General features: G+C 33.0%; 4 protein-coding genes across 7 annotated transcripts; 2 read left to right on the forward strand and 2 right to left on the reverse strand.

The window, feature by feature from the left end:
* Positions 1 to 925: 925 nt before the first annotated feature.
* Positions 926 to 84,184, reverse strand: LOC118200345 (nose resistant to fluoxetine protein 6-like). Its single transcript, XM_035372303.2, has 15 exons — positions 83,216 to 84,184; positions 67,970 to 68,214; positions 56,681 to 56,795; positions 55,018 to 55,105; positions 46,167 to 46,252; positions 42,756 to 42,926; positions 39,104 to 39,197; positions 33,402 to 33,494; positions 27,706 to 27,871; positions 26,134 to 26,213; positions 23,160 to 23,282; positions 20,609 to 20,729; positions 18,258 to 18,444; positions 11,508 to 11,650; positions 926 to 6,968 (listed from the first exon to the last, which is right to left on the reverse strand). The coding sequence occupies exons 1-15, from the start codon at positions 83,694 to 83,696 to the stop codon at positions 6,741 to 6,743; spliced, it is 2,421 nt and encodes an 806-aa protein (XP_035228194.1). The 5' UTR covers positions 83,697 to 84,184; the 3' UTR covers positions 926 to 6,740.
* Positions 75,312 to 122,571, forward strand: LOC146995515 (uncharacterized). 3 transcript variants are annotated; one of them, XM_085824246.1, is made up of 3 exons: positions 75,312 to 75,332; positions 115,271 to 115,455; positions 121,661 to 122,571. In XM_085824246.1, exons 2-3 carry the CDS (start codon positions 115,287 to 115,289, stop codon positions 122,305 to 122,307), a joined length of 816 nt encoding a protein of 271 aa, XP_085680372.1. In that variant the 5' UTR covers positions 75,312 to 75,332; positions 115,271 to 115,286; the 3' UTR covers positions 122,308 to 122,571. The 3 variants fall into 3 exon arrangements, with proteins under 3 accessions (XP_085680372.1, XP_085680370.1, XP_085680371.1); XM_085824244.1 differs by lacking the exon at positions 75,312 to 75,332 and adding an exon at positions 102,859 to 103,018; XM_085824245.1 differs by lacking the exon at positions 75,312 to 75,332 and adding an exon at positions 102,862 to 103,018 and having other exon boundaries at positions 115,274 to 115,455.
* Positions 122,572 to 135,366: 12,795 nt separating this feature from the next.
* Positions 135,367 to 137,848, forward strand: LOC118200352 (uncharacterized). Its single transcript, XM_035372316.2, has 2 exons — positions 135,367 to 135,560; positions 137,066 to 137,848. Exons 1-2 carry the CDS (start codon positions 135,422 to 135,424, stop codon positions 137,698 to 137,700), a joined length of 774 nt encoding a protein of 257 aa, XP_035228207.1. The 5' UTR covers positions 135,367 to 135,421; the 3' UTR covers positions 137,701 to 137,848.
* A 41,230-nt stretch (positions 137,849 to 179,078) lies between these two features.
* On the reverse strand, positions 179,079 to 252,901 carry LOC118198764 (nose resistant to fluoxetine protein 6-like). 2 transcript variants are annotated; one of them, XM_085824247.1, is made up of 15 exons: positions 252,503 to 252,895; positions 245,594 to 245,829; positions 239,942 to 240,059; positions 239,638 to 239,725; positions 233,037 to 233,122; positions 230,428 to 230,604; positions 217,798 to 217,891; positions 213,690 to 213,782; positions 211,767 to 211,926; positions 203,337 to 203,416; positions 198,590 to 198,712; positions 194,794 to 194,914; positions 192,782 to 192,968; positions 187,762 to 187,904; positions 179,079 to 182,096 (listed from the first exon to the last, which is right to left on the reverse strand). In XM_085824247.1, exons 1-15 carry the CDS (start codon positions 252,795 to 252,797, stop codon positions 181,809 to 181,811), a joined length of 2,289 nt encoding a protein of 762 aa, XP_085680373.1. In that variant the 5' UTR covers positions 252,798 to 252,895; the 3' UTR covers positions 179,079 to 181,808. The 2 variants fall into 2 exon arrangements, 1 of the variants encoding a protein (XP_085680373.1); XR_015043117.1 differs by lacking the exon at positions 192,782 to 192,968 and having other exon boundaries at positions 181,959 to 182,096; positions 252,503 to 252,901.
* Positions 252,902 to 288,358: the final 35,457 nt, after the last annotated feature.

The raw sequence follows: 288,358 nt of genomic DNA on the forward strand, positions 1-288,358 counted from the left end.
CCATTCCTTTTGTTTCGAAATAGTTGCAAGATTCAGAGAATGAATCATTATTAATTATTGTTTGAAGAAGTATGAACTGAACATGTTCAGCTCTGAGAACGAGAACTTCGTATCATTTCCAGAAAACCAAAGCCTCTGCGGGCAAATTGAAATTTTGTTTTTAGGTTTTTGGGAAAAACTGCTTATTACCCCATAGAAATGATTGTTGCTTAAATTCAGGTATACAGTGAAAAACAAATTTCATTCTCTAGTCACAATGGAATTCAAGAACTTGCTGTTTTCTTAGCTAGACCGTACGAGAAAGTGGAGTGCATAATTCTTCTCTTTGTTTTGTATTTTTTCGTCAGTATTTTAGCCACTTTGAATGTCCCCACTTTCTACAGCCTAATTTTTCAATCATTGTTTCTTGAACCAAGGTCTTCGAGAGTCGGAGGAAGTCTCAGGCCGATAAGCAAAGTCCTTTCGGTTTCTGAAGAAAGCTGTCAGAGACAGAAGATGGTCCATATCCTTTGTTTTGTATGAACATCAATTCTGCTGCTCAAGAATTCATGGCATAAATTCGTACTTTCTGTCGATTTATAATATCATCACAAACAATACAAGTTGATGAATTTCCGATGGGGCTTCACTATTTGCAGTGAAGCTCATATAAAGGCCCACATATTATATATTGGAATGATATCGCCAATTCAAACACATCTTATTCGAATAAGTAGATGAAGTGATTCTAAAAGAACACGAGAACAGGTTTGAGTTCTTTGGAAATACTGCCATTCTATGAAAAACAATAAATGTCAGCACATGCGTTGTATTCTTTCATATTACATACTTTCGGACATGTTGCATGCATGAAGCGAAAATTTTAGATCTGTTTAGAATGACATACAGAGATTAGGAAATATAAACTGAATAAATAATGACAAAATCAGAGTATTTACAAACTTTATTTTGAAAATAAAGAGTATATTTATTTTTAAAACCAGTAAAGTATAAAGATTTACAGACGAAAGAATATTTTTATTTCCTGTTCCCATTTTTACTTTGTTTTGCACGATATTTCTTTACTTTATAATATACTTTACTAATGCTTCAAAAACTATTCCTAAAAACTGTAGATAAGAATGTAAACAATACAGGAGTATAAATATAATAACAAAAATACACACTAGATTCCAAATAAATATATACAAATTTCAAAGGGAGTAGAGAATTTCTTGAGCGGCTGCCATTCCAGATTTGATACTATTTATATCAAATACAAAATACACAAGATAGATTAGTGGAGTTTCCTACTTAATTTATAAATATGTAATTACTCAATAAGGTGACTTTTTTGCTTTCTGTAAATTAAATATAAGAGTTACTTTTTTCAATTTAGGTCATTTTTAGTTTTATTTTCAAATTATTTTTTTTCAAAAAAGAGCTCTTTCAGCAAATCTAGAGTTCCTTCAGATTTATTTTTAGCAGTAGTTATAGAATTCACAAAAGTCACAAAGTTTATAGAAATTTTTCAAAAATTAAAAGTTCCTTAAATTAAGCTTCTTTCAGTTACCTATTCGAAAGTCAAAGAGTGAAATTGAATGACATAATCATGACCATTTGGGAACAATGTGTACTGAATTCTTCCTATTCATAGGAAAATTTTGCAGTGTAACTTCAGTTTAATTTTCAACGGCCGTTATTGAAGATTTCCGTTAAGAATGCTATACAGATTTCAAATCTTTATATACAAAAGTAATACTGACGAAAACAAGTCACATTAATGCAAAAGTCATATAATATTTCAAGTACTGTTCATTAATGTTTAAAATTTAGCAACAAATCTTTGATATTTATCATAATATTAAACAATCGATCATTATATACAACGGTCTAAATATTTATGAAATTTAGGAGCATCAAACAGTAAAACCATAAGGATAGAATGTCTATAAGTTCGAGAACTGAAAATTTAAAAAAAATAATTGCGTAAGGTATTCTTTATATAAAATTGAAAATAATCTTTAAACTAATTCTGTTAAAGTTAATTATTTATTGCAGCTATTATCACATGGAAATATGCAGAAAAATACACTTGCAAGAATTTTATATCAAAAGTGCAGTTCGAAATGGATATAAAGAAAACTCACTTTTTGAAATGGGCAAAATTCAAGATTAGCCTGATGTTAATGTTAGAGAATTGTGGCATGCTTTTCAATAGAATTTGATTCCGATCACTCGTCTTCGAGGCAGAGTCCAATCTTTGCTATTTCGAATGGGTATAAAATGGAGCGGAATAATTTGCTTCTTAAAGAACACAGACCAGTAACAGACTCTATCGAAATACATATTGCATTTTCAAAATTAACGTAGAAGTAATATTGACATTTGCTAACATTTAAAATATTACTCTAGGCAAAAGTGTTATAATTTTGTCAACATAAAACAAAATGGTGCATCTTTTGCTTTAAAAGCGATTCAATCATATTGTTCTTAGGTTACGATTAAGGTTTTTGTGCCTTTAATTAAGCTGTATGCAATAGTTGTAGAATTATCAATAAGTTAAAAGATTAAGTGGCGCTAAGTTCTTTATTGTTGCATACCTGAGAACTTGTATGCTTGCTTTCAAAGTGATTTCAAGCAGCTTGGGATACAAAAGATGCTCCTGCATCAGATTAGACACACTTTCTTCATATATTTAGGTATTTCCATCATTTTCAAGCTATATAAAAGCAATTTACAGCTTTTGTGTAGCTTGTGTTTATAGCGAGATATCACCTTTTCAGCAAAAGGTGGTAATATCTGGAGAGATATCGCCACTTTAGCATTGTAAGGTGACCATAATAGGATTGTCTAAAATAACAGAAACACTATGCTTAAGAAAATTAATTTCCTCGCTATTGATTACACAGTAACTCTTAAAGTTAGTCATCTCACATTTTGTATAATTATTTTGGATTCATTCACAAGGTTGGGTAAAATTCGTGATTACAATTGTCATTTGTAAAACCATAACTTGAAATTAAGGAAAATGGCTGATTTGGATGAATCGAAAGAGGCACTGACGTAGACATATTAGACACACATAAGAACTGTGTTTATAGTGAAGTCATTATACAGCATTAACGGCAAAACATAGTTTGAAAGGCGCTATTGAGAGAAGAAACCAAAACTTAACGACAAAGCCAGAAAGACATCAAGAAGATTTTTGTATTAAAAAGAAAAACTATTGCGAGAAAAGTGACTGCTGAGCATCTACAAATTTCAATTCAGACATAAAGAACCGTAAAAGCAGAATATGGATGACGGAGGTTTTGACTCGAAACCCCTTACTTCATGAATTGGTGTTTATAGAGGTGGAAGGGAGGTGAAATGCGGACTGTTGATCAACTTAAATAAATACTGTTTACAGATGGATTAACCTTCAAATCAGTTTCTACCTAAGGATGAGTTTGTAAAGGGAAAACACCAGCAGATGCTTATAACTAAGATTATATGCTTTCTACAGAAAAACAGAATGGTTGTTCAATTTTGATTTGGACAGTTATATAGCGATTCTCATAGATCCGATCATTAGATTATAAGAAAGCGCAGGCACTGTTTCTAACGAGTAAATACATCTTTCAAGATGATAATTTTCCCATTAACCAAATTCAGTTTCGTTAGATGCAGTTAGAAGAACATGAAGATTATACATCTTCCCTACTCAGCATAACCATTAGACTTAAATATTACTGAACCACTGTTGTCTGTGCTGGACGTTTGTTTTGGGGACAGAAAAAGATGTCAATTTAAATATCACTAAAGCAATGTGGTCTGTTCTGGGAAACAAAATTATATTCATTCTTCTCTCTCATCTTCACTATAAGGACTGGGGCAGTTTCTGATAGAAGTTCAGTGTAAAATACTCATTACCAACCCTGAGAACTTGTATGCTTGTTTTTTAAGCAGCTTGGGTTACAAAATATACTCCTACATCAGATTAGATACATATACACTCATATCAGATTATCTTCATATACACTCATGTCCATAAATTAAGGATAATTCGGAGTCACGCGGAAACCGAACTCTAAAATAAATATATCACCTGTAAAATCACTACACACATCTTCAAGAATCATATGCAAATTTCAAGAAGTAACCAGATGACACCGATGGTACGTCACAATGACGAGAGTGTAAGAGAGTGATATATAAGGAATACAGGCAAAGAAGTAAAATTGTTCGCAGGTGCTTTATAAGCATTTCAGTGCAATAACCGAATAGTTATGACACAAGGACGCATTTTGGATGATTTTTTACGTGGTAGAATTATCGGCCGTCTGGAATGTCGGCGTACCTAACTGGAAGTATCAGACGAACTTGGAATTGCCTAGAGTGTCATCTCCAGGCTTTGACAACAATTCCAAGATGATGGTAATATGAGTAGACGTTACAGCACAGGTCGCCCCGGAGTTACAACGCCGAATGAGGACCGGTATTTGGCAGTTACTGCCAAAAGAAACAGGCGGAGCGCAGCCTCAGACCTGTCTCGTCAGCTCTCTTCAGCCACTGGTACGACAATTTCAAGGCAGACCGTGTACAGACGCTTAGGGCAGATTGGTCTATATGCTCGTAGACCTGTCAGATGCGTTCCACTTACTGCAACTCACTGTCGCCTGCGGTTAGCCTGGAGTAGAGAGCATGCATTGTGGACACCGCAACAGTGGGCTTGTGTGATGTTTTCCGATGAGTTCAGGTTTAGCTTGCAGTCTGTTTCTCGTCGGACTTTCAAATGTGGAGCTCCAGGTACCCGTTACCACCAAGAAAACATCATTGAACGACACCGTTACGGTGGTGCAGGGGTGCTCGTTTGGGGTGGAATTATTCTGGGTTCCAGAGCTGACTTGCATGTTCCAATTGGAACCATGACAAGCCAAATCTATCCAGACGTCATTCTGGAACAACATGTACGTTTGTTTTGGGGCGCCATGGGCGCACAATTTGTGTTTATGGATGACAACGCCCGTCCTCACCGTGGAAACATCGTAAGCGAATGCCTTCAACCGGAGGATATCACCCGGATGGACTCGCCAGTATTCTCGCCGGACTTGAATCCAGTAGAGCACGTGTGGGACATGCTTGGCCGACGAGTTGCAGCCCGTCAACCTCCTCCTACACGTCTACCGGAACTTCGGATAGCATTGCTTTTTGAGTGGTGTAATATCCCCCAAGATCAGATCGATAATTTGATACTCAGTATGCCTAGGCGTTGTACGGACTGTATTGCATTGTCTGGGAGACATACAATGTATTAGCAATCATACCAACCATGTAATATTGGTTTTTTGTAAATAGGTTTTTTTTTTTTTTTTGTAATTTGCTCCAGGGAGAAAAAATCGCTAATTTTTTTAATAATATCAAACATATAGCATCTTTTTTTGCTCTTTACCTTTTATTTAATAAATAAGCTTTACAACAAATTTGTTTTGCTTCTAACTCTTCCTTTGCCTGATTTTGCATTATCCTTAATTTATGGACATGAGTGTATTTAGGTATTTCTATTATTTTAGACAGTATCTCTAAACTGAATTTTCTGTAATCATCACGAAAGTACATTCTGTTATTTAGACTAGATGATACTCAGGCCTCCGTAATATGCAAAAATTGCTAGGAAGTAGAAATATATTTTAGCAGATTTTTTATTACGTTTCTGCAGTGGTTAGTTATTCCAGTATTTTTTTAGCGATTTCGAACTCGGAATGCTCAGTTTTTCCAAAGAGCAGAATTTATGCTTTAGAAAATTGTTTTCAATTGTATGAAATATTTTTATATATCTTCAAGATCTATCCATCTCGTTGAAAATATTGCTTGTTAATGATCCATGACATTAAGTCTGAAAGTTTCTGATTACCCCTGCAGAACGCAACATGAAGTAAGAACGTTTTGATTCATATAATCTTACTTCTGCTTTCATATAGAAGAAATTCTACACTAAAATGCAGAACATTTAATGATCTAATAATTCAAAAGTAATTGTAACTATCACTTTGATAGCATCACTATCACTTTTATGCATTAGGACTTTTATGTTATCACTTTTATTCGCTAGGACTGCGAAAAATAAAAGCAAATACTCGTATACATGGATACATGTTATGTTTTTGCTTCGTGCTGACACTATACAAGCTTAACAAAGCATATAAAAGGAATGTCATTCAAGGCATGTAGGTAGCTACAAAGAAAACCACTGAAGCGATCCGGAACTGGAGAATCTAGAAGGTAAAATGACTAAAGATCACGTTGTCTCTTGAAACTCTACAGGAGATCTATATCAGTGTTTAAGGGATGCTAAACTGGAAATGAATAATAATGTGTATACAAATATTATGCACTTTTAACTAAAAGCAGGCATTATTCCATATTAGTAATCACAAGATGCAAGCAATGATTTTTTTACGTCATTGAATTAAGTTGCAATTATTTCGAAAGCTAATTAATTGCAGCGATGTGCCAAGAAAGTTTTTTGTTCAAATGCACTAATATAACTACTAATTAAGGCTTCTGAAAATCAGCTATTATTGTTTTGTTTCTAAGTGTTTTAATGTAGATGTATTTCAACAAACTGTGCAATGTTAATGTTTAACCTTTAAGGTGACATAGGGCAAACGTGTTAAATTGGAATTTTCCTTTCTGTCAAATTGGAAGAATTGGTAACGAGGATAGTTCTTTTGCAATTATAAAATGGTTTCAGGTTGGAAACATGAAAGCCAAGTCCTTTACAAGCGAGCTACGAATCCATTTGAATCATGCTCATTTTCATGTGCTCCGTTTCTTTTACCAATTTCCTCTTCAGGACATGTCAGCCTCTTATCGCCAGTATCCATCTTTCGAGCAATTCTCTTCAATAGAAGCTTTTCTAGTCCCATAAATGGAGCTTCCACTAGCATGCTTGCGGCAAAGGAAGAACCATAGGTTATCAGCAGATGGCCAAAGAAAATCCATACCTAAATAGACGAAAAATGTAACGGAAATAAGAGTATAAATTATACGAACTGTGCACATAATTAATTTTGTCATACACAATTATACTCATTAATGCATTACCTTTATTTTCAGATTAAATTTTAGTGTTTTATTTAGGTGTCTTGTAGAACAAATATCATACAAATTGAAACAAATGAAGATTTCCCCCTATATTATATTTACGCTATTTGTACTGTAAGTCTTTTTTTAAATAGCCAAACAGCTTCTGTGACAGAAGTAAATCTTATTTCTTACGTACTTGTGTATGTCGCTAAGATTCCAATTAGATTTTAACCACAATTTTTGAATAACATCATGTAATTTCACTTGAAGAAATACGAGTACTTTCCAAAAATTCGCATTTATATTGAAGTTTAAATTATATGCATACGTAAATTAAAATTTGATATTAGGATAAAAAGATTTTTCTTCGTTTTTGAATGTTTGTCATACTTAATGTCCAGATTTATGTGTCGCTGCCATATTCCAGTTCACTATAACGGTAAACTAAACTATAATTCTTAGTAAAGAAAATTCACCTATTGCTGCTAAAGTAAAATAATAATAATAATAATAATAATAATAATAATAAATAAAATAAAAAAAGAGGGACTTAGATTAGTCTAAATAATAGTAGACTCACCTAGAAGGTCCAGTACGACAGATTTAAGTGGAATTTACACACTGATATAAAGATAATTGCCATTTCCTTTGAATTTCAACTGAGACAAACAAATATTGTTTCCTTTGTGAATGGAAAAGGTTAATACTGGACATATTAGCATGTGGACACTTAAATACTACAGTAGGGCAAAATTAAGAGTGTTATTAAAGTTATGGGTGCAAATAGTTTAGGATTCACGTAAAGTGAGTGTTCGAAATTCGCCTTCTCTTTGTGTCTTTGCAGCACTGAACTGTATTTAATCCCCAATGAGGGTAGCCAGATGTATCCACTAAGAGGAATGCATCGAATGGTCACTTGGCATTGTACCCACCTGCCGATGGATACAATGCCAAGTGAAAGCAACGAACATGACGTTGGAAAATCATCGTTGGCACAAGTTAGCACGTGTTTCTAGAGCTATCTACATGATCCGTGTTTTCACGTCATACATTTAAATACACGGGTACATATCCATACTATTGTCTAAAGTAAAGACGAAATTAAACTCTCTGTTTCTAGCAATACATCACGTTCTCCATTTGCACACTCTGCTAGCTATTTATCATTCAACACAACATTAAGAAAATTTCCTTCATTAAATTACAAATTACCTGCACTTGAGAGAATTTTATTACCGCAAAGCAAAAACTAATTAAATATAATTAAACTATAAACAAATCTATTTGTTATTAAGTTTTACGAGTTGAATAAATTTACAGAGTTATAATACAGGATTAATACGAGGGTTGGGGCAAAAGTCATGGCAACTATTTTTTTCTTGTAGATATGTGAACGGATCACAAAACATATATGTGTCATGTGGAAGTTCTGCAGGCATAGTGTGTATACAGAACAACAGATGGCTCTGTGATAGCTGGCTGTGTGGTAACGAGGGCTCTGAAATAAGTCAGTTGGTGAGTGTCGTGCGAGATGGAAATAACTAGTGTTGAGCAGCGCGCTTACATCAAAATAGCCGTTCTCCGAGGGAGAAATGCGATGGAATGTCACAGTGAATTAGTAGAAGCCCTTGGGAATAATGCCCTATCATATCGTACAGTAGCACGGTGGATAAGAAAGTTTCAGCAAGGACGTGTGTCAACCAGTGATGAGCAACGTTCGGGACGACCGGTGAGTGTGCCGCCATCGAGCACCTCATGGATGAAGACAGACGATGGACGTTACTGGAGTTATAGAGGGTAAGTGGCATCGAGAAACGCACCGTCCACAGGATATTTCCGCGGAGTGGCGACATCCTGGATCACCAAGGCAGCAGAAGGTCCGTCAGAATCCTTTCCCAGTCAAATTGATGGTGATCGTCGCGTATGACGTCAGGGGTATCATTGTTTGCCACTTTGTTCCTCATGGCAGAATAGTGACCGCACGGTTCTACAGGGACTCATGTCAACTTTATGTATATTGTGTTATCATTCTTTTGCACGGTGAAGGCCATATTGCCCTGTATACTACCGTAATAAATTTGTGTATTACGATATTTCAGTGCTATTCATTGTTCACACATGTAGTTAAGACCTTGTCCTTTCATCTGTATATATCATATTTTCCAACCGGACTGGTATCTTCAAGAAAAAAAAAAATAGTTGCCATGACTTTTGCCCCAACCTACGTATAATATGCACGAGTTATGATATGCGATTTTTTAAAATTTTTTAATATATTCAACAATGCGAAAAAACACTTATTCAGCATTATATAATTTTAATCAGATTATCAACCATATTTAAAGTCCTGAGCATGCCGAATTATCGGACACTTGCGTACAGTACTTGCTATTAATTAAAAATCATTGCAGGTTTCAATTTCATCATTCCAGAAAAACTTTATCATAACATATAATTAACCTGAATAACGAATGAATATTATGCTATATTTATGTTTTTTTAATATTTTCACGTTGAATAAATATTTATAAAAAGACGTTTTTAAAGTAATAAAAATAGACCGATTTAGTGGTCTAGCGATATTTGTTTTTTAGTAATACTTCTACTTAGAGGAGTATGGAAATTAAACTCCTAGATTTTGTATTCACTATTCTGTGGCTGTAGTAGACATGACTTTCACAATTTATGATGAGGTGTCACGATTCACAGAAAGATATATGTTGTCGTGCCACAACATCACACACCACAATCTGTGAAATTACTTATGTAGACCTATAATTTCCGAGTAAAATAGAAACGGCTTGCGCTTGAATTTAGAAAGTTCCTTTAGAACAATATTTGATAGTATAAAACCCGACATAGCAGACATACAAAGAGAAATGAACATACAAAGGGCTTGCTTTGAATAAAAATTTAAAAATCTGCATTAACGTTGGAGAATTTCTAATATTTTATTTTTGAGGTATAATAACTGCTAGAAAAATTTAGTTATATTGCGATAGTTGCACAGAACAGTTATTTTATTGTAAATATTGTATTTATAAAATAAAAATCGAAATTTGTTGATGTAGTTAAAATTTTTGAAAGTTATACGTGCTTATTGATTAAAGAATGAAATTTTTCAAGTGCCTTAGGGAATAAATTTTTGTTTTCAAAATTATGTATGGAAGGGAAATGCAATCAGAAGAGTTGATGCCTTTTATATTTAAACTTCCGCATTCTATATGCAAGATGTTAAAAGGAGAAATCGTCTATAAAATCGGTTATTTCTTTTATTATTTATGTTAAGTTTAAGGTGATAGTTAAAGAGAAAGCATCAGAAACTATCATAGGTGCCACTTAAACAATGAATAATTTTGTAAAATTTTTATGTGTCATCTGAACGGATATTACTCAAGCCATAGATTTACCATAAAGCTAATTAGAGTATTCAATCTAAAATCTATAATACTAATTATAACAGGTTTCCATCAAATTCCATCATTACAGAAGTACAAAGACCTATTCTGTCAAGTTATTTAACGAATATCATAGAAAATACAACACACTGTAATGACTGTAACAGATGGTCCTCGCACATTTCCTCTATTTTTGACGTGACGGGAAATTATCTCCTAAATAAGCCCCTCAAGTAAATTATTTTAGTATAAAAGCCTGGTTATCCTTATACAAAGTGTCTGAAATGTTTTACGTTTAATGTTTCATTGCCAGTTCTTGCCATTATTCGATGTTTAGTAATTTAGCAGAAGCTTTATATTTATTTATTTTTCTATACAGCACTCGTGATTTATACAGTTTTAGCTCAGAACCTATATCCTTATTAAGAGTACTTTAAAAATTATTATACTTCGGAATAGAACTTAGTTTTACGTGCTATAGTCTTTCATCCGATATTAGGGAAAAGTGATCGTTGATTTATTTATTTGTGGCAATTTTTAACTTCGTAAATTCTTTAGCTTTCATATTTCTGTATAATAGGAATTCTTAATAAAATGGAAGAAACACCGAATTTTGTACGCAGAAGTTATGAAACAGTTTAAATTTAATTTAATGGATAATGAACATTTTACTTGTTGAATTTGTTGATCGACGAGGACCATGTGACAAGTTAGATTTTTAATTGCAGCCAGTTCTTTTTAATCACCCTTTTAGGAACACAACGTTAAGTATTCATAATTATGAACCTATATGACCAATTTATTCAGCAATAATTCTTGTTTTTTCTCTGTAATTATAAGCTTTAAAATTAAAGTAATTTTCAGACGTATTTCTTTTTTTATAATGCATAATTTTTAAGAAATAAATATTTTATATTTTTTGTATGCTATATAAAAATATTCATATTCATAAAGAACCTTCAAAAACCCTTCCATCAGAATTTTTAAGTAAAAGACCTATATTTCACGCTATTATTCTAAGATGAAAATGAAAGTTCAAAATTTGATCTTAGTACTTACTGCAAAATAATGCGTTGTTTGGACATTCATCCGGGCGTTTCCAAGAGCAGCTATCTGTACGATAGGGTGTATGAGGTATGCACAATAAGTCAGTCTTCCAAGTGGTACCCAACATTTCCAACTTAAGATATAATTTACGACACCTATTATGCATATGAAGAGATATAACTATATAATACTGATTTTACAATTATAATCACAGCACCGAATTTTGGAATTTTAATTCTTGAAGTGAAACAAATTTCTAAACTCGCGAATATCTGAGAAATTCCAGTGTTTGCAGTCTATAATAATAACAATAAAATATTAATCTTGATATAATAAATAATCATTCAATAAAGTCTCTATATAATAAAAATTGCATTTATATTTGTAGGGAATATGCCTTTTACTAAATGTAACTTGTGGCAAATCCTCAGTAAGACTGTAAGCAACTTACCGCGATGTCTAAGATGAGAAAAAAGTATAAAAAGGTATACAAGACAGTTTTATTTAAAATTAAAGAAGTGGAATAGAATGTACACCTGGTGCTTACAAATCAGGCAGCAATTATTGCGAGAATTCAAAGTAGAATTTTAAATTTAAAACTAAATCCAAATATCTATTAACCAATGAAATTTAAACGCCAAAGTTGGCCCTTGAGCTTACACCGGCATGAAAGTACTATCGGCAAGAATAAAGTAACGGTGGAGATAGAAACTCTTATCTTAGAGCAAGAAATTTGTAACGTGGCTTTCAGCAGGCAGAACACGTTCTGTCTAAACAATCTCAAATCCACTTCGAGGTAATTTGCATTCTGGAAGGAAAATAGAAAGAGGGAACAACACTACAGGTTCAGAACATAAAATAATTGACATAAATAAACCCTACATATTTAAATGACAAATTTAGAAGTTATATAAAGCTTTTTTTTTTCTTTTTCTTTTTTTTTTTTTTTTTCAGACGGATGGTGTTACGAAAGATAAAGACTCAAACCCAGGATTTATAGATTTGCTTACAGACAAACGCTTTAGGTTCTTCGCAGAAGATAAAAGGAAAGAAAATGCGTATGCCTCAAGAAGATTTAAGCCACGGATCTTCTAGTGCTAGTCGAACGTGCTACCATTTACACACACAAGAGTGCGATGGCAGAATGTGATAATTCCTTACATTTTAATCAATTTAATATACGACTGGAACGAGACCCAACTAACCAAATCCAAATGATGACTAATTACTATCTACCACATTTTAGTTTATGTGTTACTGTAGAGACATTAAGTCAGCCATATCCTCACACAGATTTGAACTACGGATCTTCCAACTGCTAGCGCGAAGTTAGATGCTAGTTGCACCAAGAGAGTATGCATGGGGTCATGATTCCTTGCGGTTTTACTAAAATAGCTAACAAAACTGATCACTTTAATTTCTTCAAAACACAAAACGTGAGAATTCTTACACTTTTCCAGGATCAATTAAGAGGACAACATATAAGATGCAAATGAGGATCTGACAATTGATTTTAAAATTAGTGTTTTACAGAAAGCATCTTTATTTTACAATTTTCTTTTAGCTGGTGACCCCCATCAGTGGCCAGGTGTTTGAGACCGCTGAATATTGATATTCGGCCCGGGTTCGAACTCTGACGAACAGGCAGGTTGGTAACATACGTGTTTTCTGGCGACTTTTCTCTTACGCAAAGAAAACACGAACTAGTTTCCTTTAAAAAGTTTAGGCTTCCCCATCATTCGGCAGATAGCCCTTGTGTGCCTTATCGTATTCAAATAACTTAACCTTTTATCTGGTTTTCCAGAATTATTTTTTCAACAAGACGTGAAGTTGGTAGTTATCTGTATGATCTATGTTGATAGTTATCTGCACCATACCAAAAGCAGGATTCTGCACACTTTTTTCTTCCTATTTCTTTCCTTCCTTAATTTTCTAGGTTGATTTTTGATGTAATATACTATGATAAAACATCGATGTATTTATTCCATTTGAATAGCAAGAATTAATTTTAATAACTCAATATATTTCAAGAAAAGTACGTAATACATAACGTTATGTAAATACGCAAAGCAATGTAAACATTAAGATATAACAGGTCTTTTTCTATCTTAATATCGTTTTCAATAATTTCAGGTAATTATCTTAATATATTTTTCAAATGTTTGCTTTTGTAAGAAGAGTATTGTATCAAGATTAGCATTTTAAGGGAAAAGGTTATCCTACAATGGGAATAAGAGTGATAATACATAAGTATCTTATGACCGATGTATACGAAAGGAGACCCGATGGGTAGCATTAATTATTGAGAAATTAGTTTTTTCTTAATTACTTGCAAAATATTATCCAAAATTTTGTTTTCAAAACTATCGACAAGAACTGATTCACTGACCCGAAATTATCAACGAAGATTTCGTGCTGGAAGATCAACTAAGGACTAAATATTTTTTCTGAGCCAGATTATCGAAAAAACAGTGGAATTTAATATTGAAACTCGTCATCTCTTTATAGGTTTTAAGAGATAATTGAGAGGCTTTCCTTGTCCTTAAGTTGGTGTCAGGTAAAATGGGTTTAGTTATAAATGAGAAGAAAACAAAATATATGTCTTAAAAAAATAGAATCCCAGCTTTTCATCTTGAAATAGGAATTTAAATCTGTACAGAGTTTTATCTATTTGGGATGCATTACGGCAACTGATAATAGATTAGCTGAAACACAGAATCAACTCTATTTGGCAAATAAGACTTTCTATGGATTAAAATTTTTCAGATTTAGATTTCTTTCAAGAAAAATGAAGGTTTTGATTTACAAAACACTTGTTGAGACCTGTTTTGACGCACGCTTCTGAGACTTGGACAATGACAAAACTGGAAGAAAATCGTATTGAAACTTTTGAAAAAAAATTACGGAGTATTCTTGGTGGCATAAATGGAAGTAACATCTGGAAGAGGAGATATAGTTTTGAGTTTTAGAAGATATACAAACCAGCTGATATCTTAAAATATATAAATATTAATACAATGAATTAAATTGCTCAGGTGATCCGAATGCCAAACGGCAGAGTTATTAAAAAAGGTACTACTTTTTAAACCTACTGGAACCCGAAAACGAGGAAAACAGCAGCTGAGATGGGCAGTCGGGTCTTCTAAAAGCTAATGACAGAAACTGGTTATCGAAGATAACCTAACTGTCGTCATGGAAATAAAGGCATTGGCCCACAATGGAGGGGGTGTCTGGCTACTTATAATGATGATGATGAGAGTGATAATATACACTCATGTCCATAAATTAAGGATAATTCGGAGTCACGCGGAAATCGAACTCTAAAATAAATATATCACCTGTAAAATCACTACACACATCTTCAAGAATCATATGCAAATTTCAGGAAATAACCAGATGACACCGATGGGACGTGACAATGACGAGAGTCTAAGACAGTGATATACAAGGAATACAGGCAAAGAAGTAAAATTGGTCGCAGGCGCTTTATAAGCATTTCAGTGCAATAGCCGAATAGTTATGACACAAAGGAAGCATTTGGATGATTTTTTACGTGGTAGAATTATTGGCCGTCTGGAATGTGGGCGTACCCAACTGGAAGTATCAGACGAACTTGGAATTGCCCAGAGTGTCATCTCCAGGTTTTGGCAACGATTCCAAGATGATGGTAATGTGAGTAGATGTTACAGCACAGGTCACCCCAGAGTTACAACGCCGAATGAGGACCGGTATTTGGCAGTTACTGCCAAAAGAAACAGGAGAAGCACAGCCTCAGACCTGTCTCGTCAGTTCTCTTCAGCCGCTGGTAAGGCAGACCGTGTACAGACGCTTAGGGCAGATTGGTCTATATGCTCGTAGACCTGTCAGATGCGTTCCACTTACTGCAACTCACTATCGCCTGCGGTTAGCCTGGAGTAGAAAGCATGCATTGTGGACACCGCAACAGTGGGCTTGTGTGATGTTTTTCGACGAGTCCAGGTTTACCTTGCGGTCTGATTCTCGTCGTACTTTCATATGGAGAGCTCCAGGTACCCATTACCGCCAAGAAAACATGATTGAACGACACCGTTAATCATGGTGCAGGAGTGCTCGTTAGGGGTGGAATTATTCTGGGTTCCAGAACTGACGTGCATGTTCAAATTGGAACCATGATAAGCCAAATCTATCGGGACGTCATTCTGGAACAACATGTACGTTTGTTTCGGGGCGCCATGGGCGCACAATGTGTGTTTATGGATGACAACGCCTGTCCTCATTGTGCAAACATCGTAAGCGAATGCCTCCAATCGGAGGATATCACCCGTATGGACTGGCCGGCATTCTCACCGGACTTGAATCCAGTAGAGCACGTGTAGGGCATGCTTGGCGGACGAGTTGAAGCCCGTCAACCTCCTCCTACATGTCTACCGAAACTTCGGAGAGCATTGCGTTTTGAGTGGTGTCATATCCCCTAAGGTCAGATCGATAATTTGATACTCAGCATGCCTAGGCGTTTTACGGACTGCATTGCATCGTCTGGGAAACATACAATGTATTAACAATCATACCAACCATGTAATATTGGTTTTTTTTTTTTTTTTTTTGTAAATAGACTTTTTTTTTTTTTTGTAATTTGCTCCAGGGAGAAAAAATCGCTAATTTTTTTAATAATATCAAACATATAGCATCTTTTTTTTTGCTCTTTACCTTTTGTTTAATAAAGAAGCTTTACAAATAAGTCAAATTTGTTTTGCTTCTAACTCTTCCTTTGCCTGATTTTGCATTATCCTTAATTTATGGACATGAGTGTATATCTATAAATGACTTCATGATTAAAAGAATTAAATTAGCTTTCTAGTTCCTTCAAATATTTAAAATATTTTAAATTTACCAATAAGTATATTCATTATTTCAGCAGTTCACGTATTATCAGTTTTTCATAAAGGAACATCTTCAGTTCATTTATCTCCAAATAGATAATACTCGCAATGTATTGGTATCGCTATTGTTTTCAAACTGAAACAGATGTTAGCAAAAAGTAGTCTTTTTTAAGTAATTATATTTTTAATTGGTTATATATATATGTATAAAAGATTCATAATCGGAAAGTTTTTAAACGCTTTAAACATCATCGAGGGTTTATCTTGGTTATGCCATAGATGCTAGGTGAACCAAGGCCTAGAAAACAATAGTGACCTCTTATGCGGCACTGATAAATAACTTAGGAAGACTGAACAGAGAGATCAATCGTTTTGCAGATTATATCCAAGTTCAGTAGCGGAGCTTAAAAAAACTTTCCATCTGATTGTGTGTAATCTAAAATTTCACCTTGCTTGAGATCAAAAGTACCAAACCGGAACTTCTGCAAAGTGGTAACAAACTGCATGATCAGATACATATCATTTGTGGCAACATCAAATGAGAAAATACTAGTATGGCGTCGAGAATATGAAATTAAAATCCGCCTTACCAAGCTGCTGAATGTGTGGTTCACTGGCTCATGATTGTGTAAGAAACCTTTTTATAAGGCTGTTTAGATAGCTTAATTTGTTGGAGAAATCCTTACATGTTGCAAAATGCTGGAATTGGTTTAACTGGTTATATGCGTTACCAGCAGTGTATGAAACGCTGGCATTCCATAGAAATCAGTTTAAGCCAGAAGGTTTTAAGCAAAGTATGAAATATGAGAATTATTATACGCTTTTAGTAGGCATTATGCATAATACCTAGCCATTGTATAAAATGCTATTTGGACTAGGTATGAAAAAACGTCATGATAAGGATATTATTTAAAAGAAGTGCATTCGTCGAAAATGCAAAAGCTATTTAAAAAAATAATGAAAGAGCGCCATTAAATCTTTTATTCAAAATAAGTAAAGAAAAGTGAAAGTCCTACAGAAAGTTGTACAAAACAAAATTTACACCTTTCTTATTAAAGGAGAAATGCATGGAAATGTTTGAAATGTATGGAATTATGGAATGAATGTATTAAATGTATGCATTATGCATGGCATATGAATGAATGCATTAAATGCACGGATATTTGAAATGATTCAGAGATGTATTTCATAATTTGTCGGCTTGTCATTTGGCATTCTCCAAAATGCCAAATGGAAATGTATGAAATGTTAATCGTTTCATACATTTCCGGCCAGTTTTCGGTTATTATGTAAAATGTCTAGGTATTCTATAGAATATCGGTTTTTATTCATTGCCGGTAACATATATAGTCTTTCGTAGCCATCTTGTATTCTGAAGAAAGATATTTATTTATCAGAAGACGCAAAGGCACAATTCAACGAACACTCATTTAGACTTAGATCATTGAGTGGCTTACAATATCTTTCGATTGCAGCTCTTTTAAATTTCTATTGGATATTATTGAAAGAAATGTAAAAAAATATCCAAGACCACGCATCCAAGATGAAACTATCGTAGAAATAATGAAATTATTGTGAAAAATTATCCTAATTCGAGATTAATATCTAGGATTCATCTGAAAATAGTTAAATTTCTTCTGCCTTTTTCCAGCACCTGATAAAATCTATACGTGTTTTTACAGCTGTTATTCATTGCAAAGAAGGGCTGGCAAGATGTTAGTGAGACGTTTTTATTTTTTTCTCTTTTAATGATCTTTGATCATCTGTTTCATACCTACACGCATATCTATATCATGAAAGATTGGAATAGTGTATTTTGGGATATGAAAATATAATTTTAGCAAAACTGAAGTACTGTTAATAAATTATTCTTCCAGGTATTAAATGCTTGAAAGAAATTTACCTCCTTGACCAGTGGCACAGTTTACTACCATCCATGCTAAACCAAAAGTCCAGGCGACGCGGTGGAAGCCACTGTAAAATAAAGTTTCTATCAATTCTGGATCTCTTCCAACATTCCAGTCATAAACTCCATATAGGACTGCCATATTGCAAGCAATGGCAGCGCACCAACCGACAAAGCGAACAGGCTGGAACAAGAAAAAATACTTTGTATCAAAATAATTTTTAATAGGTCAGACAATTAGAAAATAATTAACAAGTTTACAACCAAGCTAAAATTCATTTTGCATCGGCATTTGCTTTGAAAATTTATTTGTAGATTTACAGTCGTATGTGATAGGGTCATACGAATTTCAATGTCTTTCCCACAAACTCCTCCCTAATAATAATGCAAAGACAGAACTTAAATATAATTCTGGGAGTCATTAAACATACTTTTAATTTTTTAAAAAACTTCCTACAGTAAAATTTTGAAATCTGTTGGAAAGTTTCGAGTTTTTTGGCATATTTGAATTAAATTGTCTTGCTAATTTCACTCGAAAATTAATGCAAAAGGAAGCGTATGCACGATTTTTACATCCTTGTACGAAGTAAAAAGGAAGTATTGTAATCGCGAAAAGTTTTAGGCAGCATATTTCAAAGAAAATATCCATTTTGACCGCTAGCGAATGCAATTTAACGATGTTTTTGCGTGATATCTGTACGTAAGGACAGAATAAAAGACACCTTTCCTCCAAAAAAATTATAAAACTGCTTTGAAATGAATTCTGAAGAGAATTTTTCGTGCCGTCTCTACGAACGTATGTACGTACGTACGTATCTCGCATAACTCAAAAACGAGTAGCCTCAAAACGTTGAAATTTTGTATATAGGACTGCTATAACATGTAGATGTGCACCTCGTATTTTGGTTGCAATCGGCTGCGCCAAACGTATATAAATATATTTATATATATATCCACTCTGTTACGCGGCTCAGTGATCTCAGTTTATTTACTCTTACATGTTTGTAAATTGTACATTTTTTGCTTTAAAAATAATTAATTGAATTATGTTGTTCTTATCTTCCGGTTAAGGTTTTTATGCCTTTAGTAAATCTGTAGGCAATATGTTTAGAATTATTAACAATTTTAAAGTTGTTTAAGTGCCGCTAAGCCTAATAATTTTTTGGATGGCGGCCATTGCTTGTTTACATTTGAAACAGCAGGATAGTGGATTTGTTGCCAATCTAGAGAAACTTACCTTCGAAAGATAAAACGCCTTCATTCATTATTGTGAATTAAATCATGCTTAATCCTGTCTGGAATTTTTTCGAGGAAATAAATGTTTAAGATTTACTTCGTAAATTTTAATACAGATATTTTGAGTTTTTATGTATTTTTGCCTTGTCGCGAAGTGAGAACTTAATTAATTGAATGATAAATACTCAATCGTCTGTGAAAAACTGATTCTTTTTTGTTTTGTTCGCTTAATTTCTTTTATACATCGTTCTAGCTTTATTATAGTATTTGAATAGAACATGTGACAACGATTACATAATTCTTTAAATGACAGAAATTTTGTGCATTCTGAGTTATAATATGAGCGAAATACAATGCTGTTAAGTGAACCTAGCGCCAGACTGTAAAGAATGCATTTATTCTATTGTGGTTTATGCGCAGTCGGCGAAGTACATTTAATTCAATCCAATAAATTTAAATGAAATGCAAGAAAAAATGCGTATAATTTAATATTTCGTACAAGGAAGTCATGTGGTGTACACGTCAGATTTTTTTTATTGTATCGAAGTGATTTCAGAACTTCTCATGTATGTAAGAATAGATAGATATACATGTAAAAAAGTACAAATAGAAGAGCGTCTATTTCGGAGACATCATAACAGTTGATACATTGTGTAGGAAAAAAAATAACATTATTTGTAGCTATTTCCTCTTACTAATAACAAGCTTCTGAAGCACCTGTCGACTTGAGGAAGGATTTGAGGAAGTTTCAGTTGCTTTTATAATATTTTTCGTATATACTATATTACTATTCATCGCTAACAGTGTTTCACTTAGTGACGAGCTGAAGTAAATTTTTGCAAAGTTGAAGTTACTAAAAGGACGTTCTTTCATAAAAGATTTTAAGATAACACGCACGATTTTAAGATAACACGTTTTGTAAAAATTCCTCTGTAGATAAATAAAATTGAGTAATTCGTAAGCATAGAGTTTTTACGAAATTCTGTCGATACAGTCTCTAATGTTAATAGATTCATATAAACAGCAAACTTTTATTAAATTTTAAATTTTTTATTACTTCCTACATTTGGAAAGCAATATCTTATTTTTAGAAAATATAAGGCTGTACTTACCAAGGAAAACTTCAAATCGGATCGAGTTGCCAACAAATAGCCAATCACAAGTCCTATGCAATAGGGACCGGCATGTGAATATGGTTTGAAGTATGCGTTAGCCCAGTACGCTATCCTCTGACTAAAAAAGCACAAAGTAAGACCAAACTTATTTTCAGTTTGGAAACATTATGCAGCTGCATAGGGAACAAAATAATTCACAGAGAAATTAAGAATTATTTTCGTTGGATTATTCTAAAGAACTTTTTTTGTATTGTTCTTAATTTGTACATAATTACTCTACCAAGAAGGCATTTTCACTAATAGATTTTAAATATAGTTCTTTTTTATATCAGAAAATACCTATAGACTATGTTCGAATTTCGCTTCCAGGAATACTTCCTAAAAGTATAAAGCATAAAATGAAAATGATTAGAGCAATAGACTGGCTTCACGAATTACTTTGCAGGAAGTTCCCAGTTTACTAATTCTGATATTAGAAATCGTATACTAATTCAAGATATATTAGATAGTTCCAGATTTATATTAACAATACTAAGTATTTATATTAACGATAATTAGGTAGTAATTTCATCCTGGAGCAAAAAAAGGCAAAATTTCTCCGTCACATGCAATAATAATATCGAAATCCAAGATTTACAAATACATTAATATATCAAAGGGAGAGGTGTCTATCAGAAACGAAATAATTAGACAAATAACTAGAATATAGAACCTTTTAGATGAAAATTACATTTATAAAGTAATCAGATTATGGACGATTATTTCAGGTCAAAATTCACATTTAACTTTTCAAAGTTTTTTAAATATTATTAAATACACGAACACCAGTATTAAGTAGCAATTTTTTGAAAAGTGATATTTCAGCACTAAAATTGTTTGTGAAATTGTTTAGCATTGAAATTGTAACTTTGTTTTCTTGCACTTCAGAATGAACGAACAAAATTTCCAACGAAATTCAGAGTACTTAAAAATTTAGTTTGGAATTTGAAATTCAAGTATTTTTGCGGAAATTTTGATAAAATGAAGCACACAAATTATTTAAATATGGCAAAAATAATCTAAAAATTATAATAGAAATTTAAAAATAATGGGAAAAAATTAGAACTGCGCTGACAAATTCCGGAAAATTCGCGAAAATGATCCCTGCAAAATTCACGTCATTGTGATATTATTATCATCCTGAAAACGTGATTAGGTCTTTCCTTCCCGCTGTTTTAAAGTTTACACATTATTTCTCACTGACTTTAATTCATGAGTCCTCGATTACAATATTTCTTTAAGCAGATATTAAATTTTACAGAAATTTTGTAGAAGATTATTTTTTAATATATCAACAATGATTTTGCATCTTTTTACGGATTCATATATAACATGCATTTAAAAAATATGACCGCGATTTGGGAAGAAAAAAGGGGAGGGGACAACATGAGTAAAATTATGTTTTTTCTATCTCAGTTGAGACATTTTGGTTTCCTTTGCAAGTCTTTGTCTTGGAAGCTCTCCAAGTATTTAAATGATCGAGCTTTCATTACACTTAGATTTTTGCATTAATTATGTAGGAATTATGTATGGTAAAATTAATTAATTATGTTAAATTAATGTTAATTATGTATGGTAAAATTTCCACATGGCATTTGCAAATCCTGCTTGAAAGTATGGAAGTTGCCAGATACGACACTGTTATGACAATTTACATTATTATTATAAAAGAAAAAATAATAATTAAAAAGTCTGAAAGCTTTCAGATTTTATATTACGCCCAAAGGAGAGTTTTTTAACGTTTTGTGTGTAACCTTTATTTATTAAATATCATGCTCATATTCGGGTGGAGACGTATGTTATTCAAAATTTGATGGCTCCTAGTACCCAATCCTAGTGAGAGAAACATTCACACATTTATGCAGATTCTTCATTATTTAATTTCTTTAAATCTAATACAAGGCTCTAATATTTGGGGGCAACAATTTAAAAAGTGATTCACCATTTTAAGAGAATGAACGCAAATTTCCAAAACGAAATTAATAGTCTTTCTGGGAAAATTGCCCCTTTGGGGTAAAAATTACATTTACGTTAATTTACATTGTGAGTTGTATTAATTACATCCACTGAATTAATGTAATAAATTTACTTTTCTTGACTTCGCTTCATTTTAAAATTAAACATAGGTTAAATCCAAAATTAGCACATTAATCTCATTGTGCCTAGTTGTTTACTGGCAAAAATATGGAATTAAGCTTATGAGAGAGCACAATTTCATGGACGAAATAAAATTTTATTTGTAGATGATACTCAGTGGGGCATATGATTATCTTTCTAAATTCTAATGAAAATTATAATATAGGAGATGGTCAGTATTATATCGAAAGCATAATTAAATTTAACTGGTTACGTTATAATTAGCATAAATGAGCTACATAGCTCTTATGCATAAACATAAACAACTGTAGATTTTCAAAGAAATATTTTATTTCCTCGTTTAATAAATTTTCTTAATACGCCAAGTGAATCACAATTACTTAATACGCCAAAGTGAATCACAATTACTTACTCTGGATCTGGATGCACAAAGAGCATTGTTGGTGGATATTCGTAGACGTACGTCATGACAGCTGTGCCTATGATAGATGCGACGACACCCATCCATGCGATACTCAAACCAACGCGAGGCCACCTAAAAGAGGTTAAACAAAATTAAGATATCCCATTTCAGGAAAACAAATACACTTAAATGCTTAAATTCTTTACAATATAAAATAGCTTGTATTTATATAGCGGAACCGGTTAAGTGAATTAATTATGTTGGGTTGATGCATAAGTTCATGCAGTTTGTACCAGAATGTTTTTTAGATCCCTCTAAGGACGACAATGGATATTCCAAACTGTAGCAAATAAAACGCCTCACATCCATATGAATAAGAATGGATTTGTTTCGGTTAACCAGGTTTTCTTTTTCTAAAGTATGGAGTTGGTTTTAAGGAAACTAATAAATGAATCATCTCTGATATTCTTTTCTCTATGAGTTCGACAAAGGTTCCAGCGCTGTAAATGCTTCCAGAAACATTTGTGCTGAGCATAAATAACAGGATTATGCTGAAGTAACAGTCCGAAAAGAAACTGACAGTTTCCATTAGAGAACTTTAGATTTCAGCGATACCCTTGAGATCACACATCCACTTTGTTGAGAAATGTTTGAACAACCAGATCCATCTTTATTCACATCAAACAACTTACGAATTTATGTGCTGTGACTAACTTCAGCGTTTCTATCTAAAATTTTAAGAAAAAAGCCAACGTAAAGACATGGCATCATGATTTACATGGATAACTCCAGAGCGCAACCGTTAAACATGACAAAATTGATATTCATTAGCTTAAATGAGAGGTTTTCCAGGCCCGTTATATTCTCCACATATGGCTTCCACAAATACCACCTTTTTAAATCACTGTCAAACGGACTCAGTGGTAGACGTTTCGCCAGCGATAATCAGCTAAACACTTGGATGAGTTTTATGCACCCAGACTAGTAGAGGAATATCATCCAAAAACTGTTAGAACAATGAGAACAAATTGTGAGCAATCCAGAGAAATACATTAATGATACATCATGTGATTTGTTTAACACTGAAAGGAATTCATGTGCTGACTGGTAAAACAATGGCATTAATTCTTGCATCTACCCTAGTTTTATTAATTTTACTAATTACTAAATATATATTTATGTAGATCGATACATTGGACCTCAGGAAGAATAGTTAAGATGATAAATACCAAATTCATTCTCATTTTAAAACGTATATAAGATGATTAATTGAAGAAGTTAAAATATTTCTATGTCATGTCAATATTATAAATGGTCAATTAATAGCATAAAGCCTCATTCTTGCCTTTGAAGTTGATGCAGTTGTTAAAAATTGCAGTTGATTAATTTAAATTTTCCCAGTCAAGCTGATATTTGCAGTATGTCGAACAATTCATTTGAAGACTGTTATACGATTTTAGATTATTTCAAATGAAAACGATCGTTCACATTCTTATTTCAAAAGACACTCACAATTTGCTATGCATAGCTTCTTGAAGAAACATCTTAAAAGAGTGAAAGGAAGAAAAGAAATCATCAGTTTGTATCCATCAAAATCAATTCATAGTAATCTATCATTGTCTCTGGTCTGTCTAATATGAATTACTTGATTAATTGAAATGATAGTGATACATTTGTGGAAGATTTCCTAAGGTAAATTGGCTGATATTTTCCTAATATGTGGGAAAAGCCACGAAAACGTAACTGTACACAACCCAAGCTAAACTGTTCAATGGTTTCGTCCACTGGGGGGCTTTGCCTGATATGGGAGGTCTGAAGTGCCATAACAGGCTTAACTACTTAGACAAATGCATTTTAAATCTCATCTGGTAAAACTCCTATATGCTATTAATTATGAAAATCCCTCTTTTATGCAAGCATTGCATAAAATAAGCATTGAACAATATTTTCAATTTCCACCTATTATGGAAAAAGCAAAAGTTCTTCTTCGGCTTCTTTCGTAAACGAAAATAAGTGTGACATTTGGTTTACGTTTTATTAACAGTAAGCTTTATTTTGATTTCTTTGCTTTGTTTTGTCACGGACTCCACGTTTTGAAGACTATGTAAATTTTATGACAAGCGGAGTAAGTTACGTGAAAATCGTAACCGATGATTCTGAGCAGAATTCCGACAGCTGAATGTTCTTGCTTGCCTAAAAGAGCTGTTCATCTGATTGTTTCGGCCCACCAGCGGCCGAGCGCTAAAGTAGCTGAACACTGGTAGTTCGATCAGAGGCTCGAATCCCGCAAACGGGCTGGCGTGTTTTAGTTGTTTTCCTCATGTGTAATGTGTATACGAGCCAGTTTCCCGTATAAAGTCTTCCACGAAGGCATCCCTCCCCTTAGGAAGATAGCCATGTAGTGTTTTGCCGTAATCACGTAAACTAAGCTATCTGATTGCTTCGCTTAGTGTTGTTGGATTCTAAGCCGTCTAATATAGTATATATGGATTAACATAATCTTTGTCAACAAGGAGTTAATAGTTTATTATTATTTTTATATGTAATTGCATAAGTTGTAGGTTAAGTTTTATGCCAATTTTCCCTTTTAAATTCTATCTTGTGCCCATAGAAATAGTGAGGCGATCGATAATTCGCCAACCAGTTGAGAAAACTTTTAAAGAGTAGCTGTTAAATGCAACAATTAGCTTGAGTTAAGCAATTTTAGTTAATTTGACACCTTTAGATGTTATCTGAGTATTACATAATGCTTTATTAAATGTGAGTGTTGTAAAGCGAAAGTCACCTGCATATAGAAATTCCACAAAAAAGGAGAAACCGTATTTCGACAGTGGTTTTGAGTACATATATTATTAAAGATATAAAGTACTCATTTTTAAATAATAAATTTTAAATAAAATAAACAGGTTTACTTCTTAGTAACCAATTTTGAATTTAATATTTCCTTGGAATAATTAACAAAGAGAAAGTTAAAGATACGTACCTTAAAATTGGTAGTAGAACGATGAGCGCTGCAATGTACAGTTGCATATCACAAGCAATATACCAACTTTGAGGCAAGCACTAAAATTAAATAAACAAAGAACACTGTATGCATCATTTGCTTTATTAATTGATGTTTTCGCTATGAAAAATTAGCAACTGAGTTGAAATATTAAGATCTTTTGCTCTCATCTTTTATTTAAGAGTAAGACAAACTACTAAATTTTAAGTTATTTTTATAGGCTTTTCATTCGTGGTGTTTCGCTGTGGGTGAATTAGTTTTAACTTACTTTGCCACAAGCTATTGAGTTCAAATTTCGCACGCACACTATTTGTAGATTACGACGCAATGCTATGAAGCGATTGTTTCAAAATTCGATTTAGATTTTTTTTTAATTAATGTTTAAATGAGTCTTGGCATATATTTTCATTTAACAAACAACCAAAGCATAACAAACTTTTACTATTTGCACCAGCGAGTACAGCGGAAAAAGTCTTTTCAATGAAACTTGTATGAAAATTTCTGAAAATAGCTAGGTTTTTTAAGACTATTTGACGTCTATGGTTTTAAATTTCATCATCTAAAATTTTATCGAGTACAATCTTTTGAAATTTTCATAGAGCATAAAGCAAACTTTACGCCCTCTTTTAAAGCAAGAATGATAAAAGAATATTAATTGAGCGATTTTCTCTACATTATTTTTTAAAAAGCATACGTTGTAGTCTAAAGCAGACGACAGAAATAAACGTTCAAGTAAAGTGCTAGTTCTAAACATTGTTATTACATCCATTTTCTGAAACTAAACATCAAAGTAATTTCTTTATTCTTTGAATGACGTTTAGTTATTTTTCTTCATTTCATAATTTTCTTATAATTTATTGCTTGTGTTTTAATAATGAATAAAAATTTCATCATTGGCAACGTAAAATGGAAACTAAAGACATAAAATAAAATACGATTAAAAGTCTTTTGTAGAATAAAATTTTATTTAAAATTTATATGATAATTAATCCGTTAAAAGGAGAAAAAATTATATATAGTTTAATGATAATAATAGATTAAATATTTCTATTTATAGAATTTATATACATTGTCATATCGGAAATACAAGCCTCGATTGCTTGTATAACGAAATCTATTAATTTAATTGCATTGTCAATTATATAAGGCATTATCCTTTTAAATTTATTAATGGGCTCTCCACGCTTTTATTACTCGCGAAATAGTAGACGAATTCTGTAAATAGAATTATTTAATCAATTATTCCCATTAAACTATATAAAAATTATTTTTCTCTTTTTAATGCATTTATTGTGATACCCATTTTAAATAAAAGCTTACTGTTGTATAAAAAAAATTTTTTTTTAAATTGAATTTTATTGACATTTTTTTTCTTTAAGTTGAAAAATACATCGAAGTTTGGCTCCCTATACCTTTAAAATATTCAGTGCTAATTGTTTTAAGAAACTTTCAAAATATCGCAATAACTTAAAATGCATTTCATTCCAGAAGAAATTATTCCAATTCTAATTTCATTGACACATTCTTTAGAAAAATAGTTATGTAACTTACCATTTCATAGGAGTTAACGAAATTGTTGATGAATAGAATGTTTGTCCACCAATTCTTATAGCAAGCATCAACGAACATATCGATAGAATCATGCCATATAGGTCCAGATCCCAGAATAGGAGCCAAGTAAATGAATAATATCACCATCACGTATACAGGCAACAATCTGTTAAAAACAATATATATTGCAAAAACGTCTTCTTGTAATTCATTTATAATCTGAATCTCATCTTCTATTAGTTGCTAAGCAATATCACTTCAAAAAATAAGTCAACAAGTCGACATTAAATTTCATCATTTAGAGTTCGAATATCGGTCAGTAGTATAATATGATCTGGAAATAGCTTACGCTTATCTTTAGCTGAATGATTTATGAAAGATGACTTAAAAATTAAGAAACGTTGCATTTATAGTTTTTCCTGTTAAGATTTGTTAATGGTTAACTTGTTAACCTGATCTGATATTTCCTTAAAAGCAAATAATATTACATATTAAATACTAACACTAAAAGGTATGACAATTCCCCATGTAATTAAAGCAAAAAGTTGCTCAAAACAGTAAAAATGTTAAAAAACGCAGATGCAGAATCCATCATTAAAATTGCAGGATTTCATGTTTATTAACCAATTATATTATCATTTTGCCTTTATTGATACCTCTAACTTCGTCGGCTTCCATGATTGAAATTAGTTAACGTATTTAAACCCAGAGTTCAGAGGTCAGGAGAGAGTTTGTGGCAGCTATCGTCTCACCATTCTTTCTTTTTACGTCTGAATTACCTGAATCAGTTTTAGCTTTGCTAGCCGTAATTAGGAATTTGAGGAGCTGATAATAAAGCTTGCAAGCTTGTGTTCCCTATTAAACCTCATACTTCAATATCTAATTTTACTCTAAATTTGTTTTTGTTATTCCCGCAGCAGCAGAGTTATTTTATTTAGAGATTAGGACGGACTGTATTAATGGATCTAGAAATTAACATTTAGAATAGGTATACAAATTTATTTGTTTTTAATGTCTTATTTGTCATTTGGAATAAAAAATATTGCTCATCATTTGAGAAATGCTAAATTACTACATATGGTTAGTTGCTAAAGAAAACAAACTTAAAAAATCTGTTTAATGTGCTCAAAAAATACCAACAGAATGGGAATGATTGGCATGATTGACTGCTACGATAGTAAGGCAGTCGAAAGTGATTTTAGAATGTTGAGAATTATCTAATTAAAGCGAACGACTTATTTGCGGAGGATGTTTTAACGTTATTCTGCCGAACATATTTTGGTCTGCTTAGACCTCTCTAGAGAGAATATTTATACCAATCCCCTCCTTATGCTCGAATTCCTTACAGTCAACAGTTTTTTGGACCTTGTCAGACTTCGTTAGAATTCGGAGAAAAGACAACAGCAACAGGATGTTTTAAGTAAAACTGACTGACAATTTACTCTTTACACGGGAAAACTTTGAAACTCTTACAGAATGTCTCGTGGTTTAAGCTAGATAATGACTAGTAGAGTAATATGCATAAAAAAGAACAAAATATTTAAATCTTTAAGACTACTTTTTAAAGATGTATATAAGAACTTGTTATATTCTTTGTTTCCATAAACCTTGTACTCATTAAGATGGTATTTAGTCATTAAATGGAACAAGAAAATAAAAGATTTACGTTTTAAATTACTAGGTGAACTGCAGTGCCACTGCATTAGGGATAAACCGCCTTGTACAAATATTGCTACCTCCTTTCTCCGCCTGTGATAACGTTGCTGTGTAGTATATCTGTAGTACAGCCTTCTTTACGTAATTGTTAAAAGTAACATGAAAAGTAAAATTCGCGATTTAGATATCTTCGATTAAGGAAAAAAAAATAGATGATTGACGTATGGCTCATTCAGTTTAGAAATTGTACGAGAAATGGATTTTTTTTTTCGTTTCATAGTATTAAGAATAAATCTATAGTACGCAGACAACAGGCAAAGAATGTGTAATTTGACAAACTGCAAGGGATTACTGTCTTGAGTTACTGAGATCTTCGAAGACCGCTATATCTTATATATCCAGCGACACCAGACTTACGTAGCTCAAGTAACCATCATAACGAATAAGGCTTTCATAAGAACAATAAGTAGCCAGATTGTGCAGCTCTCTTTTCTCAATATGGGCTTCAAAACCCGAAGATCAATGGCAATACCTCTTCTCTCTGCATGCTACAGTGTACATCGTTTTGCGATCAGAAAAACACCTTAATCGGAATATCGACGATTGGGAGCGAATTCAACCGCATTACGTTAATGTACACTGCTGACCATTAAATTTCCAACACCATGAAGGAAAGCAAATGCAAAAAAGATATTTATTGCACGTAAACAGTATGGCATGAAGAGAAAATGATTAAACTTGCAAGCATTTTGGAGGTTTACAGTAGTGTAAAATTAGTAGAAATAGCTGCCACCCCTGGCAGATAAAATGGCACTTACCCTATTAGGCATGGAGTCAAACTGAGCTTGGATAATAGAATAAGGTAACTCATTCATGTTGCTTTAAATCTATGCCACTCTTCATCAACTGTATTAGCTGGAGAGAGGTAGCGGATCAATCTCTCAGCAACCCATAACCAGATGTTTTCAGTGGGTGACAGATATGGAGACCGTGCAGGCCAGGGCAGCAATCGAATACCCTGTGTATCGAGGAAGGTCAGAATACGACGAGGCAACATGTGGTCTTGCATTATGTTCTTGGAACATGGCATATGGGGGTCCTCGAAGATGCAGCACAACCACTGAACGTAAGATGTCAGAAATGTACCCATCTGCGTTCAAATTACCGTCGATATGAATTAGAGATGTACGTTTCGTGTACCCTATGGCTGCCCAAACCATCACAGTAGATGCAGGGTCACTATGCCGATATCGAATGCAAGCAGGCGACGTGCGGTCTCCTCGGACACTCCAGACACGTATACGGCCATCAGAATACTGCATGTAGAGCAGGGACTCGTGGACTCGTTTGAAAAGGTGACATTGTGCCATTATGCTGGGTACCGGCATTACCCAGTTTTGTTGGTTGGCGCACCAGAGACGCCGTCTCTCTCTATACTGCAGTAATGGACACCCTACTGATAGCCCACGTTACTGCAAACGTCGATGCACTTTACGAGCTGATACTGGGCACTTTACGAGCTGATACTGCAAACATGTCCATTTCCTGACTAATATTGTCGTACATTAGTCAGGAAAGTTAGACCATTAGTTAGATCATTTCCTGATGTGGTCGTACGGTTTTGTAGGGCTGACCTCACAATATGTCTGTCCTCTCTCGCATTAGTTATGGGAGGGCTTTGAGATCCTGCATGTCGTTCAGTATGATCCTCTGCAATCCATATTCGCATGACAGTAGTTGGATGTCGACCAGTGCGACCGGCGATATCACAGAGCGATAATCTACACTTTCGATAGGCAACGATCCTGTCTCTATCGAATTTTGAAACTTGCTGGTAAGCATTTCCGCTTCTTATTCGAGGTATAACACGATATGAGCAAACTCCAACGTTATAAAGCACTTTCGGTATGAGAGATCGACTACACAACCTTTCTTTTATGCAGTGCTTCAGATTCTTCTCCCTCCTGCGTCGTCTAAATGCGCTGAAATGCTAATCATTTGCATATCCTAACTTTTTCCTTTCATGTGATTTTGACGTTTGTCAGTTCATTCTTTCCTGGTATTGAGATTTTAATGGTCAACAGGGTAGGCTAAATGATGCCCCATGATGCCTCATGATGATTAAGCGTGCCAAATTGGAACTTGTACAAGTTCATGGTGACTCAAGATCAGCATTTTTTCTTTTGGCAAGATTTAAAAATCTTTATTACTTTTACCAGCAACGTCACTGTATGTGGGTTTCTGGGCCCTTCTTTTACATTCTGCTTCTTTGGCGATGCCTTCTGCTTTTCTGCTATTCGCATGGAGTGTGTATGAACAGAAAGTCTGACAGTTACCAGTTGTTTATCACTTGGTCCGAGGAGCTTTCTACTGAATTCCGCCTCAAATGTCAACAATAAAGTTCGGATTTAAGTTTCCGTAAGTAACTCTGGGATACTCTGGTAAAATGTGTGCAAGCATGTTGTGAGACATTGTCTCCCTTCTTACCTTGTCCCTTCGTAGTGTTTTTGGAAAGCACAGCCAGCTAGAATAGGAAGATCAGGAGTCCTAGCTCCAGCGAAGGCATAGTTGATTGTCTCACCTTTCCTGCTTAAAACATTGTTCTACACTGGTGCCCGAACTAAAAGATAAAAGACAGTAATTCGTCACCACTATAATCTGACGATTGGTTTTCCTTCTCCCCAGTCGCTCTTTAAGATGGAGAGTATGTAAAATATTTTCCCTTTTTTCCTGCGTACCTTTGAAGCGTAATTGAAAAGTTAGTAAACAATCGGAACGTCCAGATTTCAAACCCTGACGATAGCACTGCACATTTTCAGGTCTCCAGCTTTTTAACAAAACTTTCTCTTAAACTACCTCTTTTAGAACATTTTATCCAATTGCTTTATTTACTATTATTACTACTATTTGATTACTACTATTTGCAAATATTTAGTTTACTTCTAATCTCAGATACTTTTATTGTGTTGTAAAAGTGTAGATCATTAATAATTTAATCAGCTGAAGAAGATTTTACTCTATAAAAATACAAATATAGGAAACAAAAAACCACATAAGAGTCCAGAAAATTCAATTGCATTATTTATAACAATTCAAAAGATTCCAATCAATTCGTTTTGATTAAAATCTATAGTATCATTAAATCTAATGAAATTTTCCATAGTAAGCAATATGTGACTATTAGTTATACATGTAAAATTTCCCCTAGAACTAGAATGAAGTAGAAGAAACTAGATTTAGAATAGTAGAGGTAGAAGAAACTACATTAGAAATATAGAAGAAACAGATTAGAAATATAGAAGAAATCTAATTTCTTCTACATTTATATAACTACAGAATATAACTACTTATATAACTACAGAAGAAACAGATTTTCTTTTTAGAAAAAATGTAGAAGAAATCTAATTTCTTCTACATTTCTAATCTGTTTCTTCTGTAGTTAATTCTGTAAAAGAAATTAGATTTCTTCTACATTTTCTTTCTTATTTCTAAAGCTATTTTCAAAAGTTCAGTGACTCCTAATATATTCGAGGTATTATAAAAGTGTTGCTCCTTAATTTCGACATTATTTGGTAGAATTTTACAACAATAAATTTCACATGAGGTAGTCGGACATTTATTTGGCTTAAAAATAAGCCGAATAGTCAGCATATGGTATCTGACCGATTTCATAACTATTGCATCCATATTTTATTGTATGTTTACTCAATGAGTTAAAAACTGTATTTGTTATGCATTTGAAATTATTTTTTAAACATTATGCGTTTGGATTGTATTTAAACTAAAATATACCTTGTGGTAAGGTTCAAGATAATAAAGAATCTAGTTAGTGCAGCACAAAAAATAATAGCGAATAATGAGGAAATTTAAAACGTTAACACTTTTTACAAATACTTTAGCTTGTTAAGAATATAAGTAATCCTAAAGAAGCATATACTATCTGAAAAAAATTAATAGATCGGAAGATAATTATGAAAATAAAAACTAAATCTGAAAAAAATTGAATAATTAGTCGGTTATTTATCAAAAATTTTACTAACCTGAAAAGACGATGCATTAGATACAGAGGTATGTTAAAGGGCTTTTTCGTTTCTTTAACAACTTTGACGGTAGCATAGCACACAAGAAGGCCACTATAAAAGAATAGTTAAATTATTCTTATTTTCAAATGAAAATCAAGAATTCAAAAATATCAGCTTAATTTTAGGAAAACCTTGTAATGCACACAAAAATTATGAGAATATCGGGAAGTTAGTGCTATTATATAAGCTTAAGAATAACTCAAACAAAAATTGCTGAAGCTATTAAAACTGCTATAAGCGTTCAGCATATCTCGAGTTCCGATTTTAAAGATATTTTCATAAAATAGAAAAACTTATCTTTTGAATCAATCCTGTACCTTTTTATCATCATTAAAAAACTGATACATCGATAAACTATACATTAATTCAACTTGTATACTTATTAGTTGTTAACAAACAACTTATATACTTGGGGAGACGGAAACTGGGAAAATCACTTTGTACTGTGGCCTGGACTGGATTATGTGATCTTTAGATAACCAACTTAAAGTATTGAGTATTGCACACAAAAGAATATCAGGAATATTGATTTCTAAGTATATTTGATCAACAACCATTTTGTGTATTCATAAATATTATAAGCAATAAAATAACATCCCTGAAGTTATTTTCAGATTAAAAGTTATGCTTCAGTTCTCAATTTTAAATCGTTTCGAATTATCATCAAAGTGTTGGTAACTTTTTAACCTCATCGAGAATAACGGATTTTAATAATAATTTCTTTCCAGACAGAAAAATAATACTAGGAAATACAAATAATACAATTTCTGAATAATCAAATGCACAACTATGCATACAGTCAATATATTACAGACATAAAAGGACAATTAAATATTTTTGTTATGAAAGCTTTAATTATTAAACGTGTACATGAAATACTGCAGTCTTTAAACTACTCCTACAAAGTCGTTCAAATATAATAATTTAGCTTTGAATAATCCTTCTAAAAAGAAATTAAGGTAAATTTTAAAACAAATTAGGCTTGCCTTCCGCAGCACTCTCTTAAGAATTGGTTTAGGCCTTAGAATGATAAAGAACGCTATCGGAGTTCTGAATAAAAGAAAATGTAAATAGTGCATTAAACAGTTATTAGAACAAAATTTTTAAAAGCAATTAAGACTTTTTTGAAGGTGTAATATACAAGTATTTTTAAAATTGTATTAAATCTGTCGAGTTTGGAGATGATACATTCAATTTCTTCTATAGAATTAGCAGAGAGAAATTCTTTTAAACCTTCGAGGAACATTCTGAGTGAAAAAATTTCTTAAAGAATTTTTATTAGAAATACATCAGTAGTTTATTAAAGCGATTTCAGTCTGATAGCATTGAACTTCATAACAACCAGCTCGCAAAGGACGTTGCATTTGAATTTATTGAGCTATAAAACACCAGTAGTTTATTTATGCCTTTTTGAGCTGCACGAGAAATGTCCTCCACGGGAGTAAAAACAAGGCTGCATATTTTTCTGTGCTATAAATATCTTCCCGTACGCATACAATGGAGAAATAAAATGTGTGCAATAACTATATTTTTCTTCGAAGAGTTTCAAAATTAAAATTTTAGTTGAAGTTTTTATTTTAAATAAAAGTATAATTGAAACTAAATTAAAATTTTAATATCCATATATATAAAAATCATTCACAAAAAGTAATTACAAAATCTACGAATTCGGTTATAAACAATACTTTTATCTGTATGTTAAACTATTTATCTTAACTTTTAATCCTCTAAGTACTTAAGCACAACATGTAACAACAAAAATTTACGAAATCATTTACGTTTTAATACGATTACAGCTGAAAAACATTCATCAGAAAGCAACATACAATAAAACATATTTTCGAAGTAAAAAAGTGTAAAGTATGAATTGAAAAAGCTTCCGTGAAAGTAGACGGAAATATAAAATATATCTTATATAAGCATTTTAAACAAATTTTAGCATACCATGTTTCTTAAAACTTTTTTTTATTTACGAAGAATGTATTACGGTAAAAGAGAGATAAAACACAACCTGTTTAGTTAATAAGGTTCATACTTTTAATATGCCTTTCAATTTAGAAGGTCGCATCTTCAGCCTTATTGTTCTCGTTCCTTATTATTATTAAATGACGAATTAGTAATTATTATTAAGTCGTAATTCTTCACTTAATGCAGTCTTGGAATACTGCATTAAGTGAAGAATAATGAGGTGAATTTAAAAAAAATGTTTGAAATATCATGGTCCCTCTTCTTTAGCTTAGATTTTTTTTACACTACATAAACATCAATTGCCAGAAATTTACATAGTTTGAATGGAAGGCATATTTTTAGTATCGCTTTTCTTTTTATTATATTAAAAAAAATATCAAATGGAAGGCTATAGCGAAAAGATATTTAGCTTTACTGTCATAATTTTTGGGCACATTGTTTTGGTTGTTGCAATAAAATGATCGTCTTAATTTGGAGCCATTACAGCGAGCATCGACTACAGCGGTTATTAGTTATCTTAAATATTTATGGACCAATCCAGCATTCTCAAACTCATATTGGCTGCGAGTTGAATGCAAGATCTTAAAGCAGCTGACGTACCTGTTTTTTTTTTTTTTTTTTTTAACAAAATGGAAATTATTCTTTACAAAGTAATAAATTTTAACTAACTTTTAAATTTCACTAGCCAAATATTTACAAGAAATACATAAGCAATACCAATTATGATAGCGCAATTCAATCTTATATTTATTTTATATCTGAGATCTATTGGTAGCTGCAAGAAATTTCTCTTGGTTGCATTTTTAATACGTTAAAAGCAACTTTCAGGACTTAATGCATAATTCCAAATAAGTTAGATATAATACAAAGCAAAAACAAACAGAATTTATAAGCTGTATGTTAGCTTTCAAATGTTTTGATCTACCTGATGTAAAGAAAACCGAAAGTCAGAGTTTATAAACGTCGTATTTCCATCAAAAACAGTTTTTACTTGAATAAAAATGTACATATAATGTCAAGAATAAATTCTAGCATTATATGAACGGAGGCATGCTTAAAAATTTATTTGAATTCTTAAACCTGAAAATATAGTCTCAGAACCTAGATAACCCTCTCTGATGACACGTGTTTATTCACATCAGTCTGTTATGCGGAAATAGAATGAAACTGAAAGTCAGTGTTTTCCTGCTAACTCCTTTAAATATAAAGATATTTGCTCCATATGCAAATATAATATTGGTATGAATTAAATTTCACATGCTGTTTCTAATTTAAAAAAAAGGCTGAAGTTTACGGAAATTTACATGATTTTATTTAGATTTTATGGCACTAGTATATAAAATACACGCATATAAAAATATTATAGTGATCTACTAAGGAACTGCATAGATATTTAGTACATTCTCAATGCGAGAAAGTAAGAAATTTGTGAAGTCCTTACTATATTTGTTTTCTTCATTATAACTTCCTATAAATTTGCTACTTTTTGTAATTAATTATCTTTTTAAACAAAACTAGAAACTTCTAAACTTTTTGAAAATGATAATCTTACTATTGAAGTTAATCTTAGAATATATTAATTTTATTGCTTCGTCAAGTTCAATTGAAAAAGTTTCTGATTAATATTTAACAAATGTTCTGCATTTTTTGTTCTTTTGCTAGCAAATTAGAGGGAAAATTTCTATTATGATGAAACAAAATACATTGTAATAAATTACTCGAAATTCATATTAGGAAGTATGGTCAATATTATCTTTCTGCTTTACTGAATATTTTTTACAGTGTTGAATTAAGGCTAATCCCTAGAATTAGAAAAACCTCTTCTATTCATGTTGAAATAAGACAATTATGAAATACTTAAAAATAATTAATTTAAGTAATATTTTCATTTGTAAATATTCCAGCTAAAAACTTCTAGAAAACATAGGTTTATGCAAAATGAGTTCCAGAATTATCGTGCCACTTATATGCATAAAAATCATCAAAACAAATTCATTATTAACCTTTTTAGTTAATAGATGGCAGCACGAAACCACCGCAGGTTTAATCTAGGGACATGTTAAGGATGCTCTAAGGATCTACACTCAAGCAAATCTAAAATTAGACGACGAGCCTGCACTTTTTTTTTTTTTTTAGCAAAATAAAAATTATTAACAACAAAATAAAAAATATTTTAACTCAATTTTAAATTTCACATACTAAATACTGCCCGTAGATATAAAAAATCGAGATGCGTTTATTAAGGTCCTAGGATAGTATCCTCTTCCACTGCTTCATAACTGAAGGTTGTCCGGATGATTTGCGATTCTGCAACACAGAAAAATTTTAAAGTGCTGCGCTACAAGTATTTGTGAAATTATCCTTTTTTTTTTTTTTTTTTTTTTTTTGTAACGTCAATGTGCACAGCTTTGCTTCTTATAATTTATGGTGCTTTGATTACCTAAAGAACCCGCCTAAATTTATTCTAAAATTTACCCGCCTAAAGAATTTATTCTGAAGCATTTGCAATTTCTCAAATATATTCAGCAACGCTCTCTCAAATTGGAGAAATATACGTAATGATAAGACGAATTTTAGAAGTATATATGCTTTTCTTCCCTTAAAACCTACAGAACGGTTTTTTCCCAATCGCATATGATTCAGTTGAATAATGATTGTTGGGGTACAGTTAGCCGTTCTTATAAACAATGATCTCAGTGATTTTATAAACAGTGATTTTTGCATTAAGAGTGATCTCTTTGTTTGTAAATACATTTAGATGTGAACGGCTTTTTCTTCACAGTTGAAAATATGAAAAGAACCCGATTGACCGATGAGCATCTATAATCCGTGAAGAGATAATTTTTAGTAAGTTTTTTAGTGGATGGATATTATACAAACAAATTTTGCATTTATAATTACTGACATACAAACATATGTATTTTAATTTATTTGAGGAAAAAAAAATTATTAAGAAAAGAAGGCTAGGTTGTCATTACTTATTCTCAAGTTTTACCATTTTCAGAATTTGTTTATTTTTAATTTAAAGTAAAATAAGTTATTTAATGACGAATTAAACATATTAGAATTAAACTTAAACATACTTTGAAGTAAATATCAGTCTGAAATATTCATATTTAGTTGTCTGTGTGTTTGAATTACAAAGTTGTAAATAACAAAACTCTTGCAGGTACCAAACATTAGATTTCAGATACAAAATATATGTGTGTATATATATATATGATTTTTTTTCGTTTGAGTTATTGCTGCTCATGTATGCTTTTATAAATATGAAGACGTATATTTCAGGCGACTCATTTGGTTGTTTTGAATTCTTTTGTTTTCTTTTTATATTTCTTTCTCTCTCTATCTCTCTTTTTTGGAGGGGGGGGGTAGGGATTGATATTAGCCAAAACTTTGGGCCTTCCTTTCTTCTTTTCTTTTTCTATTTCATTTTTTACATGACTTTCAAATTTGGGATCCCGTTTCAAGTCTCGGTCATCTTAAAGCGCTACTTTAATACTTAAAAAGTCCTACTATGTGCATGAATCTCATTTCCATATTCAAGTAATCAAAGATTAAACAGACAAATTCCCAACTATTTTATGAAGATAAACTGCTTGTCTCAAACTACATTTTCCGGAAAATAGGAAACATTTGCTTAATTTTAAAAGTGATTTTATTTCTAAATAAACGAAATTTGAGGAACTTACCCTATAAAGAAGAATGTGTCAACAGCTACTGAAGCATTAACAACAGCTTGGAAGAAAAAATCCCTTTGTATAATTGTAGCTTTCCGAAGACCTCCTAGGAGAAACAAAAGTTTACCAAAGTTAATAAGTATTGCCGTTCTAATTACAATAGTTCTTATACCAAAAATATTGCTTCAATCCCTCTTAGGACACTAATTCAGAAATATACGGCAACGTTCTTAAACAAATAGCATGAAAATTTTGCAAGAACCTTTCTAAAGTGCTAAGACGTTTATTCACAATAATATGACACATAGAAAGGACGTACCTGCGTTTGGTTTGTTGCTTATGTCAAATTCAATGTAAGCAGAATTTTTTATATATAATTTAATCAACATTAATGAAGAATGTAAAAAAGGATAAAATAACCAATTAAAAGCAAATCTAATTCAATTTATGGAACTGAAATTTTAACATTCGGTTATTTTCCATTTCAGTGGCTATCTACATAAAGCATAGCATTTTAAAAATTTTAAAAATGATATTCGTTGAAAGAAATTTATATTCCGTTTACATAACAGTATAATCGAAAAAAATCAGAACTTCTTAAATGTGTAAAAAATAATTTAATTTATGGAACAGAAATTTTAATTTTCGGTATTTCCATCTTCATCGCTATCTGAATAGAGTATAATATTTTAAAATTTGAAAAGCTGCTGAAAAAAGTTATATTCCATTTACATAACAATATAAATGAAAATAATAAGCACCTCTCAAATGTAGAAAAACTAACTTGAATATATAGTAACAATATGCAAAAATGATTCGAAAATTTATTATAAAGATACTGGTAAAAATTTTTCTTCTTAGCGAAGTATTTTCTACTAGACTAGGTTAAGTAACCTTCTTATACTCCACAAAATTATTATAACATTTCCTGAATCTTCTAATAAATTTTTATGAATTTTGAATTTGTGGTTTACTGCATTATTGATTTGATGAAAGTTTCGCTTAAATCACTTTACTCTACATAAATTTATTTCAACTGTAAATACCTTATTTTGTACTAATCAATTATTTTTTATTTTAAGAAACTTTCCTTTCCTTTTTTGATTTCAATTTCCTGCCAGAACACAAATTTAAATGACGTGTGTGCAAATATCATTGAGTTCGGAAGTAGTATTTAAGTAGCAGATTTTAAGAGTTCGCAGTGGAAGAATTAATTACGAGTTTAACGCTGCATGTCTGCAAGTAGCTCTGTTGTTGAATTTTTTGTACTAGCCACTTACTTTAATTTATATTGAAATTCTAAACTCGGCTTTCTGTATGCAGCCGATAAAACGGATTCAGATTAAAGCAAAAGCCAATCGGGTAGTTAAAATTTAATTCTTCCTGATTGTATATACTATTTTGTGTTAAGTTACTTAGCCACAAGTGATGGCTAAATTGGAAGCACTAAGTGAGTGCATGTTCTGTTCAGTTAGTTAAACTAAAAAGGTTATTATAACCTTCGTCGGCAGTCACCTGTTTTGCAAGACATAGCGTGAATTCGCAATCGTCTTCAGTAAAGTCTACATTTTATGCTCCCTTAAACAGTACAAAAACATTTCTGTATTTAGTTTTTTTTTTTTTTTTTTAGTCCAAAGGGATTTGAATCCCGAAGGACTATTAGTTTCGTTTTGGCATTTTGCGTCGGACTCATAAACGTCGGTTCACTTTTCAAACTGTTGCCACAAAATGTTAGAGTCCTGCATTATATTTGAAGAAATTAAATAATGAAAAATCTGCATAAATGATTGTCTATTTCTCGCATTGTGATAAAACAATGGTACATAGAGCCATCGAATTTTGAATGACGAAATCCTACTGCGAATATGGGCATCTGAAATCCCAAATTTGGAATTTGTTTTATTATAGATTTTATATTTTGTAAAACTTTAACGAATTTTTGATTTACAAACTCAGTGCTTTAAAAGCGAGAAATGGCAACGTTATATAGAAAAAACATTTTTATCTCCAGCGCGTGAGTCACTGCACTGTATCGGAAATTCTAAAGATATGCTCGTTTTAAAACTATTTTGCGATATTGCTGTTGCACTGGATCTTATGGTTTAAGTGCGAGGAACATGATATTTAATAAAGAAACGTAACACACAAAATGTTAAAAAACGCCCCTTTGGACGTAATTTAAAGTCTGAAACATTTCAGTTTTTTTTTTTTTTTTTTTTTTTTTTTTTTTTTTTTTTTTTTTTTCCAGTTATTCTCTTGTCATACGAAAGTAACAGCAGTTAAATGTTTCATCAGAAAAGGAAAAACCATTATATACGATCACACTGGTGACAAAGTAATGCCTTATTTCGCGCTTTTTATAGCCATTTTTTTTTTCCAGAAACATAAACATCAATCGTTGTTTGACAAGACAAACTAACAGAAGCAATCTTGAGCGTGGATCTCATTTCAAACGCAGCTGAATACAACAGTTTGCCCACCAGGGCGAGCGGTAATGAACACTAGTAGTTAGGGCGGGGGTTCGAGTCTCGGCGAACGGGCTAGCTACATAGGCGTCTTCGTAGTTTTCCCCATGTGTAACGTGGTTACGGGCCACTTTTCCTCAAGAAGTCCTCGACAGGGCGTTATCCCCTTTCCGTGTAGTGCACGTAATAAATATGATAAGATAAGAGTTCCAGTTGCTAAAAATAATATAATTTTTAGTTTTTTTGACAAACTAGATGACTGATTGCTTTCATAGTTGTGTTGTTGCAGCCAAAACAGATTATTTCTGTGAACGCAAAATTTTGAAGATATTAGTCGTAGATATTAGCCGTATATGTAATTATCTATAATAGAGTAGATTTGATTGTCGAGGAGTTGGCGATAAAAATTATCACCAAGGTGACAGACAATGGCGATTTGCAACTTTCTAATCCAAGGATGGGCAGCTTCACTGTATTATAAATGTAGATGGTCAGCTATGGCGGAGACATGTCGATCAAATGTGTGAAGGAGGAATCATAATTGATGAGGGCTGCACACGTCCACCTCCAGCTCTCCTGATTTTCAAAAAGCCTGATAAGAGTGGAATTCTAGAACCATCCAAAGACAATAGCCACCAGGTAGATACGTCTGTGTCGTGTTCTGATCCCAAGGTTTTACCGGATGTTCTATCTACCGGATCTGCTGCTGATACAACCAGGTTACCAAAGAAATCAGCTGTGCCACAACCTATGCGTCGATCCATCAGAATTCGACGACCTCCAGATAGACTTAACTCTTGATAAAAGGGGGATGCATGTATTGCATCGACAACTTAATCGTAATCGAACTTAAAGCTGGCGCAGCTCCAAGCATAGCAAGCGTGGGAAGTTATTGTAAAAACCAGAATTGAGACTGAATGTAGTTGTAGTTGTACTTGTGTGTGCGAGTGATGATGTGTTTTGTATATAATAAAGTAGCCTATAATTAAGTACAGTGTCTTGTGAAATAAAAATACCACTAAAGACATATTAACTTTCATTTCCGATTTTAATGCCGTTACTTTTTGCTAAGTTTTCCTAGCTTAGCTATTTAATGATTCATAGTATCAACTTAATATGAATATTTCTAGTTTTAATTTGTATTTATATATATTAATATCTTTACCTAGAGTCATCATAATAACGATAAATATACTTACTGAATATTTGAAAATTTACATTGAGGTAAGTATGACCCAAGATGATCCATGAAATTGACAAAAACCGCAATCCGTGAAGACAACTCATATTTCCCGCAGATGTTTTCGTATTCACTAGTTTTTTGAAGTTCGAAATGAGGGAGAAACAGGCGAGCACTTGTAAAAGAGTACCTATTAATGATAGCAATTATTTTTTCAATTTAAAATAATAAGAACCATATTAAAAAAATAGGGATCTTGAAAATACAATTTCAAACTTAATAAGCGATAGTTTTGCATTCATATGCAAAATTCAGGCATACCTCACAAAATTAGAAATGAGCATTTCTTTTGGAAGTTAACGCCATTTTTGCAATTTGTAAATGGGGAAACCTTTGAAAAGTTATATTAACCTTTTAAGCAGGGTTAATAATAGAAGTCACTCAGTTAATTTCGATGTGCTGCACTTCCCTGCAAAGGAAAACAACATTTTGTATGTAACATTTTGAGAGATAGTTTCAACCATCGCAAAATAAAATGGTTGAAACTAATATAACATATATTTTAATAATTAAGACACAATAACACGCCGAATAAATACTAATTCAGAAGTCAAACAACAAAAATCAGCGTTAATTTACAAAATTTTCACAAGACTAGTTTCGATGGTTTTACCGAACCATCATCTTCAGCTGCAAAACCGCAAATGAACAAGATAGGAAATAATGTTTAGATAAGATAAGAAAGCCTGGACAAGAATAAGCAAGTGGCGCCATCTGTTGGCGAAACCAGAACTAAAACATAATTTCTCTAAAAGCCGAAGGCAAATTTGGATTGGAATTAGGATCGTTAACTAGAACAGAAAGATTTTTATGAATGTGAAATGCTTCTAGAAAATCCAGTTCTCCAATGGAAGATGTTTTTTGAATAATTTTGGCAGCAGAAAAATTGAAAGTGTGATTTTCGGACCAACAATGTTGAGCAACAGAAGACTTCTGTGTTTCCTTTTTTCTAACATATGCCTCATGTTCTTTGACGCGAAATTTTAAGGCTCTCTTAATTTGGCCAATGTAAATTAAACCGCACTGGCAAGGAATCCTATAAATACCCCAGGAATTCATATCCGGAATGGGGTCCTTGAGTATAGAAGTTGGAATTTTATTGATGGGAGAGTAAACAACCCGAAAGTTAAATTTCTGCAAAATATGTGCAACCTTATAGCTAATTGATGGAAAGAAGGGAATGACAACAGAATTTTTATAATCTCCTAAAATAAGAGTGTGGCTTTTAGTGTGTTGAGATGAGAATTTTTTAACTGCTTGATTAATAATGTTGGGTGAAAAGCCCCTGTCAATAGCTATTGCTTTTAAATAATTTAGTTCTTCATCAAGGGCTAGTTTGGAGGAGCAAACTTGAAGAGCACGGAAAACATAGGAATAAAATGAAGCTAACTTTTGTTTAGTCGGATGACATGATTTAAAGTGTGGTGGAAGGCAAACCGATGAAGGTTTACGGTAAACTGTAGTACTGAAGTTGGATGTGTTACGTGTGACCAGAATGTCGAGAAACGGAAGAGAATTGCAAGTCTCAAGTTCAAAAGTGAACTGAATAGCAGGATCAATAGAATTCATTGTTGAAAGAACTCTATTTAAATCATCTTTATTACCTTCAAACAGGGTAAAAGTATCGTCTACGTAGCGGAACCATGCCGGGAAGTTTAAAGTTTCAAACAATTTTGATTCATAATAATGCATGTAGATATCAGCCAGGATGGGACTGAGGGGGCTTCCCATGGCTAATCCCTCAGTTTGCTTGTAATATTTATTTTGGAAAACAAAATGTGTTTGTTTCAAACAGAGTTGAGTGAGAGAAATTAGCTCATCAATTTCGATGCAAGAGAAATGAAATTCGCGAAGTCTGGTTTCTAGACATCTTAATGCACCCTCCACTGGGACATTGGTGAATAATGATTTTACATCAAAAGAAACCATGAGTAAATTACGAGGAGAAATGTTTTTAACCTTTTTTAAAAACTCTATTGAATTTTTTATGGTGTAAATGTTATTGTCTAATAGAGTGGAAAATCTAGAAACTAAATATTTAGCTAATGGATACGAGGCAGTACCTAAATTTGATACAATAGGGCGGAAAGGAATACCACTTTTATGAATTTTGGGAAGAGCATATAATCTGGCACAATTCGCAACAGATGGGATAAGCGAATGTTTTAAGTTGCTTGAAATGATTTTCGAAGATTTGATCGCAGTTTTTATTTTGGATAAATCCGAAGGTGAAGGATCTTTAGGGATCGGATTATATGGTCCTTCGTTTAAGAGTTTAGTGACACCATCGATGTAAGTGTTCTTATCCATGACAACTATCTGGCCACCTTTGTCGGCCTTTGAAATGACAATATCCGGGTTAGAATGAATCTCGCGCATTGTAGCTCTTTCTCTCGCAGTTAGATTTGGTTTCAAAGGTTTATTATTGAATTTCACATTATGAGCGATAAGATGCCTAATCATTTCTTTCTGTGAATCTGAAACTTTACTGAACTTGAAAGCTTTTTCGATAGGAGCCAAAATCTTTGGAATCGAGGGTTTACAGGTTTGTGAGAAGTTAAAATTATATTTTAGAATTCTCTCTTGTTCTTCTGAAAGACTAACATTAGAAATATTAACTATTGGCTTGATGTTTACAATGGGAAGATTTTTTGAACTACTTGAACTGGCAGACTGTAAAAGAAGTTTTTCTTTTACAGTTTTTTTAAAGAAAGAAAAAGAGACATTTGTTAATCGCTTTTCGGCAAATTTCCTTTTGCTTCTGTCGTTTTCAAATTCATTTAATCTAAAGCTGAAAAATATCAGTTCTTGTCATTAATCATTTCGATACCGAGAATTTCTGCTACTGAATTAATATTTGCTACTGGTACTTTTACTCTTCTTAAACTATTTTCTTAGTAGTTCACCTTAATAACATATGATAAGTGTATTGTATCTCAAATTTATAACAATTTTCATCTAAATTTCCTAGTTTTAAATTAAATTTAGATTACGACTTCTCTTGGAGTTAAAATTTTAAATTCGAAGCTACTTTTATATTTACTTTCAAAACAATCACAGCTGAAGATATATCTGCAACTTTAAAAGTGATTAAAAACTGAAGGTGAATTAAACCGTATTCTTGTTAATGAAACTTTGCATAGAGATATAAAATATTTGTATTTTAAGACGTTAAAGAAATTGTATTTTGTATTTTATAAACATTTGTAGTAATATGTACAATTGTTGCAGCATTTTGGATTGAAATGCACTTAGATATAAGGTCACTGCAAAAGAAGCTGAGTTAAATACTTTTCATAATATTCATATTTTAATCACTCAGTTTAATTCATGCAATAAAATATTTAAATAAAGCAAAAGTTAATCTTACTTTCTATTTTCTTTTGTGCGCAATAATGGTACAATTCCAGCAATGAGCCTAGGAGCATCAGAAACCCAAAGAAACATAGCACTGTCCTGTAGTATTTAAAAGTAACATGGTGAGAAATGTACTATGAATTATCCATTGACAGCAAGTTTAAAAAATAAATTTTTTAATGCAGGTTTAAAAATTTTATTTGGAAAGCATAACAGCATCCCTGTATAATGCGCTATATAACATAAATAAAAAAAAAACATGTCTTATAATATGTTAGCAAGGAGTGGGAAAAATTCTACTGTAGTTTTTCGTTTTACAAGAAATTATCAGCAAAACCCAGCTGCTTTAAAGATTGCAAGATATTGTACTTGAAGTTCTGAAAATCAACAGCAAAATTATGCATTTCACTATAATTTAAAAGCAAAAGTAAATTATTTTTACATGAAAGATAAATGCTTCCATCCTCTCATAAACTGTTACATACACAGATCGGTCTAGCTATTATAATTAAATTAACGGGATATCATTCAGTTAATGTTCAACTAGAGGAAGAAAGAGTTCCAGAATTACATGTAAATACGTTAGGATCTTATGGAGCACACGATGATGGTTTGAATATTGAAAGAAATGAGGATTTAAACTGGTATGCAAAACTTAAGCAACAATGTAAAAATTTAGCAGATAGCCATGAAATTGCAGAAAAGGAGGTCTGGAGATCAGTACAATGAACACGTAAGTCAGTAGAAACGTCATGCGTATGCAAATATCAGGAACGAAACGTCAGAGGCGACGTGAGCGTACACAAAAAGTGTGATATCGGCGCGTGCAGCTCAACAGTAGAATAAAAGGAAGGACGGAGACGCAATTCAACAAATTCGCTGCAAGTGCCAGTGAGTCAGTTTGTGAAATATGGCTAGAAGAAATTACCTGGACGACTTCACACGTGGAAGAATGATCGGAAAGCTGGAGGAGGGGCTTGCTGTCACCAGTGTAGCTGCAGAGTTCGGAATCAACAAAAGTGTTATTTCGCGCGCTTGGAAAGCGTTCCAAACCACAGGTACAGCTGTTAGAAAGGTTGGTGGTGGCCGCCCGAGGACGACAACTGCAGAAGATGACCGATATATCGTCCTGCAGGCGAAAAGAGACCGACAGCAGACAGCAAGCGCCATTGCTCAGCAACTCTGTACAGCAACGGGGCGACAAGTGTCGCGGTTTACTGTGGCCAGACACCTTGACAAAGGCCGTCCTGAACGCTGCCTCCCGTGGAAAGTTGGCCACCGACGCCACCGTTTACACTGGTGCAGAGAGCACAAAAACTGGACAACTGATCAGTGGAGTCGTGTCCTCTTTACGGATGAGAGTCGGTTCAGTACCAGAAGCGATTCTCAACGCGTTTTGATTTGGAGAGAGGTCGCGACTCGGTTTTATTCCAGTAACATCAAGAAAAGACACCGTAACGGTGGTCCTGGAGTTCTTGTCTGGGAAGGCATTATGCTGAACGGGCGAACTGAGCTTCACTTTTTTGACAGAAGGTCTGTAACCGGGGATCGCTATTGTGAGGAGATACTCCTTCCCCATGTGCGCCTGTTCCGAGGTGCCATTGGCCCAGGCTTAATTTTAATGGATGACAATGGACGGCCACATCGGAATCTTGCTGTTGAAGAGCTACTGGAAAGTGAAGATATCACTCGAATGGATTGGCCAACGTACTCCCCAGATTTAAATCCCATCGAACATGTGTGGAATGCTTTGGGGAGGCGCGCTACAGCACGCTTACATCCTCTGGAGAACACCCAACAACGCAAACAGATGCTGATTGAGGAATAGGCACTCCTACCGCAAGAAATGTTGCACCAGCTGGTTCTGAGTATGCGGAGACGGTGCGAAGCAACAATTGCAGTGAGGGAAGGGCATATCCCATATTAAGGAACATCTGCTTGTTGTTCTTCCTCTTTGATAGACAATCATGAAATAAAGCTTGTTTTTGTTTGATTCCATACCTTATGCATTGTACTCCTTTTTCAGCTCCGATGCTTTCGTCATCCTTTACGTACATAATACTCACCTTCATTTCTGCAAATCATGTGTCTCAATTGATTTCTCGTGGAGTTATGGCAAAAAACCCTGCTCTTTAAGTTTTGCACACCAGTGTATGAAAATTGCATTATTCTCCAGCTTATGCTACCAGAAAAGCTATTTGTGATACGAATGAAAAGAAATTTTATTATAATAGCTGAGAATCATCTGTTAATCATTGTTGTTTGAAATTCTAGAGAAATCTACTCAGAAGCGACTTCGGCCATAATGTCTACTGGAATTGATTGATGGATTATTGCCTGTGTATCACGAGGACTAATTTCACCAGTATGTTCAACTGGAGGAGGTAACTATAGTAACAGGATTTATACATTTCCAAATAATGGCCAGTAAGGCAAAGCATTATTATTACTTTGTTTTTACCTAACATTAGACGAGAAAGATACAAAACAATTCTATATAGTGAGTATTTTACTTACAACGACAAGCGTATAATGCTAGTTCGTCATTAAGCGCAACAAGATAGCAAATGTAAATCGTAAATCCATTTCTTCAAGACACTCCTATGAAAAATGGGTTGTATCTTGTCTCTATGGCAACAGATAGTTGTAGACAATCAGTCGGCAGATGTTCTTCTCTTAACAGACCGTGAAGGACTGCCTGACTGAGATCTAACCGAAACAAGTGACAGTAGTTTGTCCCAAAGGTGACCTGCTAAGAAAAGCTAGACATTGCCTTGATTTTCGACTGCTATATAGTTTTAATATTCCTGACACATATCCAAAGAAAATTCATTAATTTATTATTTAAAATCAATACATCATGCTTTTAATGATGGAAAAAAAAAAGACTAAGACTTCTGTATAGTTTTAATTGCTTAGAATCTTTCAGATTACAGTAACATGAACCTTTAGTTTGGTCTTTTGTTGTTACCAAGCATGTTTCATTATTATTTGATTTTAAATTCAACTTAGAAATTTTCTGAAAAAATTCCAAGTTCGTTATTCCTAATTCCAAATTACATATGTTACACAAATGTGACGTAATTATTATGTAAAACAATTACACTTCTAATTTTCTTTCAGCTTCAGAATATTATGGGTTATCTGAAGTTACTCAAAATACGTTCTCATTAAAAAGCACTGTACATGTGAATAGATAAAATAAAACTCTAATTTCGATATGAAATAGTTCCTTAAATATAAAGTACTTAAAGTTTTACTGCTTAATAGCATACTTAAATAATACTTAAAATAGTAATATGCTTATAATAAATGTCTCTGATTTCCCTCATTTCAAAATTAATTCCTTCAATATGATTCTCAGGTAACACTCATGACTCATGTATAAGGGAGCAAGAACGACTAAAATCTCTTAGCCAAAATTAAAATTAAAATTTGCAAACCATAATTCTTAACAAGCAAAAGGAATAAAGGGGAACCATTGTAGAGATTTTAGGTTAATTAGGAAAGCAGGAGAGATGAAAATTTAGCAACCGCCTTCGCCGGGAATAGAACCACGGACCTCTGGAATACCTGCTCAGCGTGCAGAACCACTACACCACGAAAGCATGCTAGGAAAGCAGAAGAAATACCTTATATACTGCCCTTTTTTAAAAGGCGACTTGGGTTTTTTTAGGGCACCCAATCGCCAAATCCTGGGTGTGGAGATTCATCATCCACGACCCTTTTAGTTCGAGCGCCACTGTAGAGACATTAGGTATATTTCGGGAAACAGAGGAAATGAAAAATGAGCAACCGCCTTCGCCGGGAATTGAACCACGGACCTCTGAAATACCATCTCAGTGTGCTGACCACTACACCACGAAGGCACATTAGGAAAGTGGGAGAAATACCTTATACCATAACTTATCGATTCTTAATCTAATTATCATGTATCTTCCAGGATAAATATTATTTTAATTTTATCGCTCTTTTTCTCTACTAGTAGTTTTTCATGGCCTCTGTTCTCTAAAACCAATTATAATTTAAATATTTGAGACGCAGGCTATGGAGTCATCGGAAGCACTCATAACTGTGCTTTTGAACATGTTTAACCATTAGTGCATAATATTTATGTAAAAGCTGCAGTGTGTGCCCCAATATACAATAATTTTATTATGTAAAATGTTTAAATATCAATTAGAAATGCTCAAATTTCAGTATACAGCATCAACAAATGTTTCCATTAAGCTCCTGACGCCGTGCTTCTGGGGCGCCAAAGAGTTCTCGCGTTGTACAGTTGCGGATTCCGGAAGAATACCTGAGTAATCCTAGTAAGCCTTTCGGTGTCCAGACCCCTGTCACCTGTATTTCATTCAAGCAAATATGCTTCAATAAACATGATCTACGAAAGATTCACATGCATGCACTTCTTTAGCGTCATCGACTTTAATGCTTCATATATATCGATATTATCATGACATACAAAACCATATATTAATATTATTATCAATCACATTTTATAAATACATGTGAAAAAATTAAACAGTTTGCTTTGTTGAAATACAAGCATAAAAAATATTTCATTCAGTTTGCATACAAAAAATACTCTATTTATATTCTTTCGCTTCTTCAATGCAGTCAGTATTTTGGGAAGTCTTTTTGTTCTTTTTAATATTTAATGATGTTTACATTTTTTATAAATAATTAATATTATGCACTATTGTTTCAGGAACCGATATTAAAAGCGATTAGAACCAGTTCCACAAACATTTTGATATGCAGCTGGAACTTATTGAGAATTTTAATGGTTATGATAATTATGCAGATGTCGTCGTAGACCTTCATTAGCAATTAAGAAAAGAAAATAAATAAGGATATAAACAGTAAACAGAAAAGTGGAAATAGAATCAAAATATCATGGAAACGTGCTAATTAAAATCAAAGCATTTAATGTGTGTTGAATACAAAAATTTATTCGAAATGCAAATGTGGATAAAACTGTTTCTTGATACAAATAACTGCCGAAATCAGGAACATCTACGACAGGATCTCAGTAAAGCTTCAATAACGCATTATTATTTTAAGATCAATCTTAAATTACGAATTCGCTGCAGAATTATAGAGAAATAATTTTTATGGAAAAGTTTTTTTTTTTTCGTTTAGTTTTCACTCTAATTTATTGCTCACAGTTAAGAATTATTTATTCTTAATTTGGTTGACTTCTAAATTATTTTTTTGGAAAAGGTTTTAAGACATATTAATATTGAATTGCGAGACCTATTAAAATGATAAACTTTAATGTAAAAATTGAGGTTTTAAATTAAAAATATTAAATTATTTAATGAAGAGGTAAGAGCTATATGAAACCACAGTCCATTGAAACAATGATACAAAAGTTGTTGGTACAAAACTGGTTAATAGATGTTTGCTTTTATATGTAATGCGACTTTTCTTTTCTTCAAACAATTCTTTACAAATATACTTTGTATAGATGTCCCACGCTTACTAATTTCGAAGTGAATTTTTGGAATAACATAATAGATAACAATGTATGCCTTGGAATGTAAAATGATTAAAGGTAGAACAAGAGTACTTTCTAACTTGTATGAATTTTTTTTACACGAAGTGATTGAACGAATTATTAAATATAAATTAATTTTAAACTGTTCTAAACATTATCGAAAATGAAAATTATGTTACAATGAACTACAGTCGCCAACCTTGTTCGCTGAAAACTTTGTGTCTTTTCACGGATTGCTTTTTAAGGCAAAATTATCATAAGAGAAACAATATAAGATATATCTTAATCTGCTTACAGAACGGGAGTTAGCAAAACTTTGTATAAAACGAATGCAAATTCATTACATTTAAAATAAAACCCCCTGATCTCTCGATTAACGGGGAATGGATTAATTGATTGCGGATTAACATGGGGCAGGATTAACCAGGTTACAGGTTAACTGGGCCCTGACTAAAAAAGGTTAATTTTATTTATTGGGCAGCAGGAAAAAAGTTACTTTCTTGAAATATCAACGTAAAACAAAATTGTCTACGGAAAATAAAAAAAGGAAATTAAAAATCCGCGAGGCAATAGCAGTGGTAGCTGATGAACTTAGAAAAGTGTAGGCGAGATGCTTTTATCCGCAACTGTGCGTAAACGTGCATTTACTTTAACTGCGCATAATCCGAAAAATACAAAAAAAGTGTTTTATTAAAAAAAGTTTTAATAGACTTTCGAATTAGAATTCTGTGTATGATATGTGATACTGAAGTCCACTTTTAAATATTGGTCTTTAAGTTTGTTTCTTTCATTCTGTCTCTTGTTAACCATTTTCTTTAACATTTTTATTGTAAATATACACTGAAGTGTCACTGAATTAGGGATACCTACCTAGTAACGAGTTGGGCCTCCTCTGGCCTTGATAATGGCTACTACAAGACGAGGTATAGATTCAACAAGTTTCTGGAAACGTTCCACGCGAATGGCTTGCCAAATATTAGATAAAACTGTTCATAATTCAGTAGGGTTCGTTGGTGCAGTGTGATGGCCTTTCACGCCTTATTCCAAAACATCCCAAAGATGCTCAATAGGATTTAAATCTGGGCTTCTAGGTGGCCGATTTATGGCAGAAAAGTCAGAGGAATGCTCATCCAACTAGCCAGTAGCTAACCAGGACTTTTGAGAGGTACAGTTGTCTTGCTGGAAAACTCCATTACCGTGCGGATAACAGAACAGCATAAATGGATGCAGGTGATTACCCAACAATTCTAAGTACCGAATTGCATTGAGGGAGGTCGGTACACGAACCAAAAATCCCAAACAGTGCCCCGGAAAAAAACACCCCAGACCAAGATTGAGCCACCATGCCTTTGTCCAGTTCCAACCTGGCATGCAGGATCCATGGCCTCATGAGCCTGACGTCCTACTCTCAGCCTCACGTCAAAGTTAAGTAGCCGGAATCAAGATTCATCACTCCATGCTACTTGTTTCCAGTCCTTTACACTCTAGTCGCGGTGGTCTCTTGCCCAGGCAAGACTTGCAGCCCGATGGTGAGCATTGAGCAATGGTACTCTTGTAGGTCGATGGCTCCCGAAACCCATACGGTTGAGAGAGAGCGTTACACAGCTTATGTTTGGCTTCGCTGGCTACCTACAATACGCTTGAGCCGTCTCTCAGCACGCACTGTCAAGGCTAATCGTCCTTTGCACTTTGCCCGATAGCTAGTTTTTTGTCCACCATCTATGTGTTCTTGGTATACTCCTGACACTGTTGACTTTGAAAATCCTAGCTGTCTGACGATTTCGGAAATTGAATAGCCCATGCGTCGCGCACCTATGATTTGTCCGCAATAGAAGGCGTCTAAATCAGGCAGTTTACCCATACTGGCAATTCTAACACCTAATTCAGAACATTAGACTTAGACTAATTTATATAACCGAGCTATTGCGCAGCGCAACGATGCCGGTTCATGAACTCAAGGGCACATGACATATAGAATTCTGAAAGTGGAGAAAATCTCGAAAGAGAAAACGGAGTTAATTTAGAACATTAGACTTAGACTCGATGTTATACCGATCTATTGCAAAAAGCAACGTTGCCGGTTCATGCCAAGGAATGAATTCATGAATTCAAGCCCGAGGGTACATGAAATAATGAATTTTTAATGTGAAAGCGATCTTAGAAGAGAAAACGGAGTAAAGGAGAAGGAGAGAAGTACCAAAAAGGAGAAAAATCTTAAAACGTGACGAGAGAGCAGAGTTTTCCAGAAGGATCCAAGACAATGCAGGTTCAATGACAACAATAAGAGAAATACATTATACTATACTGGCATCAATGACAAACTTAAAAACCTCAATACTACAGAATCAAAATTATGAAAAAATAACACAAATTCAATACAGCACTACTACAACAACCTGGACTACGAAATTACAACACAACAAATGCCACACAACAAAGTACAATACAGCTCAACTTCAGTTACTACAATTTCCAAAGAACTACTTCCAGCTTAGAAGCAACAAGCAAAAATCAGATGAGTTAAGAGGTATGAACAGCTACCAATTGAGGAGCTAAGTGATAAAGTTGACATCTTCACCTATGAAAGTGTCTGTTGCCAGTGGCCAAATGCTTCGGTCTTCAAAGAGAACTTCATAATTAAAAACTTAATTCAGAACAGCCACAGTACGCGCTATATATGCAGTTACCACAGCGCCCTCACTTGCGCATAAACGATGCACAGCGTTACACAATTTGCATAGTCCTTGCTATCCCTAATTCAGTGGCACTTCAATGTAATTTAATGCATATAAAATGTAGTTTCTTCATTTCTTATTTTCATTTTTTCCTTTTTTTTTTTTTCCTTTGCAGTGCGTTCCCTTTATTTTAGGTACTGTCTTAATTAAAGAAAAATTATGAATTTATTCTCGATATTAAACTGCTTGAAAGTAGAGAAAAACTATTATTCTACTTTAACTAAGTATATTCCTGTTAATTCTAATATAGGTTATTCTACTTTATTGCGTTTTTTAACTACGCTCATATTAACTAGATTTTGATTTAACCAGGATGTCTTTCCCGGCATTACACCGGCTAGTTAGGAGTTGACTGTAACTGGGAGGCATTTTAGATATCGTAGGTATCAATTGACAGAATAGATGTTATTCTAAAATTTAGAAGTTTTTAAGCATTCTTTATCAGATGAGAAGATTTAGGGATGTTCTTTATATGTGTGTGTATAAATTAAGTTTTTACGCTATAACGCTTACTGCTTATGTAGCAGGAATTAAGTGATAAACCTATCATAGCCGAATGAAAAAGTAGCACCATCACTAGATAATGCAATTATGTAATAATTTTGATAAGAAGTAAATAAACTTACATAACACTAATAATCAGAGGTGTGTATTCGTAATCTTCTTTCACTTCACATCTCTTTACTTTGACCGTCCAATAAAGATGTTCTGTAGCTATTAAAAATGAAAAATTGTTAATATTTCCTTTCTCCGTTAATAAATGAAGAAATGATTATTTTTATGAGTCACTAATGTGCGAATTTTGTTGTTTTTTATACCGACAATTATTTCCCTCTTTTTATATATATAAAAATAATATATATATAAAATATTCTTATAAATATTCATTTACTTATTTGTTAATTATAAACATTTATTGCATTATAAACCTTTTTTTTTTACTTATGTTGATTCTTACTACTAGGGTTTCAATATACAAGCCAGTACTTTAATGCATTTATTTAATTTATTTAATAAATTAAATGCACTAAATATATTTACTGAAATTTTTTGTAAAATCATAGGTATGTGTAAATTCTAAATCATTGTTTTAATTATATTTATTTGCAAAATACGTCGAAAGAGTTGATCTTTCTGTAAGGATTATGCAGTTTTATTTTGTGTACAGTTTGAATTAATTATCTCTCATGATCATTTCAGGTCAGACGACGAACTGATTTTAGAAATTGGCATGACACCAGAGAGGAAGAACAGAAGTGAGTTAAAAATTACTGTACTTTGAACTACATCTTAAGCCTTAGCTTTATGGATAAAAATTTGAATGTAAGTTGATAAGAACATAATCTGAAAGTTAATTAATAAATGAGATTTGATTTGACATCTTAAAAATAGTTAAAGTATTGAGGGTTCTGTCTTCAACTGGTGAGAGAAACGCAGTGGAGCCTTGTTAAATTTTGTAATTAATTGTTGATAGTTAATACCATTGTAAATAATTACTCCGTATTTATCACAATAACATTATTAACTTGCCTTTTGTAAATTCTTTAATTTACGTGATCTTAGCTTCTAGTAACCAATACAGATTTCAACTGTCATTTGTTTAAAAGCAACAGATACGTTAAAAAAACAATAATGGGTTGTCAAAATAGGGCTAGATAATTTCTACTTTCAAAATAAAAAATTGTAAGAAAGTTTCTTTGAAGGCAGATTAGCTATCCTATCAATAAAGTTTATTTAACATTAACAAGAGAAAATATTACATAAATTAATTTTTGCTGAATTTTTTGCTTTGATATTAAAGGATTGAATTTTTAGCTTTCTTAAAAACATTTTAAAAGATTTAAAAATGAAACTAAGTATCAGGTAAAAGAAACTTTGAAGTAATAATGAAATAAGGTAAATTTTTAAATTATTCAACTTGCTGTTTAATTATTCAACTTGCTTGTGGCCGTCCAGCGCTTGTGGCCGATCTTCCAAAGCTGTACTGTTATGCGATTCTGCTTTCTTTCACAACAGCGCATTTTAAATATACTAATACAGTAGAACTGATAACAGACAATATGCAGTTTCCAGAAAAAGCTGCATATTGTCTGTAATCAAAATAATGACATCGGCATGACTAGCAGAGCTATGTTCCTTGCTTATTTTATAGGTAGGATGAAAATTAAATGATTATTCACAGCAAAATTTGAATACCAAATTAAAGAGAAAAAAAATGTTTCACTGTGAAACTCTTTATGTACCAAAATAATGAACAGTATTAACTTCAAACAAATTTGTTATGCAAACCTTTTCTTGCCACTTCTTCTATATCAGATGCTTGACAACCAGAAGGAACACACAATCCGACTCTCATAGCCAAAAAGTGAAAAAACTGCGCAGATTTTGCTGCTTCATTTATAACCTGAAAAAGAAAATAGTTTTCTGTATTAACGTATATAATCCAAAATTATCTGTACAAACTTTAAAGATAGATCCCACATACACCAAGAAACAAAATTCGTGCAGAAAGTTTTGTTCGAAAATGGCTAAATGGTATACCGCATCAACAGCTATCGCCATTTGAATAATTCACTTTGTAAGTGTAGGATGCTTTACTACATCCACTCGAAAATTGCAGATATAAGCTTTGCTAATGGGGCAGCAAAAGAAATGATGTATTACGGTTGGGCCATGAATAATTTTCAGTAGACCCAATTATTAAACGTTTATGCGTTTTTTCACAGTTTGTGTGAAAGGTATATCATTCGAAATAAACATTGTGGACGCGGACGCGGAAATAAACAATCACTGGAAGAAGTGACACTGAATGCTACTCACTTAAAATAACTCGTACTATATCAATGTTATGAAATCCACAGGATAGCAAATATTATACAAGGAGTGATTATTTTGTTCTCACATTCAACTATTGCGGTCGTTAGAGGCAAGAACCTGGATACGAAATTTGCATTTTGTGTTTGAAAGCAATGTGCAATAGAGACGTGCTTTGCACCGGCAGTTGCTTTCACTGATGGAGTTAACTTCTCACGTTAGGATGCTTTTAATGAATAAAGTGTGTACGTAAGGCTTTATAACAATACACGAGCTAAAAGCCCTCACGCTTACTACAGTGATTCACTATCAGTATTTGGGCACTCATAGATAAAACCTCTTGATCAGGTCATACCTTCTTCCATCATGACTTGACGGTCAGACTCATCTTACAAGGTATTTCTCCCGCCTTCTTGGCACGCTTTCGGAGTGTAGTGGCCAGCACGCTCGAAGTGTATTTAGGAGGCCCATGGCTCGAGTCCCGGCGAAGGCGTTGCTCATTTTTCATCTTTCCTGCTTCGAAAAAATCCTAATGTCTCTACAATCTGCCTGGAATAGTTTCTGCTGGAAATACAAGGTAACCAAAGAATTCTTGCTGTTTTGATCAGTCAGAAAGAAAAAGACATAAAACGTACAATAATCACCGCTAATTCTCAAAGTAGTTGTCATCGGTATCTAGTGCCTTTTGCCAACGAGTGGCTAGCTGTACGATGCCATTGCGCTAAAACTCGGGAGTCTTGGATGCAAAGAATTCCGTCAGGGCCTTTTCGAGGTCTGACCGGTTGTTAAAGGATTTCTTAGGAAGATGTTTGTTCAGTCACTGAAAAAGTTGGTTGTCTATTGACGCGCGATCTGGGGAGTATGGTGGATGGGGTAGTGTCTCCCAGTCCATTCGCTCAATGGCATTCTTGGCCTCCCGAAGCACATGCGGGCTCCCGTTGGCATGGAGTAGGAGTATACCCTTACGATTAACCAATGCTTTCTGTATATGCATCAGTGCCTGATAAACATGTTCCAACTGCTGTGAGAACAGGCCTGCCGTGATGTTTTGACCCACTAGCAGGAGCTCATAGTGCACCACCTGGCGACTAGTCCACCAAATACGGAGTATGAACTTGCGTGGGTGGAGAGAAGATCTGGAACGCCTGAGTGTGTCATACGGGACCCACTTCATCGCTGGTGAGTACTCGATCAAATATGGATGCATTGCAGTGTCGAGTAAGCAATGACAAACGGGAGGAGAGACAAGCTGTTGCTTATTTGCATCTGACAGTAAGTGGGGTACCCACTTGCTCAGCTTGTATGCCTTTCCTATGGGGTGCAAATGGAATCTGATCGTTTCATCAAATACCTGGAAGTGTACAGCAAGCTCACCACATATTTGGCTACTGTCATTCTCTATGGCTGCTCTAAGGGCATCATCGTCCAGCGCTTGTGGCCGACCGCTGCGTGGTGCATCACTAAGAGAAGTATTCCCTGACCTGAACTGCTGGAACCATTGCTTAGCGGAAGTGTACAGCAAGGTCCTCCCTACACCTGGAAGTGTACAGCAAACTCACCACATATTTGGCTACTGTCATTCTCTATGGCTGCTCTAAGGGCCTCATGGTCCAGCGCTTGTGGCCGACCTCTGCGTGGTGCATCACTAAGAGAAGTATTCCCTGACCTGAACTGCTGGAACCATTGCTTAGCGGTTCGTTTGTTAACGGTATCATGCCCAAAGGCCTTGAAAATTCGGTGACTTGATTCTGCTGCTGGCAGACCCACTTTAAAATCATACAGCAAACAACTCCGAACGAGTGCCTTTAACGCTTCCTTTCAATCAGTCGTTGTGTGAGTTATGTTTGAATTAGTCCGTAGACCATCAGGTTTATAAGAGGTTTTCAACCCTTGATGGGCCTTTACCAATACATTTTTGTTCCCTACAAAAAGGGTAAAATCATCTGTAAATCTCCTGAGTAAGCAGGAGAGACTCAGCTTTATAAGCGCGTCTTTTCTTGAGTTTTAGAAGCGTACTCAGCAAAACTGCATCGGCACTGGTGCCGCCATCTGGAGGTTCTTTTCTTGGACAACTTAAGTTTTCTTAAGCAATTTTTAGCATAACATAACTTGCGTAAATTTTTTCTTTGCATAACGTGCGATAAGCATTAGTACCGTACATAATTTTTTAGAGTGAAATAAAAATTGTTTCTTGGATAAATACGATAGAATAAGCAATTAATTGGTGCAAGCAAAAATATGAATGCATAACTTTTCTTGGTATGGCTTGAAATAAGTAATAAATAAGGTACACATACTAATAATAATAATCACAAGTAAAAAAATTGAGTAAATAAGATTAAATATAAAATGAAAAAGGAAATTTAAACATTCACGATTTCTAGGTTCGGCTTCGAACCTTCGATGCTTAGTTCGTGCAAGGAAACGTTGATTAACACCGCTCGGCTATCGAGCTCTTCGCAATGACTTTTGTTTTACCAAATGCTGTTGAGGTGTACAGTTCTTGGCCTTTTAAAAGGTTGAGAGACTGTGTAATCATATTTCCCTATGTTCCAGAGTATTTCGTATTCACTATTATCAATTTTAGAATAGAAGTAATGGGAGTGGATGAAAATTTCTGTGCCTAAGGACTTTATTTTTTAAGTCTTGATGGATTGTTGAATTTTTTATGAACTGTTGGGAGTTTGTTATGATGCGTAATGCTTTATTTTGAACTCTTTGTAGAATTTGCTTGTTACGTTTGGCTGCTATTGCCCAAGCAGGTGCAGGGTAAAGTAAAATGGGATGGATGCATTGGAGGTAAACGATTCCTTTTGTATCTAAGCTGAGCTTGGACGTTCTGTTGATGATAGAGTAGCGAGACACAAGTACTTTGAGAGCTTCGTTTCTTGTTTCATTGCTATGATGCTTGAAATTTAATTTTTCGTCTAAGTAAACACCCAGGTATTTGGTTTTACTGTCTCGAGGGATAATTGTATTTTTAATTTGATATCTTCATAATTTTGTCTTTGAGAATGCGTGCGCTTGAAGTAAATTACGGTAGATTTTGATGCATTAATTTTTATTTTCCAGCCCCTGTACCAGGGGGAGAGTTGATTTATCGCTTCTTGGAGTTTCTGCTGTGCATAGTTTGGGTTTATTGACTCGCATAAGATTGCAGTATCGTCTGCTTAGCAGGCTATTTCTGCGTCTTCTATTGTTGATATGTCGTTTAAAAATAAATTAAAAAGCAGGGGGGGGGGAGGTTCGAGGCCTGAGGAAGACCACTGGGGGTAATTTTTCTGCAATTTGAAGTCTTCTCCTTGAGGTCGCACTTAGAAGCAGTGTAGCGGGCGCCTGGGTCAAGGACCCTACCCTTTGTCGAACATGTAGGTTGTTTCGAATGCTGTAAATGAGTAACTAACATAAGATATAATATTTTTTTTAATTATGATCATATTTTTGAGTAATGGGATAGTTAGATATTCTTAGCAGCAATAAAGTGTGCTCGAGTTCCAATAAAGACCTGAAAATGCCCTCTGGGAGAGCTGAGAAAGGGGGAAAAAGAACTGGCTTTAACCCGAGTCATATAATACATACATACAATACAGATAGTGTCAGTCAACTGGTGCACTCAAATCATAGCAAAAGTCATAAAGCACAATATAGGTAAAGTAAGTCAAATTAAACAAATTAAGTATGGGTACAAACTTAGGCCGTTTACAATTATTTGAGTCATTTACATCATAATCGTAGATCCTTATATCAGGGTTGTTGATACTTGCGAGGTTAGCATAAAAATTAAAATATTTCAGTTGTTCAATGCCTAATTCATCATGAAGTTTTTGATTTCGAACGTGCTAGGATTAGTTGGTGATCTGTCTTAGGACACAATTTTGTGCCTGCTGTAACGTTTTCCATATGATTTACATGAATATGCCCAAACCGGGCAGGCATAACATAGTATCGGACGCAATACAGTTTTATAAATAAGTAACTTGTTATCTATTGAAAGTACACTGTTTTGAGAAATTAAGGGGTGAAGTGTAGCGTTACTAACTCGAAACGCTTTGGATAGATGTTATGTGTGGGTAACATGAGGGAGTTTTACTGAGGATCACTTCAAGATAAAGGACTTGCTTGGCCTATGGGATATCTTCTCCTAAAGTTGCAGGTTTTTATTGAATTTGTTCTTGGTAAAAAATATTGCTTGAGTCTTATCGACATTAACTTTGATCTTCCATTTTGTCAGCCAAGTCTCGGGTATGTTCATGTAGTCTTGTAATCGTTGTATTGCTGGGCTAATGAATGCACTTTGTGAGAGGATCGCAGTGTCATCTGCATACATTGCAAGTGTTGTGTTCTGTGTGGTGGGAATGTCGTTCACGTAAATATTGAATAAAGTGGGTCCAAGCAGACACCTTGGGGAACCCCAGCAAGGATTGCCCTATGTGTTGATAGTGTATTTCAGACGCGAACGACAAAGTGTCTACCGGTTAGGTAGGATTTAACTATGTTTGTGGTGTAGCCTGGGAAGCCCAGGTTGTGTAGTTTATAAATGAGTGAGTCCAGTCAAACACGGTCGAAGGCCTTTGATATATCCAGGAACAGACCTCCTGTAACTTTCTTATCCTGCAGCCCTTCGCTGGATGAGTTCCACTATTTTTTATTATTTTCCGATATTTCTCCTTGAAGTGCCGATGCGAAACGCTTTTATACTCTTGGTCAATGTTCGGACTCCCATTCAAACCACTTCATCGCCCAGTTTGATGAATATTTTTATGTTTGAGTTCACTCTTCCAATGTCATAACAGAAACGGCAAGAACTTTTTTGGTTACCTTGTACTATGCATTATTCTTACTGTTGTAATTTTCTTGTAAATGTTTGTTGCTAGCCCGATCAGTAGAGTGGCTAACGCTCTTGGATGCTGTATTGGTGGGCTCGGATTCGAATTCTGAAGAAGGCATGAATGTTTGTAAGTGTATAGTGTCTGTGTGTCATGTGGGCATTCAAAATACACGGCCAGCTGATAGTCCTATAATGTGGTTGGGTGGCAGAGGAAAAGGAATGAGAAATTCTCTATCCGTTCCCCGGAGTCTTCATCAAAACTGGGGCGGAACTTAATGTGTTGGGCTTAATAACTGTATGACCAATGGTAAATTTCTGATGCAGGGTTGTACTTATACCTTCACCTTGGATAGTTTACTGCTGCATGTAATTTTAACACGATAAAATTTTATTCTTTTTTATCACTGATATGTGAAAGTATCTGATTACATTTTTTTTGGTAAAACTGAGTGACCGGGACTGTTCCTCTGCTTAACCACAGAGGGTCAACTGACATTTCTTCTATTTTTTCCCCTTCCTATGGGATTAACTCAAAATCCTTCTCCACGAGACTCTTGTTGAATTCATTTCTGAGTTTGTCACAGTTTATAAGGTATTTCTCCCGCCTTCTTGGCATGCCCTCGTGGTGTGGTGGTCTGCACACTCAGCGCGTAATTGAGAGGTCCGTGGTTCGATTCTTGGTGGAGACGTTTGCTAATTTTTCATCATGTTTGCTTCCAAAAATACCTAATGTATTTGTAATTTTCTTCCATATAGCAAACGTCTGGCTAAAGAATGTCTCAGATGCTTTCGTATGGATGTTTTCCAAATCTGACATATTGCTGCAACAAAGCAAATAAAAGATTATTTTAATTTTCCCTTTGTCCTTTTTCATAGAAATAATGCTGCTTATCTAGCTGCCTAGAGAAGAAACTCGTGTACAAACTGAATATTTATATCTTCGTATAATTAGCTGATGCTCATTTTAATACTTTTCACCCCTCCAGGCACCATGGAGTTGATTTTTCGAATATTTTTAACTTTATATTTTGGACATACCAAATAACTCATTCTAAAACTGTTGTTTACTTTTATCGTTTCCTAAAATAATCTGATCGTGCATACATTTTTTTTCTTATCGTCTTCAGTTCTATTGAATGCAAATTATTCGGATGCTAATTTTAAACACGTTTATCTCATTAATTTAATGCGCGTAAGGACTACAGATGAATTAGCTGATTTGAAGTTATCTCTTAGTTTGAAAGCACAGGCAGGTAATTTAAATACTGCAAGCGGAGAAAAATATTTACACTCATGCTATCGTTTTCTAAAATAAATTTTATGGCCAGATTCTATTTGCATAGAACTTTGATCTGTTTTTGGAATTGAGTTATTCTTAAGGTAATGCAATAGACTTGTTTCTTTTAGTTAGAAAGCTGTTTATTAAACAAACACATCTTTTGCAGTATCTTTTAAAGTGAAAACAAAGTGAAAACAACATTGAATCACAATAGTGTAAATATTTTTCAAAGTTTGTACACATGTAATTGATATGAACCAAATAAACTTTTCAAGTAATTAATAGAAGATATAATTAAAGCTGAAAGATTTCTAACAGATATATTTTCTTACTTGATTTCTCACTTGATGAAATCAGTTTTTTCTTTAGTCAGTATTATTAAATATTTGTATAGTAATTTTATAAAAGTTTTGAAAATAGCCCTTTATATCATCTTTTATTAATTTACGTGAAAGAATAATCAATTATGAAGAATTAGACAAAAATAAATTTTATTTAATATTAACTACACTCTTATACTCTCTCAGCTGTAAGTAAGTAAAGACGACATGGAAATAAATAACCTGAATGCTGTACAATCAAGACTGCTTCAAGGCCAAACGCATGCTAATACCGCTACATACATAAAATGTAGTAAGATATGAACTTAGTTTTCTTTAATTATCTCGATAAAAATGGCTTTCATGGCATGCATTTCCCATGCATGCATTCTTCCCATGCATTACTTACAAGGTAAGGTTAAAAAACTCCATGAAATCGTTATTTCCTCTGTATGGTTTGAAATATATCCTGATTTTGAGTTAAGTGAAAGATTGTGATTAGAAATTTAGCACACTTTTCTAATCACAATCTATGTAGCACACATTAACTAAGAAACTACCATATTGGTAATATACACGACTTTTTTAAATTTCCACTAGGATTAGCTACCTACTCTATCTGTTCTAATCGTCTGAGTAATAGTAGGTATCCTGCTACAGAGCTTCCGAAAGCTGAGAACAGCTCTCTGATTAAATCTGTAAGAGTTTATTTATAATAAAAATTTTTATTCTTGGATGACATTCTTTAAACATGCTCTTATTTCAGATCATTTGTGCTCCTTGATAGGGCCAGTACTTGAAGTCTAGCTTTGCGTATCATTAGGTCCCAATCACATTATATTTCGGCTACGCGGGACTTAACGTCGAAAGGGACAATTCTCAGAACCTGCACAATTCCAGGAAACACACGTAGCTAGGTTACCATTCTCACTTACTACAAAGACTTGAACGCCAAACAGTAATCGATTATCGCTCAAATCGGGATCACGTGATCCTTCAGAAGCAGAATTTTCGTGTGGTTGGTTGTCTCTACCCGGGACCGGAGACATTTTCGGTGAGGTTTGAAAAAATCCCGCGTAGCCGCAACATTACTTCCGTAGCTAAGCGGGACTTCGCTTTAGGTGGGGCTCTTTTTTCTAGGAATCCCCCAATCTTTAAACCAGTGCTATCAGAAATCTTTAAACCAGTGCTATCAGAATATCGTTTCTCAGAACAGTCCCGTCTAGCAGAGACTGTAGCCATGTGTGATAACTTCTTTACGTTTCCTTAAATGTTCAGGAGCCCACCAGCGGCCGAGCGGTAAAGTCGCTGAACGCTAGTAGTTTGATTCGAGGTTCGAATCCCGCGAAAGGGCTGGCTGTATGGGCGGTTTTGTGGTTTTCCTCACGTGTAACGTGTATACTAGCCAGTTCCCCTTCGAAAGTCCTCCTCGAAGACATCTCACCTCTCAGGCAGATAGCCCTCGAGGCTTTGCAGTAATTGAATAAGCCAAACCTTAAATGCTTAGATGTAAAACGAGACATTCTCCTATGTAACGCGAAAGAATAATCTCACTGAAGCGGGTTGAATTATTCCCCTTTTAAATGTATAATTCCACTGTTAATGGAAATATTTTTTATCTTCTGTAGCTAGCACCATTTAGTTTGCTTGGCGAAATGAATGAGTTACTTAAGCGACTCTGGAAATTTCGCCCATGGAATAACTGGAGAAATTAAAACAGGAAATGATAAAACAAAAAACTGAAAGAATAAAAGAAAGTTTAAAAAATAATGCTATCTCAACTCTTGTTAAAGCCAGTTTAATCTGGTTGTTTTTCCATTTGCACATAAAAAACACCGGAATCATTTTTATTTACTGAGAAGGCATTGTTCCTCTTGGAAATGCAGGATTCGCCCATGGAATAACTGGAGAAATTAAAACAGGAAATGATAAAACAAAAAACTGAAAGAATAAAAGAAAGTTTAAAAAATAATGCTATCTCAACTCTTGTTAAAGCCAGTTTAATCTGATTGTTTTGCCATTTGCACATCAAAAAACCGGAATCATTTTTATTTACTGAGAAGACATTGTACAAAACAGTTGCTTCAAGATGGAAAAACGTTATAACATGAAAATCTGTTACCGATAAAGATGATCTGAACATTATATGGTGATTCATCGTTATCACGAACACAAGTGTTTGAATGGTACAACCGGCTTTAAATATGAGTGTGAAAACATTGAAGATGAAGCAAAGAAAATAGGGCGCCCATTCAGCTTCGAAGAATGAGAAAAATATGGAGGAATTTCGTTCTTTGTTATAGTTGATAGACGTGTAATAACTCTACAAATTTCAGACTTGCTTGGAATAAGCAAAGAAAGCTGTAGGTTGATTTTAATTAAAAATCTAAAAAGAGGAAAGTTTGTGCTCGATTTGTGCCTCGGAGTTTCGCAGAACAAGCAAAAGGAAGACAGAAAAGTTTACTATGAAGATTTACGGATTCTTCCGAGATAGGACAACAATTTCTTTAAAGCGCATCATTAGCAGGAAGCAAGAAGCAAGAAGACAAAGTGCGCAGTGGGAAAGACCGGCTTCTTCCCCACAAAAAAAAAAAAAAAAAAAAATGCATGGATATCGAAATTAAGTAAGATCACGCTGATTGTACTTTTTTACTAAAACTGACTTATTCACCCTGAATGTTCAATCTGAAAATAAATCTATTAGTCAGTATTTTTACAATGAGGTGCTTTTCCGATTAGGAAACAGGATAAGGTGAGTAAGGAATAAACATTTTGATTCTGGGCAATGGTTTCTTTACATAATAATGCTAGGTCCCATACATTATTGTGTGTACAAAAATATCGTGCCAAGTATTCAGTTGCAGTGATAAATCACTCACCATATTTTCTCGACTTATTGCATTGTCAGCTGATATTTTTCCTTTTCCGAGGCTTAAGATGAATATGAAAGTACAGGGAATTGAAAACGTCTGGGATATTAAATCAAATACAGGGTGTTTATAAAGTCCCGGACCCATTTTGATGTTTAATAACTCATAAAATAATGAAGATATAAACAAACTTATGGCACTTATTGATGGAATAACTTATATATTTTCCTTTTCAGGTCTGAATATCTTTACTTTTGTAAATATCTTCTGCACGTGTGGTTAATTTCAGATAATTTCATTTTCCAGTCTAAATATCTGTACTTTTCTAAATATCGTCTGCTTACTAATTGCATTTTTCTCTCTTTTGTTTTTGGCATCTTTCTGGCATTGTTAATTGCCATAATGTGCGCATATGAGGATCTGAAAATCCCCATGAATACCGCGAGGCACAAAGGGATTCCCCAAAGGTTAATGTGTTAATGTGTGGTGTGGACTAATGCACGAACGAGTCACTGGGCCTTTCTTTTTTACAGAAAAGACGGTCTCATCAATCGTATACTTAGACATGTTGGAAAACTTCGTATTTCCACAAATAGAAGAGCTTCAGCCACATGTCTTTTTGCAACAAGATGGTGCACCACCTCATTGGGGTACTATCGTTCGTAGTTCTTTGAATGGCCATTTTACAAGAAGATGGATTGGGCGAGGAGGTCCAATTCCTTAGCCACCCATATCACCTGATATAATGCCTCTGGACCTTTTCCTTTGGGTATTTGTAAAGGACAACGTTTACAAGAGGAGAGTGTCGAACATTGATGCCCTAAAAGCCAAAATTACAACCGCAATAGCCTCTGTGGATGCCGACATCTTGCCGGTACCTGACGTGAAATTAAATATCAACTTGATATTCTCCGTGCGACGAACGGGGCACGCGTGGAAGTTCATTGACAAGGGTCATGAAACGTTTTGAGTCTATCTATCCATTTATGTTATTAATTTTAATCTGTCTTTATTATTTTATGAGTTATTAAACATCAAAATGGGTCCGGGACTTTATAAACACCCTGTATTACATGTATTTTGAGAACAGTTCTAACGCCTATGAAGAGTGTTTCAATGGCCTGAAGAAACGTAGAGAAACTATATAGCTCCTGTGTCGATTATTTTGAAGGAGGTACATTTATTTGAAGGTTAGTAATCCTTTTCTTATTAATAAGATAATGACCGGTTACTTTATGGGCGCATCTTGCATATTTGTATACCATAGAAACCAATAAACATATTACATCCTTCATTGCCCTATGTACCATAACTGCTACAACATAGGAGTTATTGAACTTTTAAAACTTATTTCAGTGTTTTTTAACTTAAGGATATTATTTAGAAACATACTTTCTCTCGGGATAGAAATATACGGAGAGAAATAAGGTAACGACACTGGATTCACAATAGAGAAATTTCACTTACATTTCCTCCTTGCGAGAAGTTTTTCAGTTCATCAACTACATCGTTAAGTTTGTAGTACCTCCCCTCAGGAGGTAGAGGTGGCTTGATGTCCAGAGCGCAGTACTGGCCAGTGAACATCACTTTGCCGTAATTTCTTCCTCTTCGGTCATCTGTAGCTTTGATATCTACGCACTGGTCGTATTCACCGAGGTCAGATAGGGTTCCTCCTAGCATGCCTGTGATCATCTTTCCACTAGCATCAAGAACTAGAAATAAGACAAAATTTTAGATTACTTAAAGAATAAAAGGAATGACTGCAGAGAAAAAGTATTTAGGAATGTGGTGGAATTTCGGATGGAATTTACAAGACTGTATTCAAATATATTATCTTACATAAATTACCACTAAAAATTTTTTTTCAGTCAAAAATTCTTCTCTAAATATTGATAAATTTAAAATTATTTATTGCTATACAAAATCTAGTACTTACAACTCGCTTCTGCATTAGAATCAAACCTAATAAAAGAATAAGCTTTCGAGAAAGTATTTTCTGTAAAGTTTTTATCTGCGCGTTTTGAATCAGATGCCTCATACGTATATTTGTTTTCATAACTTTTCGGGTAAGCTCTTTTTTATTAGTTTTTAATATTTAGAAAATATCAATCTTTTCAGAGTCAGCACTTGTTGAAAATCAACTGTGCCTTTTCCAGAATTTGAACAACGGACAAAAGAACATTTAACATTCTTTCGATGCATTGCATTCTAGGAATTTCTAACTTAATTTCTTAACGTATTCCATTTGCATCAGGACTCTTTCCCAGAGATGCAGTTATAAAAACGATATTATTTATTATTCGAATCAATTACACTTAACAGCCCCATCAGTTAGACTTACAGCCTCATAGTCTATCCGAATATGTATTATATAGCTTAAACATAATGCAAAATCCAAATCAGATCTTATCCTGCACTTCAATAATCTCAGAAATTCTTATTATTGTGATAATTATCCTAACAACTTTTATAGGTTCATCACCATTAATCTTCCCGTTTACAAGTTGTTAACTGGACATATGAACCATTAACATGACAGCATCATGCACAGAGAAAACCGGTGTCTCCTAACATTCTCCCCACTTAAAAGAGCGATCGGGGAGAAACACTAATTATCTTTTTAGTTTTACATATTTAGCCAATGTAAAACAAAGTTTAGCTTTTTTTTTTTTTTTTTTTTTTTTTTTTGAGTGAGAAAACGTTGAAAATCAACTTTGCCTGACTGTTCAACAAACTACGGAATTTTCAGTTGTCAGTTGGACGTGCTATGCAGTTATACTATGAAAGTGAACTTGAAGGAATAAAACAGCTACTTACAGTTACTAACTTTTGTTTAATTTACATTAATTTAAAACGCCGAACTGAAAAAAAAAATAAAAAACAAATAAAGGTAGCGGAATGTGTTAACTGCTGATATGAAAGTAAAAGCATCGGACCCTAAATAAAAACTCTACGAATTGAACATATAACACTTTTTTTTAATGCTATTGCATTTTATATTAACTTAAGCATTTTATCCCTTACTCATTTTAAAACTTATACATTAACCAACTCACTGTGGCTTTCACCGAAATGATAAGGCACATTTGTTGGCGAAGAAAGGGGCTAATATTTTCTAGATAACTAATAAGCACACATCTTTTTACACTGACAAAAGAGTTATAAAAAATTACTATACAGAAGTTTTTGTAAACATGAATTATTGAAAGAAGCAGTCATATAAAGTATAGATTAACAAAATTTTTGCATTCCTTTATGGCATAAAGAAAAGCCTGTTGCTATTTTTCGTCTTGTTACTGGCCATGATTGCCTTTTAAATGATCCGCATCGAATAAACATTTTCCCAACCACAATCTACAAACTGCGCTACCTTCATAAGGAAATAGACGCTTCACATCTGAGTCGTTGCCCTGAACTTAATGCCAGATCACTCTGGAAGAGATACAGGGAGGCGAGACACAAAATAAATTTATAGATTATACTGTGGGTTGTTTTAGTTTTGTTGCTCTCTTTCATATTTGCGTCTTTTGTCTAAAGTTCTCTTTGTAATCTGCCGTTAGAAATAAAAATCATCTTAATTGTGCACTGAAATTTGAAAAATTTTAATAATGTTGTTATTATAATAAAATAATCTAGTTAATGAGAGATGTGAGGCAATACCTGCTAACCATTGATAAAGAACAGGTGACCCATTTATCGTCAACTGAACTGAAATGTGTGCTGGGAAAAATAATGTGAATATTATCAGAACCGGAAACCTTTTAAACATTTTAGGCGCGTGTGTGATTATGGCAAAGCCTCGAGGGCTATCTGCCTAAGGGGAGGGATGCCTTCGTGGAGAACTTTCTAAGGGAAACTGACTCGTATACACGTTACACATGGGGAAAACCACGAAAACGCCCATGCAGCCAGCCCGTTCGCGGGATTCGAACCTCGAACCGAACTACCAGTGTTCAGCAAATTTACCGCTCGGCCGCTGGTGGGCCTTAAACATTTTAGGAAGATATAGCATTGGAAAAGTTGATTTTAGGAAAGTAAATTTTGGAGGCGAAAAGTATATATTGAGCAACCAAATAATTCATCTACCCTTGATATTATCTTTAAGAAAAGTGGCATAAGTTTCCTTTAGAACAAGACTTGAAATCAAAAAACGTTATAAGTAAATGAAACTTGAAATTGATGATTTCTAACTAAATAAAAAAAATGTTCAATAAATACTTGCACACAACCGATATATGAATACTTTTATATCTTGATTTGCAATACCGAAGTACTACATATGATATCATTTTTGGTCTTATGGCATATGATTTTAGTGGCATGAGGTTAAAGTATTTTTACTATTCACGGTTATATGGCCTATGAACCCGTCTTATACAGGTCAGGAATTTACTGTATTGTTGTTATTTTAGAAATAGGGTTTTACTTAGGAAGATTAAGAAAACTACAGCAATTTTAAATCGGAGAAAAAATAACATTTATACTAGCACTATTTTAAGAGAATATGCCACAGGTCTTTTTCTCCTCAGAAAGAAAATTATTCTTCTTTAAACATTTTAGTGCTAGAGATTAGCAAATTATGATTTTACATCAAAAGATTCCATGACTGATTATAAAATGTATTTGAATTTACTGACAAATTCAAAGGAATTCTTACAGTATTAAAGTAACTGTAATGACATTAATGTAATGGCATGTAAAGTCAATTAGCATTATTAATTATTCTTATGAAGAATAATTTTTTAAATATGTGCATAAATGTTTTCAAGCTACATTTTTCTCTTCAGCAATTAAAATGCCATTTTAAATTAATTAGGAAATCACTTAACATCAAATGATAACATTCAAAATGATGAACATTGAAATAAGAATATGTATCACTCTTCTTTTTTCCTTTCAAGAATATAACATTTAAATTTTTTAGCTTAAAAAAGCTGTAGAAGTATACATTTATTTTATATTTTAATTTAAATGTATAATGTAAAAAAATCGTTAATAAAACCTGAAGATATATGTTACGTACGTAAAATTTAGCTCCTTTGTCATCAGCCTAATTTCAGGCGCAGAATCACTATTGAAATATTTAAATATTTTGAATGATCAGAAAGAATTGTTAATGTTTGTCAGCCAGTTTTGAGCGAATTCTCACTCTAATATATGTATATTCAATTTTATTGTGATTTCGCATCATTTTAAACAATTGTTTTGTTATTACATCCATTATATCTGTTAATCACCAAGTTTTAGTGCCTTTTTTAATTTTTTTTACCTTCTGATTATCCCTCTCTCTATTTTTTTTATTTTATCTGAAAAACCTTCCTTTAGATGCGTTATCATTTCCGCCGATAATCACTGGAATCATTAGTATCGAATTCTTCGGTTTTTGTTATATCCGCAGGAGACAGGAACGCCTGCGCGATTGGGAAGTAGATATCGCTGCCACCAGAAATAAACAAAACAATAATAAAATATTCAGCTTCCTTTCTCCCGGCAGTCGATATCCTTCATGCCAGATATTGAAAAAAATATACTTGGTAACCTTTTAAATTCATTTGATAAAAACATTAAACAAGGTTAAACAAGGTTGGTTATTTCAGTTCGATCGTATTTATATTTGCATCGAGGTCGTCTTTTTCTGACACACAAACAAATTAATCTGAAAGCCCAATAGCTTTAAATGTATTTCGTAATTATTCTTTCTTTAGTAAAAGCGTTTTAATGGTTAAAACAGCTATATAATCTTTTCTTTATTTTAATCCAATAAACATAATTTTTGGTTGATATTAGTTAATAAGTTTATTCAATGATTTTAAAGACCAATAAGAAATTAAGAGTTGAAAACCAGGTAGTGGGAAAATGACTAAGAATAAAGAAGGAAAATTAGGAGATTAATTGAAGGAATTCGGAAGCATTTTCTATTGAAAGAAACCTCTATTTTCATTATAAAGAAAGTGTTAGCTTTCGGGCTATGAATTTTACTTAATTAATTAATCAACTCACGTACATAATATGCGAACTCATAAAATTGTAGTTTACTCAAAACAAATTATTATATATGATATTATATGCAATAATTGTTTTGAGTAAAAAAAGGGGTTTTGAGTACACTAAAAAAATTGCCACATATTTCTATCTAAGCTGAGATATTTTAGCAAATTTTTCTCTACTGAAGTTTGGTAATTCAGTTCATGTACGAGTTCAGAATGATTTATACGTAATTCGATCATAGAAAAGGTATTAAACGTTAAAATGACTGAAAAGGTATTATTTTTAGTTTACTTGATTTTAATATATGTTAATTAAATTTTCATATATGGGTAGCTAAAGGTGAGTAGGTATTAGCTTTATGTATATATATATATATATACATATGCATACAGCTGGAGGTATAGGGTAATACTAAATTTGGCTTATACTTGGTGTTCCAATTTTGGTTAGAAGTTTTCAGCAAAATCCTATTTTTCGAATTAAACTCGGATCGGCTTTTGTTTGAAAACATACGGTATATATAAATGTATTTAAAATATTTTAAATTTAGTGATATTTCTTCAAATTTAGATTTCTTTTCATAATTAGAAAGAAATGCTATGGAAAGGAAGCTTATCAGCAAGATATCTAAAATGCTCCAGTTAATTTGCTTTATTCCTAAAGCTGATTTTAGTATCTTTGGGCATGTATGCATGAGAAATTATTGCCATACATACTGAAAAGTGCCCGAATGGAATATTAATTCATGGCAGGTTGAAAAAAAATAGTGAAAGTTCCGTACACAATATTTTTGGCACTATTTTGAATGCATAACAACTTCCCTTTTAAGTCTGTTAATTTATAAGGTATTTCTCCCGCCTTCCTAGCGTGCCTTCGTGGTGTAGTGGTCAGCACACTAAGCCGGTATTTCAGAGGACCATGGTTCAATTCCTGACGAAGGCAATTACTCGTTTTTCATCTTGCCTGCTTCCTTCTAAATTACCTAATGTCTCTACAGTGGCGCGCGAACTGAAAAGGGTGTTGGATGATGATTCTTCTCACCCAGAATTTGGCGATTGGGTGCCCTAAAAAACCCAAGTTGGCCTTTAAATGGGGGAGTATATAAGATATTTCTCCCGCCTTTCTAGCGTGCCTTCGTGGTGTAGTGGTTCTGCATGTTGAGTATATTCCAGAGGCTCCGTGGTTTGATTCCCGGCGAAGACGATTGCTCATTTTTCATCTTACCTGCTTCCTTCTAAATTCCCCAATGTCTCAACAATACTTTTAATTTATTATATTGTGGTAGCTCTATGCTACTTTTTTTTTCGTTTAATGGCAGCTATTTAGCAGCACAGACCTGTTTTATATATGCTTAATGGGCAACCGTGAAGCAGCTATATGCTTCTAAAAAATATGCTCAAAGTCATTTTCGTGCTAAAATTTGAATTACGATTTCTGCGGTGCAAAAAATACTTTCCTGCTTTTCAAAATACAAACGTGGACGGTTGGTATGCATTCTTCAAGCTAAAACTGGCTTGCATTCGCAATTTGGCTACTCGCCTAGTTCCTAAATGTTATTCTAAACACGCCAACGCCGTCGGCACTCGTCTGCGTTTGAAATGAATTATACATTCGTGTAATTCCTTTTCTGCTCAGAAACTTAATATTCGAATTTGCACTAACACCCAAAATATTACATTATTAATCGAAATAAAGTATGTTTGCTAATTTTTACTTGTAATAAAAAATTGTGTTAGTGTCTAAACTATGCTGAAAAAAAAAGCACTTTTTTTTCTACTCTACTGTTATCGAATAACACAAGGTATAAAAATGCGTAAGTTTAGCGAATCTGATAGGCAAAATATTTTCTCCCAACTTTAGACGAGGTTGTACCTTTGGTATGCTGTATAAAAATCAAGACTTTATAAAATACTTTATAATCGGACTTTATAAAATACTTGTCGTAAATTATAAAATTATATATAATTTGTAAATATAATTATGTTGTATAAATTATGTCGTAAATTGTCGTTTATAAAGTACTGGGATACCAACCTTGAAATAGTTTGGTTATATGGACAGTTAAATGTTACTTAGGAATTAGTTAATATATTTCCTCCTTGACTTAAGAATGAGATTCAAATGTACTTTGCTTTATCTATTTTAAAGAATATTTAGAAATAAGGAAAAATGTAAAAAGCTTGATTAAAATATAAATTATGATCATTCGCTAATATGCATTATCACTTTTATAATAGTTTATGAATCTGTGGTTAAATAAGATGCTTCTTAAAGAAAGGCATCATGGGAAAATATAAATATTTGCAGTATTTTTTCCGTAATAGCAAATGCTGGGCAACTCATATTTGAAACATATTAGAAAGAGGAAAATGTTCTTTAAGTAAAACATCAATATTAAAAATTAAATCTTAAAAATAGCATCTGGTATTGTACAAAAATCGTATGAGAAAAGAGCCTAAAATACACGATTTAATATTTCATGATTTTTACACACATTCAGAAGATTTGCTTTCATTACGAATATTTCATTGATAAGCTTGTGATTTTGATATATTATTGAAAAGTAGCCATTAACAAACGTATTTAACCGAAAAATAAACTTTGCCACGCGTTTTTATTGCTTTGGATAAAGACGTTTGCACTGGTTTGAATGTTTAGTTAACCCTCAAAATAGCTAACTTAAATCATATAGTTTTCTTTCTGTGATTCAGTTGGGCAAACAGACTTCTGGCTGGCTTAGACATGTAAAGAAGGAGGAGAAAAATCTCCCATCCGCCTTGTTTTCTTACCATCATGACTACAACAGATATTTTCAGCTTACTCTACATTAAAGAGTTGTGTAGTAAGTAGATGAATATTTTAGTGTAATTTAATTAATTTGCATATGTATATATATCCTTTAGAATACGTCTTTTTAACGCAAACTGCTTAATAGAATAAGCACGCATAGATTGTTATCATTCTGTTTGTATAATTACAAATTTAAAATTCTGAGAGATTTTCTTGTTTATTTAAACGATTAAAAGCAAAAGCTGAAAAAAAAACCTCGTTAGACAGCTGTCTTTTTTTAATTTTTATAAGTTGTAAATAAATTCAAGTATATGAGTGCAATTCTTAGACCTTGAAGATCTAATGTTCAGAAAAAATGATTTCCTACTTTATAAAATAATTTTGTTGCAGATAAGCAAATGATGTTGTTTTCTTAATTTTCCCCGCTCAGACATTTAGGCGATAAAATTAAGGAATAATTGAAACGCTATAGGCGTATGCCATCAGTAGTACTGGAATGCTCAAGGCAAATATTTAACATTTTATAAAAAGTTTCGTTAGTCTACCTCTCTTAGCGACATGAATGTATATGTCATTACGAAATGCAATTATTTATCCTCTTTTCCTGTATAGTGTTGCGAGGCACCAACTTGTCAGCAACAGTGGTAGTGACTGCTATGAACTGTAAATTACACAAACTCGTAAGAAGGGTTTAAATCCCTTTTTATTCCACTTTAGAAATAACAGCTGCGTTCACTTGACGCTCACAAACTACGCCGACCCGGCGGTTTAACAAAATAGAAATGTGAAACTAAAAATAAATGACAGGATGAATAAATAACGAGATCACTACCTACGAGGCTCTAAAATCGTGACTAACTTAACCGCGTTCTAAGTTGCAGCTGAGATTCAGCAAGCTTACTGATTAAGCAGTTGAAGATTCAACGAACTGCCGAAGTAGGCATACAGGCCGAAACGCGCGATTCTTAAATTTCTACCTAGCAACCTTCACATTCGCGATTCAAGAAGCACACATACAAACTCGTTTCCCTTCTATTTAAACTCAACTTACTTCTGCTAAAATTTGAATAGACTACGTGTTCTACTACAATTTACATACTCTGGCATTGGCAATTCTAGGAGAAAGTAAAGGCTTGACAGGAAAGATAGCTTAAACTTAAAATAAATGTTAGTTAAAATAAATATAAACCCTACACCTGAAATCTAAAACTTGCCATGTAATCTAATCAGCGGACTAAATTTTGAAGCACCATAATTCCTTTTGTCTTAAACATGAAATTGAAATTTTAATTTGTGAAAAAAAGTATTTTTACTATTTTCCATGCACACAATGCCTGTAAATATGCAAATGAATAAACTGCGATTGACTGTAAGGTATTTAGTCTATGGTCAAACTTCGACGATGTTTTACCGTAAGAGTCTTTTCATGATTTGGTCATACATTGAGTGAACAAATGCTAGTTTCAGTTAAAAAATGATCTGCAAGCTTCAAGGTAGACAGCTCTTGCATGTTTTACTGTAATCTGTTATTCTTCCTATTTACTTATCACTGTATTAAAATATTCATGACGCCTGTCTACAAAGATAGATTTGAAATCGTTTACCTTTGCATAAATTTCAGCTTTGAATGCAAATTTATGCATAGCTTTTTCTCATTTTTTCTTCCTCTCTTTAAGAAAAAAGTCTTATTAAAAGAAACGCAGAGGCATAATAATTTAATTAATTCAAAATGTTTTCGAATTGCAACAGTATGCAAGAATTTTGAGTCAAAATTTTAGCTTAATAATCTATCTTTGTTTAAAAATTCCTCAACTTGCTTAAATAATTTATCTATTTATTAAATACGTTTACGACTCATTTCCATAATTCTTTACCTTACTTGCCTCGAATTTTCACTTCAGCAATATTCTGTTTTGAAGAATAATATGATGTGAGAAAATAAAATTATAAGCATTTAATTTATTCAAATTTTTACAATTAGTGTTAGTTGTAATTTTTTATTGGTTGAATGTTTTGTTTGCTGTAGAATTAAAAAAAAACATGGGAAATGTATAAAAGGGTCTTAACGTTGCGAAGTTTAAGCAAAATATAGTCGTACTTAACATAATTAATATTTTTATTGTGAAATCGTAACTCTGTTTAAAGTAACACTGAAAGTAGATTTTAGTAACTGAAGTAAGGCTTATCGCATATATTGATAATTTAAAAAAAGTATGTAAACTGAATGAGTTGGTCGTTTGCATAAAACTTAATGTCTTCGGGAATTCACAAAAATTGCATTACAGCTTTTTGGCAACAGAAGGTTGCGCACTGTATACGAGAATAATGGGGGCAGAAAATAGCTCAGTGTATGCTAAATCAAGTTCTTCTAGCAATCGAAGTTAAGTTATCTTGCTGTCTCTAAGCTTCAGTTTTTATCAAAAGTTTAATTTTATAATCCATACAATTGTTAAGTGGCGAAGATGAAATTATAGGGCTTCATTGGATCTGGTAAATTAGTCTAATAACCCTAACAGACGCGAAGCGAATTATCGCTAAGTCTGAAACAACGACAAAGTCGTGAGAAGTTTAGAAAACCTCTTTTTAGTTAAACAATTTAGAACACAAATTGTGTGTTGTGTTATGCACAAGCGACAACTCGTAGTAATGCAACTAAACAGAACAGTCATTTTAAAGTTAAACGCTAGTAGTCAAGGACTGCACAATTAAATATTTCTAGAAGCTGGTTCACTATTCTACTGGAGCGTCAGAATTTAAGTGTAAGAGAGTGATAGAATAAAAGGCTGAATAATTACAATTATCAGAGCTGTCAGGAAAATAATAAGTAGCATACACGTGATGCCAGAAACACGCTCTGTCTTAAAATCGAAACTGTCAGTTTAAATACTCTTTACTCATTTGCATTCTGGTGATGAATACGGAAAGGAGAAATTATAGAAAAGGCTGAAATTGTAAATAACAGGTTAATTAATATAACGTTTCCTACAAAATAAGAATCCTATAAAATTATTCACTACAAGGTGGCCGCGAGCTCGGTGTTGCCGACCCCTGCTCTACAGAGATGAGTTTCAGAACTTGATATATATACCATGTGTTCACAACCAGGAGGATTTCTCCTCTGGGGCTGGGGGAATTTCATAGTTTCGGGAGGGGGAATGCGGTTAGCCTTTAATCTACCTATTAAGTATTTAGTTTTAGTTTACAAATATAAAACTCTAGTTTTATTCAAGGGGGACTATCGTCTAAGGCATGGATTCCTAACCCTATGCCCGCGGTTACCGTTGCACCCGCCAATGGTTTTATGTGTGCCCACACTGCTGTGCGACCATGATAAAAATTTATTTAAGTTTTCAGTAAAATGTTATGTAAAATATTTTATAGTTAGCAGTTAATTAGAGAAATATAAGCACATTTGCTTAAAAATTATATTTTTAATTGTAAGTTTATAATTTTAAATGGCTTTACCAAAAGTTCTGTTTGATCGGGATCGGGATCACACGGCCTAACCAATTTGCCATTCTGACAGGGTTATTTATTAAAAATTAAAAAATGCCAAATATCATTGTTTTCAACAATAATATCACAAAAATTAATGTACAGATCTCAACTTACAGATGAACATCTTGATGATTGCTTACGAGCAGGAATATCATCCTACTCATAGCAATGGCTTATGAAACACAATGCCAAATATCACGTTGACTTTATGAATAACATTTTTATAAAAAAGTTTTATACCAACGAATTGTAAACGAAATAATTTGTAAAGTTTTTTCTGTGATATTTAAGAATTATTTTTTTTTTACATAAGAATACAATCAGTAATTTTTATATCTTAAAATTTTGGAATAATTTTTTATGTATATAGTTTATACCCTTTTGTTTTATAATGTATATAATTGACTACGGAAACCTATAAATTTATGTTGAAGGAATAATCTGCCACCTCACCGATGTTCTAGAATGTGCTCTAAGGTAAATCCTGGTCTAGACGTCTCTGGGATCCCTGGTCTAGAAGTAGCCAAAAGGGTGCATGGGGCAAAACTGGTTGAGAACCACTGATATAGACCTTTTTTAAAAATTAGTGTTAAATGTTTGTTAATATATTCTTTGACACATATTCTTTATCATATAATTCTTAAAAATAATATATGATTAATATGATTCTTAAAAATAAAATATCGTAGCGAACCCAATTGTAAACTAGTAAATGAGCTTTACAGCCATACAAATAAATACTCTATAGTAAGTATGTAATACTCTATAGTAAATAAGTTTGTAATATTCTACAGTAAATAAGTATGTAATACTCTATAGTAAATAAGTATGTAATATTCTACAGTAAATAAGCAGTTTTAGTAAAAGTAATAAATCAATAACAGAACTTTGATGGATAAATAAATACTCTATAGTAAGTATGTAATACTCTATAGTAAATAAATTTGTAATATTCTACAGTAAATAAGTATGTAATACTCTATAGTAAATAAGTATGTAATATTCTACAGTAAATAAGCAGTTTTAGTAAAAGTAATAAATCAATAACAGAACTTTGATGGAAAAATAAATACTCTATAGTATAAATAAATACTCTATAGTATAAATAAATACTCTATAGTAAGTATGTAATACTCTATAGTAAATAAGTTTGTAATATTCTACAGTAAATAAGTATGTAATACTCTATAGTAAATAAGTATGTAATATTATACAGTAAATAAGCTGTTTTAGTAAAAGTAATAAATCAATAACAGAACTTTGATGGATATAAGAGACCAAAGATACGATAAGGCAGAAATGACACATATGAGAATAATTGCATTCAACTTGCTTAAATGTCTTTTAAGTAACTTTTATTCCAATTCTACGATTTTACTTTTCAACTAGGTATAACTGAAAATATTATGATAATTTAAATTTTTTTTTGTTTTTAATTTTTAGTACATTAAAGCATAATCGTGTGGTTAAAATTATTATATGTATTTTATTTAAATCAGCAATGTTATTTAACAAAGGAATATTAAATTCTGTGTGGCCTTTATTCCAATACTTTTCATGTTTGATTTTTTTTTTAAACTTTGCCAGTAAATACACATTTTTTTCGCACAATATCTCTCAGTTCTTATTAAAAAAAAAAAATCAAATAACACTTGCTACAAACCTATTTTAATTTCATTAACTCATTACAGAAATAACCCGTTTTTTCAGTAATTAAACAAATATTTTACAAACTTTTACCGCATAATAGTTGCATAAATCTAATCGTAATAATAGCATAAATTTTTACATCTTGTGCCATATCTTGCTATTAATACCATGTATGATCATTCGAGAGAATTTTATGCCAGCAGGTGTTTGGTGTATTTAATTACGGCAAAGCACACGAGGGCTATCTGCCTAAGGGGAGGGATGCCTTCGTGGAGGACCTTCTAAGTTATGCCAGCAGGAAACTCCCTTTTCCTGATATAGCTATTTTTGAATAATATTTCTTTATCATTTAAATAAATTTTTGTAATTATTATTATCATATTCTTTTATCTCATAATTATTATATATTTATATTACATGAATGACAGTTATAAGTAATAATTTCGAAAAATTTTAGGGAACCTGTAAAAGATCATCAGTATCTCGTTATGAAAACAACAATGTAACCTTATTCTGTTCCGAAAAGTGAGATATCATTTATAATTACAGAAAATAATTAAAAAATTGTAGCATTTGAAATATGAAACGCCATACAATTGAAAGAAAATATAAAAATGCGAATAATTTTCTATTACAATTATGAGTGAACAACCAAATATAAACTGTACAAAATTAACGTGGATGATAAAACGAACAAAGCAAAATATTTTTCTCTGTCATAAAAGTTCCAGCTTACTTTTCAAGTATTTTCCCTTAATGGGCATCTTTTGTAAATTTTTTGTAATTATTTTAAAATTAATTTTTAATTAATATATTAATTTATTAAAACATGATATAATATCTTATTGCAGTTAAGTAAGTGAGCCTAAAACATTGACTAAAATCGGTTATTTATTTTATTATGAAAATATGTAGGAAAAATAATAGAAAAGAAGAAAAATGAAAAACTTTATCTCTTCGAAACAGCTAACATTTGATATTTAAAAGTGAAAAAGAATGATAAAGAAATAAAATAAAATTCAAATTTTATTATTTATATTCTTGCCGTTTTTTTTATTTATTTTTATAATAATTTCGTTCATTTCATTAATTTAATTAATACAATATATTTCTTGAGTTTTCTTTTATTTAATTAATCGAAATTTATATTATTTTAATTTTCATTTTAGTTTGAAGTAGCTAATTCAAATTATTCTGAAAATATTATAAAATTTTTATTTATTTATTTTTACATTAGTTCTAATAAATTCACTGCGGCTTTTAGCGCCGTCATATTCAGCTTATTTTAAATGGAGGATAAATGCGCAAGGGTTAAATTTAAAATTAGCAACTTTTGAATTTTTATTAAAAGCAACTTTTGATTGAGATCTTCTTCTTCAGTTGTTTCCCTTTGTGTTTCTTCCTAGATCTTTCTTTCAAGAAGGAAAAAAAAATTTTTAAGAATTTTGTCCTGAAGAACAAACACTTATCGCCCTTGAAATCAATAAAGTTTAATTTAAAATTTATGCAACCTAAGAATGCTTTTCTTTGCCTTAACTTAAAATGAGATTATTTTATTAGTAATTTTAGCAGATATATAAGACAGAAATTTTAAGACAGGAAATCTAAAGTTTATTTATATCTAAATAAACATTAAAATTTTATGTGCCTTCAAATTCTAGGGCTCTATAAAAACACAAGGAACTTTCACAGAATAGGAAGCAAATGTAATATGTCTATCATAAAATAAATAAACATATACGTATATATGTATAGTGCCATCATAGATCACTGGAGGTAAGACAAATATGTTTTGGTTCTAACAGAAACAAATAAAGGAGCAAATTAATTGAAAATTTAGAATAATAAAATAATTAATCTCGCCTGTAGTAGATAGAATACAGAAGAGAAGAAAATTTCTGTGTCGTTCCATTATTTCGTGATTTTTATTTTATTTTGTAATTTAATGAATGAAACATGATACACAATGTTTTCTAAATATTTTATGAACTTGTGAATATTGTTTGATATCCCAAAACAGTAAAATTAGACTTCATTAAAATTTGTACAAGTTTCTTTTGGTATAGTAATAATAGTGGTTATATTGATATAACATGTTTATATATTTTTATACGTTTTATTCAAATAAAAATAAATAATTCATTTAGTATAAACTAATACGTGTCACCTTTTAGAAAACTTTATTATTATTCCTTATTTTTTATTAGTAGAATATTAAAAGTTTCAGGGAAAAGTAATAATAATGTATTTTAAAATATGTGAAATATGCTGCAATTTGTTAAAATGCAGATTTAGTTTTCTAAAGAGTGTATGCTACAGTTTACGGCTCTGCGGCTGCTAAGTGCAATGAACTAAATTGAATAAATTATAGCATTTGTTTAAATTATTAAGAAAATTTGAATACAAGGTAATAATATACTTGAAGGTCATGAAATAGGACGTAGAAATATTCTTTCACTAATGTGCTGACATGAGTCTGGATATGAACCAATTCACAACAAAGCAACAAATAAAAATTATTATTTATTAAATTATTATTATTTATTTAATTAATTAGGTTAAATACGTCTCAAGAATGAGCAAAACGCGCTTTGCAAATTTTACATTTCTTTCTAAATTTTTTTGTTGTTTTAATTTAATAAAATATTTTTTATTCATATGAAACATTTTCTTAAATTTCGTTTTTACTTTCAGGTAGTTTTATGACATATGATAGTGAAAAATAATTTTATAGAATAATTTATTTGAATAACTATAACTACGGAAATTGAAGAAAACAGTACTTACAGCTGAAGGCCCAGGTCTTGATATCTCTTAAGCCTACAAGGAGCTTAAGAACATCACGCCTACAACTTGCACTGATATTCATTTTGCTCGTTCCTTCCATAAGCCCAGGTAACAAAGCCTTCACGCTTTGTTTAGCGAAAATTTTTGTGACGTTTTCGAACTTCTTCCATTTTTGTAAGACGCTTAAAGTTGTTGACTCTACTTCTTGCAAAGTTGTTGTCTCTAATTTAACCGTAGATGCAGCTGAAGAGAATAGAGATGTGTCTGCAGCTTCGGTTGCCATTTCAACATTGTTCCGATTAGTGGTGACATCTTCCATGATACCTAACGTGGTAGCAGTTCCATTAAAATCTTCAGAAGTTTTTGTCGTTACTGAAGTTATTTCTGCAATTTCAGAATGTGATGAAAATGTGGATGAATTTTGAGCTTGGATGGATAATAGAACAGTCATACATATCACAACGCCTAGTAAGTTCGCCATAATTAAAATAAGCTGCTCGTCTTGATTAAGATTAAATAAATTTCAGTACGAAATCTCAAACTTTTGAACGGCTATTTCACATGACAGCTACGGATACGAGATGGGGAACTAGATAAATGTAAAACACGTTTCACAGATTCTTGCAATAATTAGTCTCGTCATTCACCAAACATTAAAGAATATAAGTCCTGCCTAAATTTTTGATGTTGTGTAGGGTTAAAGTATTCCCTCGACTAGGAACAACGATGTGCCACAAGCGCCGTTAAAAGAACAAATGCCTAACTCAGGGTCATGACTGCACTATATTACTCTGGGGTAAACAATTTCAGATTGACCGCTAATTCTTCTTGTCATTGATTATTTTTTGTTTCATCCGTTTAATCTTAGATCCATGGCGGACAACCGGTGCCTCAAGGTGCATATCATTTTTTAGCCGGTTCTGCAAGGGCCTTGGATTGAACTGGGTGAAGCTTGCCCACGGCTTTCCAGATATAGTGACATTGATCCTGGCTCGCTCTACGATAAAAACATGGCTTTGTTTTTTATTAAAAATGAAAGTGGAGAGCTATCAATTATTTCGCAATTTGAAGTCCATTCACGTGGCTCCCGTTTTTAAGAAACGTAAACAAAGATGTTTGAGAAAGTTCCAAAAAATAGTTACTCTGCGATTTAATTGAAAACGAAAAATCGCTTATAGCCTTGAACTGTTAATGAACTATTGTACAAATATCGCAAAATTTACTTTAATTTTTTTAACAAATATATTTCGGTAAATTATCAAGAGGAAAACTATTTGGATTGAAGATTGTTGATTCAAATTAACAATATGTATATACTGTTTCCGCTGCTATGGGAAAGTGCTAACTTTCTTCAAAACCACTTTTATTATTCTAAATTCCCAGTTACCTAGTTAAACATTTGTTATGGGATGGCACTATTCCTAAATTATTCTAAATTTTCTAGGTAATTATAAATTCCTCTGTCCATACCAGCAAAATGAATTAATGAAGAAAATGTTTTTTATTCGCAGGGTTGAAAAGCTAATATATTTTGACCATTTATAAAAATAAAAAAAATATTCCATGAACATGGATCAGCTTTTATTTAGTAATATCCAATGAGTGCTGCTTGTACAGTATATGATTCATAATAAGAACAAGTTCATGGAAAATCTTCCATCACTATTCAGGTTCGAGAAACTGGGATTTTAATCTTGTCTTATCGTACCAAAATGTTGTTAATTATTATTAAATTTCATTCTGAAGATATTTAAATTTCAGTTTGATAGATATTAAAATTACATCTTAATATGCCTAACTAGTTAAAACGAGTTAAAAGGAACTAGAAAACTCTATGCTAATAATTTTACTAATGATACAGTAGGAGCCAATAGCAAAAATTGGTCGATTTTCTTCAAAAAATGTAAATAAAATCGTGCAGAGAAGTTCTTCACATAGTTTTTTCGTTTGGTGATAAACTGCACACACACATGTTTCCTAAAAATACTACATTTGACGAAAAAGGAGAAACTGAATATGATTTTATAGAAAGTTAAATATTAGACACAAACTAGCAACTCGCATAAGTATAAAATCTCTTTTTCTCATACAAACACTATTAAATTATCTTATTTATTTACATTTACGTAGAACTAAGCTGTATTACTATGATTAAAATTATAGAGATGGAGTAGATAGTTAACATAAGCTTTTAGAAATAATACAAATGAATTAATGATGCTTAGGAAACCAGCGTAAAAGCATATTATTTCACAATGGAAATGCTTTTTCATGCATTCTACTAGAACAGTAATACTACCTAAGAATATGAAGACTCTGCTGCAAGAAATGAGCCTTCCAGTGCATAACCTGAAATCTATGTAGAAATTTGAAAGTAATAATCTTTCTGCATAATTTTCAAATTATATTGTACAAAATATTCCATAATTCTTCATATTGTACAAAATATTTCTGCTCCTTTTTGCAAGTGAAAGAATTTGAGACAGAAGAATGAATCTGGCAATAAAAATTGTATTACTCCAGGGTTTCATTACAACTGAAGTTAAGCAATATCCTGTAATGGACTTAAAGAAGATCGTTTTCCACTAGCTTTACGTATTATGTAGATGATTCAAAAAGCGAGTTATAAATATCATCACAGATCTGTGCAATAAGAGTAATAAATGTTTAGAATAAATTTCTTGTCCACGATTTCTTAACTTCATTATGCCAGCAGTTAAGAGACGCATCGTAGCAAGAGTACAGCATGCTGGGTAAAGTGCAAGTAAGAGAAAGTGTATGACTTTTGTGAGCAAAGCAGATGATCTCTGCTTTGATTTCTTAAGAAATTAACGAAGTGTGTGTGTGTGTGTGGGGGTAAAACCAATGTTAAATTAATATTTGTAGTTCGAACAAAGACGCAATGGAACTGCTCATTTTGCAAATGAATCTCATCGATCCCAGATGACACTTGGATGCAGATTAATGAAATGTTTCTTAATACTCGTAATAGCGAAGATGCAATCTCAGAAAATGTTTGATATTTGAATAGATGAAAAATTTCGACGGCAATTAAGTGGAAACACCTATTATACGACAGTTTAATGACAAAGAGCGAACGATCTGGCTGCACGGGCGTTTCCATGGTTTTCCCCATGTGTGACGTGTATACGACCCAGTTTCCCTTAGAAATTCTTCCAAGAACACGCCTTCTCTTAGGAAGGTAGCCTTCGAGTGTTTTGCCATAATAAACATATCAAACCAAATCACGACAACGATTTTTATGTCCAGAGTATCGAACATTTAGTTGAAAGCTTCCATAAGGATTTGCAGGCATGGAGTGATTATGTTATGCCAGATTGTACTATATTACATTGCTCAATACAGTGCTCTTCAGGTACAATAATCACTGTAACTTACTCTTTGAATCTCTCTGGTGAATTACGCTTGATGAAAAATGTTTTAAAGTTATCAGAAAAATAGACGCGAGTTTAGCTCAATAACATTATAATTGTTTAATATCATTATTATTAATTGTTATTGTTTAATTATCAATTATTGCTTTCATTAATCAGTTATTTATAATTTCACAAGTAGTAGACGCGATTTAAACTTACAAAACTTAGTTGATCCTGTCAAGCCCGAGATGTGAATTTATGTTAAAGCTGTGATTTTATAAAAGGATTCTTTTAACCGTTTCCAAGTCTCTGCCACTAATTTCAGGCACTACGATAATTCGCTCCAAGACGGTTAGGAGTTTGATACTAGTTTATACTACCAAAGAAGGTTAAACTCAAGAACTGTTACGAGATTTTAAATCAGTTATACGTTTCCAACTATTAATCGAGTTAAAGAAGTTACATTCATGCAAATTTAAATTTGATTATTCATAATGATATAAAATGAAAAGTAAGCAAGCTTACTTTTAGAAGTGTGGTCTGAAACCTATTTGGATATATTCAGATTTTCAACTATGTTAGGAATAAATATTGATGAATTAGTTATTAAATAGACACTGAAATTCAATACGTTCATTGTCACCAAAAATCTATTTTTGTGTCTTTTAAGTTTTTTTTTCTTAAAAAATATGAGGGATATAAAAAATGAACATGGAAGACAGATGGCATTTTTACAATCTAAATGTGAAATGCACGAAAATGAGACATTCGAAGATAAATTTTCGATTTCCTTGGAATATTCCAATAATATAATCATTTCAATGTTTAATATCTAATGAAATACATTAGCATTTACTTGTAATGTCTTTCAGTTGCGTTTCTCAAACATTTTATTAGTGGCGACCGCTTATATAAATTAGGATACTCTGTGGACCAACTTAAACTTAGTTTCCCTTCTAAAGTAATTTCTTAGCATATATTACTGCCTTATATTTTTAAAGTAAAATTAATTGAAATTCGTTAAATTTGATATTGGTAGTAACTGAATAAATTAACAGAAGAAAATTTGCATTCGTTTTTAATAATTCAAAATTTTAGAGTTTGAATAATCATTACTTTATTAACATAAAAAATTCAATCAATTTTGGTACTCATATTAATGAGATGAATAAGCCAGCAGAAGTTTACATAACTGTTATACGTTTGATTATATGCTGGCAAGTTTAAATCTGAGACTGGCACATACATCGAGTCTATTTCGATACTTTATTTTTTTTTTATTTAAATTAGTGATGAAAACCCCTTCTCATACAGATACGTAGAAGCAAACTGGATTACATTTTTTAAAGCACCGTTCATGTTCACAATATTCGGTTTTCAGTGGTAATGAGGACTAACATTAATCACAAATTCAGCTTGAAGTTTCTTAAAGTTCGGTGTCGATCTTCGACTGCTCTCTTTCGGTAAATGATAATTTGTTATTATCAGTATCGCAATGGTAAGGATCAGGAATCCGTGAAAATTCGTTATATTTACCACTTGGAAAGCTGCTTTCAAATTATGACCTCACAGCTAAGAGACGCAAACATATATCAATTCATAATTCTTTTCTCATAATGGTGTCATTTTCCGCTAAACAATATCTAAGGTTGAAAGGATTTTCTCGGTTTTACACAACTAACTCACAAACCAAGTTTTCTCTCAAACTCCTTCTCCTTAAAAACTATTATTTTCTCTTGGGCATTGAGAAGAGTCAACGGATTATCTTGCAGACATATCTGGTTTCCATAGTTTTGAGAATACATCTGCAATATATATTTAGCATATCATCAGCAAGAAAGGGCATAAAATCTGCCTTAATTTTGCTTACAAATACTCCTATCTTAACTTAATTTTGCTACAAATACTCTTATCTAACTCTTATCTTAAGTACTATCTTCCTATCTTAACTGAAAGAGTTTCATGAGTGCCTTAACACGTAAAAGCCAATGAACTTCAGAATGAAGAAGAAGCTGTTTGTGCTCGCTATAATCTTCATAACGTAATAAAAATATTTTCTGTTCAGAGGCTTTGCTTAAATAAAGTTGATTATCTTAATGCTGTTTTTAACACGGTTTTGAATTTAAGTGACATACCTTTGGCGGGCAAGGTTACGATGAGAATGAAACAATGGTTCCAAGTAACGTCAAGTGCACAGCTGTATCTTTATTTACAACACTACTATGCCTACCGGCAGCACATAAGCATTCTGTACCGCGTCACGCGCATAGGGAAACATTCGTACTTGTGATTGGACATACCATCCCATGACATCATTTGCTGTTGGCGTAACGACGTTTAGACAGGTTCTTACGGTTTTGTTTTCGTTGAATGACGCGCATGAGGGACACGTAAGTCTGAAAATGATTGTTTATTTTCTTTGAAACGAAAAAAATTAGCCGCAGCGTTCTGCAGATGACTTCTTGTTTCATGGAATAATAAAATTATAAAATCTTTCGAGGAAGCTGTTAATATCAGAAGCAATCTTAAACGCTTAGATCATATAAATAGTTCATGAATTCAAAACGCAACGATCTCATTATAAAGGCATTGTGTGCCAGTTAAGTATATTGTCATTATTGCAATTTTGTTGCATTCTGTTCCTTTCACATTGCAGTAAATATTTCCTCTGCAAATGTTATTTTATTTCCATGTTAACTTCCATGTCACTTCTAAAATTTTGTTGCCTTAAATGAAAGAAAAAAGCGCATCAGTTTTGTCGCTGAATTTGATGTATGTGTATAAGAAAAGAAACTTCCTTCTTCGATAAACACTAATTTTATGCAAAGGTAGAAAGGATGTTACAAATTAAAAAATGGGCAATATTCATAAGTAATATTTTTAAATGCGTACCTTTATTTCTGTGTTCCAAATCTATATTAGTCTAACTTCAAAAATAAATTTTACTTTTTCAGACTGATTAAAATATTGTGAATTTACTGTGTACTATGTTAGCTCCCAACGTCGTTTTTGCTACTTCCGAAAACTGACTTGTCTCATGTTTTTGGAGATTGCATCTATAGAAAATGGATAAATAGTGAACATGAAATAATGATAACAACACCTTTAATATGAAATGTTTTAAATTAAGAATACATTTATTAACAATCTATGTACTTAATGCATACTTATGAAGTTAACACAAAAAGAAATAACAGTTTATCTCCCCAGGAAAAAAAATCACTACATTGTTTATATTAAATTCGTCACATTAAGGTGTTGTAAGAAGTGTGATCTCATAGCAACAAAAATCCCACGAACGTAATAATATTTTTGGTACTGCTATCAAAATTTAAACAAACGTATGGAGGTACACCTCGAGCCCAAGCAAAGGCATTCCTAAGTGTAGAGGAAATGATGTCATCGAGAACCATATCCAATCACGAGGAGGGATTTTTCCCTATGTGCGTGGCGCGGTACAGAATGCTTTTATGCCTGCCAGCAAGCATGCGCAACTGAATAAAAACTTACACATTTTTTCCTATCAGTTTACACTTTTCCAAGTGCGCATGCAGGACTTGTAAATCTAATGAATAACGTTTTCTTCTTTAGTTTTACCAGTTGGCAGAATTTTCAAAAATAACTTATCTTCGTGAATGTCTCACACCTGACGTAACAAGTACACTGTGGATCATTGTCCAAGCTGAAGATGTTTTTTACCACGACGTTTTCGCCTTGCGTTGTTTTCGTCCGCGATGTTTTCGGCTGTAGCCATGTAACGATCTCCCGCAGGTGTTGTAACTCTAGGTCTGCCTGGAACATGTCTTCTAGACACAGAATGCTTGGACTCAAACTGATTCCATAGTTGGTGGACCACACTACGAGAGACATTGAGACATCTAGCAGCATCAGCTTGTGACATCCCCATTTCTAGCCGCCCGCCACCTCAACGAATCGGGAAAACGACTTCTCCTGGACACTGATAGATTCTCCTTGATATTGTCCACAGAACTGTAATAACAACTGAAGATCCTCCTCGTGAACAAAAAATACAATTTTTGCATTTTTTCTACTACTCCTATATAAGTATTTATTTCTATAAAATAAAAGTGGTAGCTATTGTTTTTCCATATATATTTCCTTAAACTTCGTTACTGACATGCATATGAACTGTGAATTTAAACGTTACTGACATTTTTGTAATGATGATCTTTGAAACATGCTGTTCATTAACTTTTGGAGGGAAATATTTATGCTGCTATGGTTTTTTAATGTTTTTCTGATTTTGCTATTGAAATAACTACATATGGCGTACGTGCGAAGAAAGCGATGCTTATTATTAAAGCTAAAAAAATAATATAAAAAAATTTGAAAGCTTTCAGATTTTATATTACGCCCAAAGGGCCGTATCTATCTTTTGCGTGTTACCTTATCTTTTGCGTATTATTAAATATCATGTTCTTTACACTTAAACCATAAAATTCAATTCAACAGCAATATCACAAAATAACTTAAAAAGAGCATATCTTTAGAATTTCCGATACGCAATCTCGCATGCTGGAGATATTTTTTTTTCTTACAATGTTGCCATTGCTCGCTTTGAAAGCATTGAGTTTCTTAACCAACAATTCGTTAACATTTTACAAAATATGAAATAGATAATAATACAAATTCCAAAATTGGGCTTCCAGATACCCATATTCGAGAGGAGGACTGCGCTATTCAAAATTTGATGTCGCTAGGTACCGTTGGTTTTTCACACTGTGAGAAACATACACGCATTCATGCCGATTATTCATTAATTAATTTCTTTAAATAAAATGCAGGGCTCTAATAGTATTTTGTGGCAACAATATGAAAAGTGAAACGTCGTTTATACTGAACCAACTCAAAATGTCAAAACGAAATTAATAGCCCTTCTGGAAAAATTGCCCCTTTGGGTTAAAAAAAAAGATTGGGTTAAGAAGAATGAGAGCAACAGCAGGCTAGTGGACTCCGAGCTCAGCGAGAGTATGAAAATCCTTAGCAATGTGTTTTAGGCGACCATTAACCAGTTAACTGTGGCGCCCTCGTTTAAGAGTGCGCACCGTTTTGTATCGCCAGAATCGAGCCATGACGAGTATATTCGTCAATCATAGAGTAAGTTGCGCTGGTAAAATATTGGATGAAAAAGATGGGTTTATTTTATAAAATTGAAAATTTTATGACTAATATTTACTTACTTGGTTAATATAAGCATATATTACATACATATTAAACTGAAAACGCTATAAATTAAATTAAATATTATACATATAAAAGTAAGAATTTAGATTCCTGCTGTGGAATTAGCGAAACAGGGTATTATACACAATGGAACTTTGCAAAATCGAACACCATTAACGTGATTCTTTCCTGATCTTACGTTTGTAGCAATGCGAACACTTTCGCGTAGGGTTGTTTTTCTCGATGTTCCGGGTATATAATCCGGAACATGATTCCTGCCTAATTGGCTTATATTAGGTCTAAAATGGCTGAGTTTGTGTCGATTTCTTTCTTTCAATTGGATACGTCGCAAAGGTGTCTTCAATAAATTTGAGCAAAAAGTTGATACGCAATAATGTTCCATTATTTTTTTATATAATATGAATGCATTCAAACACATAATATCTAAGAAATGGAGAAATATCTTTTTGAGTCGTTTTCTTGCTGTGGAGTACGCTATGATAACTCCATCGCTCATATCCACTCCACCCATTTTTTTATTATAATCAATCACTAGCTCCGGATTCTTTGTTATTATTTTACTTTTCTCTGTTTCTATTACGTTGCTTTATACGCGCGTTGCGTACACTGCTTTATACGCAAGACGAGTATACTCGTCAATATACTAAATCGTGCCGCTTCTCCATGACGAGTATACTCGTCAATCACAGTTAACTGGTTAAATTCGAAAATTCTTAAGGTTTATTTTCATTTTTAAAAGATTTATTTTTTGTGCTACTCTTTTAGAAAGCTCGTAAGATTTTAAAACATGAGTAACATTTTTATGGCCTAATTTTGCACTGAAATTTTTTTTTTGTAAATTTAGGTTTTTTTATTTTAATTTTCATGTCATGCATATCACAAAACTGAGCATAATATGAGATTGCATTCAACTTACAATTAATGATTTCAAACATTAACTCAGTGCACTCGTGAAATTTAGATGGAAAGCGACTATAAAGTATATCAATAAATTTTTTCCAAAATAGTTTGGTGCCACTGAGCATGAGCAGCAAATTTCACTGAAATTTAGCATGATACAGTTTCATTTATGATCACTCAAACACATCACTGCAATGATGTAGAGTCAATTAGGTTTACCGAAACAGGAAAAATCAGCTATACCCTCCCCGGGATTCGATCTCCAGACCTCGCATTCGGTGGTCGGACGTGCTTTCAGTTACATCATACGGTACTCGGTAAGAGAAGAAAATTTATTACTTTCTCCCCTTCTTAAAGGACGACTGAGTAGGACGAGACCCAATCGCAAAATTCAAGTGCTGACGAATTATTGCCCATCACGTTTTAAGTCGGGCTCCACTTTCTAGAGCGATTAGGCTTATTTCGATGCAGGAAACATGAATAATCAGCAATAACCTTCCCAAGATTCGAACTCTGGACGTACTAATTGGAAGTGCTTTTTATTACACCACGAAAGCATGCGGTAAAGAAGGAGATTGTAAAATTTTTACAATCGCATAAAAGTTTCAAACAATATATTTCACTTGATATATACTACATCTTTCCTTTATATTAAGCCTTGTTTATTTAATAATATATGTTTATTTAATAATAAATGATAAAAAAGAAAATAGAATGGCACTTCTGATGCGTTCATAATTTTTACAGTTGGGCGTACCTTACATCATATTTGTACTTTTACAACCAAGTTAGTAACTGAAACTGGCATATAGTTTCTTCATACTGAAGATTCCATGCTTAGTTTCGGTTGAAGACATACATTATTTGAAAGTATTTTGTTCTTCTAAGCTGTATGGGATATCTTTGTCTGGCATCCAAATTAAATGTGGCGAAGATTCGTCCTCGATATCAGTTGGTTAGCCTGCAATCATATTTTTCCTTTAGTCACTTTCTGTAGAGAAAGACTGTAAGGAATTGAAGGCATTCCTTTTATGTGCTGCTGTCGTGCAATGGCTAATATATCTTCTAGACACAAACAAAATCCCGAGATCAACACTGAGCAGTTTAACATTTTATTTTTATATGTTTCCGATCGTTTTCATAATAATTTATGCATTTTATAGTTTTTCGTGATTCATAAATCATTCTAATCATAACTGGCTTCTTAAATTCCTTGTTTAATCTCAACTTTTAATTACATTCAAATTATTGAAATCAAAATACAATGAAACACAATGAATCTAAAATGGTTTGTTGGATACACAAATTGTCAGTACATTTAAATTGTCAGTACATTTAAGTCTCATATGTTTGCACATGAATGTATGATCATTTAGTGAGATAAATTACTGCATTGATTGATATAATTATAACAAGGCATTTTATGTTGGTGTAAGTACAATATGATTCATATGAATCTTCTTTCACTCTGTGAGGCAAAATATTGCATTCAATACAATGCTTACTATAACGAATTTTAAGTTTGTGTGTAGTATAGTATGCTTATAATACATTTATATGCATTTGAGTGTAATTTGACGTTGTGAGACTCGTTTGTTACGTATGCAGTAAAAGAGCTCAAAGACTTGCTATCTAAGGGAAGGAAGGTCTTCGCGGATGATTTATTGAGTAAAACTAATTCCTATGTCATGTTACATACGGAATAAGCACCCATGCAGCTAGTTTGTTCACAGAGATTCAGATTTAAGTCGTACTATTGATTTCCAGATTCACTCGGCCATCGGGAAGCCAAAGTACTGTATTTAGTGGAATACGTATGAGATTGCATCGTAATATCTTTATTCAGATATTCAAAATATATATCAAAAGTAATTAAATAATATTACCGATTTCTCTGTGGGTTTAACAGCTAATGAGAATCAATATGTACGTTACGTTTTAGACTGGTAACGTACGAACTATTATTTACAAGCTTATAGTTCTTAAATAAATCCAAAATGATCACCTAATGAAACTTACCTGTTGTGGGATTTTTTTGACTAAAAACTTTCTAATTAATACATATGTATTATAAACAAAGCTTTTCGTTTTCAGCATAGTGCACTTAAGACAAAACTGGTAAAAATGTTATAAATAATAAACTGAGAGAAACGAGTGTTTGTAGAAGATTCAACTGCCACGAACTTGGAAGCGACTACTTTACTTTTATTACAAGTTCTTTGTTTCCTTCTCTGCACGTGCCGATTTAACGATTTTTAGTAGGTCAAAAACTATCTATCGCGATATTAACGATACAAGTCACGTTTCATGGTCATTTAAAGCTTTGATCCTAACTCGTGGCTATTAGAAGAGGCGAAAACTGGATTTCTCATCTGTTGGGTAGATGAGTAGTGGATTTTGCATGAAAGAATGTAAAAGGCTACAGTAGTGAAAATGAATATGGATATTAGGTCTTGAAGCAGCTACCTACTGCATAGGGGTTCCGTTTTGTAAGATTCTGTAGGAGGGAAGAGTGATTTTACATCGTTAAACTCTGTATTAATAGCGTTATGGCCACATTTTCAACAAACAAGACTTTATACGTTAAAGAGTGCTAAAAATAAAAATTTTTACTTTGATTATAAGAAGAAAACATACTTCTGTTTATAATTAAACTTGATATAACACTTTTTGTTATAGCTAATGCATACATAAATATCTTTAGATATTCGTGTAAAAATGTTCTATCTTGTCCGATTCTTTATTCTATAACTACTATATATAGAACTAATTATATGTATAAAAATTAATTTTTTGACATTCCAACTAAAAGATTTGATTTCTCAGAAATAATTATACATTATTAAGATATTCTGATAATTCACAGTATTTGCCAACTTGTATTCGGTTGACTATTCAGTCTTTCAAAACAGGATATTTGTTACAAGTGATTGCAAAGCAAGGACGTATTGAAGAATTTCAAAATTATTTCAGTAATAATAAAGTTTTGAGATGCATCTTCCTATGTTACGAAGGTAAGGATGAATCTTCCTGGATTTTTGAATAATAATAGTTTGCAAGCCCACCAGCGGACGAGCGGTAAATTCGCTGAACACTGGTAGTTCGGTCCGAGGTTCGAATCCCGCGAACGGGTTAGCTGCATGGGCCTTTTCGTGGTTTTCCCCATCTGTAACGTGTATACGAGGTCAGTTTCCCTTAGAAAGCCCTCCACGAAGGCATCCCTCCCTTTAGGCAGATAGCCCTAGTGTGCTTTGTCATAATTAAATACACCAAACACCAATAATAGTTTGCAATTGTTAATGTATAAGCAAAAGTTCTTTACCGTATTCAAAGGAAATAGTGCATATTCTTCACTATTTTATTTGCCTAGACTATTTTATGCGCTTTGAGATAGAATAAAAGCAGCGGTCTTCAAAGTGGTAGATTAGACACCCAGGAGTCGAAATAATATTCAGAGATCGAGACTTAGTTGGATATAAGTTCTAGGTCAATGTAAAAAGTACATTAAAAACCAATAATATAATAAATTAAAAAACAACTGAAACTTTCAGATTTTTTATTACGCCCAAATGAGCGTTTATATTTCCTTGTACTAAGTAAAATGGAAGTATTGTAATCGCGAAAAGTTTCAGGCAGCATATTTCAATGAACATATCAATTTTGACGCTTTCGAATGCAATTTAACGATGTTTTTGCGAGCTATCTGTACGTAAGGACAGAATAACATACTCTTTTTCTTCAAAAAAATTATGAAACTGCTTTAAAATGAATTCTGAAGAGAATTTTTTGTGGCGTCTGTACTCACGTACGTACGTATCTCGCATAACTCAAAAACGAGTAGCCTCAGAACGTTGAAATTTTGTATGTAGGACTACTATAACATGTAGATGTGCACCTCGTATTTTGGTTGCAATCGGCCACGCCAAGCATATATAAATATATTTATATATATATCCACTCTGTTACCCGGCTCAATGATCACAGTTTCTTTACTTTTATATATTTGTAAATTGTACATTTTTGCTTTAAAAATGATTGAATTATGTTGTTCTTATCTTCCGGTTAAGGGTTTTATGCCTTTATTAAATCTGTATGCAATACTTTTAGAATTATCAACAATTTTAAAGTTGTTTAAGTGCCGCTAAGCCTAATATTTTTTTGATGGCGGCCATTGCTTGTTTACATTTGAAACAGCAGAATAATGGATTTGTTGCCAATCTAGAGAAACTTAGCTTCGCAACAACAAAGATAAAACGCCTTCATTTATTATTGCGAATTAAATCATGCTTAATCCTGTCTGGAATTTTTTCGAGGAAATAAGTGTTTAAGATTTACTTCGTAAATTTTAATACAGATATTTTAAATTTTTATGTATTTTTGCCTTGTCGCGAAGTGAGATCTGAATTAATTGAATGAGAAATACTCAATCGCCTGTGAAAAACTGTTTCTTTTTTGTTTTGTTTGCTTAATTTCTTTTATACATCGTTCTAGCTTTATTATAGTATTTGAACAGAACATGTGGCAACGATTAGACAATTCTTTAAATGATATAAATTTTGTGCATTCTGAGTTATAATATGAACGAAATATAATACTGTTAAGTGAACCTAGCGCCAGAGTGTCGCTATGGTTAACAAATAGAGTGAATTTTAAAGAATGCATTTATTCTATTGGGGTTTATGCGCTGTCGGCGAAGTAGATTTAATTCAATCCACTAAGTTTAAACGAAATGCAAGAAAAAAAGGCGTATAATTTAATATTCCGTACAAGGAAGTCATGTGGTGTAGACATCTGATTTTTTTCATTTACAGTCATATACATGTTTCGAGAGCATTTGGGCTAAAAATGTTTGAAAAACAACAGCTCTTTAGAATTTCCGATAGACAGGCTCGCTTGCCGGAGTTAAAAATGTTTTATTCCCTATAGTGTTGCCACTTCTTACTTTGGAATTGTTGATCTTTTTTAATGAAAATTTCGTTAAAGTTTTATCAAGTATGAAATAGACATAAAAAATTGAAAATTCGGGCTTCCAGGTGTCCATGTTCGGTTGAAGGACTATGTTATTCAAAATTTGATGACTCTAGGTACCGTTTTCACAATGCCAGAAACCTACAATACATTAATATAGATTCTTCATTATTTAGTTTCTTTAAATATAATACAGGACAGTAATATTTGGTGGCAACAACTTGAAAAGTGACTCGATGTAAAATATCGTTTCGAGACTAATAGCCCTTCTAGCCTAACGCCCATTTCGGCTAAAAATTAAATTCTAACGATTTAATTGTAACATGATTTTCATGCTATTGTATATTTCACCAGCAGTGCATGGAAAATAAGTATTATGTAGAATGTCTAGGCAATGTATAAAATACCTGGCATTTTGGAGCAAAGTATCCGAATTATTCCAATATTATATAGTACGCTTTCCTTAGGCATTGTATGTAATATTATAGAAACGCAAGGTTTTTTTTTTTTTTTGAAGCAAGAGTCATGAAAAATTAGCAGAGTCTTCGCCGGGAATCTAACCACGGACCTCTGGAATACGCACCCAGCATTCAGACCACTACACCACGAAGGCACACCAAGAAGAAATACCTTATAATATGTACACATTATATAAAATGTTAAGGCTATTTAGACAAAGTATTAAAAGAGAGTCATGAAAAGGCTTTTATTGGAAAGATGTTATGAAGAAGCCGAGAGCACGAACACTTTCATTAACAGGATATATCAGTTTACTTTTGCTTCTCACAAACATCACACCATTAGAGATTCAAAATCAAACAGTTCTCGTGGTTCCTCCTTTAGTAGTCATCTCGGCTTCTTGCTCATTAACTTTTGGTAAGCAGCATCGGATATGAAAACACTGTTTTTACAGCGTTGCCTCGCACTTTACATAAGTTCATCATAGAATCGCCGTTGCACGTCAACATGCCATGATTCTTTCTTAGACGCTACTCATTGCTTTTCCGTTCTCATACAGCACAATGTAAGCTACAGTCTTTGCCGAACAAACTAAAAGAACTGCATTTTTTCAGTTTAAAGCAAAGCCCAAAATGTAAATGGTGTAAATGGAAATTCTCCTTGAAAGGCGAGCGCTGAGAGTTACACACCTTGCCGCGGGACGTTAGAAACGTAGTACGAATATATTCTAACCTTCTCTTTCTTCCATTAGATGGAATGAGTTCGTTGAATGTCAACAGGAAGTAACTTTCTGAAGATGATATTTTGGAGAACTTAGAATTTTTTAATTAGTAAAGTAATCTTTTGAGATCTTTTACTGCCGAAGCCTAATTCTGATGTCTGTCAACAAAGTTTATAAGAGACAATGCAAATGTGGGTTAATGGTTTACATAAAACGTAATCTGTTAACGCTGGAGACATATCATATGACTATGAACTATTTGAACGACACTTCATTGCAAATATCACTCAAGATCTCAGAAAAGAAATTAAAAAGAATAAGCTGAAATATGACACGGGGAAAATATTTTCTGCAACGTAAAAGCCTGAGTGAGTCTCGTTTTCTGATGAAGCTGAAAATATGACTCATTTTTTCTATATTCTTGTTTTGCGATGAAGCTGAAAATATGTTAAAAGTCTGATCTTTACTTCCTTGTACGAAGTAAAGGAAGTATTGTAATAGCGAAAAATTTTTACTTCCTTGTACGAAGAAAAGGAAGTAATTGTAATAAAAAAAAATCGGGTATCATATTTCAACGAAAATATCCATTTTGACCTCCGCAATTTAGAGATGTTTTTGAGTGACATATGTACATTGTAAAATAGATTTAAAATGGATTCAGAAGAGATTTTTTTTTCGTGACGTCTGTACATACGTACGTATGTATCTCGCATAACTCAAAAAAGAGTAATCTGAGAAAGTTGAAATTTTGTATATAGGACTGCTACAACATGCAGTTGTACACCTCCCTTTTTGGTTATAAATGGCCGCACTAAAAATATATACACACACTCTGTTACTTGGCTCGGTATTTTTATTCCTATACGTTGGTAAATTTTGCATCTTTTCTGCGTTAAAAGTTATTGAATTATGTGTTTATGTTCTAGTTAAGGTTTTATGCCTGTAGTTAATCTGCATGCAATGGTTGTAGAATTATCAACAGTTCAAAAATTGTTTAATTGCGGCTAATCCTAATGGAACAGCCATATTCGTTTACATTTCAAACTCAGCAGAGTAGCGAATTCAGTTTCTGCACCTTCAGTGTCTTTTTGCCGAATGGGACCAAAAGTAAACAGTTTTGTGCTCTGCAACGTCTGCCTTCTTGCCCACTGGCCGAAATCCTTGTTTTTGCATAGAAACTGTAATTTGAATTGTAAAAATATTTTTAAAATTGTTTTAGCTGTATGAGGTGTCTTATGTTTTTCCATAGTTTTTAATTTTTAATAAAGATATTTTTAATTTTTATGTACTTTCGCCTTGCAGCCAAATGAGAACTGAATTTATTAAATGAGAAATATATCTCTGAATAAATTCGCGGAAATAAGTTTAAATAAAATGCAGCAAAAAGTGTGTATAACTTAATAGGCCGTTATATGATGTAGTGTCCATATCAGATATTTTTCAATTAGAATTAACTAAGCAAATTTCATGTACATATATATATATATATATATATATTACCATAAAATACTATAACATTTTTTTATCCAGCTACAAGAATTCTGAAGCTGTAATTACTTAAATTGTCAATAGAATTATAAATAATGAGTATCTTTCTAGAATTTCATGAAAAACTCACACTAATATTCAAAATTAAAAATTTCAAACACTTTAAATTAGAATTCTTTTGAAGGAATTCTGATTTAAGGGGTATCAGAAACCCCTATACCGACAATGTTAAATTGGGCATTTTCGATGTACCTTTTCTCAAAATTTGCTGTAGATACAAGCTTGAAATTTGAAATTTTTTTTTGTAATTAAAGTATACTTATCTGATTATACTGAAATGAGCTTTTGAAACATTTTGAATTTTAGAGTAAATTACAGAATATTTTGTTAGGCATAGTAAAATTTAGCACTTTTCTCACTTTTCTTTCTTTCTTTTCAAAAACATTTAAAATATTTCTGTGTTTATTACAAAAAGCTCATTTCAGTAAATATTAGGGAACCTAATAAATAAGCCATAAAAAGTTTAGATACCTGTGAGCAGTAGTTCCTGAGAATAGGTACATCGAGTATAAAAAAATCCCGTTTGGAGAAAAACGCGTTTTTATGTAATAATCCTCATTGATCAAAGCAGTTAGATGACAAATTAAACTAGATATTTGAGTTCTACTACTACTACAGTTCTAACTGTAGTAGATGCTTTAAATCTTCCTTCTGTTTAGTCTTCTTCTGTTTAGTCTTCTTCTGTTAGTTTTCTTCTGTTTAGCCTGTTAGATGCTTTAAATCTTCCTGATACTATGTAACTCTCTGCAGGTTCACAAAGCATTTGGGTTACTTTGTAAAAATAATTTGGTGCATTCTTTATTCTCTGGCTTCGTGTCTCTAAAAATGGTGACTTTAAGAGGACTCATGCACCTTAAAAAGCTTAAGATCTTCGAATATGGGATTGTTGCTAGAATTGAGATAACTTATTTATTTTTACAGCTAATTACATAATATAGCTGCTTTCTGAACTAGTAACCAGAAAGTTTGTGTTGCCACAAATATTTTTATAATTTAATCTTCTTTGTGACAAAAATTTTTATGCACTCACGTCTCCACCTTGCGCGCACAGTTTAAAACATTCTGTTGCATAATTTAATTCCATATTCAACATATGTCTTTTATACTATTTGGAAACTACTGTGAACCAAAAATCCTTAGAATTTCGTGTTAAACTTTTATTTTATTTAGAGTTGAGTTTATAAAATGTATTTTATTAAAAAAAAGGAATGTTTTCGTGCATAAAGTTTTGTAATATTAAAATATTCATCAGAATTTTGGTTCAGTTAGAAGATAGTGCTCATATAAAGAATTCCATCAAATTTCAAGTATGCACCATTAGCCATTTTTAAAATATCATACGCTCAATGTGGAAACATGACGTGAACGCATAAAAAACTTTCTTACAAAGCAGATTAAATTATAAAAATATTCGTGGCAACACAAACTTTCTGGTTACTAGTTACCAAAGCAGCTATTTTATGTAGCCAGCTGCAAAAAGTTGGAAATAATTGCTTTCAAAATAAATAATAATAATAAAAATTCTTGCAACAGTCACATGTTCGAATATCTTAAGGGTTTTAAGGTATATGAGTCCCCTTAAAAGCGAGATTCCCATTTCGAGAACTTGAAGTGTGGGAAGTAAGAGTGAAATCTGACGAGCAATGGTATGATTAATAATAATGACTTCATTTTGTTTGCAATGTAAATGCATTTGTGCGAAGAAAACTCTTCTTGCTTTTTTTCTTTCTTTGAAAAACGATTCTATAACAGCAAGTATCGTCAGTATAAAATCAAAGCATTCCCTTCAAGTGTTTTCCCTATTAGTGTAGAATATTTTAATGAAAAATAGGATCGAAAATGTTAGTTGGTATTTTTGCTAGTTATTGGCTAATATATTCTTTGGAATAGACTAAAAATTTTTTTCTGTGATTTTGCAGATGCGCAGCGTGTTTCCATTTTTGCTTCAAATACAAATTCAATCAAGCGCTTGAATAAGATTTTTGGGAAAACAACTTCGTTATAAATTCTAACGGAGTATCTTTAACATGTTCAAATTACTGATAATGTGGTAAATATAATTATACATTTTAAAGATGTAATTTAAAAATTCGAACAGAGATGAATTGCATTTTGTATGTTAAACTGTTTAACTATTTACTTCTGTTAACAATTTTTTCATGCACCTAATAACAGTGCAAGAAATCTATCATAGACGGATAGTACAATTTTGCTGTATATTAAGAGTTTAACTTGATGCAAAGTCGAAGGCGTTTTTTAAATACGTATCCTCTTTTGGTGACATATATTTTAAAGTTCCATTTATCATTCTAAATTCAAACGATAACTGAAATTTTATTTTGCAAATCTTTTTTCTTTATTCAAAACGTTTCCTTCATTTTACATTTTTGTTCCTGATTAATTATCTATAAAAGTTTCCTTTTCGACGAATTCTTTTCGATTTTGCTGACTCCAATTGGTTCAGTGATTTCCGTTACATTCATGGAACGGAACGAGAGAAAAGTGTTAGTTGATAATATTTGAGATTCCCGCTTTTATCTCCCAACAGAAGGTTAAAAAAAGATTTTGCTGAGTATTTTCTCGAAGATCTTGAATTGACTTCACCGCTTCGTGTGAGTACGGAAGGTAAGAATGATATTTTACATTTGTATAAAAATCATGGTATAATTAACATACCTTTTATTTTAGGAATTATTTTTTTTATTTTAGAAATTCTCATTTCAGGATTTTAAAAGTCTTCATAATTTATATACATGTATAAAAAAAGAAACGCAATATTTAGAATCAATATCCGCCAAGACTCTTAAACTATCTAAAAGCGAAGCCCAATTTGAAAGCAATTTAAAGCCAGAACTTGGAAAACAAAACTGAAATATAAGTAAAGCAATACAAAAATAAAACAATAATGATTAAATATTAAATAATAAATAATAAAAAGATAAAGTAGATAATTACTTTATCTTTTCAACGAACCAGAAGAATTATCAACTGAGCTATGTTTTCTAATTACATCTGTATGACTAGCAAAAGAAAATAATCAAAGAAATTCCTTTTTTTTAATAAACGTAATTAAATGAGAATATGTTCATATAAAATTTGAATTAAAAAGAATTGAAAGAAATTTTAAATGGAAATCATTAAGATATAACCTATCGCAACGCGAATCGAATGAAAATATATGTATAATATTCAAAAATAATAATAAAAGAAAGATAATAACTCTAAAATTACGGGAACGGTAAAATTGCATAAGCTTTGTAAACGTGTCAAAACATACAAGAGTGAAAATTAAAAGGGGCAACTTAAAATTTAAGTTAAAAAAAGAAGCAAATCGAAAATAGAGGGAGAAAAAAAAAGATGGTGCCAAGTATCACGGCACTCCTTTCCCCAAAGAAAATAAAAACCGGAAAGATTTCAGGTGTCACCGGTCGCCCAAAAGGGTTTGTTAAGGATTTTTACGTTCTCGCTGAGACTGCAGTCTACCAATTTGTTCTTTCACTCGCTCCTGCTAACCTGCTTCACTTTTAGCTTGATTATTAAGCATCGTTTTCTTCGAAATAACGCCACATATAGTTCAACACCAAAATTAAAAAATTTTTAGAAGATACAATACGTTTTAGAATTCACGATGCCGTGTTAAGTATTGGCATAAATTTTTTTCAGTCTTCTCTCAGTTCATCATATCTATGTTCAGTGTTCTTAGTAAGATAGCTAACAAAATTTTATTTCTGCTTTTATTATTAACGTTTTATATATTAAATTTATTCATTAAATATCACATTTTTTTTAGCTTAGCCACATAAAATCAATTTGACAGTAAAGTAAAAAAATATTTAAAAACAGCATATCTTTAGAATTTCCGATAGACAGTTATTGGTTGCCATACATATTTTTATATTCGCTATATTATTTCTTTAAAAACCAGGCGCTTCCGAGGCCATCCGAATAAACGTGTTATCATAACGTATGCAATAATTTTAATGATTCCATTCAATATTTCATAAAAATATTGAATTTTTTAATTAGACATCTCATGCTTGTAATACATGTTCATCTAAATAAATCGCATTAACAAGTATAAAAAATTTTCTGAAGAACTATTTTATTGGTTTTAAATCGCGTAGTTTATTAATCACTAAACTTCCAGGTGAAATTTGACAGTACCTTAGGCGTTACTGAATAGCAAAATGCTGCCGTGTGGAAGATAAAAGTATTTTATTTCCGGCCCGCAGCGACACATTTATGAAATCAATAATGAAACATACTCGAAATTCAAAATCCGGTCTTCAGGTGCACATGTTAGAGTGAAGAACTATGTTAGGCGAAATTTGATTGCTCTTTTTCATAATACGAAGAACATACATACATGCATGCAGATCCTTCATTATATCACTTCTTAAAAAATAATACGAACTATAATATTTGGTGGCAACAATTTGAAAAGTGGTACACCGTTTATATTGAATCAACGCAAAATTCAATTTAGATTCAAAAAGTCTCTTTTGGGTTATTAAAAAGTTTTCTTCCAAACCAAAATTAACGGGTAAAGTTAAAAATGCAATTTATAAAACTAAAGGTTCAGAATAAAATTTTAAAATAAAATTTCAGAATAAACGAAAATAGATAAAAAGATAATTTTTCTGATATGATGTACTGGAAATTTAGAAAATGGGATGGGGAGCTACATTTTTTTCACAAAAGAGGCAAAAATTAAACTAGGAAATCAAAATAATTGTATAAAAGACAGTTAAAAAATTGTGAAATGGAGACAAATTTTAACTCTTAATTTTCCAAACTGGATAATATCTGACGTATATATATAATTTAAAATAACTTTCTCGAAAATGTCAGTTGGTTGCAAAAGTCAAGACAGAAGAGAAAAAGTAAACAGTAAAACGTAAAATTAGGCAAAGCAAGCAACTCTGCAGAATTTCTTTGCTCCTGACGAAGAGAGATTTGCATCGGTTCGTCCTCGAAATTAATAAAATCTTGGTGAAAATCTACACCAAACACAAGACAGTTGCTTTGCCTAACTATATTAACATTATAAACATATTTTAATGACCTTGAATTTTAAGTTATTTTAAATTTGTTTATTTTTGCCTTAGTTTGTAACTTGGAATAGAAAATTTTCTTCCCCAATTAAGGATTCATTCAGTTTAATTTTTAAGATAACTCTAAATCACAAAAGATGATTATTTGTACACTGATGTTATAAAAGTATGTAATTCTTTGTGATAAAAATATTTTGGCTAATTTAAGTAAAAATTAGTGTTTAGGTTAGGTGTAGTGTTTAGGTAAAAGTGTGTTACTTTTGTCAAATTATTCATTTTACGACAGTTGTGAAGAAAATAATAGAATAATTTATTTCAGTAGTATCAATATTTTAATGGCTTTAAATTTTTATTTTAAATTATTTTAAATTTGTTTATTTTTACCTTAGTTTGTAACTTGGAATTCAAAATTTTCTTCCCTAGCTAAAGATTCAGTCAGTTTATTTTTTGAAACAACTCTAAGATCACGAAAGATGATTATGTCTACATGCTGTTATAAAAGTATGTGATTCTTCATGAAAAAATAATTTTGCCTAATTTTAAGTAAAAAATGTAGTGTTAGGTTAGGTCTAGTGTTTAGGTAAAACTGTATCACTTTGGTCGAATTATTCATTTTACTACAAGTTGTGAAGGAAATAAAGGAATACGATAACTTATTTCAGTAGTAACTGAAAATATTGTTCTCCAATAATATTCAAATGTCGCCAATAATCGCCATTTCTTAAATGCTTTTGAATCCCTTCCCTTATTGTGAATTGTGTCATGTTGTTAAATGAACAATTACTGAAACTCATTTTCTATTTAATAAATGTAAGAGATGCACACTACAAGAACTGTAATAACTGACAATACAAGAATTGTAATAACTGAAAAAAAGTCTAGTTCTAGTAAAATATATGAATTTAAATATGAACACGAAATTCCTAATGATCAGAAAATTAGTCGTCTTCTTTAAGTTTCAGTACATTTTCCGCTTTCAGCATTATATACAGACTTCAACGATATTAGAATTTTCCCTCCATATTTCAAATATTATTCGCATTTCTAAGTACGTGTCTAATTTTACCCCTTAAAATAATTATTTCTTTAGCGTTTTTAAAATAATGCATGTTAGGTCTTGTTTTCAGTATCTGAATGCTGTCCACCGAAAACATTACGCACGGAAACGTCTCAGAGAAAACAACGCAAGTGGAAAACATCTTTACACAAAATATTAAGAGAAAGAAAGAAAGCAAGGAGAAAATGCTGCCGTTCTAAATTATCAAGGTATAAAACATCGTCGTAGAAAATAAGGTTTTTTTTAAACGTTCACAGTTTTAAAACATCATCGCAGAAAATATTGCATCGCAGACATGTATTTTCAGATCTTAAAACTTTTAAATGCAAGTTCATACTACTAATCAAATTTTGTAAATTAGATTACTATGATTCCAAATTTATAAATGAGATTAATTAAATAACTAGTCAGTTTAATTATTAGTATTAATAGTTAATTAATTAATAATTTGTAATTAATAATTAGTTTAACAGTTAACTACAAAAGCTGAAAATTATATTATAATTATTAATTATAATTCTTAATTATAATTACATTATAATTAAGAATTAGATAGTTTAACAGTTAACTAAAAAAGCTGAAAATTCTATCACCTGTTACATTCTATTAGCGTTAATTTTCTATTCATTGTCAGTTTTTGAATTCTTAAATTTTCTTGCTTTTACAGTAAAAACAAATTAGTAAGCTAAATCAAATATAAGTAGAACTATTCCTCATTCCTTCTTCCCCTTATTCGTTATGCGAACATCCATTTAAAATTCTTAAAGTCTGAAAATATGTGTCTGGTTTGATGGTGTTGGTATGATTGATAGGTGCTTAATTTTTTACCACGATATTACTTAGGACGATAATTAAAACTGCGAAGATTTTAAATCGATTTATTTTCTACGGCGATGTTTTATGCCACGATGTTATAAAATTGCGATTTTTTTCTCCTTGCTTTTTTCTCTCACGATGTGATTGTGTTTGTTTTCTCCTTTCACTGTTTTCTCCGCAACTCTTTCCTCCACGATGTTGCAACTCTTGTAACCGTCAATGTGCTGCCTATAATTCGGAAAAATGATGCATTCTGAGACATTTCAAAATTTAAATGATTTTATTTACAAATTCTTTAAAAATGAGTCTCATCTTTCTTATAAAACACGTAATGAATAAAACTGATATGTTCTATCGTTAAGGTATAACTTATAAAATCTAAAATTATATGCTAGATGAATTCAACTGTAGTACGTCTTAGAATGTAAAATATCAGCGTTAATAAAAGAAAGAAGAAATTCTGCTTAAAATTAAAAGCATTACGCAAGTGCATCTATTATGTTGATATAGATGTCAAAGGCATCGTAATCAAATTGAGCTAAAATATAATGTTTGCATAAGAAATGTAATGCGTAACCATCCTTTACATGAAGCGCTGACCAGTATGAGTGACCGCTAAACAGTGATATTTGCATCCAAGTTCAAATCTCTGTGACTAGGCTGGTTGCTTATGAAATTTTGCGGTTTCCTTCATGCGTAATGTGAGTACAAGGGAGTTTCCCTTTAAAATCTCCCATGAAGGTATTACTTCCATCAAGCAACTCCGCGGGTTTTGCCATAATCCAAGCAAACAGACATTCTACTTGAATTATTATTTATGCAGTAATTTGCGTGTTCTTTGATCTGCATTTAACAAGTAAATGATGAAATACAAAAGTTTTTAAATATGTAAATTGCTTTTCTCATGAATAAAAATACATGGTGTGGTGTATTTCATTATGGCAAAGCACACTGAGGCTCTCTGTCTTAGGGAAGGGATGCCTTCGTGGAGGACTTTCTATGGGAACTGGCTCGCATACACGTTACACATGGGGAAAACCACGAAAACACCCATTCAGCCAGCCCGTCCGCGGGATTCGAACCTCGGACCGAACTACCAGTGTTCAGCCTTTACCGCTCGGCCGCTGGTGGGGAATAAAAGTACATGAAAACATACAGTGGGAAAAGAATGGAATTTAAGAAAATGGTAAGAAGCAGTCTGTCCATGTTAATTAAATTAGCAAGAATGCATATAAAGATATTAATTGACTTATCTTACATAAGCCTAATGTCATTTCTATGATGTAAAAAAAATCTTTCATATTATTAAAAAATTTTTTAGATTTTCTGTGGTTCTTTGTCATTTGTTCTACCAAGTAGAATAGTTAATTATGTCAGGCGGAAAATGAATTAAATAATTTTTATCTTCTCTTTCTTTCGAATTTGTGCATCTAACTGCAGAACAACTAATAATTTAACATCTTTCATTTGTAATCTTTGTGAACCCATGTCAATACTATTAAGCGACATATTTCCCCCCCTTTTCCCGATTAAACTAATGATATAGAATGTGAGGATGCATTAAAACTTTTGCTCACGCAATTTTAGCTTGTACAATGTAAAATGATTGCGTATAATTTCAAAGACTGTAACTACTTTACATTATTTTTCGCTTTCTAAACCGAGCAATTACAAGCATCCATATCATTAATATAGAAGTAGGCCTATGTTTTAATTCTTCTTATATCTTGTTTTATATTGTATCAGAGCATATTACGTAGCTTTTATTTATTTTGTTAATCGTAGAAGTGCAACAATTGTCGGAAAAAATAACATTTTCTTTGTGGAACGTAAAATAGCTTTTAATGTTCTTGTTTTGGAAATTAACAATTAAGGACGAATTGATCTTTAAATGCTACACATGTTCTTTGCCATGTGAAACACGTTCGTGGAATCTGCACTGTATATAAAAGAAAACGAGCCGCAAAGATGCGGAGGACATGGAGTTTTTAACCTTGGATGCGTGAAGTTTACTTTCGTGTAGTAGTAAACAAATGAAGCATTTTCTAGGTCGCAGAACTATTTAGTCAGTCAGTGGATAATTTTCTTTTGAATTGGTTTAAAAGTTTTTTTTTTTTAAATTCCAATAAAGTATTCCAAGAAGTTCTAATACGTAAATATACTCTTTGAATCAACGATATCTGAAATACGAAAAACGAAAAAGCTGCTATTAGAATAAAAAGGCAAGAATTAATTAAGGAAAATCTAAACAATACTGCAAAGGACTTAAATTTATAAGACGTAAAAAAATTAATTAAACGACTATTCTGTACCTTATTACGTTATATACTGAGTTAGGAGCATGATTAATTGGTTACAATAATGATACAAATATTCATAATATTTATTAGTTAGATATATTATACATTACATCAAGCAAATGTATGCTTTAAAATATATCAATTAGATAAAATATTTTAAAATGCAGCAAAGGTACAAATTATTGAAGTACATTTCTGGCTTTTAAATCTCCATTTATTGAGCAACTACATTTGTAATTTGGGAGATAAATTAAATAATTTATGTCGTGTCGAATGGCAGCGTTTTGAAAAATTGCAGTTTACTAGGCCGCTTTGGTGATAAATAACTGAGTATTGTAATATAACATAAATTAAAAGCCCCGAAAATTAGAAAAACTTCTTTAGAGAAATTTTTAAATTTATTTAATTTTTTTAAATATTTAATACTTAACTTTTTTCCCTTTTACATTTTTTGACAGTTATAATCCATTCGTAAGTTTTGTATTCTTTAGTAGTCTTAAAAGTTCACATTTCGTAATGGGTTTTAACGACGTTCTTTCGGGAGCAGAGGTTGTATTAATTCTTATACTAAAAATGGCTTATAATAAATAATTAGTTAAGCTTGTGAAAGTTGCAAGTAATCACCCAATTAATGCAAGTAAGCATTCAATTATTGCACTCAATTAATGCAGAATTTTATAAATAGCAAGTATTGTAGTCATTCGAATTAATTTTGAATGGACAGGTTATAAATATTAAAATGTAAACTATTTTTGGACGAACTCAAATATTAATGTTTAATTACTGATATAATGCAGGATTTAAAGAGTTATACTCCAGAATTTCAGTAAAATATATGAGAATTGATAACTTGAAATGATGCTCGATGACTAGAATTTGTGAGAAATAGTTTTGGCTTTTCTTACAATTTGAACAGATTGCTGGGTAATGACTAAGAGACTGTTTTTTGTGACTAAGAAACTGTGAGACACCTATAACAAATAAGCACTAGACGAAAGAAAGCGTGATACACGAATGGCATTTTGGATATAGTAGTTCAACATAAGACAATGCATAGAAATGATTAAACTCGCATCAGAACAACTGAAATCATCAACAATGAACGCTTGCTGTCATCTGCCCTGGCCAGAATTTGTTAACAATGTTAAAGGATTTCATCGATTGAAAATGAAGCCAAAGAAATCGTACAAATTGCAAAACAAACCGGGTGCTTTAGGATTTTCGGACATGGAAGAAGAAATCAAAGATTTAGTCGAGAATGAACGTAATGAAGAATTAGATGGTCTTATAATGCCAGCCGACGAGAAAAGCAATGATAGTAAAGAAGAGCCTGTAACCTACAAGAAGTTAAACGAATTGTTAAAAAAGGCGCAAGAACTGTTTCATTTTGTAATGGAGATTGACACAAATGAAGAAATAATAGAACACATTAGATAGGTATTGAGCTTCGTCAGACATTGTCCTCAGCAAAAATCACCAGCCATTTAAAAAATAATTGTGTCATGTACTTACTTATTAAGCAATAATAGAAATCATTTCAATTAAAATTTGTTTCAATTTTCTATTTGAAGTATAATGATATTTAAGTTTGTATAAATTATCATGTTTTCTTAATTTGAACTATTCTTAATCTTTTTTCTATAGAAAGTTAACTTTGCAGATCTCCATTTCCACACATGTTAAGGACGTAATCCCCACGTTAGGCAAGATTTTACTGTACAATACGGATTATTCCTGAATTAACTTTAAGTTAACCATGTAGAATGTCTCTGGTATTACTCGGTTAAGCGGTTAATATTACAAATATTGTAGGTAATAAAATGACTGTACACTGTACACTGTGTCTGTGTACCCGCCTCTAGTTTCGCAACCGTTGATGATAGACATATACTTCTAATTTCAAAATTCTTTTACATGATTCAAGTATTTACGTTTTAATATTTTTTTATCTTATGTAACTTTTTACACCTTTCTCAGTCCCTCTATTCAAGAAAATTTTATGCCTATTATAAAACATAAGAAGTAAGAAGGTTGACTATCGTGCGACGAAATTTGACCAAGATACTTATTTCAAAATTTGGAGTATTTGACATCATTTCCCTTTTGCCTTGAGGGTTCGATTAATAAATAAACTAGTGTAGTTTGAGGTTGATGTCTCCCATTAAATTCCTTCAGTTTGTGACTACCCCTGATTATCATTTCCAAATTTAAAATGAAATATATCGGTGAATTTTTGCCGTATGGGTGTTCTACTTTTTGTATTTTATTATTTATTTCGAAATGGTTACAAAATTTTCCGCAATAAGTGTAGGGATCCGGGGAGCGTATAAAACGTTAGATTCCGTAATTTTTTAAAAATTGATATTTTAAATTTAAAAATGCCAAAACATGAATATTTGAATACTATAAACATAGTCATTTAAAACATTTGTATTTATGACTTGCGGTTGCGAGAATAAAGGCCAGTTAAGAACATACATATTTTTATCTAAATTGAATAGATATTAATTTTTGGTTGAAATTCTCATATTAAAATTTATTATTATATTATCAAAATTAACTTTTACGGGACTGTACACCAGCTATTATTTGAATTCAAGAGCTACTCTCCCCTATCTAAACAACTCATCCTCTGAGTTACCAACAACATTCAGCTGGCATAAGTCAGCAACTGACATCCACTGATTTCTGTTTGAGATTAGAACTCAGACGCTTACATCTAGCTGAAATTATTCGACTCAATTTAGCGCTTTAAGGGGACAGTGGACGTTCAAATACTCTTTTTTTAATTATTGTCATAGAATTATGAAATTTTGCATGCATGTATATTTTACTATAATTATATCAAATATCTTTGAAAAAAATTTCTGGATCATTGCAATTTAATTTTTTTTCACATTTCTTTTGAATTTTTAAAATTTTTTCAAAATGCTCCATGCGACTTAATTTTTTTCCGTTTCTTGTTATTTTTGCTTTATTTTTATTAAAAATGCATTGCAAACACAACTTGGTATCAATTAGTGAATTGCATAAAATTTTAGTTTTTAATTAATATTTCTTTCACATATACCTGAATTTTGGACAAATTTGCCACTTTAACACACTTTAATTGGACTTTTATCCCCTTAATGAATTCGCATTCAAAAATGCGTACCAATTTTTGTTACATGTGTAAATGGGAATCTAAATTACAAATTACAGTCATTTCGAACATAAAATAAATCGCATGGAGCATTCTGAAGATGTAATAATCGCGAAAATTTCATTGTGAAAAAAATACATTTTAAGAATATTTTTACGCTTACCTATAATATTTACTTCTTAACATGTCCTAATATATAATTTTATTTAATATAAAATATTTTAACATTATTTTACGTATGCATAAAGAATGTTTTTCTAATAAAATAGTATAATGGCAAGAAATACTTAATATTATTTTAGAAATTTTCTCGAACACTTTCACTAAATTCATCCAAATACTTTTTTTTTAAAACTAAGAATCACTTTAAAAACGTCCTGCATCATATATTTCACCTTCCTCATTTACATTTTCATTATGTTTACCTACCTTACATAGTTTTTTTGGTAAATCATCTTTTCTTGTATCCAGTCGAACTCCTCTTTTTGCTTTGATGTATACGACATTTATCTTGCCTCTGTCCAATAGATATTGAACATGAATTTATATCTTTACGTTCCATACGTAAAGTATTTAAACACTCAACACTGAAGTCACTAATTGCTGTGATAACAGCTATTTCGAGTCTGTTTTCAATACAAATGTGTCTTTCGGGCAGTTCTTCCAAATGTAGCTATGTGAACTCTCGTTAGTGTTTTGTATTTTCATCATGCTAAAAACTGATTACTGGCTAGTCATTGATACAGCGGCTATATTTTGGATAAAACATTTACTGTTGATTTGTTTTTCATCATTGAATGAGATTTAGGTTTCATATTTTTAACAATGCTACACTTTCAAAAAAATTATATGACATCTGTTGGGTATTTAGAATGTCTGGGTAACTCATCCGTGAAACGAAATTGCATAAATTGTAGTCTTCATAACCTTACGCATTTATATCTTACTAACAGTAAAAATATTGTCTCGTAAATTAAAATAATGTTTCTGAAATGTTTGTTTACCTTTTTATTTACATTTAAATATCCCTTTAAATGTAAAAAAAAAAAAAAAAAAAAAAAAAAAAAAAAAAAGGCAAACAAGCGTATTCAAACGCTTATAACTTCTTTAAAAATAATTTTACATAAAAGCAGGTTTTTGTAGACGATAGAGTTAAAACCGAAGAATATTATCATATGAAATTTCTATTTCCCAATTTTTGGTCGATTTTTGCTGAAATCATCGTCCACTGTCCCCTTAAATGCACATTGCTTCCTAGAGCTGATATCTCTTAAATCAGGCCCGGCAGATATGCTAAATAATAATTAGATGCAATTATCATTAACTTGCCTAAAATATGATGTTATTATCTAAAGGAGTATAAATAGAAATTTTTTATTTGAGTTTATGCAAATGGTATCTAGTATTACGGATTGAAAGGTTACAAAATGAAAAGTAATAAAGATTTCATTGAAACGACAGAAAGTAATCAAAGTATTTGAGAAATCATTGCAAGTAACTTAAGTTTGTATTCACCTAATAACCCAAAGATAAATTATATGTAGGCTTTAAGGATAATTCGCTTCTGTCAGAGAAACTTCTTTTTCAAAAGCGTAAAAAAATGCAATATTGTTATCTGCTTTGATCGGTAATGAGTAATTCAGAAGAAGTTTTGCTTCTTGTGGAGTTCTACAAAGAAGGAAAAGTCCAACTTCTGGAAAATGTTCTTTGCATGGAATGTTGTTCTTTCAATGGAATTCTTGTCAAGGTTTCGAATGAAAATAAAAATATTACCTCTATTAATTATTTCCTTACTCATCAGATTTTACACATTGGTAAATGCCTTCTGTTCCTTAAAGGGAAATTTTGATATAGTTTTATAGTGTTTCATAAATTCAGAAAACTTTAACACAGTCTCATCCAAAGACTAAGAAAGTTTGTTTCTACGAAAACATCCAGAAATTCTGTGAGCTTATGGAGAGATCAAGAGTTAAAAGAAGTATATACAGAATAATGGAAACTCACAAACTTTGTTTTCAAGCATTTTGTTTCAAAAAACTGAAGCCAAAAACATTGTAGAGATAGTATGTATAAAATACAGCACTACTCAGTGCCTGCCAAATTCTGTCAAAAATGGCAGGACTGTCAACCATCTGTCAAAAAGTCCCTGTCCAAAATGGCAAAAATAATCCCTGTCGAAAGTGGCAGCACTCAACCTCTATCGGGTCAAATGGATCATGGATGCACATTAAAATGTGTTCCTGTTATTATTACACTATATAAGTCATATTAAATTATAAATTAATGTTTGAAAAAAAATTAATGAAAGTTTAGTTAAGCAAACTAAATTTCTAACAGATTATTTTAATGTGTGCGGCAGGCCTACGTAATCCTAATAAAATCATAATGCTTATTAATGATATTATAATTTATTACGGATTTTAAATAAAATAATTAATATTCATCTAGAAAAGTCTAAAATTTGAAAATATTTTCTACGAAATTGATTTTTAATTTTTCTTGAAATAGCAGGACGAGAAGGAAGATGCAGTTTATCACGAACTTCAAAGTGCTGTTTTTTTGTATTCTGGCGTCGTCCAGTTTCCTGAAACAAGTATCTTCAAGACCGCATCTGCCTAGCGAGGTTTTTTCCCCCGAAGATAATGATGTGGATTATGTGGCTTTTGAAGAAGAAATTCCAGATGATGTGCAAGGTATTTCTTCTAATATATATGATAAACATGCTTTAATTCGACCCTAAGACGATCGCTTTTCAGGAGGAACTCAGAATTCATGTAAATATTCAATGAAAACGTCCTAAAAATAATAAAACATTTAATGCTATTTCTTCTTCTCCTCCTCCTCCTTTTTTTACTTTCTTGTGCGAAGTAAAAATGAAGTATTATAATCGCGAAAATATTCATTTTGATTGCTATCGAATGCAATTTAACGATATTTTTGCTTGACATACGTACATAAGGCCGGAATAAAGGACTCTTTTTCCCCAAAAAAGTTATAAACACTGATTTAAAATGAATTCTGAAGAGAAATTTTCGTGGCGTCTGTACGTACGTACGTTATGTACATATCTCGCACAACTCAAAAACGAGTTTTCAAACGAAATTTCTCAAATTATATTTTTTAATTAAATGTAATAAAAAGTAAAATATTCATTTTTTTATCTATCATCGTAATTAAAATCATTGACCCGCTAATAGTGAATGATTAACTCTTTTTATTTAAAACTCTATCATTGTTAGCAACAGAACAATTGCTGAAAGGCCGAATGAGTTTTCAGGAAGTCCGCAGAATGTGGTAATTGGTATTAAAAGTCCGAGAAACAGCAATGTGGAAAATTATTTTTGATCTATCCAATAGTGTAACGATAAAAACTTTGCGATGCATAGGTTCATCGTTAAGCAAGGATTTTTGATAAAAACTCAAAATCGAGTAAAAAATATCTGAATCAAATTTTGAAAAAAATTTGCAGTGTTTTGACGCAAATACGTTAATAGTGTCAACACAAATACATAAGTCAGAATATTTAAAAACAAAACAAAATCAGTAGAAGGAGTCAAAAATTAATTTTAAGATTTGAACCATACAAAAAATAATACAAAAAACTTAATATCAATCAATCAGGGAAACAAAATTGAATACGATCGTGTAAAGCGTTTAATAGTTCAAGCCGTAACTAAGCATTTTTTACAGCTGTCCTGCACAAAGGCGTGCAAAATATACTTTCTGATTATGAACGGGAAATAATTTTTATTTTACCAGCATAGGAATTTTTATCTTTTGCATAGTGAAGAAATAATACTGAATAAAAGAAAACTTTGAAATTTACCTTTTTAATTTCTGTGCCTATTTTATTCAATATTAAATTTTTTAAACTTATTAATACAACTCATCATACCTATGGTAATAAAATTAACCAATACATTTTGATGTATTTTTTACTTCCTTGTACGAACTAAAGGAAGTATTGTAATCATGAAAAATTCCGGGTATCCTATTTCAACAAAAAGATCCATTTTGGCCGCTATCGAATGCAATTTAACGATGTTTATGTGTGACAAACTGATTCAAAATGGATTCAGAACAAAAATTTTCGTGGCGTCTGTACGTACATATGTATGTATATATCTCGCATAGTTCAAAAACGAGTAGCCTCCGAACGTCGAAATTTTGTATATAGGACTTCTGTAACATGCAGTTGCGCGCCTCCCTTTTTGGTTGCAATCGGCGTCACCAAAAGTATATATATATATATATTATAATTATATTTTATTTTTAGATTTCTAAAATTTATAAATGTTTAATTTTTTAAGCTTGCAGGTCCAGCCCGTAAGTTATTGTATATTTTGACTAACAGCAGACCGCTATTTATTTTTATCTTAATCATTGCTGTATATTGTAATTGCATTTACATCTTTTAACACCTTAATGTGTCATTTTGTGCGGACGCATCGGGAAATTGGAACAGAGAATTGAGACTAAAAATTTTTTTAAAACAATTCATCTAATTAAATAATAAAAAATTTTGTAACGCAAAAGTTTCAATTGTCTGTTTCGGCGAAACGCCTAATGGAGTTAGCTTGGTTCGACGTTTAATTATAAATTTCCCTTGAAAAGCCAGATTGGACTTCGAATTAAGCTAATTTACCATTTTCCGCTTTATATTTATATTTATATTTATATTTATATTTGTTTTAAATAGTTCCATCGATTGTTTTTTTTATATGTTTTTACTTTTCACTTATTACATCGATAGGTATTTTACTGTATTTTTTGCCATTACTAGTTTCCAACGATTAGTATTTTACTGTGTTTACATTCTATTTCGCGTGTAGCCTAATTTTTCACCCTTCAATGGCATTGTTTTTTTTAAAAAATGTGTTGAACGTTTTCTTGGAGCCACAGCTCCTGGTAACTTTTTGGCGAGCTCTCTACAATTTCTCATTTCCTTAATTTTTGCAGCATATTGCGCAAAAAATTTTCTAGACCAAATTGGTCTTTCAGTATTGTAATTACTTCCTTGCTTGTTAATTATATATATATATATATATATATATATACACCCACTCTGTTACTCGGCTCAATGAGCTCGGTTTTTTTAAATTCTTATATATAGGTAAATTGCGCAATTTTTGCTTTAAAAAATGACTGAATTATGTTATTCTTATCTTACGGTTAGGGTTTTTATGCGTTTAGTTAATCTGCATGCAATAAATTTAGAATTATCAACGATTCAAAAGATTTTTAAGTGCGGGTAAGCCTAATTTTTTTTACCATAGCAGCCATATTTGTATACAATTGAAATTTAGCAGAATAGTGAATTAAGTCTTTCTGCACCTTTAGTGTCTTTTTTGATAAATGTTACCAAAAGGAAACTTTTAGTTTTATGCACCGAAAAAAATCTGCCCTCTGGCCGAATTGCTTGTTCTTGGGTGGAAAATCTAATTTTAATTGTAAAAAAATTTTTTTTATTGTTTTAACTGTATTTGTTGTTTTATGTTTTTCTATATCTTTCAATTTTTAATGAAGATATTTTGAGTTTTTATGGATTCTTTCTTAGTCGCGAAATGAAACCTGAATTAAATGAATGAGAAATATATCTCTAATGAAATTCGAGGAAATAAGTTTAAATGAAATGCAGGAAAAAATGCGTATAATTTTATATTACGTACAAGGAAGTCATGTGGTGTAGACATCAGATTTTTTAATAGTATAATTACAGAGGCTGTTCACACATTTTTAGACGATGTATATTGTGTATATTGTAAACTAAATTACATAAAATTCTAGTGTTTTAAATGTTCTATTTGACATCCCTTATTCTGAACTATCTTTCGACACCGCAATTTCCAGGATAATAATGCCTTTTGACGTGGCAGAAGAAATATTCTATCCCATTCCTCCCGAACAGTTTTCCAGACTCCTGTTAGGGTTTGGGGACAACGTTTGGATAATGCAGTTTTGAAAGTCCGAAAGCACAAAAATCCATAGGTAGGGATACCAATGCAGTAGGGATATCAATGCAGCATCGGGAGATTTAGTAGGGATATCAATGCAGGGTAGGGCTTTGATGCCAGTTTTTTGTTCCATTTCGTTTAGGAAATTTACAGTAGATTTTGATGCGTGACTGCTAGCTCTGTCCTGATGGAGTCTCACAGATTGGATCACTGTGGGTAAAGCGATAGTATTTTATTCAGAACAATTGGCGATGAAATATGTTCCTAACAGTATTTGGAGTTAATCTTGACATTTTTTTGCACTCTCTTTATTTTTAACTTGCCATTATAAGAAAAACCAGCAACAATCATGAATCCCTTAGAAAAACTTTCTTTCGATTCTTTGAACCATGTACTTAAATTTTTTTCTCCCCTTTTATGATAATAAATGGCTTTTTCTTTGTTACACTCATTTAAATACACCCATGCTTCATCTATTGTGACAATTGTTTTTCATTTTTCCTTGACAATTGTTTTCCATTTTTTTTTTTTTTTTGTTTCTCATATAGAATTTTGCAGCGTGTCCTGCGTTGAGCGATATGCTTTGGAAGAAGACGATGTACATTGCGTTTTTTCGCTTTCTTAAGATTTAAATCAACGTTTATCATTTTGTTTACAGTGGCCACCGAGCATTTTAATGATTTCGCAACTGTCCTTTGACTAGGGGGATTTTCTTTTAACATTAAACAACGTACCTTTGCAATAGTCGAAGATGCCCGTTTTTTCCTTGGATACTTGTTTGGAGTTTTTGTTCCACTTGAGGCTCCAATTTGACGTTGTTTTCCTTTCTTGTTGATGATATTACCTATCGACGCTTTAGATATCACAAAACCATGAATCTCACATCGTTTTTGGATAACGGAGTATGCATATTTTTCTTCGGAAAGAGCGTAAATGTAGCCTTCGAACCACTGCTTTGTTAAATTCGCCATTTTGAATAAAAACAAAACTTTCAAACCACAGTCGATAACATTGACTTCTTTTGCAGCAAACGAGTTTTTATTACCACTTACCAAAATCGTCTAAAAAATGTGCGAACAGCCTCTGTAAAATCTGGTCTCTCGGAGTTGTTATATTTTGAGCTCAAATATACATTTAATATTTTTTCTGCAATACAAGGTTAACTTCATTTGACTTTATGCTTTAATTTCTAAAGAATGCATCTTGTACTTGAGAAGATTTCTTTATAGAACAAAGTAATCTGTGTTTTTAGAATAAAATATTACTCCGCTGCATAAATTTCCCTGTTGCTTCGCAAAATTTTAAAATTTAATATTTTAAAAAACTTTTTTTTGTTTTTACGGACCACATGTTTCAAACACATGGTAACTGTCTTAGGGAAATAGGTAACTGTTTTCATGAAACATATGTAACTAAATAAGCAACAGGCGATTGCGTAAACAACATTTCTTTTTTAAAAAGAAAGCGTGGCATTAAATTTACTCAGGAATTAAAGCTTTTTCAAACGACAAATAAAACTTTTAAAAGGAAAGTGAATGATCAGCTCCACTAAAACATGAAAGGCAGACTGTCATAATTATTATTGAAAAGAATAAAATATTATAGTTACGATTTAAAGAGTTAAATCGTGACTATAATATTTTTGTTCTTTAGATTGCCTATTTCTACAGGTATCTCTGTCAAAAATCTTTCACTTATAACTATATTAAAAACTTAAGAATCTAGCAAAATGTTATGCTGTAATAAATTATATTGTTAATTTATCAAATTCAATTTTAAAACATGAATTAACTTAACTCTTACATAAATAGATTTTAAACTCATAAACTTATTATAAGATTAGAGACTTCACAATTAACATTATTAACTGTATTTATTCTCCAATAATACTTGGCCACTAATCTAATTAACTTCTTTTTGCGAAAAATATTTTACCTTTGTCATTAGCATATAATATTGCTTACAGTTTTGTATATTTGCAGTGCTTTAGCATTATTGTATTTCTTTTTAAGCTTTAGCTCTGATGTTTCATTTTCTCATTATGTACTGATTGATTAATCTATCATTGATTAATCATGATCTGCTCATTTCTCATTAACTATTGCTTATTATCATTCTTGGGTAATTTAATAATTTTATCTCTTTGTATTCCACGTTATTGCTTTTAAATTTGTTTTAAATTTGTAGCATATATACTAAATTAGTTTAATTAAAAGTTTTCAAACAGAAATATTTACTTTGATTTGAAAATAATACTGCTTTTTTTCCATATATTTACTCATGTTACCTGTGTATATAAATTATAATCAGTGTACGTAAATTATAATCAATGTTGTTAGCTAATTTTAAATTTTTAATTAAAAAATGCAAAATTAACTTTTATTGAATTTATTTGTTTCGTATAATCTTTCGCAATTCATTCAAACTGAAACATGGTATTAATATTTTTCTTAATTGATCTTTGGAGCAAAGATCGTAGAATTATCAAATTTTGTTATTAATTTATTATTACTTTGTTGAATTCATTTCTGTTTCGGAATTGAGTTCCAATTTTATGCTTTGTGTTTTTGATCTGTGTTTTCTTTATGTTAGACAGCTTGCATTTTGGTAGTTTTCTATTCTATTACATACATACATTAATACACATATAATAGCGGAAGTATACACACACATACCTGTATGTAATTTCCTTTCACGTTTACTTGCATAGAATAATAGTTTCTCATTTTGTGTTATCGCAGATTATAACTCATGCTTTTGAATTCCTTTGGGTGTTTTAAAATATGGATACTAATTACTAAAAGATTTCATGACATCATCACTTAATAACGAAGTTCAAGGATGCTTATATTAGATTTTATAAACAAAATGTATTTTAGTAGTATAATTGAAAAATTATATACTCTTTTCTTCTTTTTTTAAAAAAAACTAATTACAATTTCAGATAAAGAGGAGCAAGATGCAGATATAGATGAGGAATTAGGTGAAGAAGGTAGTGAAGAGGAGAAAAAAGAAGAATCTGACATTAATTCGGAAGAAGAGGAAATATCGGATGAAAAAGAAGACACAGAAAAAAGTGGATTAGATGATGAAGAAGAAGAAATTGAAGACAAAGCAGCAGAAACTGAAGATAAAGCTGTAGAAGAAGAAGAGGAGGAACAAGAGGCGGAAGAAGAAGCCAAACTTGATGAAGAAGCAGAAGCTGAAGAAGAAGCGAAAGCTGAAGACGTAGCCGAAGAAGAAGAGAAAACTGAAGAAGAAATCGAAGGAAAAGCGGAAGAAGAAGAAGCAGAAGAGGCTGAAGCTGAAGAAGAAGCTGAAGCTCCTAAGAGTGCATACGATGAGCAAGGTGTGTTTTCAAAAGACGAGGGTATAGATGAAGTGTTGGAACAGGATGAAGGTGTTAAATTCGATGAGGAATCTCAAGAGGCTGAAGAAGAAGAACTTCCAAAAGCAGATGAAGAGGCGATCGGAGAGGAACAATCTGGTGAGGAATATCACGGCAATGGAGAAGTTGGAGGAGAAAGAGGATTCCCTTTCAATTTGTACCACAAAGTGAAAAGCTACTTTAAAAGTATCTTTCACAAATAAAAAAGTGCGTTCTACAGCAGATGTTACAAAGAAAGAAACAAATTTTAAAATTATTTGAACTCCTCTTCATTTTGAATAAAATTACATGCTCCTAAATAAACATAGTCATCAAAGAAAATTTACGTAATTACATGTAATTACAAAATTTAATTTTGTATACAATAAGAATAACTTTCGTTTCCCATCCGTTGTAAAAACTGTTTACATAATTGATACAAACACGTAAACAGTAATTGCAAAATAAACTATTATACAGGAAAATAATGGTAATATTTCATTGCATCATTTCTGATTTTCGAACTCCATCCAACCAGCATCAACATCCATAAGTATTATCTAATTAGAACTTATTTAAACCAATTTTTAGACCCGCTTAAAGCAGATTTTTGAGTCAATAAGAATAGTACAATCATTTACGTATGTTTAAAGGGAAAAATCAAAATTTGCTTAAAATATTAATATTGGTAAAATTTAAGGTATTAGTTTGTTAGATGATGAAAAATATTCTATGATAATAATAAAAAAAAATTAAAACGTTACGATTACACTACTTATTAAGACAAAATTTAAAAAATACAACTCTTCTTCTGTATATTTCAATTCAGTTAAAAGTACATATGCCTCTGAATTAATTTGAAGTATTTTTAAATGCATAATTAACTATAAATTTCATTAAATTGCAATACAAACTGCTTAACTAATTGTTGTTTAATCTACTGGCAAAATTTCATAATTAACTTTTAGTTGCAATTTATTATACAAAATAAATTCTGGGATATATATCAAGATATAGAAAAGTAAATGCCAGACATACAAAGTTTATGCAAATGATAGCTTTTGCAATATATTTTCTTAAAATAATAATTAAATATTTATAATACTTTTATTAGTTTTAATTTTGTGATTAGTAAAAATAACCACAAAACAGTAAAATTAATAGTTACGCGTACTTTTGTAACATTTTATACAGATTACTTAATATAAATTCAGGAATGGGTTTTAATACTGTCATTCGGCAGAGTTAAGTCTGAAAGAGTCTGAATATATTAATTAAAAAAAGCTTTAAAATAAGGATGATCAAAAACATTTCATTTAATAACAAACGTAAGCTATATTTACAACTATTTCCATCAAAGTATCATTGTACAGGTTTTCTTATTTAAATTAATCTTTATTTCACTTTGAATTTTTCTTAAAAGAAAGACGTATTGTAACGTAAGAAGTTTCTCTAGAACACAGTTCGTAGTAACATCTAGTTCAAAATTTCTGGCAACCGTTTCCTCGAAGAGTTTTAATAACATTATCAAGAAAATGAATTTTTTTATTTCATGGAATTAGTAGTATTTGAAATTATAAACTTCATTAAATAATTCGCTCAGAAAGAAATGCACAGTTAACTGTAGCTCAGTAATGTTAAGAAATGGTGCATGAAATTTTGTTAAGTTTTTTTTTATTCCCAATGGTTAGGCAAAAACTTACAAAGAACTAGAATCTTAAGATCTATTATCTTGATCTCTGTTAGTTTTTATCAAAATGCCTCTTACTGGTATCAACCATACAAACTAGTAATACTAGTAATACTTCTACTGGTTACAACCATACAAACTAGTAATACTTCTACTGGTTCCCATAAAATTCTACTAGTTTTTATTGACTATTACTGGTTTCTACTGATTTTTACAGGGGTTTTTTATCAATAGAATTCCGTTGATATCAATACAGTAGAAAATGGATGTTACTATGCTTTTATGGTGTTATGAGAATTTGGTTCCTGACACTATTAGACCTCTTGTAAATAATCAAAAAGCAAATGGAAATGAATATTGGTATCAGTAAACCAAAGTTCATTAATACTGATGTTGTCTACTAATTACTTTTCATTTTATTAATTTACTTTCTTTTTTGGTTATTGTTTAGATAGTAAATTGCAAAAATGATTGAAAGGTTTTACAAAATAATTAAAGCCAAAGGTTTTCAAATCATGAATGTAAAGGCACTATGTTAGCATAACTTTCAAATATAGTTCAAGGTAATATTTAAATATTATTTTCTTACATTAGTTATTATACTGCGGGAATAGAAGCTGTAAATTTTTACACTAAATTTATCTGTTTAAATAGATATCATTAAAGAAGGTAAAACTGTTTATAAACAAATGTTACTTATATGTGCTATATTTGCTTAATTGGAATGAAAGTAACTTTAACATAAATCTGTGTGGAAAACTTATTTATATTGCTAAATACTGCACTATATAAACTTCATTTAGCGGTATAAATACAGAAAATGCTCAGCACGTTTTGAATGGTATTTTGCTAAATCAGTTATTTAATAAGCAGACACATATAATTACGTATATGTGAGTATGACTATATTCATATTTATTCGTAAAGAAGGAATGCTTGCTCTACAAAAGTTAATAATTAGACTTTTTCACATCTATAACTACATACTGTATATACACTGGTGGGCAAAAATTAAGGACGAAGTCGAAAAATTAGCATATCAGCTGAACGAAGAGGCAGAGCGGACAGAAAGACCAATCAGGAGATTAAGTAAGGTGATTACGGTAGCACATGCGCAGATATGCAGGTAGACGTAATGGGGAAGTGTCTGAGTAGTATAAAGCATGTTGTCGGTGTAAGATCAGTATTTCTGGAAAAGAGATTGCACGCCGTATAGCAGTTAAAATCACACCGAGTTGCTGCCTCAGCGAGAAATGGCGAATGATCAATCTGTTAAACGACATCTGGATGCTTTTACCCGAGGTCGAATCATTGGGAAGTTGGAGGAAGGCCGCAGTGTGACAAGTATGGCCGCAGAGTTCGGAATTGCTCACAGCATCGTTTCACGACTTTGGAGACAATTTCAAACTACAGGAACAGCTATCCGGGGGTTTAGTAGTGGTCTTCCACGAGGAACCACACCCGCAGATGACCGGTATATTGCCTTACAGGCCAGAAGAAACAGGCGGCAGACAGCGGGACAAATCGCTAGACACACGACACAGGCGACTGGACGACCGATATCGCGTTTTACCGTGGCCAGAAGACTGCACGGTGGTGGTCTGTTTGCACGACGCCCTGTACGGTGTGAACCTCTAACGCCTGCCCATCGGAGAAGGCGTTCTCTGTGGTGCCGGGAACACCGGAATTGGAGAGACAATGAATGGTACTCTTTACAGATGAGAGCAGATTCAGTATGAGTAGCGATTCTCATCGCATACTCATCTGGAGAGAGCGGGGAAGCCGCAATCATCCCTCGAACATCATTGAAAGGGACAGGTATGGAGGTGGCGGTGTTCTCGTTTGGGGAGGCATCATGCTTGGTAGTCGTACAGACCTTCACATCTTCGACGCAGGTTCAGTCAACGGGACCCGTTATTGTAACGAGATTCTTCTTCCATATGTGCGTCTTTTTAGAGGCGCTATGGGTCCGCAGTTCCTTTTCATGGACGACAATGCACAATGTCATCGCACAGTAGCTGCCGAACAGCTCTTAGAGAGTGAGGATATTGAACGTTTGGATTGGCCGGCACGATCTCCGGATCTCAATCCCATCGAGCATGTATGTGATTTTCTAGTCAGACGCTTGGCAGCTCGTACCTTACCACCAGTAACGATTCCGGAGCTTCGATTGGCGCTGCAAGACGAATGGGCAGCAATGCCTCAACAACTCATTGACACCCTCATTCTCAGCATGGGCAGACGCTGTGAAACCTGCCTAGCAGTCAGGGAGGATCATATTCCCTATTAAAGACCGGATGTTTCTTTCTGGACACCCATCACAGGGATGTTTCGGCCTTCAGTCGCATTGCGCTCCATGCTACTTTTTTAATAAAGCTTCTTTTTATCTCTCTGATTTCTCTTTTAGTAAGTGTTGCTTACATTACTCATGTCCTTACGTATTGGGGATCTTACGGTATTAAATGTGTTGATTTGGAAAGCTTTTGTACAAAGTTATATTGAAAAAACCGTCTCGTCCTTAATTTTTGCACACCAGTGTATATACATGGGGTTGGAGAGTTGAGGATGTTAGTCTAGTGTCCATTAACAAGTCCAACATTGTCCACATCGCAGAACATTTAATAAAAATAACAGAAGAAGGTACATTAAATAGAGTCACAGTGCCGTTTGATATAAACAAGATTCTGGATAAGTTTTACTAATCTTATAACATAGCAGCTTAGTGCCTACTCGCACTTGCTGTCGTATTATGCAGTTCAATTTATCACCTTCTCGTGGAAACATACAGTTCATTATTTAACAACCTTCTCGTGGAGGACTACGTCTTACCACCTTCTCGTGGGATAGAAGACTCTCTGTGTCATACTCCTCTTTCACCTCGCTCTCGCTGGCGCATAGGTGAGGCCCTCTGGTGGTTGTGTTGCACTTACGGATACCACATACATATTATATTGTAGATTTTGTTTATGTAAAATTATTAAGATAAAGAATCCGATAATATATATCGCATGCTATGAGATATTTCATTAGTTTCCAAACTTGTGGCTTGAGAATTGGTGTTTGTGGAGTCACGTAAATTTTTTCTGCGGATCATTAAGTTTATTATATTTTTATAGTAATACTTCGTTTATATTCTGTGAACTAACTACAAGTAACATTCAAAGTATTATACGGAAGTATTGTTAACACAGTATTCGTCTTTAATTATTTCTTCACTACATTATATTCTAGGCTTCTTTTCCATGAAAAGCATCTATGTATATGTGTGTCATAAGTTGCAGCGTGTTGTTATCATTGGTAAGCTTTAAGGAGACAGAAACTACCGGATGGCCATAATTAAACTGACAGTGCTCACAGTGTTTTGTAGCGCGATCTATTTGCTAGAATGATGCCACATTTTGTAGGAAGATTAAACAAGACGGGGGACGAAGAATTCCGCGAAAAAAAATTAGTTCCAAAAGTCACCGCTAGGGGAATATTTGGCGCTGTGTAATAGAAAATAGAGTGCTAATGCAAATTAATGCGGAATAAAATTTATCGCAGGTCCATTCTTCTATGAGAACATTACCTCGACAGGACCGGAAACCTGTTCTGTTACCGGAGAGAAAAATCGCCACATGTTGAACAGCTTTGTCATTCCGGCACTTCAGTAAAGACAATGCCTAGGGGAAATCAGTTTCATGCAAGATGGAGCCCCTCCACACGTTGCTGTACGGGTACAACAGATGCTACGACAGAAATTCACAACAGAAAGAGTCATTAGCCGCTACTTTCTAACTGCATGGCCACCTCGGTCGCCTGATCTTACCCCATGCGACTTCTGGCTATGGGGTTACCTTAAGTCCAAGGTCTATCAAGGAGTGGTCCAGGACCTGGCTATGTTGAAGGATAACATATCACGGATTGTACGGGAGATTCCTGCAGACATGTTACTTTCTGCTGTTGTGCATACTGTGCACAGGATGCAATATGTGGTCCACAACAAGGGCAGCCACATTGAACCTCATTTGAGTGCAAAGTAAAAGGTAATTTCCGTATTGATTTTCATTTGTTAACACTCTATTTTCTATTACACAGCGCCAAATATTCCCCTAGTGGTGACTTTTGGAACTAATTTTTTTTTTCGCGGAATAATTCGTCGCCCGACTTGTTTAATCTTCCTACAAAATGTGGCGTCATTCTCGAAAATAGATCGCGCTACAGAACACTGTGAGCACTGTCAGTTTAATTATGGCCACCCGTTATATTAAATTTGACTCTTTGTTAAATTTCTAATTTGCCAGATCCTTTTGTTATTGCACCCTTTTACAAAAATTACACAAAATGTAAGCTCATATAGCGGTTATTTCCTTATGTTGTCCAGTGACGCATTTGTCAGGAATATAATTTAATAACAATGCTTAAAGTCCCTGATAGTTCTGTAAGGCGATAAGAAATTGGCATTATCTGGAATTGTGGGTTAGTTGTTTTAGGAAAGTTTCACTGCATGCAGGGTGAATCTGAACTAGTGGGCAAAACTTTAGGGGTGACAGAAGGAAGGTATATGATGAGCAATATTCGTCATAGAATGCATGGTCGAAACACAAGCGGTGAGAAGTTGGGTAGTTTTCTATTTCACGTTTTAAGAATTAAATACAAGAATGAGAAGAGATACTTCAGAAAACATATTATTAACAGGAATATGTACTGCGCAAAAACAAAAATGGGACAGTTCTATATCTCCCGTTCTACTGGGCCGATTGACGAAATTCAACTTGCGTTTTTCATGTCCCGAAAGCACGACTTAGGATATATATATTAGGTTTATATATAGCATTGCTTTAATATAGGTATTTTGACACAAAATCGGACATTTTCTGAAATAACATGCCAGTTTTTTTTCCATATTTCGATTCTACGACTCAAATTATGTCAAACTGCCAAATTTCGTAAAAATCGCACGAGTAGGTTCTTAAAAATTAGCTCTCAAAAGTTTAGCTCCTCAATGTTAATTACATTGGATATATATTTGTTAATATCTCTTTTTTTATTAAACTTACTTGATTCCTTCTTCCAGAATTCGAAATTTAGGCTTAATATAATTCACACATTTTTTATGATTTATTTTAAAAATTTGTATTTTTTAATATTTTTTATAAATTTTTCGAAGACATTTTTGTATTATAACCCATAAGAGTTTTAACATCGTCTTAAAGTAGATGTGTTTCTAAGCATATCTGCAAAAAATTAGAGTTTTTTTAGTCAAAATTTCCTAAGATATACGGGAATTTACCTTTTGGGGTGTTTTGAAATTTGGTGTATTTAATATAAGCAATAATAACGAAAATGGGGTTTACGCACTTTGTTAAAATCATTTGAAAGAATGGACGATGGACCTTTTTTCCTCTCGTGCATCAATGAAAAATAAGGAAAGTAAGTAAGTTGCTATAAATTAGGAATTCTGCCAAGTGAATTGGCGCAAGCTGAAAAAATTCACCAAGATTAATTTAAAAATATCCCCATAAATTTCTCACCAAAAATGACAAAATTTGATATCTAAGCATAATTTGAGTCGTAGAATCGAAATATGGAAAAAAAATTATATGTTATTTCAGAAAAAGTCCGATTTTGTGTCAAAATACCTATGTTAGAATAATGATATATATAAATCTAATATATATCCTAAGTCGCGCTTTCGAGACATGAAAAACGTAATTTGAATTTAGTCAATCGGCCCAGTAGAACGGGAGATATAGAACTGTGCTCCTTTTTTTTTCCCGCTGTGTACATGCTGAAAGAAATTGCTGATAAGACCTTCCGCCAGCTATATTGCAAGCTTCACACCTGTAAGATAGGGACTAATGCACATTTGCGAAGACAACAGGCATTTCCCGAATATCGCTCGCAACAACAGCCATCCTGGCGACTAGATCCATATCGGTTTCAACGGGGTACTTGTATATTAAGCTTTTCATATGGCCCCCACAGAGAAAAGTTGAAACACGAGAGATCCGGTGATCTTGGTGGCCAAGCTATGGAACCACCTCCACCAATCCATCCCCTCGGAAATTTTGTAGTTCGTATAACCAGCCATCCTCTCGGCAATCCACGGTAGAAAAAGTCGTTAGGTGCGAAAACCGACATTTTATACTATTTACAATGCCACCTAGCGGCTCATCGTTTGCATTCCGACCATACATTCTGTGTCGAATATTGCTCATATAGCTGCCTTCTATCACCCCCTAAAGTTTAACCCACTTGTTCAGATTCACCCTGTAGTCAGTTGATTTAGGTGTAGTAATTTTTGTATACATATGAATTATGCAAATCTAATGGAAAGTTTTTACAAGACAATTAAAGCCAAAGCTTTCCAAGTCATAAGTTTTGTAATGGGCATTCTTTTAGCATTACTTTCAAATTTAGTTCAAGTAATACTTAAACATTATCTTCTTATATTAGTTATCAATTAATTGTACTGCAGGATAAGTAAATACAAATTTCTACACTAAATTTATTTATTTGTATAAATATTAAGTCAAAAGTCTATAAACTACAGGGGTTGGACAAAAATATGGAAACACCTTTAAAAAAACATGTTTTTTTGCTTAATATGGTGTAGGAAACCCGTTGGCATCCAAAACAGCTCGCAGTCTTCTCGGAATGGATAAATATAGTTCCTGTATGTTTGCCAAGGGAATATTATACCATTCTTCCTGCAAAACGGTGGCAAGTTCAGATAACGATGTTGGCGGTGGATAACGAGAACACACTTTCCGTTCCAATGTAGACCACAAAGGTTCGATAATATTCAGGTCTGGTGACTATGGTGGCCAGGGGAGATGGGACAACTCATCCTCGTGCTCAGAAAACCAGTCCTGGACAATGTGAGCTGTGTGAACAGGGGCTTTGTCGTCTTGGAAGACACCATCACCATCGGGGAACAAAGTTTGTACCATGGGATGAACTTGATCGCCCAAAATGTTCACATAAGTCTTGGCAGTCATGTGCCCTGACACAGTTATCATGGGGCTAGCAGAGAACCACGATATGGCTTCCCAAACCATAACAGAACCCCCGCCATGTTTCACTCTTGGCAACAAGCAGTCTGTATTATAGGCTTGAGATGGCGTTCTCCAGACCTAAACTCGGCCAGAAGTGGGAAACAATGTGAAAGAAGACTCGTCAGACCATATTACTCGCTTCCACTGCTCTATAGTCCAGGCTTTATGACCTAAACACCACCTTTTCCTGTTACGGGCATTAGCATCACTGATGAGTGGCTTCTCAATTGCAGCACGGCCAGCAATTCCCTGTTTATGAAGCTCCCTTCTAATTGTTTTGGTACTCACAGGGTTCGGTAACACAACATTCATTTCAGCAGTAACTTTTGCAGCTGTGGTCTTCTTATTTTTCGTCACAATTGCCCTTAATGATCGTCTGTCACGATCACTGAGGACACACTTTCGTCCGCGCTGTGATTTAGCAGATGATGTTTTTCCGCTTTTCAAATATGCGGAATAAATCTTCGATACAGTACCTCTTGAAACACTAAACACCTCGGCTACCTTGCTTACGGAAGCACCTACCATACGTGCTCCAACAATTTGCCCACGTTCGAAGTCTGTTAACTCTGACATAATGCAATGACAACCTCACATAACAGTACTGTCAAAAACGCCAGCACCACCTACATATTTCATTAAAATCAATCTTTCTTTTCAAACATGCATTTCACAAGGTGTTTCCATATTTTTGTCCATCCACTGTATTTGAAAACAAATGTATTTATGCACTTAATTGGAATAAGTATAATATAACAGAACAAGGGTAATTTTATATTAAGGCTCTGTAGGAAATTTACCTATGGTGCTAAATACTGCATTATATCAATTTTATTTGATGGTATAGATATAGGGGAATACTCTGAGAGTAATTTTATGTCAAGGATCTGTAGGAAATTTATTTATTCTGCTAAATATCGCATTCTATAAATTTCATTTGATGATATAAATACAGGGAACAGTCAGTACTTTTTTAATTGTATTTTTATATTTTTTACGCGGAGATTTAATTATGCTAAATCAGATATTTAATAGATACTTATAATTACAATACACCACGAGTGTTATTATATTCATTCTTATTCACAGACATAGAATTTTTTACAATATGAGAGTTAATAATTATCTCTTTTATATCGAGAAATACGTATGGCGTAGATACCTACACGTTACACATTTTATTTGTATGAAATCGTTAAAATCTTTGGATTAGTATACAGCACTGAAAGTGAGATACACAATCAGGTTTTATAGCATATATCTAGTTGTAACTAAAGTTTTTGCCCAAAGTTCGTAATAATGTTAGAAAAAGAAACACGAAGGCAGTATATTTAGTACGGGTAGAAATCGCTACCCAAATATATAATTTCTTGCCAACGTTTTGGTAGTTTTTCAAAGCCTTCAGCCCAGAAAATTATTGGATTAACCCCATTTTGGAAGTCCTGTGCCGAATGTACGGTAGCACGAGCAAGATGTAGCTGCAAATGCGAAAAAAGGTAGAAGTCAGAAAGAGCGATGTCGGGGATGTATGGTGGGTGTGTAAAAAGATGCCCGGGACTTAGAAACATCACTTACCCTGAAAGATACCCTTAGAGTTCGTACAGAGTCCAATCGGTGAATGCAGACACATGTGGTCTGGCATTATCTTGATGGACATTACCTTTTTATGCCGGAACTCAGTTCGACGTTTTTCCTTGATAGCTGTGTCAACACGGACTAACACCTCGCTGTACTCCTTACTGTTGAGGTTTTTACCTTTTTCCAGATACACTTTATAGATAATACCTCGGTAATCCCCCCAGATGCAAAGTATGATCTTTTTGTTAACCATACTGCGCTTCGCGACGCTACCGACGGGTTCAGCGGGCGTTAGATCAACCCCCTTTTCGGCCTGTGTTGTTTAAGTAAATTCGCTTTTCATCACACTTGACGATCCTGTCAAGAATTTTGTCCTTGAGAAGATATTCCAGCAGATTAGTGCAGACCCGAACACGTCTCTCCTTATTTGCTTGAGTCAGCTCATGCGGCAACCAGCGATTAAACTTGTACGTCAAGTTTATGCGATGCATATCACGACTAACGGGAGGTAAAGAGTGACTAAAGAGCGCTCTAATTCTTGAATGTCATAGTCCTTGCTTTTGAACTTTCAGTACCAAAGTGTCATATGATACAACCTTAGTATTTAAAGCTGGTCACATGATTTGGTGACGTTCTTTAGCTGAATTTTTGCAACAGTAAGTAAATGATGCAACAGTGAAGTAAATGATAGTTCTAATCTGGTAGCATGATGGTTCCATTTCCGACACCATGTTAACGACACTTTTTTACAAATTTCACAGAAGCAAATCTCTTTCTTCAAATGCCAAAAATCGTATGACAATGATCAAACAACGCCAATGCGAACTGTTTTCGCAGACGGTATGGCTGGAAATTTTCGTTAAAACCCGATATTGTATGAAATAAGGTATGTCAATAACTCCCAAATTTTGGGTTGAGAATCAGTGTTCGGTAGATCACGCAAATTTCTGAAAGTTTATTTAATTACAATATTTCATGCAAATTATTAAATTTATTATATTTTATATTTATATTTGTTTATGTTAAAAGAATACAACTAACATTCAGAGATGGTTACTGTATGGAGGAAGTCGTCACAGTATTTGTATATTATTTCTGTTTCATTTTATTCTAGAATCTTCATTTCTTGCACGCAGAGCAGCTATGTGTGTGGGTCACATACATAGTACGTACACATACGTGTAGTAAGTTGCAGTACGTAGGCGGGTTGGAATCAATAGCGAGTTTTAGGGGGCTTCTGTGAACGCTTTTCTAAATTTTTAATTTGCTAATTTCTTGTTCTTTTTGTTTGCTTGTTTATTTCATATTTTGACTCACGACAAGTAGAATTTGGCCTAAGGTGACCCGTTGGCCAAATCCCCTTGCAAGTTTTTATTGATCTATACGGGGCATTTTTAACAGGAAAAAATGGTGCAAAACATGCTGAGAACTGATGCATATGCTAGGAGTAGATGATGACAATAATAGATTCACAGAAAGGATTCCGAATGTTACTCATATTCGGACACGCTTTATGTGTTGAAGGCAATACATGCTAAATTTAAAACTAGGATAGTTGCTTCTTTGACTCACTTTTTGAAATGATAGTATCCATGTTTATGCCTTCTGAAATTTGATATACTCATGCTGGGGAATTGGTGCCAACCACTGTGTGTTCCATGGTACCACTTGTCTCAAGAGCTACGACAATTTGCTGCACTTTGCTCGGTGTTATCTTGTATTAAAATACAATAGTATTTTGTATTAAAATACAATAGGCGATGAGTAATAAGGATTTTTATGCCTTTGACAGGGTAAACAAGTCCCGTATTAAGTTAGTTTCAGTGTATATTAGAACCAAGTCATCTGTTGGGTACTTCTGTGTCATCTCCGTCATTAGTATTTTCGCCACAACATTATAACTAAAAGCCATTTGACTACTCGTACAACATTCCTATTTCACAACATTATTTGTTAGTGTTAGAACATTCCCTTGTTCTGTATTATATTTCTCAAATAATAGTCACTGCTGTATGTCCTCCTCGTCGTGGATCCTTTAGTGAGTAATTATTTCACAAGACACTCTCTTTTAAACTACGTGCTACTTTTATTATATATACAAAATATATCATCACTCGCATGCTACTCATAACTACAGCTACTCGCATTCCAGTCCTTTTCTTACTACTGCGCGCGTTTCGATGCTTGGCGCTGTGCCAGCTTTAAGTCCGATTATGATATACCACATCGATAGTTCTCGATATATCGCACCCTTGCTCTGTATTATATTACTCAACTAATAGTCACTGCTACTTACCAGGAATGCGCTTTATCAAACAACTAACTTGTAATTGACGGATACATTATCTTTGTCAGTCAGTGGCTGCAAATATTGAAGATATGTGCGCCACTTTATGCGCCCTGATCTGTATTTACGGGCACGAAATCCTAAATTTTACGCTGTTTCTTCTGTTCACATGTTTGATTAACCTTTGAAAGTTTTGTGGCTGTTGTCTTTGAAAACATTCTACAGCTTTCTATTAAATTCCAGCACTAATAGAATAGTTCATGCACTAAAAGACACCACACATTCCATATATTCAGCATTCAGAGTTTCTTTATTTGACTTACCAGAAGCAGAAATCACACATGCAGAAGCTGCAGCTAGCAATAGAATAGCATAAAAAGTAATATGAAATGTATAAACACGAGGTAAAATGAAATAAAAGCATTTTGATCCCATTTCGTCGAAGAGCAATTAAAATTCAAATTTGAGTGTTTTAAACGATTTTTAATTGATATCAATAAAAGTATGTTCAAATTGAGAACAGAAATATTTGTTTTCTAAACTTTCAAATAAAGCTTTTTAATTTTTTCTTTTAGATGATTATTTTTAAAAATACTTCTATGTTAGTGATGGCAACATTATTGTTTACTTAATAATACAAATAATTAAATGTATTTTCAAATGGAAATGATATTAAATCTAATACAACTCCAACGGAGAAGGATTATTAATTCAAATATTTTAATTATTTTGCGATTAATAATATGTCAATAAACTTTATGTCAGAGAACATTTGCAGTATGTATAGTATTAGTATAATATTCATTATTTTAATATTGATTTGGATCTGTTCCTGTTTACACGTTACACAGCAGCCTTCTATAGTCATTGTTTTTATATCAGGTAAGTTTTATCTTAGCTGTTAAAAGCAATAAAAGTTGAGTTGAAAGAATCTTCTGCTATATTTCTTAGATTACATTTCCTTTAAGAAAATTAAAACTTAAAGACAGAATCAAAATATGTAACATGAATAAATTTAAATAAAAATAACTAAAGGAGTCTTATTTCATAAGATGCTGATAAAATTCAGTATGTTAAGTTAGGTAATGTGAAAAACGATGCTAGACCTAAAGCTGAAATGTATTGTGTATAAGATTGTAACTATATTACAATTGCAGAAACAGTGGAAATTTCTACCTGCATTTTGAGTTAAGGAAAAATGAGAGTGTTTGAGGTCTGGAAGGTAACCTCACAAGTGATGATGAAATATTGAGAGCGTCAATGCGTTGCACATGATTTCCAATAATGATGTTCTTTATTTTTGATGTATAAATTCATTCTGATTCCAAAGTAGGTATGTGAACAGTTAATGAATCCTTGCTCAAGTATGGTATTGTCTGACAGGCTAACTGGCAAAGGGTTCTTGCGCAAATCTTTAACCCTTTCCGGCACGCTACCTTTTAAAGTCGGAGTTTAGATAAAAAAAAAAAAAAAAAAAAAAGGTAGGCAGTCTAATTAGGCTAGAGAAGTACACAAGTAAAATTTTGTGAAGATAGCACTTATCGTTTTAATTCTGTGGTCTATTCAATCAGTCTACCCAAAGTGGGCACACTGATTGAATAGAGCTTCGAAAAGAATGCTGAGACGACCATTGTTGTCAATGAACTGACCATTGAGATGCGGAGAAACAAAGAATACAGACTCTCAGTTGTCCTAGATTATCGGCGAGCCCGGTCTGGGCACACCTAGGGTTCGCCGTATGATTTTAGGTTCGATTCCCGGCGAAGGCGTTGCATATTTTTCATCTTGCCTGCTTCCAGAAAAATACTTATGTCTCTACACTACTAGGCATAAGATTATAATAAATATTTATTATTGTCTTAAAGAAAGAAAATATTAGAGTCCATTAGCATACGATGATAATTACTATTTTGTTTATAAATCTAATTTATATAACATGAAATAACACTTGAATTAATTGACTTTCGTATTGGCTTTTAGGGCAGGACTTCTCAACTAAAGGGGAATTCTTCTGAGGGGGAATTTCAGCTTCAGGGGGGATGAGAACGCGGTTAGCATTTATTGACCTGTTAGACATTTAGTTTTATTTTATAAATATAGAAAACTACTTTTATTCAAGTTTTGCTATTTATTAATTTTTCTATTCTTTTTTTTTTTTTTTTGTTGTTGTTTAATTTATAAAACATATTAAGAATAATCTAAATTTAAATAAATGTGTATGTACTTTACGAGTTTTGCAAAGGAAAAGCGCAATCTAGCAACAGTGAAAACGGTGCATGGAGAAAAATAGGTAGAGAACCACTGTTTGGGAGTATAAAAGATAAAACACACTTTACTAAGATTTTCCATTCTGTCATGTTTTCTTATTAAAAATTTATTAATTCCAGATGAGTGCAAGAAAAGAGATGAGATTTGTGCATCAGACAAAGAGAAATCTGGAATTCAGTTTGAGCAAAACACTGGGCGGCAGAAAAATGAAAAAGGAGAAATCCTAGTTACGGATACAGTGAAGGAGAAAAACGAAAATGAAGAAACAGAAACTGAAGCTGAATTATCAGATGTATCGCAAGAATCCGATGTCAGTACCGAAGACGCAAATTTAAATATCGCAGACACAAAACACGAGACTGGAGAAAGAAAACTTGCCACTAGACTAGCACAAATAAACACTGGACTTTCAAAACTGGATTCAAAAATTACAAAACTTAATTCTGAAAGGAACAACCTCCAAGAGGAATTCGAAAAATTCAGAATTAAGTCAGAAAAAGACTGCATGAAAGAACTCACACATGAAGAAACAAAAAGTTTAGATAAACTCAGTGAAGAAAAAGTGGAATTCATAGTTGAAGAAGAAAAGGGAAAGACAGAGGATATTGACATGGAACAGAAAAATTGTATATTCCCTAAGAAAATGGATGAAGAGCATGTAGAAGATGTCGGTTACATTGAAGAGGAAATTAAAAGCAACAAGGAGTTAATTATCAATAACAAAGACTTACTTCTTAACTGCATCATTATGTGATTTTGTTTTTCAAATTTGTTTTATTTACATATAACTTAATTTGAATTTTTTGCGGTAGAAATTTTGTCAGTTCTGCTGAGATAAATGTTAAAACTTCTGAATTATATTGAGCATGAAACGGAGCTTCTTTTTCGAATAAAAATGGTTCTTTAAAAGCATAATTCTTTTACAGCTACAGTTGATGATTTACTTAATTAATTGGAAATCATAAAAGTTAATTAATTATAAATTGTTAACAAAGTTAACTGTTAACAATATTAATAACTTTGTTACATAATAATCAACTTTGTTAATTATTACATATTACTGAAGACTCTGGCATAAAACGTAATGACTAAGCCAGCTGAAATTTCTGCATGTGAAGAAAACTTAATCATATTTCTTTTGCTACAAGAATAATTAAAAGATTCATTTAGAAACCACATTTAACTTTTAGAATTAGGTTATATATTTTCTATAATCTACTATGCGTAACATAAAGGAATGCGTTTAGGTCACTGGAAATATATTTTAATGAGGTGTCATGTATGACTTCTTTTTATTTGTAGCTTTATTTAGAAAAAATAAAAAAAAAATTAAAAAAAAAAGAGTTTAAGCCGTTTTACATTGGGTCAACCGGAACGTTGCGGATTTTTTATTATAAATAATAACTAAGCAGTTCAAAACCAAAGAAAATTTGAGTCATATAAACACCATTTTGTTCTGTGATTTTCTGCGATCTCTCCAGCAGCCGGAAATTTTATTTTTAGAAAACGTCATTACGTTTATTCGTGAAAACGTTATCGAGGTGCTGTTTGAAAGTCTTCAAAGAAGTGAACTCCAAGGCGTTGAAAGCATTTTCAAGTGATCGATACGGACGAAAATTCGAGGCGGCAAGGTCTAGTGAACATGCAGAGTAACACAAAACATCCCAGCCGCACTCAGTAAATCTTTGCCTGAAGAAATGTAGGGCGAAGAATTGTCATAATGGAAGACAACACCTCCACGATTTGTTAATTCTTGGAGCTTTGCTTCGACATCTGCTTTGAAATTACTATTTGAGAACCATTTTTCGGAATTTATTTTCTCCATTTGTTGGTACCAGCTCTTAGTATACAATTCCTCGGAACCGACCAGTTATGGGAGGAGACCCGGGGTTCTCCCAGACCACTGGCTGGACTTGTGTCCCGACAGTTTCGATTTCTTGGGTATATAAACAGACTTCACAGGACTAGAACCATAGGTCCATCCTATGGTAGGCACAGGCTTGGCAGGGACCGTACTGGTACTGTCGTGTCTATTGCCATCGGACATGTCGTGTCTATTGCCATCGGATGTCTATTGCCATCGTGTCTATTGCCATCTATTGCCATCGGACATCCCATCGGACATTACATGGGGACGCTCTCATGTAGATATTAAGCGCTGTGCCGGGGGGAGGCTCCCCGTGCAGCCCTCAGTGTGATGGATTGTGGCAATGAACATGAGAAACAGCAGAGATTTCCGGATGACCTGAAATATTTTACTCAAATAGTAAAGTGTAATATTCAAAAGAAATGGGTAATGTTATGTATAGATATTCCAGTTTTAAGTAAACGTTTAAGTAAAACTTCAGTAAACGGCTATTCGCGTTTTAAACTTCTAGATGTAAAATATTGTATCATTTAAAACCGAAGGTAACATTCACTTTATTTATTATTATTTAAGTGACATTTACTCTTCTACTGATTTTACAAACACTGAATTTAATAATAAAGATAACTTAGTTGTTAGGCATTAATGCACCATTTCAAGGATGTTTTGCGTGACATATATATGTATGGACGGGATAAAGGACTGTTTTTCCCAAAGAGGATTGTAAAATGGATTCAGAAGAGATTTTTTAATTGACGTCTGTACGTACATATATATGTATCTCATATAACTCAAGAACGAGCAGCCATAGAACGTTGCAATTTTGCATTTGAGACTGTTATAACATGCAGTTGTGTACCTCCCCCCTTTTGTTGCAATCGCCTGTACCAGTCTTATATATACACTGTCTATAAAAAATTGCTAAACCAGGGAGGACTGATCAGACAAACTGCAAAATTACATGAAGCAGGAATAAAAAACGACATCTGAAGCACTGCATAAAAGAAATCTGTAGTGGATTTCTCATGCGAAAAGTGCTTTATAAGATTGGAATTTGCTCAGAATATCGTGTTATGCTTGGAATAAGATAAGTAAATGCTTATCAGCAAGTTTCGAAATTCGATAGAGGCAGGAACATTGCGAATCGAAAGTGTAAATTATCGTTCCGTGATATCGCGGTCCCAATGGTCGTCCTCCAACCATTGTCATGCGAATATTTAATCAATGGATTGCTGAGGGTCATGCTCAGGATATCAACGCCCTCCCATGAATAATGTCAGTAACGAAAGACATATTGTGAGGTCAGCCCTGCAAAACAGTACAACTACATCAAGGACCATTAGTCAGGAAGCAGGAATGTTTGCAGAGCACCCAGTATCAGCTCGTAAGGTGCGTCGACGTTTCAGGTAGCTTGGATTATCAGCAGATTGACCATTACTTAGACGTCCCTTGACAATGCAGCATAGAGAGAGACGGCGAATCTAGTTTGCCAAACGACAAAGCTGGGTGCAGGAGTGGCACAATGTCGCCTTTTCAAACGAGTCCCGATTATACGTGCAGTATTCTGATAACCGTATGGGTGTGCGGAGTGTCCGAGGAGACCGCAAGTCGCCTGCTTGCATTCGATATTGGCATAGGGGATCTGCATCTAGTGTATGGTTTGGGCTGCCATTGGGTACCTGACATGCACATCTCTAGTTCGGATCAATGGTGATTTCAACGCAGATGGGTACATTTCTGACATCTTACGTCCATTGGTTGTGCCTTATCTTCGAGATCCTCAAACGGTATTTTCCAACAAGATAATGCAAGATCACATGTTGTACGTCATGTTTTAACCTTCCTCGATACACAGGCTATTCGACTGCTGCCCTGGCTTGCACGGTCTTCAGATCTGTCATCCACTGGAAACATCTGGTTGCTGAAAGACTGGCCCGCCACCCCTCTCCAGCTAATACGGTTGCTGAAGTGCGGCATAGACTTGAAGCAGCATGGAATGATTTGCCCATTTCTGTAATCCAGCCCAATTTGACTGCAGTTTTGTCGTATGGTTAATGAGGTAATGGCCTTTTTAGCTGCCAGAGATGGCAGCTCTTTCTACTAATTTCGCACCCCCCTGTAAACCTCCAAAATGCTTACCAATTTAATCCTTTTGTCTGCATGTTATACTGTTTATGTGCAATAATTTTTTTTTTTTTTTTTTTTTTTTTTTTTTTTTTTTTTTTTTTGTATTTGCTTTCCTTCATGGTGTTGTAATTTTAACGGCCAGCAGTCTATAGTCCCACTTTGTTGCCCGGCTTGGTGAGCTCAATGTTTTATTCTTACATGTTAGTGATTGAATTATTTCATTTTTATGTTCGGGTTAAGATTTTTATGCCTTCAGTTAATATGTATGCAACAGTTAAATAGTTATAGAATTTCCAAAAAAGTAAATGTTTAACTGGCGAATCAAGCCTAAACATCAGCCATTTGTTTACATTTGAAACTCTTAGTAGAATAGCAAATTCAGTTTGTAAGGATTATGTTAATTTTATTAACAGTTAAATTTAAAGTTCCTTTCCTGTCAAGTTCTTAACTTCAACTTACTACTTCCGGCCAGAACGTAGTTTTGGAATTTGCTAAATGTTTAATGAGGAGGAGCGGTATTTAAACCACGATGTTACTTACTGCGTCAGAGAGAATTCGAGTTTCTGATTTACGCGCGTCTGCCTTTTTGGCCGCTCTCTCTCTCAAAGCTGTTATTACGCTTGGCCGTACTCAGGCCCTTGCTAAGCTTCGTAGTCAAATAAGTTAAGGGGCCAACTCGATTTGAACTTTGAAAGCTTTGGCTATACTTCTTTAGTTAATCTTAGTTTTAGTTTAATTCTTAGTCTTTTAAGTTCAAGTCCAAGTGCGGGCTTTGCTTGTACACTCCCAGGCGGAGTTTTGTTAAATGTTATTGAAATAATAAAGGGTTAGTTACCCTTCTATCTTGTTGTTTATTGTCACCGAACGCAAGCGATTATTCGCTTATCAGTTCTTAGATTCCTCACTTCCAACATTAACATAGACTTCCAAAGTGAGGAACACTACAAGTTGATGCACCAAATTCAGCGTCTTTTTGCTCAGTGGGATCAACAGTTAACTTACAGTTTTTCGCACCGAAAATTTTGTCTTCTTGTCCGCTGGCCGAATGGCTCGAGAAGAAATTCTTATTTTAATTGCAGAAATTTTCTTTAAACTGTTTTTAACTGTATTTGGTATTTTAGATTGTTCTGTATTTGATAATTTTTAATGAAGGTGCTTTGAATTTTCATGCATTTTTGCCTTCCTGCAGCGTGGGAATTGAATTGAGTGAATGAGAAATATATATCTCATGGAATTCGAGGAAACATGTTTAAATGAAAAGCAACATAAAATGTGTATAATTTAGTAGTCCCTACAAGGAAATTATGTGGCGTCCGCACCAGATGTTTTAAAATTTTATTATCCGAAAATCGAGAAGGAGAAAATTATGCGAGTAATTTAATTTCCAAGAACGAGTTGCAGCAAGAGCATAACAAGTGAAAAATAGTTATGGATAAACTACTGGTAATCAGAATAGAAGAAACCTACATTTCAATAAATAATATACTAATATTGGCATTACAATATTTGACAGATATTGAGCCGATATCTGACGGTATTGCCTTGCGAAACCCTATGGACACCTCACATGATCGCAATTTCCAAGAACAACATCGGAATAATGAAGGAGAAGAGGGGCAAACAAAGACCTGGATTTCGAAAGACCGAGCACATCAGAAGTAGATAAGGTTACGATGATCTGGAACATAAATAAAAGAAGCAAGATGAAATCACATGTTTAAGACAGTTTCTTAAGTGTGAAAGCATCTGCCATTTCGGGGTAGCTTAACGAAGAATTCTTACAAAATGCATTTCACGTAATAAGTACAGGGTAAAGTAAAATTATTCAAATGTTAATTCAAAATAGCAGATACAAATGGAATGCACTGTTGAAAAATAAAAATAATCAGGGGAATACAATTTACCAATAAACTGACCCTCAGAGGGGAAACTATGTACATTATATGAAGCGAAAAATTTTGCAAATATTTTTTCAATTTTCAGAGCGGAATACTAGGGAGAAAATGCTGTAATATTAACTTCTGTTACTGTAATTTAATCAAAGTTTAAAAACCTATACATGAGAAAATATATTCAAACAGTTATACTACATCATTTTCATCTTGCATGAAGCATCCACTATTATGCAAATCAATTATTACACCTTCTCCAGACTTAAGTCATAATTATCATTTTGTTTATTGACTACAAGAGAATATTTCTCATTCATTGCTCTTGAGTTCATTAAATAAGCATAATTTCTTACAACTAAACACTATTTCCCTAACGAAAATTTTTCTTTTTGAGAAACTCACAGGAGCCCGAGAGGATAAAAACAATCGGACGTTGTAGTTCTTTAATTTAATTTCAGGTTGACGAACAGACTGTCCATATGTTGATTTCATTCTTAACTCTCCGAAGGTCCCTTTACAAAGGTCTTCCATGAAAGGTAGTTTTCTAAGATGGGTAAAGAGTCCACCAACGGCCGAGTGGAAATATAGTACTAAACACTCGATATGAATTTCTCCTTATGAAAGTGTCTCACAGTTCTCCAACATTAAATTTCATTAGAATTATGCCCAATTTTCTATACACTAGGTCAGAAATCTTCTACAGAATTCTATAAAGTTTTATATATAGTTTTTGTAGAGTTATGCGTATCGATTCTGTAGAGATATATGTAACAGAGATATGGGAACAGATTCTATAAAATTCTGAGCAAAGTTTTTAAACGTCTCCATGTATAAAAACTTATGTATACAATCAATTAATAGAATTCTACTGATAATATTAAATTCAGTTTATAGAAAATTAGTTTTACTAAAACGTGTTTAGAATTCTAAAGAATTCTAAACACGTTTCCTTGCTTTAAGTTTCTAAAAAAGATCTTGTAAAAACTTTTGCATGTTTAAAAACATTTTAAAACCGACAAAATGTTCTTTTTGGAATTAAAAAGTAGTTTCTTTTTGGAATTTTTTTAAATCATATTCTTTAACTTTAAAGGGGGTCATCAATGAAAACCTAATATTTGTGCGCAAGTAATTAAAAATTTCCATAACACTGAATAATAACTTTTTCTGTCAATAAGACAGCGAAATATGCCTGTACAGTTTTTATAACTGCTGTCAATTTGTCAGCAGTTCCAAAAACTCGACAGGTATATTTTACTGCCGTCAATTTTCAATCGTCAATTCTAGTTTGTCAGTTTTCATGGAAATGAAATGCAATGGGAAGCAGATATTAGTTTTTACAATTTGGTATGAATTTCTGCTAAAAACTTATAGAAACATCACAATAAATATTTTTGATTATGGCTCCCGCTTTGTTAAAGTTCAAATTAATATCATGGAGACGAAAAGTTTAAAAAACTCTAGCAAACTGTTATTCTCAATGTTCATAATTTTTTATAGAACATTAAAGTGCAAAATGGGGTTTAATGGAAACGTCATACAGTAATGTTTATGATTTACTTGGAACCATAATCATCGTCATTAGTATATCAAAGCAAACCGGAAGGCAAAGAATTCATATTTCACGGAAAATATTTAATTCAATTGCAATTTTAAGTTGCTGTAATGAATTAAACAAGAAAAAGTTTAATATTTAGTTTCTTAACAAGCATAATAATCGAATGAAATGAATACATTCTTCATTATTTTTCAATGAAAACATTTTAATGAATAAAAAAAAAAAATATCCGAAAGGTTTCAGATTTTAAATTACGTCTAAAGGGGCGTTTTTTAACGCTTTGTGTGTTACCTTTATTTAATAAATATCAAGTTCTTTTCACTTAAACCATAAAATTCAGTTAAATAGCAATGTCTCAAAATAATTTTAAAATGAGTATATTTTTAGAATTTCCGATACACAGTTCCATGAGCTGGAGATAAAAAGGTTTGTTTTTTCCCCGTTAAGTGTTGCCATTGCTCGCTTTGAAATCCTTGAGTTTGTTAATCAAAAATTCGTTAAAATTTTACAAAATATAAAATCGATCATAAAACAAATTTCAAATTTGATCTTCCCCATGCCCATATTCGTAGGAGGATTACGTCATTCAAAATTCGATGGCTCTATGTACCGTTGTTTTATCACAATGCGAGAAATAGACATTTATGCAGATTTTTCATTATTTAATTTCTTCAAACATATTTCAGGACTCTAGCATTTGGTGGCAACAGTTTGAAAAGTGAAACGGACATTTATAGTGATTCAACGCAAAATCGCAAAACGAAAAAAATAGTCAGGGACAAAGCCCCTTTGGACTAATAAGACATATCTTGACGTATGAGAACTGAAGATACAACTGTATAGATGCACTGTTTAAAATATGAAAATATAAGAAGTTAAAAACATGATAGAGCTATATAGGAATGTTCAACTTACAAGATATTTTACATTTCATTTATTACACGAAAGAATACAACAAATAAAATTTCATCCTTCAATAAGCATTATCTGTCTATATATATATATATATATATTTTATTGAAAATTTTAAATCCTTGTGCACCACATAGTATTACACAAGGCTTACAGAGGTAAGTAAAATAAAACAAACAAATACAACAACACAACACAAAATAAAATAAACTTACAAATTCACAGATGATACGTAAGAGATAAATTTACAGAAAAAAGAGAAAGCCATTTTATGTTGAACAAAAACATGAAGAGGGGGAGGAAATGTAATGTTCACAGAGTTTAACTTAGAAATGAGTTCCTTTCGTCCTTCCTTGAGCTTTGAACAATAGAACAACAAATGTTCGATATTTTGCACTCCCCCGAAACTGCATGAACACAAGTCTGTACTAGATAATCTAAATCTCTTCAGATATGAATTGAATTTACCATGTCCAGTTAGAAATTGAGTAACTTCAAAATTGCAGAAAAAGTGTTTATTATTCAGTCTGTGAGGAATGGAAGGAAAATATAGTTTAGTCAAAGAGGCAGTAGTAGAATTCCTGTATAGTTCATTCCACTCGAGTACTGTATCATCCCTACTTTTGTTCTTGTAAAATGACTTAGGAAGTATCATTGGAGTAATTACTTGAAGATGTGTAGCTTGTTTTGCCAACCAATCAGCCCGTTCATTTCCTAGATTACCAGTGTGGCCACGTACATGAGAAAAGATAACATCAACACCTTTATTATTAAGGTCTTTAAGAAGAGCATGGGAAGTCACAATTAATTTATTATAATGAGAAGATATTCCTAAGAGAAAATAAGGATGAAAGAGAATCAGTGCGAATAAGAAATTTAGCACTTAGCGAACAGTTGTTAGATATCCACTTAATTGACTCACTAATGCACAGTAATTCGGCTTGGAAAACACTGCATTCATTGGGAATTCTAAAGATTTTGTATTCCAGTTCAGAACCATTATGGAAAACGACATAAGCTAATGCAACTCGATTATTAATTTTACTGCCATCTGTATAACACACAACAGGGAAATTATCATCAACAGAATTGTCATAAATGATAGTTTGAATTGGCAAACGATTGGCAGGATGAGGAAGATCTTCAAACAACACCTTGGCACTGAACATAAATTTGCTGATGGTATCTTTAAACTTTTTGTCATTCAAAACATGAAGGTCAATCGGAGGAAATCCTGAAATTGCGAAACAGGCTTCATAGCTAATTGTTCTGTAGCCACGCACAACTCTTAGTAAAATTCTTCTTTGAATTCTGCGAAGTATACGGGAATTAATCTTCTTTTCTAAAGCTGTTCCCCACACTCTAGAAGCATAGCAAATAAAGGGGACAATACCCTGCTTATAAATCATATCAATAACATTAACTTTTAAACCAAAAGTATTGCAAGAGACACGATTAAGTCCTCTAAGTATATTTTCACACTTATTGGATAAATACATAATATGATTTTTCCAACAAAACTTATGATCAAGAATAACGCCTAAATATTTAATTTCATTCACCGTTTCGAGTAAGGTATTATCCAAGTACAGTTGTTGGTTTGTATAGCTGACATGCTTTCTTTTAATTATCATAATTTTAGATTTATTAGGATTGAAGTCCAATTTCTGTTCTCTGGACCAATTGGAAATAATAGTAAGGGTGTTTTGAGCCGTATTAAAGAGAGTAATGGGACACTTCTCTTGAAAGCAAATTAGTAGATCATCAGCAAAAGCAATTGTTTTACAACTCGGACAATGTGAGAGTCTATTGAGTAGATCATTCATAATTAAATTCCACAATAAAGGTCCGGAAACCGAGCCTTGAGGGCAACCTCTTTCCAAAATGCGGGAGGAAGAAACGTGGCCAAGGGAGAGCAATGCAGATCTGTCATGCAGAAAATCTTTAATAAGGTGGTAAATATTACACGGAATACCAGCTTTCCTTAAAAAAACAAGTATCCCAGGACACCAGGCGTGGTCGAAAGCACCTTTGATATCAAGAAACACTAAAACTGTGTGTAAATTTCTCTTCTTACCTTCGTCCACTATGTCTTTTAAGTACAAAAGAGCCTCTTCACAACTCTTATGAGGGGTAAAACCAAACTGTGCTTTATTTATCAGTTTTTTATTATGCAAGAACCAGGTAATTCTATTAACAAACAGCTTTTCTAGGCATTTTCCTAAACTGGGAAGAAGACTAATGCATCTCAAGTTATCTAAATGCGGGATACGAGGACCACTATTCTTAGGGATTAAAACGACATTCGCTGTTTTCCAGCAACGAAGAAATGAACCAAGCCTCAGACAAGTATTGAAGATTTTGGAGAATAAATTTGGAAACATTCTATGAACTTGCTTCAAAATTTCGTTTGAAATAGAATCAAGACCAGGGGCTTTATTGCATTTAAGTTTTTCTATAACACTATTAATTTCTGACATAGTAAATGGAGGATCTGGATTAGCAACATAATTTAACGAAGCTTCAGCCCTAATCATTCTATGAAACGAATTATCGGTCTAAAATGGTCCGTGGGAAAGCTTCTGTTAAGAACCTCATTAACAGTTTCATCAAGCGACTTTGTACAATTACCAGATGGGAGATAAATTCCACTGACTTCAATTCCTTTCATAAAATTTTTCTTTATACCATTCGTATATATTTTTTTCCAAACATTCCTTTCATTTATACTCATTAGGAATTCTCTCCAAGACTTAAGCTTTGCATCCTGGAGCTTTAAACTGTAACTATGCCTTAAGTGAAGATATTTTTGTTTATATAACTCACTAAGAGTAGGGTTACGATTTCGTTGAAACCTACGTCTAGCAGCGTTAACCTGTTTTCTCATACAATCGATTTCAGTAGTCCACCAAGGTACCTTATGAACCCGTGACTTTTTTAGAGGCATGGAAGCCTTAGATGCGTTATAGAGAATCGAGACAAAATTTTCTAGTCGAGAGTTTAATGCATGCTTATCCGTACAGCACTCAATAAACTGCGAAAACTCATCAATCGACTGCTTACATGTATTGTAAAAAATATTCCAGTTAGCTTTCTTTACACTGAAGACAATTTTGCTGCTTTTTCTGTCATAGAGAGTGTTATTAGAAGCTACAGAAAGTTCAAACTCAATCGCACAGTGATCAGATAGGGATTCATAATCTGGTTGACACCAACACAAAATATCTGCAAGAAGATCAGATCCCACAACCGTAATGTCAATATAGCTTGAACCTTGAGTACTACAGAAAGTAGGACCACAGTCTTCGTTTAGAACGAACAAATTATTCATACTTAAAAATTCACAAAGTTTAACCCCTCGAGAATCTGAAACTGGACTATGCCAAATTTCAGATTTGCTGTTGGCATCCATAGCCCAAACCAATCTATTACAATTTTTTGAAGCTATTGCTACATTAATTTTATGCAGATCCAAGTCGATATTTCTATTAGGTTCAAAATAATAGGGAAAAAAGATAAAATCTTGAGTATTGAGAGTAACATGAATAAATACCATATTATAATCAAGATTATTAATATCAAGCAGAGTAGACAGCTTTTGATTTCGTACAATAATAGCAGCTTTAATGGTATCACTATTAGCATCAAAGTAAACCCGGTAAGAGGAAGGCAAGTTGGGAAGAGAGCATTTATAAGAGTGAGGCTCCTGAACAAGAGCGATATCAATGTTAGAATTTTCCATATTTAAAACAAGCTGCTGAGTAGCCATTTTCGAACGACGAAGATTAAGTTGAATAATTTTAAGAACAGAAATGGGAAAGTTAGCCATAATTAATTTGAGAAATTATTCTATTCTTCATAAAAATGTGAGAAGGACAATTTTCCGAGAAAGGCTTATGCTTGACATCAACTTTCTTGCCAACATCCTGGATTTTGCTATTATAACGAATGCAATTTACACAAGCTTGGGTTTCTTGAGTTTGGCAGTGCTCACTTTTATGTTCTTTTGCACATTTAAAGCAAGCAACAGAATTTCTGCAGTTAGCTCCTTTGTGATTATAGCCAAGGCATTTAAAGCATCTATTTATTATGATAAACTCCTCTACTTTACAAGCCAACCATTCAAAATGCAAATACCCTAAAGGTAGGCATTTTCTGTATAGCTCGGGTTTCATTTCGACACGATATGCTTTGAGTTTTGGAATTTTTTAAGAGTAAAACAGAATTTCATGTCATTAATACATTCATTACCATAAAAAATGTCAGGATTTTGATCAAAGAGAACAGTTAATACATCTTTATCATCAGTTTCATTTGGCACATTTTTAATAAGTAGAGCAGGATTTTTCTGTCTTGGAAGAGAAGAAATTAGTTCAGGTTTGTTGTTGATTTCATCTTTTAGTTTATCACGATCAGTTGAGGAAGAGCATTTGCACTAAAATTCTGTTATTCGAAATCGTCCTAATATTTTTTATACCTAATTTCTTTTCTGTCGGATTAATTTTTTCCTTCAAAAGTTTTTTAACATCAAGGGATGTAAAGTTTTCCAATCCAGCAGCTGCCGAAACAAGCAAATTACAATCATTTGACTGTTTGTTTACATTTTCTCCCCTAGATGGCGATACCACCTCAGCATAAGAAGGTCTCATAACAGAGGTCTTCAAACTTGCCACACAAGCTTCGCGATAATTAGCAGATTGTAATCTTTCAAAATTTTTAATTATAAGAGATTTTAACTCACCCAAAGCCGTCCTAGCATGTTCACGCAGCTCACCGTTCATATTACATTTAGATGCAAGTGCTGTGTTGATAGTATCATAATGTTTTTCGAGAGACGTGTAAAACGCGTCAAGCTCTTTATCCGCCATCTTGAATCCGTCATCTGTCTATATAGGCGCAGAGTTTTTAGGCTTTGAATGATTCTAGCAAAACGCGCTCTTGAGTTTCATTCCGTGTCTACGATAGTATATTTATTAGTAACTTATCCTTCAGAAAATGGGAGGACATTAAAAAACGGAAAATATCGTAAGCGTGATTCGTTGATACTCTTGGGCAGCAGGAAGTCTCTAATACATTCAATTCGAACGCAAGGACGCTTGAGGGTTATCCATCTTGTTTACAAACAGCCGACAAACTGATCAGTCTTATCTACTCGTGGAAAATAATGAATAAAATTGTAATCCTAAACCTTGTGGTTAAATTATCTTTCTGCATCGACTAAGAGTATAATTAATCGACTAAGAGTATGACTAATAATAACAGTAATTGACTCTAAATATTTGTGGCAACATAAACTTTCTGGTTACTAGTTTCCAAAGCAGCTACATTATGCAATCAGCTGTGAAAAGTTGGAAGAAATTGCTTTTAAAATAAATAAAACATTCCAATTCTTGCGACAGTCACATATTCGAAGATCATAAGGGGTTTAAGGTGTATGAGGTGCTTAACAAATTAGAGGTGAGTATGGTTTTTTGCTATGCGTTCTAAGAATAAAAGCGTCGTTTTTCGGCCGAAACACTTAAATACGAGTTGGCCCTTTGTCTTATTCTGATATTAATGTTTCAAAATTTACTGTTTTGATCACATCAGAAAAAAGACTTTTTTTTAGAAGGTTGTACCTTATGTGCATTCGATCGTGCCTCACGCTCATTATTTTAAAATGCAACAGAGTATAATTTAAAAAATACATTTATATGAGAAATTTCTAATATTTGACAATAGATGGCAGCACCAAATATCTTGAAAGGGTGGCATTTTTATCTCGTGATTTTGAATGCGATTTCTTTGCTTTCCAATGTTAACTTTCTAAAGTTCTTAAGTATTCTAATATAATTTTAACTGTTTGTGCTTAGAAGAGAAAAATGGCTAATAAGTGTAAATAAGAAGTAAACTACTCCTGAGCTATACTTTATCAAAATGTATTATACTTTATCAGAATTCTCAAGTGGTAAGAATTTGTGATGCAACTGGATTTTCTGGATTCTTGGATAAGAATGCTACCATTTCTGAAAGAACAAATCAAATAAAAGCATACTAATAAGGAATCCAAAATAAAGCACATATATACATATATATGTGTTTGTGTGTGTGTATATGTGTGTAGAGAGAGAGAGAAAGAGAAATTAAAAATAAGAACAGTAAATCGTAAGTGAATAAATATATAAATTAAAATAAAATAAAATTTAAGCCAAATATAATGAGAACTATCCGTTGTTATATAAATAATTTTCCGAGATTACTTTGTATACTTTTTACTGCCTTGTACGAAGTAAAAAGGAAGTATTGCAATCGCGAAAAATTTCGGGTATCATATTTCAACGAAAACATCGATTTTGACCGCTATCCAATACTATTTAATGATGTTTTTGCGTGACATCCGCATATAAGGACAGAATAAAGTACTCTTTTCCCCCTAAAAAATTATAAAACTGGTTTAAAATGAATTCTGAATAGAATTTTTCGTGGCGTCTGTGCGTACGTATCTCGCATAACTCAAAAACGAGTAGCCTCAGAACGTTAAAATTTTGCAAGTAGGACTACTGTAACATGTAGATGTGCAGCTCGTATTTTGGTTGCAATCAGTCGCACCAAAAGTATATAAATATATACACTCTGTTACTCGGCTCAGTGAGCTCAGTTTCTTTATTTTTTTATGTTTGTAAATTGTGCATTCTTTGCTTTAAAAATGATGGAATTATGCTGTTCTTATCTTCCGGTTAAGGTTTTTATGCCTTTCGTAAATCTGGAAGCAATATTTGTAAAATTATCAACAATTTAAAAGCTGTTTAAGTTCGGTTACGTTTTAAATAACATGGCGGACATATTTGTTTACATTTGAAACAGCAGAATTGTAGATTTGTTGCCAATCTAGAAAAAATAAGCTTTGCAATAACAAAGGTAACACCTTCTTTTATTATTGCGAATTAAATCATGCTTATTCCATTCTGGAATTTATTTGAGAAATAAATGTTTAAGATTTACTTCGTAATTTTTAATTTAGATATTTTGAGTTTTTATGTATTTTTGCCTTGCCGAGAAGTGAGAACTGAATTAATTGAATGAGAAATACTGAATCGTCTGTGAAAAACTGTTTCTCTTTTGTTTTGTTTGCTTAATCTCTTTTATACATCGTTTTAGATTTATTATAGTATTTGAACAGAACATGTGGCAACCATTAGATAATTCATCAAATGATATAAATTTATGTGCGTTCTGAGTTATAATATGAACGAAATGTAACGCTGTTAAGTGAACCTAAGGCCAGAGTTTCGCTATGGTAAACAAATATAGTGAATTTTAAAGAGTGTATTTTTTCTATTGTGGTTTATGCGCTGTCGACGAAGTAGATTTAATTCAATCCAATAAGTTTAAATGAAATGCAAGAAAAAATGCGTATAATTTAACATTCCGTACAGGGAAGTCATGTGGTGTACACCTCAGATTTTGTTACCTTGTAATGATTTTCATGAGGGTCTGTTTAAAACCTGAAGCTTAGTTTAATGATTCATTTTCAGATTAATTATATTCCGTATGAAATTTTGCTTTGTAAAAAATGTCAAACAGACGAACGAATGCAAATCAGCTAAACAAAACATTATGTTTATTCAGGAAAAATATACAATGGTAGATAATGAAAGTGATAAATGGCTAGCGAACAAAAAAATTCGATTACGTTATTCAGTTAATAAATATTACATAATGATCATGAGCATCAAAATAACTTTGATAATGCCATGTAAAATTTAACACATTAAATATTTTACAATGCATATCACAGAGAAATGCGAGGATTAAAGCAGTTTCTAATACATTCTAGGAAACAGATTTTATCACATGTAACAAGTGTTCAACTTAAGTTAATTCAATAAGTTAATTCAATAAGGATCTTAGCAAAATCGTTTCTGGTGATAGGATTAACATTTTCGATATATAAATAACATAGCTTTATTGTTAGCATCACATATAACGTTTCTCAAAATTGTGAAAGAAGAGAAACACGTCAAAGTAAAACATAAAATTAAATAAAGTAAAAACCCTGTATTTGGCGTAGATTTTAATTAAGATTACCGATTTTGAGAGCACAGGTGCTTTACCTTTGATGAAGAAGGGTCTGTACTTGTATTCCTCGAAGTCGATAGAGTCTTAACTAAAATCTACACTAAAAATAAGTTGTCGGTTTGAATACAACTGTTCTTTTTGAAGTTACAATAAATTTCCTACTAAATGTTTTCAAATTTTTCAGATCCATTTGTGATCGTCGAAAAGGAAATAAATCTTAAGATGCATAACTTAAGAAAATGCTGTACATTATTACAATTATCACTTCCTTTTCTTATAAAATAGCTGTATTATATAATTTTATAAGTAAAGCAAGTGATAATTGTATATATTACATAATTTTCTGGCCAGTTCCATTTTTTGATTATATGGCCGGCTTGTACCGGCTAGGAGGATCAGGGCTGGGCCCTGATGGTTTAAATCATGGAAAGGTGAATAACATAAAAAACGATTCTAAGTAACTGAGATAATGCTATTACATGCTAATTTTAACTAATTGATCTAATTTTGTCTAATAAAATAAATTTTAATAATTGTATTGTATAATTTGAATCAGATTTCTTTAACTGGAAATCTGCATGTGCTCAAAGAACAAGTAGATATTGAACTCATTTTCATGAAATATTTCAATTCAATCAATTTTAAAGCAGATTTTGAGTGAATAGAAGATGGAAGAACAATTTACAAACACGGAACATGTAAAACGAACAAGAGATAATTTTTCGCTACAGTTTTAGAGCTTTCAGTTCCCGAACGTTTTAAGTAAGTTGGAGTTAGCTAAAACAAGAAAAATAACAGTTAAATCAGCAAACCATTAATACAATTGCGTTTAAACTCTTGAATTGATGAAATGTAAAAAAATCCATCACTTTAAATTTTGATATTTAGATCTGAATTTAGAAACAAACAGCTGTTCTGAAAACATTGAACAGTTTTTAACCGTAAATTTTCCAAAAATATTCATTGCATAAAATTAGGGCATTAAAAACAGGTTAAAATTTTAGTCAATTAAAAATTCTGAAGGATGCATTTTTTAAAAAATGAGTGCTATAAAGAAATTCAAATAAAAATAATTTGCAAGCAATTAATATGCGATTATATATGCTAAACTGATTATTAATTATAAACAGATTAAAATTCAATTCTTTTACTTAATTTTATGCATAATTACCAATGTTTGTTTTCAGCAGCTCGGTGTAATAAGAGATCATGATATTATTGCTCAGCTTATATCCTTCCATTTAAAAAGAAATTCCTATCTGGGTTGCATTCCAAAGTAGAAAACAGCAGTCATAGAAGAAAATATCTTATGATTTTACAAGTAGAGTTGTTCAGTAGTATATTTCCCAGTGAATAATACAAGTTTTTAGTAACCGATTAAGTAACCAAACTAAATCAATAAAAATTAAATATATTTCCTTATTATTCTTTCTTCGTCTTGACAGCTGTAGTGAAATTCGCATTCTTTGGTTATATTTTCAATTTCTGTTATCAGTATTTTCATAATGTGTTGAATTACTGGTTTCAAAAATCCAGTAATTTCGAATTAAATTTTGATGTTGAACACAGAAAGATTTCCATAATAGCTCTTTTCCATCACTACTACCAGAATTTTCTTTAATTTCTATTTTTTCTTAATTTTCTTTTAAAGAAATCTCCTAAAATCTTCTTTTTTTTTTTTTTTTTTCAGTTTTCCAATAATTATTACACAAACAAGAGAAATTAGTAAGTAATAATAATTGCTTGCCAATTGAAAATTAATTAGTAAAAATAGTACTAAAAGGAGTATTAGTTAGTGAATATTCTAAAATTGGTAAGTAAAAATTAGTAATTCTAGCAGTTATTACAGAAAGAAGAAAAGTTATAAAGAGAAAATAAATTTTAATTAAAAAAACATTCGGTGCCTGTGATTTGTTTTGTACACAGTGCTAAATTGAACAGAATTAGAATAAAAGATTTTACATGCTAAAATATTTTTTTCTCTTTTCTCTGATTGCATTAATTTAGCAATAAAGTTCGATATTACATGTAATGAATGCCTTTGCTACTTCCTGATACAACTGAAAGTTAGATGTTTCAAAAAAAATATTCAAAGTTTTTAAGAAAGTTTACTGCTTTTAATATTACGTAAGGATGGATAAGTAGGTATACTATTCAGAATATATGGAGTTACGTCGTAATATAGCATATGCAAGAAGTTTTCTAGCTTGGCAATAGGTGGCAAGTACGCAAGGAGCTCATATAGTGAACCAACAGTTGCGCATATGTTTGAACACATAAATATAAAAGAATAATAAATAATTAAAAAATAAATATGAGAAATATATAAATAACAATTGGCTAAGAGATATGTATCATTTCTCAGATACATATCTCTTAGCACATACATATCTCTTGGCAAATCAAGTACAATATTTACAGTGTGTAGGAAGGCTTCGCCTTATTTATTTAAACCTAATTTATTTAAATTTAACTGCAACAATGTTTATAAATTTGAATATTGATTTGGAGAAGAGGAGAAGACAAACATAGAAATCTGAAAAATATGCTTTTCTGTGTTTGCCGAATATTATAATGAGTTTCATACTTCGAGTAAAATTCCCATTCGAATGCATTTTCACACTTATGCAGGTTTCTAGAATTAATATCATAGACATCACTTGATCTGTGATATGTTCGAGTTTTATACTTCCTAAACCAGATCATTCTAATAGAAATGGCTAGAGTGTTTTATATGCTTCCTCTAATATTCTTAATTTCTCTTGTAAAACATTTACATACAATGTTGTATTCCTTAAAAATAATTCATACTTCCACAACACTTTCCTCTCGCAAATCACTTTTACTTCATTAAACTGTTTTTAGATTCTAGTTGCCTCCTGAATTCCCATTCAAGTTAAACCTGAATTCCCATTTAAGTTAAACCACTCGAAAAAATAGAGTATATAAAGTAGAGTATTAAAAATCAAATTGTTCTGAAGTTTTAATTTCTGTACTTCTATCCTGTAGAAGTAAAGCTTTTAGCAACAACTGCATTTTGTAGTTTAGTTTCAGCTAAGTTTGAATCCATGACGGTAAAAATTGGACTTTTGAAAATATGTTTCGTTTTATCGCTACAAACACTGTTCTTCAAATCCAACGACATATCCTCCAGTTTCTTGAATCTTTCCGAGAAGATTATCTTTTCCAAAGATATTATAGGATATTCAACAAACATGGCATAAAGAAAAGCTATCAGGTATGAAATGCAAAGGTGAGCAAAGAATTCATATATTTGCAATGAAACAAATTGAAATTATTAATTTAATTTTCATAATGACAACTAATTTTGTAAATGTATAAATTAAAAAAATATATACAGAGTGGCACACGAACTGTCATAATTTTATTTATTACACATATATTTATCATCAAAATATTACAGAACAAATCCATAATTAAAAGTTTGAGCATGGAAAGTTAGTTTAGTGCAGAATGCATTCAATGGTCCACCATTTTGTCTCACAACTTCTAGCAAGTGAACTTTATATTTGTCACACATCTTTTGAAACTGTACAACTCCACGAAAAGAGCCTTTGATTTGCTCTACATCTGCAGGGCTTTTTGCCAAGACTTTATCCTTCAAAACGTTTCATCAAATATAACATGGATTATGATAATATCTGGGTTATACGGGGATCACTGCTTCCCATTCTCGTAAAGTTCATAGACATTACCCGCTCATTAAGTGTTTTATATGGCAAATCAAGTACAATATTTACAGTGTGTAGGAAGGCTTCACCTTGTTAGAACCACTGGGAAGCCTGTTGCCACTTTTATGTATGCGGACAAGACACAATTTGCGAGAAGTCTGTTCGCAAGTAGCCTAATTTATATTCAAGTATGCAGGAAAATACCTTTGTGTCGCCACCTAACGTTTTCTTTCTTCAAAAATATTACAACTTTTATCATCTGTTCAACACTCAAACGTCCATTGCTCGCCAAATTGCAAGCTGTTTTTCAGGATAAATTAGAAAATTCTATTTACACATACCTGATGTTACTGTAATTAAAACCCCCGAACAGGAGTTTTTAATATTAAGCATATTATATTGCAAAATTTTTATAAAGTGGTTGAATGATATGATATTTTGTAAGCAACCCTGTATGTAATTAGACATAGAACTCTAATTAGTTTAGTAAAAATTAAGGAAAAATAGCTGCATGTATTATAAAAGTTTAAAGAAAGTAAGTAAATAATCATGGAAAAATAGCTATTCAAATTAAAAAGGGTGGTGAAAAGAATTTACCTGGTTATTTAATGAATCACCATGTTAAAAAAATTGGTGGATGCCTTTCAGAATCAGTTTATTTCGATATCATGTTTCATGTAAATACACTCTATAACAAAAAAATAGACACACCAAGAAAGAGATAAAATTTGGTGCATAGGAGAATTATGCACAGAACAGAAAATTATTAAAATTTCAGAACAATTGAATGATATTTTTCAGAATTACATAGTTATAAAGTAGCGAGCTCAATAAGGTGTTGACCCACCTCCGGCCTGGATACAAGCTGCCATACGGCGTGGCATAGACTGATAAAGCTCCCGGATGGTGTCCTGCGGTATTTCTTGCCAAATTTGCTCCAATTGTCGGGCTAGGTCATCAACATTCCATGGTAGATGCAGTCGCCTTCTCTTCGTTATCCCAGAAATGCTCGATGGAAGAGAAATATGGATGGCCAAGGAAGTGCTTGACAAGCTGTAAGACAGCTCATAGCAACACGTGCCGTATGTGGCCTGGCATTATCTTGTTGAAAAATAAGGTCAGGGTACTGCAAAAGGAATGGTTGCAAAGCAGGTCTCAGAATCTTTCGACGTACCGCTGCGCTGTACGTGTGTCTCTAATGACAACCAAAAGGGTCCAGCTATTAAGGGAAATGTCACCCCAGACCATAACTTCTGGTTGAGGGCTTATGTGGCGTGCAATAGTGAAAGAAGGATCAGCAGGCTGCTCTGGGCGTCTCCATATGTCTTAAGTCAGCATCATTACAACCTGATCAAGCCAAGCACCAGTGTAATCTAGCTCGACAGTGTGCAGGCGTAAGTGGCAGGTGGCGTAACGGCCGGTACGAGTGTAGATTTCTCTCTATCAGCCGTCTGTGAATGGTCATGGTGGACACCAGTGTGCGGGTCGCGCTTCTGATGGTTGATAGCTATGAATCAGACGCAGTAATAGCTGATCTGACAATCACTCTGTCCTCCCGGTCTGTTGTGGTCCCAGATCGACCGCTGCCATCACGATTCTGAAATCTGACATTGTTCACACATTCTTGCCAGCATCTTCTAATCGCTGTGTCGCTTCGACTCATATGACGACCGATTCTCCAATTTGCCCAAATTGTAATTCCGTAAAGAAGCAATTAAAGATGCCATTACGACGATATCAAAGACCTTACAGACAAAAAAAAAAAAAAAAAAAAGACTTCGATCGTTGTCGCATTGTAGGGTTGCGTGAAGCTCGGTGGTCATACCAAGCAATAGGCCGCCACCTGCAGCGTACAGAACACTGCTGTTTAAAGATGTTGGCAGCAACGGTTGCTACAAGGAAATTGCCGACGAATGCGTATAATTTAATATCCCAAACAAGGAAGTCATGGGGCGTACACATCAAACTTTTTACTTCCTTGTACGAAGTAAAAAGAAAGTATTGTAATCGCGAAAACTTTTGGTTATCATATTTCAACGAAAATATCCATTTTGACCACTATCGAATGGAATTTAACGATGTTTTTGCGTGACATCTGTATGTAAGGACAGAATAAAAGATTCTTTTCCTCCAAAAAAAAATTTTAAACTGCTTTAAAATGAATTCTGAAGAGAATTTTTCGTGATGTCTGTACGCACGTACGTACGTATCTCGCATGACTCAAAATGTGACTAAAATTTTCATCATTGATAACGTGCAACTAAAAAATAAAAAGCCAAAAATAAAACATAATTTAAAAAAAATGGTTTTTATACAGAAAGCTTTTATTTAAAATCAATATGCTAATTCACGCACTAAAAGGAGAAAAATGATTTATGATTAAATTAATGGGAATAATAGATCAAATAATTCCATTTATCTGCGGTTTTACATCGCGGTTTTACATCTGCTGTTTTACATCGCGTAGTAAATAACGAAATCTGTTAATTTAATTGCATTTCAAATACATAAACATTTTTTAATTTCTTAAGTTCACTCCAGGCTTCCGTTATTCGTGGTATAAAATTGTAGATGAATTCCGTAAATAGAATCTTTTAATCTATTATTCCCGTTAAAATGTATGACAAATTATTTTTCTCTTTTTACTGCATTTATTATCATATCGATTTTCGATTTTAAATAAAAGATTATTGCATAATTACTTATATTTACTTTTTTATTGAGTTTTATTATAATGTGTGATTTTTGGCAGCCAGTATCATTAAACTTGAGCGGAATGCTTTATATTACGACCCTTAATTATGTATTTTATTAGAAAGTGTAAAAAATTAAGAAAGAGCTTCATGTTGGATTGGTAGTGTATTTTCCAATCAGAGAATGTCGTTTTGAAAGAAAAACTACTGTCGCATTTCTTTCTAGAAGATTTTCCTATTTCTCTGCCCACTTTCACTTTAGGCTTTCTAACAGCGCGCCCAGTTCTTCAAAACAATTTTTTTTGAAAAAAAAATGCGCACGTATTTTGCATTAAGGCCTACCTTTTCAGATAATTATGATAATGTACGTGCTTGGTATAAGTTCTGCGAACTCCAGTCTATAATGGCACGAAATATACCCGTTTTCTGACCTTCAGGGGACGTTAGGCATAAGCCAAGTGCTTAAGTTATTAAATGAGGTTTTTTTTTACTTTTAAGTCTGCAGTGCCTTCCATTTGAATATGAATAGATGTATAAAGATATATTACGTAGTCTCACAGCAAATGAATTTAGATTTCTCTTAGAATTTAAAAATATTCGGAAATGCCAAATATTCGGCCAAGGTCAGATTTGTATATTTTTGATTCCGTGCTTTAACTTGATGAAATTTCTGAATTTTGATGAGTTGCATCACACCTATCTGTATCTTTTTACATATTTATAATTACAAATAAATATTTATTTTTACTAAATCCGCTTATTGCTCAACACCCTAAGAAAAGAATTAATTTATTCTAATTATACTGTGCTTCTATCTTGCAGCAAAAATTAAATTAATTGAATATAGTAGAAAACACACGAAAACCATCTAACAACGGAGGGATATCTTCGTGGATGGCTTTCTAAAAGAAACCGTAAAGGTATTCGTATTATACAAATGGATAACCAACCATGCAGCCAGCCAGTTCGCCTAGGATCGAAACCAGCTCTAACTCCTGGCATTCAGAGATTTTAACCACTCGTCATTGTTGTGGCTTATTTTGCAATAGAATGCAAGAGAGAATTTAACAAGATATTTTACATTCGTAAATGTAATAAACTCGAATCTCCTCTAAAACCTTGAATCGTCCTCGGGGATATTCTTGCTCAAAACTGTGGTAGAACTACAGAGTTAGTGCGGCGTCACTGTACCTGTACTACCAGTGGTGAAATTCTGCCACGTCTGCAGCATTACTTCCACGTCTGCAGCATTACTTCTGCTTGTACCTGTCTCTTTTATAGCTCGAAAAACATTTTAGATTTACAAATCATACAGAGCTGTTAAGGAAGTCAGACTTGCTGTTAGACTTCACTGTCTAGAAAGTTGCCAACAGCATACTAGCATTTTAACAAATTCGGTCTATTCGATTTGTGAGAAAGATGAAGAAACTCTGGATTTTCCGATTGCTAGCCGGATATGCTACCACTCACACCACGAAGGTATGCAAGTCAGGACAGAAAACGCATACGAGCACCAGGAATTTATGGTAATATAGGTACTATTCCGGGATGTTGCTGATCAATTTAAGAATCCTACAGAGTCACCGTGCTAACTTTCCAAAATAATTTTATAAACTTATTATTCAGAATGATATGTACACTAAAATAAAGACTATTTTATAACAATTACTGACCTTATTCCGGAAGGTGAGTGACAATTTTGTGATGAAATTTTAGATTATTTATGATAAAGTTCTAAATTCGACTTCGTTTGTAGTTCATTGAACTCTGTGATGTGATTGTGTTAGTGGGCATGAGAAGAGGTAGTGTTCTCGTGAGCCTCTTTCACCTTAAACACAGTGATATTTCTTACATAATAAGAAGTGGTGACTATATTTGAATTGATTTGAACGACAGTTATTGAGACATCTTTTCTCGTTTATTACATTAATTATGTTCATTTTTTCTCTTGCCTTAGAGAAAAGAATTAGTTCCATCCGTTCGTTTTTCAGATATGACTTGGGTCGTTAAGTCCCGTAACGTGGAATCAGGAGTCGTAACATACATATACTTTCACCTAACCAATCGAAATTTTATTTGGCATTTTTCTTGGATGCCATAAAAAATTCTTTTTGTTATTGGAAATGGGTATCTGAAGTTCTTTACTGCTTGTATTAAAGAAAGAGAATCTGATGGATCGTGTGGTAACTGCATTTTTTATGAGCTGCAGTTTAGATTGCCTTCTAATTTGCTAAAATATCCGCTAAAAACTGTATTTTCTGGTCAAAGACATTCTTTGCAGGGTATTTTTATATTTTCGGCTTTATGAAAAGTATAGACTGATTCCATTTTTTTCATTTATTTTTTATCTATCTGCATATTATATTGGGTACGTACTGATATTTATACTCTCTCTAAAATATAAATTTTGATAGTAGGAAAATTTGCTGGGTGCAGAGAATACGGACAGATTGGGGATTTAAAACTCTTCCGATCGTACATTAGCCGAGTAAGCAAACTTGATTGCTAAGGTGTAATATTTCGAAGTTAAATGGTTCTAGCTCCATTTGAAGATATAAGAAGTATTCTGCAGAGTACGCACAATGCGGCGTTGTAACGTAGTCTTAAAAGGTGTGTGGAAAGATTTTGTTATAGTGAGGAGAAAAATATCGTTGAATATCACGAACCTGTTGCTTCTTCCTTTCAGAGACAGCAGCTCCATGATTAACAACTTTCTCTTAACTATCCACAATTTTCTCTCTTCAACAGTGTCTTCTACATATCAGGATTTAAGCCCCGATCATATCCGCTCATTCTTCTCAAAGAGATGGCTATTTTTGAAGATTTTAACCAGAGATAATGAAAGATGTCTGAAGTCTGAGTCTGAATGAAAGCAGTCTGTTCTTTTGGGATTTGGCTGTTGATGCGATATAATAGAGTTAAAGATGAGAATTTAGAGATACTTGCAGACGTTCTCAACTGTGCTGCTTTTCTACTGTTCGGTTGATGCTTCTCTTGTTATGTAGATAATTTTGTTTAAGAATAAAAATGTTTCTTCATATGTTTATCTGTCTGATAGACAAAGTAGAACAGAATGAAGATCTTGTGATTTATTGCATTGTACTTTCCTCAAGATTTCGTCTACAGCATGGATTGTAGAACAATTTGGCATGAATCCATTCTGATTCTCGCATATGGCTCTTTCCAAAACTTTACCAGGCCCACCAGTGGCCGAGCGGTAATGTCGCTGAACATTGGTAGTTCGGTCCGAGGTTCGAATTCCGCGAACAAGCTGGCTGCATGGGCCTTTTCGGGATTTTTCCCATATGTAACGTGTATACGAAACAGTTCCCTTAGAAAGCCCCACGAAGGCATCCCTCCTCTTAGGTAGACAGCCCTAGAGGCTTTGTCGTAATCACATAAACTAAACCAAAACTTTTGCAATTGCTGGCAGGAGGCTGATGGATCCATATGAACGTCGAACTAGTGCATGTTGATCCTTTTTGAAGAAAAGAACAATATGTCCTGTTCCGTTGACTGTGGAAAACTTCCTCTTAAGACAAAGTTCTGTAAGTAGTCGGAATGGGGAATTTTCAACTAGTTTTAAAATTTTATAATTTCCCTCCATTCCTGGGCCTATATTATTTGAAAAGAGTTTGGTAATGTTGTGCATTTCTTTAGTAGAAAAAATTTATTTTTCCTCAGAATTTGAGATGCTTAATTTTTCCTGACAGTATCATATTCCGAAGTATCGCTTTCTGAAGATTCTTCTATAAAAACAGAATCCGTTTTTTCTTTCAACGAGAACAATGCTGCATGAGCTGTTGTGCTTGTGAAATTTACACCTATTGATTGGTATAGTAAATTAAGTTGCACTGAAATATTTTGTAGTAAGATTTTATGGATATTGAGGGATTAGTTTACAACTACAGAATTCTCTCTAACCTTTAATTTGCTTTTTATATATTTTTGCGTAATTCAATTATTCTGTAATTCTTTCTGAAGGACACTTTTAATTTTTGTTCTGAGAGCTCTAGTTCTGTTTCTTGAGGTATCTTGTTTGGTTGTCTGCCAGTTTACACGAATTTGGGTAATTGGTTGTTTGATTTTTAAATATTTTCTGCAGGTCTCTCATATTATGTTCGTAAGAAAGTGACCGGCACAGTTGATTTCTTAGGCTGTGTTTACGTTTTCGACATTTTCATGTATTTTCGAATTAATGGTCTTAAAGAACCGAATAATGTTTTAATGCCACTGTCGGGGATTCTAAAACAGTATGTTACTACTAATTCCGACTTGTTCATTGATTTCAGAACTTATGTATTTATTATTGCTCTCCTCTTTCTGTTCAAAAACTTTCCAATTGAAGACGCTGTTGACGATGAGATGAGGCAGTCAAGACAACCATGTTTTCCCTGAAGTTGTTTGAAAAAAAGGGAGGACTTTAGCTGTTATTGTATATATATATATATATATATATATATTGCTAGTTCAGTCCATTTAACGATAAATGAGGACACCTGGCCATTACCAGTAGCTAATAGGTATTGTTCCGCATGCATCCTTAAATAGATTTATAGTAATTTAAAAATAATGAGTAAATTAATTATATTTCGGGTCAGAAATAATGGCTTCCAATAGATCCCCCTCTGCTATTATTCTGTTGGGATCTCCATAGTCGATTATGGGCATTAAAGACCAACTCACGTCTCCTTCTAAAGACAAGTAGAGCAGTGTTACCAGGAATTAATCGTACTGAGTATTAAGGGAAACGCTGATTACAGTTTTTTATCCGCTTTTGCTACTAGGACAGGATTCAATTTTTTTAGGCGTATGATAACAGCTCTGACTGAGCGGTCTTGATCATCCGGAATATTCTTTAAAATATTGTAATTGCTTGGGACTGAACTTAAAATACTTTTTGTGAAATAACGTTCCTGCGCTAAGAAAAAATCTTGAGGGCTGTCATTTATAAAATTGGTCAACTGAGAGAAAGTTAATTTGGCACGTTATACGTATATTTAAATCCTTTTGAGCAGTAAATGATCTAATGAATTTTGGTGCAAAATACTGCTATTCTGGAATGAATCTTTTAGCGGCATAATTGTTTAAATTTCCGACTAATTTGTTTTTGCTCTGATTTTTTTTGCACTTGATGTTGATAGATGTTGGAAGTTGAAGAATACTCTGATCAGTGCATAGATTTTTTCTATTTGCATTGTCATGCAGCTAGCCGTTTCGGATTTGCATTCCCTGCAAAAGGTAATATAACATCTTCGGTTATAACGACTTGGATGATTATCAAAATCGTGGCATCTGTAACATCTGCCATCTTGTACATTTGCCAAACTATAAAAATATATATCTTCTCAGTATAAATTGTAAACGCTTTCGGCGAACATTTTGTTATCCACTTAGCGGTACCTTAAAAATAAAAGAAAAGAAAAAAAATGGTGAACCCTAGAAAATATCCGATTATCTCGAAATTTTGCATGTATATATGCGAATTCCTGTATACCATGTATGCAAATGATTAAATGTTTAAGGCCAGTAAGTGATAATTTCAGTGATAGCGTGCGTTTCTACTACGCAGCTAGCATCATATAAAGCCGGTAATAATTAGGGACGGTTTATTATTTCTCGTTTTCGGCGTCGCGATTCCTCTGACACACAGCCAATAACGTTGTCAAAGAATTTTTAGAAAACTGAACTACACACACATTGACCAATGAATCAGAATCCTTTGATATTTTCATTTGAATGCGTGCTAGGGATGAAGTACGAAAGTTATTTTTTGGGCCGTTGGTTACACGTGGTTAGAATGTTAGTATAAGTAAGGTGCAAGATTGCTTTTTTGATTACTAAATTAAAATCGTTAAACGACAGATCTTTCACCATTTAAAAAAGGGCTTATTGTTTGTCCCCATTTATCAGGGCCATTGATTTAGAAGACAGTAAATCTCACTTGGTTCTCAAAAGCAACCAAATCAAAGGTTTTCAAAAGTGTAAATCAGAACCCACAGTCCTTCTCTAGAAGACGTAACTGCAGTTCGAGCACAGTTTTTGAAGAGGGTGATAGGGGTCTTCTCCGACGAATTGTACGGCAGAATAGGGACTCTACTGCGCTTCAATTGGCACAGATCGTCAGCCAATGCTCTTTCCAACAGATTTCAACTCGAACGATGCGCAGGGAATGGCAGAGGATATGAATGCGTACACGGGTGAGAAAAACCACTCATTTCTGACCGACATGCAAGAATTCGTTTGCCGTGGTGTCTGGAAAGAAGACACTGGCCATCTGAGGATCGGAAATGGATAATGTGATCGGATGAATCCCGAAATACCTTATTTTGCACTGATGGAAGAGGTCGAATTTGGGGAGAACCCCATGAAACCATGAATCCGTCTTGCCTTACTCGCAATGTGAAAAGTTCGGGTGGGAGTATCATGATATGGGGCATGTTCTGCTGGCATGGAAGTGGTGCGCTGGTGTTCCTCGAGGGTGAACAATCAATCAGCCATGATATACCTAGATATAATGACAGAAATATTGCACTCTGCAATGTTAAATTTTTACCCTGATGGGAACGATAATGCAACTATACATCGTACAAGAAGTATTCAAAACTGGTTCGCTGAACATCTGTCTGACTTCCAAATCTTCCCTGGCCATCGCATAGACCGGATCTTAACCCCATGGAAAATGTGTGAATATGGTGAAAAGATACATCCAACACCACTCTCCTCTTCCATCTAATTTACAAGATCTAAAAAGTTGCATAGCCAATGCATGGGATTTTTTTGACATAAATGCCCTCCAGATGTATGCAGACGTGATGCCCAAACGAATCGGAGCAGTTATCCGCGCAAAAAGCGGTCCAATAAAATATTGATCTTGTGTTTCTAATTCATTGACCAGTGTGAGCACTTCGAACGTGGTCGAATAGAAGGGATGCGTGAAGTGGGTGGATCATACCAAGCAATACGCCGCCATCTGCATCCTAACGACACTGCTGTGCAAAGGTGCTGGAAACAATGGCTTCTGTAAGGTACTCCTTGGGGGAAGATGAGGCAAGATTTTGGCAAAAGATGAGGCAAGATCGAAGGAGTCTGAAACAGGCTCGAGCTTCCCCAATGGGATCCTCGTCCGTTATCTACGGCTTCAATACCACTTGCGGCGCATTTGACCATCTCATGGCGCCTGGATAAGGCAGAGTTGCGTTCATAGTGGCCTTTAATACGTCTGCCTGCCTTCCCGATAATATCGACAAATTCGTCTTTAGTGGTGTCGTAGCCAATCATGGTGGCTGTCAGCCGATTGGCATTGTATAGTGTTTAGCGATGCATTCCGTTTCAGTCTTGAAGTAGATGACCATTGGTTATCTGTGTGGAAGGGTGAGGATTAGAAATCATACCCATGCTTTGTTTTATAGAGGCACACAGCCATTACCTCTGGTGTGGTGTACTATCTCCTATGGCAGCAGGGTGAAACTTAGTCATTCTGCTTACATCCTTAACAGCTCAACTATATGTTGATGACATTCTGCTGTCGCTTGCGTTACCCTTCATGCACGCCATCCTGGAGCATTTTTCAACAGGCTAGCCCTCATACGGCTCGCACATCTCTGGACTGTGTTGGAGTTGCTGAAACGCTTCCTTGGTCAACAAGATCCCCACAGATTTCGCCAATAGAACATGTAGGAGCTATAACAGGCTGCCAGATTCGGGGACCCTAAAATGTAGCAGATCTGGAGCAGCAATTGAGGAATATCCTTGTGGAGTGTATTGCAGGATAGAGATTAGGTTATTATCATTCCTTATTTCAACGTTCATAAGCACGTATCGCCGCAAGGGGTTTAATCAATTATTGATTTGGACATTCAATGTGCAACTGCTAGCCACTGATCTGTGCTTTGACTTTGAACTTTTAATAATTTCATTACCTATGTATGAACTTAATGCATATTTAATATCAATAAAAGCATCAACTTTCTTCAGTTTTTCCCATCGAAAAAGTGTATTATTATATGTGTTTTCAATGAAATTATCAAACATTAGTTTACTTCCAATAGTTTAATAGAATGAGATTGTGGCGTAATATGTTTTTGACAGCATCTTACTGTAATAGTTCAACAGAGCTATTATAAATTTCTTAAATTTCAAGCTGATTTTAAGTCCTGTTGGAAATTTGAAAGCTTGCTGAGGTGTTTTTTGGAGCGTTTCAGTGCTACAGACATCATGTACCATTTTAATGCGAACCTACAGGGATTTAAACAGCAATACATATACCAGAAAATTATAAAATTGTAAATTTGGCAGGAAGAAGTATTAATATGTTTCAGTTGTCATTTCAGTAATCATAAGCTAAGAGCAAATTTTAACAATTCAGGTAATATGAGTGTATGACCAGCTATTAGACATTGTAAGACGTTTAAAACATGCCTCATTAGAAACTAGTTTGAAAAAGGAATAATCATAATAGTTAATACTAATTTGAAACTATAAGATAAACATTATAAAAAATTACGGTAAATTCAGTATAGCAAGCTTTATTTGCTTACTCTTGAGATGAAAATGCGTTTTTTTAATGTCGAATTTAATGCATTACAGTACTAGATTGAGTAATTTGATATAAATACTAGTTTGCGTGATGCGATTGAGCTGCTGAAAAAAAAAACACACAGACTCAACTAATCGCATTTCTTGAATTCTTTCATTTACTTATGAATTTTTTCGTTTTTTCGTTTACTATGAAGAACTTGGTATAAATAATCCAGTAATAAAAGCAATCGATTCAGAAACTTACGAAAAAACTTCAAATACTCTTATCAGAATGATATTCTGCGCATATCATTCTGATAAGCGATAAGAATACTGATAAGGTCCTTGTGGTCAAATCTTTAGCTTTGTAGATTTGTACAGGCATTAAGTCTAGATATTTATGCAATTTTGAAGTAAAAGAAGTACGCATTTCAAATGCAGTCCAAAGGAATGCGTCAAGAAATCTTGGTATCTTCGTATCATAGAAATGAGCATAACGTAAGGGAAAACAAGGTCACCTCTAGCCTTCTGTCAAGGTCAGAACGTGACTTGAATTTCACCTCGATAGAAATTACATACGCTGGTTATCATTAATTAAAAAAAATCACAGAATTGAAGATTACCAAAAAAGTTACATGTAGAATTTAATGAAACTGACGGACAGTATACAACACATAGTAAGGTATAAAATAACATGAAAACAACTTACCAGACAAATAATGTTATAGAAATCAGCATATGCAAAAATTGAACAAATCGGATGTGTCAATGTTTAGTGATAGCGATGTGTGATGTTGTCACATATAGAGATGTATGATGCTGTCAATTATTCTGGTTATCAGTTTCATAGGAAGTGAGAGCCATTTCTCTTGTAAAACAACGTGGCAAGAGTGCGAAGAAGAAGATTCAGAGCAGCTATTGATATTTCTAAAGCATCCCGAACATGCTCTACAGGATTCAGATCCGGTGATCGAGCTGACTAATTCATGCGCTGAATTGTTTGCTGCTGAAGATAATCATCCACGATGCGAGCTCTGTGCAGTCTAGCTTTGTTGTCCTGTAGCAGGATATCCTAACCTATTGCCTCTGCATAAAGGCGTACATAAATATCAAAGAAGTCATCTCTACAGCTCTGATCGTTCGCGGTTCCATGTGCAAAGTCATGGAAGTCTGAAAGTCAACCCAAACAGATACCAACCCATACACAGACATTGCCCCCTCCGTATCCATTTCTTTCGCGAATGTTTGATGGATGATAACGGATTCCAAGTTAGCCGGTCTCCTTACGTACAGACCTGCTTCGTGAAACCTTCTACGCACGGTTGACATGACACAAACTGCAGCAAGGAAGGATCTAAGTTAAGTAGGATTGGATTGGATTGGATTATTCAGTTATGGCAAAGCACACGAGGGCTATCTGAATAAAGGGAGGGATGCCTTCGTGGAGAACTTTCTAAGGGAAATTAGCTCGTATGCGTGTTACACATGGGGAAAACCATGAAAACGCCCATGCAGCCAGCCCGTTCGCAGGATTCGAACCTCGGACCGAACTACCAGCGTTCAGCGTCTTTACCGCTCGGCCGCTGGTGGGCACCTAAGTTAAGTAGGAGTTGAGGTTCTATTACTTCGGTGTCCATAACAACAAATATAGGTTATTCTCCTGGATGCTTGATCTAGGGTTACTAATTGTTGCCAAAGTCTATAAACCACAGAAGAACTCTTTAGCCATCTGGTCACGTCTGTCTTACTTTGTTCCGTCTTTAGTCTCGCAGTAGATGTCCAACGTAGTCCTTCGAGCAAATGAAGATCATTTTGACGAATTTACTGTCTCAATATCACAACGAAATTTGCAGGCTTGCTTTCGAAAAGTATTCTGATTGCAGCGCCACTAATTTGCATACTACAGTTTTACTCAGCAACTCTTATTTGGAAACGTATTTAAATTCAATACGGATTGGTTTATTTTTGAACGAGTTACCGCTATTTTTATGATTTTTCTTAATTTTTGGAAACTAGTGTATTTGATCATTAGAAAAAAAAAACTTTAAAATGTCTGATTTTTCCGATTAACTAAGTTTCGGCCAAAATAACTACATACCTTAGTTAAAGGTAAATTGAAAATGCTGTAATAATAGTATTAAAGAAACATTGATGCCACCTCAAAAAACAAAAACTGAACAGAGTGTAAGAGAAATCTTCTTACGGTGAGGTAGCCATTTTATCAGTTGTACGTATGCTAAGGAGATAACTCTGAGTAATTCACAAGAAGCTTAAACTAAGTTTATTGTTATATTAATTATTGTCTGCCCTCATCATTAGTTAAACTGATGTGAAAATGAGTATAAATTATAATTATTATGACTATACGTTTCATGATAGTTGGGGTCTTTAACACCATATCTGTCTATAAGTGGACAGTGAGGGGATCGGATGTTACCCCTTAGAAAGTCTAAGTCCCTCTTATAAAGTCCGATGCAACCCAGTATGTGATCCGGTGAATCTGGATGGTCACAGCATTTGTTACAAGCGGGGTGGATTTTTCTGCCACTATCAAAGGAAAGACATTTAAGGTGGCCACTTGTTAGTCTATCCAGAGCAGTCTGGGAGCCACGGTTACATTTTATACAAGAACTTTTTAAACCTCCTCATACTTTCCATTTCTCAGTACGAGACTGAAAATATTGCGAATGTGTGCTTCCCTTATACGCCTTGTTCTGGCGGTACAGGCTTTTGTAAATTAGAACACTTTGCACCTCTTGTTCCTATGTTTGATCATTATTGAAGGTGTCGTAGTGATTGTCATTTGAAAATCGGGTAGGTTTGCTTATGATAGAAAAGAATGTGGAAACGGTTTTGACTGAAGAGCTGCCGAGTGGAGCTTATGTGATCATTTCAAAACATTCGACACACAGAAATGTATCAACTCTTTGTCCATTTCACGTCAGAATTCAAATATCACTGAAAGAAGATGGGGAGTAACTTCATGGTCTTACTGAAATGTACGTAATGATGTTCAGCTGTTGTTCAAGTAAGAAAACTTAAAAATTAAAAATACAATTTCGCAAAGTATTAAGACTATCAGATATAAAGTGATACTATATGGTATTTTCTTAATTTTTTGCTTAACGAATTATGTGGATCAAAAGCCAGAGAAAGCACTAAAGCCAATCCTACATCTGGAAAGCGTAATGTTATATATTTCTCGGCACCATTCAAAAGTTTCGCTCCCGATATGGTTCCACCACAACAATAAAACGAGTTATAAAATGCATACGAAATAAACTCATAAGAAACTACTTATGTAATAGCCAGCAATGGTTGAAAAATCTTCCATTGTGCTGTTTCAAGATAATATTCAGTTTATGTCTAGAAACAAACCGTATAGATAACTTGTCTGTTTAATCAAATTTGTTAAGTTTCTCCATGCAGTTTTTATAAATTAACTTACATTTTTCGTTTAAAAGTATACTAATGTTATTAATTTTATCACTTTGGTATATGTAATGGAAATAAAATAAGCATAGAACTTATGGCTTTGCTGATTCGTGTCAAACACATGATTTAATTCAATGTGATTTCAAATATTACTTCTTTTTTGAAACTCAGACGCCAACTTATACGTTATTGTTTCATATTATTTGTATAACCATTAGGTTTATTGAAACAGGAAACATAACCTTTTGACTACTAGAAGAATGTGCTTTCACTTACATTCCGAAGGCAAGCGGTGAAGAAGCAAAATATGTCTTACATGCTTCTCTGTTTAGAGCTACTCTGGATCCAGAAGCAAAATTCTGCCGACACATTTTAATTTGAGGCGTCTTATATAGCCATTTAGAATTTTATATGTCAGGGAAAGTGCTAAATGAGCTGTACTCTCGCCAAAATTCGAATTCCAGATATTCCGAATGCTAGATAAACGTGCTTTCCAATTACACTAAGAAGGCACACGGTAAAGGCGGAAGAGATACTTTACATATTAACAGAAGAGACAAAAATCTGTATTCATTTTCGTGTTTGATGAGTAATAGTTTTGAAAGAACTCGCTTGATTTAAAGAATAACGTTTAAATAACCAGTTATTCACGCTTAGTTTCGAAAACCATATACCTATTAGGGAATCAGAATATACAATATTTAGATAGTGTTTAAACTTCGTGATCGTAATTTCTACAGTTAAATAATACAAATGTGTAGAAACATCAACTTGAATTAAACTGGAATTTTCACCTAATTTTAAATGCAAATTGACTTGCTGAAAAAATCTGGCGTGCACAACACATAACTTACTTGTGCTGCCTATTAAATTATGAAAATTTTTTGCTGGACTTCATTTAATTTTATTTCCTCAATTATTCTAACTTTAACTGATCTCTGAAGTGAAGTGATATCAAAGTGATGAAAATAGTAGCAAAAACCACAAATTTTGAAATTAAATATTCTGATCAAATTTTGTCATATGGGAATCAAACTTTTTATAATTTTTTTGTTTTTTACCGTAACGAGTAAAATATACATGTCAAATAATTATAAGCTACAGCAGATAGCATTAAAAGTTAGATTTCCTTATTTGACAAAAATACTTTTTTTTAATTTAATATTTATGAAAACATGAATATTTTCGTCATTTAAATACATCTACTTCTGTGACTGGAAGTATAGGACTTCAATCAACGAATGCCATAATAAAGCCTGAGTAAACAATTTAAAGCGATATAAGGGTGTGGTTATATATATGTAAGATATAACAAAATACGATGCTGCTTTAAAAAGTAACTGACGACCTCAATAAACATTCTAAAGTTGGTGCTCTGCCCCTATATTCATCTGTTCTTCCAAATTCGAAATCATTCCAAATTACGTAACACTGCTTGAAAAAAAGGTAACTGAAACTAATGCAAACTAATGCTGACCAATCATAGCTTGGAATACTCTCTGTATCTACGAAGTATAAGTGCTGAGTCACGAGCACTGAGCTTTTTTTTTTTTTCCTGACTTCTGCCATGTAAACAACTTCGCGTCGCTTGTGCTTCCATGCCTGAAATGACGTTGTAGCTTTTTATATGTGTATATAAAATTATTTGTACTCAACAATGATCGAAAAGTAATTTGTCTGCCAAAGAAATAAATTTGATCTACCTAAAAACAAAGATGGTGATTCGCCGAAATTAGTTTTGTCAACGTCTTATTCCTGTCTTATCCGGCCAGAAGTACCGGATTCATTGATTGCGCACTTAGTAATATTACATATATATATATATATATACGTTTGGAGACACCGGTTGCAATAAAAAAGGAGCTACACCATCTAGATAGAAGTACAATATAGAAAATATCAACGTTCTGCGGCTAATCGTTTTTAATCTACGAAAGATGCATACGTACTTTCCTACAAATGTCACAAAAAAAAAAAAAAAAAAAAAAAATTGAATCCACTTAAAATCCATTTTACGATCCGTTTCGGAAAAACCAGTCCTTTACTCTGTCTGTATGTACAGACAAATTTCAGACTATATGCAAGAAAAATCATCCAAATGGTTTCGGGAACGATAAAAAATGGATATTTCTGTTAATATGATACCCGAAATTTTTTGCCAGCACAATACGTTCAATACGTAGTCTTCGGGCAATAAAAATAAAAATATTTTAATTATGTGCGAGATTATAATAAGAATAACACAAATTGTGTATTACAACAATAATATATAACAAAAATAATGTTACATTGTCTGGAATAAATCTGTGACCGGACTAAAGAAAAGTTTTAAATTTAAAGGAGTTTGTAACGAATAAATGGCATTTGGTCTGCTAAGGCACAGATACCTAGGTAAACTGCCATTGTGCAGGATATTTCAAGAGACACAGATCAGTGTTTAAAACAGCATAGCAAATATTTGTACTAAAAGTGAATTTTAGTGTTTATAGAAAATACTAGTTGGGGTACACGGCTTCGTTCAGGGATTTTATATGATACTGTGTGCTAGATGGAATAAAAGGATAAACTTTAAAATATAAGAGGTACAATTATTTTATTGAAAACATATTCTAACTATTTACAGTACTTGTTTATACACAGTATTTTTCATTTTGTTATCCGGGTTATATATGTAAAAAATATGTACAAATGTTTCGAATTTCTTCTTCGAGAACAAGCTACGTATAGCTAACCGTGAGAAAAACACGAGTCTTTGAGAGTGATGCCGCACTGTTTCAAAGTTTGTCCTTGTGCTTTGTTAATTGTAAAACTATAAGCTAATGTAATTGGAAATTGCAGTCTTTTAAATTGGAATGACAGTTCAGTAGATATCAGTGGTATTCTGTGGATATATACTGTGTGTTCTTCATTGTTTCCAATCATAAGTTCGGCTTGTTATTCGATGTTATGCGATGGCTGTTTGACGACCATCCTTGTTCCATTATATACTATTAGGCAAAAAACGACGCACCACGACTCACCGAGAAGATATAAAGCAAACTGGACACAGATTGATATGCATACAGGTTTCGACGGAAGATGTAAAATTTTACATTTTGGCTGCCAATGAATGAACGGTTGTCGCTACAGCGCATCTGATCTTCACAACTTGCAGGATATTCAAGAGGAGAAATTACTTATTACCTTTTACTTTGGGTACTGTGACGCCATCTAGTGTTATGTTGTTCATTCCTTTGAGGTTGTATCTAAAAAATATGACTTGGGAATTAGTTGCATTGGTTTTGATCTTCCAAGCGAAAAACCACTTGGTAAGGATATTAACGGCTTTTTGAAGCTTATCTCTTGCTCTTGATGGGGCTGATAGAACTGCACATGATCGCGGTGTCATCCGCATAGCACGCAAAAGTAATATCTGGGATATGTGGCATATAGTTAATGCAAAGACAAAATAATATTGGCGAAAGTAAACTTCCTTGCTGAAGACCGGCCTAAATAATTTTCTTGCTGGATAAAGTATCTTTAATTTTGACCTGAAAGGTTCTACTATCCAGGTAGCTGGATATTGTGGTAATAAGGTCCGGGCAAATACATAATTCCTCATTTTGACAAGGAGGCCAGCATGCCAAACCTTGTCTAAAGCCTTCTCGATGGCCAAAAATAGGGCAGCACCAATCTCTTTCTTATTTAGATGTTGTCCAATAATTTCTGTAATTCTTGTGATTTTGTGAACTGTAGAATGACCCGGTCTGAAACCAAACTGATAATCCTTTAGCAAGTTGTGACTTTCAATGAAGTTATTAACTCGATTTACAGTAATACGTTCAAATAATTTAGCAAGAGCTGGGAGCGAGCTGATTTGTCTATGACCGCTCCTAGTTGATCCAATTTTTCCAGGTTTTCTTATGACTATAATTGTAGCGTGTTTCCAGACACGAAGGAAGCAGTTTAAATTTAAGCAGGCGTTAAAAATTTTTGTAATGAGAAATATCCCTTTCCTGTTCAGGTTCCTGATGGCTTTGTTACCAATCCCGTCATAACCGGCCGATTTCTTTGGGTTCAAAACATCAAGACAATCTTTTACTTGTCTGGGGGTAATGAGATTTTCTACGCTGCGACTATTAGTAGCAATGTAATCTTTTACATGGTTTTCGATGTTAACATCATTTGGGTTGAGAAACTGATTTAATGTGAATTGATCTTCGTAATCTTTCCCTTTCTCCTACCGAAACTCGGCTTTTAACTATTTCCTTCCAAATAGAAACTTTGCATTCGTTCACGCCCGCAGTGGAGTAGCTGGCATAACTGGCGCCCGGGGCACGATACCTTTCTGGCGCCCCCCGAAAAACATATAGTAATGTAATATATAGAATATACTCGTAATAAGAATATAAGACAAAAATAAAAGAGTATAAGTACCTAGCTTAAAATATTCTATAATATATTACGAATAGTCACTGCAAGTACTCGTGTACTGTTTTCAGAGATGTATAGGGACACAGCCTCAGGTTAGACTTTAAATTTTAAACAAAAGAATTTTGTTAAAAGAACCAAGACTGGAATTGGATTCGGAAATCTGTCTGTCAGTAGAAAAATCGGACATGCGGTCATCTAGAATAAGTTAAAGACGTTTTATACATACTTATTTTAATTTAAAAAAAAAAAAAACGTACAAGCTTCAAACAATTTAAAAGTTAATATATATAAGGTCGCTATACTTAATAATAATAACTGAATACAATTAATTACTATGTATATATTTTTCATGCCTTGGATGAAGCAAATTTGTCAATTACTTCATCAAAGTCGATCATTTCAAATTTTTCTCTTTCTACACTTAAAAATGCTAGATCACTTAGGCGATCTTGTCCCATCGTTGATCGTAGGTACGCCAAAATTAATTTTAATTTGCTGAACGAACCTTCACAGGTGGCAATTGATACTGAAATAGTAAGAAGCATTTGTAGGGCGACTCTCAAGTTTGGAAAAACATCTCTATCAGTGGCGTAACTAGAATTCTTGGGCCCCTATGCAAAAAATTTTCCTGGGCCCCTTTCCCAATAAATTTAGTGTGCTTAAAAATAAAAAATAAAAAAAGGTTTAAATTTAAAAAAAACTGCTAAAAGTTAAAAAAATAAATAAAATCAAGGATTCCAATCAAGGTGCCAATGTTTTCATGATGATTTTTTATCCCATCTGGATTAATTGTTAAAAAATAAAATCACGTTTTTAGGGAGCCAGTTGAAAGGTACGTAACATGAAGAAAGAATAAAAAGGAAAATAATTTCCCTTGACCAACTGGCGAAATGAAAATTTGCTTTAGTCTGGGTATTTGACGTTAGATGATTTTAATTCAGTTACTTAAGACTTTTTATGTGAGTACGAGAGGCAGATTTTTCTCTCCTTTCACTGAGATGCATACTGATAATAAATGAATAAGTCTATATAAAAAAAGGAACATGTCGACGTATAGCATTAAGAAAAGGAAGAAAGCCTAGATTTGTGGAGATTTTTATATAAAATCCAAGAAGTTTTACTTACTAATGTTTTAAAATTTTATATAAAATTTGCGCCTATCTAAGTTTCTTTGCTTAAGTTAGCAAACTTGTAGGGTTTATATTTATTTTTACTAACATTTATTTTAAGTTTAAACTATCTTTCCTGTTAAGCCTTACTTTCCCCTGGAATTGCCAATGCTAGAGTATGTAAATTTTGGTAGAACGCGCAAGGGTTCGAATTGTCAGCGGAAGTAATCTGAGTTAAATAGAAGGGAAACGAGTTCGAAAGTGTGCTTTTTTGCTTCACGAGCGTGGAGGTGGCTAGTTAGAAATTGAAGAACCACGCGTTTCGGCCTGTGTGCTTGCCTCGGTAGATTGTTAAATCGTTCAACGTAATATTCAGAAGTTTGCTGAATTATCAGCGATATTTTAGAACGCCGTGAGTTTAGTTACGTTTAGAGAGCCTCGTAGTTAGTCACTTGTTACTATTCTTTTTTTTTTTTTTTTTTAGTTTTTTATTCTTATTTTACCGCCGGGTCGGCGTAGTTTGTGAGCGTCAAGAGCACGCATTTGTAATTTCTAAAGTTGAATAAAAAGGGATTTAAACCCTTCTCAAGACTTTGTCTACTTTCCAGTTCTCAGCAGTCACCACTATTGTTGCGTGCAGGTTGGAAGCGCGCAACATTACAAACTTATAAATAATTAGTTATATTATAAACTGACAGACAAGATAATTGATAAACGTACAAAAAAGCTATTACATTAATGTATAGTACTCTGTGATTTACTCAGCTTACGAACATGATTTATGCAATAATATACAAGTAATAAATAAGAACTTTTATATTGTAAATGATACATTTGTTAAATATAAAACATATTTATCATAAACTTCATAAAGAAAACTATTTGAACATACAATTTGTGTAGAAAAGACAGAAAAAAATTTACCATACAATTTTTGTAGAAAATATGCATGGTAAAGTTTTTTTTTTTCTGTCTTTTTTAAAAACCTTTTTGTTACACTAAACTACTTGAATACAGGTTTTTATAAAAAATATGAATGCTAAAGTTTTTTACTGTTTCCTTTTAATTTTTCTCAGTCCGTATTGCTCTTCTTCTCTAATTTTTTCCTCCCTCAATAAGTGTAATAACATTGGTGGCCAAAATTCATCATAAGGAAAAAAATCCTTCTTTTAAAATTTGCGTCTCCTAACCTTCATTTCCGCAACATTATTTATCAATACTTGGACGTCCATTTTCTCAACCATCTCAGCTTCAACGCTCAATAGTGAAAGGTTTGACAACTGATCTTGTGTCATACTGTTTCTTAGATATGTTTTTATTAGTTTCAGTAGTGAAAATGACAATTAGGGAAATGAAGACTTATAAGAAAGTTTCAAATAAAACTTTAAAATATTAGTTAAAATAAATATAAATCCCTACAATATAATTAACGAAAATTAAATGATGTTTTGATCTTTGTCTATAATACTTTATTTCTTTCATGCATAAACAAATTTCTTGCCTTTATGCGCAATGGTGTTAATCAAAGCTTAAATCTTTCATTTTTGTTGATTTAACTTGGATGCAATGTATTTTATTGACTTCAAAGATTACGTGACTTATGTATAAATAATGTAAAGAAAGAAGATCCTTCTTCCTCTTCTCTTGCGGAATGCATCTCATGTCATTAATAACGCGGCATTTTATTATTTTCTCACAGTGTTAGGAATTTCCTCAAGGTCTCTTTAAAATCTCATTAAAAGTTTAGTTTAAAACTTTCCTTAAGGAATGGGGGAGGAGAACTAAGAAAAATATTTTAATTATAAGCTCAATTTGACACTGTTTTTTAGAAGTCAACTAACTAAAAGAATGGAAGCCAGTCAAACAGAAAAGCGTTTTTATTCGCCAAAGAACACAAATGTAGACAAGAATTTGCACTGAAATTGACTCAGTGCTTACATAAACAGTTTTTGATAACATTGGGTTCAATTAATGCATAATAACCAGGAGTAATAATGCATAATAACCAGGAGCAAAATGCAGTAGTTTTGATAATTCCGGAGAAAAGTTTAGAATGTGAACTATTTTACAATTCATGTTGCGAAACAAACAAATGAGTAAATGAGTGCAGTTTGTGATGGATACTATGAACTGAATTGCTCACTTATAACATGCTTTCAAAAACGCAGTAAATTTAACAAAGATTTTATCAATATTGTTCATTATGATCGCATTAAAGTTGTCAAAATGCAATTAATATAGAATATTTAGTCTAGTTATACTGTATTACATATAATTGTTTCTCATAATAACAAAACTATGACTCATCTTTTTATTTTGTTTAATTATAAAAAATTATCTATTAAATATTTGCAATTGCTTTTCTTTTTTAAAATGAATGTGCTTTATTGCTACTTAAATCCTACTTAATATAATGAGAAATTTTATTAATATAAAAGCAATTCACAGTAACTGAGAAAATGCTCTTATGTGCTATAACTTCTATTTTTTTTTGGATAAAAATAATTATATTCAATTTAAATCAGTTTTTTTTTCCGCTTGGAACCTATATATGCTTAAAGAGAAAGAAAAGCAAGCAGTTAATATTAGTTCCAAGCAGGATGTTTTGTGAGAATAACGATTAAAAGTTTAATAAAAGTAGAAGACGTAAAGAGAAGAAAAGATAACTTTTCTTCAAAATTTTGGAACTTTCAGTTCCTTAATTTATGTAAATTGTAATTAGTTCTAACAGAGAAAACAACAGTTAAATGGCAAACCATTATTATAATTGCATTTATTTTTTAATGTAAAGGACATGTAAAAAACCCATAAATTTAAATTTTGTTACTGATAGCTGAATTTTAAAATAGTAAATTGTTCCGGAAATAACTGGAAAATATTAAATAATAAAATTTAATAAGAAATGAAATTCAGGCATTCAAACAAGTTACAATTTTATAAAGAATTTCAAATAAAAATCACTAGTAATTGAATAATAGTTTTGTTAATTGCGTTTGTGAAATTTGTTGAATTATTAAATGTAGTCACTCTTAATTTGCTTTACTTCATTTTGTACATAATTATCAATGCTTGTTTCGGCAGCTCAGCCTGAGATTCAGAGTGCATAATATTATTGTACAATCTGTTTCTTTCCATAAAAAAAAAAAAAAAAAAAAAAAAAAGTACCAAGATTATTTCAAAATAGTATATCTTATGACTTTACAAGTAGTATATTTCCAAATAGTAAAATATACTTTGACGTAATTGATTAAGTAAACAAAAGAAAAACAAAATCAATAAAAATTACACTTATTATTTTCCCCCCTCTTTTGATGTCCGTAATGGAATTCGCATTCTTTAGTACATTCTCAGTAACATTTCGTAAAACGTTGAATTACTGCTTATGGAAATCTAGTAATTTCTAATTAAATTATATTGAACACAAGAAGAATTTTATAATAGCTCCTCTCTATTCGCAGAATTTCCTTTAATTTTGTTTGAAGGTTTTCTAAATGTTCTTCTGAAGCAATCGCTTAAAAGCTAACTTTTTAGTTCCGTACTAATTATTAGATTTGAATAAAGAAAGAATTAATTTTAATTAAAAAAATTTTTTTGGTAATGATATTTTCCTACGTTGCTCTTAATTGGACATAGTTAAAGTAACAGTTATTACATTTTTTCTCTTTGGTTCTAATATGATTGTTCTGATTTGGGACTGAAGCTTTTTTTTAAATGCAGCAAATGTCTTATCTACTACCTCATACAATATAGTTTGGGAAAAAATATTCAACATTTTAAGATCATTTACTGATTTTAATATTACTTACGAACAGGTATACTACGTATTTAGAATATATAGTGTTACGCTGCAATATACACTAAAGCGACCAGTTTTTCTACCGTAGAATGGATTACAAATGTACAAGAATCAGACGACAAACACATTCAACGAACAGGTTGTTGCGCGTATATTGAACACATAAATAAAATCAATAATAAATAAATTAAAAATGAGTATGGGAAATATGTGAAAGACGATTGACTACGAAATTTCTGTAATGATTTATAATCTCGAACGGCCACGTAATTTATTCAGTCAGTGCGGAGTCGAATGAAATTAGGATTTTAAACTTCGGTTGTTGATTTAGAGAAAAAAATGGCTACCGTAATAAAACTGAAAAGTATGCTTTTCCCTAACTACTGAATACTATAATGACTTATATTAAAATGCCAATCCGAATTAATTTTTCCATTATAATTAACATTGTATGTATTGCTTGAGTATACATACATGTTACGCTGTTTTGAGTTTTAGATTTGTTAAACCATAACTTTCCACTAGAAGGCCATATGTGTTTATGATATGCTTCCTCTAATCTTCTTCTCTTCTCTTAGAAAAATTTACATTTCACACTGTATTATCTCAAAACATATCATATTTTCACACAGCGTTAACCTTTTGAATTACCCTGTTGCACCTAAAAATTGCTTTTATTTCCCAAGATAATTATTACCTCCTGAAATTACTTTCAAGGTAATCTCCCCAAAAACAAGATTACATGAGTTATACATTTCCAAAGTTAATATTAAAAATGGAAATTTCTGAAGTTTCAATTTTTCCACATCTGCTCTGTTGCAGTAAAGCTTTTAACAATAACTGCATTTTGGAGTTTAGTTTCAGCTAATTTTGAACCCGTGATAGTAAAAATTTGATTATTAAAAATGTCTTTCGCATTATTGCTAAAAACAGTGTTCTCATTCAGGGGCGCATTCTCCAGTTTCTTGAGTCTTTCTGAGAAGATTATCTTTTCCAAGGCTACTATAGGGTATTCAACAAACATAGCACACAGAAAAGCTAACAGGTAGGAAATACAAAGATGAGCAAAGAATTCATTTATCTGCAAAGAAAAAACAATTGAAACAATTAATTTAATTTTTTAAGCACAAATACATTTGTAGGTATTCAATTTTTTTTAAAAAATTTTAATACAGATCAGTGCACTTTATGTCATAAACCTTTGTTTTGTGTATTACTCATTTCTTTTCGATTGAAGCACAAACCGATGATTTTCGATTGAAACACTATGAATAAACGTTTAACTTTCTGAGCATGGAATGTCAGTTAGTACGTAATGTGTTCAATGTGTACACCATTTTGTTTCAAAAGCTGTTTCAAGCGAACCTTTGCATTTGTCGCAACGGCTTCTGAAACTGCATCAAAGACTTCCAAGCATTTTTGCAGGCTTCCTTTCAAATACCTAATCTCTAAAAAATCCCTTAAAAATCACATGGATTGAATAGTTAGACATTACCGGCTCGATGAACATCTCATACAGAAAATCAAGAACACCATTTACAGTTTCTGTGTCAGCTGTTGAGTTTGTAAGTTGTCTACTACTGTTGCCATTTTCAGATGAGGAGGTGCTTGGTGTGGACCGTAGATCAGTACAGACCTTCTTCAGTACAGAGTTGATGGATTCCTGTTGGTGACAATTTCTTTTAGCACACAATCTGTTTGCAAAGAGCTTATCTTGTACCAAAGTATGCACAAACTGTCGTTTCGCGACTAACTACAGTCCGATATTGATTTCTCTTGACATCTGCTGGATTTTCTGCGAAAGAAAGCACCGACATACGAAGCATATTTTTAGCGTTCAATACATAATATTAAAATTTTTATGGAGTGATTGAATGGTATGACATTTCGCTCAATACTTAATTAGGCATAGAACATTAATTAAACATCTTTAGTAAATCAAGGAGAATTAGCTACATGTATTATATATAGTCAAAACATGTAACGAAATCTCATGTAAATGGAAAATTTGCAATGTGAAAGGTCGGAAATATACGGCCAATAAAGTCAAAAAGCAAATGCTTCTCTTGATCCAATTATTATATCTTGTCTTTGAAATTCAGGGGGGAACAAGCAATTAACCATGTAAAATATCTATTCAAATTAAAATGTGTGGTTATGTAATTATTTAACATATTAATAAATTTGGTTACAGATATATTTTTCCATGAAAATAAATTATGCGCCTCCCTTTCTGGTGGCAATTTTCCTTTTAGTGAAAGGAGGAACATAGAAATTTCACATTTTTAATGTCGTACACGAAACATGTACAAAATATTTATTTTACAAATTTAAAAAAGCTATGATTTCGAGTTCTGAAATTTCCAATATTTCTCAGATCAAATTATCAGTTTCACAATTTCTCGTATGGATCACTGTGAATGGCTGTTATGAGTCATCCGAAAAGTTCTGGGATTTTTTATGATAAAATGTAACTGATGTAGCACGAAAACATAAGAAACTTTCACTAAATCACATAAGCACCATTTTATTCCATGACAGTTTACCATCTTTTAAGAAGCTGGAAAACAGAACTAAAGGCCGTTCAGAAAATTCTGAAGTGATCTGAGAAGAAGAACACTGTGAGAATATATAGCCGAACACGAAGCGATACAAAACATCCCAGCTATTCTCAACAAGTCTTTGTCTGGCATTCATCGTAATGTGGGGTCAAGCATTGTCATGACGGAAGATAACACCTCGAAGATTAGTCTGATTAGTCAGCTTTTAAAACTTCCATATGAGAAATATATTTTTCCTAACGTATTGCCTGATTTGGTAGCAGCAGTTCATAGTATACAATTCCTTTCTAGTTCCACCATGCGCAAAGCATTACATTTTTGAAACGCAGACCGCTTCTCGATATTACTAAAGAAGATCCTTCTGGCTTACTTTTATGATCTCTTTCTTGTAACATTATTGCATAGCCATTTCTCTTCGCCAATAATGAACCGTTTCAAAATAGGACCTTCTGTTTTCAGCAAAAAATCACGTGTCGAAATTCGAGCAAGCATATTCCGCTCATTTAAAATACGGGGTACTCATACATCATGGTTGCTTACATACCAAGTCTACTTCAAATAATGATGTTCTGTACGTTTTGTAATATTTATTCCGTTTGATAGTTCCTGAACTGTATTAACTGTATGGTCTTCCAAAGTAGGCATCGTTTTCGGGCTGAAATTTCCTCTCTTGAACTTCTCAAACTACCTTCGAACTGATTCGTCAGAAAGAGAATATTTTTCCATATACAGTACAAATTTTATGAGTAATCTGATTAGCATTTTTTTCCATTTTTTAAAATCAAAGAACATAACATGACGAAAATGAACTTTCGGGTTCTCCCTTCTCAGTATTGCACTGAAACAAAAATTATGCTAAACCACATGCTGGAACTAGGAAATGTCAGCAAGAAAGACCATATTTTAAGCATCCGCTTCGATCAGTCCGTATAATAGGAAACAAAATAATTAGAAGACACTCTTCGACTTGAAAACCGTGAACTTCTGAGATTAACTAACACTGAAAGTTTTACAAAATGCGCACGGCAATACATACAATTATAGCATAAATAAATTATATAATATAGATATCAATAAACGTCACTGTTGAAACGTTGTACAAGTATTAAATTATTACTAAAAATTCCCAACTGAAACTAACTACATGAAAATACAAATGATTAACTCGAATTGTAATTTCAGTATATCAGAGGAATTCAGCAATTTCGAAAACAAAAATTCAAAACGGATATAAACCTTTATTATAACTTCTTTTCTACGTTTCCATACCAGAATTCAAATCAGTTATAGAGTTTTTAAAACGAGGGTTTTGCTTTGTAAGACAGAGCGTGTTTATGCCTTTCGGGGCCAAGGTATTAGGATTCACTAGCTCTGATACGAATGTAACTATTCGGCTTTGCGTTATAGCTGCCGTTATTTAAATTGCTATTCTGGTTAAAGTTCTGAACCAGCTTAGTGTTAGAGTTAAATTGTGTAGTCTTGACTATACTTGAAGTTTTAGATACGACTGTTACTTTAAACCTCATCGGCACAATTGGTGATATTATGTGAGCACGAGACGTACATTTTATGTTCAAGTTATAAGATATTTCTTCCACTTTCCAAGCGTCCTTCGTGGTGTAGTTGTTCTGCACACTGGGCCGGTATTCCAGAGGTCCGTGGTTCGATTCCTGGCGAAGGCGGTTGCATATTTTTCATCTTTCTGCCTCTACAAGTGGTCCTAATGACTCTACAAGTGGAGACCGAACTAAAAAGGGTTGTGGATGGTGATTCTCCGCACCCAGAATTTGGCTACTAGGTCCCCTAAAACACTAGTCGCCCTTTAAAAAATGATTGACATGCTGATTAATGGGACAGGTAATTTTCTAAAAATTGATTATCTCCATGGATGAAACATTCAGCAAGCTTGAAAAAATTTAAATTCTTCTAAAATTTGAAATGTTCGAAAATGTAAGCGCAAAAGCGCCAAATCTAGCAAACGCGCCCATTTAACAACGCGCCAAATCTAGCGTACGCGCTGATTTCAGATTGCGTAAGTTTATATAGTTCTATATTCTTAAGACGCCATTGAAATACGAGTTTAATTTTTAAATCCTTTTTTGATATCCTATGGATTTAACAATTTGAGAATTGCCCATGACGAAAACTCGGCAATAGAATTTTGGGTAAAGTGCAGAATCACCCACTGCTTAACGCGTTTTTAAGAATTGCACATACTCGGTATCCATGTGCACATCGACCTATTTTTCACTTAAAAAAAAAATCCTAGAATTGCACAAAATGGCACTACACACACACTTGACTTTATCTATGTACACATCGACCTATTTTCACTTAAAACGTAAAAGAAAATTGACAAAAATCCGCTTTCAAACAAATAAGTGAGCGATTCTGCCCTTTACCGAGAATATTTTCAAAGAAAAGGCATCATTCGTTATAGAAAATTACGTTTGAACAACCAATGAGATGAAATTATACTTTAGCGGTAAGTCGGTAGCGAAATAGCGATGCAGGCATCCATTCAGTTATGTTAAGCAATTTTTATATAAATTATAATAATGATCTGAAATAGTTATTCACTCTTATGCTTCCATTCAATCATGTTTAGCCTTTTTTTATATAAATTATAATAATAAAAAAGTATTATATGAAATTAACCTTTCATCTAAATTAAAAAATCAATCTTAAATAGCTATTTACTATTATACTTCCTTTCTTGCCGCAATTATTTTTGGCAGCATTGGCATCAACAATAGTTTGGCGATTTTTTACGGCACTCGAAACCGAATAGTTCCTTAACTTTCGATGAATTAAAATGTACTCTAAATGATAATTTAAATAAAAATTTATTAGATAAAATAAGCATACAAAGCTTTAAATTTAAAGGTAAGGATCTAGCATTTTCCAATTTTAATAATGAATTATCATCGTAATGTATTGATAGTTATGTTCGTTTGTGCGAATATGCATGAAGTTTTGATTCATATATAATGACCAATCTTTATAACTAATGAAAAAAAATTAAGATGAGTATTGGCATCAAATTTGATGAACATAATAGTAAAATACTCGAGAAATTGGTTACTTTAATTAAACTTGAAAATGTCATACAATTAGAAAAATCCTATTCAGTCTTCTTTGAACTCTGATAAAAATCAAAGTTAAAATTTCAGTCTTTTCAGAGTTAAAATTACAGTCGCTTAAGAGACTGTGATAAAATCTGAGAAGTGGGAGAGTTCATACGTATAACTCTTAAATTTGATTATTAAACTCGATCGTTGTCAATCACTAAATTAACGTCAAAAGCATTGTTGTATGTTTCCCCGCATTCCTAGAATAAAGAAATAAATAGTCTAGATCTTGCTTGTGTTTCTGATTGCTTTCTATGCATACTTAAATGAAATACTTAATTTCCTGTTTGTTTTAGCAGTTTTATTCTTTTACTTCTAAGGGATAAGCCTTTTAATAATTGTGAGCTGTATCAATTCCTCAATAAGACTGTTAAGTCACTAATCGCTGTGTCTTCAAAAAGCATTACAGAAACTTGAGAATGACCCTTTATATTCAAACTAAGTAGCATGAACAGAAGGCCCACCTGGTACTTACAAATCAGCCAGCATTTGTGGCAAGAACTCAAAATAGAAATTCGAAGTAAAGCTTAATCTATAGCCTAAGACTACGTAGAGTAAGTTAAACACGAAATCGGCTCTTAAAGCTTCACCAATGTGAAATACAATCGACAATTATAATGCACGATCGAAGACATTAACTCTTATCATAGAATAGCAACGTGGCCTTCACTAGGCGAACCATGCTCTATCTAAACCATCTCAAACCCTCACTTAAATACTCGCGAGTTAATTTGCATTTTGGCGGAAAAAAGAAAGAGAGAAGTGAGAGTAAAAGTTCTTAACATAAAATAACTGGCCATATGAATTAAATTAACTCTACATACTAATTAATTTATATTCTTATTGACTTTCCCTCCATTAACAAGATTATTATTAGGAAAAAAACTCTGCGAATGCCTAACAAGCAAGATTAAAAAGATTATTTATTAGTAGTAATTATATTTCCCCTTGGTTAAAAGTTAGTAAATATTTAACTGTTAGAACCGGATCAATAACAAGGTAACAAAATATGTTTTAATGTGTATTCAGTATTTAGATAGCGAATCGCACTTACCATGTTGTAATGGGAGAACACTTCTGTTGATTTAGCAACTGCTATGAAACTTTGTTGCACTAATGGATGAATTAGATATACAAGAAAAGAGAGTCTTCCCAGAGGCATCCAAACTTTCCAAGATAATATGTAGTTGACGATTCCTAAAAATAGAAATCAAAACATATTGTAACATTTAATGACGAAATTATATAGTGTTTGATGTGAACCTCAATTTAATAATAATGATGTGAAAATCAATTTAATAATAATGATGTGAAAATTAATTTAATAATAAATTTTCAGTATTTAAATTGTAATAAATGTTATATATTAAGTTAAAACTCTAGTATTTAAACTATTCTTTAAACTAAGTTCACCTAATGATAATTCCCTAAGAGTTACTTTCTAAATATCGGCAACTTATTGCCCAGATTGCAATCCACTTACAAAAATTCAATTATAAATTTCAACGAACTTCATTCGACCATTTCTGATGGGTTATATTTAAAGTAAGAACTTATAAAACAAAACGGTTGATTATTTATCGACAGTTACTACAGGATGATCTAAATGTCGAGAAGACCAAACTTTCGAAAACTGTGGAAATTTTAAAATGAATATTAATGACAAAAACCTCTACTGCTGCAAGTTACATATCTCTTGAAATTTCAGTTGCAGTTTACGCTGTTAGCTTTAAAAACCACTTGTTGCGGGAAGCTAGGGAGGAGTTTTCCCAACAGAACAATGTTTTAGGATTCAGCATTACTTTGCAAGGCAGTCTTACGAAAAGTTAATAAAGCGTTTAGAGAGCCATATCGAAATATTCGTGAACCTAACATAACAACTATTTTCAGCTTGATAACCAGATTTCGAGAAAATAGAAGTAATCAACATAAAAAACGAATTAGCTTCTACTTTCTTCAGATGTCGAGCAAAGTGATCGACGTCAGGAATAAAACTCTGCAACAAAAGGTAAGAGAAAGGTGGCATCACAATCAAATTTATGTGTTGCGAAGTATAAAATCAGTCAAAATTCATTCTCATACCATACAAATGGTTTTTAAAGCTAACTGCTTTTCAGTGATATAATTCTTGTAACACTTTTAGGAGTGACATACATTGAAAGAATTTGCATTCAATATCCATTCTGGATTTTTGATAATTTTTGAAAATCTGAGCGGCATTTGGATAACTCAGTGCATTTCAGTGTCATTGGTTATTCAGTGTTATTAGTCTTAATCAGTGTTATTAGTCTTAATCAGTGTTATTAGTGCATTTCATATCAAGACGTAGGAATAATTTCACGTCTTGATATGAAATGCAATAATAACAAAACCAATTCTTTAAAACAAGACACCTGGATTTAACCTTAGCTACTCATTTCAGGTCCAGGTGGAGCAAAGCATCCAAGTAGGCATATTGCATATCACCGGGTCTTCTTAGCTGCTCAGCTTCTGCCTCGAATAGAACTCTGAGGGAGACCACCCCGGGATGCAGTCCAAGGGTCTCCCAAAATCTTTCTCTATCACTAGTCTCTGGAGAGATTTTGACTTATCTTGTGTTCTGAGTGCCCACTTGCCGCACAGACACAGTACGCTTACAAGCATCCATGCCTTCTCCGGGATTCGAACTTCGGTCCTTCGGTATGGCAGTCAGTGTCCCGAGTCCTTCGGTATGGCAGTCAGTGTACCTAACCATTATCCTGTCTGGGTATGAGTATAGAAAGGATCACTTACAAACTCTGAACGACAACGGAGTTGAAGTGGCCTACGACCACTTAACTCACTTCAAACATCAAGGCGGCTTTTCATGCAATAAGGTAGGAGTTATAGTTAACCTTTGCTAGATTTAAATCTTTTTTGCACTTGCTTTAATCGGAATAATCTTTAGGCCTGAGTTAACAGAGGAGACGTGAATCAAAAGGAAGGATGGATAGTTTTGAAATTGAGCTCAGCTATAAGTAGAACTTAAAATAGTCATCATAAATATAATACTGTTCTAAATGGCAATTTATAAGTTTTAAAAAGAATAAAAGACATTGTCCCTTTTTTTTTTTCGGAAACGCGCAAATATATCATTAATAATCTAAAATTTCATTAAGGAAAAATATAGCATTTTCTTAAACATATATCTGTGTAACTTTCTGAAATAGCCGCCCAGATGGTATAGGTTTTTAGGGGTGCCTGACTGCGATACCGAAGAGTCCAGGTTAGAATCCAGGAGAAGGCATGGAGCTACAGAGGCTGTTCGCACATTTTTTAGACGATTTTGGTAAGCGGTAATAAAAAATCGTTTGCTGCAAAAGAAGTAATTGAAATTGTACTATGTTTTTAAAAGTCAAAAATATCGTGTGGCTTGAAAGTTTTGTTTTTATTCAAAATGCCGAATTTAACAAAGCAGTGGTTCGAAGGCTACATTTACGCTCTTTCCGAAGAGAAATATGCATACTCCGTTATCCAAAAACGATGTGAGAGTCATGGTTTTGTGATATCTAAAGCATCGATAGGTAGTATCATCAACAAGAAAGGAAAAAAACGTCAAATTGGAGCCTCAAGTGGGACGAAAATTCCAAACCAGTATTCAAGGGAAAAACGGACATCTTCGACTATTGCAAAGGTACGTTGTTTAATGTTAAAAGGAAATCCCCCCAGTCAAAGGACAGTTGCAAAATCATTAAAATGCTCGGTGTCCACTGTAAACAAAATGATAAACGTTGATTTAAATCTTAAGAAAGCGAAAAAACGCAATGTGCATCTTCTTCTTCCAAAGCATATCGCTCAACGCAGGACACGCTGCAGAATTCTATATGAGAAACACTTATCCAAAGAAAAATGGAAAACAATTCTCACAATCGATGAAGCATGGGTGTATTTAAATGATTGTAACAAAAAAAGAGCCATTTATTATCATAAAATGGGAGAAAAAATTTTAAGTACATGGTTCAAAGAATCGAAAGAAAGTTTTTTTAAGGGATTCATGATTGTTGCTGGTTTTTCTTATAATGGCAAGTTAAAAATAAAGAGAGTGCAAAAAAATGTCAATATTAACTCCCAATACTATCAGGAACATAATTTATCTCCAATTTTTCTGAATGAAATACCATCGCTTTACCCACAGTGCCATCAATCTGTGAGACTCCATCAGGACAAAGTTATCAGTCACACATCAAAATCCACTATAAATTTCCTAAAAGAAATGGAACAAAAAAAATGGTAACAAGGCCATACCCTTCACTAATATCCCTACTAAATCTTCCGATGTGTCACCTATGGATGTTTGTGCTTTCGGAGTTTTAAAAACTGCATTATCCAAACGTTGTCCCAAAACCCTAACAGGACTCTGGGAAGCTGTTCGCGAGGAATGGGATAGAATATCTCTTCTGCCACTTCAAAAGGCATTATTATCTTGGAAATTGCGGTGTCGAAGGATAGTTCAAAATAAGGGATGTCAAATAGAACATTTAAAACACAAGAATTTTATGTAATTTAGTTTTGTGAATACAATATACATCGTCTAAAAATGTGTGAACAGCCTCTGTAAAATTTTTCGTAGGAGATAAAGGTGGCCGCCTATTAGGTGCCTCCACAATAAAACGACCACCATTTCTAGACTTAGTAGTAAACAATGCCGTTTACGCAAGTGCCGACCATTAGAAAAAACAAAACCTTTCTGAAATAATTTTCTTCAGAAGATCTTTACGTAGACTTTGACGTGAAAACCTTGCAAATTAGGCGCAATATGTCATTTGTTTTTCATGTTCATCAAATTTCAAAGTAAATTATTAAAATTATTATTCCAAGAACGTAATTTAATTAAAATGCACCTTATTTAGCATCCTGCTGAGAAATTTTCTTTAATCGTATATTTAAGAAATTTATCTCAAAATATCGAAATAGTCTTTAAAAATAATAATTATCAGTTATATAACAGATAACTGTTAGTTCACATAAGAATCTGATTTCTTAAATTTCCGATGTTACTTAAGCCACACGCATTGTTACAAGCCAAAGGAATATTGATTTTTGTATACAATCAATATCTTTTAATATTCTAGCAGTATGCTGATACGAATTTTGTATATATATGAACAATTTTAATGAACTTATATTTGGAGTTGTAGCATTTTTTGAATTAGGTATATGAAGTGCTTGAAAAACGAAACTCTGCCGGAAAGTTACAGGGGCAAGTCTATTTAAAATTTAGGTAAATGGCTATCCGGATAAATTGGTGAGATAATGCGAAGCTGCCGATAGTTTTGGCGACTAACTTTTATTCCCATATTTGGTCAGAAATCACCAAAAGTCGTCAAACTAAATGACCAGTTGGCGATATTTCGTTCCGGTTCTTGTATAGCTTGTACTATAATTGGTCCCCATATGTAACTGTAATCGTATCTGGCCCTTAAATGTAAATTTAATCATATATGCCTTCCAGAGGTTTTTAGAAATTAAAGGTACTGCAGACTTCTTGGTAGCCTGGAGAAAATTATATAAGCCAGGAGACAGTATGAGTTCTTAGTTTAGAGTTAGATCTCCGTGTGAACTTTGCTCTTTATATGCTGCCTGCATTGTGTTGTGTTTAACGTTCTTAGTAGTTGGAAGTGGTAACTGCTGATGTTATTGTGTCGAAAACGGCAGTGGAAATACTTTTCTGGAAAGTACCAGAACTGTAAAGTGTTTTCTTCTGGGAAAATATGTATATTTTTATCTACATTATATATATATATATATATATATATATATATATATATATATATATATATATGAAGAAGAAAAAAGAAGAATTAAAATGGTATAAGAAAGAATAATTTCAACTAAAATAATATTTCATAAAATTTAAAAATTTAAATGGTACTAAATTTTATGAAATCTTATCTTAAAACAGGCTGATTTACTTTGAACACAGACTCTCATACATTCAAATTCGCAAAGATTAAAATATACTTCAATTTTTACATTCAAATTAAAGTTTCTTTTGTATTACACGTCCTTCAGCTAAAAATGAATATGAATTTTGTAACAAAAGCTGAATTAAAGACCTCCAGAACCAGTAATGCAAGAAATGACCATCCAGGCTATTCCTGTAGTCCAGGCAACCCTATGAAAACTAGCATATGCAATTTTCTCCACCACCATCGATGGACTTCCTTTATTCCACTCTGTCGTTCCGTACAAAGCCGTCAAGCTGAAAGTAATCGCCAAACACCAACCAATCACTTGCATTTTCTGGGGAAAAAAAAATGGTGAGAAAGGAAATTTTAATCAGTATTAATTCAAAATTTTACAGAAACACATAATAAGATTTATAAAGAAACGTTTTTCTCAGTCTCTTAAACAAAAATCTATTTTATATGCTTTGTTTATTAAAGCATGCCTAAGCAATGAGCTCTAACACTGCGCCTAACTCGCTTTTCTAAACCTTTATTTATTTACTTATTACGTGCTCCACCATTAAGCGTTGCATGAAAAGAAGGGAGCCCTTGGAGGACTTTTCTAGAGAAAACTTGCTCGTATCCATGTTACACATGAGGAAAAACTTGAAAACGCCCATGCAATCTAGCCCGTTCTCGCCGATACGCAAATTCTGTACCGTACTACCAGTGTTCGGCGGCTTTTACCGCTCGGCCTCTGGTGTGCCGTTCTTTGAGAACGTGAAAAGAATTCTTATAACTACTAGGTAATTATAAGGATACTGTAGCTAAAAACTTACTTCCAAATGGCGACTTAAATTTGTCATTAACTTACAAGTAAAAAAGAGAGGAAAAAAATTAGAAAAAAGTTTTATAAAATAAGTTTTTATTTAAATTTTCAAAATTAAATAATGAACTGAAAGTAGAAAAACAATTTAGCGGGTAGTTTATTGGCAGCAAGAGATCAAATAATTCTTTTTAAAAGCGTGGGGCGTACTCGATAAAGGATTTTACGAAGATTTTTTTTTAATTAATTTAGTTTTTATGATTATCAGAACATGAATACCATGGAATAACCCACGAGTGATTTTTTTCAGTTTGAAAGAAACTGAATCGTTTAATCCTACATTTTATTCATGAATGTCATTATCGAACGGATAAGCATGCTTATGTTATGACGTCATAACTGGAAGCAAATTCGACTAGAAATCTGACGGTCAGGAGTTTCGACAAACCTAATGCTTCTACGAGTACGCAATTTTTAGTCCAAAATAATTTGAGTACCGAAGGATTATTACTTTCGTTTTGGCATTTTGCGTCGGACTCCTACGAATGTCGATTAACTTTTTCAAACTGGTGCCACAAAATGTTAGAGTCCTGCATTATATTTGAAGAAACTCAATAATGAAAAATCTGCATAAATGCATGTATATTTCTCTCATATTGTGATAAAACAACGGTACATAGAGCCATCCAATTTTGAATGACGTAATCCTACTGCGAATACGGGCATCTGAAATCCCAAATTTGAAATTTGGAATTTGTTTTATGATCGGTTTCATATTTTGTAAAACTTTAACGAATGTTTGAGTAGCAAACTCAACAATTTAAAAGCGGGCAATGGCAACACTCTACGAATAATAATAATAAATAAAAAAAAAAAAAAATTATCTCCAGCGTGCGTCGAACTGTGTATCGGAAATTCTAAAGATAGGCTCATTTTAAAATTATTTTGCGACATTGCTATTGAACTAAATTTTATGGTTTAAGTGCAAAGAATATGATATTTAATAAATAAAGGTAACACGCAAAACGGTAAAAAAACGCCGCTTTGGCTGTAATTTAAAACCTGAAACATTTCAGATTTTTTTTTTTTTTTTTTTTTTTTTTTTCCCGCGACAATTTAATACAGAATATGCTTTACATAAAGTTTGCTTTGCTACTGTGCTGAAAAGTGAGAGAAGAGAGGGTGATAAATGGTTCCGAAACAGGTTTTGCTCTTCCTCTCCGCTTTGCTCAGGCTTGATTGTCTTTTGATCATATTATCATTCGTACTAGCTTAATTTTAGTTAACTAGTTTTTGCGGTTTTATAAATGCATTTTATTAAAACATCCAGCTATATATTAAATGTTTAACTTACCCTAGGTATTTTGATTTCAGCTTTCACCGATAGCATATATCCCGTAAGAATTCCAATTAGATAAGGAGCTGCGTGTGCAAAAGGCTTAGAATAAATGTACCGCCAATAATAAACCAACTCTCTGAAATGAAATATTCAATAATACTTAATTTCAAACAACGACATTTTAAGTCCATCTTATCATAATGTTCATAAAATGAACCCATTTTCAGTTCATCTTATTAACGCTATAATAAGATGGACTGAAAATGAGTCCCAGACAAAATCGTAGATCTGAAAAGGGGAAACGTGCAGGCAATTTAAACAAGAGCCACTTAAAATAAAATATGGTCATTGAAATATTTGCCACCAAAAAATTTCTTAGGTGAATTTTATGTTTTAAATAAACAAATGAAACTGCGTTGGAATTACAAGAAGGTATTTTTCTCTGCCGTTCAAAGTATTCAAAAGACTTTTTTAGCATTATTATTATTTTTTTAATTTTAAAATTACGCAAAATTTAGTCTTAAAATTAGTAGTAATTTACATCATAATATGCAGGGCAAAAAAAAAAAAAAAAAAAAAATATCTGAAAAAAAAAAATATCCGAACAATGGCGGAGAATGCTCTTTCTCAAACAGCAAAAAGTATATAAATAAATAAGTGAAATAATTTTGCTGCTAAAAGAAGAAAGACCTCTGTAAATTTCTTCCGAAATGCATACAGTTTTTCAATAAAAGGAATGACAATTTGAGGATGAATTTTGCTCTCAAGCTGGCGCTCACGTTCTACTCAAATCCTCGAAACTTTATTAACGACATAATAATAAGTTTCGAGTCAATAATTGGCGTTCATTTTCTTTGGAGTGATTAAAATTGCATAAAATTTCTCGAGATGTGCTCAGATTGCAATTGGGAAGTAGTCTTTTTCTGCCATTCATTGAACAAATTTAAAATGCCTCATAAAGAAAAGCTTGAAAAAATCTACTGTAACAAGAAAAGTTATCTCTAAACGAATCGAGGAAATTTCGCACAATGTCAATGACATCTGGAGAGGGGCGCCATCTATTAATGAAATTCAGAACTAATAATAATATATTTAAGAGAATACCTACTATAAGTTGGCCTTGGTATTATCTTAAATTTAAAGTAGGCAAAGCGTCTGAATTCTCTAAACTAGAGGCTCCTAACCCCTAGTTTAGAGAAGTTGGTATTGGCCACTGAGGGACGATGAAATTTTAAAAGAGCCCAATGATGAGCAAGGGTTCCACTGGGGAGTCGAAAACCAAATTTGCATAAAAAAATAATAAAATTGATGATTCATTGATAATCATTGGTTGATAAAACTGAAAACAAAAATCATTGACTGATGATTGATTGTTTGATAAAATAATAATCTATTGTTTGTTGATATAAAGTTATATCATGTACTAAGGAAGAAATATAAAACATATATAAGGGAAAATATGCTAAAGATACTTAATATATTTTAAAAATGATTAATATGTATATTTTTTAAATGTACAAATTTTTTATGCAATAAATGCAATATAAAACAGTTAAAGGCAAGATCGTAAAAAAACACAATTAAAAAAATACGAAGAACACCAAACTAGAACGAAGAACAAGAAAGCGGTTGAATATTTTTGACTGAGGTGATTTAAGTTGAAAAACTTTACGTCAAATATTAAAACAATTGCATCAATTGCTCAAGTGCAATCATCACATAAACTAAAACCGAACTCTTTTCTATACGTACGGAACGTCACGAAAAACTCTCACAAAATTTGTAGGTATGTAGCATAGCTCAAAAACTATTAGCCGCAGAATATTGATATTTCATATATCGGACTGCTGTAACATCTAGTTATGCATCTCTCTTTTTTACTACAATCCACAATGCCAAACGTATATATATATATGTAAGATAAAAAATATGTAAATCAAAATTATAATTTAAACTAACCCCCAATTCCCTTTAATTCTCCCTCTCGGTTCTAAAAATCGTTATAAGTTCTCTGAAATGCGTCATTTCTAAATCATTCCATTTTGCATGACCTGCGCAGCGCATGGACCTTATAAGGTCCATGGCGCAGCGCTGATGACGTAATAATTGGAAAGTGAAACTTTTAACTCAAATCAAAACCTTCGCCTTTGTGTGCTTCCATATAGGATAACTACGCACTTCAGCTTCGCTCTCTGCCTTGCTAGGATGTAATTTCGCTGTCTTGCTTCCTATCGTAATAATACCAAAAATGTAAATGTTCTGTGAATGGGCACGACTAGAGTGCCAAGTGATTGTGCCCACAAAAGTCAGTTGCAAATAAAAATGTAATTAAAACTGCCTCGACTGCCAAGTTGCTTAGATATTACGAACTTTCCACATCAGCATACTACGCAATTCAGAATTCTTCCTCTTGAATATGGATAGACGATCTATCCTATCTGGGTATTACGCATCAGCAGTGCTTCGTCTTTTACTTGCTATTATGACATATACATAGAGAGAGAGAAATTAGGAAATTTAGAGCCGATTCCATAAAGTCCCAAAAGAACTGAAATTCAGTACCGTTAAATTTCAAAATTCCCTATAAATTTTGGTTCATTAGGTCCTTGTGAAATTGGTTTTAAGTTTCTTACTTTTTGTCTATACTGATTAATTTTCAGCAGCATACTGTACGAAAATAATTTGGGATAATTTTACTTTTAAATAAAAATTTGTGATACTTTGTCTCTGTATGTATACACACACACACTTCCCTTTACCTGGCCTTTATTTTCCCAATCGTTATTTACTGACATATACTTCCACTTACAGAAATATTTTAAATGACGAAAATTTTCATGTTTTTACAATGTCAAACTTTAAAAAAAAAATTATTTTTCGAGAAATAAAGAAATTGAACTTTTGATGCGGTCTTCCGGTTCCTATATTTATATTTATGAAAGTTTTATAATCGTTACGAAAAAATAAAATTATAAGAAGTTTGACTCCCATACGATAAAAATTAAGCATTTTCATGTTTTTACAATGTCAAACTTTAAAAAAAAATTAATTTTCGAGAAATAAAGAAATTGAACTTTTGATGCGGTCTTCCGGTTCCTATATTTATATTTATGAAAGTTTTATACTCGTTACGAAAAAATAAAATTATAAGAAGTTTGACTCCCATACGATAAAAATTAAGCATTTTCATGTTTTTACAATGTCAAAATTTAAAACAAAATTAATTTTCGAGAAATAAAGAAATTGAACTTTTGATGCGGTCTTCCGGTTCCTATATTTATATTTATGAAAGTTTTATACTCGTTACGAAAAAATAAAATTATAAGAACTTTGACTCCCATACGATAAAAATTAAGCATTTTCATGTTTTTACAATGTCAAAATTTAAAACAAAATTAATTTTCGAGAAATAAAGAAATTGAACTTTTGATGCGGTCTTCCGGTTCCTATATTTATATTTATGAAAGTTTTATACTCGTTACGAAAAAATAAAATTATAAGAAGTTTGACTCCCATACGATAAAAATAAAGCAAGATATTTAATTTCATAATTTGCAATTTTTTATGCCACTTCGAACACTGAGTGATTCCATTGACGAATTGGTTAATTAAATTAGAATAATTCGACGAAATATGTTAAAATGAAGTGCGGCAAAAAATGCGTATAATTAAATAGATTGTACAAGGAAATTACGCGGTATCCACATCAGATTTTTTTTCGCGCTGAAGATTTAGATGCTATAAGTTCTCATATAAAGTAATGTGAAGTTAAGATATCAGCTAAAAATTATTTACATAAATAAATACTTACTCTAAATCATAAATTGTCATTAGCATTGTCGGAGGAAGATCTTTTAAATACGTTATCGTTCCGGTATAAATTACGGAAGCGAGAATGAAAGCTCCGCACGCAGAAACTCCGATCTTTGGCCACCTGCAACATACGAAGATTACGTATTACAATCCTTTTATGAATCTTCATATATGAAACTCTGAAACATAAACTGTTATAGCCTTATGTTTAAATTAGCAAGACGGGAAAACATTTGAAGGTTTAACATAAAAAGAGAAGTTACGAGCCTTAAATTTTCACTTGCGGCTTGTATGGCTGATATCCACACCAAAGTAAAAAATTAAATTAGGCAAAGGTATTTTGACAAACGGGCAAAATAGTTATCATTCTTGAAAGCGATAATTTTTTTTTACAACTGAGTTTTAGTTTTTGCATAATATAAATTTTACAGTGAAAAGCATTTGTAAAACCTTTTCCTCTCATGCTATGATTTTTTTCGCGTTATACCGTTCTATGTAAATTAAGAACTAAATATAGAAATTAGAGACTGAATATAAAAGTCAAGAAAAGAACTCGACAATGACTTGGTTTAAAATTAAACGAGAAGATCAATCCCTTCACTTTTAAAATTTTGTTTCAAATGATTTACAGTGGCTCATATTTGCTTTCGGACACTTGCATTTTTGAAATTTATTTGCGTAGATCTTGTACTAAATATTGAACCACAGACTTCAACGTTTTCTAATATATTATGTTTTCTCTATTTTAAGCCTGGATTGTTGGAAAATAAATATCATATTAATAATGTGTAATAAAAATAATTAACTCTAAAAGGGGTAATTAAGGACTCGCAAATTCCTCGAATCAGATACTCGAATTGTTTTTGGAAATATTTTGATAAATATTATTTCTTGTTATCATTTATTGTTTAATGAACATATATCACAATAGAAGAATTCTTAAGAATCATCGTCTGCATTTTTATATCTGCATTTCTTGATATGCACAAACATCATCTGCATATCAAGAGTCATCGTCTACATCTATCACAATGAAAAATTATCATCTGCATTTGAAATTATTATTGTTTAGCAAAATATGTTACTGTTAACACTTCCTTACTTGAAATGAACATGATAAGACACTACAAATTAATCACCAATTGTGCTATAAATTTAATAATTATTTTTTTTCAAAGAAATGGCAAAGTATTTCAAATATAAAAACATCTATAATGTAAAAGTATTTAACTAGCTTTGATGTAATAAAATGATGGATATTGTGTGAACTGTTGAAAATGTGTTGGAGTCTGGAATGCATTCCAAGCATAGTAATACAGACTTATTTTATGAAAAATTAAACAACAAACATAAATTAGTACAGCAAAATGTTCAGAAGATTTAGAAACATGGTTTGCAATGAAATTTACCCTGAAACATTTAGAAGAATCATTTAGGGCCCATGGATAAAATGGGCCATCAGGTAAGAGGGAAATTTGTAATCAATAAGAAAAAAAAGAAAATATGCTTGGTGTTCGAAACATCTATAGTAAGCAAAGTTATATCATATTTGAACAATGTTATATTTGCAGAAAATTAAAAAAAAATGCTATGCATTCAGGTCCTAGAAACGAATTAATAGGTGGAAAAATCAGAATTAAGTGGTGAATTCGAAAAACTTATTGTTTATTGTTATGCCTGGGTTGGGGGTAGGCGCATAACGGTTTGGGGATTTTTCGTTGCCTTTAGGATTAAAAATTAAGTTTTTAATCTAGAATAACATGAATTAGTAAAAATACATAAATATTCTGAAAACAAAACCTGAAAACATCTGTAAAAAAACTGGAATGCAAAATACTTTCAAGTTCTGTAAGAATAACGATCTTGAACATACAGCCGTGAAGGTTCGCTTGCGGTTATAACTGTCCTTGTTATATAATAACCACAAGCCACAACCATTTCTTTGGTTATATAGTTGTCATGAAGAAAACTTCTCTGGATTCTTTAGGAATGGAAAAATGGAGCATTTGTACACGAAAACATTAGCTTATGTGTATGCTTATGTGTATGAAAAGTGTAATCTTAGCTAAAAGATATCCAACGAAATACTAAATGTCCCGTTATATTGATGTTTGTATTAAATATAAATTTTTTATGTAAAATGTCCTAACACTCATGTGGGTTCATTTTCAGAACGTTTTGAATGAATTATATATATTACCAAAAGTGCTTTGAATAATTTTTTTCGAAAGAAGCAAGTTTTAAAATAGATTATTAGTAGAAAAATAAAATCATTTTGCTAAAACTGATATTTTCAAATAAAACTAAAAAACGATTACCGTATTTGGCCTTAAAATCAATGTGTTAATAAAGGAATACTACTGTACTCTATATTAAATTTTCGTTGGCAATATAATTTCTTCTAAGTCGAATTTCTTCTTAGCTTTCATGAAATCTTTCAAACTTGTCATAACCAACTTAAAACACAAATATTGGATAGTTTTTTCTTCAGGATACTTACAATGAGTTGTCAACTAATTTCTAAATTTAATTTTAGATTCGTACTTAAAATGCAATTTTAAAATGTACTGACTTTTTCTCAATCTTGATCGAGAATGGACGCGTTAAATACAGAGTGGCGCATATTGTATATACGAGTCTGAGTTGGCAGCCCTATCAAAATACAAATATGCACATGAAGCACACAAAGTACACAACGAGGGAAAAAAAGGGGGGGCACTGGGCCAAAAGAAAAAATGGGAGAGTTCTATTTCACCCGTTCTACTGGGCCGATTGAGGAAACTCAACTTGCGATTTTCATGTCTCGAAAGTGCGACATGGTATATGTATTAGATTTATATACATCATTGTTCTAATATAGGTATTTTGACACAAAATCGGACTTTTTCTGAAATAACATACCAATTTTTTTCCCATATTTCAATTCTACAACTCAAAGTACTCCAAACTACCAAGTTTTGTAAAAATCGCACGAGTAGTTTTGAAAATAATTAGCTCTCAAAATTTTAGCTTCTAAGTGTTCATTGAGTTTGGTATATATTTATCAATCTCTCTTTTTTATTAAACTTATTTGATTCTTCCTTTCACATTTCGAAATTCAGATTCATTCCAAATAAAATTCGCCCATTTTTTTATGATTTATTTTTTAAATTAGTATCTTTAGATAATTTTTATAAATAAAAAAAAAATTGTGAATTATAATCTATAAAATTGTACCATCATCTTAAAGTAGACGTATTTATAAGCATACCTACAAAAAGTTACAGTTTTTTTATTCAAAATTTCCGAAGATGTACGTGAATTTATATATTGGCGCGTTTTTAAATTTGGCATATTTGTTGAAAGCGATAAAACATCAAATGTGATTTAGACATTTTGCTAAAATTATTTGAAAGTAGGAACGATGTGACTATTTTCCGCTCACGCAAACAATTTAAAAAATTTGCAACGAGGTTCCTTTTCTTCCTCTCCGGCATAATGGAAGGAAAAGGAAAATTGGTTGCCATATATTAAGAAGTTCGCCAAGTGAATTATTATTGGCGCAAACTGAAAAAAAAAAAAAAAAAAAAAAAAAAAAAAAAAAAAAAAAATGTGACAAGATAATTCTTTGAATTTCTCCGTAAATTTCGCCCCAAATTTTACAAAATTTAATATCTAGGCATAATTTGAGTCGTAGAATAGAAATATGGAAAACAATTGGTATGTTATTTCAGAAAAAGGTCCGATTTTGTGTCAAAATACCTATGTTAGAACAATGCTATATATAAATCCAATATATATCCTAAGTCCTGCTTTCCAGACATGAAAAACGCAATTTGAATTTTGTCAATGGGCTCAGTGGAACGGTATATATATATATTTGCTCAACGTATATCAGCTACCATGTAGCACTAGGTGGTTACAGTTGCGGATTGCGGCAGCGAAAGCCTTCTCCCAAACAGGCTGTATTACAGACGTTCAGTGGATACTGCGGCGGAAGGATAGTGGATTGTCATAATTGTGAGCCAGGCAGTTAGCTGGTATATACAATTTGAAGAACAGAATGGTGCAACAGCAAGCACAGGTTGGCCGCACTCCGACAGATGTCTCCGAATCGTTGAATTTCTCGCATGGTAATTTGACTTGCTCATCACTTTTCCCAAGTTTGATAGCTGCGAATTACTTCCTTTGAAGTTAACTGAAAGAGAGTGTCTTTGTACACCGTTTGTACATAGTAAGTCGTCAGTCGTGGACTGACGATTTTGGAGATTGCCATCAACCGTGTTATTCCATATAATTTGCCGAAACGTCCCATGGAGACCTTTTCTCTAACGATGTATTCAAGTAAAAGGGAGAGCATTTATAGGATATTATTAATTAATATTCATTGACGTCTGTATTGTTAGTATTATATGCACTGTATTAAACGCCTGTATGTATTCTATTACTTAAAATCACATAGCGTCTCTCATCATCTTTGCATTATTATTGGCATACATGAGTCAGCTTGTGTATGCCAAACCTTTTAGAATTAAATATAAATTAACTATAATATAATTAAATATAAAATAAAGTTAAAATATGTTTTTGAGATACAGACCATCTTAGAGTAAAAAGCGGTTAATAAACAACAAATCCGTTATATAGCAGATAGCTTAATAAAAATAAATAAGATTTCACATTATTATTCCAATTTACGCTTTGCTTTCAGAAAACAAAAATAAGCAAATGAGAAAAAAATTGAAACAATAATAACAAAAACTTACCTTTTAAGAGGCAGCAAAACCATAATAGCAGCCACATGCAGCTGCACATCGCAAGCTATGTACCAGGTATGTGGAAGGCACTAAAATAAAATATGGAAAAAATCACATGCAAATCAATGACCATAAAAGATTATCGAAATTTATTTATTAATAATTAGCTTATGACATGTGATTGAACAATTACTACATTTGCATTTTAACAAAAAATAAACGACTTATTAACTTAAATGAATTACACCGTCCCCAGTTCACATAAAAATATGAGATCTTGAGAACATGTAAGAGAACTAATCAACTTGAGTAATGATTAGAATCGAAACTTAATATTGGTATCGTTGTAATTAGCACAGAAAAGTAAAGACAACGCTAAAGTTACTATGACTCCAAAGCAATATGATAGCAAGGAGATTCTATGGTGTTCTTAACTGAAAATTTTCCTCTGAGATTCAAAAATAAATAAATAAATAATAAAAAGAAAAGCCCCCCCCCAAAAAAATTGAAAGGTTTCAGATTTTAAATTACATCTAAAGGGGCGTTTTTTTAACGTTTTGTGTTACCTTTATTTATTAAATATCATGTTCTTTGCATTTAAACCCTAAAACTCAGTTCAATAGCAATGTCGCAAAATTTTAAAATGCACTTATCTTTAGAATTTCCAATACACAGTTCCGCGCCCGCTGGAGATTTTTTTTCCCGTAGAGTGTTGCCATTGCTCGCTTTTAAGTCCTCGAGTTTGTTACTCAAATATTCGTTAAACCTTTACAAAATATGAAATCGATAATAAAACAAATTCCAAATTTCAAATTGGGTCTTCCACATGCCCATATTCGTAGGAGGATTACGCCATTTAAAATTCGATGGCTCTATGTACCGTTGTTTTATCACAATGCGAGAGATATACGCACATTTATGCAGATTTTTCATTACCGTATTTGACGGCATATAAGACGCACTTTTTTTCCTAAATTTGGTGTCAAAAACGTTACCTGCATCTTATACGTGAAGGACACAGGTTAACTTTCAATACTGAATGCTATTTTTAGCCCGGATAAAGGTCTAGACACACATAACTTTCTTTACATCTGCCATAATTATTTTGTGCATGCGTGAAATATCTGTCACCAAAAAGCAACAAAGCTCGACGCTGACGTCGAAGTTCGAACAGGTTCGACGGTATGGAGCCTTTCCTTCTTTACATAGAATTTCTGTGACTCAGCCGACACTGTCGGTATCGGTGCTACTCTGTATAAACGTGTCGGTATTGGTGCTTAAAACTATTTGTTTATAAAAAATACCCTGGAAAATATGACTACAGGAAACAAGAGATTAAGCTATACAATTCAGTATAAACTAGGAGTGTTGAACTACGCCAAAGTGTATGGAAACAGAGCAGCAGCAAGGCATTTCGGTCCACCACCTACCGAAAAAATTATACGTAATTAGCGACCGCAGGAAGATCAACTGAAGACTGCTAACAAACAAAAACATAACCTTCGATGCCCAGCTCCATCTTGGCTTGAACTTGAAAATGCCGTAAAAATGTGGGTGATAGATAAGAGGAAATCTGGGATAAGAATTTCAACTAAAATGATAATCAATGAAGCCAAAGGATTTGCAGAAACACACGGGAATCAGAACTTTTCAGGGTCCGAGGGTTGGTGCTACAGGTTCATGAAAAGGCAAGGCTTATCAATGCGCACAAAAACAACTATTGCACAGAAAATGCCATCAGATTATGAAGACAAATACTAGCATTTCATAGGTTTGTTATAAATGCACGCAAGAAAACTTCTTTTGAGCTCGGTCAAGTAGGAAATATGGATGAAATTCCATTCACATTTGATGTACCATCCAACAAGACTGTGAGTATTAAAGGGTCTAAATCAATAACCATAAAAACCACAGGTCATGAAAAAAACCTGATATACGGTAGTTCTAACATGTTGTGCTGATGGCACAAAACTACCGCCATTTTTCATATTCAAAAGAAAAACTCCTCCAAAAAAAAAAAAACTTCCAACGGTGTAATTGTTCATAATCATTCGAAAGGCTGGATGGACGAAGCTGCAATGAAACTGTGGTTACAGAACGTATGGGCGAGGAGACCTGGTGGACTCTTAAGAAAATCCTCTCTTTTGGTTTTGGATCAGTTTAGCGCCCATAAAACTGAAACCATAAAGAATAAAGCGAGAGAATTAAAAACCCAGATAGCTGTCATTCCTGGTGGACTGACTAGCCAATTGCAGCCTTTAGATGTATCGGTGAATAAGCCATTTAAGGAAAAAGTGCGAGAACGATGGAACAAGTGGATAGGAGAGCCACATCACGCCCTCACACCCTCAGGTAGAATGATGCGGCCCTCTATTTCACAGGTGTGCGAGTGGGTAAAAAGATCTTGGGAGGACGTAAAGTCTGAAGTAATTGTTAAGTCTTTAAGAAGTGCGGAATCAGTAATACTCTTGACGGAACAGAAGACGACGCATTATTCGAAGAAGGTGATACTAGCGATGACGGAAACAGTAATGATGACGATATTCTCGTTTTCGATGATGATGATAGTGAAAAGGACTTTTATGGTTTTGAAAGTGATTAAAGTCATGATAGTCATGATCAATTTCATGATAGGCAACGTTTTCCTTGAATCTTTTTTGTTTTGTTTTGTTTTGTTGTTTCTGCTCTATTTTGTATTATGTTTGATTGCTTGGCGTTCATTCATTTATTCATTATTGAAATTTACATATCATGTTCAAAATAGCTTGCCGTTTGTTAATTTTCCTTAATTAACAATGTTTGGTAATTGCATTCAATGATTGTTTATTTGGCTTTTACGAAACGTGAGAACTAAAAGAAACCCCATTTTAAGTTATTGTGGTACCGCGCTATCGCGCGGACTATTGAAACATATTTTCTTTGTGTGTGACCTTCTAAATAAGGGTGCGTCTTATATGCCAGTGCGTCCTATATGCTGTCAAATACGGTATTTAATTTCTTCAAATATAATGCAGGACTCTAGCATTGGGTGGCAACAGTTTGAAAAGTGATTCGCCGTTTATAGTGATTCAACGCAAAATCACAAGACGAAAACAATGGTCCTTCAGGGTCAGAGCCCTTTTGGACTAAAGACCATGATGAGACTAAAAAAAAATTGTAAATTATATATACTTTTTTTAATCCCATCGTCTTATAGTCCTTTTTAGATATGATGCATCCAAATGGGTGACTTCTTTTCGACTCTTTTATAACATATCAGAGGAAATAACTAACTACAAATTTGACATCAAAAATGACAAAACAACTCCAGAAAAAATTTTGAACTAAAAAATGTATGACAATGAACTTTGTAAGGTCATTGGAAAAACGTGAATTTCGAAATAGCTCACTGCGGTTGCGTACTTTCACATAGGACGGAGAACGGATGGCCTCTAGCTCTTGAAGTAATTCTGAAGGTCACGGTTTCCAGAGCCCGCGAAAGTGAATTGGAAAAATAAAAGAAAGGGATCTGATAACGAGTGGGAAAAACAGGAAAAAATCATTCTACAGAATAATTTGACCTTGAAGGAAAAATAATAATTATAATATTTTTATCACATTTTCTTTAAACTTCTAGAATTATTTGTTCTTGTTGTTAGTAAGTGATTATCTATACATATGTATTACTGAATTTCCTCTTAGTTTTTATAATTTTTTTAATTGTGAAAGTGAAAATGTTCTCCAAACTTCTGCCAATGACATTCGGAAAAAAGAAGAGATTGCGAGTGATACACGAAATTTAATTTGAGTTCAGATTATTTTTTCCTTACGTATCAAGATTCAAATAAGGCTATTTCTATGCATGTTACCAAATTTCTGATTTCAGTAAAAAATAAGCATAAGTTTAATCTGCTGTATTTGTTGGAAAAGAATCCATTAAATCTGAGGTATAATCCTTTTTTAGTCCAAGGGAGCGTTAGCTCTGGGCTGTTAGTCTCAAAACAGCATTTTGTGGCGTTTCACTATAAACGGAGAATCACCTTTTTAAATTGTTGCCACCAAATAATATCAGCCTGTATTAGATTCAAAGAAATTAAATAATGAAGAATCTGTATGAATGAATGTATGTTTTTTGCACTGTGAGAAAACGACGGTACCTAGCGCCACTAAATTCTGAATAACGTAATCCTCCACCCGAACGTGGTGAACGCTTGAATTTTGAATTTCGAATTTTTTTTATTATCTGTTTCATTTTTTGCTTAACTTTAACGAGTTTTTGATTAACAAAATCAACAAGTTTCAAAGAAAACAAAGTGGTAACACTGTACGGAAGATAACATTTTTATCTCCAGGGCGCGAGATTGTGTATCGGAAATTCTATAGATATGCTGTTTTTGAATATTTTGTGATATTGTTGAACTGAATTTCAAATGGGTAAAACATGAATTTAATAAATAAACATAACACACAAAACGTTAAAAAAACGCCCCTTTTGGGGGTCTGAAAGCTTTCAGAGTTTATTTTTAAATCTTTTTTTGCCTTTTCCTTTAAGAGAAAAGTAATTATTCCATGATTTAAAGACGATTCGGATATTTTTGCCGGTTTCAAATTAGAAGTTTATCTAATGGTAAACCAAAAAGCTTATCGTCTTGATAGGGAAATACTGTCATACATTTCAATAGCTCACTTCATACTAAAAACGCTCATAATGGATATCTTTGAAATTAAGAACGCAAATATTATTATTTTCTCGAACAATTTACGTATGATTATGCAAATGGTACAGAAATTTTTAGATGAGAGTTTCAGGGTTTATAAGGTATTTCTCCCGCCTTCTTCGCATGCCTTCGTGGTGTGGTGGTCTGGACGCTGGGCGAGTATTCCAGAGTTCCGCGGTTCGATTCCCGGCAAAGGCGTTGCATATTTTTTATCTTCCCTGCTTTTGCCCCAAAACATAACAGAAAGAATACCTAATGTTTCCACAGTGGCGCCCGAACTAAAAGGGTGTTGAATGATGATTCTTCTTCCCCAGGATTTGGCGACTGGGTCCCCTAAAACCCCAGTCGCCCTTTAAAAGGGGGTGTATATAAGGTATTTCTCCCGCCTTCTTGACATGCCTTCATGGTATGGTGGCCCGCACGCTGGGCGCGTATTCCAGAGGTTCGTGGTTCGATTCCCGGCTAAGGCGTTGCATATTTTTCATCTTTTCTGCTTCCAAAAATATCCTAAGGTCTCTACAAGTATTCTCTTAAAATTAAATTTAAGAAATAATTTATTAGAATACTTCCCCCCCCCAAGAAAAAATATGATTGATTAGTTTGGCATATTTATCAAATACACCTCTTTTTATTTACAGCTCTTATTTAAAGCATTTAATTCAAAAATCAATTCTTTATACAAAAGACAAAAAGAAATTTCGTTTCTAAAAGCTCATCATGATCTTGTGTTTCATGTTGTGGTTTGAATATTTATAGATTCTTATTATGAATGTTTTCGTTATTTAGAATATACTTCAGAATATTTAATGAGATAAAGTCTGAGTTTGTGATCTTTATTCACTCCATTTCTTAGCTACTAGTATTTAAAAAGTACGCTGAGTTTTTAGTACTGTTTACGAGTACAATGCATTAAAATCAGTAAACTTTGATTCAGACTCAGTAAGCAGTTTAAAATCGGACTTTAATTATCTCAGATTGGCACGTTTGTCTTAGCGTGCTTTGCAACAATTAAATAAATCCAAATCCAAATTTTAATGATCAGATAATATAAATAAAATATAAATACGCTGCAGACGCTTTTAAAAGTAAAATGTGTCTAATTATTTTAACATCAAAGGTGCTGCAAGTCTCGAAACTACTCAATTTTTGCACGTATTACTTTTGTGTCAAAACCAATTTTTGAATTGTTGCCACCAAATGTTTTCGAGAGGTATTATTTAAAAAAATTAAATAATGAAGAACTTGTAAGTATGTATGTTTTTTGTTCGCACTGTAGAAAAACGACGGCACATAGAACCTCTGATATACGTAGTCCTCCACCCAAATATGGGCGAATCGAAGCTCGAATTTTTAATTTCGAATTTGTTTTTTATCTGTTTCATAATATATGCAAATTTAACGAATTCTCTTTAATAGACTCAGCGATTTGAAATCGAGCAGTGGCAACACATTTCGAAATAAAACATTTATATCACCAGCGCCCCAGATTGTTGTCATTCGGCAAAAAGGAAGATTCGGCTTTTGATCCACGCACGTGCGTATTGCTATTCAGTAATGCATTTAACTTTCAGTTTTAAGCATTCTGTTACTGAGTAACAAACCAAATAATTGAAAAGCTACAAACGCAGTTTTTAAAAATACTACGTTTTAATCTGACAGATTTAAATAAAATGCATTTAAATTATGAGAGGTCTAATTAGAAATTTTAAATATTTTTATTAAATGACAGCGGCTGGACTCATTAAAATCAATACCTGCTTTTTATGTTTTATGCTAACCCTTTTAGGTGATTAAAATATATGGTAATCCCTAACACTATTGGAAATTCTAAAGATATACTTTTTTTAAATATTTTGTGACTTTGTTCTTGATTTTTGTATAGCGTAAGTGCGTGCTTAACTCTTAGCAATAAACTTAAAAAGACAAAATATTGTTTTAGCAGGGCGAGTCCAAAAACATATTGGTAACCTGCGGTGGTTAGCTGGAGCATAAAATGCCTTAGGAAATCTCCGGCACGACGTTTAAAACCCGAATTCTTTCAGATTTTTTTTTTTTCTTTTTTTTTCCTTATCTACATCACCTGAACTATTCGTTTAACCAGGGAAACTGGTTCCAAATAAATTCTGAAAAGATTTCATTTGCAATTTGCAGAAATAAACCAAAAACCTTTTTTGGCCCTACCTGACCTTTCTGCATTAACTTTTGGACAAGGCATCAACAACAACCCAAAAATTACATTCGATAGGAATTATTTTATATGCCATTAAAATTCTCTCAAATATAAATTTTTGGGTTTCTCAGACAAACGTCAATTTTTGGATCCAGGTTTCTAGTTCATACAAAAAAGACGTTTATTTTTTTATATTAAATTTTCCTATGATAAAAATAAAAACAATACATATATTCGTATTTACTTGGTTTGAATTTTTATGCTTCTTACTAGCTCTAAATAGAAATTTCAATCTAGCAGTTCGGGAAAATGCTGAAATTAAAACAATTTCAAGTACAATTTTAAACAGAAATATGTTGGAAGAGAAAACATTAAGTATGAGGGGGTAATAAAAACAGTTGAGATGTTGGGGCCAGATGGTTTGCACACGAAATGAAGATTAGTGTATATCTAATTTGCGATCGAAGAATTATGACGAATTCAATCAAGGTTGAATAAAATATAAGGTTGAACGTGTTTCACTGCTGTAAACTATGACCAAACATTTGATAGACGTAACGCGGTTTATCGCTATGTCTAAGTACAACAGAGACTTACGAAAAGTGCAAAAGACCTTTTATTTTAAACGAAAATAGATGAACTGAAGGCTCACAAATCCACGAGCATTTATGGCACGAGACTTAAAGTAGAAGTTCAAATATAAATTTAAATATCTAATAGCCAAAGGTTACACAGATTAATTTAATCGCGAAGTTAGGTCGGAATTGAACCGGCGTGAAATTAACAAGCGAAGAGTAATAATATAACGCCGAAAACAGAATCTCTTTCTAGGACGAAACCTAGTAACATGGCCTTCAAGCGATAGAACAAGCTCTGAATTAAAAAGAAAGAAAAAGGGAAAAAAAAACTCAAATCTTCACTTTTATACACGAGAAGTAATTTGCTTTTTGGCGGGAAAAAGAAAAGAAAGAGGCGTCAGCACAGATTCCAAACATAAAATAACTGCTTAAACAAATTAAATAAATTTGAGAAAAAGCGGGTGAAAAGTTTTCTTTACTTTGCAGGAATTTAAAGTTTTAAAAACTGATAGATAAAAAAGCTTTTGCATATAAAGAAATAAAAAATACTTTTTGAAGGAATGGTCATTAAAATATGTATGCTATTTCCATGTAAATTATGTTAGCTTTCCGTAGAAGATATAATAATTTACACAAATAAATCAATTCCCAAATGCCAAGAAAGCTAAATAACGGTTTCTAGACTTCGGTATTAAAAACAACGATATCTCGTTGATTAAAAGTAACAATCTGGCAACCCTGGTCAAGCTGAGCAAAAGGCATTGTAATCATGCCATTTACATAATTGTTGCGGTTATATAAAAAGTCAATTTCAGTAATGATTTATTGGCTGTTTTATCTGCAGAAAACCTCCACTCACTTTTTTTTTTTTTTTTTTTTTTTTTTTTTTTTTTTGCATTCTAAGCCCTTGTCGTGTGATATGAACTTTCTCTTTCTAAATTATAAAACATTTGCTGCACGCATCACAACATGAATAATGATGAACCGTACTTACCATTATATCGCTGAAATTATTCACAAACAACAAATTCAACCACCACAAGTAATGACATGGTAGGACTATGTTCCGAACGGATTCTTTAAATATAGGCCCAGAACCCACCAAAGGTATAAGCATCGTGATCATGATGATAAAAGCGTATCCAGGAAATATCCTAATAAATAGAAAAAACTTATAGCGCAGCATAATTTTCAGGATAAATTTCTAAAAGAACTAATATGTAAGACGAAGGATGATGCAGTTATATTTTGAATGCAAAACTTTTAGGAATTCAATATCAACTTAAAAGAGAAAATAATATTATAATATGAAAAGTTATAATTATAGAGAAATCTAAAATGCAAAAAGGTTAATCAAATATAAAGATCTAATTATTAAAACAAACTCGTTAATAATTTTTTTATAAATTTAACTATTCATATTTGAGGTAAATGATGTTATGACATATTCATCAGAACAATTCCAAAACAGCCATTAATTTACACTTATAAACAAATTATATGTTTGAATATATACATTTTATACATAAAACATCAAACGGGTTGTGCGAATAGACTTTCACGCGAAAAACAACAAATATTTGTGTTTATTTATATGCCGTTAACGGCTACATCAGATTTTTTAATATGCTTCTTAGAATTTTACAAAATTAATTGAGAATGAAGATGCTGGCTTTAAATTTTATTTAACTTAAAATTTTTAATTACTCAAATAGTATGACAGACCATGTCTCTTCTTTCAATATTAAATAGGCCCACCAGCGGCCGAGCGGTAAAGTCGCTGAACACTGGTAGTTCGGTCCGAGGTTCGAATCCTGCGAACGGGCTGGCTGCATGGGCGTTTTCGTGATTTTCCCCATGTGTAACGTGTATACGAGCCAGTTTCCCTTAGAAAGTCCTCCACGAAGGCATCCCTCCTCTTAGGCAGATAGCCCTCGTGTGCTTTGCCATAATTAATTAAATACACTAATATTAAATATCTAATTATTAACTAAATAGTATAAATCGATTTAATGCTTTCGGTGTTTAGTCTTTTACTGAGTAACTGTAAATTTTAAATTTAATCATTAAAAAATGCTGATCTCCAAAAAAGCTAGATAAACGAAATTATTTTTTTAATTGATCAGTGCTGAATTTAAATCAATAAAAGAAAACTTTATAAAATAATGTGCAACATGAAGTTTGTGTTCAGCAGAAGAATAAATTTTTTTTAAGTGGGAGCATTAAAGCACATTTAAAATAAATGATGATTTTTTTTTTTTAGATGTAAGATCAAAGAAAGTTTCCTTAATTTACTTAAACTGCGACTTATTGATTGATGTTTATGTGTTATAATAAACAAATTTGCATCGTTGAAACAAATTTAGTTCGTTTTGGTACTCTCATGTTTTATTTAAAGCACGGTTAAATGCCATAAGAACAGGTGACATAAATTTAATATAGTTTGGTTCGTTTTTATAAAACATATATTTAATTCAATTTGCTAACGTTTACTTTATTTAAATGTTATGTCTTTGGTGAGAATGTAACCTACAAATTAAATTTAATATAAAAAAATTGTTCCACGTTAAGATGTTTATTTATTTTAATTCCTTACTATGATAATTCGTAATTAATACAAAACTACAAATTTAACTTATAGTTTTGTTAAATTATTGTAAAAATCCGTTTTGCTAAATTATTTTAAATATTCTGCTATTCGGATCCGTTTCGCTAAATTATTGTAAAAAGTATTTAAAACCATTGTATTGAAGCGCGATAAAGAATAGTTCAGTCTCGCATTACCAAAACTTGATTATAGTGTTACACGTACACGAGGCGTATATAATTTTTGTCAGTACAAACAAACAGTTTAAAGAATATAAAACATGCAATATTTTAAAATAAGAAAATTCTGCATTATTATTTTCCTACTTACCTCCACAATCGATGGAGCAAATACAAAGGTATGCTAAATGGATGCTTTTTCTGTATCACCAATATTGTAAATAAATAGCATGTCAGAAAACCTCTGTAATAAAACAAAAGCGTTTAAAGATTGATTTTCCTATGTAATGACTACAAATGCACGCTATGAGAAAAATCTAAGTGTGATCTTTAAAAACTCTAAGCTATTAAGTCATTTGTATTTCATACTAATAAATACGGGTAAGGTAAAATCAAGTTTTAGAGTTAAGCAATTGAATGACAGAGTTATGAAATTCCTTTACAGATTTACAGATTAAGATTCCTTTACAGAAGCATTCATTTTCATTCAGAAAAAAATATTTGCATGCAAATGTTGATATTTTTTTTCAGATAATTTGATGTTGACACCACACGCCTTCATTGTACGGCTTATTAAATTATACATATTTTTCTGCACTTCATTTAAACTTATGAACTCGAATTATTCTAACTTAATTAACCGATTTCTCAAGGCATGTTGAAAATGACATAAAAAATTGCAAATTTTAAAATTAAATATCCATATCGATTTTTGTCCGGAAGGGAGAAAAAATTTTTATAATTTTGTTTTTCTGTAACGATTATAAAAGTTTACAAAATATAATTATAAGAACCCAGCGATAGCAATAAGAGCTTTATTCATTATTTTTCGAAAGTATTTTTTTTAATTTGACATTACCAAAACATGAATGTATTCGTCATTTAAAATATTTCTGTAATGGAAAGTACAAGACTACGAACCACAATTGCGCAAGTAAAAGCCGAATAAGGGCTTTTAAGCCGGGTATAGAGGTGGACATACACTGGTGTGCAAAAATTAAGGACGAAGTCGAAAAATTAGCATATCAGCTGAACGAAGAGGCAGAGCGGACAGAAAGACCAATCAGGAGATTAAGGTGATGTACGGTAGCACATGCGCAGATATGCAGGTAGACGTAATGGGGGAGTGTCTGAGTAATATAAAGCATGTTGTCGGTGTAAGATCAGTATTTCTGGCAAAGAGATTGCATGCCGTATAGCAGTTAAAATCACACCGAGTTGCTGCCTCAGCGAGAAATGGCGAATAATCAATCTGTTAGACGACATCTGGATGCTTTTACCCGAGGTCGAATCATTGGGAAGTTGGAGGAAGGCCGCAGTGTGACAAGTGTGGCGGCAGAGTTCGGAATTGCTCACAGCATCGTTTCACGACTTTGGAGACAATTTCAAACTACAGGAACAGCTATCCGGGGGTTTAGTAGTGGTCTTCCACGAGGAACCACACCCGCAGATGACCGGTATATTACCTTACAGGCCAGAAGAAACAGGCGGTAGACAGCGGGAGAAATCGCTAGACACACGACACAGGCGACTGGACGACCGATATCGCGCTTTACCTTGGCCAGAAGACTGCACGGTGGTGGTCTGTTTGCACGACGCCCTGTACGGTGTGAACCTCTAACGCCTGCCCATCGGAGAAGGCGTTCTCTGTGGTGCCGGGAACACCGGAATTGGAGAGACAATGAATGGTACTCTTTACAGATGAGAGCAGATTCAGTATGAGTAGCGATTCTCATCGCATACTCATCTGGAGAGAGCGGGGAAGCCGCAATCATCCCTCGAACATCATTGAAAGGGACAGGTATGGAGGTGGCGGTGTTCTCGTTTGGGGAGGCATCATGCTTGGTAGTCGTACAGACCTTCACATCTTCGACGCAGGTTCAGTCAACGGGACCCGTTATTGTAACGAGATTCTTCTTCCATATGTGCGTCTTTTTAGAGGCGCTATGGGTCCGCAGTTCCTTTTCATGGACGACAATGCACAATGTCATCGCACAGTAGCTGCCGAACAGCTCTTAGAGAGTGAGGATATTGAACGTTTGGATTGGCCGGCACGATCTCCGGATCTCAATCCCATCGAGCATGTATGTGATTTTCTAGTCAGACGCTTGGCAGCTCGTACCTTACCACCAGTAACGATTCCGGAGCTTCGATTGGCGCTGCAAGACGAATGGGCAGCAATGCCTCAACAACTCATTGACACCCTCATTCTCAGCATGGGCAGACGCTGTGAAACCTGCCTAGCAGTCAGGGAGGATCATATTCCCTATTAAAGACCGGATGTTTCTTTCTGGACACCCATCACAGGGATGTTTCGGCCTTCAGTCGCATTGCGCTCCATGCTACTTTTTCAATAAAGCTTCTTTTTATCCCACTGATTTCTCTTTTAGTAAGTGTTGCTTACATTACTCATGTCCTTACGTATTGGGGATCTTACGGTATTAAATGTGTTGATTTGGAAAGTTTTTGTACAAAATTATATTGAAAAAACCGTCTTCTCGTCCTTAAGTTTTGCACACCAGTGTATATATATGTTTCGTACTACCGATTGCAATAAAAAAACGAGCTGCACAGCCAGATCTTATAGAAGTCCCATACACCAAAGTTTAAGGTTCTGAGGCTAATTATGCAAGATATATCTATCTACGTAAGTAGGTATGTACAGACGTCATGAAAAAAATCCCTTCCGAATCCATTTTAAATCCATTTTATAATCAGTTTCGGAGAAAAGAATCTTTTATTCTGTCCGTCCGTACAGGCGTCATGCAAAAAAATCTTCCAAATGAATTCTGTAAAAGTCAAAATGGATATTTCCGTTAAAATACGATACCCGAAATTTTTTGCGATTACAATACTTTCTTTACTTCGTGCAAGGAAGTAAAAACCAATTTCTCCATGCAGTAATCCAGGATCTTGATTCATTTAAACTGCTTTACAAATCGTTGCTACTCTCAGCTTTAAAACAAAGCATAATTGAATTAAACATTTTGATGTTTCCTAATGTTTTCAAATACTCATTTATTTCTTTTTAGTTAATAATTCGTATACACTTTGCGATTGGCGAATATACTAAAAGAACAAAAAATTTTGAACTATTTTTATGACTTCAAGCAATAACAATGTTTGCAATTGAAGATTTCAGCAATTTACATCTCAAATATAAATAGTATATAGAATATATATACATAGGTATGGAATGTTTAACGCTCTGTAAATCTAAACATTGATCAGCTGACTGCCTCGAAGTCACACGCATTTTTTATTCTTTACCTTTCCTATTATAAGATGTTTAAAGTTTGTAAAAATTTTTCAGAAGTATTAGTTTCTAATTTTTTAAATCTAAAATTTCTTAATTTCAGTTAATTTTTAGGTTGATCTTTCGATTATGGTGACTTGGCGATTTTTTGGCGAAAATTTGGCGACCAACCCTGCTACAACAACCTGCTAGTTTTTGTTTGAACGCCATTTTGTTTTCACGAAGTAAAAGCACTTTTTTTTTTAACTCAACATTTTTTTCCAACAATCTGCTAGCCGAATTACGCTTATGCTAGAACTAGGTGCGAAATTGGGAGAAAGTGCAGAATCGCAAACTGCTTGCCGCGTTTTTAAGAACTGCACATACACGGTATTCATGTACACGTAGACCTATTTTCACTTAAAAAAGCATCCCAGAATTGCACAAAAATGACATTGCGCACACTCTTGACTTTATCCATGTACACTGCTAAAGTCCTAGCTAGCAACCTTTATCGCCTTACCAAAATGTCGCCAAACTACCTGTTACCATACTCCAAAGATTAACGAATTTTTATTACCCAAATTTAAATACAAATTTCTGTATTAAACGTGAACAATAGTAAAAATACCATGTAACTTGGAAGACCAAACAATTAACATTTATTTTTTCTTCGATCAGTAGCTGAAAATATTGATTTGCAGACCAAAACACTGTTTTGTGATACATTTCACATAACATTTGAGTACAAAAATTTTCTTAATTCGATTTTTGATATTATTGCACATAAGTAAAAATTCTTCAGTACGCTTAAGTAAAAATCTTCAATCGCATTCACATAAAAAAAATCAAAATAATGTTGTGTTGTCAAATTAAGGATTTGGATATAAAAAAACAGCTTACTTTTCTTGAAAAAGTAATCCATTTTAAAAATCTGGCGTTTAATAAATTTTCCAGTAATTTGTGAAAATGAATTCAAAATATATTTTGCACTAAGATATACTGCACTCAAGTTTTCACTTACCCGAGAAAGAAAAATGTGTCTACCACTAGTGCTCCATTGACAATAGTTTGTGACATGAAGGTGCTCATGGAAGTTTTGAATTCCAAAGTGTTTTCTGTAGATTGAGCAAAGAAAAAAAGAATTAATTGTTTAATAGATATAATAAGTTATACAAAGTATTCGAAATAAAAACTACGAACTTAGTTTCCTTAAATATTGATCTCAGACAAATAACTTATACAGAGTATTCGAAATAAAGACCACGAACTTAGTTACCTTAAATATTGATTTCAGACAAAGAAGTTATACATTGACCTTAGACAAATGTATTCAGAGTATTCGAAATAAAGACTAGGAACTTAGTTACTTTAAATTTTGATCTCAGACAAATAAAGTACTCGAAATAAAGACTATGAACTTAGTTTCTTTAAGTACTGGCTTCAGACATGAGTTTCTCGTAACAAAAGGTCAAAACGTAAAGCTCAGAATTTTCTTTACCTTTTCAAAATCCGAGTTTGAAGGCCTCTGTAGATGTAAAGTTTAACGTTTTATGTGGAGTAAAATTCTGCAGAGTAAAATGTTCAGTTAGCTTCAGTTTCGTCTCCACTAAACTATGATAAATTAAACATAATATGAATTTTGCCTTTGCGTGTAATTTTGCAGAGTTATACAAATTAATATTTTCTAGGGCTGTTTATAAATTTAATAACGAATGCTAGCTTACCTAGGGTGGATCTATTAATCTCAGACACACAAACGTTTGATCCCTAAAATTTGTCAAAAAATCTTGAATTCCTATTGACAGTAGATACCGAAAAGTTGTCAAAACCAGTAAATTTCTTCTCCAATACTTCTGCGAACTTAATTAGCAAAATTTCCTGTATTACAGTTACTAAGATTTAAGGAAAACTAGCTTGAATTTTTGGGCTATCGGAAATATTTAAAAAAAAAATTAAATTTTACATTTAAAAAACTTTCCAATACATAATTTTGGAACTGTTCCCGAAAACTCCCCCCTCTTATTTTAAGAGACTTTGGAAGCATATGCTTAAGGTCAATATTTAAGGAAATAAAGTTTGTCGAACAACTTGTAAAATGTATAGGCACTGAATGCTTTAGAATTAAATAGAAAACAGTTTTTTTTTTTTTTTTTTTTTTTTTTTTCGTGAAACTACTTACAATGAGCATGGAATTTAAGTCATAAATATTTTTTGCAAGCAGATTCAAACACATTCAGAAATGATAACTTATGAAAGACAGAAAACAATAAATAAATAAATAAATAAATGATTGCCATTTATTACGAGATATTACTAATTTAAGGGAAAAACTCATAAAATATGTAAAATAACAGAATTATGTAAAAGGGGAAATTAAAATATATTCCATTTTGCTTCAGTTTTTGCATGAGTTAACATACATAAGTTTTTTACATAAATATTAAAACAGTTTGTGATATTCACTATTATGGTTAAGCCTGTAAGAGACTTCCCGTATTAAATGATCATTGTTTTTACTTATGTATTCGTGTATTATATACCTATGTTTACAATGAAAGCAAAAACCCGAAAAATAAGAACTAGTGTCAATATATTTATAAAGAGCTTAGTAAAAGAAAGTAACGAATATGGAAATATATTGTTGCAGATTAAGAAGAGATATATAAGTTGATTGAAAAGCTCAAGTTTAAGAATATCCGTAAGTTTACAAAAAGTCAAAATCATATAAGATGTATGGAAAAGATAAAAATGGAAAACAGTATGCATGCAACGAAGTAAGTCTAAAATTAACATTGCGTTGTGAGGATCAGCAACACATGCGTACTGTACTAGAATAAGAAAATTCGCATCTTTTCTCAAGCTAAAAAAAAAAAAAAAAAAGAGCTCAGTGTATGTTATGGAAAATAACGTGTTAGTTACTTATTTTATACAATCAGATGCGAACTCAATTTTAAGTTGTCAATTATTATTATTTAAAATTTATTGATTCTGTTATTCTAACGATGTCGTCGATTCTTTTATTTTTTCGGCTGCATGTAATGAAACAGCTATTGGCGTGAGTAAGAAGGCACATTTTCTATTTCTCTATCTTCATTTGAACTTATTATATTAGTTTAAAGCAATATTTACACTGATTTACACTTTTAAGCAATGCAAAACTTTTAGAAAAATGTTAATTTTAGAAAGATTTGAAAAACCTTGACTTAAAAATTGCAATCTTATTAATTTATAAACATAAAAGATGTAACTGTTTTTTTTTCCAAACACCAACTTTGAAAAAAGATATTTCAATGAAAATATGCCATTTAAGATAAAGAAATAATTTTTAAGCAATATAGAATAGACAAAGTTTCTATTTGTATCGATATTTTATGATCTAATGGAAAAAATTAAAAAATTTTTTTATTGAAAATATCTTTTTAATAGCGTTTCTCAGATTGATAATCGGTGTATACGAGCCAGTTTCCCTTAGAAAGTCCTCCACGAAAGGCATCCCTCCCCTTAGGCAGATAGCCCTAGAGTGCTTTGCCATAATTAAATACACCACACCAGATTGATAATCATTATACAAAGGGAAAATTCTGTTATTTAATATGCCTATTAAGTAACAGAATTTTGTTATTTATAGTTACAAATAGTTAATTATTATAGTAATGAATAATTAATTGCATTTAAAAAGCAATAATAAATATAGTAGAAATCTCAGGAATTTGCACCTGATATATCGAATGATCTTTAATGCATTTTATATTGTAAAACTTGTAGTAATAGACGGTGTTTATTCGGCAACTGTTTGAGGCAAGCTAATGAAGTATATTGCAAGTTTTCATTCAAATTCTCTTTGAACACTTACAGAAATATAAATTAGGTTTTCAATTTAGCGACGTTTGCATGCAAAGAGAAAAAAAGTTGCTTTAAAGTCTTCATGCCATATAGAACGAAGTACATTGAGCCCATTTTCCTCAAAGTACTCATTCGGTTTGGTTTGTTTTTTATTGTGTTGAACAATTTCTTTTGAGAGTTGCCTACGTTTTAACTGGTGGATAAGTAGGCCAGCGGCCGAGCGGTAAAAGCCACTGAACACTGGTAATTAAGTCCAGGGTTCGAGTCCTGGCGAACGGGCTGGCTGCATGGACGTTTCCGTGGTTTTGCTCATGTGTAACGTAGATACGAGGCAGTTTCCCTAAAAAAAAACCTCCACGGGGCATCCCTCCCTTTCCGTATAAGTGCCTAAGGACGAAGCACGTAATAAATTAAAAAAAAAAAAAAGGTAAGTTTGTAAAAGCAATCTTCAACATTTTCTTTCAACATTTTTTCAATCATTCGAAATTTAAATTTATGTTAAAATTGAAATGGACACCTAAATTCCATTCTTGATCCAAATTACTTGATATAAGCCTTTAGTTTTATTTCCATAAACTTGAGTGACAAATTTGCTGGATTGGCTAAAAAATTTGGGCTGCGCTTCCATTGCTAATACCATCTTAGAAAGAATCATTCAGTAAACTCTAGTTGTTAAAGCTTGTTTTAAGTTGTGATATTCTCCACTGTGTAATTCTAAGTTACAGTTGGATGTGAAGAATCTTAAAAACTTAAGCGAATGATCGCTGGAGTTCGTGAGACAGTAAAACAAAACTTGGAAAAGGTTAAAAGACCCTTTATTATTCCAATTAAAGTTTAACAAACTCCGACCTGAAGTTGCAAAGGGTGTCCCAAAATTAACGCAAGATTTTTATTTGGCCGCATTTTTGCATTACGTTGTTGGCAATCCTGAAAGAAGAACAGTTTTGTTAGCATTTAATTAGTTCCTTTATTAAAAACATATTCCGTCAAACATTAATTGTTAAACACTTGCTTTATTCAGAAACATTACCGTCAACCTTACTGCTCAAAAAACTTACAGTTCAAAAATATTATCGTTCTGAAAAAAAAAACTGTTGTTGCCAATCGGGAAAATACATTTTAAATAAAATTAATACGTTGCGTTTACATTCGGGCATCCTGACTTAGTTACGACCTCGGAACATTAAGAACTTATATTTAAAAAAATTAAATCTGCAATATTAATGTTTATAGTTCGAAAGTCTTTAGCTGTCATATAGATTCAGCGTCGTTTTCTATTCTTTTTCCGTGTCCTAGTTTTAGTAATATGCGGCGTGTTGTTATCGTTATCCCCAGTAACAGTAATGTCATCACCATCATCATCGTCTTCTTCTGATTCAGCTTGACACTGCCATGACTTTAATTGGCTCACATGAGCGTCGTACTAAAGAAATGTCCTTTCATCTTCTCTTCTAATTAAGTCACTCTATAGGTATCACTTGGTAAAACTTCTGTAACTACCAAAGGTCCTCGATACTTTTGTTGTGTTTTGGTTGATTCTCCAGTTGATTTAGGTACTCTTCTCATAACTACTATTTCTCCTCGTTCGAATGTTAAAGAATTACTTTTCTTCTTGTCATAATTTGCTTTCATTTTCATCTGCATATCTTCAATTCTCTTTCTAGCTTCATTCTGTAAGATTACTGGATTCTCCCATTCATCTGCGTCTGCATTTGTAATCATCCTCATCAATCCGTCGTTAAATTTTGGTGAATAACCGTGAAGCATTTCGAAAGGAGTTTTATTTGTAGTCTTATTTATCATATTGTTTAAATTTCTTTCGCATCCCTTAATCTTTTTGTCCCAGTCTCTCTGATTCGGATTTTCCATACTCGTTTTAATCGTAGCCAAAATTGTTTGATTTGCTCTTTCCACCATTCCATTACCACTTGGATGTTGAGTTGAATTGAGTGTATGACTGATTCCATTATTTTGACAGTACTCTCGAAATTCCTTCGCTGTGAAACATGTTCCTCTATCGCTGATAATTTTTTCTGGTAACCCAAAATCATCTACAAAACTCTTCAATGCAACTAACACATACTTGGTTGCAATACTTTTCATAGGATATAAGCGTGTAAATCTCGTAAAATTATCAATTATTACAAATAATTCTGTATTTCCTCTTGAACGTTTTACGAATGATCCTAAATGATCTATATGTATAATTGCAAAAGGTCTTCTACCAGGTCTAATTGGATGCAGTACTCCTTGTTTCTTACCACTAGGCATTTTATTTACTAGGCATTCGAAACACATCGAAATGTGACGCATAATATATCGTTTCATTCCTTTAAACCAGTATGATTCCTTTATTTTGGCAACAGTTCTGTCTGCTGAAAAATGTCCCAAAAGATCGTGAAATTTTACTACAATACCTTTTCTCATCGATTTAGGTATGACATATAACAATTTCTCCTTTTCCTGATCTTTCACTTTACGAAACAATCGATTATTCTTCAAGACGTAATTTTCAGTTACATATTTCTCTGCATTCGTTCTATCATTTATCTTTTTCTTTAAAATGTCTATTAATTTGCGTAATTCTGGATCTGAATGCTGAATCATAAGAATTTGTTCATCTATCGTTAGCGTTAAACAAACCTCCAAGTTGTTTTCAATTATAAAGTTTCTTCTGGCTGATCAACTGGCGATCGGCTCAATGCATCTATGTGACTCATTCTTTTGCCTTGCCTGTGCTTTATTTCAAGATTGTATTCCTGGATCAGATTACTCCACCTTGCTATCTGAGGATTTGAAGTTTTCTTCGCGTTTAAATAAACTAAAGCTTGGCAGTCTGTAATTACCGTAAATCGGATTCCAACTAAAAATTGTCGAAGTCGTGTCAAAGTCCAAACTATAGCCATTAATTCTAATTTGCTTGAATGATAATTCTTTTCTGTTTCTGTTGTCCCTTTACTTACACAATAAACTAAATGCCACTTTCTATCTTCACCTTTTTGCAACAGCATTCCTGCCAGCCCTTTGTTGCTCGCGTCTGTGTGCACTTCAGTCTCTGCTTCGGGATTATATAATGCTAGTATTGGTTCATTAGTTAAGTGATCCTTTAAAGTACTGAATGCTTCTTGCTGATCTTCGTTCCAACGAAATGTTTCATCCTTTCTCGTCAGTCTCGTTAGCGGCTCAGCTTACTCTGCGTATTTCGGTACAAACCTTCTAAAGAAACTTGTAAGACCTAAAAATTGTTTAACTTCATGTTCATTGGTTGGTTTAGGAAAGTTTAATATGGCTCGTACTTTTCTTGGTCCAGGTTGCATACCATTTGATTTTATTAGAAATCCCAAATACTGAACTTCATCTTTTCCAAATTCACATTTTGTCAGTTTCAATGTCAGCATTGCTTCTCTCAATCTATCAAACACTTTCCTAAGTTTTTCCATCATTTCTTCCCAAGATTTAGCCGGAATTAATATGTCGTCCAAATAGCACAAAACTTCTTTACTAAGCAATGGACCTAAAACTTGATTCATATGTCCCTGAAATTCTGCAGGTGCATTAGCTAACCCAAAGATCATACCTTCAAATTGACCAGTATCATCTGGAGTGATGAAAGCTGTTTTCAGTTTCGCTTCTTCAGTTAAAGGAATCTGCAAATATCCATGAGCTAAGTCCAATGTAGTGAAAACTTTACACTTACTAAGACATTCAAGAAGATCATCTATCCTAGGGAATGGAAATTTATCTTTAACAGTTTGCGAATTCAACTTTCTATAATCTATCACTAATCGTAATTCACTTGTTTTTTTCTTTACGAGTAAAACTGGACTAGCATACGGAGATCTTGTTTCAGTAACAATTCCATATTTCTTCCATTCATTTATTATCTTCTTTATAGAAGCACGCTCTTCGGCATTGGTTTTATACGACTTCATGCAAATAGGCTTACTCCCTTCAATTTCTTTAATATCCATTTTTGTTAAGTTTGTACACCCTAATTCCTCCATATTTAATGCAAAACAATCTCGATACTCATTTATCAAATGTAAAACTTCCTGTTTTCTCTCTGGCGTAATATTGTTATTAACTTTAATTTCTTCTAAAGTAATCGGTCTCCTAGACTTCTTAATTTCATTTATTATCAGTATTTCCTTTTGACTTGAATTTTCAGTTTTCTGATCTGAACTTGGTTCAACTAATTCTGCTACTTCCGCTCTACCGATACATTGATTCTTTTTCAAAATTAGTTTTCGATCGCTTTAGTTAGTGACTGGTATCACTGTTTCTCCCTGTATTACTTCCAACTCATCTGAGCCCAACTCATCATGAGCCCAACTCATCTTCCGATCCACTTATTAAAACATAACCGTTATTTATTTCATCAGTTTTATTAGATACCTGAATTCTGGTTCACGGATAAATTATTTTTAACATTTGTCAAGTCTGGATTCTTAGACGTACACCTTTTAAAAGTATGACCCTTTTCATTACATTTCCTGCAAATAATTTCTTTTTTAGGCTGAGGACAATCCGTCGCTATATGTCCATAATCATTACAATTGAAGCATTTCGGCTCACCCTTTTCATTGCGGATGCCAGGATTATATTCCCTTTTCCTTTCGTCTGTTTTATAAAATTTATTTCTCAGATTGTATTTATTATCAAAACTGTTTTTAAAATCCACTTTGAAATTACCATCTGTCTGCAAGGAATCTTAACATTTCTTTGTCTTGAATACTGATTATAGGATCCTTCATAAAATTTAGAACCAGATTTGGGCTTAAAATTATGCCTAAAAGTTTTCTTTTCTACTCGAAATACTTTTATCCCTGCCCGAATATTTTCATATTCATCTAGTTTTTCAGCCAACTCTTCAGGATTAATGAATTTAGACCAATCATCAATGAAATGGTCTCGGATAGCAGCAGGGACCGTCTTCTTTAATTGATCAGTAATAATAAGTTGTTCTTAAGAATCAAAATATGTTACATTTAATCCAGCAAGCCACTCTTCAAAATAATTTTTTAATTCAAACGTGAAGTCCTTCCACGTATTACGCAACGTTTTAATATGATCAACGAACTTTTGCCGAAACTGTTCAGGGCTTAACTTAAATTTTCTCAGTAGCAGTTGTTTAACGTGCTTATAGTCGTTAACTTTCTCTTCTGATTCACGGGCAATTAATTGAGTTATTTCATAAGGCAATAGACCCAACAGCTGAGAAACCCAGTTTTGTTCTTCTAACCCAATACGTCGTGCCTGTCTCTCAAATAAAACTGAATAAAAACTTATATCACCTTCATTCAAATCATACTTATGCATTAATTTACTCATATCACAAATATTACTTCTACTAACATTAGAAGAAACAGAATCATTTACATTACTACTTCTGATTTCTGCTTCTATTTTCAATTTTTCAAGTTCAAAAGTTCTTTGCTTATCTCTTTCTATAATTTCCATTTCAAATGCTCTTTGCTTATCTTTTTCTATAATTTCCATTTCAAATGCTCTTTGCTTATCTTTTTCTAAAATTTCTAACTTTTCCCTGTCTAAACGATCATTTATAATTCTATCTAGCATTTGTTTAGTAAAGTCTTCGTTATAATTCTTACTATTCAAAATCATATCTCTTAAGCCTACAATTTTAATATCAGAAGGGACATCTACATCAAGTTCCAAAGCAAGTTCTTTTAAATCACATTTTTTGCCTCTTGCCAAATAAGCCATCCTAGACTTCAATTTTCAAATACTAATACAATAATTATACTTAAGTTCTTTCCGTTTAATACTTAGACATAACATAAACAGTTTATAAATTCACGTACCTTTCTACTTTCAGTTTTGGCGAGCTTCCGCATTCAGTTTAGGTTTAGCGTACGTTAAGGCAATACGTTGTTAAATCTAGATAATAATTCTAGTTTATCCCACTTCTGAAATGTTAGCATTTAATTAGTTCCTTTATTAAAAACACATTCCGTCAAACATTAATTGTTAAACACTTACTTTATTCAGAAACATTACCGTCAACCTTACTGCTCAAAAAACTTACAGTTCAAAAATATTATCGTTCTGAAAAAAAAAACTGTTCTTGCCAATCGGGAAAATACATTTTAAATAAAATTAATACGTTGCGTTTACAGTTTGAAGGCCGATATTTTACGGTTAGTGAAAATGGAGCGTTATACGATACAACAACGTGTCTTCATTATTGAACAATATTTTTAAAATAATGAAAGTCTGACTGCCGCAGTTCGAAAATTTTATACAAAATATGGTAAAAATAGTGTTTTAACCTCGTCAAGTGTGAAAAGATTAATTGAAAAATTCGTGGAGACTGATCAGTTGGAGACGCTAAACACACCGGTCGTCCCAAAACTAGCCGTTCAAATGTCAATATTGAAGCAGTGCGTGAGAGTGTTGGTGAAAATCTAGGAACATCAATTCGGCATCGTGGACAAGAATTGCAAATTTCAAGAAGCTCTCTACAGCATATACTTACGAAAGATCTGTGTGTTTATGCTTACAAAATTCAATTAACACAACAACTGAAGCCTAATGACCATGAACAGCAAAGAGAGTTCGTGGAATGGATTATTAATCATCAAAAAGTGGATGCTGGTTTTTCGAGCTAAATAATCCTAAGCGACGAAGCACATTTTCACCTCGATGACTTTGCTAATCACCAAAATTGCCGTGTTTGGGGTTCGTAGAACCCACGTGTGATTAGCGAAAAAAAATGCCCCCCCAACGTGTCACTGGTGCGGATGTTGGGCAGGAGGCATCATCGGACCATATATTTTTGAGAATGAGGCTGGTCAAGCAGATGGTGCTCGATATCGCGACATGATAACACAGTTCTTTCTACCGAAATTGGATGATATTGATGTGGCCAATATGTGGTTTCAACAAGATGGTGCCGCATGCTATACAGCCAATGAAACAATTCAATTACTGCATGAGACATTTCCAGATCGTGTAATCTCTCATTTCGATGATTAGAATTGCCCCCCTAGATCATGTGATTTAACACCATTAGATTTTTTCTTATGGGATTATTCGAAGTAAAAGGTCTATGTGAACAATTCTACAACCACACGTGCATTACAAGAGGAAATTAAACGCTGCATCAACGAAATTCAGCCACAATTATGCAGAAAGGTCAGGAAACATTTCGACAAAAGGGTGCGTATGTGACAGCAAAGCCGTGGAGGCCATTTGCCCGATGTGTTATTCCATAAATAACTCTATCCTATGTACTTTATGATTAAAAAATAAATATCTAAAGACTAAAAACTCTCTTTTATATTGAATTCAAATCTTGCGTTAATTTGGGGACACCCTTTACAATAAAGCCGACACTTGGGCTTGAATTTAAGAGACTTAGAACTAAACTAAACTAATCTTAACTAAAGAGATATAGCCGAAGGTATCAAAATTCTAACAGAGTTGGCCCCTTAACGCTAATTGACTGCGAAGCTATAAAGGGCCTAAAGTACGGCCGAGCGTGATAATAGCTTACGAGAGAGTACCCTAAAAAGGCAGACGCGTGCTAGCCAGAATATCTGGTATCTCTCTCACTAAGACAATAGAACTTCGGGGTTAAATACCGCTCTTCCTCATTAGCTTTCAGACGTGATTCTAAAACTACGTTCTGGCCGGAAGTGGTAAGTTGAAATTAAGAAGCAATAAGAAAGGAAGATCAACTCAAAATTTAACTGTTAATAAAATTAACATAATCCTTACATAGTATTTAAAATCCAGTAAACAAATAATCTATGTAAGTTCAAAATTTTCTGTATAATGATTCAAGTGCTTAGCTAATGAGTAGGCACGAGCGCAATTATTTAAAAAGGTACAAATTATGTTGTAAGGTTTCTAAGTTCACTTTGGAATTCTAAGTTAATGTTGGAAGTGAGGAACCTAGGAACTGATAAGCGAATAATCGCTAGAGTTCGATGACAGGAAACAACAAGAGAGAACGGTAAATAACTCTTTTTTATTTCGATAAGATTTAACAAAACTCCGCCTGGGAGTATACAAATAAAGTCCGCACTTTGGACTTGAACTTAAAAGACTAAGAATTAAACTAAAACTAAGATTAACTAACTAAGTATAGCCAAAGCTATCAAGGTTCAATGAGAATTGGCCCCTTAACTTATTTTACTACGAAGCTTAGCAAGGGCCTCAGTACGGCCGAGCGTAAAAATAGCTTTGAGAGAGAGAGCGGCCAAAAGGGCAGACGCGCGTAGTTCAGAAACTCTGTTTCTCTCTTCGTCTCAGTAAGTAACTTCGTGGTTTAAATACCGCTCCTTCTCATTAAATATTCATCAAATTTCAAAACTACGTTCTGGCCGGAAGTGGTAAGTTGAAGTTAAGAATTTGACAGGAAAGGAACTTAAAATTTAACTGTTAATAAAATTAACATAATTCTTACAATGTTTAGCTGACCGGTTCAACAGCTGCAGTGTACACAAATTAAAATAGTTACTGCACTATTTTAAATTCTTATAAACTTCCTTTGCCGTTTCATCAGATCTGCTGGGAAAGAATCCACTTTTAAAATTTTCACTTCTGAAAATTAAAATTTCAAACTATGCAATAGTTTCTTTTAGTTACTTTTTGTAACGTTTGCAGGTGCATTTCAAAAAATATATATATCCTGTTTTTTAGCAATATCTATCTCACTTAAACTTCGTGTCTTATCTTTCTTATTTTATAAGAGGACAAAATAAAGAAGTAACAAAATTACTTAAAAATTTAAATATTTATTTAATATTAAACTTTTAGTATTTGGAAGTGTTAAAATAATTACTACTTTTTTTCCTTCTTCATTTGGCAAGGTTTTGAGATTTCAGCAGTTTTAGTTTCTACGTGACTCAAATGCTTGTTGTTAGCCTTCGTTTTGTTTGAAAAATGTTTGCATTTCATTAACGATTTTGTTTTCGCAACAGCAGTATGGAAAACGTCCAGCATGATAATTTCTGCTGGGAACTGTCAAATATCTTTGAGACTATCACCTTACATGGCAGATGGCTGTTTTTTCAATAGCGATCAGAAGTTGTTTAACACGTCTAATGCTTTAAACAATTTTTTTTTTCGGTAAAATGAAGATGAAGATAAGTGTACTTGTTTACTGAGTAAGAACTTTCAGCAGGTGGTAGATCCATGCAGAGTTATTTACAACTTGAAACATACCGCACTATAAGTTGGTATCACCCATTCATCAATCATCATTTAAGCGTGGGATGCCAGTTTAAAATGAAATAAATAGAGCAAAGGGAATGAAGAGTTGAGCGTTGACTTCTGTACAGAAGGACATTGTACCAAAACCTGATTACTATTCATATAACATAAAAATATTAAAAAAATATATCCAAAATTAATTACTAATTTATCATAATTCATTACTAATTTATCATAAATTTTAAGATGCAACATGGCTCATGTAAACTACAACTCGAAAATTTAGTAGATTAAAATTAATTTATTACTCATAAAAGTAATATTTTATTTCTGTGTAATGAAGTTTAAAGTTATTAATAACGCACAAATTTTCACATTAAAAGATAAATGACTTAATTATTTTAGTTAATGAAAAGAAAGGAATTAATTACGGCATTCATTAGCATTATAATTTCGTATAGGAAAGACGAAGATTTAGTGATCATCAAAAGAACACTTCCTATTCATTAAAAAGTATTAGAGACAAAGAGTTATTTTAGCCATCTCTTACTGCATTGTGTAACACACTTTACCACAACATAAACCATAACCAAATATAATAATGAATTAATTCGAGGATACTCACTGAACATAAACACAGATCGACTGTGGAATATGTAAATATGTCCTAAAACCACCCAAAACATGCTGAGAGCTCGAATTCCGTGTAGGCAGCGTAGAGATTCAGACGATGTCTTCACGTTGACTAGTTTCTTAAAATTGGTTATTAAAGAAAAGGCAAACAGAACCTGGAAACCTTTGTCTACAAAGAGATTAAAATTTATGTCTTAGAAACTCTGCATGAAAATGGACAAATTATTATGCAATGAATAATTACAAATATTTAGATATGAGAGTATGATCATTCTAGACAAAAGAAGCATCTTTTTTTACTTGAAACTTTAACTATAACTGCAATCAATAGTGAAAAGTAAAAATAAAATTGGATTTTTAACCAGTTGAGCAAAAGGTCTGCTTCAGAAATAGACTGCATTGAATTTGTTAGGAATTTCTATTGGATATAATTTGCTGCCATTTTATTTTTTTTATTATTTATTAGCTTTACTTTTTTGACTTTTAACGGCTTTTTATGAAGCGAAAAACGTCAATAGATTAGGTTTTTCCATTTTACGTTACGTTTAGTTACATTACGTTTACTACTAAAGCATATGAATGTTACATAATGGTGCGCTAATTAGGCCTGGCTGCCAATCCATATGGTATAAGATCTTTAATTTATTGTCCACGAAGATTGATAAATTTCCAATTTTCAATGGAAATTTATCAACCTGCGTGGAAATAAATAATAAAAAATAAAGATCTTAGCATAAGATCTTTACTTTTTTAATAACTCTAATATATAATATATATCACTTCAGGTGAGAGACACACATATTTTTTAAAAACATTACATTACTATTTTAACTAATAAAGAGGCTCTGAAAGTCGTGTAGCATCATGTAACAGTCATGTAGTGAAACATTTCTGAATTCACCTAAGAGTAAGAGCTTTAAAATTATTCATTAAAATCTTCGAGGCTTAAGTTTTTTGCTATATATTTTGATTGCACAGATATTTTAGCAAACTTTAGCACAGATATTTTAGCGAAACTAAAATATCTGTATATAAAAAATACAGATTCAAAGAAGATCAGTAAATTAAATTCATTTTTGGTAAATAGTATTTTATGTTTTCCACTTATCGAATAGTAGTAGAATTTTGCAATATTTATAAGATTTTTTTTTCTGGCAAAAAAAAAAAAAAAATATTTTGATGGCGAAAGGGCTTCTGCATGGTAAAGCTAAATTTTGGTTACTTTTTTAAAACTCGAAGTTATTCTTAAAAGTAAATGTGTGTAATCTAATGTCTTTATTACTTACTTTATTGTATGCAAACTAATTTTAAATTTCAGTTCATCCGCTCTGTTTCTCTTCTCAGCTCGATATTCGCCTTTTAAAGAAACTTTGAGAACACGTAAGTTAGTTTGCAGAATAACTTAGATACAGATATTAAATTACTATCTGATATATTAAGTACTCATTTGACTTCATTCGAATTTTCATTCAAATTGATCCAATCGGATAAATTCTCACTCAATTAGTCGTGCTGACAGCATACCTGCCAGCGTGACTATGAATAAGAAAACTGTCAGCAAGGCGAATTGAATAAAAGATCATTAAATACCATTGCCTGCTGAAATGGACCCCCGTTGATAAGCCAGTATTACCGACACAAAGATTAGGCGGGAAAGTTCCCTGCAATATCTATGGCATGCTGAAATAAATTATTAACATCTGAATGTAATCAGTATCCAAAAGAAATATGTTCGCCTCAGATAAGTCTCATACTTTGTCAGTTGAAACTGAAATTTGTGTTAAATTTAATTTAAGGTATAAGGTTTATTTTATTTTAATTAACATTATATTTCTTATGTTTTATCTTTCTCATCACTCATCTACTCATTTACAGAAGTTAAAAAGAAAGTGAGTTTAAAAAACCAGAGGATTCTAAGTTTAGAGAGAGAATTTTGAAAACTTGATCTAAGAACTTAATTTCTCTGATGAAGTGCTTCTATAGTTTTTGGTTAATGAGCGTTTACAAATAAACGTCAGAACGCACACTAACATAGGAGGCAGGTTCATAGTGTTCAATACTTGATCTGTAAGTAATTTAAGCTACTAATGGCGCCTGTGTTAGTAGGCAGCAGCATTAGTTAAATGTTATTGATCTCCTTAATTATGAGTACAGACTGAAATATGAATAAAATTTTAGCTCGTTGTTATTAATTTGCTTTGTAAGACTTAAAATAAAGATAGGACGAAAATTTTACTGGCAGTGTAGTGAAATTATTCATCATTTAAATTAAGTGCAAGTGGAGTGAAACATTATGAAGTATGAGAGTCACCTTAAGTGCACTTAAGGTGCTCTCACAAGTCAGCTAATCTAGTCCTCACTAAGCCCAGTTACTCTAGGGTCTATATCAGTTTATTCAACATTGAGTTTGATTTAATTTAACCTTAAGAGAAAGGTCATTAACAGAAGACTTAGTTTAAAATTAAGTTGCTTGTTTCTCAGAGTATTGAAGAAACAATAAGCTAAATATTAAAACATTTTAACCGTAAGCTAAATATTAAATTTAGTACATCAAAGGAGCATAGGTTTTACAGTTAAATAATAAGATAGAGATATACTTACGTCGGAGGTTCATTTTGTAATAGTAGGATAATATCTCCACCAATGAACTCAGAAGCACTAGCAAAACTAGGAAACTGCACGTGCATCTGGGTAAAAAAAAATTACATTCATCACATAAACAAATTACATAACTAGAAATTTAACATTTTTATATTCTGATTAGATATATCATTAATCACCTATGTATCACAGAATATTCACCTATAAAAGGCAAGCCTCAATTGAGAAGAGGTAAGGCACGGGTGAACAAAAATTTAAAACTGGTTTGAATAAAGTAAAGCAGTCTTTACAAAGTTTTTCTAAACTCAAAGCTCGATCATTTCAGTAAAATTAAATGAGATTTAACACATCTTTTTGTTCAACTTAAGCCGCTACTGACAAAATTCTATATTCGGTATTCTCACTCAATATTTTACTGAAGGCACATATTGATACCTTGTAGAGACATTAGGTAATTTTGGAAGCAGGCAAGATGAAGAATGAGCAAACGCCTTCGCCGGGAATCGAACCACGGACCTCTGGAATACCGGCCAAGCGTGCAGAACCACTACACCACGAAGGCACGCTAAAAATGCGGGAGAAAGGCCTTATATACTTTCCCTTTTAAAGGGCGACTGGGGTTTTTAGGGGACCCAATCGCCAAATTCTGGGTGAGGAGAATCATCATCCAACACCCTTTTAGGTCGGGCGCCACTGTAGAAACATTAGGTATTTTTTGAAGCAGGCAAGATGAAAAATAAGCAAACGCCTTCGCCGGGAATCGAACCCGGACCTCTGGAATACCGGCCCAGCGTGCAGAACGACTACACCACGAAGAGACGCTAGGAAGGCGGGAGAAATACCTTAGAACCTTGCCAAATGAAGGAGGAAAGAAAGTATTAACTATTTTAACTCTTAAAATATTAAAAGTTTAATATTAAAATAATTTAACACCATTTCAAATAACTGCATAGATTTTGTTTAATTTGTAAAAGGTTTGATTGTGCGAATTTTTTCAGTTTTTATCATTAGATGTATTCATCTCACTTTACTAACAACTGATATATTCTTTCTAACAGAAATTATCTTGAACAAAAGGAGTTCGCATTTAAAATTTAAAGCATGCTGCTATTATTATTGAAACAATAACTTGCAAATATAATAAAATTACAAAAATTATTATTATTCTAAAGTGTTTTATTAACTCGGAAAGTAAATTAAATAACTGAGTAAACAAATTAGAAATAATTAAAGAGTTTAAAAGCTAAATTACTCATGCAGAAAAATTAAGGCGAACTCTTAAAATACAGAAGTATATTAAACTTGGGCATTTAGAGTGGATTCTTGGTATCCTAAATTTCTTTTTAAAAAGTATAAATTTCACGTAAAAAAATAGTTTAAATAAATGTACTTGTCGGAGATTTTTAAAGGAATGGCACTTAAGGAAATTATCTGCAGAAAATTTTGTTCTTATTTAATTTCAAATTTATAAGATCTGAGTTATTCTGCAGTTTTTACAGCCTAGTATTTTTCATTTTGAAAATTCCATAATATGAAGCAGTTAGCAAAGAAGAATTTCGAAATTTCAAATGACACAGCCAGTATTGCTTTTACCCAAATCTTCGGGGGACGTATAATTTGTTTTTCTTTTCTTTGTTTCTCTCTAAATCTCTATTAGGTTAACTTTATTATATTAATTTCATTGATAGAAAAGTAGTGTACTATGAGGAGTAATAGGAAAAGAATTCCATTCCTAATTTCTCTCCTTTCATTTGAATTATTTCTGGATATCATTGCGTTAATTTATGCTTCTTATTAGTAAGACAAATACAGTTTTCCATGTTAGGTTATGGGTGGACCTTAACGTAACAAAAAATTGGCTGTTTTTATCTCGTATGCATTCAATAACTAATCAATTCAATGATGCATGAGTTAAAATACCAGATTATCTGAATATTTATCGAGATTTGAATAAAGTAAAAATATCAGAAGTTTTCTTACTCTCCTCAAAGAATTGTACATAAGAGAATTTTCCGATTTAATATGCCGATATAGATGTAATATGTCAATACACAGAGTAAACGTTAATACAGCAAATATCCAAGGAGAGAAATATTAACATGATAAGGTTATAACTTTTTAATAGGCTGAGAAATTTTTCACTTTATTGATTAGTATCAGCACAATTATGTCACTTTTTGCCATTATTTTCCTCCCATATCATTTTAACCGCTGAGATTTGTTTCCGTAGCTTATGTACATTAGTGCTTAAGAATTAACTTTATAGTTTTTTTGTGTAAAATACAAATTAAATAATTACTTAAATCCAAATTTTCTGAAACATTCTGCTTGAAACTATGACTAATTTAAAAAGAAATAGATTTGAGACGGTTTTCACCTGAATCTCCTTTAAAAGTAATCAAAAACGGCTGAAAACGTACCAACTAATAGTAATACAAAAATTGCTTTTTTTCATTTAAAAATATTTATTAAAGTACCCCCACTCAACTAGCGTGAAAACAAATCTCTACAATATGGCGCTAGTTTTTATTATACAAATTATTATATACCTTGCGCAAGAGACTGACCTTGATATCGAACAGTTGGTTCTGCAATCTCAAAAAGATCGCTTGAGCTAGAGTTTCGTTCATCTCCGAATTACATACTTAAAATATTTCTCAGTTTACTGTATAACTTATATGAGTAGCATTTAAGACATTTGTTTCAATACTTAGTAAATAATTTCAACAGCAGGTGACCCTTACCTTAGGCTCGTGAGAGAGTGCTTATCGAAATATGACAAGTGAGATTGATGGATGATCGTTACCTTGTCGTAAGAATTTGTTCCCAACTTTGTAAAACCAAAAAATGACACTTAACTTCATTGACATGCTATTTGTGCTTACAAGATATTCAGTTTTTTTTAAAAAAAGTGCTAGGTGTTGAAACAAGACAAATTAAGTACGAGATGGCATAGTCATTGCCCTTTGGCTTTATGAACTTGGCAAGGAGAGCAAGATTGACTCTGTCGTTGGTAAGAGCCTTGAGCACCATACAGAAAACCAGAAGACCATCAATGAGCAGCCGCACCATCATTACAACTTTCGGCAATAGATGCTCCATCGATGGCTACCATCTGCTATCTGCTACACCAAGCCAAGGCGGTGGCTTGTTGGTCAGCGGGCATTTATTAAGCACCATACAGGTGACAGTACGAATTAGCTCTGTTCCACCACCAGTTTTGAAGGAGAGCATCCTACCAACAGCCTCTCGAGAGGACTTTCGGCTCTCTGCATATTTCGAGTGCCACCATGCGCATTGACACTATACATTTGCAAACACCCAAGACTTCTAGTTAGGGCCATTTAGTATTGCAGTAGGCTCCCCTAACTACTATACCGTCTGAGCGGCTGTAAAACAGTTTTAATCCTATAAGGTAATTTAGTCATACTTTTCTGCTAACATTTTTTATGATAGACTGCTAACAGCATTTCCAACCATTTTTATTGAGTTTCTAAATGTAATATTTATACTGTGTGTTTTATAAATACCTTAAGTTAAGATTCATCATTAAAATTTAAGAAAAAGACACTTAAATTTGAGAAATATCAAAAGTGTAAATATATGCGTTTGATTCATCAACTTTGAAATAAACACGGCGGACTAAAATTGTCCATTAGAGGGAACAATTGCTTTCCGGGCCATTTGAAAATTTTGTTAGAAATTAATTACCAGCTTCGCAGATAGAAAATTGACAAGTAATAAAGAATACAAGGATATATATCGAGTTTATTATGTCCCAAGTACTGTTATAAGATAAAATGCATTAAAAATGAAATTTAGGTTTCAGAAATATATAAAAAGTGATATTCTTTAAAATATATTTTCTCTTTCAGAGATTTAACTTTTTATTTGCACTGTCCGTGAATTATTTTAGGCTGATACTGAAACTAAGATGTGAGCACAAATTAATATATATTTAATGACCTCTGTCGGATTAGAGAGTATTTTTCATCGGCAAAAATACTATATGGGTAAATATCATCTTCTTTTTTCTTCGTAATTGTGTAAGCAATATGAGAGCGATCTCTTACTACAGCCGAAATGCAGCATTTCAAATCCGCACACTACTGGGCTATCTGCCTAAGAGGAGGGATGCCTTCGTGGAGGACTTTCTAAGGCTCGTATACACGTTACACATGGGGAAAATCACGAAAACGCCCAGTATGATCATTTGGAGCAGATGTAATAAAATATAGAAATTGGAAACTATCGCTGCAGAACTATGTCCGGTATTCTGAGATTACAGAAAATCTTTCAAAATTTGAACTTTTATATCGCAGTTTGACGGACTTAAATATGATTGTCAGCAGCTCACTTATCAGTGTTCAGAAAGCATTTGATGTTACAGTAACTCTGTTGCTCTTTAAAGTTCTATTTTTGACAATAACGACGTCGAAAACAAAGCAAGAACAAAACATCGTAGTACAGAATATCGTAGTCAAAAATAAAGCTATTCAAAAACTTCGCAGTTTAAAAACATCGTCTTTGTACATATCTTGGTAAAACATAAAGTACCATCGCAGACATGGTTTTCAATGCTTTAAAAGTTGTAAATGCATACAGTAAGACCCCGCTTAACGCTGTTTCGTTTAGCGCTGTTTCGGTTTAGCGCTCTTTTATTTCAACCCGGGGATTCTCCGAAATTGTGCGCAGCGCTAGGTTTCCAAATAACATATCCGAAACAGTGTAGTTGTGTTTCTTGCTTTTTATCATTTGAAACATTTGTTGACATTATTGTAAGTTTAAATTTGTATAATACTATAACGATTAATACAGTGACAAGTATTATGATCTTTAGTTTTTATCATGGGTGATAATAAAAAAACAAGAAAAGAAAGCAACCAGAAAAAGCATTTCACTGGAAACTCAAATGCAAGTGATTAGAAGATTAGATTCTGGTGAACATCAATCTCAAATTAGTGCTGCATTGATTTTGGCAACTTCAATAATAAGGACAATTCTTAAGAATAAAGAAAAAATACTGTCATCGGCAACTGCAACTACGTCAAGCTCTGCAACTAGAATTACCCGTTCTAGAAATAACATTATAGAGGAAGTGGAAAAACGACTCTCTATATGGATTGACGACGAAATTGAACGCAATATGCCATTAAGCCAATCTATCATAATGCCTTCTTGACAAAAAGGCAGAAAATTGGAAACCCAGAATAGACTGAATGATCTGACTGAGAATTTTATTTGTTTTTAAAAGTATATGCGTTTATATTGTTTTTATTTTTGTAAGAAATAAATGTTTGATTTTATTTTTATTAAAAAAAACATTATTAAATTTAATGTGTAACCATTTTTTATCCGTCTTCCCCTAACCTCATTATTTACATGTTAAGATAGCCTTGCTTAGCGCTGTTTCGCATTACGCTCTACTTTGATGGAACGTATCCCCCGCGTTAAGCGGGGTCTTACTGTATTTACATAATGAACTGTGAGCGCAAGAAGAAATGAGGAATATTTTTGTTTTAAAATTTTTGAATTAATTAATAAATTTTTGTTGAAAAATTAAGAAGGAAACTTAAGCATTCAAAACCTGAAAATAAGGAAAAAGCAACTGCTACTTATAATCGTTGACAGAGTATTCTAATTTGATATTTAATTAAGCAATTTTAATAAAGGCAGCAACATACAATTTCTCATCTTCCTTTTTATAATCATTTTTATACTATATTTTGCTTGAAAAATTACCAGCATATATTTATAAAAGAGATTAAGTAATTAATCGCGTTTATTAGTTAATTATATAATGATTGAGTTTAAGATTCTGTTAATTGCTACAGCATTATTTTTCTATTCATTTTCAGTTTCTGTACTTCTTATTTTTTTCAGAAAATATTTACTGTTAATTCAAAAAATGAAATATAAAAGCAAAAATATTCCTTATTATTCCTTTTTGAGCTCATAAAACATTATGCGAATACGAACTTAGAACTTTAAAAGCCTAAAAAACGCATGTTTGCGATAATTTTGTAGGGACTTCATGTTTTACCACGATGTTTCTAAACTGCGAAGTTTTTCAATGGTTTTATTTTTGACAACGATATTCTGTACTACGATGTTTCGTCCTTGCTTTGTTTTCGCCCACGATGTTTTATACGATGACGTTTTCGTCTTACTTTGCTTCCTCTGTTTCACGGTGGAATGGTGTATACACCTGGGTACCTGGGCCGAAGGCCCTAACTTTATTGAATAAATTAAAAAAATTACTAATTATGTGAGCTTAACTATGTATGTTACATATATATGCTGTTTCATATAGCGTTCTTTATTATTATCCGAGGAGAGTCTTGAAATATATGTGTATGCCGTGATGTTACTGGGGCACTTCTGTATAACTTATATGTATAAACTAGCAACAGAACATGTATAACTATATTATGGGCTATACATGAGTACCGTAATATAGTAGCATAATTATGATCTGAATATTGAAGCATGAATATGGTCATGATTATGATTTACTGGTAAAATGCTGTCCATATTTAAGCTTCTGAATTTAAATTTGCATTCCTAAGAGCGAGGAACTGAAAAAAAAAATTCAACTTACATAACAAAAATCACTGTTTCTGTAAACTGAACTTTTTCATTTACTTCGCAGTTTGAGATCTTCGCTGAAAGATGCAAATGATGGGCCGCTAAAAAAATAAAATACAATAAAATAAAAATATATGGATGCGCAAACAGTTTTTTTTTCATTGTAAGAAATGTAAAATATCCAAAAAGATTAAGAAATTCAGAAAACAGGCAAAATTATAAATGTAAGACACATAAACACATGTTAACCACGTTTCTCTGTTTTTTAACAAAAGGCTTACAAAATGGAGGCTTTAACAGATAAAAATTGTATTCACTTAATTGGGCTAATTGGTCCATGTCTCTTCTCGAGCAGCCAGATGGAATGCACACGCCAAGTCTGGAAGGAACTAGATGAAAATAGTGAGCCATCCTTGCCACATAGCTCAAAAAGTCCTAGGATGGAAAATGTAAAATAAACAATAGGATTGAAAATGTAAGCTCATCAATATGACATTCATATATTTTTATCTAAGGAAATTTTAACAAAAATAAAAGTCGAAACATGATTAAACCTGTTAAGTAACAAAAAAGAACGAGCAGGACTCTCATTACTTCACATTTTCAGTATTCCCAGTTTTAATACATTTGCCTAATCTTCAATTTCACAATGATTGGGGCACTTCAAAGGACAATAGGTATTTAACATGTAAGATGAATTCGTATTTCGACATAAGAAATGTTTTTACACAAAAACTAAAAATATGATTCTCTTTTTCTATAATTTGAATATAAAACCCTTATTTAGATGAATGCGTACTGATATAATTCAAAAAGACAAAATCCTGATATTTAGGCTGCAATTCGCGAATATTCCAACTTATCACACATTTTCGTTGCTGATATTTTCCTATAACGTAATGGCTGTCAACCTTGATTGCTTTTTGCTCACCATGTGAAGGAATTTTATTCTGACCCCAATTACTTTTAAGTGTTGCATTCCAAATGATATGCGAAATTTAAAATTGTGTTTTAGTATGTTATGAAGATATAAATAAATTTAAAATTTATTACATTTAATAAATGTAATAAATTTGTTATATATAAATATATTTACTAATTTAAAAATTATTATTAGTTATATTGTTTATATTTACCTTTCTGGAATGGCAACAGAAATTACATTGTTTATTTAAAATATTCTACCTAGCAGTTGAGTTTTAAAATGCTAATAAAGGTGTGAGTTTGTTCTAACTACGTTTTCGTATTCATTGCGTAAAAATAAACACCGTAGTATTTTAAACCCGGTGAAGTGGATTTTTATCTTCTCAGAGCCATTTCGCCACATGGGCAACTCAAAGTCTGAATTTTGAATTTCTTTTCTATTGACTTCACCTTCGTGAGAATTTAACAAATTTTTGATTGACAAACTCAGCGATTTAAAAGCATTTATCACTGCTAGAAATAAAATACTTTTATCTTCTAAGAGTCAATGTGTTATCATTCTGCAAAGCGTATTCATCTTCGACAAAGAATGTGTCATAGATTAATAAATAAAGCGATTTAAAATCAATAAACGTAGTTTTTAATTATATTTTTCTTTACTTTTCAATCTAATTGATATAATAAAAATGCACTCAGTTCATGATATATCCGATTAATAGTTTTTATAATAAAAGTGCACTTAGTTCATGATATATCCGATTAATAGTTTTTATGGACATATTTTTGTCCTGTAATTTATCAAAGGCTTTTCGAACGCCGTACCGTAAGTAATTCATACAGAAGCTTTTTCCTTTTATTTTTATAGCGCTTAGTAATTTTTTAAAAGATCAGTCCTTCTCCGATGTGTTTAACTGTAATTTAAGGATTTCGAAGTCTTCGGATTAGAAGGTAACTAGATGTAGTACTTACCTTGCCTTACTCGTACTAATATTTCATCCTGAAATTCTTCTGCATTCATTATGTTTAGCCCAACCAGTCTATTCTATATCTTGTGATAATATCGTTTTAAGAATTTTCAGCTTAATCTTTTTGTTTTTTGCTTTTGAGAAAGATTTACCAGGCTTCGTAGGTACAAAAAAAAAAGGAATTTCACTACAGAAATAATATATGTGATGACAGCTACAAAACGACCATTGTGTCCCATATGATCAAGTCCTCCGATGAAAACAAAAGTAAAATATAATGAAAAAACTTATATTTGGGCTAATATCAATACTGGCAGTACTTACTAAATATAGAATAGAACGGTAAGGATGATATAAATGTAGTTGAGAAGATCTGCAGGAAACAATAAACTGATCAGTTAACAGAAAAAACGAAATGTTTCAAAATATTTTCTTCACTTTTCACGTTATTTCTTTTCGATGCGCGGTTAAAAATAGTTATCATATTAAAGAACTTATAAAATCAGCTGTGTGATCTGCAGCTCATTATACAAATTCCTTTGCATCTAAAATCTGAAATCGTTGGAGTGTAAGGCTTTAATAAATTAGTATGAGCAATACATTTAGTTTATTATTAAAATCATTAAATACGTTTATCAAATTAAACTAGCCGGATTTTGGCACCATCAAGGATGACCGCTGACCTAACTCCTCCTCGAAACGTCTTTCAGTATAGATACCATCAAGAGTGACAACTTCCTGACGTTTCCTGGTAAATTCCTTCAATGTTTAGTCATAATCATAATCATTAAATCCTGCAATAGCTCTGTATAAGTTCTGATACATTTTACACCCTTATATAAGGTTGCGTGTCGTCCACCCTATAATGGCTAGCGTCGCTGAATGCCGTGTCGAAAAGCCTGGGTTCGAATCCTACAGAAGGCATGGATATTTGTAAATACAGGGTGCGGCAGCGCTCATAGCATAATTTGACTTGCGTAGTACAATGACGTACTGCATGAATGCGCGCCAGCTCGTGCTACATTCGTGTACTAATGAGCTGCCAGTTTGAGTGTGACAGGGATATCGATCGGTGGAGTGCACAGCATCGTGCCGTTGCTGTTGAAAGTTATTTCAAGAATAACTACTCTGTTATTGCTACCCAGCGTCTATTTCGGCAACATTTCAACTTGGGACGTCATGGGAAAGTTCCAGATGGACGGACCATTGCGACAGACATTTCCAGGTAGAGTAATTTCCCGTTTTGGTGACATTTCCTGGCCGCCTCGCTCACCTGATCTTTCATGTGCAGACTTTTTCCTTTGGGGCCTCCTGAAGCAAGAAGTTTTCCGAACACGTTGTGCCACCATTTCTGACTTGAAGGATAGCATCAGAACTTCTGTCGACAATGTCCCAGGGAATACGTTACGCCGAGTTATGGCAAGCTTCCAACGCCGCCTAGATGAATGTGTTATGCAGAGGGGGCATCATTTGACATCATATTCAAAAAGTACATAGGCATCATATTCAAAAAGTAATCCACGCAATGGACAGTGACTTACACATTAGTCAATGGCATACCTTTAACTATTACTTGTCATAAGAGGTAAATAACTAACTATTTCATACCGCTGCCCGTTCAATTAAGAACATCCAGGGTCTGGCACAAACAGCCAGAAGAGTCACCCGAAGATGACGATAGAACACACCTGCTGGGCCTAGGGTCCCACATCCCCGAGACACCAACAAATTTAGAAGACCCTCTGCATAATCGCTCAACGATCAGCGAACCCACCGCTAAACACGGCCCGGTCAAGACCTCCGTCCCGGCTGGGCCGAGACCACGATGGGGTGGGCGATGGAAACTCAGGGTCGATGACCGGCCGTCAATTTGGGCTACCTACCAGCATTACAAATTACAGTTACTGCCTTATGGTGTGTTTTTAATATCCTACTATGAACTCTGCCGCCCCCTGTATATAGTGTCGGTGCGGCGCCTTAAATATGCGGGGAGCCGAAAGTCCTCACGTGTGGTTTGGTGGAAGGGAAGAGGGTTGGGAGTCACTGTCACTGCTAGGTGCTCAAGGTTGTTGCCAACGACAGGCGAAATCTAGCGCTCCTTAGGTTGACTAAGTTAGACAAGTAAGCATAAGCAACAACAACATTATGGTTGTCTGTTAACTGAGGCATATTCTACCGCACAACAGTTGATAATTTTTGTTCTCTCATTGATCAAAGATTCTTATTGACTATTAAATTGAATTGCAGTTGAACGGAAAATGAGCTGGGTCGCCGACCTTACCATATTAATAACATTCCGAATATCTTACTTCATATCTTTTAAAGTAATTTCGAAATGTCCCATGACCAGTAAAGAGAGTAGAGTGCTGTAGAGTTATTATACGCTCACTTTCGAGGAAAAACCTATGGGTTCTTTGCGATAAAAAACATATTAATTTATTATTCCATCTGTCTTGCTATTCTTGCATCATTTTATTTTTTGTCTTACTCTTTAGCAATGCAGTAGGAGATTTTTCCAGAATTGCTGATAAGATTACAATGCTATCGAACTTAAAGAAGTTACATTAATTGCATTCATTAAAATCAATATATATATGCTTTCTTTTTCTATATATAATAACTAATTTATGCAGCTGGCCGCGCAAACGTATAGTAAATACAAATAAGGAAATGTTTCCATTAATTTCATTATATTTATATGATGCTTAAATTTAACATTTCCAGCCCTTTAGCCTCGCTTGATTTCTACCTGGCCTTAGCTATATTTGTCTTAAGCCTTTTATTAGAGTCTACTCTGACGTCGAGCAACTGAGTGAAATTCCCCCCCCTTTCTTTGAGAAATTATACTAAATTGCATCACGCAGGAAGGAGAGTGCATAAAAAAAAAGCATTCCGCACACACAAGACATATAATATTACATATAGGCGTATAATATTATATATATATATATATGTAATAAAAAGAAACTTAGAAGTAATGACCAGCAGAAATTTCGATGGCGTAGAAGTGTTGATCCATAATGAATAGGAAATTGGAGGAGAACGCAGATTAAATATTCGTTTTTTATTTCAGCAAACATGTTGCGGCCACAAACAAGTTAGCGCATTAATTGTGCCCATTCCATAAAGCTTACATTTTAGATAATTTTGCAGTAAGAAAGGAAGAAAAAAAAGACTGCAGACAAGCTAGGCCGAACCGTAGAAAACAAGTGCGTTATGTTCAGGGTGAAATCTTAATTCAGACTTAGTTTCGATTAGATAGTTAATACTTCTTTACTATTTTTAGAATACAGAAGGGAATTTAAACTGCTAATTTAATCTTTCACATATTCTTTGTTTTTCTTACACACACACACACACACACACACACACACACACACACACATATATATATATATATATATATATATATGAAATGTAGAATCTCATACATTATTTGTGCTGTGCAGACGTGACAACAGGAATGAGACAAATTTTGGAATATAAAGCGATACGTTTATTTTAGCATCCTTCTCACAAGCGCTCCTGTTGTACCTCAAGGAGAAGCCCTATTTATAGATATGTGTGCGTCATGGTGCTCATCCAAAAAGCGATATTTATTGAAATCATGAGGTGACGCTATCTTCTCATCAGGAGTGTTCTTAAGGACGTTATGTAATATGTAATATGACAGATTTGTGAGTTTGGAGATTTGGCGGGGGCCAATAGGTTAATATAATTCATAATAAAGAAAGGATTTCGCCAAAATTTAGGAACAGGGATGCAATTTAGGTAGAGAATCGCCAACAAATTATTAAGAAACATGATTAGAATTTAATTTAATCAATTGATTTAAAAATATCATTACATAATATATATGCCTATTATTATAAATAGATCATTTCGAATAAATCCTGTAAATTATGTACATATCCTAATCTAATACGTGTTTCCAATTAGAAATGCAAGTTTCAATGAAAAGTGTTTGATTGTTTTGAATTTGAGGAATCTAAGCTTATTTTATCTTATAACTGTCATATAAGAATTCAGATAACAGGGAAAGTGATCATAAATAATGCATCAAAAATTTCTCTAACTTACGGATCCCGAGAAGTTCGTCAACTCTTCCAACTGATCATTCAAGCCGATTATTCTTGTTTTGTTAGGTAATGGAGGTTTCACATCTATTAAGCAATATTGTCCTTGGAAGAGAACTCTTCTGCTTCCTTTGTATGGTTTTCCAGTAGCGACTGTGTCTAAACATTGCTTATAGGCCCCAAAAGATGATACGGCTCCAGATATGAACCCACTTTGTGGTTTAGCAGTGGAATCTAAAACTAAATAAGAAATGCGAACCTATTTAATAACTTAAAATTTACATGGCTATTGCATGAATTCTTGCAAACAGACAGTCTAATCATATTAGGAAGAAAACAAGTGATACTCGTATAATTCCCATTTTGGAATGCTTACTGCTTAAAACACTATAAAAGAAATCGAGAGATCACGTTAGTTTCTTTAAAGTTTTAATGAAAGAATTATCCTATTTCACTGCGCATGTTCTGGTGTATTTTCTCCCTCTTTTCGGCATGCCTTTGTGGTGTAATGGTAGCACACTCGACGCGTATTCGAGAGGTCCAGGTTCGAGTCCCGGCGAGGGCATTGCTCATTTTTCACGTCTTAAGCATAAAAAAAATCTAATGACTCTGCAAAGTAACAACACGTCCATCTAGAAGTTGGAAGATCCGTTGTTCGAATCCTGGCGAGAGTTTAACTAATTTTTCGTGTTTTCTGCTCCGAAAAAAGAGCCTCATATCTCTTCACATTTTAGTTATGAAATGAGAAGAAAGTTTTAGTGTTACATTTTAATATTAAAAGCTGATAAAGAGCTTTTTCCTTAAATTCTTTATATTTCGTTAACAACACACTAAAATGTATCCATGTATTTCCAAATACATATACTCAGTGACAAATAGAAAAAAAATCCACAGTATTCAAAATTTTTATTTTTGTTGACATTTAATCATTGTATAATTCCGTGCTCATAATCTTTCTCTAAATTGTACCAGTTCTTCCTTTAGTAAATGTTACCGTTCTCATTTTATTACGTAGCTAAAAATCTTTAAAAAAAATTATCTTTATGAAAGCTAACTTGTGATGAAAGAAAGGGAAATGAGTCAGTCTTCATCACGTACAGAAACAAACATCTGTACGTGATGGGGGAATCAAATAGTTACTACAATTTCTGCATATCTTGATTAGCATTATCATGCGCAATGCTGAAAAACCGTGAAATTGCAAGCTGTTCTCGTTCTTGCAATACGTTTTTCTAATTGGTTGATTTTAATCATAATAATTGCTGTTTTTTCTAATCTGTGATGTAATCTTAAGGGAACATGTTAATAACACCTGCATATTAATCTGTTCAAATTCAACTACGGATTCGTAAGAAAATATAAAGATGTCTGCGGTAATGTATCGCGTTAATTTAAATAAATTTTCGTCTACGTTAACATATTTAAATGATTTCATATAGGAGTTCTTTAAAATATATAGATTTTATATATTGGGTCATTTAAAAGTTTCCCCGGCTTTTTGGTACATTTTTGAATAAACATTTTCTTTGTTGAAAATCAGTTTTAATCAACTACATATTGACTATTATTATCTATGATCTTTGGCTATTTTTCGGGTAGCTTCATAATTCTATCGGTGTAGAACCTCTGTGGTTTATCGTCGAAAAACTTGGCAAGTGATTTTCAGCGGCGCTTCGGTCAGCCAGTTTTTTACCATCAAGAGGGTTTTTCAGAGACCGAAACAAATGGTAGTCAGATGGTGCAAAATAGGGCTATACGGTGAGTGCATGAAAACTTCTCAACCAAGTTCCGTCAATTTGTTCTGAGTCATCAAAAATGTGTGTAGCCGCGCATTGTCTTGATGGACCACAACTCCCTTTCTGTTGGCCAAATCTGGTCGCCTTCTCTGGACTGCTTCGTTCAAACGGTCGACTTGTGCATAGTACAGGGCCGAACTGATGGTTTCACCAGGTTTCAGCAGCTCATAATGGACAACTCCCTTCCAATTTCGAGATCGAAATTTCAGGAATGCAATCAAGCAAACCACTGCTGGATCCTTCGTTCACTCAGTGCATTCTCACCGTATACCTCACAAATTTTCCGGCATGTTTTTGAAGCGTTTTTACCTTTTTTATAGTAAAAAAGTATCACATACCGTATTTCTTCATATATTTCACTCATTTTCAAATCAATATAACTTTTGATACGAACAACAAATTAAAAAACTACCTTCACAAACAATGGAAGATGAATGTCACTTTTTAAGCACATCAGATCTTTCATCACTTTTTGAGACAATCGGATGAGTGCTGCCGGATATATAGGCATCAATGCCATCTAGTGGCAAAAAAGCACGGAGACTCTTTATATGACCCAATATATGATATTTATCTTTTATATATTTAACGATATTAAGAAAAGCAGTGCGAAATTTCTAATTAATTTCCAATATTTTTGACACGCCTGATTCCTTTTTGCAGTCAGATATATGTTCAGAAACAGTTTCATAAAATAATCACATGAATACTTCTACGGAAGTACAGCTGATTATTTGGGATTAATAAATTTAGTTCTTATGACTTAAGTAAAATTAATAAATTTTCATATAGACGAAATCGTAATGTACGTAACTGAACTACTAATGTAAAATTATTTTCTGAAACAAATGTGCTGTCATAAGTTGTGTTCAATCAACTTAACCCTTAAGAAATTCAAAGCTGAAAGTTATATAAATTTACTTTTCTCAGCTGAAATGTTAATTCACATTTAACTTTAATTAGTAAATAAAAAAAAATATTCATAGCTGATGCACTTACGTTACGTACTTAGTACTTTAATACACACTCAGCTTTAATTAATAAATAAAACTAGATTTTATTTGTTAATTAAAGCTGTGTATTAACGTACATGAAAATAAGTGCATAAGCTATGATTTTTTTTATTTATTTATTTTTATTTAATTTTTTTATTTATTTATTTTATTTTTATTTTATTTTATTTTATTTTTTTTTTTTTTTTTTTATGTCTACACATTATTTTTTATAATTTTTCCAATAAGCATTCGCTTGTAATCTTTAGAATCAGAACACTGGTAACTGTTTATAAGATTCATAATGAAGTCATGCATGACAGAACAGTAATCAATAGTTGAGAAACAATGTAAATTGAAAGAGAATTTCAAACTAATCTTCTGTTTACAAAATTAAGAGAATTTATAAAGTATTTTCTCCCTCCTCTCTGCATGCCTTCGTGGTGTAACGATAGCACACTCGGCGCGTATTCGAAAGTTGCAGCTTCGAGTGTCTCCGAGGGCATTGCTCATTTTTCACGTCTCTTGCTTAAATAACTTAATGCTTCTATACAGGCGTCCGAACTAAAAGGTGGTGGAGGATGATTCTTCATTACCAGGATTCGGCGATTGGGTCCCCTAATCCCTAGTCGCCCTTTAAAAGGGAGAATATATGAAGCATTTTCTCCCACCTTTCTTCATGCCTGCGTGGTGTAACGGTAGCACATTTGGCGGGTATTCCAGAGTCCAGGTTTAAGTCCTGGTAATTTTGCTTGCACTCCTGCTTCAAAATAATCTAATGACTTAAGTTATGACTTAAGTTCAAAATAATCTAATGACTTAAGTTAATATATTTGCATGAATTAAAGTCTCAAAATAAAATAAAAATTTAAGAAAAAATACAACGTTTTATTCAAAACCAGAAGACTTCGACGTAATCTTCAAATTTTATAAAATTTTTTAGAAAAATTGTTTTTGTATTTGGAACTTGGACATGCAAATGGACATTCAAGATTAGGCTGGTAAATAATTTTCATTATTTTTTAAAAATCTCAAGAGAACTACATCCTTATAAAAAAAAACAAGAATAAAATTTATTCTATAGCAAAACCTTCTTTAGAAGCAGTGAAACATATTCAATGCAAGACAAAATAGCACTAAAAGCTCAAAAACAAATCGATAAAGATCGTGCCAATTTCTCGTTAGCAATAATACCCGTTTGTTGTCATTAAGTCTCTTCTGTTTATTCTTTTATTCTCAAATAAGCACCTAGCTAATTTTTAAGTATAAAACATCTCTTAACTCTGAATATTACCCAGTAATAATCAAGTAAAAACTCCCAATACTATAATGAATATATCAATATCCTTGTTTTTTGTTTTTGTTTTGTTTTGATAGAAGATGAAAAATGGATTTTCACAGTTCTAATGTTAAGGGAAAAAAATACATTAGGCTTACGAAATTTAGTTTTTCCTTCCCGTTTCCTAATGAATGGTGATTTTAGAATTATCTCTCTTGTCTTGAGCTAAAAGTTACATTTCTATGCTAGGAGTAACCTAAATGAACACAAAATTTAATTGTTATTAAGCTTAGAAATAATTGTTTATTTATTCATTAAAATATATATGACTCTTCTCTCTTGAATAGTATCAATTTAGATGCTTATAACATTAACCAATATAAAAGCACCTAATTTGTCAAAGCGGTAAATCATTTACGTGAAATGAAATTCGTGTAAAAATTAGAACAGCTATATAGAAATTGTTAAACAAATTCTACATTTTTTAAAACGGGAACGATTTTTAAAACTTTTGGTGATATAATTATCTACAATTTAAACGACTGAACATTTAAAAAAGGCTGAACTAAATGCGGTCTAAACACTGAAATATATTAAAGATTTATTTTACAAATTTATAAAAATGAAAGCATTTAAATGAGAATTCTGTATTCTGATCTATTTTAAATCAGTATAAGTAATTATGTCTAAAAGAACATCAATTACAATTACATTTAATTAACTCAAGCCTTGCGAAAGTGGTGTAAAAGAAAGTTCACTATTATTTCCCAACATTACAAGCCTCGAGTTGATTTTTAGTCCAAAGGGGCAATTTGCCCAAAGGCATTTTGCATCGATTCACGTTAAGCGTTGTTTCACTTTTCAAATTGATGTCACCAAATATTAACGCCCTGTATTATATTTAAAGAAATTAAATAACGAAGAATCTGCATAAATGCATGTATGTTTCTCGCAATGTGATAAAACGACGGTATCTAGAGTCATCAAAATTTGAATAACGTAATCTTCCATAGATTATGGCCGTGAGGAAGCTCTAATTTGAATTTGAAATTTGTTTTATTATCAATTTTATATTTTGTAACACTTCGACAAATGTTTGATTAAGAAACTAAACGATTTCAAAGCGAGCAATGGCAACACTGTACCGGGGAGGGGGAATTTATCTCTAGCGCGCGAAAGAGACTCTGTATCGGAAGTTCTTAAGATATGCTCATTTTAAAATTATTTTACGATTTTGATGTTGAACTGAATTGTATGGTTTGAGTACGTAGAATATGATATTTAATAAATAAAGGTCAACACACAAACGTTAAAAAAATGCTCCTTTGGATGTAATTTAAAATCTGAACTTCAGATTTTAAATTACATCCAAAGGAGCAAAACATTATTTTCTTTTTATATTTTTCTTTCACTTTGCTAACATTCTCGTTTCTTGTTGCTTGGAGAGAGTGACTGCACCGTGCTATGATGCGAAGACTATATGCACATTATCAATTATTTGTGTAGATTATTTTTCCGCATTTTATTATATTTCTTGTAAATGCATTTCAAAGTAGGAGTTGTCTTTAACTTTCGTATGGGTGAAAGTTCCCCATTACAAACTGCAAAGTTTTAATAATAATAATCTAGTAATAGTTATAATAGTACGAACAGATACGTTTATATTGTTAGTAAAATAGTAATATAAAATATTTTTATAATTTGACAATAATAATAATAATAATTTTTTAATATATAAGGGATCCTTATAGATGTTTATTCGTGCTGCGGACAATGATGCCGTCTGATTCAGAACTCATTATTTCTGTGTTTTAAAGCTATTCTTATCTTTAAGAATAAATAAAAGAAAACATTAATAATCAGAATATATTAAGCATAATATATCTTTAAAATGCAGTCGAGATTAAGACCGAATAAATAAGTAATGTCTACATAATAAAGACTACGGGAAGGTTTCTTTCACAGTTAATGATGGTTTCATGATTTGCTGTTATAGTATCCACTCTATATTATAGTTTATGATGCCAATTGTTTATTTAAAACTACTGATGGAGAAAATATGCTATTTGTAAATTGCATTTGTGTTAAAAGAAAGAAAAACCAAAATTTTCATACAAAATTAATTTTCAAAATAATATTTTAAACTTTACTATGATAAACAATTTTATTTCATTTTGATGAATACTTTTCAACATTAATTTTTTTTTTTTTTTTTTGACAACTGCCTAGAAAGTAAAATTTTTGATTCAGACTTACTAGTGTACATAATAGAATTATTAAATCAGATTTAACCGATTAAAAAATTATTGAATCAAACTTATTAATTAACAAAAATATTGAATTAAATTGACTGCTATATAAAATTATTCAACCAAGCTTACTAATATAAAAAATAAAATTATCGAATATAGCCTCAACAATACATAAAATAAATTACTGAATCAAACTTGCTCACAGACAACAATTACTGAGTCACATTTACTAATACAAAAAATTCTTGGAAATGATTTACTAATATAAAAAATAAAATTATTGAATCATATGTGAGAATATACTAAATAGCATTATTGAATCAAATTACTACTATTACATTACTAACAGACAAAATATTTTTTAATTAGATCTACTAATACATATACAATATAAAAACTTTAAAAAATGTTGAATCTATGTTAATAATAAATAAAATAAAATATTTAATCAGATTTTTAAATAGATAAGGTAATTGAATCAAATTTACTAATACACAAAGTAAAATGATTGAATCAGCCGTACTAACACATGAAATGAAATTATTCAATCACCCGTACTAATACATAAAATAAAAAAAATGGAACGAGACTTACAGCTTATCGCCCAAGTATCAAGATTTCTCAACCCAGAAATTAGTTGCAAACTTTCTTTTTTGCATTTAGATGTCAAGTTCAACACCTCGCTTGCATGCAGAAGATGCGGAAGTGCTCCATTTAGAAAAGATTTCATCTTTTCTTTCAGGCTTTGATCCAAATTCATCCATCGTTCAAGTGTTGGATTATTGATTATTTCTCTGGATATATTCGTAAAAGTCGATATTGAAAATGTTCCAACAAAATGTAAATACAGCAGCAGAGCTGAAAGGATAAATTTCCGATGGTATTCCATGAGTGTTTCGGAAGCAAGTGAGTTCGCGGGTAAGTAGTTTGACAAGTTCTCCGGAATACTGTCTCAAAAATAATGCTGCGATCAATCTCGTGCTCTGCTGATAGAAGATACTTTCACTTACCTTCTTGTTGCCTCTTTCGTTCCGGTTTGGTGAAAGATTTGGCAATGCCTAAATTAGAATGACGTACTACAACATGAATGAAATAATGGAAAATTTCTAGATACAGTTCTACTAGTTTTACATTCAAGTACTGCTTATCTAAAACATCCGAAATACTCGTAATCTTGAGCAATATTTTAAACTTCAATTCAAACATCTCCTTCTGTGGTTTTCCTCTTAAACTATTTCTGTGGTAGGATATAATCTGAGTATAGCATTTATAGTAACTTACTTACTTACTTACCAGCAGCTGAGTTGCTGTATCGCTTGTTATATGACTATCAGCATTTGTATTCAATTGGAGCATTCTATTATCTCTAAGCCTAGCCAAAAATCTCTATAGAATATTAAAATTTAATTAAAAATTAAATAAATTTGTAGCGATGCATAGTAACTGAATATAAATATAGTAACTGGAAATGAACTGAAAATGATTTATAGTAACTGAAAATGGAGATAACTGGAAAATAGAGTTACGGGTTTCCTTTCTAATCAGTATAATTTTTAACATTTGAATCAAATATTATAATAATATTATCTGCCAACAATGTCGTAAAATTTAAATGGGTAATCATTATTCAACTGAAAATATAATTTATCGCTAACAAAACAGTTTAAAAACATGGTGACTTAATGCTGAATCTTCTGACCTTGGTTTCTAGATAAATAATGATTGGTTGGTGTGGTTTGGTTTAGTTTATTACGGTAAAGCACACACTGGATATCTGCCTAAAGAGAGGGATGCCTTTATGGAGAACGTACTAAAGGAAACTTGCTCGCATGCATGTTACACATGAGCAAAAACACGAAAACGCCCATGCAGCCAACCCGTATGCCTGGATTCAATCCCAGGTCGGTACTACAGTGTTCAGCGATTTTGCCTCTCTGCCGCTGGTGGGCAATAAATAATGATAGCTTTACCTTTAATAACATTTAAATAATACTTTAATAACAGGCAAATCATGCAAATTCCCTAACGGTACAAATTTAAATAAAATTTATATTTATAATAATGGAATTGATTCAATGGATTTGAAAATTATTTACTGAAAAGGTATTCAAGTTTTTATGGGAAGAAAAGAAAAATTTCTCTTATCATAATGAAACAGAAATGTATGGGAATGTAACATTTAGAAAACAGTCTCATAGCAAATGCCGTTAAAAACTGAAATATTAGGCCCATCAATAAAATAATTTGGATACTTTAAACCCAAGTTTGGGAAAGGAATAATCAGTTTCCCTAAGCTATTTGATTTATTTATTAATCTTTTGATAGCTTCTTTCTCGGCACTTGGGGATGGTGAGGGAAGTGTAAGAAACTGAGCTATTTCTCCCTTGTGCTTTTCTGATAACCGCACAGGCACATTAGTTCAGCAGTCTGATATTCCCAAATTAGAGCCCAGATGCAGAAACGTTCTAAGTTTTCTGCAACATCTCGTTTGGAAATTTTTCTTATATTCTGGAGAAGCAGATTTCACTCATCATTAAAATATTAACTAAGGTTAAATATGAAATGTTCTTTAATTATCTGATGCTTACTAAAACCAGTTTAACTGAAGTTTAGATGAAATTCAGCTACAGTTTAGTGAGCACTTTTATCTGCTTAAATTTGTATTTTCCTAAAATTTAAATTTAAAAATTGGCATGTGTCTCCTCTGCAAACCTTCCTTTCAATTGCATATCAGTACTAGGAGAGTAACTAGAGAGCGTCGAAAAGAGCGTTTTTTTTTTTTTTTTTTTTTTTTTTTTTTTTTTTTTTTTTTTTTTAAATTTTATTTTTGGTGATACAATAACAGAAATAATTTTGGGAGGGATAATACACTTTACATACCCTGTGTTACTTCAGAAAACTTATAAGTTGCCCGAAAAACTCATACAGCCAGCCTGTTCATTGAAATTTGACCTCAGCTCAAAGGTCCATCAGTGGCCAGCGGTGAAGTCTCTGAACAGTGTTGGTTCAGTCTGAAGTTCGAACCCCGTTAAAGGATTGGCTGGATGAACGTTTACGTGTTTTTTCCCATGTGTAACTTTTATACGAACCAGTTCTCCTTAGAAAGTCCTCTACGAAGGCATCCCTACCCTTAGGCAGATAGCCCTTGAGGCTTTGCTGTAATTACGTAAACCAAACTAAACCAACCAACCCTTAGATCAGACTCCAGTGCTTAGGTCGAACCATCTTATATACTCGTAACCAACGTTTAGCCATGTTTATATTAAAGAATGTTAAGCCATTTTATACACTCGATCGTTGGCGAAAGGAAAAATCCTGAGATGCTGAACTAGTATTAAAGTTTTATAACCTAGACATAGCATTCGTTTAGCCATGTTATATTATAGTGATGTTATATTAACCAGTGTTAAGCCATTTTATACATTCGATCATTGCGGAGATGCTGAATCCCGAAATGCTGAACTGTCATTCGAAATTGAAGTAGTATTGAAGTTGAAACTGAAGTAGTATTGAAGAGATGATTGATGAAACTGAGTTTAGCCATGTTATATTAAACAATGACTCTTTTAGCCATGTTATATTAAACACTGACTCTTTTAGCCATGTTATATTAACCAATGACTATTTTAGCCATGTTATATTAACCAATGTTTAACCATTTGATACATTCGATTATTGCAGAGATTCTCAACTGTCATTCGAAGCTGAAGTAGTATTGAAGTTGAAACTGATGTAGCATTGAAAAGATGACGAAACCCGAGATACTGAACTGTCATTCGAAAGTGAAGTAGTATTGAAGTTTTATAACCTATACAGAACATTCGTTTAGCCATGTTATATTAACCAATGTTAAGCCATTTTATACATTCGATCATTGCAGAGATGCTAAATTCCGAAATGCTGAACTGTCATTCGAAACTAAAGTAGTATTGAAGTTGAAACTGAAGTAGTATTGAAGAGATAATTCATGAAACTGAGTTTAGCCATGTTATATTAACCAATGACTCTTATAGCCATGTTGTATTATTAACCAATGTTTAGCCATTTAATACATTTGATCATTGCAGCGACGCTCAACTATCATTCGAAGCTGAAGTTGTATTGAAGTTGAAACTGAAGTAGTATTGAAGAGATGCTGAATCCCGAGAAGCTGAACTGTCATTCCAAACTGAAGTAGTATTGAAGTTTTATAACCTAGACAAAACATTCGTTTAGCCATGTTATATTATAGGAATGACTCGTTTAACCATGCTATATTAACCAATGTTAAGATTGTTATGTTAAGCCATTTTATACATTCGATCATTGCACAGATGAAGAATCCCAAGATGCTGAACTGTCATTCGAAACTGAAGTAGTATTGAAGTATTATAACCTGGAAAGAGTATTCAAAGAAATCACGTTGACATATCAACAATTTCATTTTCTTGCTATGCCCTTAAATTATGAAAGCAAAATACTTATATAAATTAAATTATTGTTACAAAGACATAATAAAATAAGGGAAAATTCTTTATTAAGAGAGAATAAGTTCCGAGTTTTATTTCTGTCACTGGTTTGAAAGACGAAACACTGACTTGAAAAGATGTTTGCTTCGAACGTTTATCCTAAAATGTTTGCTTTGAAAGTTTACTCTAAAATACCCTTTGTCTCCAGAATGCAATTCCAAATAATTTTTTACTACTGCGAATTTTTCTCACAGTTGCTGCTAAATGTTGCTTGCTGAAAGGAACTTTTCTAAATAAAATCGATTAAAAAGTCACCTAATATCTGAAACTAAATACCTTCTGCTTTACTGAATTGGAACTATACTAATGAAAGAAATATCTAGAACAGCGGTCGTCAACCCTTAGAACTTCACGGACCACTACATATATAATTTCATATTTGCCGGACCACTAATATGAATTTAAAAAAAGGTAAATACATTTATGCAGTAATAATCAGCAAACTACACATATTTTATTCACATTGAAAAGTTACATGAAAAGTACAAAAATCTTACCTTTTTGTATAGAAAGCTTCACATTTCCATAGAAAAGGAACTTCACGAAAAGCAAGAACAAACCGGCAAACGCAAAGCAATATCAATAAACTGACACTGTTGTGCCGCCAATTTTTAATTATTGTAAACATAATAATTGTCTCTTACTCAGCAATGGCGCCATCGATCAACAGTTAGACAAAATAAAAACAGAAACTTCCAGTGAGGCAATTATAAACAAGAATGCAGATGGTTCTCATAAAAATCCATCAAGTTGCCTATTGACACAGAGGAAAAACTGTGTTATTAACGACCACAATAGCATACGTTTGTAATTTAAAAGGAAAGAGAATCCCAGTTCGCGTTATTATTGATAACAGCAGCATCCCATGAATTCCAACTCTCACTTTCAAATGTCGCTAGATATACCTGCAAAAGTAGCTAACAAGTCGCTGAATTCAGAAGGAATTTCGCTAAAGTAGTAGCTAAAATTTAAAAAAAGAAAGGATAAACCATATTCCATATAATATGTTTTGTTACTTGTCATTTTTTAAACTGAATCTTCATAAAAATATATATAATGTCCCAATTTTTCTGCGGACCATCAAAAAGTTTTCACGAACCACCGGTTGGCGACCACTGATCTAGAACATAAATCGAAGATTTTGCTATGAGAGAAAACAAGTAAATTAACATTTAAAATGCTGGAATTAAAATTCTGTTTCAAAACTAAACAGAACTTGATTTATTTCTAATATGTAGTTTTGACATTCTATAGGTCAGCGGTCGCCAACCGGTGGTCCATGGACCACTGGTGGTCCGTTGGAATGATGGATCAGGTTGGAATGATGCTGAGTGGAAACGTCTTTAGTGACGAATCCCGCTTCCAACTTTGTCGTGACAATCATCGAAGACGTGTATGGAGACGTCCAGAGCAGCGTGCCGGTCTTGCTCTCACTATTGCACGCCACACAGGCCCTCAACCAGGAATTATGGTCTGGGATGACATTTCTCTTGATAGTCGGCCCGCTTTGGTCGTCATTAAAGGCACACTTACAGCATAGCGGTACGTCGAGGATATTCTGAGACCTGTTTTGCTACCATTCATTTTGTTGTAACCTGGCCTTATTTTTCAGCAAGATAATTCCAGACCACATACGGAACATGTTACTAAGAACTATCTTACAGCTTGTCAAACACTTCCTTGGCCAGCCAGATCGCCGGATATCTCTTCCATCGAGCATGTCTTGGATCTGATGGGAAGGCGACTGGATCTATCAGAGAATGTAGCCCAACAATTGGAGCAAATTTGGCAAGAAATAGCACAGGAGACCATCTGGGAGCTTTATCAGTCAGTGCCACGCCATGTGGCACCTTGTATCCAGGCTAGAGGTGAGTCAATACCTTATTGAGCTCGTTACTTTGTAAGTATATAAATCTGAAACAAATCATTCAATTGTTCTAAAATTTTAATCATTTTTTATTGTGTACATAATCTTCCTATCAACCCATTTTTGTCTCCATCGGACAACTTCCTCTTGGTGCGTCGATTTTTTTTTTTTTTTTTGTTTGTTATAGAGTGTATTTTATTAATAGTTACTGAGGATTATTAATAAAAGCACATTAAAACATAATAATGCTTAATACAGCCTAGATATTTTTGTGATGTCTTTAAGAAAGTATATACACGCGCATCTTGAAATATGTTCAGAAAATTAAGGTAATGCAGTGGAACCTTGAAATACGAGCACCTCTATATACGAGAAATTCGAGATACGAAAAAAGTATGAGCAAAAACGCTGCCTCTAAATGCGAGAACTGACTCGAGTAAAGAACAATGAGTCAGGCTGTTGGTATGCGTGGCGCGATTTGGTATGCGTTGGCATGCGTGGCTCGACTCGGGGAATCCCCTCGTAAGATTACTCAGTGTTCTTGATCTACGCATTTGTGCGCTTGTGAGTCAATTGTTTATGACATTTAACTTGAAAATAATTATTTCACGATGCCTCGCAAGAAGATTGTTGCTTCAGATAGGGCTGCAAAGAAAAATAAGGAAGCCATGGCCGTTGAAATTAAGAAAGAAATCATAGATAAACATAAGTGTGGTGTAAGAGTGACGGATTCGACATCGACGATCTGCACTATTCTGAAGAAGCAGGAAAAGAAATTAAGAAACTTGATGTAGCCAAAGTTGCTTCCGTTGCTTCCATTGCTTCCGTTGATTCCAAGCACTGTCCAAAACTAAAAGAGTTTGAGAAGCTGTTGTTGGTGTGGATTAACGAGAAAAAGTTAATAGGTCGGTGACGGAAGCTATCATTTGTTAGAAGCTATCATAAAAATAAACTATAGTTATATTATTTATCCATGTTATTTATTAGAAAAATTGATTTTTCTGTTGATATTTTTGGGTGTGCGTAACGGATTAACTGAGTTTCCATTATATTCAATAGGGAAGTTTGTTTCTAGATACGAGGAATTCGCTATACGAGTTCAATGCTGTAACGAATTAAACTCGTATCTAGAGGTCCCACTGTATATCAAAATCCACGTATAAAATATTTGAGGTAATTTGGCACTATGCTTCCGGTGCGGTTTGCTTAAATGCATATGGGATTTGCCGTCCAATACCGTCGATCAAGGTGGTAGGCCAGTATGACGATGAAAGAATGAAAGTTTTCAACGTTCTTTTCCCTCAGTTCCGTAGCGTAATGATACGGCCATCACGAGGCTGTAATCATAAGCCCGATTCTTCAGGAAAAATGGCGTCATCCAACTCATGCATACATGTAAGTTATTGAACACACCAATGTACGCACTGAGCTGTATTGTTAAGAGAAGCCAAAGCCATAGTTGCATTGCTGACAACCCTAAAATTCCAAACATTGTCGCACCATATACACGGATACTTGGTGCTGTGAAAGACACCCAATTTCCTGACTGAATATACATAATGTCTATGTATCCTAACAGTAACTTGAGAAAAATGTCTGTCGTCTCGGGTACTGGCGAGTAGAAGTTGTTGAAATCCCACACAATGTGATGTTTCTTACGATCCCTAACAGTGAGTCGCATAAGATCTATCGTCTCGGGTATTTGGCAAGCAGAAGTTTCTGAAATTCCCCACGAAACTCTCTTGTATCTCTCTTGGGCTTAACGATTGCAAAATCGCATAAGTATCACTGGATTTCAGTCAAACTGAGCAACAGTTGTCTAATGTGATAACAGCAGGCTACAGTCTTTCTCTGATTAACTGGGCGAATTCGAAGATGTGCTGACATGAGTTCCTTCTTACACGAGCATAACACGAGTACCATACCTTAAGTTAATGAGTAAACGCGACTTTTGAATGAAAATTCGACATTTCTACCCACCTTTTATTTTCCTCCAAAGTGTCAGCAATCATGTCTGTAATATGCGCATTCCGTGAAAGAATAATCATATATCATATCATTCTTCATATATCATATCATTCTTCACTATTCTTCACTATGGTACCTCATTAATACATATATCATATCATTCTTCACTATGGTCCATATCTTCTCTACATATAATAAAAAAAAGAGTTTGTCTGTATGTGTGTGTCTTTCGTTCGCGCTGCGCGTAAGCTAATAGACCCACGGCTACGAAATTTGGTGCATAGGTGCATCTAGACAAAAGCCAGTGCACCTCGAAGCGATTTTTTCGAAATTCGAATTCGAATTTTTTTATTTTATGTTTTGTGACGAAATCCCGTCATTTTGAGACGTAAGGGGCTATAAGAAAGCGAGATTTTACTCTACACACTCCGTTTTCACATCTTCATGAAACGTAGGCACTTAGCTATTTTACGAACTTAAAATAAATTTCATGTTTCAATAAATCGATTAAATACGAATTTATTTAACAAAGGGAGCTGAACACCTTTTCAACGGGATTTTTTCTAAAAAAGTTTTTTTTTTTTTAAATGTACAGTTTATTTTTCTTTGATTTTTGGACACGTTAAACTTTCATCCTTACGACTGCTTTTACAAAAAGAATTTTGGAAAACTGATAATATTTTGTATTTAAAAAAAATTTTAAATGAAGCTTCCGAGTACACTTCTCACATCTCACATCTTTAAAAATGTGATTTTGGCAACAATTTTCCTGTCTTATTGTTGTTGATAGATTTTTGATGAAATCGCATCATTTTGAATAGTTTCATTCTTTTAGAAATATGGGTTTGGTAACAATTTTTCATCGTACTTCTTATGTCACTGTTTTTAAGTGATTGGCATATTTCATTGTCATTTTTATATATATCATAATACATTTTTATTGATTTTTTTTTTTTTGATAAAGTTGTTCTGCAGAGTAAATTTCTGCGCGGAATTTTATGTTTTTTGAGTTGTTTTCATGTTATTTTTTGCTTATTTCACTGTTTGCAATGTATTGAAAAGTTTTGCATGATTCCTTTTCTTCAACGGAAAGTTGAATAATTTTTTTATTAGGATAATTAATATTTGTACTAAGGGATATGGCTCATTTCATTGTAATCTTTTTCTCTTGAAAATATAAGATAAAATATCATTAATTATACTTTGCTTTACAGAATTGTTTTGTTTTTGTATTCTTTTATGTTATTTATTGCTCATTTCACATATTGAAAAGTTTTGAGTGATTTTTTTAGGAAACAAAGTTCTTATCCTCCTTTATATGATTTGAGTTCTTAAGATTTTGCAAAGGGAAGTTGGTTAATTTATTTATTAGAATAATTAATATTTGCATTAAGGGATATTGCTTACTTCATTGCAATTTTGTTATACGTAATAACTTTTTTTTATGTTGTTCTGCAGAGTAAAATTCTACGCAGGTTTTAAATTTAACGTTTGGTGTTCCCTTCAGCCATTTTTCCGGTACAGTTAAAAGCCAGACGAAGGCTGGCAGCGAAGCTGCTAGTAAATTTATAAAAACATTTCTTGTAGTCTTAGTCTTCATTGTCTTAATAAACAGTTTTATAACAGCTGCTACTAACCTATGAATGTTTTCTTATTTGTTATATATGTTAGCGGCAATGTATGAAACGCCAACATTTTATAGAATACCTGCCATTTTTAAGCAAACTATGAAATTGAGAATTATTATAAACTTTACCTAGGCATTATGTACAATACCTAGGCATTCTATAAAATGATAAATGTTCTTTAGGAGCTTACGGAAAAAGGTCAGGATAAGGATATTATTTAAAAGACGTTCATTGGTCAAAACCACAAATGTAATTTTGAAAAAATAATGAAAAACTGCTATTTTAAAATTTTTATTCAAAGTACGTAAAAAGAATCAGTAAGATGATCTTGGTACACCAAGATACCGTAATAAATTTGATCTTTGTACCATAATAAATTTGTATTGATTATATGGCTGAGATAGGAAATTAATTATATCTACCTGGCAAGGGGAATGAAATTCAGAAAAAGTCATACGTTTCACGACAGGGCTCTTTTTAATACCTTTCTGCTTTTTTTCTTTTCCTGGCAGTGCTGACAAAGGTGGATGTACAGTTCAATATCATTTACGCGTAACGTTTTCGTATTTGGTTGAACATTCTTTCAACATTCCGTCACGTCCTCCATGTCCAATATCCAAATGAGTTTTATGAAGTACGTGAAATAAGTCAGTGTCAATGGCGTCATACTGTGTAGTACTGACCCCTTCTTTAATAGGATAAATGAGTTTAAGTTTGTTTTCTGATAACATCACATCACAGAGCAAATAGTTCTCGTGGTCTGCCAGACAAATTCCTACAACTGCATAATAATTTCATACATGATGAAGGTCAAAACAAGCGAACAAAATTAAAGTTTCACTTTCGTTTACAATCCTTTTAATCGTTAAGTGAACTTAGCTTATGACTTCTTTACGCTATCGAATTTCTTAACCGGAAGAGCTAGTTTTTTACGAATATGTTTCTGAGTGCTTGGGGTCCCTCATGAGGCCTGTCACAAGCTTCCTGGTGTCACTGACCTTAGAGTTAAGAACCTGATGTACAACATTAAAACTGTGATAACAGATAGATTGTGGAATATCAAACGAGATGTTGTAAGAGCATATACATCATAATCAAGATGTCTTAGATTACTTGTTAAGAGGCCTCATTGATGGACTTGAAAATAAAAGGACTTTTTCTCCCGATTATAAAATCGCAAAAGAAGCAAATTTTTTAGCAGTCTTCGTTAACTTTGTTTTGCTGTTTAACAAGATGTTTCTTTTTGCAAAATCATTTTCAAGTTGCAGTTGCCTTTGCAATAAATAACTCAGGTCATTGATATAATAATTAGCGCCAATTTTAAGTGGTGATAATCGGGTAAATTTACCACTTTTTCTAATAACTGCATATAAAAAAAATCGTACTTTAAATGTCTTGAACCAAAATATAAAAATAATAAATTATAAATTGCCATAAATATTTATATTAATTTGTCATAAATTAAGCAGTACGTTATTTAGTATTATCAATAAAAATGGTTTAATAGTTATGAAAATTAAACAGTGCTTACTCAACATTATGAAAATTAAACAGTGCTTAAACGCTTAAAAAGAGTTGGTGATAAATTCTAGGACCTCTTCATTTTGGTTTCCTACTTAATAGGAAGACGGATGCTATTTGACTGGTTAGAAATAAAAATATGAACAATTTACTCGTTAATTTAATTCTCAGATTGTTTCCTTAATGTGCATACTCATTTTTTTTAGTATTTTCAATGTTTGATGAATTAATAATTTTTATAAAGAATGGATACAACTATTTGTATAAATGTTTTACTTCTTACAATTCCATTTCTAACTGCAACTGCAGAGTCTTTAGGTTATTTTGAAGCAGGAGAACTGAAGAATGTACAAAGCCCTCGCCAGGACTCGAAACTGCAGCTATAATACGCGCCGAGTGTGCTACCATTACCCCACGAAGGCATGCTGGAAGGAAGGAGAAAATACCTTATACAAGAAGACAACCCAAAACACTCACAAATAAAGAAAAAGCTGCTTAAAATTGATTTTGCAAGAGATTCTGAGAGGGGGTTCAGATATTCCATCGAAACTCTGACAGGACCACCCTATCACAGCAGTCATTTAAAGTCGAAGCCACGTGAGTTAAGTAAGAATATCAGTACAGTAATTATAATTATAACAATATGGAATATTACTTCAAGCGGGTATATTTTGAATTTTGTGTAAATTGGTTCTGAATTCTAATTGTTTTAATATGTACAAATTGGTGTACTTGAAAATATTTCTGTAGTAAAATCGAAATTAGCTCTGCTCCTGCCGAAATTCGTCGCAGGTATGTTCTGGTTACGAGCCGTAGATGTTACCATTTATATCATTATATCACGCAAAGAGGAAAACCAAAAACTCCTGATAACCTTATTTTCATTTTTTCTTGCTTCAAAACGCTTTCTTCATAAGATAAGAATGAAGAAGAACCTCTAATTTAATTCTTAGAGACATTTGGTGTATCTTTGATATTACCCTCTACAACATATTCTAAAATTTTAGCAGCGTATATAAAACAATTCATTCAATTGCTCATGATGAAGCATATATATTTATAATTTTAATTAAAAGTTTTAAATACTAGTTAAGATAATAATTTACTTTTAGTTAATTAAAAATAATAGCAATTAATTTTTTAAATTAATTAATTTAATTTAAACTTTTAATTGATCACGTTCGTCCTTCTTTTTTTCTTTGTTGAAAGACCTAAATTATAATTTCAAGGCTGAAATACAGAAACAAGAAAATCCTGAAAGGATTAAGCAAACTTTGTATGAAACTGATACTGCACTTCTGTTTGTCGTTTAGTAAGCACAGTTAATGTGGAAAATAGATAATCATTAAACAAATGTACTAATTCTAAGTATACTGGTTGTTTCTGTTACTTTTAATCACCGTACCGAGAACAAACCAAGTCTAATTAATCTAAAGAGTATTTGTTAGCTTGTGCAAGCAACTGTGTTTAACGAGCTGATGTATTACCTCCTCTGTACTTTTCTGGTAATACTAGTAGGAGGTTTAGCGAATAACTGAAAGAATCATGGTTCGAATACCGGGAAGAATATAGTTCATTTTTCGCGTGTCATTCTCCAGAAACCTTGTGTCCCTATAATGGCACTCGACTGTGGTAGCGCGATGATTCGTCAACACCTAGATTTGGTTTAGATCTCATCCTTCCCCCAGTCGCTTTTTCTAACAGCGAAAGTGTGTAAGAACCTCTTGAACAGGTAAGCGAATATTCGCTTTAGTTCAGAAACAGATACGTAAAACTCAAGAAGGGTTAAGTACGTTTTATTTCTCAAAATAAGAACTTAACAGTCGGCTCCTTCCTCAGAGCGTACAACAGAGCCTCCACTTGGGCTTGAACTCAAAGTAATAAGAAATAAAACTTAACTAAATGATATAGCTGAAGCTATTAATAATTTCTCAGCAGATGGCTCCTAAATATCAACTTAACTGGCGAAACTATCAAGGGCCTGAGATATGACCGAACGTAGCAATAGCTTAGAGAAAGTGTAGCCAAAAGGCAAAAGGCAAACGCGCGCTAGTCGGAATCTCTGGCTCTCTAATGAGTCAGTGGAACTTCGACTTAAATACCGCTCTCACTCATTAGCATTAACTGCAATTCTAAAAACACATTCTGGTAAGAAATTATAAGCTGAAATTAAGAGGGATAGGAAAGTAGCTTTAACTAAAGATAACTATTAGAAACTTAGGTGGTAATGAGAAGGCCGATGAGCTTGCAAAGGCATCCCGTGATTCTCCTCAGCCATCTAACTGCCTAACCCTCGTTGATGCCAATGCAGTTGCCAGCCAAAGACTAATCGGTATCGGTCAAGTTAAAGGAAACTCCATCCCGGAATTGAACTGTGATAGAGCCATATCGACTATCATAACTAGACTTAGGACAAATCACTTAAAAGGAATGAGGATTTCTGCAGACGAACAGCGTAGTTACACCAACATTTGTCCTCATTGCCCAGATGACATCCCACTGTCTTGCCATCACATCTTCAGCTTCCCAGCAATCCAGGCCAAACTGTTTAGCATCGGCATTGAAGACCCAGTGGACCTACTTTATACTGATAGAGCTGCCGAGGTTGCAAAAGCTGTCTTTGACAGCTTCGGAGCTATATAATAGCACATTGCCATAGACACGACATCATCATCATCAGAAACTTAGGATAAACTTTAAACTTAATGCTTAGGATAAACCTAAAACCACATCCTGGTAGGAAATTGTAAGCTGAAATTAAGAGGGATAGGAAAATAGCTTTAACTAAACTATTAGAAACTTAGGATAAACCTTAAACTTAATGCTTAGGATAAACCTAAAACCACATCCTGGTAGGAAATTGTAAGCTGAAATTAAGAGGGATAGGAAAATAGCTTTAACTAAACTATTAGAAACTTAGGATAAACCTTAAACTTAATGCTTAGGATAAACCTAAAACCACATTCTGGTAGGAAATTGTAAGCTGAAATTAAGAGGGATAGGAAAATAGCTTTAACTAAACTATTAGAAACTTAGGATAAACCTTAAACTTAATGCTTAGGATAAACCTAAAACCACATTCTGGTAGGAAATTGTAAGCTGAAATTAAGAGGGATAGGAAAATAGCTTTAACTAAACTATTAGAAACTTAGGATAAACCTTAAACTTAATGCTTAGGATAAACCTAAAACCACATTCTGGTAGGAAATTGTAAGCTGAAATTAAGAGGGATAGGAAAATAGCTTTAACTAAACTATTAGAAACTTAGGATAAACCTTAAACTTAATGCTTAGGATAAACCTAAAACCACATTCTGGTAGGAAATTGTAAGCTGAAATTAAGAGGGATAGGAAAATAGCTTTAACTAAACTATTAGAAACTTAGGATAAACCTTAAACTTAATGCTTAGGATAAACCTAAAACCACATTCTGGTAGGAAATTGTAAGCTGAAATTAAGAGGGATAGGAAAATAGCTTTAACTAAACTATTAGAAACTTAGGATAAACCTTAAACTTAATGCTTAGGATAAACCAAAAAACACATTCTGGTAGGAAATTTTAAGCTGAAATTAAGAGGGATAGAAAAGTAGCTTTAACGAAAGATAACTGTTAGAAACTTAGGATAAATCTTACAAGAGAACAAGAAATTATCACTTTGTCCCGTGCGTTGCTGTGGTGGTGTAATTGGTAACCTGTCCATCAAGCAAGTGGAAGATCCCGGCAAAAGTTAACTGACTTCTCTTGTTTCCTGCTTTGAAAAACTACAATATCTCTACATAATCACGTATAGTGATGCATGTATACTCGTAAATATTATGATCACTGCGTTTGCATTTAATGATATTAGAATATTGTGTTTGAAAATGTTAAACTTTTTACTGAATGCAGACAATGTGGAAATTGTGGCTGAAGCAAGTGGAAGCAAGTCCGCGATGGACAAAATTAACTAGCATATTGATACAAAGTGCACCGTTCTTAGGAACTGGCACCGGGGATGCTCAACATACCACATTCCGATTGCTTTTTAAAAATTATTAAAAAATCTGAAGATTACAATGTACCTTCTTTATAAGACATCTGAAAAAGAGAAAAGAAAATTATAGGCAACGCTTTTCCCATTACAAGTAATGTTACTGAACAAAAATTGTGGCGATGTTGAAAAACAGATAAAAGAAGTTAACCGAGGATTTATTTTTCAATAAAAAATAGCTAATCATGTAAGGAATATTTTAATTTTGTTACACTTATTTTAATTTTAGAGTCTTTTCTGCCAATTCGTGTTTCCACTTAGATCTGAGTTTTTATAATCGTGTTGAATCAAATGAGTTAGAAAAAAGGGGACAGTGGACGTTCAAATACTTTTTTTTTAATTATTGACATAGAATTATGAAATTTTGCATCCATATATATTTTACTATAACTATACCAAATATCTTTGGAAAAAATTTCTGGATCATTGCAATTAAATTTTTTTTCAAATTTCTTTTGAATTTTTTTAATTTTTTCAAAATGCTCCATGCGACTTAATTTTTTTCTGTTTCTTGTTATTTTTGCTTTATTTTTACTAAAAATGCATTGCAAACACAACTTAGTATCAATTAGTGAATTGCATAAAATGTTAGTTTTTAATTAATATTTCTTTCACATATACCTGAATTTTCGACAAAATTTCCCACTTTAATACACTTTAATTGGACTTTTATCCCCTTAATGAATTCGCATTCAAAAATGCATACTAATTTTTGTTACATGTATAAATGGGAATTTAAATTACAAATTATAGTCATTTTTAACATAAAATAAAGCGCATGGAGCATTTTGAAGATGTAATAATCGCGAAAACTTAATTATGAGAAAAATACATTTTAAGAATATTTCTACGCTTACCTATAATATTTACTTCTTAACATGTCCTAATATATGATTTTATTTAATATAAAATATTTTAACATTATTTTACGTATGCATAAATAATGTTTTTACTAATAAAATCGTAGAATGGTAAGAAATACTAAATATTATTTTAGAAATTTTCTCGAACACTTTCAGTAAATTCATCCAAATACATTTTTTTAAACTAAGAATCACTTTAAAAACGTCCTGCACCATATGTTTCCCCTTCCTCATTTACATTTTCATTATGTTTACCTACCATACTTTTTTTTTTTTTTTTTTTTTTTTTTTTTTTTTGGTAATTCTTCTTTTCTTGTATCCAGTCGAATCCCTCTTTTAGTTTTAATGTATACGACGTTTATCTTGCCTCTGTCCAATAGATATTGAACATGAATTTATATCTTTATGTTCCATACCTAAAGTATTTAAACACTCAAAATTGAAGTCACTAATTGCTGTGTAATTGTCATAACAGCTATTTCGAGTCTGTTTTCAATACAAATGTTTCCTTCGGGCAGTTCTTCCAAATGTCGCTATGTAAACTCTCGTTAGTGTTTTGTATTTTTTCAGATATGGATCATGCTAAAAGCTGATTACTGGCTAGTTATTCATACACTGGCAATATTTTGGATAAAACATTTACTGTTGATTTGTTTTTCATCATTGAATGAGATTGAGGTTTCATATTTTTAGCAATGCTACACTTTCAAAAAAAAAAAAAAAAAAAAAAAAAAAAAAAAAAAAGATACAGAGATTGGACAAAAATATGGAAATACCTTTAAAAAAAACATGTTTCTTTGCTTAATATGGTGTAGGAAACCCGTTGGCATCCAAAACAGCTTGCAGTGTTCTCGGAATGGATAAATACAGTTCCTGTATGTTTGACAAGGGAATATTATACCATTCTTCCTGCAAAACGGTGGCAAGTTCAGATAACGATGTTGGCAGTGGATAAGGAGAACGCACTTTCCGTTCCAATGTAGACCACAAAGGTTCGATAATATTCAGGTCTGATGACTGTGGTGGCCAGGGGAGATGGCACAACTCATCCTCGTGCTCAGAAAACCAGTCCTGGACAATGTGAGCTGTGTGAACAGGGGCTTTGTCGTCTTGAAAGACACTATCACCATCGGGGAACAAAGTTTGTACCATGGGATGAACTTGATCGGCCAAAATGTTCATATAAGTCTTGGCAGTCATGTGCCCTGACACAGTTATCATGGGGCTAGCAGAGAACCACGATATGGCTTCCCAAACCATAACAGAACTCCCGCCATGTTTCACTCTTGGCAACAAGCAGTCTGTATTATAGGCTTGAGATGGCGTTCTCCAGACGTAAACTCGGCCAGAAGTGGGAAACAATGTGAAAGAAGACTCGTCATACCATATTACTCGCTTTCACTGCTCTATAGTCCAGGCTTTATGACTTAAACACCACCTTTTCTTGTTACGGGCATTAGCATCACTGATGAGTGGCTTCTCAATTGCAGCACGGCCAGCAATTTTCTGTTTATGAAGCTCCCTTCTAATTGTTTTGGTACTCACAGGGTTCGGTAACACAACATTCATTTCAGCAGTAACTTTTGCAGCTGTGGGCTTCTTATTTTTCGTCACAATTGCCCTTAATGATCGTCTGTCACGATCACTCAGGACACACTTTCGTCCGCGCTGTGATTTAGCAGATGGTGTTTTTCCGCTTTTCAAATATGCGGAATAAATCTTCGATACAGTATCTCTTGAAACACTAAACACCTCGGCTACCTTGCTTACGGAAGCACCTACCATACGTGCTCCAGCAATTTGCCCACGTTCGAAGTCTGTTAACTCTGACATAATGCAATGACAACCTCACATAACAGTACTCCAACAACAACTGAACTGTTTAGCACATTTACGAAGTTGTATAGGTGGCGTCAGTAATCAAAAACGCCAGGGCCACCTACATATTTCATTAAAATCAATCTTTCTTTTCAAACATGCATTTCACAAGGTGTTTCCATATTTTTGTCCATCCACTGTATATCTGTTGGGTATTTATAATGTCTGGGTAACTCAGCCGTGAAACGAACTTGCATAAGTAGCAGTCTTCATAACCTTACACATTTATATCTTACTAACAGTAAAAATAGTGTCGCAGAAATTAAAATAATGTTTCTCGAATGTTTGTTTACCTTTTTATTGACATTTAAATGTCCCTTTAAATGTCACAAAAAAGGTAAACAAGCGTATTCAAACGCTTATAACTTCTTTCAAAATAATTTTACATAAAAGCGGTTTTTTTTGTAGACGATAGAGTTAAAGCCGAAGAATATTATCATATGAAATTTTTATTTCCCAATTTTTGGTCGATTTTTGCTAAAATCATCGTCCACTGTCCCCAAGGAAGGTTCAACTTACTTCGTAAGAGAGTGCTGAAATTCTGAGTTTTACCTTAGGGCTTACCTTAAGTTTTTACCTTAGGGTTTTTACCTTACGTGTTTACCTTAGGGCTAAGTCTTTCTTGAAGCTGCTACGCTCGGCCGTATTATTACTTGCCTTCTGATATTCGTCGGCTAGTTTAAATTAGAGGGCCAACTATGTTGGATACTCGTGTTTAGCTTAGGCTAAGTCTGGTTTAGTTCACTATAGTTTAGTTTCTTATTTCGTATTCTGTATAAGGCCCGATTGGAGGCTTTGTTGTAAGCCCGAAAAAAGGGCTGACTGATATTCTTATTTGAATAAAATAAAGGGTATTTTAACCCTTCTCGAGTCTACGTTTGAGTTGTCTGAACTCAGTGCTAAGTCGCTAAACAGTTCACTACATTCCCCGACGTTCATTTTAAACAAAACGAGTGAAGAACCCTATAAACGAATAAGATAGGACGAGTGACCGAGTGATTAAGACCGCTAAATACTGGTAGTCGGACTCGGTCTCGAGCCCAAATGAAACGCTAGCTGCATAGTTAAATTTTGTGGTTTTCGTCGTGTGTAATGCGAATGTGGGTGGGTTTTCCTTATAAAATCCTATACGAAAACCTTCTTATTCTTTGGCAATTAGACTTTGTGTACTTTGCTGTATTTAAATAATCTAAACCGTTTACGTTTTGAAGTTTTGCCCCTAATTAATGCTTAAAATTTAATAACTTTGCTTTCATAGATAGTTAGTCGTCGATTGTCTACTTGTTCCGCTCAAGATTTTGCCCTTGCATTTTTATTTAAATTTACTTTCTAAAAAATTTACTTTCTGAATTAAACGTTCGTTGTTATTATTGTTATGCAGTAACTGCGTAAGCTAAAACTTAAAAACAAATAAGAAGCTAAAGTTGTTATAACTATTATTAGAAGCATTTGAGTTAAATTATTATGGGCACCTTTGACACTCCAAGTAAAAGTGCTTTACAAATCTAAAAAATTAAGTTTAGTGTGATCACTATGAAAGATTTTATGTAACTTATTATAGTAAACAGTAGAGTAAATTTTTATTAGAAAAATAAGTTATATAATAAGTTTTTAATACACTGGTGTGCAAAAATTAAGGACGAGACGGTTTTTTCAATATAACTTTGTACAAAAGCTTTCCAAATCAACACATTTAATACCGTAAGATCCCCAAATACGTAAGGACATGAGTAATGTAAGCAACACTTACTAAAAGAGAAATCAGAGGGATAAAAAGAAGCTTTATTGAAAAAGTAGTATGGAGCGCAATGCGACTCAAGGCCGAAACATCCCTGTGATGGGTGTCCAGCAAGAAACATCCGGTTTTTAATAGGGGATATGATCTCCCCTGACTGCTAGGCAGGTTTCACAGCGTCTGCCCATGCTGAGAATGAGGGTGTCAATGAGTTGTTGAGGCATTGTTGCCCATTCGTCTTGCAGCGCCAATCGAAGCTCCGGAATCGTTACTGGTGGTAAGGTACGAGCTGCCAAGCGTCTGCCTAGAAAATCCCATACATGCTCGATGGGAGTGAGATCCGGAGATCGTGCCGGCCAATCCATACGTTCAATATCCTCACTTTCTAAGAGCTGTTCGGCAGCTACTGTGTGATGACATGGTGCATTGTCGTCCATGAAAAGGAACTGCGGACCCATAGCGCCTCTAAAAAGACGCACATATGGAAGAAGAATCTCGTTACAATAACGGGTCCCGTTGACTGAACCTCCGTCGAAGATGTGAAGGTCTGTACGACTACAAAGCATGATGCCTTCCCAAACGAGAACACCGCCACCTCCATACCTGTCCCTTTCAATGATGTTCGAGGGATGATTGCGACTTCCCCGCTCTCTCCAGATGAGTATGCGATGAGAATCGCTACTCAGACTGAATCTGCTCTCATCTGTAAAGAGTACTCGTCCCCATTCATTGTCTCTCCAATTCCGGTGTTCCCGGCACCACAGAGAACGCCTTCTCCGATGGGCAGGCGTTAGAGGTACACACCGTACAGGGCGTCGTGCAAACAGACCACCACCGTGCAGTCTTCTGGCCACGGTAAAACGCGATATCGGTCGTCCAGTCGCCTGTGTCGTGTGTCTAGCGATTTGTCCCGCTGTCTACCGCCTGTTTCTTCTGGCCTGTAAGGCAATATACCGGTCATCTGCGGGTGTGGTTCCTCGTGAACGACCACTACTAAACCCCTGGATAGCTGTTCCTGTAGTTTGAAATTGTCTCCAAAGTCGTGAAACGATGCTGTGAGCAATTCCGAACTCTGCAGCCACACTTGTCACACTGCGGCCTTCTTCCTCCAACTTCTCAATGATTCGACCTCGGGTAAAAGCATCCAGATGTCGTCTAAGAGATTGATTATTCGCCATTTCTCGTTGAGGCAGCAACTCGGTGTGATTTTAACTCTAACTGCTATACGGCGTGCAATCTCTTTGCCAGAAATACTGATCTTACACCGACAACATGCTTTATCCTACTCAGACACTCCCCCATTACGTCTACCTGCATATCTGCGCATGTGCTACCGTACATCACCTTACTTAATCTCCTGATTGGTCTTTCTTTCCGCTCTGCCTCTTCGTTCAGCTGATATGCTAATTTTTCGACTTCGTCCTTAATTTTTGCACAACAGTGTATATCACAGGCGCTGTTGTAAAAAGGACGAGACAACGTATACATGCTTAAAAAATATAGACGTTTATTCCTGGAAATTTTTATTTCAAAAAGCTATCGACATGTATTTTAAGACATAAATTGTACTTCTTTAAATAAATTACTATTTTTACAGATTTCTTTAAAATTCACAAAGAATTTAATTCGGGGAAATTTTCGCACTTAAACTCCTTAAATACAGGCATCTAATATTTAAAAAATTCACTTCTATGCAATTAAATGATAAATTTCGAAAATTTTGACTTGACAATATTGGCTTTGGAATTCCTAAAATATAATATTCCCAATAGGTATACAAATGTCTGTAAAATATTTCAATGAAGCAAACATTGCGAAAATAACTTAGAATAAAAGGTTAATGATCTGTATCTTGACCGATTAATGATTATCATTGAGAGTGATGAAATTCGAATATTTTTAAGATTATGTAAGTTGAGATTACTTACAGAACTGATTGCAGTTACGATGTGACGCAATTCGTTTTTGATTACGACATGAATTTAATAGTAGTTCACTCAATCATATTTCTTGAGTAATTATTTGCTGATTTTTTATCCGCCATGTGGAAAGAGCAGTTATGACTTAATAGCAGCCAAATACCTCGAAATATACATCAGAGGGGGTATGCTTTAAAGGAGTATCGATACAAAATCTTAGCTATAAATACATTGAAACTTTAGGAAACAAAATCTCGCATATTTTTTTATATTTACAATTTTTTATGCAGTGGGTAGATGCATTAATTTCACAGTACGCGGTATTACTTATGTTGCCACTTTCATCCATATAAGTATACTTGATTGAGAGTTCTTTTTCTTTAAACTGCCGCTGTAAATATACTACAAAATAGCGAACAAGATAAAGTGATAAAGATTTCTCATTTTGATTGTTTATTTCTTCTTTAAAGACTTTTTTTGCTCCCTTTTACCTAAAATAAAGGTTTTACTAATTTATTAAGAGCTTCTGATGCAAGCCGCCGAACGTGAGACATTGATTAAGAAATACTCACCTCGCAACCTCGAAGTAACAAAAAAAGCGCCATGGGGTGCATATTCCGCTTAGATTTAAGCAACAATTGATTTATTAGGTGGAATGTTGTCCTCTTTACAGTCTTTATTACTCGCTGTTTGGAAATTGCTCCATGGGGCTGTCTTAAAAAGCTTTGACTTCATTTCATTTGGAAAGTTAGTCTTTAAGATCAATGTGATTCAACTCACGGTGTCCTGATGTTTTATGAAGTAAAAAAGTGGGTCTTGTAACACACCATCTTTCGTTAACCAGTATGACAGAAAGACATTTAACATGAACACAGTGGTATTTATGTGAAGGAACAAAGGGATTCTGTTAAGCACCGTCCATTGTTAAACTATGTGATTGACGTCCATTAAACTGTGGACACCGTGGTCTGAGTAACAAGAAAGGAACTTTGTAACGGACGAACTTCAGTTATTTCGCGTGACTGACATCTATTCAACTTGAGGATAAGGTTAGGTTTGGTAGAGGACAAGGTGATACTGGACATCACGTACACGCACCAGTGTAATGCACAGTATCACGTACACACACCAATTGACGCTAGGTTTCGAATGCGGTGGAAAAAAAACTACTTAACTTCTTTCGATAGTTGATATTGTTGCATAATATGATGCAGAGTATTCTGAAGTATATAAAATAGTTTTAACAGTATTTTAAAATAAGCGTCAAAAAAGCCACTTTTAGCGTAATTTTTGTATCTTCATTAAAATGCTCCGGAAGACTGAAATTGCCGATAATTATAAATAAATAAAAAAAATTAACCATTCTCTGGAAAAAGTAGTATCTTCTATATGCGTTTAATCACTGTGAGGTACCAAAATTTCAAGTTTATGGATCACAGATAATAATACGATCGTATATTAATATTAAATCTTCATGACCCTTATTGCAACCGAATTAACCATTTTGAAATCCATACTGACTGTTTATGTTAAAGGTACATCCCGTAGATAGCAATTTAGCAATTAAACGTATTTCATGCTTTCTTCTGTTGTGGGGGATCACGTTAAAGAGAACCAGAATGATTTTGTTATTATTCTAGTTATAGAACAGCAGGGAAATTCTTAAGAATTAATGAAATGTAATTTTGAATTTAATAGGAAAATAAATTGACATAGGAAACCTTCAATGAAATTATTGTCAGCGTTTCAGCAGCGAAATAAAGCTTTGTTGTTATTATAATTATGTAATTCATTCATTAAAAAGTTTTCGATGAGAGTCGTCTGCTCAGTTATTTGATATTATACAATAAATTATAATTTGTTTTTCTATTTTAGTTACATATACGTATAACTAGAATGTTATGTTGAGAACTGACTATTCTAGTTATATATATATATATATATATATATATATATATGTAAAATATATATATATATATATGTAAAATATAAAATCTACCTTTCAAATAATAAATTAATAGCCCTCTAACTCCTGTCTTCATTATAAATAACAGAGCAATAAATTTTCTAAACGAAAAAGATCGTCATTTAATATGTATTGCGCCCTAATTGATGAAGTATGAACCAAACACCTCTACATTAAACTGCCATGTGACCTGAAATGTAATTCGGTATAAAAAGGTCAACTGCGTCGCAACTCTCTCTTTTCTCGCTCTTCCCTTCTGCGTCGAGACGCTTGTGTCGCCTTGCCGCCTTTTATCCATGCACAGTTAACTTTTCTGATTTTCATCCTTTAAGAAGATGCACTCTATACAAAATTGCAGGGTCCATAGCTCACCCACAATGTTAATGTGAATTATCCAAGAATAAAATTATGTGTAGAATTTAATGCTATATGTGTTCTTCGAGTGTCAACTTTCTAACTACGCAGCAAAATCGTCAACTTATGATGCAGTTCTCTCCGGATGACTCTCATCAAGTCATCTTATTACAATAATAACAGTCTTATTACGATAATAACGCAGTTACATCTAATGGAACAGTTGTGTGTGTTTGTGTGTATAATGGGTTCATTTAGTTAGACATGATGATGTGAAAGTGATGAAAATGTTGAATTGCTCTCAAATTACCTCTCTCAGCAATTAATTCCTAATATTTTTTGGCTTTCGTACATCATAGTAGAATCTACAAAATTTTATAAATAACTGGATTAAAGTCTCTAAGTGCTACAATATTCTCAAGTTTGATACTGCACACGAAGTAAAAGAAATTATTAGCACTCCCAATCCTAAGAAAGCTTTGGGAAGTTAATAAGTTAATAATTGGATTCTTAAAATTTGCCGAGTAATATTATTTCCAAACTCCATCAGGGTCTTTAACGCATAACTACACAAAACCTAATTCCCCCATACATGGAAACATGCTCTTATCTTCTTCGTTCAGAAACTTGGTAAGCCCCATGAAAATGCAGTGAGTTACAGACATAATGGTTTGATCTTGACAATTAACAAAATTCTAGAGAAACTTGACTACAAAATGAAAACCCAATTATACTGCATCCGTTTTCAGCAACATGGTTTCTGCAGAGATCTTTTAACTGCTATTCAACTTGTACCCATTACAGAACTCATTGGTTCTGCCTTGAATATAGCAATACGTGGCCAAAACGTTCGACCAGCTACTGGTATACAGAACTTATTTTCAAACTTATCATCATGGGATTCTTAGGACAAAGCTCAATCCTTTGGAAATCTTTCCTAGAAAACAACTGCGTATCCTAGAAATCAACTGCGTACTTTTACTGTGAAACAAGGAGATGCCGTTTCCAGTTATGTTCGCAAGGTTTCCGCAAGAATCCATACTATGACCGATCTTCTATATGATTTACTTTTACTATGATTATTACTATTATTAAAGATTTGCCCAACTTTTCTTCCGATCATAACGCCATGCCGATACGGCAGTCATAGCAAAATTCAGAAAACCTTATCAATCGATAGCCAAACTGCAGCAAAAAATCATGGAATCACCGCTCTTTATCTGAACTGAGTAAGCAATTTTTAAACTCCGCAGGTCAGACCCTTAAGGGATTTTGTTAGGTATCTGGAAGATCGATAAGTTACATTTCTTTGTGTACTAGAAATCCTCAGAAGTATCAGAGTATTGTACGAGCTGTTTTTGCTGCTGCTATTTTAGTTCTTATTCAACTAACAGATTTAGCTAAATTGTGAATTTATCCTGCAAATGATTCCGGCAATTGCCGATATTTCTACCTCACTAAGAAGAAATTGTTGATATCTGCGATTGGATTGGTGCTTGTAATTATTTTTATGTGTAATTTTTCATATCTTTCTGTTATTCAAAGTGATCATTCAGAACAGATGTAAATGAAATGCACACAACAATATGAACGCAGAGAAAGAACTATGCAAACTACACTAATGTCCATAAATTAAGCATAATTCGGAGTCACGCGGAAATCGAACTCTAAAATAAATATATCACCTGTAAAATCACTACACACATCTTCAAGAATCATATGCAAATTTCAGGAAGTAACCAGATGACACCGATGGTACGTCACAATGACGAGAGTGTAAGAGAGTGATATATAAGGAATACAGGCAAAGAAGTAAAATTGTTCGCAGGCGCTTTATAAGCATTTCAGTGCAATAACCGAATATGACACAAAGGACGCATTTGGATGATTTTTTACGTGGTAGAATTTTCGGCCGTCTGGAATGTGGGCGTACCCAACTGGAAGTATCAAACGAACTTGGAATTGCCCAGAGTGTCATTTCCAGGCTTTGGCAACGATTCCAAGATGATGGTAATGTGAGTAGACGTTACAGCACAGGTCGCCCCAGAGTTACAATGCCGAATGAGGACCGGTATTTGGCAGTTACTGCCAAAAGAAACAGGCGGAGCACAGTCTCAGACCTGTCTCGTCAGCTCTCTTCAGCCCCTGGTACAACAATTTCAAGGCAGACCGTGTACAGACGCTTAGGGCAGTTTGGTCTATATGCTCGTAGACCTGTCAGATGCGTTTCACTTACTGCGACTCACTGTCGCCTACGGTTAGCCTGGAGTAGAGAGCATGCATTGCGGACACTTCAACAGTGGGCTTGTGTGATGTTTTCCTCAGAAATACTTCTGAGGAAAACATCACACAAGTCCAGGTTTAGCTTGCAGTCTGATTCTCGCCGGACTTTCATATGGAGAGCTCCAGGTACCCGTTACCACCAAGAAAACAATTCTGGGTTCCAGAACTGACCTGCATGTTCAAATTGGAACCATGACAAGTCAAATCTAGCTGGACGTCATTCTGGAACAACATGTACGTGTGTTTCGGGGCACCATGGGCGCACGATTTGTGTTTATGGATGACAACGCCCGTCCTCACCGTGCAAACATCGTAAGCGAATGCCTTCAATCGGAGGATATCACCCGTGTGGACTGGCCAGCATTCTCACCGAACTTGAATCCAGTACAGCACGTGTGGAAATGCTTAGCCGACGAGTTGCAGCCCGTCAACCTCCTCCTACATGTCTACCGGAACTTCGGAGAGCATTGCTTTTTGAGTGGATTTGAATTGAATTGGATTTGTAATATCCCTCAAGATCAGATCGATAATTTGATACTCAGCATGGCTAGGCTTTGTACGGACTGTATTGTATCGTCTGGGAGACATACAATGTATTAACAATCATACCAACCATGTAATATTGGTTTTTTGTAAATAGGTTTTTTTTTTTTTTTTTTTTTTTTTTTTGTAATTTGCTCCAGGGAGAAAAAATGGCTAATTTTTTTAATAATATCAAACATATAGCATATTTTTTGCACTTAACCTTTTGTTTAATAAATAAGCTTTACGAATAAGTCAAATTTGTTTTGCTTCTAACTCTTCCTTTGCCTGATCTTGCATTATCCTTAATTTATGGACATGAGTGTATAATCTGTATAGTCAGAGAAACAAATTAGAACAAATGTACGTATATACACATACATTCCAATGCAATTTGGTTTCCTCTGACAGCACAGAATATAATTCGACCAAAGATCACAGAAACACTTTAATAAACTTTTTAACACACTTTAATAGAATTTTAATAAAACGCTTTAATATAGAGTTTTAAATTAATTATTGATAGCCTAATTCTTATGTGTTTCAAACAGTGTTTTAAAAGATGTGCTTAATCGTAAATTTTACAAAAATATTTTTATAAGATGAAACTTATATTTTATTTTAAACTAAATTGTTTATTTTTCGTACATATGATAATTTTGTAAAAATTTTTAAAGGAAATATTTTGCAATAATAAACAATTCGCATTTAGAATTTTTGTTCACGTTAATTTTGATAAGTATGTATCCAGTGTGACAGGGTTTTCACTGAAATTACATGAGATCAGTTTTGGGTTTTGTGCATGAATACCTCATATTTTCTCAAAATTTCAGTTCCAGATCTTATGAATAAAGTTTTGTAGCCCGTTTCCTTATTTTTTTAATAAATATTTAATAATAAATATTTCAATTATTACCATCTTTTTCTCTTTCAGTATAATGAAAACCCACTTAGGAATATACACCATAAACTTCTGTGACAGTTTTCTTAAAGAAAGCAGTATTTTCGCAATATTTGACTTTACACTCTTCATTAATCTTTGAATTCCTTTACTAATGAGATTAAATTTTTGTCATAAATTAGAGATACGTAATCAGGTTTGTAATATTATATTTCTTGGTCCTGAAAATAATAATATCAGAATATTTTCAATACTCGCTCCTGTATTATTAACCATTTATGGACTTAATTTACTACAAAATAATGCATCTTTTATATATGAAAGCATTTCGCAATTTTAATTATTACTTTCCTGAAATTGACATTGGAAATAAAAGAAAAAAAATAAAATTTTAAGCAACAATGACTAAGTGATATAAAAATAAGGGCTTAATTGATTAATGAACAAAATTACTGGCCTGAAAAGATAAATATTAATAAAAAAATACTTACACACTAAAATATTTACGTCCAAAAAACAATTCTTTTCTGGAATTTATGAAGCATTAATTATTTATTTATTATTAAGGCATTTTACAAAATTAATGCAATTTTTTAAATAATTCTGTTAGGTTAAGATAAGCAAAGCAAATAATGAACAAGTTACATGTAGGTTATTAAATCTTTCACTTTGTAGTTATCGACATAACTACTTATTCGCAAAAATCTTATCTACAGTCTTCCATACTTCATAGTTTGTATACTACATCCCCATGTTCATCACTTGTTTCCGTATTCTTCATAGCAGCTGGACTATTTTTATCTGTCTCTAGGCATCCTTTATGAACATTTGTAGGTTTTACTTCCACGTTACTTTCAGCACGAGAGAGTAAAACCTTCTCCAAGTTCAAAAATGGAGCTTCAGTTATCATGCTGAAGATAACTCCCAAGACAAAGGACACAAGAAGGTGTCCAAAGAAATACCACACCTGTTAAAATCAAGTTGAAATATCTTAAAGAAGCCAGAATTAAAAAAAATAATAATAATATTTCAATCAATTTTCATCCAAATAAAATCAGTTTTCAATGCAAAATTAAAAAAATCTCCAAAACCAACTTACACCAGATAAGTAAATTTTATAGTTTCATCTGTAAAAAAAATCGCCAAATTGCACCAATATGGTTGCATTAATACGTAAGTATCAAAACTTTCTTAGTTTAATAGATGATTAAAATTCGAATCCTTAATAGAGTATAAATAAAACATCCATGCTCTTTCAATAGCTAAATTCTTTTTGTTATTTTATTCTTTATACTGCATTAAGAGAGTGCTACGCTTAATTTTTCCAGCATGTGTATGTTGTTTTCTGGCCATTCTTTCATGTGAAGCTATGAGCCATAGATAATTCTTAATTCTTTCCAAATGGGCCCACCAGTGGCCGAGCGGTAAAGTCGCTAAACACTGATAGTTCGGTTCGAGGTTCGAATCCCGCGAACGGGTTGGCTGCATGGGCGTTTTTGTGGTTTTCCCCATGTGTAACGTGTATACGAGCCAGTTTCCCTTAGAAAGTCCTCCACGAAGGCATCGCTGCCCTTAGGCAGATAGCTCTCGTGCGCTTTGCCATAACTCAACAACAACTCAACACAACTTTCCAAATGCTATTAACTTATAGCCGGAATCTGAAAATTTACTTTTGTTTGATTCAGCTCTAGGCAAGACATAAAGTAAAATTTTAGCGCAAAACCTTCTGGAGAACATCATGAATAATACCGTGTTTGTAAAGTTCAACTTTTCTTCCACTACTATAAACTTATACTTTTTGCTACAAAAATGAAACTTTTCTAAAGCGACCTTAAGCATATCTTTTACGCAAATGCATATGTGCTATAGAAGTATTTCTGACCTTATTATCTCAAAGTCTGTCACGAAATTATCATAGAGTAAAGCTCATACCAGCATAAAAATACTGAGATGCTTTTTGATTTTTTTCTTTGGTGAAACAATTCAACACAGAACTTGCAGAGACCGCTGGACATTTTGAACCAGGAAAGTACAATTACTGGTATTCGAACCATGGGTACTCTACTGGTATTCGAACCACGGGTCTTTCTATTGCTAGCTGAACTTAACACGTATGAGCACACATAGATAAATGTGATAATACCTTACATTCTTCTCACTTTAAAGGGTAAATATGAAGAGGGCGACACCTAGACGTCAGACTGTAATGAATTATCGTTTAATCTATTCATGTTTAGGGCCACTTTAAAGACATTAAGAATCTTTCGGAACAGCGAACACGAAAAATCAGCTATGTTCTCACCGAGATTCGAACTACGGATCTTCCAATTGACAACTGCATGTGTTACCAGTTACATCAAGGAAGCACACATGAGTAAATTCGATAAATTCTTATAAACCTAAGTCTAGTAAAAATTTAAGTATTATGAAATGAGTATTTACGTAGCATTTTTTTCTGTTTGGCTGCTGAATTGTGGAGGAAAAGATATGTTCTTAATTTACCTGCATGATATTTAAACTGCTGCTATTAAAAAATAAGACAATAAGCATACTCACTAATATGAAATGGTCTGACTGAATAAGCGTTGTTTTGTTTCCCATGAAAACTATTTGTATTATCAGATGCAGCAAATAAACAACGAAAGTTAAGCGGCCCAAGGGTACAAATGCTTTCCCTGATAGAATGGATTTCAAAATACCTGTAATATAAATTATTATCACTAATCATAAAACTGTTTAAATTAAATTGGAACAGATAAATGTTTTGAGACAAAGGGAAGTTTATTTTCCAATAGTATGTAAAATTTATAATTATAAATTGTCGAATAGTAAAATCTGCTCATGCTTAAAACTACTTCACATGGAGGTAAATTGCAGTGAATGGATTGTAACTCATGCCAATTAAAATATGTGCAAAAGGATTTAACCAATGAAACTGGACATTTCTTTTACATATATCCTGGGCAATATGTTTCAAACATGTTAAATAGTTTATAAATTTAGATAATTTTGTCATAAACCAACTGAAGCTCTAGCATACGTTTATTACTCAAAACATTATTGCGATCACTTCATTATTATTCCAACCATCATTATAAGAAATGTTGTTGACGTTATCTTAATGCTTTAGATTTACCTTTCCTGTTATTACTTAAGAAAATATATTGAGTCGTCCAGAAAGTTCTGTGGTTTCTTAAATCAAAGCCCGTTTCTCTTTACATATGCATTTTTTTTATTTCTTGTTATCACTGATAAGGATTGATCTTGATTAAACCTCGTAAGAAATATTGGGTATTCCTGCTGAGGTTATGTTGTTCTTACATGCATTGTTACGTTACTTTTGGATGTACAATGGAGAATCTAAAAGGTCATTATGGTCATATGATGCTCTTTTATTTCAGACAAAGGAAAATGCTAGTCAGATAACTCATAAATTGTTTATAACATATGAAAAAAATCTCCATTTCTAACAGCACAGTTTTAAGATGCATTGAGATGTTTAAGTGCTGAAAATTTAGCCTTGATGATGAAGTCACTCTGGATGCTTTTCTTTTGAAAAGAACCTCTTACCTTACAAAAGAAATCTCTTACCTCTTTATAAACCTTACAAAAGAATCTTTCACTGAAAATCTACTTTACACAGTTTAGAAATTAGTAGACTGACTATATGTTGATAAAAGGCGCAGTATCTGATGGTATTGAAAAACACTTCACTATATAAGTTGCTAAGATGGTGTGAATATTTTCTATACTGATAGAGCAGAATTCAACTTGCCGAACCTAAAATCTGTAAAACAAATGAAGAAGATGAGAAGTATAGCAGAGAAACGGTCAACAAAGCCTGACAAAAGCCCTTTCTTAAATTCAAGAACTGTGCGCTTATTTATAGTTTGATCATTTTGCATTCTGGTGTGAGCTAATGACAGTAGAATTGAAATTATCGGCAAACTAATGAGGAAACTGAGTAAATTAAAATAAAACCTTATAAGGTACTGCTGTAAGTAGCTTTAGCAGAACCACAGAAATATGTCGAATTCTTATTCACATGAGATGAACATCACAAGTCAACAAAATCATTCCCAGAGCAAAGACTAAATCAGTAATTATTAAACAAAAGCTCATAGTCGCTCGATTGTGAATTAATCTGCATAGCTAACTCATTTGAAGCTGTTCAGTTAAATGGACTGACTACTGAAATGCAGCTGTATTTATCAGTTTACTTAGGTCTTCTAAAAACTTTGGAGTAAATTCGCTTTTAGAGTTTCGAAAATACGTATCTCCAGAATGTCGTCAAATTGATAGAAAATCACCAAGTATCATCAAAACAGTTTTTACCTATATCACATGATGTAATTTATCTGAAACATTTCTGGAATACAAGTTAAAGAAATGTAATACATGAAATAAACACACAGACAAAAAAGCGGCCACAAAATCTCATTAAATAAAAATATGTGATACGCTTACTACATAAAATCAACAAACAAATGAGTGTCCGAATAGAAGGCGTCTAATTCTACAACAACACATAAAAAATTAAAACAGAATATAGCAAATGCAAATGGTTACATAAAGTTTGAACATCATGACTTCGATTATTTAATTTTTTCATCTTCTCCCTCAGTGGTACAGTGGTGTGCTGGTTTGGTCACTTACCTCCACGTCCCGTTGCACAGCAAATTAAGACCCAAGTCACAGCAAGTGCCCAAGTTGGTCTGCTGAGACTGTCGTAAATAACTGCTGCATGGTAGTGTAGTCATTCCCCGAATTCCACTTCAAGGCTCCAAAGAGCGTAGACATGCAGAAAACAGAAGAAAGCACCAACCCAAGACCTGTACCTCCTATTAGGAATACCAATTACTTTAAATTATAATAAAGCTTATGAACATCATAGCACAAGATCGTCAAGAAAAAAATAACCCGGCCTGTTTTATTGGGCTAATTATCCTTTATCATGGAAAAGTGGCAAGCAATCAGCTAATTATACACACATATATATATCAAATTGCTATCTCATTTTGAAGCACATTTATGTTTCATTCATCCTGCTTTGAGAAAAAAATTTGTTTTGAAAAATATTCCTGTTCCTTGTAGAGTTCTTCCCTCACCTGCGTAACAAAACTACCAAAAATTCGTTCGCTTCAAGGTTTCAAAACTAAGGACACTTCAGTTCCCACCATTTGTTTGCGCTTGATTCCTAAATTCAGTACTCTGCTTTGTTAGCGCTACAAGCGGTTTGGATTTCTGGATTTTTTAAACCCCTATATTAAATGAAATTCTTATTTTTGAAAAATAGGCTAACGAAATTTTTATTTATTGAATAGTTCTAAAATTCCTTGTGAATACAGAAAAATGGGAAAGCATCGAAAAAAAGCCGCGAATTTATAAAAGGAGCATATTCGATACATTAGCCAAAAAGAAGAGAAAATATCAAAGGAGCTTTCAACTGTCGTGATAAAAGACAAAATTTTCAATTTTGGAGGCAAAACTTTTCTTGCACTACCTCTTTTTTGAATTTGGATTTTTTATAAGCTTTCAAAATTTGTCTGCATAGTAGCTTCATAAAGACGAAACTTTTATTTATTTTATTTTTTATTTATTTTTTATTTATTTTTAGCTTCATAAAGACGAAACCTTTTTCTTTTTACTTATTATTTTATTTATAGACGAAACTTTTATTCATTTAAATTATTATTTATATTTTACTTAAGAAGCGTGTAACAATCCGTTCCAAAACTCGCCATTTAGTCTTTTGACCAAACCTTCCAACTTCCACATCGGACACTTTAACTTGAACTCCAAATGTTTTTAAAAACAACTTTTTTATATTTCCAACGAATTTGAAATCAGTAATCAATCTCACTGTAATCTCTGCTACCTTTACCTTGAATTTCTTTATTATTTCATATTGTTAGGATAATTCTAAAATTGGCTTGCAAGTATGAATATCAATATAGCAAATATATTCCTTTACAGCAAATATGTCAAAACACCTGAAGAGTCATTAGGTAATTTGGAAAAGCCAGAGAGATGAAAAATTAGCAACCGCCTTCGCCGGGAATCGAACCACGGACCTCTGGAATACCGGGCCAGAGTGCAGAACCAGAAACCGGAGATATAAGTGCTACTAAATCAGAAAGTCCGATCATGAAGGTGAAAAGGTCGGTAATCGGCAAAGGCACAAGGGCTGTGGACGAAGTGTCGGGTGATCTACACACTCTTCGTAAGTCTCTTGACAAGTAAATGCAATTTTTATAGCTCCTCAGGCATTGTTAAGCTCAAAACTAAATCTTTCTTTTTTTCTAAACGTGAAAATTCTAATGATGATAACCCTAGCATTGACAACGATGGTATGTATGTTTCCAAGAATCAGATGCTAAAGTGTTTTAACTGTCAGTGGCGGCACTATTCTTTGGATAACTATTTCTTCGAACCACGATACTTTAAGTGTTCTCTAACTAATAAAATAAACGATGGCTGTCAGAAAGGGCATACTGAAGAGCCAAAGTGCAGCAGCTACCTTGGCTCTCATCCAACGCCATATCGAGGGCGTGTAAAATTCCCTAAGAACAAATCTAATTTCACCAAGAAGGACAGTTCAATCAAGTCGGGCATTTCTTATGCACAAGTTACAAAGAACCAGACTCCAATTTCGATTGACACTATTACAGAAACAACAAAAATTCACCATCTGCTGCATTCGCCAATCAAGAAAATGGCATTTGAGAAAAAAAACATACTAAAAATACAAATAAAAAAAGTCTTCCAAAAATAATATTAAGATGAGCGTAAAATATGAAATCTCTGAATTCTTAACTTTTTAAAAACATATGAAAGAACTTAACGGCCCCTTTGGCAAAAACAAAATGTCAGTCATGAATATATACGCCTAAGATCAAAACCCAGACAAAACCTTTGGATAAGATATGTACATTTTTAGGGACCACCAATGAAATACATAATTATGAGTCTAAATAGTTCATTCTGTTTGACTTGGCGTTAATTCGTAATTTATGTATGTACCTATAATTTATTTAACTACTTATATATTTCCTATTTAAAACTTATTTATTTACGCATTTCTAAAGTTCCTCTTTCAACAAAATCCAGTCTTTAGTCGCTAAGTTCTTAATCTACTCGTTACCTCTTTCCCTCTTCCGTCTTTCGGCCATTATTTCAAAAAGTATGGTTCTGTTTAGAGTCCATGCCTACCGACCAATGCCAGACTTGCTTGCTACTGCACTCCTACTTTCAGCCACTTCTCTATCTTTGAACTACACTGGTGTGCAAAAATTAAGGACGAGACGGTTTTTTCAATATAACTTTGTACAAAAGCTTTCCAAATCAACACATTTAATACCGTAAGATCCCCAAATACGTAAGGACATGAGTAATGTAAGCAACACTTACTAAAAGAGAAATCAGAGGGATAAAAAGAAGCTTTATTGAAAAAGTAGCATGGAGCGCAATGCGACTGAAGGCCGAAACATCCCTGTGATGGGTGTCCAACAAGAAACATCCGGTCTTTAATAGAGGATATGATCTCCCCTGAATGCTAGGCAGGATCTGCCCATGCTGAGAATGAGGGTGTCAATGATTTGTTGAGGCATTGCTGCCCATTCGTCTTGCAGCGCCAATCGAAGCTCCGGAATCGTTACTGGTGGTAAGGTACGAGCTGCCTAGGAAACGAACACGAACCCTGCCTAGAAAATCCCATACATGCTCGATGGGATTGAGATCTGGAGATCTTGCCGGCCAATCCATACGTTCAATATCCTCACTCTCTAAGAGCTGTTCGGCAGGTACTGTGCGATGACGTGGTGCATTGTCGTCCATGAAAAGGAACTGCGGACCCATAGCGCCTCTAAAAAGACGCACATATGGAAGAAGAATCTCGTTACAATAACGGGTCCCGTTGACTGAACCTGCGTCGAAGATGTGAAGGTCTGTACGACTACAAAGCATGATGCCTCCCCAAACGAGAGCACCGCCACCTCCATACCTGTCCTTTTCAATGATGTTCGAGGGATGATTGCGGCTTCCCCGCTCTCTCCAGATGAGTATGCGATGAGAATCGCTACTCAGACTGAATCTGCTCTCATCTGTAAAGAGTATTCGTCCCCATTCATTGTCTCTCCAATTCCGGTGTTCCCGGCACCACAGAGAACGCCTTCTCCGATGGGCAGGCGTTAGAGGTACACACCGTACAGGGCGTCGTGCAAACAGACCACCACCGTGCAGTCTTCTGGCTACGGTAAAACGCGATATCGGTCGTCCAGTCGCCTGTGTCGTGTGTCTAGCGATTTCTCCTGCTGTCTGCCGCCTGTTTCTTCTGGCCTGTAAGGCAATATACCGGTCATCTGCGGGTGTGGTTCCTCGTGGAAGACCACTACTAAACTCCCGGATAGCTGTTCCTGTAGTTTGAAATTGTCTCCAAAGTCGTGAAATGATGCTGTGAGCAATTCCGAACTCTGCAGCCACACTTGTCACACTGCGGCCTTCCTCCA

Source organism: Stegodyphus dumicola, chromosome 9 (assembly GCF_044657685.1).
Source record: "Stegodyphus dumicola isolate Sdum_Otavi_A_Nest chromosome 9, ASM4465768v1".
In the NCBI taxonomy this organism is placed as follows: Eukaryota; Metazoa; Arthropoda; class Arachnida; order Araneae; family Eresidae; genus Stegodyphus; species Stegodyphus dumicola.

Coding starts and splice junctions, on each gene's coding strand:
- LOC118200345 (XM_035372303.2), bottom strand. CDS start 83,696: ATGGCGAACTTACTAGGCGTTGTGATATGTATGACTGTTCTATTATCC. Junction 39,198..42,755: donor TGTAAATTTTCAAATATTCA/GTAAGTATATTT, acceptor TGTTTCTCCTAG/GAGGTCTTCGGAAAGCTACA. Junction 26,214..27,705: donor TCGTTAACTCCTATGAAATG/GTAAGTTACATA, acceptor ATTTAATTTTAG/TGCTTGCCTCAAAGTTGGTA.
- LOC146995515 (XM_085824246.1), top strand. CDS start 115,287: ATGCAGTTTATCACGAACTTCAAAGTGCTGTTTTTTTGTATTCTGGCG. Junction 115,456..121,660: donor AATTCCAGATGATGTGCAAG/GTATTTCTTCTA, acceptor TTACAATTTCAG/ATAAAGAGGAGCAAGATGCA.
- LOC118200352 (XM_035372316.2), top strand. CDS start 135,422: ATGTCAATAAACTTTATGTCAGAGAACATTTGCAGTATGTATAGTATT. Junction 135,561..137,065: donor AGTCATTGTTTTTATATCAG/GTAAGTTTTATC, acceptor TATTAATTCCAG/ATGAGTGCAAGAAAAGAGAT.
- LOC118198764 (XM_085824247.1), bottom strand. CDS start 252,797: ATGGAATACCATCGGAAATTTATCCTTTCAGCTCTGCTGCTGTATTTA. Junction 230,605..233,036: donor TTACAAAATGAACCTCCGAC/GTAAGTATATCT, acceptor ATCTCTTTGTAG/ACAAAGGTTTCCAGGTTCTG. Junction 217,892..230,427: donor TCGATCTGTGTTTATGTTCA/GTGAGTATCCTC, acceptor CTCAATCTACAG/AAAACACTTTGGAATTCAAA.